General features: G+C 39.5%; 2 protein-coding genes across 6 annotated transcripts; both read left to right on the top strand.

Moving 5' to 3' along the window:
• The first annotated feature begins 4,964 nt into the window (after positions 1-4,964).
• Sesn (Sestrin) lies at positions 4,965-97,521 on the top strand. 4 transcript variants are annotated; one of them, XM_067152577.2, is made up of 8 exons: positions 4,965-5,126; positions 82,438-82,608; positions 83,008-83,190; positions 84,468-84,678; positions 85,747-86,036; positions 88,517-88,707; positions 88,794-88,938; positions 95,588-97,521. In XM_067152577.2, exons 1-8 carry the CDS (start codon positions 5,082-5,084, stop codon positions 95,672-95,674), a joined length of 1,323 nt encoding a protein of 440 aa, XP_067008678.2. In that variant the 5' UTR covers positions 4,965-5,081; the 3' UTR covers positions 95,675-97,521. The 4 variants fall into 4 exon arrangements, with proteins under 4 accessions (XP_067008678.2, XP_067008677.2, XP_067008679.2 ...); XM_067152576.2 differs by having other exon boundaries at positions 85,747-86,042; XM_067152578.2 differs by lacking the exon at positions 4,965-5,126 and adding an exon at positions 66,994-67,375 and having other exon boundaries at positions 85,747-86,042.
• A 35,252-nt stretch (positions 97,522-132,773) lies between these two features.
• Positions 132,774-264,147, top strand: ash2 (Set1/Ash2 histone methyltransferase complex subunit ash2). 2 transcript variants are annotated; one of them, XM_067153209.2, is made up of 11 exons: positions 132,774-133,065; positions 154,799-155,017; positions 164,550-164,728; positions 189,909-190,081; positions 220,700-220,865; positions 229,625-229,824; positions 233,037-233,214; positions 235,740-235,884; positions 240,606-240,741; positions 243,206-243,457; positions 263,364-264,147. In XM_067153209.2, the coding sequence occupies exons 1-11, from the start codon at positions 133,031-133,033 to the stop codon at positions 263,466-263,468; spliced, it is 1,788 nt and encodes a 595-aa protein (XP_067009310.1). In that variant the 5' UTR covers positions 132,774-133,030; the 3' UTR covers positions 263,469-264,147. The 2 variants fall into 2 exon arrangements, with proteins under 2 accessions (XP_067009310.1, XP_067009311.1); XM_067153210.2 differs by lacking the exons at positions 132,774-133,065; positions 154,799-155,017; positions 164,550-164,728 and adding an exon at positions 179,496-179,632 and having other exon boundaries at positions 189,920-190,081.
• Positions 264,148-288,358: the final 24,211 nt, after the last annotated feature.

Raw genomic sequence — 288,358 nt, 5'->3', positions numbered from 1 at the left:
CACACGGGGATCTTCAATCTGGTGCGTCGCGTCGCGTCGGTAGGGTGAGAGTCTCAGTGCTCAAGGCGATTTTGCCTGATTGGCATCCCGATTCAGGACTGCACGGCCGTCGAACGGAAACTCTTTGATCGCCCCTTATATTGTATTTATAGAGTGAGTCATCTGAATTGTTGCAGAACCGCTGACGTTGTAGTGAGAACAGTTCTTGGGAGATGAATGTTGTCTTGATAGTAAGAGGTTTGTTACAAGGAGCATCTTTCGTCTTGTTCTGCAAGTATATACTTGTGAGTTATTTAGTCAACATTGCTGGTACTGTAAGTAGGCTGTAGAATTCCTAACGTATGAGGAAATGTAAGCATAGCGGAACTTTCTCTGAAGTCGGACGTGTGGAGATAAGTTAGCTCGGAGATTGTATCAGAGGTGAGGCCGCTGACCTCTGAATGACTCAATGAATCAGTCACATCAAGAACTCCAGCACAGAAACACGCAATAGTGAATGCACTTCTTCACATAGACTTTTCGTGAGGAAGAGCACCCGACAGTAAAACTACTGTAGGCTTCGTACCCGTGAAGTCCACTCCTGTGGGTGGAGGTGGTATAATGCATCCACAGTATCCCTTGCCTGTCGTAAGAGGCGTCTAAAAGGGGAACCAGGGACTGGCAACTCGGGAGTGTGGGGTTGGCGACCTCGGTTCCCCTAGCTGAGTCTGGCATTATTTCTACTCACTCGTGCTAGTCTCATCGCTTTCATCTTTTCTGTCTCACCTCTCTTGGTCAGCTGTTGTTCTCTCCCGACCCCGACGGTATTAGGTTTGCGAGACCTAGGGAGTCTTTTCAATTTTACGCCCTTCTTGGCCCTTCCCTTTATTTTGCCGATACACAATAACCTCGTTTATCCGGCCCTCATTAATCCGGATCTCCGGTTTATCCGGGTCGAAAATAATAATGCAATGTACAGTATTTCTTTAACGGGGTCAATTATTCTTGAATGACTTTTCCGCCAAGGATAGTTAAGGACAGGAATTGGAAGTATGTCGGCCGCGGTCTGTGAAAGGTACCGTCCCGGCATTTGTCTGGAATTGAGAATGGGAAACCGTGGACTCTTCTGAGTTCCTTGACACATTTGCACGCATTCCTGGATGCACGGACGTAGATGTGAACGACTTAAATGACTTAATATCAATGATATGTGTAAAAAAGTGGAATCAGAGATAAGGCTTTTTGCAGATGATGTTACTCTGTACAGAGTAATAAATAAGTTACGAGATTGTGAGCAACTGCAAAATGACCTCGATAATGTTGTGAGATGGACAGTAGGCAATGGTATGATGATAAACGGGGATAAAAGTCAGGTTGTGAGTTTCACAAATAGGAAAAGTCCTCTCAGTTTTAATTACTGCGTTGATGGGGTGAAGGTTCCCTTTGGAGGATCATTGTAAATACCTAGGTATTAATATAAGGAAAGATCTTCATTGGGGCAATCCCATAAATATGATGGTAAATAAAGGGTATAGATCTCTGCACATGGTTATGAGGGTATTTAGGGGTTGTAGTAAGGATGTAAAGGAGAGAGCATATTTGTCTCTGCTGAGACCCCAACTAGAGTATGGTTCCAGTGTATGGGACTCTCACCAGGATTACTTGATTCAGGAAATGGAAAAAATCCAAAGAAAAGCAGCTCGATTTGTTCTGGGCGATTTCCGACAAAAAAGTAGCGTTACAAAAATGTTGCAAAGTTTGAGCTGGGAAGACTTGGGAGAAAGGAGACGAGCTGCTCGACTAAGTGGTATGTTCCGAGCTGTCAGTGGAGAGATGGCGTGGGAGGACATCAGTAGACGAATAAGTTTTAGTGGTGTCTTTAAAAGTAGGAAAGATCACAATATGAAGATAAAGTTGGAATTCAAGAGGACAAATTGAGGCAAATATTCGTTTATAGGAAGGGGAGTTAGGGATTGGAATAACTTACCAAGGGAGATGTTCAATAAATTTCCAATTTCTTTGCAGTCATTTAAGAAAAGGCTAGGAAAACAACAGATAGGGAATCTGCCACCTGGGCGACTGCCCTAAATGCAGATCAGGATTGATTGATTGATTGATTGATTGATTGATTGATTGATTGATTGATTGATTGATTGATTGATTGATTGATTGATTGATTGATTGATTGAAAAGTGACTGTAATTCAGGCCACGGCATAATAACAGATGAATACATGATTGCCTCTTGTTTCTCGGCAGGTTATAACGAGAGTGATGGTGAATTCGAAAATGAAGCCGGTGGTCGATCAGAATAAACAATGACTCATGGAGATGCAACAATGCAGCTGGACAAACTGATGGCCTATTTAGAATCCCAGACGGAAACCACACCGGCAGAACTGATGTTAGTAAAACGTCTTCGTGATCGTGCTGCGCGCAAACGCTATACGAATGTAAAACAGAAAAAGCTCACACATTATTTTAGTGCATAAAACTGAGTCGTAAATGTAAGAAAAGTCTTCTTATATCTTTTTGTACAATTGAAAACGGTATTACTGTACAACTTATGTTAATATATTATATAACATGTACTGTATTTGTTTTTTAGTTTTTCCGGATTATCCGGATTTTCGATACCGTAATTAAGGTCACGGTCGCTTCCTTCCAGTTCTAGCCCTTTCATATCCCATCATTGCCATAACACCTGTCTGTGTCGGCGCGACGTAAAACAAAGTAGAAAGAAAAAGAGATAACAATACAGGTGTGGATCAGAAGCAAGGGTTGTCGCAAAGTTTTCACAGTTAGTTACATTCACGATTTGTCAAGGTCATTTTTTTTTTCAGAAACTACAGTTTAACAGGTGTATGGTAGGTCGCTTTGCACATTTTAATGTGGATACACTTCCTGTGGACAGAGCTCGAGCAGACACTTCACTCTTATGGAGGTTAAAGAAGAAATATGGAACGATTGTTCAAAATAAAGGAAAACGTTAGCGATGGTAAGGAACAAATAGGTGAGGAATCACATCATATATAGAAAGCAATGAACGTGAATACTAACACATCATAGGACACATAATGACAGTGAGTGTGTGAAGATAGATTAAGAGAAAGAAAAGACATGAAAATACTTACAGTTGACGTTACCTCTCCAGAGATCAACGTAAAATTAATACGAAGAACGTACCGAAAATGTTACCGTTTTTACGTCTCACTAACTCTTTCTTGCCGGTTTTCGGAGGCGCCGTAATCTTGTCCCGCAGGAGTTCTTTTACGTGCCAGTAAATCTACCGTCACGAGGCTTGTGTATTTGAGCACCTTCAAATACCACCCAATTGAGCCTTCCACTTACTTGTGCCAGGCTCCTCACTTTCATCTATCCTATCCGACCTCACTTGGTCAACTCTTGTTCTTTTCCGACCCCGACGCTATTAGGTTTGCGAGGGCTAGGGAGTCTTTCATTTTCACGCCCTTCGTGGCCCTTGTCTTTCTTTGACCGACATCTTCATTTTTCGAAGTGTCGGATCCCTTCCATTTTTCCCTCTGATTAGTGTTATATAGAGGATGGTTGCCTAGTTGTACTTCCTCTTAAAACAATAATCACCACCACCACCACCGAACTGAGCCAGGATCGAACCTGCCAAGTAGGGGGTCTGATGGCCAGCGCCTCAACTGTCTGAGCCACTCAGCCCGACAAAGAGCGTATCAGTATATAGGGAAATTGGGCGATTTTGTTGAACAAAAGGTTGTTAAAAAAAAAACTGAGTAGCATGGTCACTATCACTTGAGAAAGATGGCCGAAGTTTGAATCCAGGCCGGTGCGTATAGTATCTTCGAAATGAAAATCACGTTCGTGTTGTTCGTACTCTACGTTCTATGGCTACGTTCGCGATATCAGCAAGACATTCCTTGCTGCTTGCTTGTTTGCAAACTAATGGTGTAAAGAAGAAGAATGGCATATAGTCTCCGGAGAGGTCTGCTGTCGAGGAGTTGACCCCATGGGCGACACGCTCGTCTGTGAGAGTCGACCCTTTCCTAAGATAAAATGTAATGTTGAAGAACACACACACACACACATACACACACACACACACACACACACACACACGCGCGCGCACACAGTCAGTGAAGGTTGAAACTCCCGACCCAACCGGAAATCGCACCTGCGACTCTTTGGACAACACGTCCAGAGACCAGAATTCTAACCAGTTAGGTAGCCGGTCAGAGTGGCTCAAACGGTTTGATGCGTTGGCCTCGCAAACTTGGCAGGTTCGAACCTGGCTCAGTCCGGTGGTATTTTAAGGTGTTCAGATACATCAGCCTCGTGTCGGTAGATTTACTAGCCCGTAAAAGAACTCCTGCGGGCCAAATTGCGGTACTTCGGCGTCTCCGAAAATCGTATGCGTGGTTAGTGGGACGTAAAGTCAATAACATTATTATTATCTAACCAGTTAATCACGGAGCCATACTATGGTGTAAATAATGGCGGGGAAATGAAAGAGTGGCTATGTTTGCTAATCTGTAGTCATGTCGTTTGTCAAGAAACCCTTGTGGAAACTAACCATGCGTCATATGCGATGCTGACTTGGGTCATCTTTTCGTGAGCGGAAAGCTTTGCCGGCAACGCTTGGGAAAGGAATTTTAGAGGACAGATTATCGTGCGAGTTGAATGCCTCGGCCAAAGTCTCGGAGAATGAATAAGAAGAACTAATGTTACAAAAGACTGGTGCAGAAAGGTTGAACCAGTTTAGCGTCAGTACTCGGTGGCCTAGAACTAGAGTAGGGGGAGGCCGTGGAAGTGCTGCTTACTCACTGATCTCAAAATACTCGCGTTACGAAGAAATTATTTCCTTTGTGTAAATCTCGAGAGTTTAATGTTGTGATCCAACAGTGTTACATTAGTTTGTGTTTTGAACTCGGGTATACAGGGAGCGCTTCTATCGCCGTCCGGTATATAAGTAGCCGTGACTTACGGCGTGCTTCACTAGTTTATTTGGTGATGTTATCTAGTGCACTGTTTGGTGATTAGAACGCTGAAGCAATGGTGTTCAACAAAGACATCTGTGGTATTTGTGATAGCCTCTGAAACAAGATACGCTGTATAATGACAGGACTTCTTTGTCGACGATGTCAAGAGCATCCTCCGCAGGTGGGAAGTTGACAAGTGATTTACACCATTATGGTGGCATTAAGTGATAACTTATCTTCAGCTCATTGCAGATTGTTACTTATGTTAGTATTAAGGTCACCGGTGGTCACAGTTCTTCTGATTGATTTTACCCGCGCCTGGTTAATTCCTTTGTCTTGATACACACCGATTCGTTTCATAACTGTTGGGCTCTTCATCTTCCGAAACTAACTTTGAGTGATAAATTTATGGACTACCTGAAAGAGAAAACGTATGGGAAAAGTACTACACCTGAAAAGAAACAATTTAATTAAAGTAGAATGACACGTTTTGTTCTTGAAAGAACATCATCAGATCCTGTCAAATATTTACGTTTATTTATGTTTAAATATGGGGCTGCCTGGCCGAGGCCGTAATGGTGTGCTCGGTTCGCCCGGAAGGACGTGGGTTCGAATCCCCGTCAGGAAGTCGTACACCAAAAATGAGTACCAGGTTAATTCCTGGGGGCAAAGGCGGCCGGGCGTAAAGCTAACCACTCTACCCCATCAAGTGCCGAGGTTACGGATAGTGGAAGCCTTTACCTTCCACCCCTCCCAGGGCCTTCATGGCCTGTACGGAGAAGAAGATAGAAGAAGATATGTTTAAATACAGTACTTAGAACTTGAAACCTGGAACTTACTTTAATGATGTCCTTTGTCTCGACTCCGTTGGCTATTCACTATACAACATTCTCTATTCTCTGCATTGCAATTCACTTTTCTATGTATTCATAACACTGTTATAAAGTTAAAATTAAACGATCCAGAGAATAATAATAATAATAATAATAATAATAATAATAATAATAATAATAATAATAATAATAATAATTTCAGAAAGAGTACTTCAAGCGTTAGAGCTCAAATTGGCAGGTTCGAACCCGGCTCAGTTCGGTCATATTTGAAGGTGCTTAAATGCGTCAGCTTCATGTCTGTAAATTTACTAGCGCGTAAAAGAACTCCTGCAGGACCAAATTCCGGCACTTTGGTGTCTCCGAAAACCGTAAATGTTCAGTAGCGCCTCGTGAGGTACGAATTTATTTATTCAGTTCTGCTCTCGTGTGTGTTACCCGCTCAATTCATACGTCAGGAGCCGCCACTGGTCTGTTGTAATAACCTTTTTTTTACAATGTGATTTACGTCGCACCGACACAGATAGATCTTATGGCGACGATGGGATAGGAAACGGCTAGGAGTGGGAAGGAAGCAAACGTGGCCTTAATTAAGGTACATCCCCAGCATTTTCCTGGTGTGAAAATGGGAAACCACGGAAACCGATCTTGAGGGCTGCCGACAGTGGGATTCGAACCCACTATCTTCCGAATGCAAGCTCACAGCCGCGCGTCCTTAACCGCACGGCCAACTTGGCCGGTCTTGTAAAAACAAACGGCATTGTAAGTCATAGTGCCTACGTCTCTTACATCATTCACCGCTGTTTAATAACGTTTTTCAAATGAAAATATAAATGATCAGGTAAATAAAACGATGAGGAAATTTCAACTCAGACGGTTGAGGCGCTGGCGTTCTGATTTCAACTTGGCAGATTCGATCCTGACTCAGGCCGATGGTATACGTCAGTCTCGTGTTGGTAGATTTACTGGCACGAGGAATAACTTCTGCAGGGCTAAATTCCGGCACGTCGGCGTCTCCGAAAACCGTAAAAGTAGTCTGTGGGACGTAAAGCAAATATTATTATTGTCAATCAGGATACCAGTTGCTATGGAATGGGTGTAGGCATCTCGGACATGAGTCTTGGTGCCCCTTGTGCTCAGACGGCTAAGACTATACAATCTACCAGTGATCCCTAACCTGTTAGAGGAGAGATTCTCACTGGGACTATGTCTGAGGGAGGTAGCATACTCCTTCGCAGAATATACCAAACTCAGAATATTTTAAGCAAGCTTTGGACCTGTGAGAGTAACGGAGTCCCACTTCCATTTGACAGGCAAGAGACTCCTATAACCTACTTAAAGGTCAGGAAAAGTGTGTACCCAGCAGAACTCTATGTTATCTGTGAAGCTCTGCGGAACGCGCTGTCCGATGAGCGTCGGCACTTTCTGCTGTGTACCAACTGCTTGAGCTCGTTACAATCTATTGATATATGTTTCCCTCGGCACCCTCTTGTGCAGCGGATCCAGGACCTGCTGGCCGGGTGTTGGAATACTGGCACCAGAATCACGTTCATATGGCTCCCAAGTTAAGTGGGTGTAGCGAGAAACGAGTTACCTGATAAGGCTACCAAGGAGGCGGTCACACTGCCCCCGTTGCCTTACAAGTGATATTCCTTCTCAGCTGAGACATTTGGTTTTATCCCATTGGGAAACTGAGTGGCAGGCCACCCCTCTCCCAAATGAGCTGAGAGCGATAAAAGGAACTTCTCGGGCTTCTCGGAGGGAAGCAGTGGTATTACGTCGTCTTCGGATCGGCCACAGTGTAGCAACGCACTCCTACTTACAGAAAGGCGAAGGCCCCTGGTGTGAACTTGCGGCCGCCATCTTGGTGTGGTACGCATCCTTGCGGAGTGCGTGGACCTGGTCGATCTGATCCGTAGTCTTAACTTCCGAGTACCACCTCCCTCATCCTACGAGATGACGAGTAGTCAGCAGACCTCGTCATTCATTGTATGAAGGATAGTGGCTTGTTTCATCGTGTATCTGTATTTTCTATTTTGTTTTATTTTATTGTTAACTACGTTTTATTCCAGTAACTCTGTTTTAATTTGTGTTTGTGTATTGTAATGTGTTATTTTGATTTCTTACTTGAATGATTTATATTACTGTACTTCAAGGTAATGCCTTATCCTGTTGTAATCGATATTTCTATCATTTTATCAGAAAAGAAGGCATTGCGAATTAGATTCACTGATTATTTTAAATTCATTATCATTTGTTTCATCATTTGTTTTAAATTCTGGTCAGTGGATACATTTTAAAATTTTAAATATAATTACATCTCGTTCCATTCCCCCTAGCATTAGGGGTCGATGACCTAGATGTTAGGCCCCTTTAAACAGTAAGCATCATCATCATAAGTTCAGGAAATCTATTAGGAATGTGCGGGTTTTCCTGGGAGTTTTCGATAATACAAACCACTCTCTGATGCCTAGGATAAAGAAAGTGAAATCTCTCTGCAGACGAATAAGGGTAGAGAATCTCCAGAACGGCGAAATTAGAAGTTCATGGATATAATTAGTTTAAAGATCCAACAATAGCAGATTCAGGATAGAGTGGCATACAGGGATGCTGTAGTAAAAGCAGTCAGGGAATGCCCAGGAACAACTGTATGATTATGAGGGAAATAAAGCTAACATCCTTGTGGAATGATGAAGTGAGGGCAGCTTGTAAACGTAAAAAGGCGTATCAGAAATGACTCCAAACAAGTACTGATGCAGACAGGGAACATTACTTAGATGGAAGAAACAGAGCGAAACAAATTGTTGAGTCTAAGAAGAAGTCATGGGAAGATTTCGGTAATAACCTGGAAAGACTTCGTCAAGCGGCAAGGACACCTTTCTGGACTAACAAATAATCTTAGAAAGGGAGGAGAAAAAGGAAATTCTTAGTGTTTTGGGTAACTCATAAGTAGATCCCAGGGAATCACTAGATAGGTGGAAGGAATATTTTAAAAATCTTTTTAACGTGAAAGGAAATCTTCCTGTTCATGTTGTGAACAATCGAGCTCATGGGGAGGACGAATATGATGTTAATGAAATTATGCTTGAGCACGTGGAAAGGATAGTAAATAAACTCAATTGACACAAAGCAGCGTGAATAGATGAAATTAAACTTGAAATGGTGTAGTGGGAAGGCAGAAATGAAATAACTTCACAGAGTAATAAGATGAACATCGAATGGTAGTAAGGTACCTTCTGATTGAAGGAAAGCAGTAATTGCATCTATCTATAAGCAAGGGAAAAGAAAAGACTGCGACAACTATCGAGGTATTCCATTGATCAGTATACTAAGCTAGGTGTTCACTGGCATTTTGGAAGGGAGGTTGCGACCAGTGGTTGAGAGTTAGCTGGATGAAAAGGAGTGTGGTTTCAGACCAGAGAGGGGCTGTCGGGAACAGATTTTCAGTATGCGAAGGTAATTTAAAAGTGTTACGCGAGGAATAGGCAGTTATGTTTATGTTTCATAGATGTAGAGATGGCATATTACAAGAGTACCGAAGAAAAGTGTGTTAGCCGTACTCCGGGATCATGGGATTAAGACTGAAGTGGTATACTTGGGGACAAAACACGACGACTTCACCTCACACCACTGCTCTCCAGCGCAGCCCGGTGTCTATTAGCAGCTTATAGGATTTAATACGTCTACTGTAGCCGGAATTGCCAAATCGTCTACTGCACTCGACACGAAGACAGAGTACAGACTGAAGGGAGTGTGGAAGAAAGTGATATGGCATTCTCTCCACACCAAACAAGGATCACTGAGGAAGGTGCATGGTGTGATTGACTGCTGGCTTCAAGCTCGCTTCCAGGAACTGAGGCCTTCACGGTTTGTCCCCAAATATATCTTTCAAGTACCGGGTGCGACTTGTTGGAACACTGACAGGCGACCTTGCACGCCTCAACTACCCCCTATATTTTTCTAAGTCGCACAAGCCACATTGTTGGCACCTTGCCGTTTGGCTGCTTCGTTACAGAGCTGCGATTGAGGAAGAATAACAACTCGCCATATTCTTCCCACCTTGCGTCATTCGCTTGTTTTCTTAACAAGTACTCCTGTACCATGGTACCGCGGAAGTGTTCCTTTGTTATGTCTTCTGATCGCAGTCACAAGACTTATTATGATAATGCGCAGCGATTACCAACTAGGTCAACAAGCGATATAGGGCTATTTTTATGCTTGATGGTGATTGCCAGATACAGTTTACAATCAAGGTCATCACTTTTTTGTTGACAGTGGCTTCAGTCATTCATGCCCAATACCTGCCCAAACTTTTTGAACATAGGCCTAACGAATGTTCGATGTTGATAGAATATTGTGGCCCTTATAACTGTGGTACGTAAGAAATTCGACACGTGAGTCTTTGTGTTTGGAATTCTCAAAAAAAAAAAAAAAAACGAACATAATCACCTATGAAATATCAAAATTGGAGAAAGATATAAAACTCAAATGAAGTAAACGGGAAAAGTATGTATATTGATTGACATATTCGCAATCATAAGTAAAAACGTATTTTCTTGAGGGACAATTTCTAAGGAGACGCTGAACTTCTTAAGAAAAAAAATCCCGGACACCATTATCCAAACCATAGCGGACTGCATTCAGTTGGCAATTGGCAATTGTTAGACACCATTTGTACTCCCCAACTTGAAGTACCATGTATTGGATTTTCTTTTTTCAAATAAAATCTGAAAGAGAGAATCTACCAGATGGTGGAAATTTTAATCTTTAGTTATGACTAAATCCCTGCTTAATCCAAACATCATATAAAATAAATATTATTCCTATGAACTGATTAGGAGGCCGATCTTGTAATTCTCTGATAGGGGCGGTTATCAGGTGGATTATCTCTCTTTAAACATTTTACCAACGTGTGAAAGATAAATCTGTAGCTACATCGGAAATACTTTTCAAAAGCCAAATACACAAATGGATATCCATAGGCTGTTCGGAAAACAACAAACTAGAAATTTGTTAAAGGTATAGACTAGGCATATTTTTAACAATAATGAAAAGATTAAATCAGTCAATCACCACTGATCTTCATTTAGGACAGTCGCCCAGATGGCAGATTCCCTCCCTATCTGTTGTTTATCTAGTATTTTCTTAACAATTTCAAAGAATTTGGAAATTTATCGAACATCTCCCTTGATAAATTATTCCAGTTTCTAACTTCTCTTCCTATAAACGAACGTTTGCCCCAATTTGTCCTCTTGAATTTCAACTTTATATTCATATTGTGATTTTTCCTACTTAAAAAATCACTCATATTTATTCGTTTACTAATGTCATTAAACACCATCTCTCCACTCACAGCTCACTTCAGGTTTTCGGCGACGATGGGATAGAATAAGACTAGGGGGACTGGAGGGAAAGGAGCCGTGGCCTTAGTTACGGTACATGAGAAACCATAGGACATCATCTGTAGGGGTACGACAGTGGTGTTTGAACCCACCATCCCCCGAATGCAAGCTCACAGTTACGTGACCCCTATTTCGATACTACAGAGATGGACTTAGAGGAGGTGTACACGTACACAAAGAATACCGAGACAGAATACTGTACATATGCTGAGTTTTACACCATCCCAGAGTGAATCATGAGCAGGTTGCTTGCTGTAAGTCACAACTGACGAACTGATGCACAGCTGCGAACACGTGCAACTTAGAATTACTGAGCTCGACTAACACTTGTTGTGATGTGCAATGATCTTCACCACGGACTGCATTATCGATTCTTTTGGGACGGACAACTGGCCAACTGCAACACATTCTGAAAATTAACCGATTCGTGTATAATTTTGATAATTCAAAGCACGTAAATGATTGTAAGTTATTTTGATAAGCACTTTAATTTGCACTGCAGTACTGGGGAATAGCGAAGACTGCACAATCTCCTTTGTTATTGTAGAGCCTAACGCTTCAAGGTACAGTTTATTTTATGTTCAAAATACCGTACAGGAACTGAGATGTATAGGCTTATACACGAAGTGAGATCAATTGCAATGGTGAAATTTAAGTTCAAGTATTTTTCATGCTCACAGTTTTACTCATAAAAGAAACATTCGAAAAAGTACGTATCATATGTAAAGTGTCTCGCTATGTTAGGCAATATTATTAGTTTTGCTCTTCCTACAGTGTCTGCATTTTGATTCATTTTTCGTATGCATATGTCAAGCGGAATGCCGGGATGCGTATCTCAGACGGTAGAGTCTCCTGATTCAAATTTGGCTGGTTCAATCAATCAATCAATCAATCAATCAATCAATTATTGATCTGCATTTAGAAATGTCACCCAGATGGCAGATTCCATATCTACTGTTTACCTCGTCTTTTCCTTAAATTAGTTTAAAGAACTTGAAAATATATCGAACAGTTTCCTTGATTAATTATTTCAATCCCTTATTCTTCGTTCTATAAACGAATATTTGCCCCAATGTGTCCTTTTGATTTCCAACTTTATCTTCATATTATGACTTTTCCTACCTTTAAAAGCTGCATTCAACCTTATTCGTCTACAAAAGGCATTTCTCCACTGACAGCTCGGAACATACTACTTAGGCCCGGTTGTATAAAACTTTTTATCTAAGTTTAAAGAGGAAAAATGGCTGCCAGTCAAGTTGAACTTCGATTTTCCGTTGTATAAACGCTAATCTAAGATCATCTCGTCTTGATCTAAGTTCAGATTTGAATGCCGAATATTCGTCGGTTAATCTCCTTGAACTTAGATCATTATCATTCATATTAAACATTGAACTAGACCTGAAGACTTGAGAAGTGTTTCCTTGTATCGTATCTGCGTAAGAATACCGTACCTTAATAATATCGAGGTGCGTTATAAATATATTGAATGCTAGTAGTTAAATAATATTGCTAAAGATCGCTCGATTTTTCAGAAGTGAGGTTATGTGAATATCATATAAACAATAGCCTACTGCTATACCAACATGTTGTTACTTAGTTTTCTATTATATTTCAAGTTTACAAAACAAAGCATATATATTTTCTTTAGCAGGGATGTCAGATTATTCCGACTTTTCGTCTGATGAAGAAGAGTTGATTTTACGAGCTCCTCGCGTCTTTCGGCACAGACGGAATCCGATTATTGAATTGTGTGAAATGTTCAAAATAAGATTTCGTTTTTCGAAAGATGTTGTGAAACGACTGGAACTAAAGTTAAGGGACACACTACAAAAACTTAGTCAAATAAATTATCCCCTGTCACCCATGTGTATGTTCCTAACAACTCTTAGGTTTTATGCTACAGTAAGTTTTCAAATGGTTGTTGGAGAGCTCTTTAACATTGACAAGTCAACGGCTTTCTCTTTCAACTTTGATGTCACCATATAGGTTCTTTTATTTTCTATTATATGTTTGTACCTTGATAGTACAATATCCACCAGATCGCACTTGTCTTTCTGTATGAAGTTCCTTCCATGTTTACTTCGCGAGATTACAATATTATCTTCTTCTCCTTCTTCGACAGTCACGGCAATTTCGTATTTCATTTGTTGATAGTCACGGCCAAGTCAATCCCACTATTTAAGTATTATCCAACGGGCCGAGCTGTTTCGTATTTCATTTGTTTTGCGGTGTTGCCACGTCCAATTTTTTAAACTCCGATTACATTTGAACTACACATGTGTAAACCGAGTTCAGTTTTATACAATGCGATGAAGTCGTAATCTCAGTTCTTTTCAGAACTAAGTTCTTAATTGATCTCCAGTCAGATGTCTTTATACAACCGGGCCTTAGTCGAGCAGATAGTCTCCTTACTCTAAAGCAGGGCCTCTCAGGGTGCATGCACCAGTGCATTGGGCGGTGCACGGTGCAAAAGCCGACTTTGCTTGGTTGACCAGAGTGCAGACCCCCATTCTTCGATTTGGAGCAAGTGCTCTCTCTCTCTCTCTCTCTCTCTCTCTCTCTCTCTCTCCGCATGTCTCCCTCTTCCTCACTTGCTCCGTAGCGCTCCAAATCCGAGCCGAGTTGAGCCGAACTTAGCCGAGTCGCCCCGAGACGACGCGCTTGCCCGAGCCTAGCCGAGTGGGACCGATGCACTGTGCACAGTACCTCTGCGCCTCAGTTTGCACGCGTGAGATTTTGGGCGTTTGAGAGGCCCTGCTCTAAAGTCTTCCCACCACAAAGTTTGCAACATTTTCGTAACTTCTCTTTTGTCAGAAATCACGCAAAACAAATCGTGTTGATTTCCTTAGGATCTCGCCCAGTTCTCGTATCAAGTAATCCTGGTGTGGGTCCCATACACTGGAACCATACTCTAGTTGTAGTATTACCAGAGACTTATACGCCCTCTACTCTATATCCTTACTACAACCCGCAAATTCTCTCATAACTATATGAAAACTGTGACCTTTATTTACGACCTCCTTTATGTGGTTACCCCAGTGAACCTCTTTCCTTATATTAACACCTAGGTACTTCCAGTGATCCCCAAAAGGAACTTACACCTCATCAACACAGTAATTAAAACTGAGAGGAATTTTCCTCTTGGTGAAACCTACAACCTGACTTTTCATCCCTTTTATCATTATACTGTCTTCTGCACTTCAGCTCACAATATTGCCGAGGTCTTCTTACAGTCGCTCACAATTCTGTTACTTTTCTCTATACAGTACGAAGATGGGAAGTAATCGAATTACTTGTAACGATTATATTCTTAGTAATCTTTTACTTGTAATCGTTACTTTCTAAATGTAATTTTTATTTCTTGAAATAAAATTGTCATCGATACATTCTAATCATTGATATACATCGCGCGAAAAAATAAACGATGATGGAGATACGATTCTCATTTCTACTACAGCAGAACGAATATTTTCATCAGTTCTGGACGAGGTACTCCCTCACCTCTTCAGTACTTTCAAAGACATCTTATTTATACCAACGATGTTCTTAAAATTAACAACAGGTATTCCTTCACGTGGCCCTGTAGGATGTCTTTTCATAAATGCTTTAACTTAATTTATTTGCAAGGTAAATGGCAAATATATTAAAATAAATATTTTATTTGGATTAAAGCCACTTTATGTTAACGAATCATAACAAAAAAGACTTCCATATTCCTTGAAGAATTGCTCTGCTTACTGTCAGCAGCAGACCTTCATATGATTTGCCCTGATGAAAACTAATGAACTTGATTGAAAGCTCGGCTTTGTTGTTGTTGTTGTTGTTGTTGTTGTTGTTGTTGTTGTTGTTAATGCTCATAAATATAAGGTGGCTTCAATCCAGATATAATAGTTATTTATTTACTTGTTTATTTTAATAAATGGCAGTGTGCCACGAAAATGTACGTTAATTAATTAAGTGGCAAATTATTTCAAAGGCTGAAAGTCATTAAGTAAAATTTTAAAAAAGATGGGATAAATAATTTTGAAACTTACAAGCTATCATGTTTAGTCCCACTTAATGTCTCTATGCTAAAAACACACACACACAAAATGAAGTAGTACCTTTTCCTTGGAAACTTTGTATTATTCCAGCCCCATGCGAAAAATGTCAGTGATTTCCATAAGAAAGACTGAATGAAAAATGGACTCTCGGTAAAGGGGTGGAAAGAAGGAAAATAAAACTTGCCACTTGGTGAGACACGATAAAGTCCTCACAAATATTTTTCAAGCAAAAGTGCTGGGAAAGAGAAGCAGAGGAAGACCCAGAAAATCATATTTCGAAGATCTGAAGAACGTGATGACATTCAGGATCTAAATGGAAATGAAGAACCTATCTAGTTGGCCGTGCGGTTAGGGTGGCGTAGCTGCGAGCTTGCATTCAGGAGGTGGTAGGTTTGAATTTGACTATCGGCAGCTCTGAAGGTTTTCCACTTTCACACAGCCTAATGGCTGTACCTTAATTAAGGCCGCAACCGCTACCTTCCCAATCCTAGCCCTTTCCCATCCTTGCGTCGCCGAAATCCTTATGTGTTACTGCGACGTTCAACTCTATCAAAAGAACAAAAAAACGCAAAAAATGATTAGAGCGGCCAAAAGAGAAAGAGGATAATGGTAGCAGCATTAAGGCTTTGACTTTAGTAGGCCCTACATGATGATTATATGGTGATTATTATTAGACTATTATTATTATTATTATTATTATTATTATTATTATTATTATTATTATTATTATTATTATAGACCGTTATGTCTTTCAGTGTTCACAATCGCCACAATCCTCTATTTGCAACTAGTGCTGTGGCCTCATTTAGTTCTATAGGAACCTCTTATCTTTAAATCGTTAGAAACTGAGTCTAACCATCGTCGTCTTGGTCTCCCTCTACTTCTCTTACCCTCCATTCACCTCACATGACCCCACCGTCGAAGCCTGTTTATGCGTATCGAGTTCATTCCTAACTTAGCCTTTATCTCCTCATTCCGAGTACCCTCCTGTCATTGTTCCCACCTATTTGTACAGCAATCATTCTCGCTACTTTCTTCTTCTTTTACTTATTATTATTGGTATTATTATTATTATTATTATTATTATTATTATTATTATTATTATTATTATTATATGAAAATATGCGTAGTCGTAATTGATTCCTCTGGCAATAATAGCTTTAATTGATAAAGTGAATGTAAAACCCTTGGGAAAATCTCCACTCCGGAGAAACGGGATGAGAGTCAAGACTCGAATCTCGGATCTTTGGAAGGTGGTGGAGGTTATGATTGTTTTAAGATGAGGTGTAACTGGGCAACTAACCTCTATTACACTAATCAGAGTGAAAAAATGGAGGGATCCGACACTTCGAAAAATGAAGGTATCGGACAAAGACAGACAAGGGTTCCGATGGGCGTGAAAATGAAAGGCTCCCTAGGCCTCGAATGCTCTTATATCTTTGAAAGGAGTAGCTCCCTAGTCTTGTAGTGGAACAGACCTAAACGATTGCCTACAGCGGCAATTACTTTTGAGTGCACTGCACTGAGCAACAACCCGAGACTTCCTGGCCCGGAGTTCATTCAATGAAGGAGAGGAAACCAGTTTCGCGAGACAAGATCTGGTTCATATTGTTGCTTACGGCTACATTGTAATGTAGTGTGTATCGTTACTCGTGTATGACAATGAACTCGTACGAGAGAGGTGTGGCTATCGCAAGAGCTGAATTCAGATTACAAACTCAAATTTGTCTAATGTGAGGGCTCTAATGTGGTATTATTGGACTGAATTCTAATAAAATACCGTATTTGTCTAATGAGTAGTTTGTTATAACAATGGATTGGGTTCGAATTACTATCTCACATGTGTTTGAGTTCTCTGATGGGATAAGAATGGACTGAATTTTCATTACAATCTTCTCTTCATTTACCTTTCTCTAAACGTTTCCATGCGGTGAATTCTATGTTCCTTGCCTTGAGCCGCGCCAATGACAGCTTCAGTAGATTAGGGGAAAATATGCTTTGACTCAAGACGTACCGGTGGGAGCTCTGCGGTATCCAATGAAAACCTGAGAATGCTGGATGACAGTATGTCAACTCTGCGTGGAGTGACGCGCAGTGTTGCGATGTCTTGTCGTACCGTTATTACATTTCACAGGTTCGACATACGTGATTTGGCTACTAAAGAACTCACAACTTTTCCTCTTAGTAAAACTTACAATTTGACTTTTCATTCCACTTAACATCATGCCACTGCCAGCTGTCCATCTTAAAACATTGTCTTCTTCTTATTATTATTATTCTTCTTCTTCTTTTTGCTATTTGCTTTACGTCGCACCGTCACAGATAGGTCTTATGGCGACGATACGATAGGGAAGGCCTAGGAGTGGGAAGGAAGCGGCCGTGGCCTTAATTAAGGTAGAACCCCAGCATTTGCCTGGTGTGAAAATGGGAAATCACGAAAACCCATCTTCAGGGCTGCCGACAGTGGAATTCGAACCCACTATCTCTCGGTTGCAAGCTTACAGCTGCGCGACTCTAACCGCACGGCCAACTCGCCCGGTACAGCATTGTCTAGGTTCCCCCGCAGTCGCTCACAATCCTGCAACTTATTTACTACTCTATACGGTATAACATCATCCGCAAATAGCCTTGTCTCTGAGTCCAGATCTTTACTCATAATATTTATTTATATAAGAAAACATAAAGGTCCAATAATAATGCCCTGTGGGAGCTATAGGATCAGATATTTAGCCACCCATTCAACCATTATTTTGTCTAGTCAAGTAGACCTCATTTTCGTCAGTAATCTCCCATAATCTACCCTATCAAAAGACTTGGGTAGCTCAATAGCGATACAGTTCTTTTGACCCCCAGAATTTAAAATATCTGCTATATCATGCTGAAATCCTACAAGTTGCGTTTCAATGGAATAACATTTCCTAAACCCGAAATGTCTTCTATCAAACCAGTTAGTAATTTCGCAAGCATGTTTTTACTATAATAAGAAACAATGCTTTCCCAGAGCCTGCAAACATCACATGTCAAGCTGACTGGCCTGTAATTATCCCCTTTATGTGTATCACCCTTTCCCTTCTACCCTAGGACTACTATTGCAACTCTCCATTCATTTGGTTTCGCTCCTTCATGCAAACAGTTATCGTATCAAATAAGTATTTCGAATGTGACACAATATCTAGCCTTTACTACATCGCCAGAAATCTTATCAATCCCAGCTGCCTTTCTAGCTTTCAGCATTTGTATCTTTTTATAAATATCTTTACTCCGTCTATTAGTGATTTCATTTCATTTGATTTGATATAACTCCCAGTTAATTACGAAATTACATTACGAAGTTACATATCATTTATGCATATTCGTCTTGTCTATAGTTGCACCAGTTTCGCCTATAATCTTCTTAATCTGTTAACCCTCCGGGGTCAGTTTTTCCCTCGGACTCAGCGAGGGATCCCACCCACCTCTACCGCCTCAAGGGTAGTGTCCTGGAGCTTCAGACTCTGGGTCGGGAGATACAACTGGGGAGAACGACCAGTACCTCGCCCAGGTGGCCTCACCTGCTATGCTGAACAGGGGCCTTGTGGAGGGATGGGAAGATTGGGACAGGTAAGGAAGAGGAAGAGGAAAGGAAGCAGGCGTGGCCTTAAGTTAGGTACCATCCCGGCATTTTCCTGGAGGAGAAGTGGGAAACCACGGAAAACCATTTCTAGGATGGCTGAGGAGGGAATCGAACCCACCTCTACTCAGTTGACCTCCCGAGGCTGAGTGGACCCCGTTCCAGCCCTCGTACCACTTTTCAAATTTCGTGGCAGAGGCGGGAATCGAACCCGGGCCTCCGGGGGTGGCAGCTAATCACACTAACCACTACACCACAAAGGCGGACTTTGCCTACAATAATTAAATAAATGTTTGTTGGGTTTAAACTGCCATTTGTGAAAGAATTTCTGAATCCGGAATCTCGCTCGGGTGTTTTATAAACAGTGTTGGAAATATAAAAGATTGATTTCTGAAGAGAAACAGATTTTAAGTTACAACACGTTCATATTCAGAGTGCGATTTACTTTCACGGGTACCAAACTGGAGTATGATGATTGTCCCGAGTGTCGAGTCACGGCTAAGAAGAGAAAGTTGCTGAGCTGACATTGAAACTCACACGACAACTTTGTTTCTTCCTGCATTCTTCTTCCTGTCAACTGGAATGAGGACGAGTGTGGCGGACGACGATATTGTCCAGAACAGTTGGCGCCATTAGTCGCAAAGAACCCTGACGTTGCGCCATATTGAATTACCCCCACGTCATCGATACTGACATAGATCGTGACACTACAAAAACGGCATTCTTAGCGAAAATAACCTTTTAAATTAAACCTGTTTGGTACCAAGTAGGGACGTATTTGTTGCAGAGGCGTTGTGGTAGTAAGTTTAGGAAGGGAGATGGTGAAACCCGGTACCGACACATAGGTCTTATGGCGACGATGGGATAGGAAAGGCTTAGAAGTGTGAAGGAAGCGGCCGTAGTCTTAATTAAGGTACAGCCGCAGCATTTTTCTGGTGAGAAAATGGAAAACCACGAAAAAACATCTTCAGGGCTGCCGACAGTTGAGTTCGAACCCACTATCTTCCACTGTCAAGTTCACAGCTGCACGCCCGTAACCGTACGGCTAACTCGCTGGGTGCATAACTTACTCCTTTCAAATAACATCGAGGGGTCTTCTCATGGCAAATAAGGAAATTAACTATTTGAAGAAATAATAATAATAATAATAATAATAATAATAATAATAATAATAATAATAATAATAATATACATCTCTATTATAGACCGTTATGCCTTTCAGTGAGGGGCTGCCTGGCCGAGGCGGTAAAGGCGTTAATGTTGTACAAAATGCGAGTTACAGAGTTTTTGTTTTTTTTTTTTTTTTTTTTTTTTTTTTTTAAGGGACGGAATGTTTGCTTCGAGAAATTCTTGTAACCGAATTTTGAGTAATATAGAAATAAATACACGCGAAGAATAGGACAAACGGCCGGGAAATTGAAGTTACTTCGAGATATCGAAAATTCGAGTAGTGGAGGTTCGAGGTTCGAGTGTACTTAAAATTTTGTAGTTTGCGACATATAAGTGGATGAACGAGCTAAATTAAATTAAAAACGACTCGGAGAAGAAATGCTTTTTTTTTTAATTCGCACGAAATGTAGTGCTAAAAGCCATGGACTGCGTCCAATAATCACTTTGTAGAGAAACCTTGGAGCTCATTCGTTTTCAAGGCTGATGGAAGAACGCCTTCCGAGTGTGATGCAATTAGTTAGTGCTGTCATGTGCAGGTTGTAGATCTGTATCACCTAAGAATGTAGTTCTTGACAATGAAGTGATGTCACAAGGTAAATATGCGGTGGGGTGTGGTGACAGGGATGAATGAAGCTTAACAAGTGCTGTATGTTTATGCAACTGGACGGCTTTCGGCGTGGCGAGGACCATACAAGATATAGAATGTGCAACCAATTGCACACGTGATGAATGAAAAACTTTAAAGAAACATTTAACGATACGCGAATCTGGAAAAAGAACATCCTTTTTATTGTGAAACATTGTACGGTATATTAATTGTCCGACTCATTGGCTGAATGGTCAGCGTTGAGGCTTTCGGTTCAGAGGGTCCCGGGTTCGATTCCCGGGGATTTCAATCGCCTCTGATTAATTCTTCTGACCCGGGGACTGGGTGTTTGTGTTTGTCCAACACTTTCCTCTTCATATTCAGACAACGCACTACACTACCAACCACCACAGAAACACACAATAGTGATTAAATCCCTCCACATAGGTTGGCGTCAGGAAGGGCATCCGGTCGTAAAACAGGGCTAAATCCACACGTGCGACTCAGTTCGCATCCACGACCCCACAGGTGTGGGAAAGCGTTAGAAAAAGAAGATTGTACAGTATATTAATAACATAAATTAGTGAACAGTGACTTTTCTGTAATTACAGAAACCCGTCTTACAAGTATATTGTTATCATAAACCTATTGACTATTTTATTAGGAGATGTGTGTCATATTTAAGATGGGAGTGTTTATTTGTTTAAAATAAATTTTAAAAAAAGCAAAATTCTAGATCATTCTTGCACATTTATTAAAACCCATTGGCTTTTGCTCTTTCTGAAATAAACACATGGTTGTAATAAAACTTAATGATTTTTAAATTGGTGCCGAATCTCCGACAAATTGGACAAATACACATATCTGGATGACGTTTAAGTGTTTTGTAGTCATCTGATGGAAATATTACTAGACAGTTGGAAGTTATCACGAGCTAACTACTGCAGCCGTCCTAAATACTAGATAAGTACCGTAAGATAAATAGTAACATATCATATAGACTATTTTTGTTGTAATCTAATTTACATTAAATACGTGTGAAATTAATGTAGAGTGAATTTATCGCGAACACTAAGTGATTGTGGATTGTAATACTCTATGACAAAGTATGCCTGTTCACCCTTACAGTTTTTACAACTGACATTGAAATGAACTCACATACCGGACAGTGAGATAACAAGTCCATGCATGAGCGCATCGCGAGGCTCTTCGGGGTTCCTCTCAAGGTCACAACTCACCTGTCGTCTAACTACTCTTCAGTCCTACCTGCGGCTAGGTCATGGCCATACATGGGACGATGACGTAAGTGATGTAATACAGGAGGCTTTGTTTCTTTGTTTAAAAGTTTAGACCAAGCCAGCATATCCACCCTCGTGAAAAATGTTCGCGTGTAAATAAGGATAATAATATACAGTACCACATAAATCTTCATTGTGCCTTTCATCATCCAGTGTGTAAAATTCTGTGAATTAACTGATAGCCTTCACAAACCTCTATCTGCAATTAAATCTATGGTCTTGTCCGGCTCCATGGCTAAATGGTTAGCGTGCTGGCCTTTGGTCACAGGGGTCCCGGGTTCGATTCCCGGCAGGATCGGGAATTTTAACCTTAATTTGTTAATTTCTCTGGTACGGGGGCTGGATATATGTGTCGTCTTCATCATCATTTCATCCTCATCACGACGCGCAGGTCGCCTATGGGAGTCAAATAAAAAACCTGCATCTGGCGAGCCGAACTTGTCCCCGGACACTCCCGGCACTAAAAGCCATACGCCATTTCATTTCATTTCTGTGGTCTTGCTGTGTTCCACACCTCTTATCTTTGAATGATTAAACATTGAGTCTAACCATCAACACCTAGGTTTCCCCCTGCTTCTCTTACCGTCCATGGCACCAAAGCACGGCTTCATCTATCTCATTTTGAGTGTCATCCTGCCATTGTTCTCACATGTTTGAAACAGCGATCATTCTAGAGCTACTTTCATATCTGTTACTCCCAACTTACGAATAAGACATTCGGAGATCCCCCACCAGCATTCAAACGCGTATAACAAAGTCTATCTGTGAACAAACCGATGTTTCTTTCTTAGATGATGATCATTATTATTATTAATTATTATTATTATTAATCGTTATTATTAAATAATAATAATAATAATAATAATAATAATAATAATAATAGTCTAATAATAATAATAATAATAATAATAATAATAATAATAATAATAATAATAAGAGATAAGTTTAAACGCGCTCGTTAGTTCGGCATAACGAATTATATTATTATTATTATTATTATTATTATTATTATTATTATTATTATCATTTAGAGTTGAACAATCCACAGCCTGTTTCCACCGTCAACCGGGTCAGAAATGGATTGAATGAAGTCCCCCATCTAGCGTCGAGGATAGGCACTGTGCCGGCAGCCGAAGCCTGTCGCACTCCTCTGGGGCAATGATTAATGACATTCTAAGTCAGTATTGGAGAGTGTTGCTGGAATTAAAGAGACAGGGAAAAACGGAGTTCCCGGAGTAAAACCTGTCCCGCCTCCTCTTTGTCACATGGAGTGATCGGAATTTGAACCACGGAACCCAGCTGCCGCCTGAGCCACAGAGGCTCTATCTGCAGTTATTCAGTGATTCAAGAACTGGAAAAAATCCAAAGAAAAGCAGCTCGATTTGTTCTGGGTGATTTCCGACAAAAGAGTAGCGTTACAACAATGTTGCAATGTTTGGGTTGGGAAGAATTGAGAGAAAGAAGAAGAGCTGCTCGACTAAGTGGTATGTTCCGAGCTGTCAGCGGAGAGATGGCGTGGAATGACATTAGTAGACGAATAGGTTTGAATGGCGTCTATAAAAGTAGGAAAGATCACAATATGAAGATAAAGTTGGAATTCAAGAGGACAAACTGGGGCAAATATTCATTTATAGGAAGGGGAGTTAGGGATTGGAATAACTTACCAAGGGAGATGTTCAATAAATTTCCAATATCTTTGAAATCATTTCGGAAAAGGCTAGGAAAGCAACAGATAGGGAATCTGCCACCTGGGCGACTGCCCTAAATGCAGATCAGTATTGATTGAGTATTGAGTAACCGAATTTCGCTTCTTTGGCCGACGTGTCAATTCAGTTTCCTTGAGTTACCAGTAGATACTGAAATGTTCGACCGACTGCGATTCCGTCTTGCTGTCACTTTCCACATTTCCACCCGAGCCATAGTAAAATGGATGGATCTCAGCAAGGTGGCTGGATATATTGGATTAGAATAATGGACCAGAATTTTGAAATATAAAGGAAATTGTATTCATGTAAATAAAATGATAGTTTTTAATATTTTTTGTACAATCTTCCTGCTGCAGCTGCAGGTTTCCCAAGGACAAAGAGTACCTAAAAATCAACAATTAGCTCTACTCCAGCTGATAACATTGAAGTTACGTAAGAATAGGCAACCGAGCTCGATTGCTGCAGTCGCTTAAGTGCGGCCAGTAGGCTATTCAGTATTCGGGAGATAGTAGGTTCGAACTCCACTGTCGGCAGCCCTGAAAATGGTTTTCCGTGGTTTCCCATTTTCACACCAGGCAAATGCTGGGGCTGCACCTTAATTAAGGCCACGGCCGCTTCCTTCCCACTCCCAGCCATTTCCTGTCCCATCGTCGCCATAAGACCTATCTGTGTTGGTGCGACGTAAAGTAACTAGAAAAAAAAAAGGCAAAAGAGTAGTTAACTATAGTGAGGTACGTCAAACATTTATTTGAGGTCCGTAAACATGGTTCTTGAAGATCACGATGGAATTCTTGAGGGTAGTTGTTATATACACTCTCTATTCAGTCCAAAGTTATTGCAAAAGTTGACAAAAAAAAAAAAAAAGTTATGGTTTCTCGAGCACCTAACATCCAGCAGATTACTGAGATGGATGCGAGCTTGTACTTTTGTTTATAAATAGTCCACCGTTTCTTCATGATTTTTTTTTTTTTTTTTTACCTCTTCTGGTTGGTTTTCATTGGTCTAAAATCTAATTGTAGGATCAATAATGAAGCCTTCAAAACAGGATGGCTTAAAAGAAATAATGTCAATGAATGCGTTGGTTGCTTCCACTGTTGGAGAGACAGTGTACTTCTTGTCCTCTCAAAGCGTTAGCTAACATTGATCTTGCTGCATTATGGCGTGAGGTACGTAGTAAATCATCTTGCGGACATGCTCCCAGGACGTGCGAAAAAGTTTCGAACACTGTGGCAACGTCGACAAAGGCTGTTGCCCCGGGATCAGCTAGGTACAGTACGCACATAAGAGACATTGGTATTCGTGCTTATTACCTCACGCAAGACAAGCCTTTATGATTACGAACCCATGCATTCGTTGGGATATACTGTTTAAATGGACTGTACCTTTGCCTCTATGATCCTTCTTGCTCTAGTTGTCGAAAGTTCTCCTTCTCAGTTCGAGTCGAACTTTCCTTCTATACACGAAACCAGGCATTTTGCCTCGAATACATTCAATTTCTGTTATCTTTAATGCGACGAGGTTCATGGTGATTTCTTGACACAAGTTTCTTATTTAGTGTAACAAGCACAACATTTTGCATGCATTAATATGTTGCAGATAGATTTCCCATGATGCACAAAATCAACACAGACCCTTCAATTTAACCTCCCTTTAGTCGCTCACGGAGATTTCCTCCGGGCCGATTACATTTTGCACGGTACTGAACTTCTCAGTTGAACTTTTGGTCTCCCCACCCCTATACCTTTCTCCTTGTTCATTTGGACTCGTCCTGTCAGCATTTCGGCGCTATCGTGCATCCTGTGAGCGAGTGTGGGATCATTGTTGTGAAAAGTGACATCACCTGGACGTTTCCTCCGTGTGCAAATAAGCAAAAAACCTTATATTTTAGTGCATATTATTTATTTTCTAGGTCGTAGACTTTGTTGTTCTGTTCTTCTAAACGTATTTTAGAAAAATATTATTTATATTTCATATGATGTGATCGTCGTAGGTAATACCATAAGACCATTCTTCATAGTTAAGGTCTACAGTATTCTGATTTTAGATCAAACAAACTGTGTAAGAATAACCTACTAATACTTAAAAGGGTTTCTTTTAATTATACCGTAGAATACTGCAAACGAACATGTCAAAACAACATCTCAAAGGACGAAAATTATGCGCATTTTTAGCCCCGAAGGTTACCTCCGTGCGCGACTAGTAACGTAATAATTTTCGCACGACTAAAGAAGGGTTAATTTTAGCGAATATCATATCATTCACAGAAAGTTGCAAAATTTCCTTTAATGATCCTCTAACCATAATATTGGCGTCATTTATAAAGTTTTCTGAAGTTTTGCCGTTGAATTTTGCTATACTTGCATATGATTTGATTCCATGGCCATTTGTGGTCTTCCATCCTAGCCACATGTCCAGCTCACTCCAGTCGCTTGTTTTTGATGGTTCTTATTAAAATAAAAGAATCAACCGTTAAATACACACAAATATGGTTAATGACAATGTATAATATTACATGATAGTACCGAACATTATTAGGGCAATATTGAAACAGCTTACATTTCGAAAGTGAAAATTCTGGTACAGAGAAACATATTTAGTGATGTTCAAAATTATAATTTTAAAATATGTGAAGACTTAAAAGAGAATATGATTGTTATACAGTAAAAGCAGTCTATCCCGGAACAATAGTGGTTATTTAAAAATTTCCATCTTTACAATTTTTCTTTTTAGGGAGGGTTGACTTTTTTAATCATGTTCCCTTTTCATTTTGATTTCATCCTTCACTGAAAGAGTTTTACAGGTAAGTTTCAAAGACATTTCTACAAAACGATTCAAACGAAAACGCAGAATTATTGTTTCAAGAGGAAGTACTACTAGCCAACGACGCTCTGTTAATTTTAATCAGAGTAAAAAAAATAGAGAAAATAGAGAAGAATGTTGGAGGAATAAAGGTATCGGCAAAAGAAAAAAAAAGAAAGAAAGAAAGAAAGAAAGAAAGAAAGAAAGAAAGAAAGAAAGAAAAGGGCCACGATGGGCATGAAAATGATAGACTGTTGCTCAAGGCCTAGTAAACTTAAACACCGTCGGAGTTGGAGGAAAGCAGGTCTTGACCAAGGATAGATCTGATAGGGATGGATGAAAGCAAGGAACCTGACACAATTAAGTGGAGGCAGTGCCAGAGTTAGCTGTTGGACCTGTAGTCGCCAACCCACGCTTCCAAGTTGAGACCCCCTGGGTTCCCCCTTTTTTTAGTCGCCTCTTCCACCTCCCTCACCCACAGGCCTTGGGGTGAGCAGCGGTGTCTTAGTAAGTTAAGCGCCATGGTTGTATTTTCGGATTAATTTCGAATATTTGTAGATTTCTTTTATCTTTCACTCCCTAACAGATGCTCTTGCTACGACGCACAGTAATACGTGGTGGGAACACAGTAGTTCTAGTCTTTAAGTTTCCCCCTCATTCGCCAACGAAAATGTTTTTTTTTTCTTTCTTCTCTCTCTTACCGCCTTGCTCCACTTGCTAGCATTTTTCCTTCCGAAGGAACACTGTGATTCTTCTGGAATGCGGCATGATTTAGTCCATTAAGTTACACTGATATGATAAGACTATGTGTTTATAAATAACTCACTCATTTTCTTTTTATTTAACGGAGAGAATAACAAATAAACGGAGCAGCCGAAATAGCTCAGGTGGGAGAACGTTAGACTGAAGATTTGTCTTAGTAAGTTAAGCACCATGGTTTTTTTTTGTTGTTGTTGGATTAATTTCTAATATTTGTAGATTTATTTTGTCTCTCACTCCCGAACAGATGTTCTTGCTACGGCGCACAGTAATACGCGATGGTAACGCAGTAGTTCTAATCTTAAGTTTCCCCCTCATGTGCCAACGAAAATGTGTTGTTTTTTTCTTCTCTTTTTTTTCTCGCTTACCGCCTTGTTCCAGTTGATAGCATTTTTTCCTTGCGAAGGAACACTGTGATTCTTCTGGAATGTGGCATAATTTAGTCCATTAAGTTAGGTACTCTCTGATAAGACTGTGTGTTTATAAATAACTCACTCTTCTTTTTTTTATTTAACGGAGGGAATAACAAATAAACGATGTGGTGAAAGAAATGGGCCAGTTCTTTATCACGTGTTGAGTCACGTAGGAAGAGCCGATTGTCTTAATCACGCTTCCGCGATTGCAGCAGCGATAAACTTTCGATAGCATTTTATGATGTGTGGGTGGGATACGAGTCTATATTCACGTCTACGTTCCACAAAGTTCTCGCTTCAAGAAAGGACAACATAAATGTTTGTAGTCAGAGGTGGAATCATCGTAAGAAGGGTAAGTGAAGTTACTTTAATTTTCTCTTCATCCCTCAATAAAAGAAAAAGCGCGAATGTTTGTTTTACTAATTTATATTCGGGACATATTTTTAACATCTTCCTGTTGTACTTCTAGCATTACCCGCGGCTACGTTCGTATTGAAGTCAGAATTAGAAATCGGATTTGAACATTCTTGGAAGCAGTAGTGAAAAGTCCATTAATAACTTACATCTTTGTCACGTGTCTTCTGTCTCCTCAGCCTGTCAGTTCCCGTAGCCAAGAAACCTTACTTGTACTTGTAACGGATTAGGCCAAGGGCGTAACGTTACGCCCTGCAGGGCCTGCAATGCGGACGGGCCGGGGCCTTCAAGGGGCCCCGCTGATACCTCGCAAATATATACAGTGGAACTTCGATATCTCGAATCACCTCTGGAGCTAAATTTTATTTCGAGTTATCGAAATTTCGAGATATAGAGAATATCGTTTTTGAGCGTATATGGCACATCAATCAATCAATCAATACTGATCTGCATTTAGGGCAGTCGCCCAGGTGGCAGATTTCCTACTGTTGTTTTCCTAGCCTTTTCTTAAATGATTTCAAAGAAATTGGAAATTTATTGAACATCTTCTTTGGTAAGTTATTCCAATCTCTAACTCCCCTTCCTATAAACGAATATTTGCCCCGATTTGACCTCTTGAATTCCAACTTTATCTTCATATTGTGATCTTTCCTACTTTTAAAGACACCATCCAAACTTATTCGTCTACTGATGTCCTCCCACGCCATCTCTCCACTGACAACTCGGAACATACCACTTAGTCGAGCACCTCGTCTCCTTTCTCCCAAGTCTTCCCAGCCCAAACTTTGCAACATTTTTGTAACGCTACTCTTTTGTCGGAAATCGCCCAGAACAAATCGAGCTGCTTTTTTCTTTGGACTTTTTCCAGTTCCTGAGTCAAGTAATCCTGGTAAGGGTCCCATACACTGGAACCATACTCAAGTTGAGGTCGCACCAGAGACAAATAAGCTCTCTCCTTTACATCCTTACTACAACCCCTAAATACTCTCATAACCATGTGCAGAGATCTGTACCCTTTATTTACAATCATATTTATGTGATTACCCCAATGAAGATCTTTCCTTATATTGGAATCATATCTATCTACGTGCTTATACTGAATACATTATTTTTGACAGTATTTAAAAATATGCAAACGAAACAATCCGTTAATCTCTTCTGTTTGTTACCGTTAACCTTTCCTCCCTTCAATACCACGCAGGCGAGATTCGGAAATGGAGCTTCCCATCCGCGACTTCGGCAGTTGCTTTCGTACGTGACCAGTAATTAATTCACACCCGAGAAACAACGAGGCTTCGCCAATTTTACCATCATTAGAAGTTTTACTTTTTCGGTACCCGTCACATTAGCTCCCAGCATCACTGTAAACCTTTCTTTACTTGTTAACTGTTCCTCACAAACCACAAATGCCGTATTGCACAGTTAACGTTGCACAAAATTCGAGTTAGAGTATTTTTTGCTTCAAGGGAGAAAATGTTTGCTTCGAGAAATCGAGAAATTCGTGTAACCGAATTTTGAGTACTAGAGAAATAAATACACGTGAAGAATAGCACAAACGGCCGGGAAATTTAAGTTACTTCGAGATACTGAAAATTCGATGAACGGAGGTTCGACTGTATCTGTACCCCCTGCATGTCGTAGGATGCTACCAAGAGGGGAACAACCAGAGAATCTGTCTTCTAAGCACCAAAGCATATCCATGATTCTATTCTTTTCTGTTCAGCGGAGAAATTTACATATATCTTTTATGCGTAGGTTTTTCAAATCTTCTACGCGTTACGTAACAGAGCCTGAAAAAAAAAGGTCCTCCTGTAGCCTGTTTACGTCATGGTAGTATAGAACGGTATGTAACAACATAACTTTTTTCCATATTCTGCGCATATATTTTCTAGCTTTAACGCTACATTTCACGTTCTGCTCCTTACTTTCTCTCAGTCTCCTTATTTCTACGCTTGAGTGGTTTATTTGAAAGGTAGCTTGTTGGCACGCGATTTACGATGTCAGCAGTGCCGTCAAGTCGTAGACGTCTGTTAAAATGAGCATAACCATGAGGATGCGCATCATAAGTGACATTTAATGATCTCTTCTGTTCTTCAGGGTAAATAAAGACAGGATATAAAAAGTGTTTTCTTCGTCCCATTAGTTGTCAAGTCGTACGAGATTCAGTTCTGCGCCACTGTTTTCTGTGCCCTCACCTATCTGTGAATGATGGGATAATACCGTACTGTATATTCCGGACCACGTATTGTATTATACTTTATTTCATCCTATGACGTAATTGCCTTCTTTCCTCACTCAAAAGAGTACGGAAAACGCCACTTTACTACCGTACTTTAATTACTTCCCGTACTGTTTTATTGAATGGTTGAACTGTGCTTTACGAATAGTCGAGAGATTTGTTGTTAAGGGCAAGTAAATGAGAGTCCAAGGGCGAAAACTATATCCTTCTACTCATCTGTTTCCGAGTCGGAAAAATCTGTTTACTGCACGGGCGAGGAAGAAATTTATCCGGCTGAGAGGCGGTACAAAGGCCACTAGGAAAGTTTTGCAATACGCAAAAACGGTTGGCTGGACACCCCTATTATGGTGAGGGATGATAAGAGGGGTGAAAACCGATCTAGAAGACAGGAAGGCGCGACCTTCACACCAGTTGTTACCAAGCAGTGGGATTGAAAGCAAGTTAAGATGTCAGTGTGGTTTAAAGATGAATATCGCGCAATTATCGCTACAATTTTGCTCGTGGATTAACTGTTGACCAGTGCCTGGAGGAAATGACTCCTGTGCTGGGGAAAGACTGTCCACATCGGACCAGTGGCGGCTCGTGGCTGTAAAGTATGGTGAAGAGCTATTACCCGTTCGGTTTCGAGCGACAGATTTAGGAACTTCTTTCTTTCTTTCTTAATCTGCTTACCCTCCAGGGTCGGTTTTTCCCTCGGACTCAGCGAGGGATCCACCTTTACCGCCTCAAGGACAGTGTTTTGGAGCTTCAGACTCTGGGTCGGGGGATACAACTGGGGAGGATGACCAGTACCTCGCCCAGGCTGCCTCACCTGTTATGCTGAACAGGGGCCTTGGTGGGGGATGGGAAGATTGGAAGGGATAGACAAGGAAGAGGGAAGGAAGCGGCCGTGGCCTTAAGTTAGGTACCATCCCAGCATTTGCCTGGAGGAGAAGTGGGAAACCACGGAAAACCACTTCCAGGATGGCTGAGGTGGGAATCGAGCCCACCTCTACTCAGTTGATCTCCCGAGGCTGAGTGGACCCCGTTCCAGCCTTCCTACCACTTTTGAAATTTCGTGGCACTACACCACAGAGGAGGACAAGATTTAGGAACTACGTTTTGTTTTTGGTTGTTTTATACTCGTACCTCGTACCTGTGACTGGCGGAGGGTCCAGCACGTGACCACGATTTATTGAATTTAATGTTTCGTCATGACCACGAAAAGCTAGTTCTTGCTTACTTAAATAGAGCACTGCATAAATTACCAACTGAACGAAAAGCCTATTTAAATGTGCATTTTCCTGAACTGTACAATTACAATATACAGTCGGCATTTTCCTTCAGGACATCAGAGATCGTATTTTGGTTTGTTTCCAATGTCTTGAAATCTAGCTGCCATATTTTATGTTCTGCAGAGTCTGAGTGTTTATGTAAAGAACGTGTTATGTTCAAAAGGGGTGAAAATCCTTCTTTATTCCAAACGTTATTTTTCTTGATAAAAGGCAAGCAGGCCCAACAAAACAACTTCTGTAGAGCTGGAGAGGAGCACAACCATGGAAATTCCTTAAATCGCGATCGTTTGAAACAAAGATTGTAATATTTACCGGAATGTTTCACTTCTTTTGTAGCACAAATTTGCAGTGATTCAGTAGGGCGATCAAAACGTAGAACTTCATTCTGATCTTCGTTTCTCCAACATGAAAATGGTGTTTATAATAAAATGCACACTATGTCATAAATAGGATACATATTTAAATAAAACAGCGCAACACTACGAATGAACCACGCTGCGTAAATACTCGTACTTCACACAGGATGACGCAGGGAAGATGAAACATTCCGCTCTTCCGACAACTTCACTAGCACATTCCGCTATGTGGAAAGTACGCGGGTGACGTCACGGTTGTCATGCAACCGCCAAGGCCAAGCGCTAGGAGGGAGCCCTTGGGGGAGGTAGAGGCAGCTGCGGAATCTCTCGTCTTCACTCAGTCTCACGCGCCGTACTGTGGCTGACAGCCGGCGCTTTCGTGAATTCCCCTGGTTCTCATCAGGTGATGAGGTGCTCCAAACGCCGTACAATAAAACATTTTCTTTCCGTAAAACCAACAAATGTCATAAGAAAAATAAATTTAAGTAATTCATTATGGTAAAAATAAGTGGTGAAGTGGCACTTCACCTACTTCACCTGAAAAGCCGCCCCTGCATCGGACAACAGTTTTCCGCTGGTACAAAGAGTTCCAGACGGGAAATTTTGGGGTTGAAGACGATCCTCGTTCTGGGCGACCGTCTGAATCAGTGACTGAGGAAAACATTGAAGCTGTGAGGAAAATGTTCCAGCAAGAGAGGCGGTTGACATATCGGCAGGTAGAAGAGACCCTCCACATCCCTGCACCAGCTATTCATTCAATTCTACACGACCATCTCCATGTTAGAAAGATTTGTTCCCTTTGGGTGCTTCATTCACATCAGAGGATCAAACGGCACATCGAGTGAAATGGTGCCGAAAAATGCTAAAACAGTTTGAAAATGGGACTTCGCGTAACGTTAATAGCATCGTTACAGGTGACGAAACTTGGCTTTATTATCACGATGTCCCAACAAAATCCCAGAACAAGGTGTGGCTGTTTGAAGATGAGGGTACTCCTGTGACTGTGCGAAAGTCAAGGTCAGTGAAGAAAAGGATGCTTGCAGTATTCTTCACTAAACGGGGTATCCTGACTCGGGTTGTGCTAGAAACAGAAAGGACAGTTACTACGAAGTGGTACAGTGAGACTTGTCTCCCTCAGGTCATCCAAGTTCTCAAGCAGCTCCGTCCAAGGTCACGGCTCAACATTTGGCTCTTGCATCACGACAATGCTACAGCACATCGTGCTAATGTAACAATGGATTTTCTTGCCAGATCAGGGTTGACTGTGCTTGATCACCCTCCGTACAGTCCTGATCTTGCCCCACGTGGCTTCGCACTCTTCCCAGAAGTGAAGATGAAGCTTAAAGGGCGGCGTTTTGCATCCGACGAGGAACTTCTGGCAGCATGGGATCAAGAGTGTGGAAATATAACCGAAGAAAAGTGGCAGAGTTGGTTCAGTGACTGGTTTCGACGTATGGAGAAGTGTATTGAGTGTGGTGGAAATTATTTTGAAAAAGGTCTGAAGCGTTCACTCACATTGCAAAACTTTTCTAGTGTCCTTGGTACTTTGCCTCCCGTCAGAGAAGAAACCCCCTCATCGTTTAATTAATTTTGTTTTGAAATGCTGAGGTCGGAAATGTTTGAGAGGGTAGGGGTGGAGGGAGCACCTCCCTTCTTAACAAACAGCCCCTTTCAGGGGTTTAATTTTGAAGTTCGCTAGTGAGAACAAGTTTTAAAATTTGGAAAAGGCCGAAAGAGTCACTGATTTCCTATTTAAAACCGGTCGTAAGTGAGGCAAGGGCCGCGGTGTTTGAAACGTGTGTTCGGTTTCTTGGTCCTTACAACTTGTTTTAAGCGTAGGATGCCAAGATCAGTAGAGTGGCTCAGGAGGATTCTAGATTTGGCCATCTTTACTATTTTGTTAATCTGAGATCAGAAGTTCGGTTCGTTGAACCGGTGAAAACCTACTTTAACCTTATTGATTTGTTTATCTGCCTGTTTGCAGCACTGTGGTTCTATACCCATCTACAGCAAAATGTCGTCTCTGCATTCCCAGTTCTAGTCTGCCGCTACGAGCATGTTGACTAATGTGTAGATTAACCCATTTCCTACTGATAATATTGTATATATTACAGTATGTCATAAGTTTCGTATTGCCCTCATTAATCCAGGACCGGAGGAACATGTATACGACGCTGGTAGTTTAGTGGACTGCTCGCTGCTTATATATATATTCAGAGATAATAAACAGTTCCCCCATAAGGAGGTTGCCCATGAGGACAAAGTATACTATATACATTTATGACTATACAAATGATCCCTCAGTATGGATAATGAACCTTTCAAGGCTTTGAGGAGCACAGTTTTTATTAGCGATTCTTGGTAGATTGAAACTTAAGCGGAATTCTTCAAAGAACTTTGGAATTGTTCCTCTTGCACCTATGATGAGGCTTATAATCTCGATGTTATCCAGTCCGTATACGCGTCGGTAGAAGGGTTGGATCGTACATGTGTTTTTTTTTTTCCCTCGTGTACTTCGCTGGGCTAATTAGCATGCGATTCGAACCGAACCGTAGGATCAATAATATATCCATTCTTGTTATTTTTGAAGGCTATCATATCGAACCTACGCGTGCCGCCGTTTTCCGACAATCCATAGACCTCATCGTGCACTGCGTAACCAGCATCTCGCAATGACTGAACGATGGAGCTTCGTATGGCATGGTGTGTAGTAAGTCGCAGGGTTTCGCCGTAGGAACAGTATCCCAGGACATGAGAAAGGGGTTCCTATCACGTTGCGGCAATGCCGACTACGGTTGTTGTCCTGGGACCTGCCTGGCACGACTCGAACGGCTGCGACGTTAGCGGTCATCTTTAGAACATCACGCCAGTCACTGCAAGGCAGGCCATCATGGTGTATTATCCAACTGTTTGCTGAAAGGTTTTCTTTAAATAATATAACACCTTTACCCTTTTGAGGAAGCTGACACCATTTTTGGAGTTCCTGATCTATCGGCAGTTGTCTTACTTACTTGGAATCCAAAAGACTATTTTTGGAATTTAATACGCTGACGCTGGGTGAAATGTGCAGGCTTTGTAGGCATTTGTTACTCTCTTTTTTTAAATTTAATAATTTCATTTTAAGTCCGTATTGAACTGAGAATAATAGATAAATAAAATTAAAAATCCACCTTTTCAATGCTAATATTAAACCAAATAAGTTATAACATTTATTTGGAACTAGTTTCGACGCTGGTGAACATCATCTTCAGTCAAATATGAGAAAAGGCAATCGTAAATATACATATCATCATTAAATCAATGCACATATAAGCACTGTTAATATGGGACTTATGATGCCCCTAAAAGTATCTGGAGAATAAAACTTCAAATAATCACAATTTCAAAATCTCAAGTTAGAACTTGAGTGAAAATTATTATACTGCGTTAAGTGTCGTGCTAATCGTGACTTCAAGATTTTCAAATTATGATTATTTGAAGTTTTATTCTCCAGATACTTTTAGGGGCATCTTATGTCCCATATTAAGTGTGTTTAAATGTGCATTGATTTAATGATGATATGTATATTTACGATTGCCTGTTCTCATATTGGGCTGAAGATGACGCTCACCAGCGTCGAAACTAGTTCCAAGTAAATTTTATAACTTATTTGGTTTAATATTAGTATTGAAAAGGTGGATTTTTAATTTTACTTATCTATTACCGGTACCTATTTGTTACTCTCCTCAGAGAGATGCCTACTTCCCAAAATGTGAGGGTTGCCATTTATTTGTAGGGTAACAAGGGCGCTAAACTGCTGCTGGACAGTTTCCCACTGTGATCGAAAGAGTTCTAGACCTTTGAACTTCGGGTGTAACATATATTTTGATGTTTTATGTACCACATAACTCCATGTACTCACCTCTTATATTTGTCTTAGCAACGTACTCACAACAAAACAAAAGAACGTCACTGCATGAATCAAACATGGATGATTTTTGTCGCGACGTGTCAACATAATTTATAATTAAATATTTAATTTAAAATAAGTAAATTCACCGTAGTATGAAGTAAAATATTGTACGCAACAGTCACTAAAGTGATAAGTTTACGTTACTCGTGTGAACATCTCAATCCTAACATCAATGTCCGTGGCAGTTGCGTATATAACCGTTGCCTACGCTAAAATAGAAGGCCTGGACAAGCCGACACATTTCTGGGCGAACAAAGTAGTTCAGGCAATGACCGCTTGGATCGCGTTTATGTTCTGATGTTCTGTCTATATCCTTATATTGAAGATTCATACAATAACGCAAAATAATACATTTTATTATCATTATGCCCGGTGTGAATCAGATATAAATATATATTAAACAGCTTAGAACACACTACACTTCATATATTTCTTTCAGTTAGCACTTGATTATCACATAAGAATAAAGAATAGAGAAATAGGCCTAAATAGAAGTACTCACACGATTTTTCCCTATTTCTATAATTTCAACACTGTTCTTGAATTTGTTTAATAAATCACAGTCTTTAGTAACTTTCTTTGCATTATTATTAAGAACAGGCCTGAAAAATTTTGTAAGTATAACGTATGTGATGTGTGCTTGATCACAGTCGCGGCACTGAAACGTCTCTTTAAACTTTGGAGCGGTAAGGAATTTCAGCTTTCGGACAAGGTTACATTTTCTGAGATATCCTAACTCCCGCGTTGTAAATATTAATACCTTTTTAAGAAGAAGACTAATTTGCGCCGGCACTTTGTCGGGGAGCAGAATTCCCCTCACAGTACACTAATCTGATTCGACCAAGTGCAAGCTACATATTCTGGAGTTATCATTAGGAGCCCTAAGAGATCCTTTTCTGCTGTCCTGTCGAGAAATAGCAAGCTTCCATTTCTCCCGTAAACTCGGATCTTTAGGAAAAATGAAAATTTATATTTGTGTATATTTCTTCGCTGTGTCAGATGTGCAGTTAAGCACGCACCAATAAACCACCTTAACCTACAGAATGGAAAGAGAAACTTGTCGGCAGTTGTACCCAGGGGTTCTGAAATTTGGATCGTGGGTTGGCGACCACGGGGCCTTTAGCTGAGTCCTGGCATTTCTTCCACTTACTTGTGCCAGGCTCCTCACTTTCATCTATCCTATCCGACCTTCTTTGGTCAACTCTGGTTCTTTGCTGACCCCGACGCTATTAGGTTTCCGAGGGCTAGGGAGTCTTTCATTTTCACGCCCACTGTGGCCCTTGTCTTCCTCTGGCCGATACTTTCATTTTTCGAAGTGTTTGGTCCCTTCCAGTTTATCTCTCTGATTAGTGTTATATAGAGGACGGTTCCTCTTAGAACAATAATCACCACCACCACCTTCACGGTAAATTGGAAGCACATAACTAAACAAATGTTAAGTGCATCTCAGCAACCATCCATATATTGCAAATCGTGAGGCCAAATAAATTTAAAAACGACAAAACTCTTCATATTTCATGTTAGATAAGGCCTTTCCTTATAAAACGAAGTTTAATATGTTATTTCTTCTCATAAAACATGTTACACTAAGACACCTAATCATAGAATTCGCGCCAAACAACAGAACATAAACGCGAACCTAGCGGTGGAAAAGAAAAAAACTATTCCCGTGCTTTTAATGCAAGAAATTGGCTCTCTGTCCAGGCCTTCTAGTATCTAGTAGGCTTTGATATAACTAATACTTAACCTGATTCTTGTCAAGTCAGGCTGTTAGCTCTCAGTGGTAATGTATCGATGTCTAGATCCAGAGATCATGGGTTAAAAACTCGAGAGAAATAGTTGGATTTTAAAGGACGGAATATAGTACACCCGCGAACTCCATATCGTACGATGTCGTGTTGTAAAATATCTACATTCAATGTTCATCCAATAAAATTAATTAAAAACCCCATAGATTGCGCTACAGAGATTCTATTCTCTGCCATTTGGTAGAGCGAAAATGAACGTAGAAATTGACAACGCAGGCGGTAGATTCCGAACCTTAAGTGAAATGTTTTGATAAAGTAGACTTCCATGTGTTGGTGATCGAAATTTGTATTTGAATGAGAACTGTATCATTTTTAACCTTTTGCCTTAAATATAAGCAGCAACCCCACGATTGCTTAACGCGTTATCTGGCGTTCCTAAGCCCCTTAAATCCTCGCTATCAAGAAGAAATTGAGAAATGTTTTTCTCTCCTCGCAGTGATAAAAAAAAAAATCTTATGTAATAGCATTTACTCTATAAACTAGACGTCGAACTTTAAATGCAATGTAAAAAGCAAAAGCGAAGTCATCTCCGTACACGCCTTTGTAGGGTGGAAGGTAAAGCTTCCACTATTCCTAACCTTGGTGGGATAGAGTCCTGACGGGGAGTCGCCTCGGTCAGGTATCACCTTTAAATGCTACGCTCCTTAAAAAAAAAAAACCCACCGGCGCAATCTGTAAACATAACATCAATTGAGAACATTAAAAATCGAATAAAAGGTAACTCGGTCCATAAAAAAACACCGGCGCAACTTGTAAACGTAATATCAATTGAGAAATAATCGAAATTAATAGTCACAGAAACAGTGTTACGAATTTAATGGCTTTACCACCAAATTTAATGTCTCATAATGTCGGGTTGAGTTTTTGTTTTTAATTTTTGCCTAGTGCTAGTGGGAATTGTACAGTTGATATTATACAAGGCAGAATTCAGGAATACACTTCACAGAATATTTGGTTTCCTCAAAAAGTGTTTAAAATCTTCTAGAGCATACAGGTCACGAAAATAATTTTCCAACAATACTAACTATTAAGCACCTTTCGCTTCTTTCACTCTCCAAAATACTTCGAGGTATAAGGTTTTTGGCACTATTTTTTAAAGTCTGCCATTTGAATGTAGAAGTCATTTCAGTCATTAATAGCAGAGACAAAACCTGGCAGTTATGAAATGGTAGCATACAAGTGAAACTGGATATTCATTGCGATGTCAGTAGGAGAAATCAATTAAAAATTAGCAAAATTTGCTGTATCCAAGCTTGTACGGCAATTTCAGATTCGAAGAGATGTAGGCGAAGGGAAGATGCAAATTGATCAATCCCATTCTAGCAGTTCGCACGAGTTCGTATAGGAAAGTTCATTGTTGGCACGACTATGATCAGTCTTCTTCACTTCTTGAGGGAAACGCACAACCATGTCACGCCATGGCCACTAACTACAGCCTCCAATTACATCTAATTTGATCTTTAGTGAGATTCTGGTGAATTTCGAGCAGTGATTTAGTGGAAAATTAATTCTTCCTTGTTGGCAACAATGCACAGAAATACATTCTGTATTTGAATACAGTAGAATGGTTGTACCTGTCATTTTAAACGACTTTTAAAAGTTACCATTTGAATTAAAAACTGAGTTGCCTACCTCTTTGTAACAACCTTAAATTTCGTCACATTTTGCTTTTTTTTTTTTGTTTTTTTGTTTTGCTATCTTTGTTTTTACGTCGCACCGACACAGATAGGTCTTATGGCGACGATAGGACAGGAAAGGCGTAGAAATTGGAAGGAAGCGGCCGTGGCCTTAATTAAGATACAGCCCCAGCATTTGCCTGGTGTGAAAATGGAAAACCACGGAAAACCATCTTCAGGGCTGCCGACAGTTGGGTTCGAACCTACTATCTCCCGGATGTGAGTTCACAGCTGCGCGCTCCTAACCGCACGCCCAACTCGCCCGGTCGTCACATTATGATCTAGCACAATATTGTATTACTAAATTCAGCTCAGTATAGGATATCCTTATCTGTTGTACTGAAGGTTGCTTGATCGAACCCAGCACAGTAGTTCAGTGTTCAAATATGTGAGATTGATGATTGTTAGGTTGGATCCCCAAATAGCACCGTCAAAGGTTAAACGGTTACGGGGAAACTGCAACAAGCTATGACGACGCGAAAATGAGGCGTGCCAGACAAGATGAGGAGTGAGCTAGTTTGCCATTGCTTTCCTCACTGGGCCAGAAAGTGCTGTTGCAGCACGACTGACCCTATGAGCAACACCTTTCATAACACTCACGCCCACTGGTCCGAATGTCATTACTCAGTACCACCCATATTCCAGCAGCTTCCATATTGTCACAGCCATGAATGAGGCTGAGAGTTCAGTGGAAGCTACATTTTGCTCTGGTCTGTGCCAAGAGACAGATGCACAAGTACTTCATCCATCAAGAAATGGCAGTAGGCGGTGAGACTGATGTAAGTAGATTTATTGCCATGGTAAATATGCACTTCTAGCGCAAAAACCGATAGAAGTTGAAGGCATGTTAAAATTAACCACTTTTCTGTTCTGATACGTAGTAGTTTAGGTAGACTGTAAACGATCGCTTTCTTCCCACTCCTAGCCATTCCCCGTCCTTACGTCACGGAAAACTTTTGATGTGTTAGTGAGACGTTAAACCACAAAAATGAAATGAAATGGCGTATGGCTTTTAGTGCCGGGAGTGTCTGAGGACATGTTCGGCTCCCCAGGTGCAGGTCTTTTGATATGACTCCCGTAGGCGACCTGCGCGTCGTGATGAGGATGCAATGATGATGAAGACGACACATACACACAGCCCCCGTGCCAGCGAAATTAACTAATGGTGGTTAAAATTCTCGACCCCGCCGGGAATCGAACCCGGAACCCCTGTGACCAAAGGCCAGCACGCGAACCATTTAGCCATGGAACCGGACACCACAAAAAAAAAAACATACAAACATAATATCGAAAAAGTATTGAGCTCATTTGGCTCATCTGTGCTAGTATCGTTCGATATTGGCATCTCTTGTGTGTCAAGGTATCAAACGTATCGGGAACCAATCTCTAATATAAAACAATATATACTGTAATTAATAATAAAAATATAATTAAAATACCAGTTAATTTCATTTGAATAATTATTCTTAAAAATTACACCCCCCTCCCTCCCGACGAAGTTCTGTGTACGCCTCTGGCTCTAATGTACTAACAATTCGAATCAATCACGGATGCTGTGCTGCATCGACGGTGGAGTGTGGTTAAGCAGTCAACTACCTGTGATTGTGGAAATGGCAACTAGATCATCAACTATATTGCATTTGAATGTCCTGTCAGGTCTTAATGCAGACTTCATTGATGTCACCTCTTGATTGTCAGTTGTGAGGGCTACTGCGCCACAACCCACTGGATTATCTCCTCTTCATTTCTTTAATATTTTTGTGACTCCTTTTCAATTTCCCTTATTCTATATATTTTACAAACAAAACAAACCCCATGGTGTCACTGTTCCAAATATGGCTTGGCCTACCAAGCGACCGCTGTTCAGCCCGAAGGCCCACAGATTACGAGGTGAGACATTGTCAGAGGGACGAAACCTCTCAGCCATTATTCGTGGGTTTCTAGACCGGGCTCACTATCTCACTGTCGGATAGCTCCTCAGTTGTGGACCTCAGACCAGCCCTCAGATCCAGGTACAGCCAAATCCCGATTATCCGACTGCGGATTATCCGGTTTGCGGATTATCCGTACATAGCTCGGCGATTTTTATATATATATATATATATAAAAAAAGAAGCCGGAAGTAAGAATATTCCATCTTAATTAGAACGAATGTTTTCTTTAGATAGCACTATTGTGCATGTTGCTCACGTTCTACCGCTGGAAGACGCTAGGGCACAATTCCCACTGTCAGGCGTCCCTGAAATATTTTCCATTGTTTCCCCATTTTATCTTCAGGTGAATGCCATAACTGTAACCTCGTAACATGTCCGCGGCCGATTTCCTTTCTATAACTTTGTCAAACCATTTCCTTTGGACGTGGATATAGTGAACAAAGTGTGTTCGGTACAGTACGAGAGCGATCACGAGGTGATCTAGGAACCCGTTAGCACGCACACCGAGGGACTGAAATGCGTTGGTCTGTTACTAGAGAACGCAGGAGAAAATTCGTTTGACTATACTGATGTTTTGAATATCCGGTAAATGTGGACTTTCGTTAGGAATAATGTGAGTGAAAAACAAAAGCTGAAAAGAATTAGACGATTATTTCCTGAAAGTGAACTGAAAACATGTCATACAAAATACAATGTGCTTTTAAAAATATAATTTTGTGAACAATTTGTCAGTTTCCGGCGAGCTACACATAAGTAATACAGTAGGCTTTCAAATGTGATATGTAGCATGTTTTGTAAATGAGCAGTTTTAGGAAAAAGAACATCTGTTTTTGGATTATCCGTGTTTTTCGGTTATCCTTGCAGTCTCTGGTCCGCATTAACCCGGATAATCGAGAGTTTGCTGTAAAAGTAATTTCTGACCTCACCGGCAATCGAATTCGGCGTATCCAGGTAAAAGGCAGGCTCCCTAACCCCTAGACCGCGGGGCCGGCTGTACTGTATATTTCATGCAGCTAAATCAAATTACAATAACATTTTCTACCGTAAAAAGAAGTATGGTCCGCCTCTGTGGTGTAGTGGTTAGTGTGATTATCTGCCATCCCTGGAGGTCCTGGTTGGATTCTGTCACGAAATTTGAAAAGTGGTACGAGGGCTGGAACGGGGGTTCACTCAGTCTCGGGAGGTCAACTGAGTAGAAGGGGCTTCGATGCGCACCTCAGTCATCCTAGAAGTGGTTTTCCGTGGTTTCTCACTTCTCCTCCAGGCAAATGCCGGAATGGTAACTAACTTAAGGCCACGGTCGCTTCCTTCCTTCTTCCTTGTCTATTCCTTCCAATCTTCCCATCCCCTCACAAGATCCCTGTTCAGCATAGCAGGTGAGGCCGCCTGGGCGAGGCACTGATTCTCCTTCCCAGTTGTATTCCCCGACCCAAAGTCTCACGCTCCAGGACACTGCTTCTTGAGGCGGTAGAGGTGGGACCCCTCGCTGAGTCTGAGGTAAAAACCAACTCTGGAGGGTAAACGTATTAAGAAAGAAAGAAAGAAAGAAAGAAAGAAAAAGAAGCATGGGCATATTAAGGTCGGTAATATTCATGCAGTAGCAGGATGATATTGGTCGTCAGTAACAATGTACAAGTCATCATCTCGTTCAGTCTTAGCTATCGTATTTAGAGAGTACGGCGCCTGCTCGGTAAATACGGTCCCAGTTATCTGATCTGACGGCAGTGACCTCCCTGAACATGATGCCATCCTGTAACTTGTGTCATCAGAATACGCCTTTTGACTACCCTCTGTAATGTCCATTGGTGTCCCGTTATCAACCGTTCGTTGCCTTCAGCATTCTTTGATCATTGCATGCGAGTTGCAGTCACCTGACTCTTAGGAAATATTCCTGGAGGTTCTGCATACTCGTTATCTGTTCAAGTCAACACGGGGTCTCGTGTCAGCGGTTCCGGACGAGGTCTCTTAGGATCGAGCACACTAACCAACTGCTAACCTTCATTTCTTATTGTTTCTTCCGGATCGATTGTCCTTACTGTACCGAGACCTTTTATGGTAGTGTAAAGAATAAAGATTGATGGACTGTATCGTTGATGTGATAACGTCAAACAACAGTTAGCTTCTCAAAATAGAAGTTTACTATTTATGGATATTATGTGTAATAAAATGGCTAAATAAATCGTATGGGCTAAAAATGTTCCAAATATAGTGAAATATGGGCTATTTTTATATTAAAAAATCAACAATACAATCAATAATACAAGCAGATTTATGGTTTGATAATTGAGTTTCACGTTGTGAGTTCCTTAGTACGCAAATTACTTGCAACGATTCTCTGAAATTTGTAATAACGATTGTTTCACATTTCACATTATTGTATATTGTATTAAATTTGAATAATTATAAAAAGTGTACAGTTAAAGATTTATTGCTTAAAAATGAAAGCCACGAGAATAAGAACTTAAAGTCGCAGAACTAGAGTTTAAACTTTTTTATATTAACTTATTATGGGTCAGAAGGGTTGAATGACAAAACCAAAGCTAGCAAGAAAGAAATGTGCATCGAGCAGTAATTTCTTTTCATATTTCATAGAATTACTAGAATCCACCTTTCAATTATTGACGCTAGTAAAATGAATTTCAATTACATTCTGACAAGAATAACTTAAAAATAAATAAATAAATATGGAAGATATTTAACATGAGTTTTCCTCAAGGTAAAACATGTAGGCTACTAAAGATGGAAAATAAAACAAATGCTCCAGTTCGTCGCCATAAAACCTAACTGTGTCGATGCGACGTAAAGCAACTTGTAAAAAGCAAAAATAAAATGAAACACTCCAAATAAGCTAATTCAGTGATTCTCAAACTATGGTAAGCGAACCCGTAGGGGTACACCTAAGACTTCTAGTGGAATACGCGAGTAGCCTTCAAGGAAAGAAATGAAGAAAATTTGCAATATGGAAATAAATAAGAGGAAAGTTAAATATATATATGGAGTCACGCTTCGTTTGAACGCTACGATACATCAGAAAATTGTGTCACTCCACGCAGGCACACCCATCTCGTTGAAATTTTGATGGTTCGCAAAGTCTGAATTCCAGAATTAAGACCGAAAATTGTTCATCCTTATTTATTAATTTGATATTGAGGCTAAAGTCTAGCGTTTTGTGAAACTTTAATACAAGCAGATTTATGGTTTGATAATTGAGTTTCACGTTGTGAGTTCCTTAGTACGCAAATTACTTGCATCGAACCTCTGAAATTTGTAATAACGATACGACACCATGTCGCAACTCCACACGGAGTTGGCAGACTGTCAGCCAGCATTCTCAGGTTTTCATTGGACACCGCAAAGCACTCACCGGTGCGGCTTGAGTCAAAGAATATTATTTTCCTCCCTAGTCTACAGAAGTTGTCATTGGCGTGGCACAAAGCAAGGATCATAAACAGCGTACCGCATGGTAGCGTTTAGAGACGCATACTACTACCTTGTATGCCTTCCAGCATTAGTAAGTGGCACCTTTTTGAATTCGCCGTGAGATCTTCTACTAATCACACAACGTGGGCTTATACCGTGCTGGCAAAATAAAAGTGAGCCGGAAAATATTTACAATAGGACTGACGCCGGATTGAAAAAAGAAAATGAAAACCTACAACCTGTTTTCCAGTCATTGACCGGGTCAGGGATGTGATGAATGAAACATATATAGGCTGTTATTACAATGGGGTCGCCACTCCCAAGGTGATTTATTAATGAGTGATAAATGCTATGAAATGATAATGGAGAGTGTTGCTGGAATGAAAGATGACAGGGAAAACCGGAGTACCCGGAGAAAAACCTGTCCCGCCTCCGCTTTGTCCAGCACAAATCTCACATGGAGTGACCGGGATTTGAACCACGGTATCCAGCGGTGAGAGGCCGACGCGCTGCCGTCTGAGCCACGGAGGCTCTTGACGCCGGATTGTCCCTTGTTATAATGGGCATCACTGAAGATGCTGGAAATTGCCTGATCCGAAGAAATGAAAAACTGAGGATCCAAAGTCCTGACTCCACTTCACTCAGAAACTACGGGCAGAACTCAACACGCAAAGGTTCGTCTGGACGCTTTACCGCACATTCAACAGTAAAATTGTAAGGATACATATGCAGGTCCTTTCTGATAATGATAATGTTTCGACACCACTATCTCTTAACTCCCACTTGCACAGGTAAACGGCGTTGGGATTTCGTCAGAAATGGTATAGAAGGAAATGAAAAGGCAGATAAACTGGCCAGGAAAGGGGCAGAAACATATTTTTTAGGCCCAGAAACTGTATGCGGGATTTCCTATGGACAAGCCCGACACTATATAGGAAAATGGGTTCAGAAGAAACAAATAAAGAACTGGAAAAAATACTCCAGGATGCAGGCTTGCAAATAAACTGATAAAAAGACCAAACAAGCATACTAAAGAACTGTTGAAACTCAGCAGAGAAAATATAAGATGGGTAGTAGGATTGTTGACAAGACACTGCCATCTGAAAAAGCACCTACATCGAATTGGAGTAATAAGAGACAATATATGTAGGAAATGCAATGAAGCAGAGGAATCAGCTGAACACATTCTTTTCGAATGTGAGGCGCTGGGTAGAATCAGATTCTCCACTCGAGGACTACCAGGTGAAGAGAGACGAAAAATCCAAGAAGACCCAATGAGAACAACCTGCAGCTTTGTGAAGGGAGCAGGTATATCTAGGTGGGAATGAAGGAAAAACATGGTAGCAAAAGATCTTAGAGGTCAACGCTACTTAGGAACTAATATTTAGAGGCCCCATGAATAAAAGAAGAAGAAAAAGAGATTTCGTAGGACTTCGTTCCAGGCTGTTCTTCACTCCAACAGTGTTTTTTTGGTGTTCGAAATATTTTCGGACATTTACGGTTTTTATTAGCTACAGCTACGCCTTTTTGTCACTTTTGCATTGCAGACTTTGCAGGAGGTTTTGTCAAAACACTTCTAGTCTTAAACTCTTAGCCCTTTCCTATCCCATCGTCGCCATAAGACTTATCTGTGCCGTGCGACGCAAGGCAAAAATTGTAAAAAAAAAATATATAATAAAATAACAAAATAAAAAAAATCGTTAGATGCAAATAATCAATTTGAGTTTCATTTATTGAAAGACATACTTGTGATCATCTGATTTTTTCGTCTGGCTCCATGGCTAAATGGTTAGCGTGCTGGCCTTTGGTCACAGGGGTCGCGGGTTCGATTCCTGGCAGGGCCGGGCATTTTAACCATCATTGGTTAATTTCGCTGGCACGAGGACTAGGTGTATGAGTTGTCTTCATCATCATTTCATCCTCATCACGACGCGCAGGTCGCCTGCGGGTGTCTAATCGAAAGACCTGCACCTGGCGAGCCGAACATGTCCTAGGACACTCCCGGCACTAAAAGCCATACGACATTTCATTTTCATTCCAAACGGAAATTTGTCACCATTTTTTAAAAATTATCTTGGAACATGTTAATATCCATGAGGGAAAATGTATGTTTGGTCCTCAGCCCTAAGGCTGGTTGGATCCTCAACAGGTCTGCCATCAGTTGTCATAGATGGCCTAGGCGTTACTGAAGAGGCGTACTAGGGAAATGAGGAGTGAGGTAGTTTCCCGTTGCTTTTCTCACCGAGCCAGAAGTTGCTATTACATATCAGTCTGCCAAGCCCACTGAAATGCATGCATCATCCGACCCTATGAGCAACATTTTCACACCATTCATAACAGGGACTGGCTGCATAAGGATTGGCATTACTAGCATTGCTTATACCTCAGTCACTTTCATATTGTCAAAGCTAAGGGTAAGACTGAGACAGGTCAATGAAAGTAACAACATTGCTCTAGCCTATACTAAAAGAAATAGTGCACTGTAAATACTAGGTCCCGCCAACAAAGGCAAATGAGGGAAAAAAGTACTGTATTATTGCTGTACATTTGTGAAATTAAGTACACAAACTTCCATCACCAAACTTCGCAAGCCGCCATTGTCTGAGTGGGGGACTGTCACCGGTTTCTCACCCGACCAGTGCACGTGCGATTTTGGAAATGAGAACGTCGCATCCGTGTGGTTCAGATTCTCCGTGCGACTAGAGGTCCCGTGGCTGCGATCACAATATGAAGATTCATGTAGAACAAGTTTGCTTGTTTACTTTACCGCTCTGCCGGAGATCATGGATCACGTCGTAAATGACGTAAAGTATACGGATATTTTGACCATATTAAATTGCAGTGATTGCATCAGTCTTGAATCTTTACTCCAAAACATGTCATATGATACTGTATATTTAGCATCTTGAGTGTGCCCTTGACTGTATGAACTGCAAATGCGTGTTGTGCAACGCTAGTGATCAATATGCTGCTAGCAGTTGCGCATGATGAAAGGATTAAGCAACCCTCCTGAAGGGTTACATTGTGTCGACCTGTGTGTTCAAAGTCTTGTCCAGATTTACCAGGGCTGGACTATTTAATGAAATGTCAGTATTCATTCTCACTTTTCTTAATATCTTCTTTGAAAATAAAGTCGGCCACGCGTTTGAGGTACCACCCTATATGAGTAAATAGGCTTTTAAAATCTAATACTCAGTCATATTTCACTTCATCCTTTGTTTACATGTACTGAGTGCATGATTAACAGGATTCGGATTTTGAAGACCTAATTAATGTCAAAATAGATCCATAAAATAACTACAAATCCCCCAAATTACTTAAAATTAGCAACAACAAAAATGATCCAAGAATATCAAGGGAATTATTTATTTCAAAATAATTAATATGTAGGCCTACGTTTCCCACATTTGTGATGTAGTGAATACGATGCAAAAATACTGTATCGCTAAATGATAGCTCACTCCATGGATCAGTGGTAGAGGTTAGGCCTCAGGATCCATAGTCTGGGGGTTCAAATCTGGCTGAGGTAGTCGGATTTTTAAGGGCGGATAAAAGTCCTTTCAGCACTCGGTGTCGTACGATGTTGGAATGTAAAAGATCCGTGATGGCACATTTAGTGTTTACGCCACAGAACTGAAACAGCCATAGATCGCCATCATCGCCTGCACTATTACTACTGACGCATTTTAAACGATGATGTATTTTCCTTTGACGTGCAGTTCTTCTTACAAGAAAAATAAACGATCGTTAGTATTTTGTCTTTGTTTCTTTGACTGAATGGTCATTGTTGAGGTCTTCAGTTCAGAGGGTCCCGGGTTCGATATTCAGCTGGGTCGGGGATTTTAATCACGTTTGATTAATTCTTCTGGCTTGGGGAATGGGTGTTTGTGTTTGTGTTCGTCCCCAACACTCTACTTTTCATATTCACACAACACACCACAATACCAGCCACCACAGAAACACGCAGTAGTGATTACATCCCTCCGCATGGGATTGAGGTCAAGAAGGGCACCCGGCCGTAAAACAGGGCCAAATCCACTTGGGCGACACAGTTCGCACCCGCGGCTCCACAGGTGTGGGTAAAGCTGAAAAAAGAATAATAATAAGAGAAATATGCTGTCTTTGTTAGGGCGTACTATACCTTAGTGGAAAATATCGGAAAAGAAAGATAAGTTCGCTCTTGGCTAATTAAACGTGTTATCGGACGGGAACATAATGTCATAATGTGCATCTGTATATATTGAATTATTTACCTCATTCCACGTTACAGTAGATGACGGCGATGATTTATAGGTTCTCGAATACTTAAAGACGTCGATTGTGTGTCAGCACGTTCTTCAACATTGAAGAGCTTCGAATTGTGTTCTGAAATACCTCATGTTTTATTGTTCACAGCTCTAGTGATACCCAGGTATGTTGATTATGCAAGGTAATGTTACAAATAACACTGACGGTTTTATTGCACTAATTTAACCTATGATGACCCAGTTAGTAAACACACACACACAATTATCCCTGACGATGGATGACAACACTTCACTAATTAATAATAATATTATTTGGTTTTACGTCCCACTAACTACTCTTTTACGGTTTTCGGAGACGCCAAGGTGCCAGAATTTAGTCCCGCAGGAGTTTTTACGTGCCAGTAAATCTACCGACACGAGGCTGTCGTATTTGAGCACCTTCAAATACCACCGGACTGAGCCAGGATCGAACCTGCCAAGTTGGGGTCAGAAGGCCAGCGCCTCAACCGTCTGAGCCACTCAGCCCGGCTCTTCACTAATTAGTGGCTATTTACAAAAGCCTCTTGTCCTCACAGCTTGTCTCTGGCTGACTGGTATTTATCTGGAACGCTTGATCCTTCCGTAATCTTGATTGACAGGTCTCACCTTCCATTTCGCTTCAAACGCACCGGTCACTTCGCCCAGCAGTTCCCTGTAGTAAGGTTCGAATACATGTCTATTGACAACACATGACTGCTGTTCACTTGGCTCGACTCCAGACAAGGTCGATGATGATTTGCACAACCTACTCACGTGACTGTTCCACACAGTGAACTACTCAACACATATCGCTTGATAACGCAGCACCAACTCACGTATCAACTCAACACTCCATCATTCCTGAAGGACGACACTCTCTCAACACTCCCCTAATAACGACAAATCTGCTTTCAAATATCCGAGGATGAAGTTCTAGTATATCCGGGGTCCGGCTAAAAGATGAACCTTCGCGTTTCGCCTGCAGAAAATCTGAGGAGATACCAGACGAAGAGCTTAATACAAGGAGAGACCGTAACATGCCGTCAAGCCGGCTGGGAGCTTTCGGGCCTCAATCAGGAAATACGCTACCGAAGGGATGCTTCCAGTGTGCTGGTAGTCATAAGTGCAAGTAAAAATAAATACATAAAAATGACTATATAATAAAGCATAACAAAATAAAATTACTTAAAAAGGAATTATAAAATTAATGGCTGAAAATGGCAAAATAATGACACAAAGGCTCAATAAATACATATATTTCTGTAATTAGGTGGCCATGGCGACGATTTGCTTACAGGGTGGTCGTAAACAACGTCATATGAGCGTCATAGGGTTGGCCATACTGATAAATAATTTGGAAAAGTAATTCGATATCTCGCGCGCCGTTGTCATTTTATCAGATGCTGAACTTAGCCAATCAGATCACTTCTCGGGCAAATTTAAAGGGGCTTTGCGAGGCGGTGTTGCGAAATCTGCACGTGGCGTAAGATCGACTTGGGAGCACTAATCGGAGAAAAATTTCGCCAGGGGAGGGATTTGAATACGGAGCTCCGAACTGACAGGATCGCGCCGTGACATGGGCTGAAACCCACGACGGCGTGTTTGATGCTGATTTTTCGGCAAGGCTCTCAGGCCTGTCTTGAAACACGTGAAGATTTAGCAACACCGCCTCGCAAAGCCCATGTGGAATTCTTTCTCTCTTTCTTCAGGGTATTTTTTTTTTTTTTTTTAGCTCATTCCGCAGGGCTACTCCGAGAACGGCCCGGCTGGCGCGATGACACTCCGTCGCTAGCCGGTATAATGCACGCTTTTCCTCCCCATTACTCACGGCAATTCACACTTATAGAAATCCATTTCTAGTGAAACTATTAGTCTAAAACCTACCTGGCATTACATTTGGTGTTCAAAATGTCCCAGAGCTGTCAAACACGCCTGACATCTCGTAAATAGGTTTGCAGACACTCGGCAAATCTCAGCCCGTGTGATGTTCGAAATAACTTGTGTACGGGTTGTTCACATTCACTTTTCCCTTCAGCATCCCCCACAGGTAATAATCACAGGGATTTAAATCAGGAGATCTAGGGGGATAATTAACCACGCGATCTTCGAAAACTTCCCGTATTACCTGCGTACACCGATTAGCAGTGTGTGCCGTCTCATTACCTTGCATGAAGTAACCATTACTCCTTTCTTCTTCCGGCCGCTCTTGAATGGTCTGAGAATGAGGTCTATATATCGATCAGCATTTATTGTTTCACGGAAAAATATAGGCCCTATAATTCTGCGAGCACTTATTGAACACCAAACTCCTATCTTTACATCATGAAGTGGACGGACATGCAGCTGGTGGGGATTTTCTGCACACCAGTAGCGATTGCTTTGACTATTTCTATAGCCACTTAAGTCTAGCCATGCTTCATCACTATAAGATAAAAGTTCTGGGTCAACATACCCATTGTGAACTGACTGAAGCAACCAGTAACAATACCGAACCCCAGTGAAACTGGCAGGTCCTCTTAAATATTGGGCAGGGGTGAGTTTGTACGGTTTTGCTTTTAACAGTTTTGTTGCTTTGTGGGCAGAAGATAATGCCACATTAGCTTGTACGGCAAGACGCGACAGGGATTTTGTTAGAGTTCTTTCCAATAGAGCTCCTATTTCGTCAAGCTTTTCCTCTGTTAAAACGGTTCGTCTCCTGCGTGATTTCTTGTTAAGAAGGGACCCGGTGGTGCGGAACTTCTTTACTAATTTACGTACCGTACTCCTATGGGGAAGGAGGATGCCAGGAAATTTGCGAATGAATCGAAAGCGGCACTCTGTTTCGCATAGCACAACACAACGAATACATGCTGTTCTACTCTATACATCACTCGTTAAACACATGATTAGTTTAATATTCCTACAGAAAGGACGTTATTTTAAAGCGAACAGATTGAACACGCTACCAATATCACAGATTTAAACTAAACTATCGCTACCGTACTGCATTAGATCATCTTGGCAGGTCATGAAGCAATATATCTCTCGGTAAATGAGTCACCCGGTCGCGCTATCGCCTTCCGTGCATGTTCCACTGACACACGGAGCGAGTTAAAAAAAAGACCCTGTATTTTAATCTTAGATATTTGGATCTAAATGATTCTGTCTCCCTACATATTTCTATCAGATGTGGCTCTTTCATTATTTCTCCACACAGTAAATGACGATTCTCTTTGTCTTTCATTGACCTTAATTTTTGTATATACCAATAATAAATAGAGGATGGTTGGAAACGACCTGAAGTTAGCCAATCGGATTGCTTCTTGGTCGAATTCAAATGGACTTTGCGAGGTGATGTTGCTAAATCTGTACGTGGCTTAAGATCGGCTTGACCGGGCGAGTTGTCCGTGCGGTTAGGGGCGCGCGGCTGTGAGTTTGCATCCGGGAGATAGTGGGTTCGAACCACACTGTCGGCAGCACTGAAGGCCTTCCGTGGTTCCCCATTTTTACACATGCTTTGGTTGTATCTTAATTAAGGCCGCAGGCGCTTCCTTCCCACTCCTAGCACTTCCCTGTCCCATCGTCGTTATAAGACCTATCTGTGCGACGTAAAACAACTTGTAAAAAAAAAAAAGCTTCTCCTGTAGGCTATTGTTGTAAATATTAGTCTCCTAGCGATGGTATCGCGAACTACGCGTCATTTCGTAACTCCTCTGTTTCTGCCGTTGTGATGAAATAATGAAATGGCGTGTTGCATTTAGTGCCGGGAGTGTCCGAGGACATGTTCGGCTCGTCAGGAGCAGGTCTTTCGTGGGCGACTTGCGCGTCGTGATGAGGATGAAATGATGACAAAGACGACACATACACCGAGCCCCCGTGCCAGAGAAATTAAACAATGATGGTAAAATTTCCCGATCCTGCCAGGAGTCAAACCCGGGATCCTGTGACCAAAGATCAGCACGCTAACCATTTAGCCATGGAGCCGGACGCCGTTGAGATGCGAAAGGGGATATTTAGTGCGGTTGAAAATGTATCTAAGAAGCAAATGGTGACTCATTTCGTGCACCACTCTGTATTTGGTCCGCCTGGTGACCATGCACGTTAAGGTATTGTTTCTCTATGATTAGCCGGTTCGAGTCCCATTGATTGAAAAGAAAAAAGTAGCAGAATGTTGACCTGCAAGGTCCCAAATTGCGTCCCAAATACCACATCTCTTCGCAGTGTTTATATCGAGTGAGGGCATATGGCGCAATTGTAAGTTGCCCTTCGGATGAGAATGTTAAGCCTTGAGCTTGTTATTCGACAGGAGAAAGCTACGTGCCGACACCGGGTTTCACTGTCCCCCAACCTCATCATAACCATCATCTCACACTCAGACGCACAGCTCGCCCATGGATGTCAGTAAGCTGCACCAGGCCAGCCGAACATGACTTCCGACACTCCCGGCACTAAAAGCCATGCACTGAATGAATAAAAAGAATTTCATGACCTACTAACTTGCTGAATTGTCTGTAATTTCCTGATGTCTCTTACGATTAGTCTGCCATGCTTTGTTCATAGCCAGCGAATGAGCTCGTTATGCCATCGCTTCACAAGTCTAATTCAAAGTCAAAACATGTCTTCCCATTTGCTCTTAGCTACCGTTGGTAGCTCCACCACGGCCGACTGGATCCCTCGCTGCGCTCTAGATAGAGCGACGCATCAAGTCGGCCGTGCTCCCACACAGTGGAATGCATTCGCCTGCGTGTTCCATCTGAACCAGAAGAAACTTGTATGTAGCCAGCTGTGAGTCATACTTCTTTCGTTAGTTTTTAATTATTTTTTTACGTCTTGTCGGGCCAACTGCCTCAGACGGTGGAAGCGTTCGCTTTCTGAGCCCAAGTAGGCGGGCTCGATCCTGGCTCAGTGTGGTGGTATTTGAAGGTTCTCAGATACGTCAGCCTCGTGTTCGTAGGTTTACCGGCACGTACAACAACTTCTGTCGGAGAAAATTCCGACACTTCGGTGTGTCCGACAACCGTACAAGTAATCAATGAGGCATAAAATCACACCGGGGTGAAAGTCTGATAATGTCACAATTGAAAATGCCTAAAGAGTTTCGGTATTTTAAAGTAAATATACTTTTAATTCCAGGGCAGGAAGTCCCTGTTAGAAAAATGACAAGATCGAATATCAAGAATCTTATTTTGAAAATAATGTTGGCGCTTTTAAGAAACTACTCATGAAGTTCCTTAATTCGAAATTCAAGGAACATCTAGAAATTTACGAATTATCCGAAGTTCAAAATAACTATTCTTCTTCTTCTTCTTCTTCTTCTTCTTCTTATTCTTATTCTTCTTCTTCTTCTTCTTCTTCTTCTTCTTATTCTTCTTCTTCTTCTTCTTCTTCTTCTTATTATTATTATTATTATTATTATTATTATTATTATTATTATTATTATTATTATTATTTGGAAAGATGCATACTGTAGTAAATGTCGGTGTCCGACTCTGTGGTGTAGTGGTTAGTGTGATTAGCTGCCACCCCCAGAGGTCCGGGTTCGATTCCCGGCTCTGCCATGAAATTTGAAAAGTGGTACGAGGGCTGGAACGGGGTCCACTCAGCCTCGTAAGGTCAACTGAGTAGAGACGGGTTCGTATCCGACCTCAGCCATCCTGGAAGGGGTTTTCCGTGGTTTCTCACTTCTCCTCCAGGCAAATGCCGGGATGGTACCTAACTTAAGGCCACGGCCGCTTCCTTCCCCGTTCCTTGCCCATCCCTTCCAATCCTCCCATCCCCACAAGGCCCCTGTTCAGCATAGCAGGTGAGGCAGCCTGGGCGAGGTACTGGCCCTCCTCCCCAGTTTTATCCCGGGCCGAAAGTCTGAAGCTCCAGGACACTGCCCCTGAGGCTGTAGAGGTAGGATCCCTCTCTGAGTCCGAGGGAAAACCAACCCTGGAGGGTAAACAGAAGAAGAAGAAGAAGAAGAAGAAGAAGAAGTAAATGTCGGTGCTTTCTAGCCGAGGCGGTAACCGTGTGCTTGGTGTATACGGAAAGTTGTGGGTTTGATTCAACCTCAGAAGTAAGCCACTGTACCTCTCGGTCTACTGTAAAGAGTAGTGTTACGGTATTGGGAATGTGTAAGTTAAGTTACCTGTGAATGTGTATGTTATTGTCTTGGCCCAGTTTTACGCGCAGATTCACTTCCTGACGCCATCCCTACATGGTTAAATATATTCTTTATTGCGTGTTTCTTTGGTGGTAGGTAGTGTGTGTGGTTGTGTGGATATGAGTGTGTTGGGACAAAAGTATAACATAACCAGTCTACGAGTCAGAGAAAATAACCATACGCGATTAAAATCCTGGATCGGGAAACGAACTCTAAACCCTCTGAACCTAAGGCCTGACCATTCAGCCAAGGAGCTGGACTATCTCCGCATGATTAATAAGCGAACATCCTTTCAAATCACTTGCCGAATAGCTTTCTGCTTAATACGTATGTCATGCGCCGAGCAAGTGGCTGTGTGATTTGGGTCACATAGCTATTAGTTTGCATGTGGGAGTTAATGGGTTCGAACTCACTGTCGGCAGCCCGGAAATAGGTTTTTTGTTGTTTCCCATTTTCACACCAGGAATATTGTGGAGCTGTACCACGGTCGCTTCCTTCCCATCCCTAGCTGTTTCCTATCCCGTCGTCGCCATAAGACATATCTGTGTCTGTGCGACGTAAGAAAGTCATGCAGAGGCTCCTTGAAGCCAAAATTGCATGCTTCCAGTTCATTTTCACCGGGCGAGTTGGCCATGTGGTTAGGAGCGCGCAGCTATGAGCTTGCATCCGGGAGATAGTGGGTTCGAACCCCACTGTCGGCAGCCCTGAAGATGGTTTTCCGTGGTTTCCCGTTTTCACACCAGGCAAATGCTGGGGCTGTTCCTTAATTAAGGCCACGGCCGCTTCCTTCCCATTCCTAGGCCTTTCCTATCCCATCGTCGCCATAAGACCTATCTGTGTCGGTGCGACGTAAAACAAATAGCAAAAAACAAAAAAAAAAAGGTTCTTTTTCATACAGAAGGGGTTCCGTTTATGCTCCTCCTCACTCTAAAATACATCAATATACTTAACTTTACTTACTTTCTTAGTATTTGGAGCGGTTTTTTTTGAACGAGTCGTCGTTGAAACTTAGAATTAACTCAAGTTTTTATTTAAAAATGTGAAGTACCTAAGCGTTCTATTTTACCACTGAAAAATGAAAACCTACAACCTGTGTTCTAGTCATTGACCGGGTCAGGGATGTAATAAGTGAATCATATATAGGCTATTAGTACGATGGGGACGCCACTCTTAAAGTGATTTATTAATAACTGATAGATGCTATGAAATGAGAATGGAGAGTGTTGCTGGAATGAAAGATGACAGGGAAAACCGGAGTACCCGGAGAAAAACCCGTCCCGCCTCCGCTTTGTCCAGCACAAATCTTCCATGGAGTGACCGGGATTTGTACCACGGTATCCAGCGGTGAGACGCCGACGCGCTGCCGTCTGAGCCACGGATGCTCTTATTTTACCACTAAAACATAGGAATTGTGTTCGGTTCGATTTATAGAGTTCTTGAATTAACCAAATTCTACTGAACCATGCTGAAGAAATATATCAGAATAGTTCCATATAAGGAGAGAAGTTGGTAAATGACGAGTATTAATTACAACACGCACAATCTTTATTCGTTGTTTTATGAAAGCGTTATTAGTAGTCATGTAGGAGGAAACGAAATTACTTTCTTTATCGGGACCGGGGATTTGTGATGAACAACTTACGACAGAATGTTCTGTCTTCTCTGAACGATAGCCAAAAAGTACTATTTTTGCAATACGTACTTCAAAAATTCAATACTCTGCTGAAGGCTCGATATTAAATTATAAAAGGAGATACACATTTTAGTTTTTAAGACATGACATTTTAAGACTGAAGATAAGTGCCTCGATATCGTTCATTGTTATTAAATATTGTTAAATATTGAAATTTGTGGCTACGTTCCTGACTAAACCTCAATAATGTCAAGAATACGCCCTGGTTAAAATCACGCTATGAGATAAAATGAAAAGATAGTGTGTTTGTCGATGCTAGCGACGCCATATTGCAGCACGATCTGATAAGATACTGTCATTAAGTTGTATGTTATCTGATTGTATAACTATATCTAAATTATCAAGTTCTTCTAATTACGAAACAAAATTTGTGTTTCCTGTTTGAAGCAGGGAATGGAGTGTGTGATATCACTGATGAACGATATCTGTGTTTACTGTGTTTGCTGTGCCTGACCAGAAGCACGGATGCTTGGTGTTAAAGTGCAAGTGCAAGTGTTAAAGAGTTGTGAACAGTATTTTCTATTTTAATATCAAAGTAAAGTGAAAAAAATGACCTCTTTGAGCCTAGCAGTTGTGTTGTAACAAGATGTTGAACCGACAGCTGGGTGGTGGTTAGTAGTAGATGTTGTTTTTATTATTAACAACTGCACTGAAATTGGGAGATATCCCGGTGTCAATCCTTGGTTACAATAGCACAGCTACGAAATTAAACGAAAACAAAAAATACCAACAACAACAATAACATAAGGTAAGGTAAGGGTTATTCTGCCCGAAGGCAGGTCCGAACCTCCGCAGAGGTATTCCTGAGCCGGAGTTTACGTGCGGTAGGGTGGCCAGTTCCTTTCCGCTCCTCCATTCCCTTACCCCCCACCAACAGCGCGTGGCAACCCATCCAATTCCTGACCACGCCCAATGTTGCTTAACTTCGGAGATCTCACGGGATCCGGTGTTTCAACACGGCTACGGCCGTTGGCAATAACATAATATGAACACAAAATAAGAAAATATAGCCTAACAGAACGCTAAGTAAAGGAAGAAGAAGAAGAAGAAGAAGAAGAAGAAGAAGCCTATCAAACCAATACGTACATGTTATCGAATGAATAGAACAAAAAATAAATGAAAAATACAAAAAACATGAAAATTTAAGATTACCTTCGAGTAGTGTAACTTAATTACAAAGAACCGCATAGGAATCCATATAAAAATGACACAATAGGGCCTAAAACTTATGATATTCCATTACAAGTAGCGTAACATATGGTGTTACTCAGTAATTAACACAAGTTTCACAAAATATAAATAAAATGTCCCATTAAATTGAGTGTAACACGTTAATTACAAAGCAATCGCATACGCATACGCATTCGCAGATAACTTAAATATCCCCAATGCAATGCCGTAATACTGCTCTTTAGAGTAGGTTGAGTGGTACAGTGGCTTACTTCTAACTTAACATTGTATTTACAACGCCATCACGTACATATTTATACAAATGCATCAGGACATTGAAGTCTTTCAATGAAACATTTTTTTTTTTCGGAAAATGCACGAAGACTGGTGCAATGTTGAGCTTCATTATCTATCTTCGGCTCCGTGTCTGAATTATAATTGTCATGGCCTTCGATTCTGGGGGTCATGGGTTCGATCCCCAGCCGGGTCGGAGATTTTTAACTGCGTATGGCAATTTCCTCTGGCTCGCGGACTGGATGTTGCTCTTCATCTTACTGTATAAACTCGTAGGTATATCCATCTATTCACAACACACTGCACTACCAACCACAATAGAAACACTCAAAAGAGAATACATCTCTTACCGTAAGGTCGACGTCAGGAAGGGCATCCCGCAGTAAAAATGGGACAAATCCACGCAAATGTCCGACTTCAGAGAAATTGGGAAAATGTCAAGAAGATGAATACCGTATTTACCATAGTATTGAGAATAAAACAATGTTTTATCGCTCTAATTTAGTTCTAGGATGGCCTAAATTAATACACACACATAGTTTTTTGTATATATACACACACACAATTCTGTTCAACCACGAATGACCGGACTCCACTAATTGCTCTTTATTTAGGCTACACGTCTCTGTCCTCTTGACAGCGGGCGGTCAGCAAGTGGTCTACCTCGATGGGCGATAATCCGTATTGGCTGTGTACCTTTCACTTTCGCACGCTCCGCTCCTTCGCCTCGTTCAGGTGCATGCAGAGATTTGAAAACAGGGCTGCTGATCCCCACAACACACGATGACTGTTCCTTGGTTCGACTCCAGAGGAAGTCCAGTAATTCACACAGCCAACACAGCAACTCACTTGGCCGCTTTATACAAGGACACAGCTTAACAATGACAACTAAACAGAGTCCACAAAACAGCAACAACTCAACAGCAGGCTACTAGCCAGCAGGGTCGGGTATGAGGTGAGATGAATCTGTCGTGGCGGTTTTCATGACCGGATGCCCTTCCTGACGTCAACCTGATCAGAGGAGTCAATGAGATGAACTGAATGACGTGATATATGATAGTAGTCTTACGGGAATTCCGTGGTGGACAGAGATGAAAGAAAGTGCGGGCATGAATGTGTCGATAAGACAATCAGAAGATTAATTTAAAACTTCAAAAGTAGAGCTATATTTCTTTCTTTGCTATCTGTTGGTTTCTTTTCAGATGTTCAATTTTAACAAACAATTCGTTAAGCGAAAACAAGATTTCATGTAGGCCTACAACAATAAGATATACAAGTAATAAATGACAAGAGAACCTTTGCTCCACAAAATTATCTAGGAGACTATGCTCCAAACATAACATCATTCCAGCCTTCCAAAGGCACCATTCGACCTTTACATTAACACCTTTAAATTAACAGAAAGAGCATCTGTGCTCTATAAAATTTACACTTAGGAACCTATTTCCAGAAATGTCCAGGCCTATCAAAGGCACAACCTACATTTTACAAATTCCAACATTATTCACTGTCTTGGATGCCCAACAGTATTCAACATTAGAAGGAATGACATTGATTGTAACAGGGGGGCACGTACCTATTCTACAAGGCCTTCGATAAAAACAAAGGGTTAGATAACTGGCCCAAAAACCAAAATGGAAAGAAGGCGGACACATGCACTTCTTGAAAATTGAAAAGAAGACCTTAAAACCCTATTTGGGCTTATAGCCCGAAGTTACAGAAGCTAAGCCTATACTACTGAGGTGACTCGATGGAGAAAATATTTAAGTTACAAAGATTACAAACTGAAGGTTACAAAATCATAGTCACCTCAAAATCAAGTTGAGAGGGAACACTAGAAGGTAGCTCACTCTCTATTCCCTAATTTCAGATAAGGTCTTTCAACTAGTTTGAAATTTACCTTTAAAATTTGAAATTTACATTTTAGAAAATGAAGGTTACATTATTAAAGATTGAAAACCTTCCCCTCGAGCTAGCTTTCAAAGACTATCAATTAGTTAAACCAGGACTGCCATTACCTTGAGCAGGTGGACTTCTCGAAGATGGACGAGGCGCCTCCGCTTCTGCCTCTGTAGACTGGAACGATCACTAAGAAAACCTGGCCTGAAAATGTGCCAGCTTTTATACCCAAGGGGAAAGTTCCAGAAAGCTCTGGGCTAAGGCCCAACACACCCCGCAAATCTTATTGGGTAATTAAATAAATACCAGAAACCTTTGACTGGATGAAAAATAAATATGCAAAATTTTCTGTTGGCCAACATCTTAAGTTGGCGGGAAGAGATAGAAGTGTTGTAAACTTCAACACATGTACACACAAAAACAATAATCAATTCAGTTTAGGAAACCTTAGAATACAAAATTACTTTACTCATAAGAATAAATTACTACTAAATTATATTACTAAATAGAAATTTTAATAGTCAGTCTTCACACCAGAGGGCATAACATAAGTTTATAGTAGAGACATCTGTAGGAAAATGTCCGAACTTCTTGTATCAGTTGTTGCGAGTTTTAGATTTTAGATGGCATTCTCCAAGGCGCTTCATTTAAATGAACGGGGCGGGTGTACCTTACGGTACGGTAGGAAGGAAGAGAATGAAGCCTGATGCCGGCATATAGCCTACTCCTGTCGAATAGCACCAAGGGACCTGCTTAAGGCTTAACGTCCCCATCCGACGGACGAATCACTATCCACAGCATCATATGCCCTCACTCCATATGAGCACTGCGGAGAGGTTTGTAATTTAACACATATTTTTGGCACACAACCTAGTGATTAGAAATTATATACCACCACCTCCCCTACCCTGCCGGCCAATATTCTGACCAACGGGACTCGAACCGGCTAACCACGGTGTCAGACCGTTCAGACTTCGACGCCTTAACGATCACGGCCTACAGTAATTCGCTCTGTACGTACAGACAGCACTACCGTGCGCGCACCTTTTAGCGATACATGGACACCCTAGTGCTGAATAGGTCGACATCGGGTATCTTCGAGATTCGTATTGGCAACCTTTGAAACACAAACTATGAATCGTTGTGCGACATCTGGCGTACACTTTACGTACTAGTACTGTTGCTGTTTATACAGCAAAGCCAAATTATAGAATTTATGCTGGGAACAAGATTCGGTTCGAGAAATGTTATATAATGTTAAATAATGTTATATAATGTGTGTGGGACACAGTTGTTGGCATAGGATAATAACTGTATAGAAAATTCATATCGATCGATCATATTATCGATTCAATTCAGATTTCAAATCCATTCGGTTGGCAGTATAAGCGGAACCGGGAGAGCTCCCTCCTTACTCCTAACCCCCGTACAAAGTAATATCAGTAAAAGGTGCGCGGACTATACTGCCGTCAAGCTCCAGTCAGAACAGTGTGCCATGGCACCACCAATGTAATAAAGAAAGAATATGAGATAGGCTATTTTCCTCCAGAGAGCAGTTTATATTAAATTTCAAGGAAACGTATGCAGAGTTATTCTGCCTTCATTTGAACATGTGCGCAAACTGACATGCGCCCTGGCGGCACTTGTTTCAGTATGTGCGCTAGATCTCACCGCTTCCGAACATAAGACACTATACAGAAGATTGTTTGGCTTGGGTTTCTATGTGCTGTTAAGTACTCCAGGAGTGCCCAGTGGCTGCGTGATGTAACGCTTCAGTGTATGGCTAGCACAAAGTAGTCAAGTAGAGAACACCCAGCGTTACCAATATAGCGATTTTGTCACTATATCGAATGACTATTATATCTTCTAACGAAGGAGTGTTCTTAGGTCTCTCCTGTTAAAAACAGAGATACGCAGCAACCTCTCTTTAAAACTCGTATTAGCGACAGAAATAAATCTTTCTCTATTTGTGATGTAGCAATCTAGGATTTTAGCAATGCATTTTGTTCTCATTCATTAATGTAAGTTGGTGATACAGTTACCTTTACTTACCACAACGCAAGTACAAAATATAAAAATCGCTAACTTATTCTGAATACGTATGTATGTATGTATGTATGTATGTATGTATGTATGTATGTATGTATGTATGTATGTATGTATGTATGTATGTATGTTCAGTCGGTCAGCGATTCCGCTGGTGGGATCCTCAACAGCTCTGCCATCAGCTGTTATAGATGGCCTAGGCATCACTGAAGAGGCGTACTAGGGAAATGAGGAGTGAGGTAGTTTCCCGTTGCTTTCCTCACCGAGCCAGAGTTGCTATTACATATCAGTCTGCCAAGCCCACTGAAATGCATACACCAACCGACCCTATGAGCAACATTTTCACACCATTCATAGCAGGGACTGGCCGCATAAGGATTGGCATTACTAGCATCGCTCATACCTCAGTCACTTTCATATTGTCAAAGCCAAGGATAAGACAGAGACAGATCTATGAAAGTAACAAAATTGCTCTAGCCTATACCAGAAGACATAGTGCACTGTAAACACTAGGTCCTGCCAGCAAAGGCATTATTCTGAATAGCGTCTTAAAATTATTTTTCTGTGTAATCAAATAGAGCGCAGCGGATATTCCTTCCAAATGTACTATATGTGTGTAAAGTAGCTTTGAAATTGAAGGTAAGGCATTTTGTAAATTTCAACTTCACGGCAACTGAAATTGTGACCAAGTGTTTATGAGCGCGCTCATGTTCACATTGGCTAATCCAATGGTTATTTCTTCCTATGTGAGGCACCGTTCTTATTAGTTCATTTGAAGGTTTCGTTTCAAGTTTGAAACAGATACTTTTGTGTTCATTTTTTTTTCTTCTGAGAAACCGGGCGAGTTGGCCGTGTGGTTAGGAGCGCGCAGCTGTGAGCTCGCATCCGGGAGATAGTGGGTTCGAACCTCACTGTCGGCAGCCCTGAAGATGGTTTTTCGTGGTTTCTCATTTTCACACCAGGCAAATGTTTGGGCTGTACCTTAATTAAGGCCACGGCCGCTTCCTTCCCATTCCTAGGCCTTTCCTGTCCCATCGTCGCCATAAGACCTATCTGTGTCGGTGCGACGTAAAGAAAATAGCAAAAAAAAAAAAAAAAAAAATCTGAGAGGTTGTTAATTTATTCAGTAATTTCTAAAACTGAATTTTAAGAAAAATGCATATGGATTAAAGTAAATATCTACATTAGTTTCTCAATTTATAAATGTATGTGATTTTATAAAACCAAACCAAAACCAAACCCCATGGCACTACAGCCCTTGAAGGGCCTTGGCCTACTAAGCGACCGCTGCTCAGCCCGAAGGCCTGCAGATTACGAGGTGTCGTGTGGTCAGCACGACGCATCCTCTCGGCCGTTATTCTTGGCTTTCTAGACCGGGGCCGCCATCTCACCGTCAGATAGCTCCTCAATTCTAATCACGTAGGCTGAGTGGACCTCGAACCAGTCCTCAGGTCCAGGTAAAAAATCCCTGACCTGGCCGGGAATCGAACCCGGGGCCTCCGGGTAAGAGGCAGGCACGCTACCCCTACACCACGGGGCCGGCTATGTGATTTTATAGCATACGTAAATGCGCACTGTTTGAAAGATGTGTTTACAAATTTTGAATTTGCTAGCACCACCAATATAATAGAATAAGTACCAGACGCTACTGCCCTCATACAAAGTTGTAAAGTCTGTACCTATAAGCGATCAATCGCAGGACATACGTTCATAGGGACTTCTTGTGTTGTTTTGGGGGTGTATTACTCGCCCACATTACTTCCCACGTGTTTGGGGCCGGGCTGAGTGGCTCAGACGGTTGAGGCGCTGGCCTTTTGAGCCCAGCTTGGCAGGTTCGATCCTGGCTCAGTCCAGTGGTATTTGAAGGTGCTCAAATACGTCAGCCTCGTGTCGGTAGATTTACTGGCACGTAAAAGGAACTCCTGCTGGACAAAATTCCGGTACCTCGGCGTCTCCAAAAACCGTAAGAGTAGTTACTGGGACGTAAAGCAAATAACATTATTGTTATTACGTGTTTGGGAACACTCTGTATTTGCAAGGTCATAATCAGCTAACTGCTCCGACACGTCCAGTAATGAATTATAGCACTACCGTCGATTTTACGGCAAAACGATTATTACTAGAGCTGTCGATCGATTAAAAATTTTGATCGGTTAACCGAATGTCTTTAATCGATTAATCGAATTTTAATCGGGTTCCCACATTCTTGAAAGCTTTATTTAAACTTAATTCTTACTTTGCTCTCTCAGCTCCTAGAACGATATTTCTTGCATTGTCAGTGGAAACAGTGACAACTTTGTTCTCCAACTACCATTCACGATATACATCTTCAAACTGTTCTGTGCATTTTTTATTTATTTATTTATTTATTTATTTTTTGCTTTACGTCGCACCGACACAGAAGATAGGTTGTCACATTTTCTACTGTCCTTCTGGCGATTGGTATCTGCCCATTCGCACATTACCTGGAAATTCCTGGAAATTTCTTAATGATAGTCGCTTCAAGTACCTTCCCCACATCCTTCCATTGTGCCACTTAACTGTGTTTTGTAAAGATCCGCAAATATACTACAATAGTATGAAAGAAAGATATGAACATCAGCTTACTTTAATGACCAGTCCATCATACAATAGCTGAGGCTAGCACACCAAATGGCAAATAACAATACAATACGTAGGTTTTATGCCACAACAAAATAACAGTAATTTTTCCTTTACTACACTACTATTTTAATCGGTGCGATTAATCGACTAAAGCACATTGATCGGTTTATCGGATTTTTAGATTAATCGGTTCGATTAATCGATTAAATCGACAGCTCTAATTATTTTATCATTGCGTATAGGACATAATTAATTTGGTCATTAACACAAGTTTTATTGAAATCTGTGTGGTCCAAACCAAATAGTTCCCTTGTGAGGGGGACAGCAGCGGGTGGGATTCAAATTATCGTACTCGCAGTGGACAGTGAGTTGCTTTCACATTTTCGCATCTCCTCAGTGGTTAGCAGCCATCCAATCTCGAGCGCCTTGCAGATAAATCAATATCACCTACACTGCATGGGACTTCGGCATGAGACCTGTTATTCATGCTGACCTCATTTGATACGTATCGGATATAGGATAAGAAAACAACTTACCCGCATGTTCCTTGTCTTCTGTTTAAAATAAGGAATACGCAAGTTAAATAACTTGTGGCAAGGCGCGAGCCGCGAGAGTACTCGGGAGTTAAACTGATCGGTTTATCCCGGAGTCATTCACCGGAAGTTGTAGAATCAGACTCGGGACGCTGGCCGGGTTGCTTTGCGGTTGGGGTCGCTTAGCTGTGAGCTTGCATACGGAAGTTGATATGTTCAAATTTCACTGTTGGCAGCCCTGAAGGCCTCAAGGCAAATGCTGAGGCTGTACCTTATTAAAACCACGGCCATTACTTTGCCAGTCTTAGCCCTTTTCCATCCTTGCGAGGCCGAAAACCTTTTATGTGTTAGTGCGATGGTAAACCACATAGAAATTATACATCCGGGACAAGTATACAAGTGTTATTGGAGGTGAATCCAGTTAGAAGTAACAAAGAAAGCAGGGAGATGTCACTGTCAACTAGCTTCTCACCAAGTCCACCGTAGTTTGAATCGCAGGGATTCTTAGAAAACAAAAAATAAATAAATATCAAGTCCTTGTTATTCAAAATTTCCACGCCAGCATCATGTCGGTAGATGTACTAGCAAGTAAGTGAATTCCTGCGGGACAAAATTCCGATATTTCTGCGTCTCGGAAAACCATAAAAGTAGTTGTGGTGGTGGTGATTATTGTTTTAAGAGGAAATACAACGGGGCAACATTCCTCTCTTAACACTATTCAGAAGCCGAAAAGGAATAGGTCCGACCCTTCCAAAAATGAAGGTATCAGAAAAATAAAATGAAAGTGTTTCCAACTTTGTACGAGAAATGTTAGTAATAGCCTTACCTGGCACATCCTGCGTCGAGAATAGAACAAGAGGTAACCAAGTTGAGAGCCTCCTCCCCCCACCCCCACACCACCACCTTTTAGTCGGCCCTTACGACATGCAGGGGATACCGTGGATTTTACAGCCCTCACCCTCAGAAGAAAACGAAAGTAAATAGTGGGACGTACAGTTATTAATTATATGTGGACCGATGACCGAAACAATGCAGCATGCAGTGGCGTACGCAGGCCCGCCTTTTAGTCGCCTGTTTATTAATAGTAATAATAATAATAATAATAATAATAATAATAATAATAATAATAATAATAAACTTCAACATTACAGGCACAACTGTTTAAGACCTACATAGTAGTATAGGAAACGCAACTAAAATACAGGTATATGCTTTTGCATAATCAGTCTTAAGAATGAACCCCTCTTTGACGAAATTCTGCGTACGCCACCGACAACGTGTATAGACACCACGATAACACATCCATTAGATGCATATTGTGGACAGAGTAAACATAATAATGAGACTGAACTATACGATGTCCTTTGTCCGTGAATGACAAGAATGAATGCAACAGCTAATTAGTTGGGGAAATAAGTTTTCTTAGCGAGATACTAGTTGGAGAAGCCGGTCGTCCAGTTACGTGAAATGGCATTAAAACGGCCGTAGGCGGTAGTTAAGTTTCAACAATGGTAAGCCTACAGGAAGAAAAACAGGGCCCAATTTATAGTTGACGGCAGTAAGAGAAAGACAGAACACAAGCTTTCGTGTTGCTAGGTGTACCTCTCCTACCATGAGCTGATGCAACCCGCTGTATGGTTACTTCACGGACCAATCACGTGCCTGAACTCTCCCCACTTCCAGCCCAAGCCTGTTCCCCACGCGACCTCCAAACAGATGAGAGCTCGAGAGTCTCTTTGTTCTGTCAGTTGGGTTGGAGTCTTAGGCGAGAAAGGAAGTGTGTTACAATGAGTGCGTGAGAGTGGAAATTATTGCATCAGCTGATGTCCAGTTGTGCAGTGTTTTCTCTGAAATAAGTGGAGATAGGCGCAACGCGTACGCGGTCACTGTGTAATGATAGAAAGTAGGACTCTTGGTACGTCTGAAGTAAACGGATCGAGCCGGCGGACGTGTCCTGTAGCTAGTTTTAGTGTTCGTGTAGGATATCAACGCCGGTTCGACGTCGAGGAACAACGCCAAGATTCCAGTCGCCAACAAGAACTCCGACCCGGTTGGGGCCGAAGCTGGTGCCGCCGCCGTGCCAGAAGAAATGGGGCAGATCGGCAGAGAAGTAAGTTTTTTTTATGGAAGAAAATAAGATCTTGTAGAGATTGATTAATTTGGGTCATTATTTTAATAGATTTTCAGTGGCTTATTATTTGTATTATTATATTACTAATTACCGGCGTGTTTGTGCGAGAAGAGAAGTCCGACGAATGCCGGTTCATGTATACTTACATCATGTATAGTTTGTACTTTTCTAACAGTTGCGTAATATGCCGTATTATTCAATAGAAACTTGAGTGCCGCGGTCCAGAATTGGTAAAACCTATATTTACTCTATCGCCATCTCTGCTTGATAATGTTTTTGTTCCAGCTTATATATGGTATTAACTTATAATCATAATAAAACGGTGTAACTGTTTTTCACATTCTCACTATTTATTGAAGTGTAGCAAACGATCTTGTACAACGTCTTTTAGTCTGAGATTGAGAATTTACCTATTCCGTGTTCGAGCAATTTGTCATAGTTTTTTGTCTCTGTTCTCCAATAATTCCTCTTTAAGGGAATGTTCTGCCCCTATCGTATCAGTGATGTTTAGTTCCGTTCCCCTCCCCCTTCATTTGTCTCTGAATTAATTTCTTCGCTAAATTTTGTACGCATGGTCTAGGTTTGAATGGTTACTGTATGATTATTAATAGGAGAACTCGATATAATGTAATGATGGCCGGCCGGCTTTAGATATGGTCTGTCGGCCTAGTTTTCTATACCGTTTGGCTTATTGGCTCGTGTTCTCACGGTACTCATGTATGTCTTACATTTCTCACACAGGTTCGAATTGCTGATGTACATGAAATGGTCGCGTCAGGATATTGGCGAGGAAATGCACGGTCAACTTCCGTGCTACTTGGATGACTTTGTTTAGCTGCTAGGCTGTTTTAATGTCTTATAATTTATGGATCAAACTTAATTCCTTTTTTTTGTTGGAGATATTGTTCTGAGTGATGTGCTTTTAGAAACAGTTCGTGCGAGAACTTTGTAATTTGCTATTATTTTGCGTCATCTCATTGCAGACACAAAAACAACCACCTTTTTGGATAAAAGAAAGAGTAGAAGACATGAAAGAATTAGACATAACACTGGATGATTTAAAGAATAAATCAAAGTAAATAAATTGAAGAACAGTAAAATTAGATTCCTACCAAAAATTGATAAAAGAGAAACAAAAAAAAATGTATTTTCTGAAGAAGAACGATGACGATCAGATAGAATGAAGAAATACTGGAAGAACAGAAAAGAAAGATAAAACATAGAAGACCGGACAGAAATTGACTACAGTGGTCCATTGCGTCCGTAAAAGCGCAGTAATAATAATACCAGCCTAGTTGATGACAAGCTTTGATATTTTTAATCTTGAACCCGCGATTTTCGGATCCGGGGACTGGCACTGTCACTAATGATGGTAACAAGACAAGTTATTCTATATTAGCTGAAATATAAAGCGGAATATTGGAAACGCCCTCTCTTAGTTACGCGTATATAAGGCTAAAAGACGCCGGGATGATGCGTCTGTTCATTTGGCATTTGCTATCAGTTGCCTAATTGAGTTGTTAGCTCTTCTTTATGAGAACTGGGATGCCGAGAACCAATGCTACACTAGAAAAGATAGGGTTATACACACACTGCTGATTATGATAAGCGCAATTCAATATCATCAGAATCTATTTACTGTGGAAACTGCAGTGTGGAAACTCAACTTGAAGACTTCGTTACAGTGTGTGAAAAAGCTTTTATGGTTGCTTCGTACGGCAGCATTTGAGGGCACTTGGACACGATCATCAGTGGATGAATGCTTGATGAATAGACTTCTGATTTTAGGCTAAGTGACTATTCTTTGTGTAGGGTTGGGTGTTCAACAGAGATTTCGTGGTGTCTAGAATATTTACATTGACATCTCCAGGATTAGCGTGCTTGCCTGTGGTCACAGGGGTCCCGGGTTCGATCCCCGGCAGGGTCGGGAATTTTAACAATCATTGGTTAATTTCGCTGGCACTGGGGCTGGGTGTATGTGTCGTCTTCATCATTTCATCCTCATCATAACGCGCAGGTCGCCTATGGGTGTTGAATCAAAAGACCTGCACCTGGCGAGCCGAACATGTCCTCGGACACTCCCGGCACTAAAGCCATGCGCCATTTCATTTCGACTTCCTTTAAGGTGTGTACAGATTTTTTCTAATTATTAACATAGTTTGGTTGTATTTTATACTAGAATTAAATCAAACGAGTTGCCTAGAATAGTGGCGTGAAACTGAAATTACAGGCCCTATTCAATGCTGACCGAATGAATAGGCCCAAGTTAATATAAATAAGATGATGTAACAGACGGCTTTGTTTTAAATAAAAATTTTTGAGTTTTGGCCGGGTGCCTTTTCTGACGCCGCGCGACTTTTCAGCTGAAATTTCGAACCAGGAATCAACTTGTATTAGAACTTCGGTCGTGCGAGTAGATAGCAAATATCTACCTGCCCCTTCCTTCGCGAAAGAAATTGCACTTTCGACATTATCGAAGGTCAGTTTTAAGGGTTTTCGTGAGGCGCATCGAAAAAAATAATTTTTGTCTGTTTCGTTCTCCAACTTAATTTATTTCTTCTCTAAACCTGGCCCAGTGTTAGATCGGCTAGTGCAAGGCCGTGTATTATTATGTCGTTGTTGGCCTTCATTCATGCTGTTGACTCACTTGTTTTTTCGTTCTATTTTAAGAGGCTCAACGGTCCACAATCTCAAATACCTTTGTATCGTTAACTGCGTGCGACTTCTTAGCTCCTTGACTTTCAGCAGTTTTCAAGCGTTTTGGGAAGCGCTCTAATCTATCAAATAATTGTTTTCGTTTAGATGTTACTCACATATCGTAAGGGGGCGTGAAAGAGTGGTTCATCTTAAACATCATGAATGAATTGTTTCCCGATAATACTGCTTCCGGTTTGGTATGGTTACAATTAAACATCACATAGTGCTGAAAATTCTGGTCGTTAAAGCATAAATTAAAACATCAGGGTCGTCGACCCGATGGTGTAGCTGCTCCCAGTTTAGAATTCAGGATTCCGGTGATTTTCGATTCAGTTTTCACCCTCCCGGTTATAGTACCTGGATGTTCCGCCCATCCTTTTCATCCAGGGGAAAGTGACAATGGAAATATGAAATGATAACCTACTTCGATATCGATATCCCGCGTTAGTAGCACCCCCTCTCCCCCCGCGCGTGTAGAGTAGGTACGGCGTTCGGGTAGGAGTTCATGGTCATTGTAATTCATTTTTCCTGTCAGGACGCCGAGCATCAGAACGGATAGCCACATCTCGTCTAATCACACTCAACGGATTGGACAGAACAAAGAAAGACAAAGGGTAACCCACTTCTCCTAAACCTGTACGCTGGAACTTGGTCTGTGAATTACATAGTTTATCTTAATACGAGCGCAGGCAGCATATAAAATAAGTTACACTGCATCTTTTGCATGAGCCTAGCTAGACTAGTAGAGGACATTGAGTGAATGAATACATAGAAGAAACATCGTATAATAACAAACAATAATCAATAAGCAGGCCATTGTGGGAGGATTGATTCACCGTAATAATTGTTAATATCTAACCTGATCACTTTCTCAGATAAGACACAATGGTTCGTTCTTTGTTCCCTAACGGTCGTCTCCACCAGACTACCTTGTGCCCACCTCGGAAGCTGACTGCGAGGTCCATTCTGCTTTGTGCACAGAGTTGCTCTGCCCCTCCATCCCACATGATTTTTATTACCCGTTCCAGCGCATGCGCATTGAGTATCCCCACTCTTGTTGCAGTTGCATCTGACAATCGGCAGCGTGTATGACTTCTTGAAAATTACATGCGAGTATTGTCTCCTGGTTTCGGACGAGTGGCCTGTTTTCTAGGTACGTACCTGTTAGGCGGTCACCAGTTCAGCCCCCTTTTTTTTTTTTTCTTCTTTCCCGTTAGTGTCCGATGATCGTCGTATTCACGAAAGAAAAAAAAAAAGAAAAAATCTTTTGATCTAGTGCTCTATAATTTTAACGAACTAGGATGAATCGTCTAAGGGCAGAGCTACCATCTGATTCAAAAGTACGGATACTCCATCGTATCATCATGACTTATTTATAAGTTCCAAAAATCATGGACTTTCTAATCGTCGTTTCTTAAAGACATTGTCAGAAACACCTGTCGCATACTAATATTTTACTATGATCGTATGTCGCATTTTTATTTTGCGGAGTTTTTAAGGCGAGGTTTTTTCGTAGAAGTTCGAAAATCATATTCTTTGTCATTTCGAGTAACATACTGGTGGTTAAAACTTTAAACCTGCAAAAACATTGTGTACCACCCCCTTGAAACAGAAATGAAGCAGCTATAACTTGGCATAATTGAAATTGCTCGAGATTTGTTCCTAGAATTCCGAAACATCAGATTCCTTATTTCGATTAACATAGTTAACACTTTGAACATGCTGAAGCAATGTATAATATACCGCCCTTCAACATAGCTGTAGTTTAGTATATTTAGTTTTGAGGCTCGTCCACCCTACCGACGTTCAAACTCGAGTATCCATACGTTTGTGTCCAACTGCAGGCAAAATGGATAGGCTCCATTGGTTATTGGATGGTTCTGTAGCAATGCAAGAGAACCAGTGAGATGTCATTTTCTAGGAAGACTGTGATCCATCTGCAGGGTAGTCCTCGAAATTGAATTCAGACTTGTGGTAAAAGAAGTTTCATCAGTGCCAATTATTTGATGTATGAATATTCATTAAAGTTTGTATGCGTTCTGATGGTGCTTTTGTAATTTGCAATTTTTTTGTGTGTGTCCAGCATGAAATTGCAAAGTTATGTACAAACTTAATAATGGTTAACAAAAACACAAAGGAGAATGGCAAGGCTAGAGGCTATTAACACATGCACGATTAAATGCCGCTAAGCCCGGAATTCAGCAGTCCGTTTCTATGTAGATACAGGTTATCCAGTGTGCAGGTTTCATCTTGCGCTCTGCAAATCAAAACATGTTCTGGATCCTATACTTGGTAAAAAGTTATTGGAACTATTAACAAGTTTTTGCTTTCTGTTATTTGTTTTCATGTACTATTTGTTACTGCAACTTTGATAAGGTCTGTTGCCTTTATCTGCATTGAGTAATGCAAAGCCAAAGCTGAGTCAGCTCTTTCAGGTTCCTTCGTCGTGAACCGCCGGCACACAACACGTAACAATACTCCGAAGTTGAAGGACTAATAAAGGTACGGCTTTACTTCGCACTAACTACTTTCACGGTTTTCGGAGACGCCGAGGTGCCGGAATTTAGCCCCGTAAGAGTTGTTTTACGTGCCGGTAAATCTACCCACACGAGGCTGACGTATTCGAGTACCTTCAAATACCACTGGACTGAGGCAGGTCCATACCTGCCAAGTTGGGGTCAGAAGGCCAGCGCCTCAACAGTCTTGAGCCACTCAGCCCGGCAGTTGAAGGCCGCTTAATTCTAAATAATTCTGGCTTCTGTGAGGGTTGATGCCTTGTTTACGAGCATGTCATTTCGCCCAGTTGAAGAATCTCGTATAGGTGCCCTATCATTAGAGGCTTTGTTACGGTTACAAATTCCCATTGATGGGCGTGGGTCAGCCCCCAACTACCAGGCAGCGCTGAAGCTATGCTTGTGCCAGGCCCCTTGAATTCAATCATCCTATCCGACCTTCCTTTAAAATAAATATATGTATATATATATATATATATTCGTGGCGTCGACCTCTGCAGATCTTTTGCCACTACTTTCACCATATGAGCCTGCGTGTAAGTGTAGTGTGGAATATGAGGAAAGGAACGTCAAGGACGATATAAACACCCAGTCCCCAGGCCAGGGATATTAATCATTTACAATTAAAAACTCCTGACCCGGCCGGGAATCGAACCCGGGGCCGCCGGGTGACAGGTGGAAGCGTAGCCCCTACACCGCGAGGCCAGACTTCAGACCTCCCTTGATCAATTCTTGTTTTCTTCCGATCGACCGTATTAGGGTTTCGAGACCTATAGGCTTAAAATTTCCATGCCCTTTTCAACCCTTTCGTTCGCAGATATCTTTTTTCTTTGGAGCTCATTCCAATTTCCTTTCATTAGTAATTACTAATTAGTATTAATAAATGATCCCCGCCATAAAGCTTCTGTTAGACATTTTGAAAGAGGTAATACCCGGGAAAAGAAGTATTGTTCCAATGAATTTTGCCGTGCTGTTGTTCAGTATCGTATTAGATATATTCAGGTTCGATACTCTAGGCTGGTCGTCTTAGAATAATACGTCGTGAAGTATTTCGTTGTTCGTGTCCTACCCTCTCCTTGTCTGCGAGAGATGCTGTGATTTTTGAGATATGCAGTGGCTGGAGAAGAGTATTTCTTGGAAGTTCGAGTAGCTCTCGTTCTCAACTATGATAGTACAAGTACGTTAATAACACAATACAGTGGTGCTGGTGATGGATTTAAAGGGAAGTAAAACCGGGCAACCAACCTCTTCATTCTAATAGGAGGAACATTTGAAGAGGTTCTACTCTCGGTAAAGGTAGGGAAGGACCGCGAGAGGGGACTGGCACAAGTAAATGGAAGCATTGCCACACTCGGCTCCTGTAGTTGCCTTTTATGATAGGCAGAAGATACCGTGGATGTATTCCATAGTCCCTCTCCACAGGATGGTATGCTGTTGGTTGGTATTTGTAAGGAACTGTATTGAACTAAATACTGTAATTTTTACCAGCATACGATTGTTATGACGGTTCTAGACATTTGGATTCGGAGCAGTGACTCGGAGAGGGACTCTTGACCCTCACTTTGCTGGCGGTAGGTAGAGCCGTGTTACTTATACCTTGGGGATGTTTGTTCTTCAACTTGTTAAAGATATGTTTAGAATGACGTTTAGAAACGTGACTCCCCTAAAGAGATTTAAGGTGGACTGCAGAAGGTACTTCGACACACAGACAATACTAGTTGATTCAGATATTGAGATAGTCGAATACACATTTGCACCTGGCGATCCGAACATTTCGTCAGACACAGCCGGCACTAAAAGCCATACGCCATTTCATTTTACCCCCATAATTTCATCCCGACTTTGCCTGTTAGGTTGTTACCTTTACACCGAAATTTGATTAGTTTTTAGAAGAAAAGTATTCCACAATAATTAGGCGGCCAATTGCCCCAATCTGCACATCACGTTACAGAACCGTTGAATGACAGGGACGATCTCTTGTAGTTAATAAGACAGGATTCCTCTCATAATTCCGCTCACTTAAGGGAGAGCCATTGTTGAGCGTTGGCTTACGTGTGTTAACTGGTAGCAATCATGTTAATAGGTCCACAAGGCTGAGAGGTCACGTGAGCCCGACACACGAGTCGCAGGAACGGATTCTGCATGGCTCTTGACGACTAACCTCTCCACAGTACATCCAGCCACGATTGGCTGCCTCAAGCCGTTGGGAATTAGCAAAATAAAATTTGAAAATATTTACATTTTTCAATTTTATGTCCTATTTAAAATGGCGTAGTTTTTTTGAAACCAATTCTACACGTAGAATCGTAATTCGTTATTCATGTTTGCGAGTTCAAATTTGTCATTTTTTGACATACTGTGCATTTCTAAAACCATCTTCCATAAGGACTGTGGTTTATCCTGATTTGTGCAGTATGCTTCATTTGTTAAGTTGTTAGCATTGTAATACTGTATTTAGGTGTTAATTTAAATATTGATTGTGAGAGTTTTCTTAGTGAATTAGGCCTACTCTTACCTCAGTTATAGGAAATTTATATTTTAATTTTAATGTGCTCAGAACCACATGAACCTACCAAACCAATACCTAATTAAAATTCCCAGAGATGAGATGTTATACGGCAGTAAGGACAGTGACTGGATCCAGATGTTACTAGTTAAGCAGGATCGATTGTGTCTTTAAATATGCTAGTGTAGGGACTGCTTAAGAGAGGTGGTGGTTCACTTGGAAGGACCTGAATTCGATTTCCTGTTAGGAAGTCGGAAAAATTAAGAAAAGTGATTGCCTCTTCTGGAGCGGCACATGACCCCGAGGTTCACTTGACCAGCACCAATCCGGGGGCAAATGCGACCAGACTACTTGGTGCCAAGCCTTTTTCTGCTCCTCCATTGGTTTTCATGTATGGAGATAACTCTCGGTGCTGTGCCGAAGCCCTAAACTTGCATTATTAACGGCTGTGAATATGCCTAAAAGAACAATGAAGGTGGGAGAGGCATCGAGAGATTAGCTGTTTGGACTGTTATCCGGGAAAGATAGGCTGTGGGCCTTTTATGTGTATTGCAGGACTGTCATCCAGAGGGATAAAACTCTAGTTTCAAGAAATATTTGACAAATCTAAGTGGAAGCATATTGGGCATACATCTGTGTTCTTTTTCTTTCTTCACCCTGAGCTGTTTCATCCATGCTTTCTGAACTACTTTCCGCTCAACTGCGAAGTTTCTCTCGCCGGCCAGGTTTGTAGTCTGCTACTGCCCTAGGCTAGGCTCTCGCCCTATTTGCATATTATTTTATTTTGACTGTGTTAAGTATGGCTGTACCATCTCTCCTTTCTGGAGCCTACGTTGCTAGCAGAGTGAGGTTCTCTCCAAGATGGAAGTGCTAGTCACTGTTCAGGTTGCCACTGGCGACTGTTCTTGTGGCTCAGAAATTAATTTTGAATATTTTGTTGCAAACTGAAGTTCGGGGTTTGTAGTCAAGAGCTTAGTATTGGCAAGCAGTAGGTAGAGGGCATAAAAGGCGTGAAAGTGACTCCCTTTTTTTCACAAAATATTATTGGCTTTACGTCCAACTACTTTTTCAGCTTTCGAAGACGCCGAGGTCGGTGTCTGAACTTTGTGCCGCAGGAGTTCTTTTACATGCCAATATATCTAGACATGAGGCTGACGTATTTGAGCACCTTCAAATACAACCGGACTGATCCAGGATCGAACCTGTCAAGTTGAGGTCAGGTCAGCGCCTCAACCGTCTGAGCCACTTAGCCCGGCTGTCTTCACAAATCCCCTATCGTAGAAGTGGAAAGGAGTTGATGAGGGCGGTCACGTTGGAAAGATCGTTTCGAATACATAACGGTGTTCGTCATAAAGGCAAAACACCTCACTCAATGCAAAGTAGTGTTTCCCACGGTTAATATTTCAGGGGGTGTAGGCGATGTCAGTTAATTGATTTTGCTTATTGGCTTTTTCCTTATACTGAGTTTGTTATTTTGATGATAGCTGTCGAGAAAACTTGCAGAGTGTTCACAGGATCATAGTAGCTGTTCTTCCCGTATACACGCCGGCTCGGTTGGAAGGATCCCCTACTTTCTCTGACCAAATTTCCATCTTAGTTTCACGAGGAAAAAGCCTACCCATGTATAGTCGCCCAAAAAAAGGAGGAGCACATATTTCTTCAGAATTTTAACTATCAAAATACAATTCACGTCCTCTGTAGATAAAAACGCTGTGGATATCCACGATAAAATATAGGCTCAATTATTTCTAATAATAATAATAATAATATTTGCTTTACGTTCCATTAACTACTTCTATGGTTTTCGGAGACGCCGAGGTGCCGGAATTTAGTCATGCAGGAGTTCTTTTACGTGCCAGTAAATCTACCGTCACGAGTCTGACGTATTTGAAGCCTTCAAATACCACAGGACTGAGCTGGGATCGAACCTGCCACGTTGGGGTCAGAAGGCCAGCACCTCAAACATCTGAGATACCCAGTCTGGCCCAGTTATTTCTGAGAAAAGTGTACTTGACAGGAACTTACACAATACCGTGTGCTTTTTAATTTTTTTTTTAGCGACTGTAAGTGTAACGAAGCTTGTTTTGATGGGCTTGCTTATTATGTTGCGCGTAATAGGTAGGCAGAATGTGTTGTATAATTGTTGACTGCCAATTAGTTTAGATTAGCAATTTGGAGGGGTTTACTCGTTCCGTTCTTAACGGTGGTTGTTAGATATATATATATTTGAATCGTGTTCCTTCATAACTGTACTGGCTAGTATGAGTCTCCTTTCATGCAGGTTATACCTGTGGCACCTGGTCGTTTCTGATAGGTTTTCTCATATCTCCTTCCTATCTAAGAAATTTAGGAATTATATTTTGCCTTTGGAAAGTAGTGGATGTCAGTGAAATTTATAGAAGTCTGCATACGAATTCAGCATATGCACATACATACACTAATGTGCACGGTACATTTAGTACGTCAGGCACGAAGCCTGTACTACCCAGAACCTTTGATAGTAGCAGCTAAACCTAACAAATCAATTCTGTAATAGAGGTGAAGCCAGACAGCTCTTGCCGGTTGTAACGCCGTCTTTTTTTTTTTTTTTATGTAGAGAATTAGAGAACTTCCAAAACGGCGTTGTTGCATACCCAAACACCTAACAACCTGCAGTCTTTTCCTCACAGTTTGTGAAGTCTTCTGAAAATAGTTTTTGTCCGATAAAATCACAATTTAAAAATGAAACTAAGTACATGAGATGCTTTCCGAAATGCAACATTTATAGACATGAATTCCTTATTCTTCTATCGTTACCAAGCAAGTTAGTTGCGTAGTTCGGGCCGTGTAGCTGTTAGTTTGCATTCGACAGATGCTGGGTTCGAATCCCACCGTTGGCAGCCCTGAAGAGGGGTTTTTGTGGTTTCGTGTTTTCACCCCAGGCAAGGCCACTGCCGCTACCTCCCCATTCCTAGCACTTTCACATCCTTGCGTCGCCGAAAACCTTCGATGATATTTTAGTGCGACGTTAAACCGGTAGCAGAAAAAAGTTATTTTTAATAACTGTATTATTGATGTATGCGAACTCTAAACTAGGCGGTTTTGCTTGGAATGATAGCAGGATGGTGCATATCGGGAGAATGCAAATGGCTAACAGCAAGTATGAGATGATAAGATTAGATAAGGTGAGTAATTCATAGTGATATTAATATGAACATTCAGCGGACAGCTTCGGTAGCAGTTTCTATGGCTTTTCATTTTCCTAAATGAGCATTTGCATCGACTATATTAGCCTACTATCCGTCGTAGCTTCCCTGTAAGTTATCTTTTTTTCTTTCTCTTCAAGTTCAGAGTTGGTACACTGTCGCATGCTAAGAAGATAAGTCCGACAGATTTTAACGGCGTAATGTTAACTTTTAGTCCTGCGTTCGAAGTAGACATTACATACCTTTACGTTTATCACATACGTTGATTGTGTTGTACACATTGTTCTAATCATACGTCCTCGGCTACTTCAGGTGGGTCCTTCAGCTCTGTCAGGATGTCTTCAGGTGCTAGCTATGTACTGAAAATAGTCCCACCGCTCTTTCACTTGGCTTGATAATTTCGTTTCTTTTTCTCGACAGTTACCGTTTTAAAGCATACTGACGAGACGTCACATATACGGGGCAGTTCTGTATTTTGACTACGCGGTGGTGGTGGTGATTGTTTTAAGAGGAAGTACAACTAGGCAACCATCCTCTATGTAACACTAATCAGAGAGAAAAAACGGAAGGGGTCCGACACTTCGAAGAATGAAGATATCGGCCAAAAGAAGACAAGGGCCACGAAGGGCGTGAAAATGAAAGACTCCCTAGCCCTCGCAAACCTAATAGCTTCGGGGTCGGAAAAAACGAGAGTTGCCCAAGAGAGGTCGGATAGGATAGATGAAAGTGAGGAGCCTGGCACAAGTGGAAGCAATGCCAGGATCAGCTGAGGACCCCGTGGTCGCCAACCAACTCTCCAAAGTTCAGAGCCCATGGGGCCCTTTTTAGTCGCCTCTTACGACAGGCAGGGGATACCGTGGGTGTTATTCTACCGCCCCCACCCACAGGGGGAATTTGACTACGCGTCCCGTTGTCCCGAAAATATTCATGATTCCGAAAGTTCTGTATTTGTTGATGCAGATTTTTAGATATAGTTTTTGCTGGATTCTTTTAAATGCTGCCCCTGCTTGGAAGTGAAAATGGGAAACCAGAGAAAACCATTCTCAGGACAGTCGAACTCGCTCGTCCCCCGAATCTGGGGCTTCACTCCATGGCCATAGCGTCTTCTGTTCTGTCGTAAATTGACTTGCATCCAAATTTTCCTATCATTGCAACACCTCAGTAACGCGGTTACGTTTTTCAGTGGCGCTTGGGTGAGACAGAGCTAGGATGAGGCAGGCAGCAGTCGTCTTAATAAAGGTACAGTGCATGTGTATTAGACTTTGGTGGGACTGCTAGGTGTCCCTAAAGAAGACTCCAGGCTAGAAATGTGTGGATCTGGTAGCAAGCTGAAGCACTTGGGAAAGTAACGGTAGATAATTTTTCATTTCAAGTGTATGTGTGTGTGTTGCACATATTAACTTGGTAATCCATTTGTTAGTGGTCAAAAATAGAGGATGACTCAGTGCCCTGTCTGTTAGAACAATACAGACTACTTGTGGCATGTTGATGCATGAGAAATAACCTCCTGGGGCCCTTGAGAAATACTTATTGTGATCGATTAACTCTTAGCCTTGAACTGAAATTTATTATTTATGAAGTAAACATACCTAACGGAATGACTTGTTTGTAGCACTTCCGGTTATTATATTCCTGTCAACCCATGGGCTTGCTTCTGCTTAGCATATAGTGTCGAGGGTTGTAGGATCCTTCATTCTCTCCAAGACCTTTTACCAAATTTCTTCGGATCGGCATTACGTATGGATGTGCCCAGTTTACGGTTGGATCACCTTCCCTGACGCCAAACTTGTGTGGAGGATTATATTCACTATTGCTTGTTTCTGTGAAAGTTGGTAGTATGGTGTGTATTAAGACGGTCACACAGTCCCCTAGCCATAAGAATTAACTGTACGCAGTTAAAATCCCTAGTCTAGACGTGAAGCGAACCAGGGGCTCTCTGATCCGAATACCACTATTTTGGTCATAGAGTAATCAAGTTGGGAACTCACGCTTACCATCTAACCTACACCAGCTGCTGAAATCAAAACTACGGGTTTGAATCCCGATAGTAGATGCAGTGCCCTTAACTTGTGAATTATTTGGTTTTACCAACTTTATAATATAAACTGTATTTGATGTGAATGAAATGTGTTCTTGTTTTGAAGAGTACCTGTAATCCCTTCGTCCCAAATGCTGTACATCTGAACAATTGAGAACATGAACGAATGCAGCATTATACCACAGAAATTGGTCGGAATAAGGTTCGAATTCTATATAGGCTAGTGTTGACTCTTGAGACATCGTTTCCATATTGCAATACGATACTAATTATAAAGTGAAGTGGAATATATTTTAAGATACGGTATAACTAGAGCATTTTATGCAAGATGAAAGAATAAAATATTTAGGATAGTTTCGTTCTCCCTGAAATAGATTAAGAGAAGTTACATAATTGGTTTTAAGAACAGCTGATCTTTTATTTTTACTGCTCCTTGTTTCCTTGAATGCCTGGCTCCAGTTCTCTCGAAGTGGTAGTCCGAGACGGGAACAAGACAGTCGTATTTCAAGTTCGCTTAAAGGAGGAAGGTGGTAATAGTATCAGGTTTCGCTGTCAACGTAATCTGTACCCGGTGAAAACCTCAACTGGAGTAGCGACTTCGTTTCGCTCCGCTCGTGTGTCGTCAAACTACAGTTAACTGTTTTGGAAAACGGATGATTGTTTACCACAAAATATAATCACTATTATTCAGAGCTCTTCTCTCACCTTCATCTCTGGAATGCCTTAAATCTAAATCGGGAGTGTTAGGTATAGTAGAATGCAAAATAACAATGTTACGAAATCCAGCTTGCTGTCAGTCTAATTCTAATATATCTATCGGTGATTTACCATAGGGCGGCATTCACAGTGTTGCAGCATTAGCCCTTCCCCCTATCAAAACCGGGTAGAAGTTGCAATGTTATGGCTTAACCATCAGCAGAGAGCGAAGGTCATATTGCTATAATAGACGGACTCAAGGTGAAGTCACCCGCACTGTGCCCGCATGTCTAAACCATGGTCTAAACTGAACTCACTCGCCAGCAACAGTGGAAGAAAAGTATTTAGATTTCTAAAGTAGCCCTGTGTAAGGACTGCATCAAATTTCCTAAATTATTCCCGATTCCCTAACCTGGCTGTCTTATGTCGAGCGTTAATAAATCGCTACACCAGGGAATACAACTGATATATTGACGTTGGATCTTCAGGTGTCATGTTTATCAGAGCTGTGTTCAGTAAAGTTGTCTGCAACTTTAGATGTCCTCAACAGCTCGCGTACAGTCGTGCTATGAGAAGCTACTGCCAAGAAAATAATACATTTAATAATGCCTTGGTTAAGGCGATGCGTTTAGGCGGCCAATGTATACATTTCGGCGTTCCGGTTGCTACCTTTTTTAACAGTGAAACGGAATATAACATACCGATAATTAATGTTTCTTCCACCTTTTAAATACGTCACCGGAATCGAACCTGCGAACTTACTATTGAATACGCCACGCTATGGCTGATCCATTAAATAGCGTGTTGTATGTCATCAGGGCGTCACTGCATCAAATTATTCATTAAATGCCTGTGTTCTTCGCTAGTCATAAACACGCGTAATTCAAACGTGTTGTTGCACGTCTCGGACAAACAGAAAAAGAAAAAGTAAACTGAACGAGGCCAGACGATAAGTTTCGCCCACATGCCCGTGAAGAGACACGCTATGACATGCTTAGTCACGAAAGATTACTCGCGATAAATCGTAGGAAATGAAATGCCAGAAACTAAGGCGGTTGCGCAGACGGCGTTCTTTCTGATATTGCGTACGGTACCGATAACGTTTGCCATCTCTGTTCTGCAGACAAATATCCGAGTGAGCCTGTTCTTAGATTTTTACAGTACACGATCTTTATAAATCTTGTTAGACGTAAAATTTGGCAGGTGTTTTTTGTTGTTGTGTATGAGCGATAATTGGTTTACCTTTCTTCCATGTTACAATTCGTCTGTGTATGTGATCGCCACTTACATAATTTTTGTAAGTCTTTTAAAGTTGATATTACTGCTGCTTATTTTTAGATTTTCTTTTTCGTTTGTATTGCATGCGGTGATTCCTGTTCATAATTGCCGTTTTTCCTTTGTTATAGACTCATATGCTGTTCATCGATGCGTTCCTCCAGAACAATCGATTGGATCATGTGACGCAAGTGATGGGCTACCACCCAACGTACTTGGACACCTTCCTGAGGACACAGAATTTCATCCTCCGCGGAGATGGCCCCCTGCCGTACGACTATCGGCACTTCATAGCTATAATGGTGAGTCATGCCTTCCTTACATTGTTGAAATCTTTCATAGCTACACAAATATTGTGTCGTTAACATAATTTTCTTCAATAACATATGAGTTCTATGAAATGACTTGCTTGGAAGTAGTTCTAACTCCATAGTTAATTCTAGAATATTTTCAAAACTTAGTTCCATATTCTGTTATTTCCTAACCTCTTCTAATAAGACATCTGAGCTTATTGAATAGTCTCCAGTAGAGGAGATTCTTATTTGGCTCAAGTTCATACTATCATAGCCTTGCAATTTTAAACACATAGAATTTATACCTCAGACTTATTGGAATCTCATATAATGTGAAGTTTTGTTCCCTGGCTGTTTTATTTCAACTGTGCTGGGGTATTTTGTACTTCTACTTTCATATGCTTTCAGGCTGCTGGCCGTCACCAATGCAGTTACCTGATCAACTTGCAAAAGCAAGAGTTTCTGCTGCAGGGCGGAGATCAGACTTGGCTCAAAGGCTTGTCAAAGATCCCTCAAAAGCTGAGGGACTTGTATGAGATAAACAAAATTCTGGCGCATAGGCCTTGGCTCATCAATAAAACGCACATTGAGGTGAGAATTTAAACAGTGTGAATTTAAATAACATTATACCTTAGAGGACTTGTAACACAGTATCTAGCATTTATACAAACTTCAAAATTGGTAAAATTTTATTATTTGACCTGCAAGGTTTATAACATTATGGTGAAGGTTCAATTATGTTAATTCTACCCCACATTGCTTGTAAAGGAGAGTTGTGCTCATTATGATTGTCACGGACCCTATATCTTTGTAGGAAAATTCCTGATCAAATATAAGTTAACTACATAGATGTTATTTAGTTAGTTACGTCCATCTGGGTCCGTGCTTCTAGACACAATCACAAAAATGATTCTTCTGATGTTCTTTCTACTATCAAACATTCATTTGTAAACAAAATTCTTAGGCGAGTGAAATGACGAATTCTTGGAGAATATATCGACCCAGTACAATTGACACTAAGGTCCAGTACTGGGCCAACACCCAGCACGTGAGAAACTCTACGAAGAGTATCTAGAATAGTGCTGTAGGGTGGAATGAAAATATAAAAAGCTAAGAAAACAACTTAATACGAGTTACTTGTAAACTTGCAATGTTAGCTTAACCTTTTGTGGCGAGTTTGCAGTATTGATTGCTGTGTGTGCCAAATTTCTAATTACCACGTAATTTTTGTCGAAGAATTCATTTTCAACTTGTCAATGAGATGATCGGCTTAAAATGTTGATAAATGTTGTCTTTCTTAATGCAAGAAAGCCACACTTCCGTTGAATTCATTTTTTGAGGCATCAACATTTTTGTGCGTGTGCTTTTTACATTATTTTCAGCTGAAGAGCCTAAAGTCAAATTATTTCCTAAAATCTGTCAACTAATACAGTTGCTCCTCCCTTACATGTAGATGCATATTCTATGCCCAGATGTAGCACTGGTGGATGAGACGCGTCAGCCCATCTACGGTATTTGATAGAACTAATAGAGTTAATGATAGCAAAGATAGGTTAAAATTTAGGTTATTTTCTATAACAATTTTGTGGGTAATATTACTGCCAGCATCTTATACTTGGATCACTTCATTACATCTTGATTTGAATTTCTATTCAGTGATGTTAAAGATTAAACTTCAACATCTCAACTTGTAAGCTACAGATGCATTTTGATAACTTTTGTAATGAGTATTGAATGAAATCAGTCATAAAGCTAGGAATGAGGGTAAGAGGATGGGCATAAGAACTGGTCATTGTGGGGCAGATAAATAATTATTAAAAAAATATTAGATCACATTTGTAATTGGTGCATTAATCTTTGTGTTGTAGAAGCTAACTAAGGGCAAGGACAGCTGGTCACTGGCGGAAGTGGTTCATGCTATCGTCCTCCTTGCCCACTTCCACTCCTTGGCCAGTTTTGTGTTTGGCTGTGGTGTGAACGAGGAGCTGGACCAGGAAGGTGGACATCTCCCTGGTGGGGTGGTGCCACCGTTGAGTTCTTCCCCACGATCGATACCAACTCCCGTCAGAGATAGGGAAGGTAAGGATATCAGAGCTACAAAATGTTTCTGAATACATTGTTGTATTGTATCCCTTGGAACAAGATTGTTACAAAATTGCCAACACTCATTGCTTTAGCCACAACTTTGTTTAGACAATTCTTGACACCAGCCAGTAGACGTCGGTTTCCTCCTTATATGTAATATTGGCACTATTGCTTGTTGTGGTCCCTGTTTACTGCACCTTTTAATAGATTGTCTTCCCCTGGAGATTTCTCTAATGGTTATGATTGTGCATTCTATATACATGGTCTAGCTGTTCATTTCAAAGTTCAATTTTCATGTGAATGCTTTACATTTTTGAACTCTCATCACTTTCCTCTAGGAAACTCATTCTTGTTTTTTTGACTCCATTGATCTGTTACAGACACATGCAGTCCATGTGGTGCTTTCATGGCTTAAGAAAATGTATTTATTTTTATGTTGGCTTACTCGGCTCTCATCTAGACTCACACTTAACTTACCTTTACTTTCAGCATCCATATGGACCAGGTGGTCAGATCATTTTAATAATCTCTTACTAATGTCATCTACTTCAGATATAGCCCCAAGCTCTTCTCTTACAGCTTTCCTCTGTGTTCTTTCTGTGCTGGTTGTGTTGACAACTTGATATTTTATTTCTGAGCTTCTTGTTGTGCTGTTGAGCATATGTTTCAGTTCCAAATTTCTGAGCCAGGTAGTCTTATAGATCTGAAGCTTTGTCTTCTGTGACACTTCTTTTTTGCAGATTAAGCTCTGATTTACCTAGTAATAGATGCCATTGGCCTTGTGAGCTCCGTTGATTTTGTGTTGTCTTGGCATACTTACAAATTGCTGTTCTCGGATAGATTGTGTGGCTTTAAAAAAAAAATGTTTATCGAAACTTCCAATTGTACAGTGTCTGTGCGAATATTTTTCTTTACTCATCAATGTTGGACATCTGGTCAGAATGCCCTTTACATTTAATGAACGTTTTAAGTATTTTTGATCTCATTTCATTAATGCCATTTCTATCATGCACATAGTAACTGACAGTTTTGCTCAGCTGTAAATGACTTGTTTGATTGCAGATCCCTGGGGTCGTGCTTCACCAGTTCCTGCGTCACCTGTCGAACAAGAGGTGGGAGTGGACCAACTGATGTTGCGCATGAAGAACTTGTCAGAGCGTTCGGAGGAGTTCACCCAAGAGGAGAAGACGAAGAGGTTTGAGCACGTCGAGAACCAGAGCGTGGAGTTGTCACCTGGACTGGAACCTCTCACACAGCTCAAAGCGGACATCGGCCAGTTCGTGGACGACCCTACCTTCTTATATCAGGACTTTGCCCGCCGTGGAGAGGTGTCTGACATCCCTACATTCAGGGTACAGGTAAAACTAATACATTTGCCTCTCACTTTCTTGTAGCTGGCTTGGTTTTTTGCATGGCAACTGGTCTCTCATCCTTGCTTGGGTGTGATGTGTTCTGATGGGTATAATTCAGGCTTTGAATTACTTTGTCCACCATGTCTCTATTATGTCACCTGTTCAGTATAGGCTTTCAATTTGTGGATGACTTTTCTTTCGTGGCTTAGTGAATAACAGAATTACAGTGACAGATACATAGTGATCAGTGGACGACAGGGTGCGCTGCTCTATTTACTATGTCCATATGGAAACTCTCTAGAGGGTTATTAAAATCATTGCACAGAAACTGAAGTCACCTGTTGAGGGGTGGATATACAGCAACTTTCTAATAGAAATACATTGCAGTTGAGTTTTTGAAATATTTTATGGAATAAGGGGTGGAGTATTCCAAGATTCATAATTTTTTTTTTCTTTTTCATATTATTCCAAAGATCTGGCACAATGCAAGACATAGAAAGGTACAGCTTACCCTAAAATAGTTCTTAAAAATTAAAAAAGAAACTTGCACACCAAACTGAAGAAATGCCTAGTTCTCTGTAGGAAAACTCTCTTGTCCATAGTAAATATACCCTGTTCCTTTATGTAATGGGAGCATTCCTTCAGTAGTCTTGAATTCTATTCATTCATTCATTCATTCAATCCTTCCTTCACTGTGACTCATCTTTTTTAACTTCCCCTTTGTCTTCCATCTCTTAGTCTTATAATTCATCTTCATCTTTGTTCTCCTTCAGTAGTGCAACTCCTTCATTATCTTAAAGTTCAGTATTCAGCATGGCTCATACATTCTACATCACCACCAGTTATATCTTTGCAGTTCGGAATATTCTTCAGGAAGGGGGTAATAGCAACTCTGGCTCAGGAAAGCAACGGGAAACTACCTCGCCCCTCATTTCCCTAGTACGCCTCTTAAGTGATGCCTAGGCCATCTATGACAGCTGATGGCAGAGCTGTTGAGGATCCCACCAGCGGCATCGCTGAAGGACTGAACATACATACAATAGGCCACTATTTCTCAATTTCCTGTCTCTTTGCTGCTTTCTTGAAACTCTTTTGGTACAAGGCAATTCTTTCTTGAGGGAAATATTGTATTACTGTTTGAAGCCTGTTGAGTCTTTCCAAAGTTTACCCATCACACTCTTGTCGGGAATACTTGCCGGAGAATATAATGGAGGGCTGGCAGTTGTACCCTTCTATGGACTACTACAGTTTATAACAATTTTTTGAATCACCTGGTATATGATTTTGATCCGATACAGATTAAGCTAAATTGAAATAATAAATATGGTAGTTCAACCTATTCAATACAAGTAAATAAGAGATGTAGAGATTACATTCTTATTTAATTAAAAATGGAAATGGTACCGGTTTCAACCCCAGTCTAGGTCATCATCGGCCGATTATAACTTGAAAAACAATGCATAAGTAAGAAAGAAGTTAAAGGTCAAGTCCACACCCCCGTCATTTTTATATCGCCTCTTCAACTGATATTGTGTGGACTTGACCTTTAACTTCTCTCTTACTTGTGCATTGTTTTTCAAGTTACAATCGGCTGATGACCCAGACTGGGGTCGAAACCGATACCATTTCCATTTTTAATTAAATAAGAATGTAATCTCTACATCTCTTATTTACTTGTATTGAATAGGTTGAACTACCATATTTATTATTTCAATTTAACTGTGATAATTTTCAATACGGAATAATGACATTTTTATCTTTAAAAAACAGATTAAGCTCTCACTGTGTGTGCTGATCAGCCAGTCAAACTTGCTATTTGTAAAGTAAGTCAGTAATTCGTCTATTCGTGGCAAAGTTAGGGCTCAAGGCCCTCTCTTACACTTAACCACACCACTTAAAAAGTGATTTAACTGCATTATGTTATATCCAGCATTGTCATCAATCATTAACAACATAGTGAACAGAGTTCTTGTTCCTTCCGCCATAAGAGGCAAGCATGTCATAGTGTGCCTCTCCTGCTAGCACCCAATGCTAATACTAACAGGATTTCATTCCCAGAAAAACTAAAAGCATGGAAAGTGACATTCTCAAAATGTTTACCTAAATTGTTAATCTGTGTTGGCTTTGGGTTATGTGCTTGTTTTTAATTTGTCTGTTACCGGTAACCTACTTTTTTGTCTAATCTTAGTTCTTTGGGTACAAGGGTATTCTTTCTTGAGGGAAATATTGTATTACTGTTTGAAGCCTGTTGAGTCTTTCCAAAGTTTACCCATCACACTCTTATCAGGAATACTTGCCTGAGAATATAATGGAGGGCTGGCAGTTGTACTCTGAGTTTCCTTTGCACAATCTCAGAATTTGCACTGGTTTTAGAGTTCCTTTAGAGGGGTTTAATGTTGAAAGATGCAGGACGTATGATAATATAGGTAGCAAACTCTTAGGCGTGATCTTTTCTTACTCATGATGTTTTCTGTTTCCAGGACTACTCTTGGGATGACCATGGTTACTCTCTAGTCAATAGATTATATAACGATGTCGGCAATTTATTGGATGAGAAATTTAAGACTGCATACAATCTCACGTACTACACCATGGGTGGACGCAAAGATGTGGACACTTCACGATTTCGTCGTGCCATTTGGAACTATATCCAGTGCATGTTTGGAATCAGGTAGGTCTATTTGATTTGTTTGTAGATGGCAGTTGTTGTGTTAAAATCCATAATACTTGTCCTTAATGTCCTGTATTCTTCTTCAGACATGACGACTACGATTACGGTGAGGTGAACCAGCTGCTGGAAAGATCTCTTAAAGCTTTCATTAAGTCTGCTTGCTGTTACCCAGAGAGAGTCACTAAGAAAGACTACGATAGAGTTCTTAGGGAATTCAAGCACAGTGAAAAGGTGAGCTGAAGAGCATTTGTGTTGGTCTATTCCATGGCCTTGTATTTCTGATCATTGTCCTTACCGTGCATGTCAGTATTTGAGCAAGCCTTTCTCTACATGATGCAATAGACAGTATTTTTGATGATAGTAGCAGTATTATCCATGGCTCCACCCATGTCGCAATTTGATTTTGAACTCGGTAACACTAGTGGAGTCCAGTAATAACTTACCTCTGATCAAACTCTGACAAGTTTTTTTCTCTACCCCCTCAGCCTCTTCATCACGTAGCATATGAGTTCCCACAGCCAGACAACATTACTTATTCTATCATATTAGGCAGTGTATTTTCTTTGCAGTTTATTTTAATAATGGAAATGATAATGAAATCTAGTATTTATTGCCTTGTGCAGCCATTGTAAGACAGACCCTCAGAGGGTGGGTGACATCTTGTCATGTATGGGAATTGTGTTATTGTGGTGAAGGATGTTGTTGTGTGATGTTAAAGTTGCTGGAATGTTGGGGGTAGCGACAATGCCTAGGCTCTGAGCCATGGGAATGAAGCATTTTAAGATTAAAATCCAGACGCGGCTGGGAATGGAACCACAGGACCCTCTAAACTGAAAGCCATTACACTGACCATTCAGCCAAGTACAAAGTAGCTGGACAATTATTTTTACTCATCCCTGCCTCGCCTTCCACCTTAGTTTCTCTTGCACAGTGAAAAAGCACAATTATTTGAGTTTGTACTACTAAGGACCACAAGGCCCAAACAGTCCCTACCATATTACACCTTGCTCAAGCCGTATGCTCGAATTGTTCCTTCAACATGTAAGAGAATTATCTGACAACCTGTTACTTACAAAGAAAGTGCAAAATGTATGTGGACCCCTCTGCAGGGAATTTAATTTACAACTTAGTTTACATGTTATTTTGATTCTTACTGGATAAAGCCTGCTTCAAAACTCAGAAAGGTATTTTTTCCTGGAAAAATGCTTGTTACTAAGAAAATGTGACTTTTTATAGAAAAGTGAATTGTAAGTAGACTTGGTGGACTCCATTTTTTTCAATAGGACTAATAGTTCAGGTAGCATATTCACTTCCTCTGCTTTCTTAAAAGTACTTGTTACGCAGATAAGCTAACATAATTTTAAGTAACCTACAATCATCAGGAAGAAATAACCTTTCTAATGAACACAGAATTTACTGAAATGTCGTATGGCTTTTAGTGCCGGGATATCCCACGATGGGTTCGGCTCGCCAGGTGCAGTTCTTTCTATTTGACTCCCGTAGGCGACCTGCGCGTCATGATGAAGATGAAGTGATGCAGACAACACATACACCCAGCCCCCGTGCCATTGGAATTAACCAATTCAGGTTAAAATCCCCGACCCGGCCGGAAATCGAACCCGGGACCCTCTGAACCGAAGGCCAGTGCGCTGACCGTTCAGCCAACGAGTCGGACACGGAATTTACTGAAATCAGTTGATGGATCCCCAAGATTAGCCTCCACAAACACACTTAAACCACCTTTTCTCTGTATAATAATAGTATATTGTCGTTGCTGGCGGAAAAACCTTATGTGCAGCAATGGAGGTGAAGATGAGGTTTTGGTACTACTGAAAAGCCCAGACTACACTCTATCTGACCAAAACATCCCATGTGTCATTTCAAAGTTATAGCTGCTATTCTAGAAAATATTCTACCTGCTACGTGAAAGATTATGAAACATTATGTTGTATAAGTAACCTGCTTAGTGCAAGTTTACATGTACAAATCTGCAAATTTGTGTGTGTGTGATCATGTATTTATGTATTGTATTCCTTTCAATATTTTAATTTAAACTATTAATTTAATAAACATTTTAATATGATAAACAATGTCTCCTACGTATCATTTTGTAAAAAAAACTTAAATCTCGTATGTGCAACATCTAACGAAATTAAATTGATTGTGTGGCAAATATCAACATTCTGCAGATATTTAAACATCAAGTAGAAACAAAGGCATCATGATAAGAGTTATTCATAATCTTGGTCTTTAACTATGCCTCTTAAAAATTAGATGTTATTTGTTCTCTCCTGTAAAATTTTACGCTTTACGCATAGGTTTCTTTCTGGCAGCGACAATATAACATTGAAAGTGTTTATTTTATATACCAGGATATCACTTCCCACATATCTGAAATGGTTCACTTGCACTATAACGGAATCGTTTATAACTACAGTAAAACCTTGTTAATTCAAAGTCGTTGGGACGCAAAAAACAACTTCGAATTACATGATTTTGAATTAGCCGCCAACTCTTAATTCAGAAACGCCAACCCTTGCTACGTCAAAAAATACTCTCAAGACCCGTACTGCATGCAATTGACCTTGAAATGCCATAAAAATTTTTTTTTTTCCAAAATGTATCCAACAAGGTGTATTCACGTTATTGAAATAATGCACTTGGATAAATCAGTCAAACATAACCTCATGCATCAAAAGAAAAAACGCACAATTCAAAGACGAGGACAAATTATGCTGGCTCCCTTGTACAGGTCCTTTAATCATTTGATTACTGTACTGAATGCAATTTAGATGGCCTGTACTTGCACGGAAAGTGCCAGACGCCCTTAAAACATCATGGCTTATCAAACTTTCCTATGACGATGGGAAGTTTCTTGCTTCCGTGTGCATTGCACCACAGTCCAATGATCCCCATTGTACAATTTCCCGGCTGTCACTTCCCTCCTATAAAACTGCAAGACCGTTTGGGCTCAGCATTAAAAAAAACAACTCAGTTTCGTCGGCATTGACAATATTATTGGATGCGTACGAATTGATTATATGAGCCATGCTTTTTCGCCAACTGTCGGCATCGCCGGTGTTCACGGGTTCTGCTTCTCCACACACTACCTGCTGCGTGATATGATGTTCCTTAAAATGCTGAATACCTAAGAATTATGATTTTACACGAACTTGGCAAATATAAAGCACACTGTAGACACACCGAAGTGAGTGAAAGTACTGAAATCTACCCCCAGCACGTTCCGGAAGAATCGATCTATCATGACACAGAAAAATTTCAAATTTAAATTACTCTGAAAAAAACTATTTTTTAAAATGTAAAGGCAGTTTTGAATTAAAAGTCTGAATTTCTAATGGGACCGATGTTGTTATTTGAATTACGAATTATCCGTATTTTGAATTAAACCATTTAAATAACATGCAAAACCGTACCTTATGTTTCTGGGAACGAGAGCTGCTTTGAATTAAGCAGGATTTTGAATTAGCTTAGGTTTTACTGTTTTTTTATCTTGCTTTATGCTGTACTAGTCGGATTTTTATTTTTGAGCTCCAATTGGTCGAGATGTTTATGGTACCTTTCAGTCTTCCTCTTTCCAACTGCCTTTGCTGCTCCTCAACTGTGTTCCAATCCAGCTTTCCTCTTATGCTGGTTGTGATGGAGTCTGCATCTACCTTGTGTTCTTCCTTCAGTCTTGGATGTGTTTAACACGTCGAAACTGTGTATTTATTTCTCTCCATTCTGTGGAAAGCTTTTGTACTAATATTTTCGTCCTGATATCCTACATTCTTGCTCTATCCTTTTTTTTTTTTTGCTTTTCTACCATACTCGTCTTTTTTTTTTTTCAGTGTCCAGGTCTTGGCTGAATATGCAATAATACATTTTACACATCACCTCTTCACACTTCTGTCTTGCAGATCATGTTCTCACACACTGTTAAAAAGCATTCTGCCCTTGTATCCTTTTACTGATCTTCACATCCAATCCTGCAACAGTTCACTTCCCAATTACTTAAAGCTTTTCACAATTTCAGGGTCTTATCTGCCAGTTTTTTGTTACCTTTTTCTGATCTTCCTTCTCAAGTCAACTACTCTTGATTTTCCAATATATGAAGCACATGTTTTTAGTATGTATCGTTCCCATATATTTCTGGTACGGCTCTGTGGTTGCAATGTTAAGCATATGCAGTGGCTTCCTTCATCCCTTGACATACCACATGCAACCTTGGAGACATTCACATAGTGTGCCCATCTTTAGTGTGTTAAAAATGTTGAAGACAATTGATCAGCCTGCAAACTGAGAGATATGGTCCTTGATGAGTTTCCTGAATGCACAAATCATTAAAGAAGCTGACATTCAGCGTCAAGTGTGTGAGGTGTATGGTGAAAGTGCAATGACTAAAGGAATGTTAAGGAAATGGGTTAGAATATTCAGTGAAGTTGGACATGTTCATGATGTCACAGGAAGCGGCAAACAATCTGTTCTCACAGATTATGTAGTGCGAGCGGTTAAAGCAAAATTTTGTACACGGATCATACACAGTTTCGTCATTCCCTGCTATTCCCTCAGTATTAGATGTCTCTTTATCATATTGTAAGAGATTGCATGGGATGTAGGAAATTGTGTGCATATGGGTGCCAAAACACCTCACTGAAGTACTGAAGACCAAACAAATGGGCATTGACCTTTCGCACAAGATATGTTGAGGAAAGTGAGGAGATCACACAGGCAATTACATACTGTAGGTATCCCACATCACTCCTGAATAAATGCAGCAATCCTTGGAGGTGAGGCATTCAACATCCCCCGTGGAGAAGATTCAGACTATTCCCACCCAGATCATGTGCACAGTTTTCTGGGATGTACAGGGCATTTGGTTCATTGAATTCTTGCCTTGGAATGAAATGATCAATAAACATGACTACTGTGTGACGCTGTGAAATCTGTCGTGTGATTCAGAACAAATAGCATGGAATGTTTTCCTGTGGAATCCACTTGCTTTATGATAATGCCAGACTACACATAGCCAGTCAAACCCAGAACCTCATCACATCATTTGGTTTGGGACAATGGCAGAATCGCCCTTCAGTCCTGATTTGGCACCAAGTGATTTCAATCTTGTTTTATACCTGAAGAAGTTCCTCAGTGGCGTTTTGATGACTCTGAGAGGGAATACAGGCATGACTTTCATCACAAGCATTGTTCTATGATGAAGGCATCCAAAATTTGTTGTCTCATTATTTTGTGCCATAATGATGGTGACCATGTTGATACACAGTTTAAAGTGTGTAAAATCTAAAGAAAAGAAAAATGTTCTCAAAATGTGTTACTTTAAAAAAAAAAAGTCTGTTCGTACTTTAAAAACACACTCCCAGTAGTTGACGTCCAGTTGATCTTCGATGTCTTCATTTTTTTTTTCTAGACACCCCAGTGCCATCTGCAAACATCATGTTTAGCTCCCTGTGTCCATACTTATGTTCTCTCTCTCTCTCTTTTTTTTTTTGGCAATAATTTCATCCATTAACTCCAGTTACATTTTCTAATTCGGGGACATATTGAAGAGCAACGAATGAGGAAACAAGATATTTTGGAATGAAGATTGATGCTGTGAAAAGGCTGCCTTTGATCATGACTAGAGGTACAGAACAGCTAGGGGAGTGATAAGAATAGGAAATGAACATCTTAAAGTAGTGAAAGGTTTCAAACATTAGGGCTGCATGATTTCACAGGATGGAACTTTGGACGGAGAAATTAATTTAAGAATAAAACAATCAGCAAGATTCTGCCAGTGTGCGAAGGGCGTAAGGAACAAGTGCCACTGACGTGCAAAGTTTTAGACTTGTCCTAATTTTTACCTACATTGGCCTGTGCTTCAGCAGCCTTGACCCTGACTAAACGGAATCAGTGAGATGCAAGCAGCTGAAATGAGGTTTTGAATAGCGTACATCGAAAGACAAGAGGGGGATAAAATTAAAAAATGAAGAAATAAGGAGAATGGTGGGAGTTATCAACTTCAAGAAGAGATTGGCATAGCAAAGCTGAAATGGTTTAAGACACGTGATGTCAGGGGAGAACATTCCAAAGACAACCTTGGCTACAGTGGCTGCAAAGAGGCCTAGCGGATGGCCTAGGTTGAGGAGCTCTGTAATGGACTGTATCGAAACTAGAGGATTCGATAGCAGTACAGTGCTAAAAGAGTAGTGGTGGAAAGATCAAACAAGATGGAGGGCTTTGGTACACTACCCTACCCAGAGAGAATCTCGAAGTTCCTCGGTGTCTACTGTTCTTCTTTGTAGCTGCAGAACGTAGCTTTTGGTGTAGTTTTTCCATATTGTAAAGCATGACATCTTAATCCAGTAGACCTTCACACCGAGTAACTTGGAGTGTTCTGTGAATTTATAATGGTTCTTTTTATGATTTGCCAATTTCAAAAGCCAGCATTTAAGAATAACTGTTGAAAACACCAACTGCACATCTACATTTTAGTCCACTTGCATATAGATTCCGTTCTGTCCTATCGCAGAGGTCTGGACATAGCTGCAACAATGTTGTACATTGCTTGCACATACTCATTCATTCATTTTCAAATTACTTTCTGCTCTATTTTGTGATATCCATGCATTTACGTCCGGGTGCTGTTGTATGCTTTCCCTAATTTGAGCCATGTCATCACCATTTCCACATTCCCACTGCTTTCCAGTTATGTTTCATACTGAAGATGGTTCCATATTGTATTTCTTCTAATTATTGTCCTTCCATCATTGTCATTCTCCATTAGAGTATATGAGAGTGATTCCTCAATTTTCTTCTTGTCACCCTTAAATACAGATATTATTATTCCCTCCATTACGACCTACTAACGGATTAAATCTCTTTTTAGGTCCACGTGAACCTGATGGTGTTGGAGGCTCGCATGCAGGCAGAACTACTGTACGCCTTGCGGGCTGTGATGCGCTACATGACGTAGACTGCATGTGACAGTGTGGCATGCGTTATTGATAGAGACAAACAAGTGAGCAGTGCTGGACTGGGAGCTTCGAAAGAATTCTTTTATTAATCATTCTACGTAACATTTAAAGGAAATATCTGTGAATTAACAACTGGCCATACTTATTTTTTTCTACATAAATTTCATTGTAAATGTAATGAAAGTTAGTATTGTGTACTAGACAACTCTAGTTTGAGTCCCCAAACCTAACTCCTCTGGCACCTCCCATGTTATGCACGGCACAAATATATTTACATAAATGACTGTGATCTGTTTCTAGATGAGATGATTATATTGTAAGTAGCCATATTTAGTCCAAGTTCCTCGGTGTCTACTGTTCTTCTGTGTAGCTGTAGAACCATAGCTTTTGATGTAGTTTTTGCATATTGTGAAGCATGACATCTTAATCCAGTAGACCTTCACACCGAGTAGCTTGGATTGTTCTGTGAATTTATAATGGTTCTTTTTGTGATTTGCCAATTTGAAAAGCCGGCATTTAAGAATAACTATTGAAACAGAATACTGCAATTCATAGAAAGTATAAGAGAGAACTAAGATTTTAGAAGATTGTAATATGATTAATATTAAGAATAATAATATCTATATTATTATATTGCTTCAGTGAAGCTTTTTGTGTGAATAGTTGGAGATGTAGTTGATATGTCATGGGAGAAAGCTTTTTTTAATAGTGCAGTATATTATATGAAGCCACGGAACTATAATTACTGTTGCAATTGTTTTCCCCTAATTCCTGTATTTTTTGTTGTTGTTGCCAGTTTTCTTTTGTTGAAGTCAATCATTACCCACCTAATTAACTCTGCACTTTAGATCTCTTATTATTCCATACCTTTTTCCGTGTTGGGGTGTGCAATTGATTGTGATTTTAAAAAATTCAGAGCTTATTCATTTTATGGTAATTATTTATGGTTATGAGAGGAGCAGATATGTTAAAAACTAGTTGTACAACTGGGTCAGTGAACAACTTGCTGCTTACGTTGGGGGGTTTCTTGCTCTTTTCCCTAATGTAGAAGTTAAGAGTTCATCCTTGTACAACAAATGTTGGTAACAATGTACACAACTTGAGCATGCCTGTGCAGGCTTCTTCATGGTCAGCTTATTAAGTCTCTGGGAAAGACAGTAGTGAAGGATTCTATGTTTCTGTGTAATTGAGTTGTGTTATAAAGCAATATGGTTGGAGTACATTTTAAAACATAAGTTTTTATTCTAACGTATGTTTTTATAAATACTGCAGCTTTTAATCTTTTATACTAATCAAATATTCTTGCATCTCATTTGTACAAGAGCACCATATCAGTTTGTAGATAGTTCTCATTTTATATAGTTTTATACATAGATTTCTGTATTTTATTTAAGGTTATAGATGCTAGACAGATTCAAAATATAGGTCTGACTCTGACCCCCTTATTTAATTTGTAGCTAAAAACATTTCTCCTGGAGATATGTTAACATGTAAAATGCAAGATTTTCATTGCATGCTTTAGAGTTGGAGAGACCTTGAATAAGGAAAATGCTTGTAAAACATAACTGGATGTGATGTTCTTGAATTTAGCATTCAATTCACTGTTTAACTGTAGTGTTTTCCAATAATCATTCTTGGAAATTCAGGAAAACAGGTTATGGTGTTCAAAGGATCAGATTCATGGAAAATTCTTTGTATGTATTATTCAATATTTGGGTAATATTTCAGGTTCAGAGTTATCCTCCACTGCCAAAAAAACACGTTGCTGCACAGGCCTGGTCTAAAAGGAAGACTGAAATTATGGGTAATAAATGGAGATTCAGTAAAAAAAAAAAAAAAAAAAAAAGCACATGGTCAGTTTCAAGGAACTTGCTTTTTGTTGTACAAGGTTGTTTTGGCAAGGTAAAGATGCGATTATCTCTTGCAAATGCACACCCCAGTAGTTCACGCCCTTAATAGTGTAATAAGAGTTAAAATGAACTAGATTTTAAAGTAAATAAAGAATATATTATATATTAATGTTATAATTTTTTTAAATTGTTAAAAGTCATCGTCGGTTATGACTTCAAATTTATTTACATGTAAAGATTTTATGCGAGTTTTTTTTCTTTCTCTCTCTCTCTGTTCCCAGTCCGCTGCAGTCCCTGCTCTCTACCTGACCTGCGTGCCCCTTAGCATGATCTCAGTATTAAACATCCCCTCTTTTCCCAAGAACAGCATTTGCTTCCAGGCTCTGTGTAGTTGAATAAAACAATTCATTTGCATTGCTTATTCGGTAGCCTTATGCATTGTAGTGTGGTGACTTACCCTCTTCCACCCCTCCCCCTCCCCCAAAAAAAGAAAAAAATGCAAATCTTATGAAGATGTTCTTTTTGTAATATTTATTTTAGTGTAAAGAGAACAGTTTTTTGTAATGTCTCAGAGATATGTTCTGGATTATTGAGTATTATGTACTTGTAGATCTAGCTTACATAAAGATATTGAAGCTGTTTAGTGTCGTGGAAGCTGGTGCTGTTTGCGGGTTACTGTGTCTTCTATGAAAGAAACTGTATTATTAGCTAGGATGGTGAGGTTCCAAGTCCTGTGATTACATGCCAATAGCCTTTTTGTTCTTTCCCCTTTTTTACTGATGGAGAATTCCTTTCTCCCTTTACTCATAAAGTCCAAAGATAGATTTATTATATACTATATCTGTTCTTCCTCATGTCTGTGTAGGACTTCACCGTTCACTTGTCCTGCATAGCTTGGCAGCTGTTTTGTATGCAGCATCCTGTTGCTTTACTATCAGTGCATTTCAAGTTATCAGCTATGACATGGGACAGTTCCGATGAGAAGACCGTTTTCTTCCTTGTTATTTTTCATTGAAATGTAATGTAGTTTTTGGTAACTGTGATGTTTCTTATAATAGACATTTAGTGAGAGATTTTTAATTGAAAAAGTTGTGCATGCCCACTTCACATTATATCTTCATATATTCCATGTATTAAAAAAGAATTGTCTCAGTCAGCCAAATTTTGTGCAAGTTACTAGTATTATCTGTTTTCTGTACATCAGTAACTCTATATTGGCATGTTCCTTGGTTTAACATAGGAGGAATGGAGATACATTAATGTAAAGTGGCATTAAAGATGCTACTACATTATCAGTTCATTGTGTATGGAGAAAGTTCAGACTTTTTTATGAATAGGCATTAAAAGTTATTTTAAATCAACCCTGTCTTCAGTTATTGATTTCTCCCAAAATAATTCCATGTCCTATTCCCTTACATTACTTTACTTCCCTCTACATGTGAAAGGCTAATTTCCAGCAGTTCAACCTCAAGATGGGATAAAACATGGTGATAGTGAACCAGCAGCATCAAACCAGCAACCACTTGTTGGAGAATGTGGACCGTTTTACCTACCTTGGCTGCACAGTCTTCAGCGACAACATAGCCATTAGATAGGTCGTAAAGACTGCAAAACTGTGCCGCCTTCTACCAGTGAGGACTGTCCTTTGGGATGTTAATATTAAAAAGAAAGCAAATTTGACAATGTTTTTTAACAGCTGTAATTGAGGGGGAGGGTGGGGTTGCAAAACTTGAGATTTAAAAAATATAAATTTTCAGGAGAGATGTTCTTTTTTAAATAAACTCAAATGAAACTCGGTATTTTTGCAGCTAATATCCGTTTAACAAAAAGGATATAAATGAAATAGATAGTGGGTAGTTTACATATTTTTATAACTAACTACCATCTCTAAATTGACCCTGAAAAGTTTTTACAAAAGTCAACATCTATGCACTTTTATTACCAGTTTCTAAACTTCTTAATCAAGATTATAAACAAAAAAAAACTATCCTTACACATTTAAAACATATTGTGCAGTGAAAGGAAGAATGATAAATCTCGGGCATTTATATGCCTTGTTCAGATGTATTATTGTCTAAAATATTGTCAATAAAGTCCTGAAAATAACAGAGCACTACACTGATAAACACAATATTATCAATTAATATGAAGTTTCTTCATCAGAATGCACACGCTGCTTTATCCTAGTCATCTTGTGACAATTCCCGCGCATGTCTTCAAAAAGTGTTAACGCTTCTTGTGAAGACACATCGAAGCACTTCAGTAACTTCTTTGTCAGCACTTTTTTAAAATTTTCAATAAGGTGATTTATGAATGGAAGTTTCACAGACTGTATCAATAGTCTTTGCATTACTTATTGTTGGCTTTTGAACTTCCAGTACTGAAGCCTCTGTATGTTGTTTTAACAGATACCTGTCTCTTCTTGTATTACAGCACACAAACATCTGTCATTACGAATGGAAGCTGCTGCTTAAATATTTACTGACATTTAGATATAAAATCAAATATTTGCAGATTTCTACTAAGAATTGGAAAAAATGTCTTGTGTTCAAAACATAATATAGATATCAAGTTTCAGTAAGAGCAGTGTAGTTGTTCACTTGGGGGTGGGGGTGGGGGGAAACATTGCCAGTAGATGTTCACTTTTGTGAAAACTATGCAACTTCATCCACCTTTTATGTCGCCAGGTGTTAAGCTAAAACAAGAATACACCAATATCTCAAAATTTATAATTTAGTAGATGCTCAGTTTCGTGAAACCTCCCCTCAATTGAATATTATATTGGTTCCGTATTGACTGAATAATTAAATAAATATATTTTCTAGCATTCAATAATTAATAAGTCATAATTGCATATAATAGTACATGTCTCCCTGTGGGTGGGGGATGCAGGCAAAGAATACACACACAGTATCCCCTGCCTGTCGTAAGAGACGACTAAATGGGGCGACCAAGAGATGATCAAATTAGAACCATGAGACTACTTGTAATTAACACCATGGGTTGCCTTTACTTGTGCGTGGTACCACTATGTTAAGTACACAATAGGTTTGTGATTAGTAACTGTGTGAATCAGGGTAGGTTTTACAGTACCTGTGATTGGTACCACTGTATGAGCGACACCGTGGGTCTGCGTTGCCTATGATTAGTACCCACTATGTGAGGAACACCACGGGACAGTACGAGTCCCTGTGATTAGTACACTTATGTGAGGAACACCATAGGTTTGCATTGCCTGTAAATGTTGCCCCAATGTGAGAAACACCATAGGACTATGTTACATGAGCGCATTACATTACTCAGGATATCTTATTCATAAGTTAGAAGTAACAGACATGGAAGTAGCAAGAATGATTGCTGGTACAAACAGATGGGAACAATGGCAGTTGTGTACTTGGAATGAGGAGATAAAGGCTACGTTAGGAATGAACTTGATGGACGAAGCTGTTCGCATAAACCGGCTTCGGTGGTGGGGTCATGTCAGATGAATGGATCAAGATAGGTTACCTAGGAGAATAATGGACTCTGTTATGGAGGGTAAGAGGAGTGTTCATCTAGACTTCTTGTTAACATGAATACGTTGTCCATAGCATGTTGTCACAGTGGGAAGTTATGTCGTGAGAGGAGTAAGATCCATAATTTTTTGGGGTATAACTGGATTTGTTGAGGTGTTCAATGTCAAAGAATCATCTAAGTTTGCTATAAACGCTCATTTCAGCCAATCAATGGAAAGAGTTATTCATGCACCATGGATTTCAGTATCATAGGTTTTTGCAGAATGACTTAGGACTATCATACGGAGATTGTAATGGCCTACGGACTGCATCATGACGTACGAACACATATGAACAAGTGTCCAGTTCACAAAAAACAAAAGTCTGTTGTAGACAATGAAGACATGGTGAGGTAGGGCGAAGTTGTTTGAATCGGCTTTGCAGATCTCTGACAAAGTCTGATGCCTCGATGATGTTGCTGGAAGTGTTTGCGGAGAATTCTCCTGACAGTCGCACCGTCTGACCTTACACTAACTCTGCAGCTCTTGAACCAATGTCTTCTTTGTAAGAAGTGCGTATACCCATGAGGACACTACGTAAATCATTGGTTCAAAGGTCAGTGGCATGACACTTGATAACAGGTTTAAGCTGGTGGTGGAATCATTCCCCTAATACATTGGGGGCTGGATGAAATGCTATGGTTCGGATAAGAGATGTCCTTGTGAACATGTTTTGAGCTTTGAAAAGGTGTGACTCAAACTGCTGATCTGAATGTGATGTAAGGGGAGTTAGGGATGGGAATAAAATAACTTACCAAGGGAGATGGTCAATAAATTTCCAATTTCTTTGAAACCATTTAATCTATTAGAGCATAATACTAATAATAATCTGTCTAAGCATTTATCTGTGTTGGTAATCTTTGAGTACAGTAGTTCATGCAAATTTCAAACTTGCAATTTCAATTTCTGTTTGTATTTAGTAGTGACGTACTGTACCGTACCCAGGGGTAAATACCCTCTAGGGCGATGCCTCCATTCCTGTATGAACATCCGACTAACTCAGGAGAGTGGGTTGGTCGTCATTGGGTCAGGCTAAAAGTCGAAGTTCTACACTGAAATATAAGTAAATGACAGGAAAATGGAGGTATAACTCGAATGAGAAGCAATAATATGGGGTAGGATGAGTTTATTCATAAATATCCCCGAATCATACTACTTGAAAATCAAATAATAAAATGTCATTACAAATATCTCAAAATTAAAGAAATAACTGGACATTGACAACATTAATTGTTCAAAGAAACAAAAGTGAAATGAAGTATCAAGCACAACATTGAAAACTTGCATACGTTCAGAAATAATCTTCTTCTTATTGTCCATTGTTCATGTTATATGACAACATATGTACGCATATACTGATACATATTTATCTCACACTTGAAAATAATCACATCGATATGGGTTTGTAATTTAATTTACAGTCGTTGCAAGATTAAACGTTAAAAGGAAAATTACAATATAAAATAAAGTTATGATGAAAAGAAAAATTAAGATGCAATGGGACATGATATGAAATATGAAAAATACTAGTGGCATTTCCTACGTTATATTTACAATAAACAAAATAAGCAAAATAACACATCTATTTACATCGGATAAAGAGAATAGTCTTACATACTACAGAGATTCTATGTGAATCGCGGTTCACCATAAAGGATCTAGTGAGAACTAGATTGACCATCAATATAACTCAGCACTCGGGATGTTCCCCATTAAACAACAAGACAACATATTCAAACAACATGAAACATCATAAAACACCTTGCTGTAAGAGTAAAACATATAATTATACATCAATATTCATGTGGAAAACAATGGGCAACATTGCTTTCTTCTTCTGCTGCATTTGCGCACTCAACAGTGCGATCATCCGTCACGTATTTCCTGGTGTGCTGTGAGCTGAAAGGAAATGTTGGAACTCAACACTGTACTAAGGCTTGGATTCTGTCCGCCAAGATTGTAACACGGAAATACCATCTCATTCACGCCGTCTAAGAAAACACGGCCAATATATCAGCTTGCAATGAGATATCATCTTTCGTCGGCTACACGGAAACTCACGTACAATCGTATTCCTTCCTATACTGCTAATAATAAGAGTTGGTGTCTGACATTTCTTAGAGGGAAGTCCGTTTACTGCCTGCCGGGGCGGAATAAAGGGAGTGGCTGCGTGTTTTTTTTTTTTGCTAGCGGCTTTACGTCGCACCGACACAGATAGGTCTTATGGCGACGATGGGATAGGAAAGGCTTAGGAGTTGGAAGGAAGCGGCCGTGGCCTTAATTAAGGTACAGCCCCAGCATTTTCCTGGTGTGAAAATGGGAAACCACGGAAAACCATCTTCAGGGCTGCCGATAGTGGGATTCGAACCTACTATCTCCCGGATGCAAGCTCACAGCCGCGCGCCTCAACGCGCACGGCCAACTCGCCCGCTAGGAGGAAAGGTAGAGGGAGTTGCTTTTAGTAGTAAAAGCGGAGAAAATAACACTACATTAGCTACAACTGCACAAACTTTTATGTTGTCATCCAGTCTTTAAAAAAATAAAGACGTTGTTGATTTGTTTCCATGTAAGAACCTAACGTGACATTTCTTAGAAGAACTAACTGTGCAAGTCTTTAAAGTATTAAAGATAGGCCTATAGCTTATAAGGTAGCATGCATAATTTCTAATAATATCAGTGTTAGTAGGAAAATGTTTGAAAAGCTGTCCAAAAGCAATTTACAAAGCACTTTTCAAAACCCATTTGACGAAACACACAAACAAAAAATTTTTTTGGTACTGGTCATTTATTTTTAATCTTAATAAATAACTGGTTTAATCAAGCTGACAACTTATCCTGACTTTGACAACTCTGAGTCAGACAAAAATGTCTATCTGAGTTTATCTAGTGCGGCCTTGGCTTGCTCCTGCCCTGGACCAAAAGGTGTTGTACCAGACTCTTTTAGAGCTACAAAATGTAAACCTGTATACTAATGTTTTTACATGAGGATTCTCAGAGAAAAATTCTGATTTTTCTTGTCAGCAATGTTCTGGAAAACGAAAACATGTTTAAACATGCAGTGATTAAATAAATAGTTTTAAACATTTCATTGACAAATGTATATACATCTTTTGTAATATATTATTGAATAACAATATAGAAGTTACCGTAGACAAACTCATGGCTAAGAAGAAGAAATCCTCAGGAAAATAAAAATGTATACACTGAAACCTTAGGAATTGTTAGGTAAGTTTTAAGTTGCAGCTTAATTTCTAACGTTTCAGACTATTGTTGTGAATTGCCATCATGTATTTTCCTAGTAACATTACAACTATTTTTATACATATTATGCGTTCTAATCTTTTACATGATACCGTGTTCAGTTACAAGTGACAGATGTCGGCATAATTTTACGTAATGAAATGTACATATACTGCCCAGCCAGTTTTCTCCCCGCATAAAACTCGTGTAGTATACAAGCCTAAGTAAAGCTACAATTGAAGGAGTGTTCAATTATATCGTTAAGGTTGAATAAATGAACAATATCATGGTGAAAGTGAGAGTGGGCCCTACACTGCCATGCTGAACGCCAGCCACTCTCGTGACGTCACGGTCTGAGCTAGGGCTCTCTAAATACTTATAGATCCTTATTCTGAGCCTTGTGGCCTGTCTATCTAGCCTTGGTAGGCGGTGCATTGATAGCTACAGTAGATTGTGGAGGGGATTGCCTAGGAGAAGTAAGGGGAGGATACGAGTTTGTTTGCGTCAATAAGCCATTAACGTTTGTCAGATTAAAATGTTTATAGAATTTATTTATATCAGATTTAAGTATTTGTATTAATTCCGGTAACTGTACTATTCGATAATACAGAAAGATCCTACAGTCAAAATTCAACGGAATCTAAAGAAATTGCTTAAAAATTCATATTTCCTCTTTAATGAACTAGAGTGTCAGAAGCTGATAAATATGAATCTCAAGATACCAACAGCCAGAGCCATGCCCAAAGTCCACAAAGTTAATATACCCATGAGACCTATAATCAACTGCATGAATAGCCCAACGTATAAGACTTCTAAATTTATACATCATTTTTAAAAAGCACTATACATTTTACAATAAATCTACAGTAAATAATTCAATAGAATTCTGTGATAAGCTTAATAAATTCAAACAAGAGCATCATAAAATGTGTTCATATGATATATAACTAACATGTACCCTTGCATACCTATTAATGAAACCATTAACATAATCAAACTCAATTTATTCAGTCACAGCAAATTAAGTAGGTGTGAAATAGAAGAATTCATAAATGTATTGAGATTAGTTTTAAATAATAATTACTTCACATTTAATCAAAAGGTGTATCATCAAACGTGCTTGGGAATGGGAGACCCTGCATCAGGTATACTAGCTAACATTTATATGGATCATTTACAACATGTTAAAATTTTTGAATATCATAGAAGGACTAAACATTTGGCTGAGATATCTGGATGACACGTTTGTTATAATAGACAGTAAACTGAATAATAGTGATAATATTTTGGATTTTTTAAATAAATTAGACAGTAACATAAAATTCACTAAAGAAGATGAAAGTAACAATTAGCTAAGTTTTCTAGATATAAATGTAAAGAGAGCAGGAAATAAATTCGATTTCCAGATTTATAGAAAACCGACATTTACTCCAATAACGATTAAAAACGAGTCACTCCATCCCAATTCTCACAAACAGGCAGCATTTTTAAGTTTGGTTGATAGAGCCCTAAAAATTCCACTAACAACTACGAATTTAAAGAAAGAACTTAATTTCATAAACGACCTGGCACTCTATAACGTTTATAAAAGAGAGATAGTTAACAAGATCATTAATAAAGTGAAAATAAAATTGGCCACTAATCTCATACCAGATAAAAATAAGAAATCCAAATTTGCAACTTTTACATTTGCTAACCCAGCTATATACCAAGTCACTAATACCATAAAATTGAGATATTAACATTGCTTTCAAAACACGAACCGAAATATTTTCTTCAATCACAATAAAGTTAATATAAATAGCAATCAATATCAAGGATCTGGAATATATAGGCTTGGGTGTGCAGAATGCAATTTTTCGTATGTTTGCCAACTGGCCGGAGCTTTATGATGAGATATCTCGAACATGTAAATGCAGCGAAACACAAGAAACATTCTGCAATGGGAGCACACATGCGAGAAAGTGGACACAGTTTTACAACTACTGAAAGGGATTTAAGAATTTTAAGAAGACTAGAAAAAGGAAAAGAAAGGACGGAATTGGAAAACGTATACATTCATTCAGTTCAGCAATACAACACAAATAAAAACCTAAATGACGAAATTGATATAAAGAACCCCATCTTACTACAATTACCGGAATTAATACAAATGCTTAAATCTGATATAAATAAATTCTCTAAACATTTTATTCCGACAAAATTTAAGGCTTATTGACGCAAACAAACTCATCTCCTCCCCTTACTTCTCCTAGGCAATCCCCTCAACAATCTACTGTAGCTATCAATGCACCGCCTACCTTCACTTCCCCTTCCCACTCCCCGCCAAAACGTAAACTCATCCACACTCACTCATATAATACAAGGAGTGCAAACAGAACAACAAGTAGTTCTCAAGAGGCTAGGAGTAACACTAGACAATTACGCAGCAGAAAGAAAAGTAAGTGTCAATAGGGAACATGCATAATTTTCAAAAATATTTTTTTTGAAAAGTACACCAATGAAATAGTACGTAAATGTATTACATTGTAGTAAATTGCCTTGTTTTCTACCATTAAAGAAATATTTAATAGTGCCTTTCCGCAAGGCGAGTGAAACGACCTCTGACGTAAGCGGCGCGCTGTGACGTCACGATCCAGTACCGCACGCAGCTCTACCAGCCGTTGTGCATCAGCCGTTACTAAAAGCCGATTGTTTATTATTCATGATCACGAATAACTTCGAAATGACAGAAGAAAAGTTCAAAACAGCACAGTCAGACAATCTACCATGTGCAAATGTCATCATTCATGAAAAATAGTGACTTTTGTGGCCGCAGAAATTCGAGGATAAAAAGCAAGTTTGTAAGTGGCGTCTTTTATATACCTGCAATGTACTGTAACCCATAGTATTAGGATAACAACGAACCTGGATAGATATCACATCACTTTCAACATTTCCTTCCAGACTGATTCCCATATTAAAGAATAACATTACATTTTCGGGCTTTCAGCATTAGTAAAGTAAGAAATCGGATTTCAGCACTAACATAAACATATAGGTAGCATTATAGTACTAGTCCGCCTCTGTGGTGTAGTGGTTAATGTGATTAGCTGCCACTCCCGGAGGCCCGGTTTCGATTCCCGGCTCTGCCATGAAAGTTGAAAACAAATACTACGAGGGCTAGAACGGGGTCTACTCAGCCTCGGGAGGTCAACTGAGTAGAGGGGTTTCGAATCCCACCTCAGCCATCTTCGAAGTGGTTTTTCGTATTTTCCCACTTCTTCTCCAGGCACCTAAGGCCACAGCCGTTTCCTTCCCTTTTCCTTGTGTATCCCTTCCGATCTTCCCATCCTCCAACAAGGCCCCTGTTGAGCATAGCAGGTGAGGCCGCCTGGGCGAGGTAATAGCCCTCCTCACCAGTTTCATCACCATACCCAAAGTCTCACGTTCCAGGACACTGCCCTTGAAGCGGTAGAGGTGAAATCCCTCGCTGAGTCCGAGAGAAAACCAACCCTGAAGGATAAACTGATTAAGAAAGAAAGAAAGAAAGAAAGAAAGAAAGAAAGAAAGAAAGAAAGAAAGAAGGAAAGAAAGATCATAGTACTATAGGGCTATAATCTATCATTCCCCCTCAAAAATATATTTTTGGTTGGGACAGCTGGCCTACCCACTTCCGGTGCCCATGAAAGAGCAACATTAAATATCTTTGTGGAGGGAAAAAGTTAAACAAGTCGGGATGAGCGGTTCAGACGGTTGAGGTGCTGGCCTTCTGACCCCAACTTGGCAGGTTCGATCCTGGTTCAGTCCGGTGGTAGTTGAAGGTACTCAAATACGTCAGCCTCGTGTCGGTAGATTTACTGGCACGTAAAAGAACTCCTGCAGGACTAAATTCCTGCACACTGGCGTCTCCGAAAACCGTAGAAGTAGTTAGCGGGGCATAAAGCCAATAACTTTAATTACATTTGGCTTTTAACAAGCTGAGCATATCAGGCGAGAAAATTGTCCTGATGACATTTTAGTTGTTCAATACAGGAATGTCTTTGGGTGCTGTGACTTTTACTTTTTTTTTGCTATTTGCTTTACGTCACACCGTCACATATAGGTCTTATGGCGACGATGGAACAGGAAAGGCCTAGGAATGGGAATGAAGCGGCCGTGGCCTTAGGTACAGACTCAGCATTTGCCTGGTGTGAAAATGGGAAACCACGGAAAACCATCTTCAGGGCTGCTGGCAGTGGGGTTCGAAACCCACTACCTCCGGATGCGAGCTCACAGCTGCGCGCTCCTAACCGCACGACCAACTCGCCCGGTATTTTTACCCTTCGGTTTATTGACTTGGCTTGTATAACCTAAAACTTAGGCTAAGTTGGATAATATTTTAAACACCAACACTATTTTCACCTGTGTGCAATTATGTTATTTATTTCACTAATATTATGATTATTACAATTGAGCATTGTTAACTTACAAGACCCCAACGGACAAGCATTGGTTTTGTGTAGAGTTATACATTTGTTAAAATCACGTTGTTTCCTTTCATGATGTACACGCCTATTTTTTGTTATGTTACAGAGTATTTAGATATAGCCTAAATTTCTTTACAAATTAAGCTCTTCAATAAAGACATCAATAACTGTCGCATGCCAAGATAAATTGGTAGAATTAGAGCTGTCAAAATGGTTCATAAACCCTTTGATATATTATCTTGACATGGATCACCCAAAAAAAGGTTAGGTTTGGAGAATACTTCAATAATCAGCTTTAATTAGTGCACTGTTTATTACTTTCATATTCCAAGATGTAATTGAAGCATTTAAATAAAGCATCATACATTAAAATTTAAAGTTTTACCACTAGAACAGCTGATATGGAAAAGTGATTGAAAATTCAAACAAATTCATCTTACGTTAAAATCTTCAAAAAGTAAACTGTAGACTTTTGCGATATATCACCAGCATTTCTCCGGCTCGCCAAAATCCATTTCTCCCTATTTTTAGCGTCTTTGGAACATTTATAAACAATTTGTTTGGGATGGTATGCGATGTGCTATTGCACATCGGAACTCTACACTGTTTATAAGTTTGCGCAGGATTCATTTTTAAGTTTAAAATATACCACTCAGATTATTATCCAATGTATAGACCTCGAATTTAATTATACCAGACACTAACATAAAGTAGAATATGTGAAGTGTATCCTGCTTCTCACAGCACACTATGTGTTATTTAGTCTGCTAATTCAGACAACCTGAACGATGACGTCAGACCAATGAGATCGCGTACTTGCGTCACGTGACAGTTTCATACATTGATTTAGATTTTTATCATGCTTAGAGTTATTATTTATACATTCTGATCACATTTTTGAATTCTGCATGAAAATTTGAATTAGATTAGCATATTTTAATTTAAAACCCCGGATCATGCATGTTCCCTATTCTTTCGATAAGAAGTTTATACATAATTATAATCAAAACGCTAAACATATATGTTTTATCTTTCATTACAGATATACCAACAAGCCCAATTTGGAACATACGAGAACCATTCAAATTCTACCTCACATTAGAAAGTGTTTATTCACCAACAAGTTTGATCATAAACAATATTCTCGTATTGACAACATACAATTCATGCCAAAAATGTACAAATGTTACACCAGCAACATCGAGAAGAAGTTAAATGTTCATAACATAGGCAATTATCAACCGTAGAAAATTATTAATATAGTCAACGAAGTTTCAACGGCAACCATACAAGTCAAGCAACATTGAATCAATACAATTAGCCAGATCTCAAAAGGTTTAAAAAAATAATATTAAAGGACGTTCACCAGATGAGTTTCGTCAATAAAATGTTAGATAGATTTTAGACAAATACGTTTTAAATTAAAGACATTATTTTATTGTTATATGTAAAATATTATAAGACTTGTCACTCAGGTTTATAAGCACAATTTAATCTTATAGAATAGATTCATGATCGTATATAACCTTAAGTAAATGATAATTGGCTGATGATGCTCACAGGAAAGGAGCGAAACATGTACCATATCAACAACTTAATAAATATGTAAGTTTTTATTATGTCATTATTGTATTTAATAGGTGGTATGTAACAAAATATAAGAATTTGTATCACTATTAGATCTTCAATACGTACAAAAATGAAATTTATAACCTGCAATTCGTGGTATGTTCCGAGCTGTCAGCGGAGAAATTTCGTGGAATGACATTATGTACCGTACCCAGGGGTAAATAACCTCTAGGACGATGCCTCCATTCCTGTATGAACATCCCACTAACTCAGGGTTGGGCAGAGTGTGGGTTGGTTGTCGGTTGGGTCACGATGAAAAGTCGAAGTTCTACACTAAAATAGCAATCAATGACAGGAAATGGAGGTATAACACGAATGAGAAACAATCATAAGGGGGTAAGATGGATTTATTAATAAATATCCCCGATCAAATCACACGAAAATAATAAAATCAAGAAAAAGTAATAATTTATAAAAAAATGAACTCAAAGTATTAAATAAGTCGAAATTAAAAACGTTAATTGAATGATTATACAAATTTGACATTAAAAAAAACAAGTTCAACAAAGAACATTTATATAAATCAAGACTGAATTTCTTCTTATAGTCCAATATTTATGTTGTATGGCAACAAGTGTACGCAAACACTGCCATGTGGTATTTCCGTATGGAGTTTCCCACTATCGCATCCCAACGATACGGTTTCAAAGTTAAGTTAATCCCGAGAGTCGCCGAAATTACAATTAAATAAAAGTTACATTATATAAAAAAAGTTACGACGAAAAGAAAAATAATTAAGACGCAATGGACGCTAGGTAAGTTATGCAAAATACTAGGGGCAAATCCTACACTATATTTACAACAATACAAATATTCAAACTAAACATATATATACATCGGATATCGAGTAAAGTCTTAAATGCTACACTGATTTTAATGTGAATCCCGGTTCACAGCAAAAGATCTAGACAGAACTAGATAAACCAACAATACTTCAGCACTCGGGCTGTTCCCTTTAAAAACAACGAGACAAGGTATACAATCACAAATAATAATGTAAAACATCATCCTGTAAGGGAAAAACATATAAATAACCCTTGATATCATGAAGAAAGCAATGGGAAACATTGCCTCCTTCTGCTGCGTTTAAGCGCTCAACAGCGCGGTCATCCGTCATGTACTTCCGGGTAAATTACGAGCTGTAAAGAAATGTTGAACTCCACTACGCTAAAGATTGGATTTTGTCTCCCGAGGCCGCCACAAGGAAATACTGTCTCTTTCGCACATACAGATAAACACAGGCCAGGAATCAGCTTGCCATGAGATAACGCCTTTCATCAACTACACGGAAACTCACGTATATTCATTCCTTCTTAGCATGCTTGGGCCATTTAACAACATCAGACTCAATAGTCTGGAATTAACACTGTCCATTCTGATCACAATATACACTCAGAAGACACTAGGCAGGCACACTCATCTGCACAATACTCTTTATCTTGTCAGGCATACAATCGGCCTGCACCAATACATTATAATTCAGCATGCAATTATTATCTCATTATTCCTCATGAATCCCACTGGCCTTTCCACATAATGAGACGCAGTTTGAGTCCTTGGCAGACCATCAGGCAAACAGAATCCAACTTAACTTCAAAGATCTTATTTTAACAACGACGATCTGCAGCTCCTTCTGGCAGCTTCTGTAAAACCATGCATCATGCAAAATAGCTATACCTGTCTCTCTGAATAACCGAAATAAAATGAATTGATACGTGTTTAACGTAATATAAAAATGAACCTGTCGATCTAGCCCTTCTAGCATATATATAAGGAAAACTCGGAATAACCTACGCTAAGTAATATACACAAATAAACAACAACTGATCCTATCAATCCCTCATTTTCTCAAACATCTACTCATAAAGCAAAATGAAAATAAAATAAACATGCATTATTCTCGTATCCGAATCTATCATAGTAACAAAGTTAAACAAACACATGCCGTCAGGCTTACTTTACATGAAAATAAAAATTCTATCTACACTGCCCTAGTACCTTAACATAACTTACATATCATGCCATAAATATCACATGCGTCTTACTTTACATGACTCTCGGGATACCAGGATAGTAGCTTACATCCCCACTAATCTAGGGATCTACTCCATGTTAATCACAGCATTAACATGTGTGAAAGCACTTCCTTCCTCTGCAGGCGTATCCATCATCTTGCTGGAAAATAATTCACTGGAACACAGAAGACTATAGTTGATAATCTCTTCGCTGCTTAATGCTGCGAGCCGAAATACCCTTCTCTTTTTACCAGATCAGCTAAACACACCGATTCACATATATATTACACACTTCACTTAAAGGGTAAAAATACAGTTTAAAAAGCAGCACACGGTTCGGTACGGAAGTTCGCGCCCGTCGCGAAATAGTGAAACAATAGCACGTTTCCACTACACTTGTTACTCAGCGGTCACTGAACACCGTCTTTATCAATTGAAAGTAAACTCTGCCAAAATTATACTATTTCATTTACTCAAGTACAGTAAATTACTGCGACTGCACAATTTAAAGTATCAATGAGGACCAGTTACTATTACTGGAATAACACCACGTTAATCACAATCTCCAGTCACAGAATTAAACCATCCGCACTGTTCAAATCTTTACCACGGAAATACAGAATTAGTGCATCCGCACTGTTCAAATCTTTGCTACGGACTGACGCTCTCCTGAGATAGGGTTACTGAGGAGGCTTTGGTGACGCCAATAATGCTGGGGTTCCCGGGTGTCTGAACCAACCACCAATCAGAGAGTTCGTCATATATGATGACACAATACTCATTGTGATATATTTACAAAACACAGCTTAAACACTAGCAAATCTCTTCCACCAATTTTTATAATACATTTCCAAATATATCTGACTTCAGAAACTGTGGAAAACCGATTATCTACAGAAACTGACTTTATCCACAGAGCACGTTGGTCATCCTGGAATTAATATTTGGCGCGGTGTAGCCTCCAAGTTTGCCAAATCCCTAAGTTCCCATTGGCTGAAATATCTTGCTTGGTCAGCATCTAATACACGTGTCGATCCTTACCAGCGCTTGGGTACGCTATCCTTTCTCACGGTCATACGGAAATATGAAGCAATATCCAGCGACTTACTGTCTTGCTCAACATCCGGTATCAACTATCTTGCGATACGATGCTTTAACATGTTAGACTATAACTTTTATGAATAAATTTCACATATTTGGTCAAATAATATTCCAATTATTATTATGGGCCGGCAGGATACGGCTCAATTAGTAGACGAAAAAGTTTGCGTGGCGTGTTTAAAAGTAGGATGATCACAATATGAAGATAACGTTGGAATACAAGAGGACAAATTTAGGCAAATATTCATTTATAGCAAGGGGAGTTAGGGATTGGAATAAATTACCAAGGGAGATGTTCAATACATTTCCAATTTCTTTGAAATCATTTAAGAAAAGGCTAGAAGAACATCAGATAGGGAATCTACAACCCTTGAACCATAAATGCTCTGCAACTATTTTTACCCATAACCGACATTAAAATCATCCTCACATTGAAGTTAATGGCTTCGAAATACCGATTTGTACCCAACATAAATATCTCGGTTTAATTCTGGATAATAATCTGATTTAAAAAAAACATTTCCAACGCATGCGTCAAAAAGCCGACGTATGAAACAATGTATTAAAAACTGTTAATCGCCGAAACTGGGTCGCGGATCCAGTTGTGTCCATATCACTGTATAAAGCAACAATTCACGCGAACCTACAGTAGATTGCGGGGCTGCATATTTTTGACACAGTTTCGGTATCCAATCTGGATCAACTTAATACTGTACAGTACCAAGACCTGCGTATCTGTTTGGGAGAGCTGAAATCCACCACCACAAACGCCCTATTGGTAGAAAGGGCGAACCTCCGGTAGCTGTAAGAAGCAGAATGCTGGCCAAAATATCTTTCTAAAAGATTATCCCTTACTTCCAACACGCTTGTGCCGAAATTACAGTTACTTCATGAATATTATTTAGCACACCATCATAGATCAAGCCGAATGCCAGCATTATACTTCGCGTATGATTCGCTACATTCATATCGGGACCTCTTACTGAGAAGTCTTTTATTACCTTCTTATACCTTTTCTTTCCCCGTACTATTCTACACTCGCCACAATGGTAATTTTCTTTTCTGTTTGCGCTTGGTAATAACTTGTTGTAATTAGAATACCGTGCGTCTGAACGTAGTTTAAACTTATTGAAGTGTATTGTAGTATCTGTACTCAGTCTGAACGTAGTTTAAAACTATTCTGGTGTATTATAGTATCTTATTAGAAATGAGTGTGTTTATTATATTACTGTGAAATATTTGTGTAGTATAGTACCATTTCTGTGGTATCTGTAGTAACTCTCTCACTAGAATTCTGTTGTAATTAGGGTAGCCCTAACTGCAGTTAAGAATTGTGTAATTCTTGTGTATTATTCTATGTTTCCAGTAATTAACAGCAATTTTCATCCTGTTAGCGTGTTGTAGGAATAAAAAATCGTACAATTACGCAGTATTGTAGTGTAGTAGTAGCCTATTTTAATTAACTTATTGTCGTGTGATCTTTGTGAACTAACCTAGACAATATTTGCTTCCTTTCATTTTTATTTCGCACAGAATAATTTATTTTATTTTTCCCTTTCTTTTCATTATTTAGTAAAGAATGGCTAAGGAGTGCGAGTGTAGGAACTGTGGGTGTGGCCAGGCACTAAGGAGTATGAGGGAGGAGTTGGAGAGCTTGAGGAAGATAATTACGATTCTCTCAGAGGACAGGAAAGTAGGCCTCCCTCAAACAATGCAGAGTATACAGTAGGTGTAATAGAGGGATGGGAAAGAAAGGGGGAAATTGTAGAAGACAGGTGGTCTAATGATTTAAGGGGAAGGAAATTGCAATCTAAGGGCTCCATTCAGGATCAGAATTCAGGACAGGTGTCGGTGAGAAATCGGTACGAGTCAGTGCAGGTAGAACAACCAAGGGAAGATGAGGAACAGGGTACTGTTGCCGAGAAGTGTGGAAGTAGGAGAAAGGGAAGAGGTAGGAAAGGGAAATGTGGAGTAGTGGATAGGAAAAGACAGGTGGAACAGGGTCATGGGATGGAGAAAAGTGAGGAGGGAGTAGCTTCTGCAGCTGTCAGGAAAGATAGGACTGACTAAGAGGGGAGGGGATCAAATGAGGTGGGTAGGGTTAAGGCTCTGGCCATGGGGGATTCCATCGTTAGACATGTGGGGAAAGTGTGTGGAGGAAAGTGTACCAGGGTAGACCAGGAAGTAGGTTAAGGCAGATGTTGAGGAAAGTAGAAGGGAAGGAGGAGGGAAAGGAGGAGGTGGTAGTGTTTCACGTTGGTACTTATTTTTTATTTGTATCAGAAGCATTAATGCTATAAATACATATACGTATATACCCTTACTGAATTATATACATTATAGACAAAGTCACACTTATCAAAAAAGTTCTATACTACTTTTGCAAAGGAATTGGCGACATCCAGTGCATTTTCTGTTGCCTGAAGTAGATCTTGTACTGTGCATGTTTTAGGACACCTACTACACTGCAACAAATGAGACGTCGTCTGGACTGCACCGCACTCACACAATGAGGACTCGATGTTGAAACCCCACTTTTGCAGGTTGCTTTTACATCTTGGTCACACCTGCCCGTAATCTGTTCAGTGATCTCCAAGTACTCCATTTCTCCATGTGACCAGGTGGTAGTTCTTCACTTGGTGTCAGCCATTCTTCGGAGCGAGTGCAGCTTGCGCACCACATATCAATTCGGGCTTGCTGAGGTGTCCCGTTAAGAGCCTCTGTTGTTCTGAGGAAGCTTGATTTGGGACTTGGAGTAACTGGCCTGTATCCATACAGAGGGTGAGCTTCAGATGTTTCCGCCTTCTTCCTCTCGTTTTTCGCTACAACCTCTCGACGGATATCAGGAGGGGCAATACCAGCAAGACTATACAATTGTCCAACGGAGTAGGGTTTAGACAGTCGGTAATGATGCGGCAAGTATCGTTCAGAGCAACATCTACCTTCCTGGCGTCACTTGACTTGTACCATACTGGGGATACATATTCCGCTGCAGAGTAACATAGAACAATGGAAGAGGTTCTCACAGTATTGGGATGTGCCCCCCCAGGTAGTACCTATTATCTTCCTTATAATATTATTTCTGGCTGCCACATTTTTGGTGTTCGAGCAGTGTTTCTTGTAAGTGAGAGCACGATCAAGGGTAACTCCAAGATATCTTGGTGTAATGCAATGTTCTAGTGTGGTTCCTTCCCAAGTGATTTTGAGAGTTCTGTTTGCCATTTTATTTTTGAGGTGGAAGGCACAAGTCTGAGTTTTACTAGGGTTCGGTCTCAGCTGATTCTCCTTGTAGTATGCAGACAGCACTGAAAGTGCATTAGATAATTTCTGTTCTATAACGTCAAAGCGGGTGTCTTGAGTGGTAATAACACAGTCATCTGCATAGATAAAGCTCTGTGTTCCTTCAGGTAGCGGCTGGTTATTGGTGTAGATGTTGAACAATGACGGAGAGAGCACACTTCCCTGAGGTAATCCATTCCTCTGTGATCTCCACCTATTTCTTTCCCCCTGAAATTCAACAAAAATCTTATATTTTCAAGGAGGTTCGTTATGAAGCAGGTAAGCTGGTAGTGGTAAGTAGCATTGTATAGTTTCATAAGGAGTCGTCTATGGTTGACGGTATCATATGCAGCTGTAAGGTCGATAAATACAGCTCCAGTGATCTGCTTCCTTTCGAAACCATCTTCGATATGCTGCGTTTACTTCAACACTTGAGATGTACAGCTCTTCCCAGTCCTGAATCCAGCTTGCTGTGGTATGAAGATTGCCTTCAACTTCTCCATTAGCCTATGGAGTACGAGTCCTTCGAGGATGTTGTACAGGTGACAAAGGAACGACATAGGCCGATAACTCTTTGGATCATTTGGATCCTTACCTGGCTTGCGAATAGCTATAACTCTGGCTTTACTCCATAATTTCGGGATCTTGCATGATTGGAAGCAGTTGTTCATCAGCTCTATTAGCCAGTGCTTTGTGGCTGGACCGATGTTCTTGATTTGCTCAACTCTTATGTCGTCAAGACCAGCAGCCTTATCATTCTTAGTTTTGCTCAATGCAGAATCAAGGTCAGCCTGAGTGAAAGGTTGATATAGAATGCTGGTTTCTTGATCATGTTTTCTCTCAAATGTCTTCTTACTAGTCTTTATGGTTCTAGTAGTTTTTCCATTTTCAATGAGCTGGTGTGCAATTTCATGATCTTTGACATTTAGACTACAGGTGTACTTGTTTGAGAACGGTCATTATTTAGGCGCCGTAGCAATCTCCAAGTCCCTTGGCTGCTTCTACTTATATCACAGTCTGCCATCAGTTTTTCCCATTGGTCTCTCGTTGCCTCAGAGATTGAAGAGAGAATACGCGTTGCAACGTTGGAGGTTTCCACACTAAATGGGTTTTCCTTGTATGATTTGTAATATTCATCTAATAATACTGCTGTCTCTGCAGTTACCCCTTGGAGATAGTTTGTCCTACTGCCTCTTGGAATACATGTCCGAGAGCATAGATTCACAACATCAAAAAAACGTTCATATTCTTCAGGTACAGCTGGGATAGTCCAAACTTTCTCATCCAACATTTCGGAAAACTTAGACCAATTAGCTTTTCTAAAGTTGTATCGCCGCCTGAACCGAGTTTCTTGAGGTCTTATTACAGGATGTAACTGACACATCATTTGTCTATGTTGTGTTTTGGTGATCGGTGAGCACACATATTTATGACAATGTTGTGCTATACTCTCTCCAACGAAGAGGAGATCTGTATTAAATACTCGTTGCCATCTTGCACAATTGAAGGATGGAGGTAGTTTGCTGCCATGGATGAGAGTGAGGTGGTTACTTTCAGCCCAAGAAAGAACAGCTTCTCCGTTTTCATCTTCATGGGTGTATCCCCACACGTGGCTGTGACTATTGAAATCTCCTATTACTACAGATGTCTTCTCTGAATAGAAATTTTTAGGTGGGGCAAAGGAGAACCTTTCTGAAGGAGGCTTATAGACGGAGGTGATTACACAATTGCGGAGTTCTAGGGAGATTATGTCGATGTTGTGGTTGATTGTACAGTGAACACTCTCACCTTGGATCTCTGGTTTGACAAAAACTGCACTACAATGTTTAGAGTGTGGTATTTCTGCAACTAACTTCAGACCTGGTATATATGGTCGATTCTAATGGTTATCTTTATGAGTTTCCTGAATGCATAAAATATTGCATTTCTGTTCTTGGCATAGTTCGTGTAGTAATTGTTGTTTCGGTGATGACAAGCCTTCGATGTTCACTGTGATTACAGTCAGAGTAGGTTCTGAAAAGAACCGTTTATTAGGTCCCATGATTGGATCTGTATATCTTTTGTTTAATGCTTCTGGAATGCTGACGTTCAGTTCGGTAATGGACATGTAATCAATCAATCAATCAATCAATCAATCAATCAATCAATCAATCAATCAATCAATCAATCAATCAATCAATCAATCAATCAATCAATCAATCAATCAATCAATCAATCAATCAATCAATCAATCAATCAATCAATCAATCAATCAATCAATCAATCAATCAATCAATCAATCAATCAATCAATCAATCAATCAATCAATCAATCAATACTGATCTGCATTTAGGGCAGTCGCCCAGGTGGCAGATTCCCTATCTGTTGCTTTCCTAGCCTTTTCCTAAATGATTTCAAAGAAATTGGAAATTTATTGAACGTCTCCCTTGGTAAGTTATTCCAATCCCTAACTCCCCTTCCTATAAATGAATATTTGCCCGAGTTTGTCCTCTTGAATTCCAACTTTATCTTCATATTTCCTACTTTTATAAACGCCATTCAAACTTATTCGTCTACTAATGTCATTCTACGCCATCTCTCCGCTGACAGCTCGGAACATACCACTTAGTCGAGCAGCTCTTCTTCTTTCTCTCAGTTCTTCCCAACCCAAACATTGCAACATTTTTGTAACGCTACTCTTTTGTCGGAAATCACCCAGAACAAATCGAGCTGCTTTTCTTTGGATTTTTCCAGGTCTTGAATCAGGTAATCCTGGTGAGGGTCCCATATACTGGAACCATACTCTAGTTGGGGTCTTACCAGAGAGTTATATGCCCTCTCCTTTACATCCTTACTACAACCCCTCAACACACTCATAACCATGTGCAGAGATCTGTACCATTTATTTACAATCCCATTTATGTGATTACCCCAATGAAGATCTTTCCTTATAGTAATACCTAAATACTTACAATGATCCCCAAAAGGAACTTTCACCCCATCAATGCAGTAATTAAAACGGAGAGGACTTTTCCTATTTGTGAAACTTACAACCTGACTTTAACCCCGTTTATCAACATACCATTGCCTGCTGTCCATCGCACAACATTTTCGAGGACACGGTGCAGTTGTTCACAATCTTGTAACTTATTTATCACTCTATAGAGAATAACATCATCCGCAAAAAGCCTTACCTCGGATTCCACTCCTTGACTCATATCATTTATATATATAAGAAAACACAAAGGTCCGATAATACTGCCTTGAGGAATTCCCCTCTTAATTATTACAGGGTCAGATAAAGCTTCACCTACTCTAATTCTCTGAGATCTATTTTCTAGAAATATAGCAAGCCATTCAGTCACTCTTTTGTCTAGTCCAATTTCACTCATTTTTGCCAGTAGTCTCCCATGATCCACCCTATCAAATGCTTTAGACAGATCAATCGCGATACAGTCCTTTTGACCTGCTGAATCCAAGATACCTGCTATATCTTGCTGGAATCCTACAAGTTGAGCTTCAGTGGATTAACCTTTCCTAAAACCGAATTGCCTTCTATCGAACCAGTTATTAATTTTGCAAACATGTGTAATATAATCAGAAAAAATGCCTTCCCAAAGCTTACATGCAACTCATGTCAAACGTACTGGCCTGTAATTTTCGGCTTTCTGTCTATCATCCTCTCCTTTATACATAGAGGCTACTATAGCAACTCTCCATTTATTTGGTATAGCTCCTTCAACCAAACAATAATCAAATATGTACTTCAGGTATGTTACTATATCCCAACCAATTGTCTTTAGTATATCCCCAGAAATCTTATCAATTCCAGCCGGTTTTCTAGTTTTCAAATTTTGTATCTTATTGTAAATATCATTGTTATCATATGTAAATTTTAATACTTCTTTAGCATTAGTCTCCCCATCTATCTGGACATTATCCTTGTAACCAACAATCTTTACATACTGCTGACTGATAAACTTCTGCCTTTTGAAGATCCTCACGTACACACTCCCCCTTGTTCATTGATTATTCCTGGAATGTTCTTCTTGGAACCTATTTCTGCCTTAAAATACCTATACATTCACTTCCATTTTTCACTAAAATTTGTATGACTGCCAATTATGCTTGCCATCGTGTTATCCTTAGCCGTCTTCTTTGCTAGATTCAATTTCCTAGTAAGGTCCTTCAATTTCTCCTTAATTCCACAGCCATTTCTATCTCTATTTCTTTCCAATCTGCACTCCTTCTTAGTATCTTTATTTCTCTATTATAATAAGGTGAGCCTTTACCATTTCTTAGCACCTTTAATGGTACAAACCTGTTTTCACGTTCCTCAACAATTTCTTTAAACCCATCCGAGAGTCTGTTTACATTTTTATTTACCGTTTTCCACCGATCATATTTACTTTTTAGAAACTGCCTCATGCCTGTTTTATCAGCCATATGGTACTGCCTAATAGTCCTACTTTTAAGACTTCCTTTCTATCATAGTTATTTTTAACTACGACAAAAACAGCTTCATGATCACTGATGCCATCTATTACTTCGGTTTCTCTATGGAGCTCATCTGGTTTTACGAGCACCACATCCAGGATATTTTCCCCTCTAGTTGGTTCCATCAATTTCTGAATCATCTGTCCTTCCCATATTAGCTTATTTGCCATTTGTTTGTCATACATCAACTCGTTCGTATTTCCTTCCAAATCGACATTTGGTAAATTCAGATCCAGTGAAATTACCGTGTATTCTCTTTAACTCCTTTACAAATCGAAGTTTACAGACGTAATTTAATTTAATAAATTAATACCTTCGTGATAGTTTCAACGGATATCTATACGAATTATCGCAACATTTGCAGCGGAAGTTACAATGAGTTATGACTCCTTATGATAATCTGCCTTTGTAAATATTACACCAACGAACCTACAGATATTTAAAAATATTGTTTTAAAAGTTTATATTATTACCTAAAATATGTCCTAAACCTAAATTCGAAACAAGGTACATCTAGCTAGCCTACTTAACCTAGAAAACGTAATCTAATGAACACCAACTGATTTGCTTGTTGTCACAGATATCACTTGCAGTTTTGCAATAAGAGAACAAAATCATTGTGTACTTATGCTAAAACTGATGCACATTGTGCGCAATTCTTTTAATAATAATTAATTAATTAATTAATTTTGTCGGGTAAACACCAAATGTGTCACCTCAGGGATCTTTTACATGCCGACATCGTACGACATTTAGTATCGAATGGACTTTTTTCCGCCCTTCAAAAATTCAACTACCTCTACCGGGTTTGGACCCGCTATCTTAGGATTCGGAGGCCGACACTCTACCACTGATCCACAGAAGCAGGTAAGACGTTTATCGATTGGGCGACACTGCAAGATTCCCATAATTTTCAGAAGAAGAAAGAGACGAAGAAGAGAACCTTCAATTATAACAAGTTGTAGCAAGACCAACTACAGACCCTAATCCTGAAAAAAACATAGGGGACATCGGTATGCGATATGAGAGGTTGAGGGAAAGGTTATGCATGTTTATTTCGAGTCACCTAAAGAAAATATCACCAGTCGACCGTCATGAAAAACAACTCACTAACTTAAAATATGAATAATCAAACACCAGAAGTAGCGTTATCGCGTATTGTAAGTCAAAATGAAATTTCAGAGGGGAAAATAACGAAGGGAGTGTTATTGTATCTACGTCAGGTTGAAACAGGCACAGAGTATAAAAATATTTCACTAATGAATCTCCGGTATGAAAATACGATTTCAAAAAAGGACATTATTTACCTTACATAAAATACTATGTAACACCACCATTAACCGCAGCCCATTATGTAAAACACACAAACAAATTTCTCCAACAAAATTTCAACCCTCCAAAATCCACCTGTATTGTTGAGTAGGTACAAGCAATATTTGTATGATACACTTGACCATCTAAAGCACTCGTCACCTTAATACTCACCAGAATTGATGGCATAATTGTATTTTATATAAAAAGGAACATGCTTATGTGCTACGAGGCCTGGAACGGGGTCCACTCAGCCTCGGGTGGTCAACTGAGTACAGGTGGGTTCGATTCCCACCTCAGCCATCCTCGAAGTGGTTTTTGTGGTTTCCCACTTCTCCTCCAGTCAAATGCCGGGATGGTACCTAACTTAAGGCCACAGCCGCTTCCTTCCCTTTTCCCTGCCTGTCCTTTCCAATCTTCGCATCCCTCCACAAGGCCCCTATTCAGCGTAGCAGGTGAGGCTGCCTGGGCGAGGTACTGGTCATCCTCCCCTGTTGTATCCCCCTACCTAGAGTCTGAAGCTCCAGGACAATGCCCTAGGGGTTGTAGAGGTGGGATCCCTCGCTGAGTCCGCGGGAGAAACCGACCCTGGAGGGTATATGTATGAAGAAAAAGAAGAAAATTGAGTTCGTTCTAACAAGAATAAAGTTCCTAAATGACCAATTTTAGCAGGCTTTTCGATTTGGTTTGCTTTTTGTTAAATTTCAGGTACCGTAAAACATTTTTTCTGATTTCATTACCCGTATGCTACTTATCAATTTACAGATTGTTTTATGTAACCTGATATTTAATTTTCTCATCCGTATATTTTTTAGATTTAACAGAGATACTCGTAGACTTTCCTTGATATAGAAACGAGACTTGTACTCCTTTTTCGTTTGTGGCTGACGTATGAAGATATGTTATGTTTATCGTTATCTGAATCGAAGCTTTTACTAAATTTTGATGGCAATACATCATTTTTGGGAGCTGCAGCTTCCTGCCTTTGACATTTTCCTGTATATTAACAGGATACACCATGAAAACAGAAGGAAGTTTGATTGATGTGCTTACACTGAAATCTGTTTTATGAGAAGAATTGCTAGGTACCTAAAGAGATCTTACTATATACCTTGCCTAGAAATAGTTTGCTTCCATTTCTCCCTTAAACCGCACTCGGAAGGGAAACTATGGAACGTCAATTTTCATGCTTTTGCAGTATCATCCGAAATACAGAGAGGTACACAACAGTGCACGTTCTTCTCAACCTCAGAGACACTCATCGACAGAAACAATATTCGCAATAAATTGCACAAAATCAACACAGCATCACAATTACTCCGCATATAACAATGTTGAAGCAAATGCAGTAGAGACAATACGCGACACTTTCGGATTTAGCCTTGTTAAAATGGGAGACAAGTCGCAAGGGGTGCTCCTAGCGGCTTGACCTGAAAATCCGCGCTAAATTCAAATATCAATGGAAATGTATATACGGAAATTGATAAATAAATTACGTACGTTTAAAAAGAAATTGTTACTAAGATATTAACTTGAAAGGTGCTAAAGCAATTCTGGATAAATGAATGAAGAATTATTTAACAGGTTATTATTTAAAGACTGAAATTAGACATATAATCAAGATGTGAAATGGACTGCTGTGAAAGGGCTTGATCTTTCTTTTATGTATTACTTTTTTAGCTTTAGAATTCCTCTTTGAACGTTCACGGCAGGTTTTTCTTTTTTCTCATTTAAATACATTGTATCATCATATTAAAACACTTGTCAACAAAAATATCGGCACATTCCTTACACACATGATTCAATGACTTTACATTCAAGAGCTGGACAATTTTCCTTTTAACCTGAAGTCTACTAACAGAAAGAAAATCTATAAATCTAGCCCTAAAAACTTTCAAACTTTCCCTATAAGCAATACTTGCCATAATGCCATTGTATTAGGGTAAAGCAAATTTGCATCAGCATATTGTTTCAACAAAATATGTACATTTCTTAAATCACCCATATTTTCTTCAGTGCTTGACAACGCATTACGGCATTCCAAATGGGGTAACTTGGAACACAACCAGCCACACTCATATGCATATGTATTTTCCTGAATTAAATCAAACCCACAGATCACACCTACAACAACACACCGGTATTGAAGGTTAACTGCTGCACTATACAATAAAATGTGCATATTATATTTTAAGCCAGTTAAAATATGGGTCGAGCAGGTCAAAAGATTATGAAGTACTATAAACGTCTCTTTGTCACTGGAAAAATATATAAGCAAACACAATATCACTTACATTTCCTCGTCACGAGGCTAGCGAAAGAAAGACCGTGTTTTCTTCTCTACTTCATAGCTACTGCAGCCAAACACAGCACATACCTTTCCCCTCATGTTGAGAGGAGATATCAAGGAATGACACACGCTACTATTTAATTATGTCAACTCATTGAAAACGCATAAATAACACCAAAAACTTCACATAGAAATACACATGCTCTTATGAGAGAATTAGTAGTTCTCAGGTCTACCCGCTAGAGAGAGCTCTAATAGCTGTCCCTCGATATCACACTGAGTGTCGCGTATTGTCTCTACTGTATTTGGTTAAAGTCCGCAAAGAACAGAACGGGAACATGACATCTAGCGACTAGTTAGTAGCTATGTCACTAAGTTTACTCCTAGGAATATGTCGCTGGTCGTGAGTGATATCGAACTGTTGTGTTAATCGAAGACGGAATTCCGATTGATTGTTTACCTTAGCAACCGTAAAGAGGTGTTGTTTTGAATTTCGGAAAATAGTTAGAAAGTTTATTAGTATGTATTAGTATCCGCGTGGTACATTGAGGATTTCTGAGATCTACATAACGTTTTGCGATTGCGTTAGTGATTTTTTACGAGTTCGTGCGAAGCATTCAAGCTGTTCGCTTAAGTTCACTAGTCCACTGAGTGTATCACGTGTGCTTCCTATACATTTGATATACTGTGTTTATCAGTTAATCAATATTAATTGTTAGTTATTTGTGGGTACGATGGCCGCCTCCAGCGGAGGAGGCGGACATAATTTGAGTGATCAAATACCAATGAATCAGGAAGTAGAAGATTTAATGGAAAATGAATCACTTCAAAGCTCTGAACAATCACCTGCTAAAAAGAATAATCAAGTAGATAACGTTGCTGATGTTCAAATAGAAAAAGAATTTTACCCTCCAAATCATTATGGCCCATTTAACGTATTCGTAGAATCCAATAATAACCAGCATCTTGGACAATTACACCCTATGGCACTTGGGCGATATTTTTACGAAAATGCTTTAAATGTGAAATCCATTACCCGAAAGGGGAGGAATCGTTTACAAGTGTCATTTACTACTGCCTTACAAGCTAACGATTTTTTTGTGCCATTCCATTCTCAACACATTAAAGTTAAAAGCATACATTCCGTCCTCAAATATACTAAGAGTTGGCCTGATCCGAGACGTTGATAAAAACCTCACGGATGATGAAATACTCAAATACATACAATATACCGTTCCCATTAAGTCAGTACAAAGACTCAACAGACGGGTAGTCAATAATGAGAATATTGAGTATCTACCTACAGGGTCTGTTAAAATTATTTTCCGAACCCAGGCTTTGCCTCAATACGTTTCTCTTTTTAGCGTATATTTACAAGTTGAACAGTTCATTTTCTCACCCATATTATGTCGAAAATGCCAACGGTATGGTCACACAGAAAAACAGTGCAAAGCTCAATTTGTCAGATGCAGAAAATGTTCTCTTGCACATCTCACCAATCAGTGTACCGAAGAGTTTCAAAAATGTGCATACTGTAAGGGTAGTCATTCAACCGGATCTAACGGATGTCCAGAGCATAAATACCAACAAGAAATAATAAAGTTATGAGTACGGATTACCTTTCGTTTGAAGAGGCTAAAGCGAAAGTTACGCTACCCATTTACTATCCACAACAGCATCCAAATCACTCCCCCCCCCCTTCCACGAAATGACCCCTCTACTCCCCTTCCTCCAGAAAATCCTAGAAAAAGAAAATTTACCCAAGTGGTAATACAAACTCCAAGACCCACTCCAACCCCCGGGTTTGATAAGGAGCAATATATGGCGATTTTACGTAATGAACGAACCCCCTCACAGGGGCCAGTCTATCTATCCCACCAGGTAACCCCTACTGATCCTTCCACTTCTTCTTCTACCTCACCCCCTTATAAGAGTGTCAGCAATTCACAATCACAACAGCCAACTATTCTACATCAGAAAAAAGTCAACTTCAACAAGAAATTATAAAAATCATAGGCCTCCTGTTACAAAGTGCCGGAGAAGAGGGGCAACTCCCACATGCTATATATCATTTAAGGGATCAAATAACTAATATGATGGCATTATATGATTCGCATTTTGCAGTGGAATGCAAGAAGCATAGTTCCTGAAATGCATGAGTTACAATTATTAATCCGCGAAACCTCTTCTAATATCATTATCATTCAGGAAACATGGTTTTCTAGCTCTTCCACATTTCGTATACCGGGTTTCAATCTTGAACGACAAGATGGACCAGGTAGTGCTGGCGTAGCGGTTTTTATTCAACAAAATCTTACCTATCATATTTTACCTCTCACTTACCTAATTCCTAATACTTTCGCCATAGGTGTTGCGCACAATAATATCCATTTCATTAATGTCTACTGCCCTCTTGATGTTTACATTACTGCAAATCAATGGGCACAATTTTTTGTCAATTTCATACTTTAGATCACGTCATTATCTTCGGAGACTTCAACTGTCACCATACGTTATTGGGAAGTCAGCATGATACACCAAAGGTAATTCATCTCCTATCTGAGTTTCAGCAATATGATTTCACATTATTAAATGATGGATCTCCCACGAGAATATCCCCCCTGACGCACCTCCTAGTGCTGTAGATCTAACTCTTTGTAGATCCCACATGGCTCCCATAATCACATGGCAAACTCTATCAGACACATATTCTAGTGATCATTATCCTATATTTATCACGCATGGTGTTGGAAAACCATGCTTACCGCAGAGAGCAACTCAAATACGTAGCAATGTTCGCTCATTTCACACTTTCGATAAGCAAACTTACTGCACATTTATACACAATCAACTTAGTAACCTTAAGCAAACTCCTCCCTCGTATAATACACTTCATTCTATTATTAATACCTACATTGATACATTTCATCCTTACAAACCTCGTGTGTCCACGTATTTACGACCCTATCAGTATATGCACTGGTGGGATAGTGAGTGCCACCAAAAACGAAAACGTTTGTTTCAGACGTACCGAAATGATATGACGTTACAACATTATTTATAACATTATTTATGTTTAAAGCGTCATAATGCAAGAATGAAACAAGTATTTCATGAAAAGAGACGGACAACCTGGAAAACCTTCATATCATCTTTGTCTTCACAAATGTCCACTGCTTGTTGGTGGAATGCAATTAGAACTCTTACGCGTGCTGCCCAACAACGCCCATATTCACCCATTCCGCGAGAGATTCTTACCCCGTTTCTCATTTCTCTTACTCCAGATTATACCGTTCCCTTCCCTTTTCCTCAAAATGTTTCCCAATCTACTCTACGATGTATATTCAACTTTATTACAACCTATTCAACTTCATGAATTAACTCAAACACTTATATCTTCGACAAGTTTTGCTCCCGGTCCAGATTCAATAACCTATGCTATGCTTCAGTCGTTGCTATCTTCAACCCATAAGATAATACTCGAATATTTTAATAATATCTTAGCTGCTGGAAATATCCCTACAGAATGGAACATCTTTCATCTTATACCAATACTTAAACCTGAAAAAACGCCAACCAACCCGGCGCATTATAGAGGAATCGTGTTGGGTTCATGTGTAAGAAAAACATTCCTAAAAATACTATTAAATCGTTTGGTCTGGATTATGGAATATTATCAACTCATACCCAAATCACAATATGCTTTCCTTAAAGGAAGGTGTACACAAGACCCCCTTAATATTTTCATCTTCGGTCTTTTGTTAGCTAGATATCGCAAACATTGTACAATTGCTCTATTTTTAGATATCAAAGGTGCATATGATTCAGTCCTCTTACATTTACTATGGGAAAAACTTGGATAAGATAGATTTCCCTATAAGTTCATATTTTTATATTAATTACTTACATACCGCACTCTTATCGTTATAACACCACATACTCCACTTGCGTGTAGACAGACTTCGACCGGTTTACCACAAGGGGACGTTTTAAGCGGTGTTCTATTTGCTTTTTATATGCGTGAATTAGAACAGATAATTTCACCATACGCTAGAGTTTTGTTTTACGCTGATGATTTTACTATATATATATCCCATGAGAGCATCCCTGAATGCAGGAGGATCTTAGCTAGTGTAATGCGTGACGTAATTAAGTGGTTGGATACCCATGGTCTAACTATCAATTCCTAAATGCACAGCAATGCTTTTTACGCACAAGAGGTCGTATGACCACTCCCCCTTAATACTTGATGAATTTCTAGTTCCGTTCTCACTTCAACACACATACCTCGGTATCATATTTGATCATAAGCTCTCGTGGAAACATCATATTAATGCAATTCGGCAAAAAAACGGACGGGTATATCCAAATCCGTTGCCTGCTGCCATTTCTTGATGGATACAGTACTTTTGTATCCATCTCTTGGCGCAGGCCAGAATAAAGTGTAGCTTTCACCAAAGTCCCAGTCTCATCCATGGCTGTGACAATATGGAAGCTGCTGGGGTATGGGTGGTGCTAAGTAATGGCATTCAGTGCACAGCTAGTGCATCTGAGTGTTATGAAAGGTGTTGCTCATAGGGTCAGTCGTGCTGCAATAGCACTTTCTGACCCAGTGAGGAAAGCAATGGCAAACTACCTCACTCCTCGGCTTGCCTAGTACGACTCATTTTGGTGCTGCCATTGGTTTTTGCGGTTTCCTTATAACCGCATAACCTTTGGTGGTGCTATTTGAGGATCCAACCAGCCTCTGGGCTGATGACCTAACAGACAGACAGATATCCAAATCCTTAAAACAGTGACACGTAGAAGTTGGGGAGCAGATCCATTAGTAGCTTTATCGCTTTATCGTGCTACAATTCGCTCTGTATTAGATTATTGTGCATTTTTATAGATATGGCCGCACCTTCAATAGTTTCACATCTCAATACCATACAATACAAAGCGCTTCGAATATGTATAGGTGCATTAAAAACTACTCCTACAAATGCCTTACTTGTAGAAACAGGTGAATATCCTTTGTGGATTCGTAGAAAGTCTTTAGCAGGTAAATACCTTCTAAAGAAATTTGCTTTGGCCCGGTCACCATTAATTCCAAAATTACAGCTTCTACATGAATATTATACGATACATCCCCCAAGAGGCGAACGAACCCCTGCTATCTATCAGGCATACAAACTGTTGTGCACGCAGAGCGATACATTTCTATGTTTGCCAAAACTTCCTATGTATTCTATCCCTTATAATAGCCTACTTTTCCAACCTAAGATCATAATATTTTCTACAACTCACCTTTCTCCTTTAGAACACAATGTTTTTCATAGTCCTTCCGAATCCAAAAAAAATTATAATTTCCTTATCTGAGAAAGAAATCAGTATATACACTGACGGTTCTAAGTACAAAAAAGGCGTAGGAGCAGCATTCTTTATTCCCAATTTCAATATAATTGAAACTTTCCATTTACCAAATAATTTTTCTATATTTTCTGCAGAGTTATTTGCAATTAGACAAGCACTTATTCACGTTCAGCAACAGCATTATAAACGAACAACTATATATACGGATGCTCAAAGTATACTTCATGCATTAACCTCTCCCAAACTCTCTTATAATTGGTATTTATACAATGTGAAATATTTATTGTATCAACTCGAACAATCAGGCGTGTACATAACAGTAGTGTGGATCCCAGGTCATTCCGGTATTTTTGGAAATGAGCAAGCTGATTCTGCAGCTAAGGCAGCTAGTACTCAAAATACAGCACCAATTCTTGTAGCCCTTCCTCCCCTTGACTTCCTTCCTGAACTTTACGATGTAGCATACAGGTCGTGGCAAGAGAACTGGCAATATTCCACTCATACAAAAGGCAAATTCTTTTAGCAAATTCAGCCGCATATTCCTCATAAACCTTGGTTTTTTTATGGATCATACACTCGTAGGCATATCAGAAATATCATACGTCTTCGTTTCAACCACGCACTTACACCACAATACAAGTGCCATTTCCACCTTTCTAACCTCTCTACCTGCGTGTGTGGCCACCCACATGGTGACAGTAATCACATTTTATTTCAGTGTCCACAATTTGATTCTCCCCGTCGTCAATTTATGCAACGCCTTCTAAATTTATCCATCCCCCTTCCTACAAGTGTTTCCTGTTTATTGTCAACCCTCACTCCCACTTTAATTGATACATTAAATAAATTTATTGATGAGTCCAAATTGCATTTGTACAAGGTGAGCTATTCCCTCCTTCATATAGTCAAAATATGCTTCTTGTTTCCACTGTAAAATTTATTCCAACCTCTACAGATAAATACAAGCGAATCATAACAAGGCGTGTGATTTTTTTTACAATAATTGGTCCCATAACATATTATCTCTCACATTCAAAATAAAACGCATATAACAAAATTTCATATCCAAGACATTTGAGTTTACACCACAAATATAGTGACTGGACGAAATTCAGAGAGTCCAAACCAAACCATCAAGAAGAAGAAGAAGTAGAAGAAGAACAAGTAACTATGTTCCCTCCTTGTCACTGCCCGCTCGATCTGCATCCGATGGCTGCTTATACTGCCTGCTCATTACAACATTTTAACATGGCACTAAATGAAACACTCCGTTTACAAATACCCACAGCAGGTGGCAGCACCAACCGGCTCCAGACCTGTTGAAATGAAGTAGCGGGAAATAGGGTCCAGTGGGTAGGAAGCGGCCGTGTACTTGTTTTCAGTGAAAATGGTGTACTGCTGCGTGCCTTTCTGCAAATCAAAGAAAGGGAAACCAGAATGCCGTGGTATTTCATAAATACCTTCAAGTACGGAACTGCGTCGAAAGTGGTTAAGTATTATATCCAGGGAAGGAAACAGCAAAGGAAGTAAATGGCCAGTATCCAGTATTCGGGAGATAGTAGGTTCGAACCACACTGAAAATGGTTTTCCGTGTTTTCTCATTTTCACACCAGGCAAATGCTGGGGCTGTACCTTAATTAAGGCCACGGCCGGTTCCTTCCAAATCCTAGGCCTTTCCTATCTCATCGTCGCCATAAGACCTATCTGTGTCGGTGCGACGTAAAGCCCCTAGCAAAAAGAAACCAGTGTTGCTCCCTGAGTATGTACTTGATTTACTAGAAGATATTCGTGAGCCCCCTGAGTCAGTGTGTGTCACTTTGGAAACTGCATCCCAGGCATTGGTGTGTGGTTATTTAGTGCGGATAATCGAAGAAAAAACAGAATGCAGTACGTGCTTGAATAACGTTTCCACCTCAGTTAACGCTTCCCCACTGATGCACTTAATCAGACAGTCGGATAGAGGAGGCCTGCGCTATCCCCAGCAAAGATTTATTGGCCTAATTATAGGGCTACAGAAATTTGTTGAGGCGGCTCTACCGTACTGCAAGAAATCTGCAAGTCTGCTCCAGACTATAAAAACTATGTTCTACCTTCTTTGTGCCAGTGTAACATTTTAAAGTGTTTTAGTAACAATAAGCACCAGGAACTTGTGTCGGAAGCTGTGGTTGCCAAATTCGTGAAACCTCTACTTAGTAATGTAGGGAAGTACCATACAGAAAAAGTTTCAAGATTTTCTTGTCCGTCAAAACCTCATTCTCGAAAAGTCTTAAAGCTATAACTCTCTAGAGTAGCACTTTATACGGAAAATTCTTTAATTTTTCTGTTACTGTTGTACGCTTGTATGCTTATCTAGTTGTATTCACGCGATAATTGGGTACGGTTGGTGCTACCATCTAGCGGCAGATCGATTGTAAGTCGTGTTACACGTTTGCACATGGAATGAGCAGGCAGTATAAGCAGCCATCGGATGCAGATCGAGCAGGCAGTGCTCCTTGTATATCTCTTCGTAGGCAACGTTGTAGGCCTACCGTTATAACCTTTTCCCTTGCACATACACTCCTGCTTCCACTGGAGATTTCTTAACAAGATTTTTATACGATACACTATCTGTAGTGATATGTTCGAGTGTAAAGAACGTTTTTAGAACCGAAGATTTCTTTTACTGGGCGAAATATAGGAGCCCGTAAACATCAAGAAGTAGATTGATGTATTGGTAGCACTGTATTTATGTCAACTGTCACTTGGTAATGGGTAAATGGTGAAGTTCCTTGTTGTGGACCGTCTGAGGTTTTAAGAACTGGCGAGAGGATGGTTACGATGACAGAAAATATTAGTGACAGTGGGTGTGTACCAAAACAATGTATTTTTCTTTAATGATAGTTCGTACACATTTTTTTTTTTTTACAATGAATGGAAGTTGTACGCAGTGATATTCCAATAACATAACCTGTATGAGTGGTTTATTATGACCCCTTTTTATCTACAAATGCGCGTGATTCATTTATGAAATTGTATCCGGGTTTTCTTTGTTAATTTTTCATCATATCATTCCTTGCAATATTGTGCAGTCAGCGTTTTTGGTAGGCGCTTATGGGTTTTGTGAAACGAATGTCATTGATATTCCTACCTCTTGTGAATAACAGTCAGGTTTTGTATTGAAGTTGCCCTGCTTTATTGAATTAATTTATACTTTCAGCGAGCTTAGTGCATCTATGAAATGATATTTGGGGGTGTTTGTAAATTAGTATGTCTTATTTTGTAGAGAAATGAATTCTTTTGTGTTTGAAGCAGTATTTTCTTGAAGTATTTTTGTTGGATTAGTCTGTGATGTTAGGAGTTGTTGTTGAGATAAAAATAGCTCTACTTTGTTGAAACTGTGCTTTGATTAACATAAATTACATTCAAAATTCAACAAGTGAGAACTTAATGTTGTGCTGTAGGCCTAACCCAAAGTCATTGAAAGAGAAATGTATGCATTCATGCTGTCAGTATAAGAAAATAAGATATGCAGTACAAGCTCCCAACTTTCGTAGCAGTTGGATGGTTAGAAAAAAATGCATTTTATTATTAACATAAAGATCGGGAGATAGTGGGTTCGAGCCCCACTGTCGGCAGCCCTGAAGATGGTTTTCCGTGGTTTCCCATTTTCACACCAGGCAAATGCTGGGGCTGTACCTTAATTAAGGCCACGGCCGCTTCCTTCCACTTCCTAGACCTTTCCTATCCCATCGTCGCCATAAGACCTATCTGTGTCAGTGCGACGTAAAAAAAAAAAAAAAAAAAATTAACATAAAGACATGAGCAATGGCAGCTTTTCAGGGTTTTAAAAGGATCACGAGTCTTCAGTTTTCTGCCGATACTTTCTCTGAGGCTTCCTTTTATTGTTCAGTCCAAAGAAAATATCTTAAGGCAGTTCCATTCCGAATAATTGATATACATTCAAATTTTGTACTTTAATTTGAGTCTTGTTTACATGTTGAATCAACTACTTTCTTAGCTTCATAATTGAAATGACAGTGGAAGTCTAAATGTTTGGATCATTTTATGAATTTCATTGCTCTTAGCCAATTAGATTGCAATACCATTATCATAATATACTGGCAGCCAAAAAGAAGTGGGTCACTTAGTAAAAACGAAATTGTAACTTAATTGTTAAACACCAATTATTAGAGGAAATTGTTGCATTTATTACATTTTTTTTTTTTTTTTTACATTAAGGCTATTTCTAATGTGTATTTTACAGATTTGGAGGAGAATATGATGTTAAGAGATAATAAATAAACTTAAGGAGCTGCTTTCGCTCCGTAAATGCCAGGTACCCAATTCGACTAGCAATAACACCTCTTAAGTTTTATGATACTGGGGCAGAAGCTATTGATGGATTATCAGTGTGTGACACAATATTTGTCACAAAGGAATATATTCCTTCACTTTCTCTTTCACAAGTTAAGATGCCTCTTAGTCCAAAAGACAATGCTAGAGCAGTGGCGTTGGCGATGATGGACACAGCATTCATTATGAGGCTAATGACATCAGTGCATCATATGGAAGAATCCTGTGCGTTCTAAGACTATTTCATGAACTCGGTACCTACCACAGATGAACTGGATCAGGCTGCCTGAGGTCTACATCTGCTAGAGATGATAGGTTTCTGGTCATCCAAGTCTTGAGTGAATGCCAAACTACTGCTGTCCAAGCCAGAAATCGACTCGAGGCAGTAAGAAATATCACTGTGACTGCAAGGACTGTCAGACAAAGACTCTGAGAAACCAATTTGATCTCAAGAAGACCTGCAACTGGTCCACAGCTTACCCTCCAGCACAGATCAGCTCGATTACAGTCTGTGCGTCAGCATCGGAACTGGACGTTGGAACAGTGGTCAGTGGTACTGTTCAGAGATGACTCATGATTATGCCTTCGGTCACCTGATGGTAGAGAGTGTGGTGAAGGCATGGAGAGTGATATTCACCTTGTAATATCTCCGAGAGGTCACAATTTGGGGATGGCTCCATCATGGTATGAGGCGGTATCAGTTTTGAGGCCCGGATGGAACATCTTTTCATCGATGGAAGTGCTCTGAATGCACACTGCTACATTATATAGGTGGTAGCAGAGCATGTAAACCCTTATGCTACCTTAATTGGTGAAAATTTCATCCTGATGCATGAGAATGCATGCCACCATAGTGCTCGCTGCCTAACAGAATATCTACACGATGTCAGGATACGAATCCTCGACTAGCCAGCTTGCAGCCCAGACCTCAGTCCCACAGAACACCTGTGGGATATGCTTGGCCAAAATGTTTGGCGTTGCTACTTTGATACCCTTGATATGCAGGCAGTACTACTGGTAGAGTGGGTGCTCATCGCCCAGGAAACTATCCAGGACCTTCTAGCTAGCACTAGTTGGCAAGGATGGAGACCGTAATCATCGCCAGGGGTGGTAACACCCCATACAAAGGCAAGATACCGGTAAGTGTAGAGTATCATCAAGAAAACTTTCAGTGGTATAAGTTTGCCCAGTGTAATGCAATGTTAATTTAAGGTAATGGCATTTTCATAAATTACAGTATCTAAGAACTTTCTGGATAACTTATAAAAAAAAACAACCTTCTATAATCAGTATGAAGTATGCGGAGCACTGGTTAACTTCATTTTGTAGTAATATATGTTGTAGGAATGAAGAAAAAACAAGGCTTGAGATATATAAATACAGTTTACCCTCTTAAATTAAACTGAGCCACGTTTTTTTGTCCGCCAGTGTATAAATATAAGACTGCCTTGAATAGAATTATTACTATGCATGAAGGTTTCTTTTTTTTCCACCTCCGATGGGCTATTGAAAAAAGACACATTGACATAACAAAAAGTTTTTATCACTAAAAGTTTAGTAGTTTCCTACTTAATTTTCCACATAATTGTCAGAACGATTTACGCATTTGTCGTATCGTGACCCATCGGAGGTTGAAAAAAAACCCCCAGCCCTTGTAGTAACCACTGTAACTGTCCAGTTCCATGGCTAGCTAGTACCGTTAAATAAATAAAATCAGTACTATTCAATAACCAATCTAACTATCGAGCACTGAGGCCAATTGGTCAACATGCTGGCTTTCGGTGATTTCAGCCTTCATTAGTTATAAAAATTGAAGTCTTATGCAGAATGCCAAAAGTAAAAGAACTCTTCAGATACAGTGGAAATTGGTTATAAGGAGATCCAAGTGACCTGATAAATTGTATCTTCGTAACAAAGATTCATGCTATCATTCAAAAGAGGTAGAAAATAATATGGAATGAAATGTAATTAACCGGGCGAGTTGGCCGTGCACGTAGAGGCACGCGGCTGTGAGCTTGCATCCGGGAGATAGTAGGTTCGAATCCCACTATCGGCAGCCCTGAAAATGGTTTTCCGTGGTTTCCCATTTTCACACCAGGCAAATGCTGGGGCTGTACCTTAATTAAGGCCACGGCTGCTTCCTTCCAACTCCTAGGCCTTTCCTATCCCATCGTCGCCATAAGACCTACCTGTGTCGGTGCGACGTAAAGCCCCTAGCAAAAAAAAAAAAAAAGTAATTAGGCTTATTTGTGGTTGTACATATTTACTTTTAAGCCTGACGTGGAAGTACGAAATTGAAGTACATACAACATAAACTATTATTAACATTGATGCTTTCACGGCCTGGACTTGTAGACGTGATACGGGCTTTTGGGCTTAGGCTGTGTCGAGAAAACAAGGTGAAAAACTTTGTTTCGTAGAGAGTTTTTCTCCGCGTCTTCAGAAAAAAAAAATTGATTGTTCCTGAGGAAGTCTTCCACAATAATGAGGGTTTGAATTTAAGAATGCTTTACTGTTGGAGAACTGTAGTGGTATGCTCATTTGTCACCAGGTGGCTCGCTGTATGCTGGCACAGCGCTGCAAGTGGGAGCTGATGACAACATTAAGCTTCAATTAAGATGTTCTATCACACCATGTATGTGTGTGTGAGAAGTATCAGAGAGGACATCAGACGAATCAGGGACGAATTTGGTAGAAGAAATAAATAGAAAATCACACCATCTTGCATCATTATCATTCTCTGATTTTCTCCACATACTTTCTTTCCCTTCTTCTTGGGATAGGCTCTTAGATTTTTTTTTCATGGTCACTGGCCCTTATTCTTTACTTTACTAGCTGCCTCGGTGGTTCAGCGGTAGAGTGTCGGCCTCCGGATCCCAAGATAGCGGGTTCAAACCCGGCAGAGGTAGTCGGATTTTTGAAGGGCGGAAAAAAGTCCATTCGACACTCCATGTTGTACGATGTCGGCATGTAAAAGATCTCTGGTGACACATTTGGTGTTTACCCGACAAAATTCATTAAATCTCAGCCATAGACGCCCAAGAGAGTTTCGGTTTACTCGGTCTGCCATCTAGTGGGGGCCTAGAGTAAAACGGAACGTCGAAATTGACGAGCAAACAGCCAGATGGCGTCAAATTGAAATGTCTGCACACGGTAGCTGAGGCCATATGATTATTATTATTATTATTATTTACTTTACTTACTATATCATCGCTCGTTTATGCCTCTGTTGAAACTATGCTGTCATCTATTGTTGCATACATTTCATAGTCATGTTGATTCAGAATATCACAGTCTGTTTTTCACAGCAATTTTGATAATGACAAATTGTCACTGTCATAGACAAGATCTTCAGTTTCAGAAAGTTCAAGAGACTTGAAATGATGATGTATATGAGGTAGACACATCTGTTTGTCGTATTAAGTAAGGCTGAAAAGCACTCTCCTTACAAGGAATGCATTAGTATCACAGAGTACTTGATACAGTTAATGAGGTGTCTCTGAAACCAGTGTCATATTGTAACATGAAGGTTTGAGTAACTATTTGCCAGTGCTCCATTAGACTCTTCCAAAAACTACAGTGCGTAACTTGTCGCAAGCAGGATGTCTGGGTAAACCTTGAACAGTCTTTTGATGGCATAAATAGCATAATTTTGATTGGTGAATCATATAGACCTTACCTCATTTCATTCATTTCCAAGTACAAATCAATGATGTTTCTTTCAGAACTTAGCATTGAGGACACGTTTGGTTTTGGCAGCCCATAGATTATCTGGGAGCACGACTGATTCATGTTTGAGCAGACTACTAGATGTTCCTGATTCTTAGTGTCTCCCCACTCACAAAGAATGTCTCCTGATGTACCTTGTAAGAGAGTGATGTGTTCATTGCAAATGCCAGGGACCACCAACCCAGCCACACAAATATATTTAGCTGTGAGCTTGCATTCAGGAGTGGTGGGTTCGAATCCTATTGTTGGCAGCTCTGAGGATGGTTTTCCATGGTTTCCCATTTTTATACTAGGCAAATGCTGGTGCTGTACCTTAATTAAGACCACAGCCACTACCTTCCCAGTCCTAACCCTTTCCCATTCTTGCATCGCCGAAAACCTTTGATATGTTGTTGAACGTTAAACCACTAGCAGAAAAGAAAGAAATATATTTACATACTTTTATAACCTAATATTACCGAGCGAGTTGGCCATACCATTAGGGACGCGCAGCTGTGAGCTTATATTTGGGAGATAGTGGGTTTGAACCCCACTGTCGTCAGCCCTGCAGATGGTTATCCGTGGTTTCCATTTTTTACATGAGGCAAATGCTGGGGCTCTACCTTAATTCCTCAACCGTTTCCTTCCCACTCCTAGCCCTGTCCTATTCCGTAGTCACCATAAGACCTATCTGTGTCGGTGTGCTGTACAGCAACTTGTAACCTAATATTGTAAATTATGCCACATTTTCCTATCACTTGTGTCAACAGCCATTACCATTGGTTGAAATTTATACAAAACTAGCTGATGTACCCGTGCTTCGCTCCGGAATTCTACATTGTATACAGAATTAGGATCCAGAACGGGTAAAAAAAAAAAGTAAATAAATAAATGCAATGTAAATATTAATGTTATACCAGTTGTATAGTATCATTTGAAGTAATTCCACATACTGTATATCAGTTGACTATATTTGTAAGTAGGACAGGATATAATTATTATAAGTAGAATTTTGTGAACAATATAAATTTATTAAGGATGAGCTGTGTGTTTAATAGAAAACATTGTTAGCGTAAATTGTATAATATTGTATTATAGGAAAAATTTTCTTCTCTTGTTAATTTAATATTTAGTGCTTGACAATAATGTATTTTAGTGTACCATTTGCCACCGAGGTAGACACCTCATTTGCAAATAAAGAGATTTTGATTTTGATTTTGATTTTTGAATTCTTGGTTAGGTGGTGTACACGTTGTGAGCATGATTATATTAAATTGCATAGCTCTTAATGTTACCCTAGAAATGCAACGGGGAAGTCGCATAACATCTTTCTTCATGTGAAGACTGGGTTAGGGAATTTTCATTGTAATGGTAGGCCCGCTTGCCTATCGTCAGTCACAATCATGTTGGAGAGTTTTCATTATAACTCACTCTGCCTTTTTACATCCTCAGAAAAGACTGTCTTAGTGGTTTTCCCTACTGAAATGAACATAGGGCATTATGATGATGCCAGTAGGAATGCCACGATTAAAAGCAATGCTTTTATATGAAATACTCGATCAGATGAAAAACCACACGTTTTCTCACTTTTAACGAACAGTAGTACTACCAAGCCTTATGCAGAATGCCAAAAGTAAAAGAACTCTTCAGATACAGTGGAAATTGGTTATAAGGAGATCCAAGTGACCTGATAAATTGTATCTTCGTAACAAAGATTCATGCTATCATTCAAAAGAGGTAGAAAATAATATGGAATGAAATGTAATTAACCGGGCGAGTTGGCCGTGCACGTAGAGGCGCGCGGCTGTGAGCTTGAATCCGGGAGATAGTAGGTTCAAACCCCACTGTTGGCAGCCCTGAAGATGGTTTTCTGTGGTTTCCCCATTTTCACACCAGGCAAATGCTGGGGCTGTAACTTAATTAAGGCCATGGCCGTTTCCTTTCCACTCCTAGCCCTTTGCTCTCCCACTGTCGCCATAAGACCTACCTGTGTCGGTGCAATGTAAAGCAACTTGCAAAAAAAAAAAAAAAAAAAAAGCACAGTATGCAGCAGTTTCTTCTGGTTTTACAAATCTTTTGACCGGAGTATACTGTAAATACAAGAAAAATTTCTGTTCTTTGTCTGGAATGTTTTCAAAATCTCTTTACCATTTATCTGATTTGTAAAAATTGACATGTTTTTATATCTATAATTTGTCTTCAGATCACATGAAACTTAATCCCATAGGCGTAGCCAGGACTTTTCATTAGGGTGTGTTAATTTGAGTCAGCGAAGATTAGAAAAGTTAAGTACCTTATCTCGTTGCTGCCGTTACAATGCAAAGCATTGCTCTGAATCAACCATACTTGTAACTTTGTCGATCACAACGTTGAAATCAACTGAACTTATAATGTTTCTGTCTACACGTAGTAACATTAACGAATACCGTTGGTCGAAAAAGTTTCACCATCAGAATGTTGGCGTCATATTAACTCGGACCGAACACTCGGTGTTTGTACTCTGTGGTACGGCAGCTGCCTCAGCCGAACTTATGTTGCACATGGCCACCATGCTTTAAGTGTGTATACAATCTTATATGAAATCTTACCTTATAAAAGATGCTGGAAGTGTCGTCCTTCCTGGGTTATACAGGTATTGTGTCTGGTATCCACGTTCTGGCTGATCCGAGTGAGTTCTGCCATTGTAATATTTCTGATTTCATTCATAATGTTTTCTTTCAGTTCCTCCACTGTGTGAGGATTTGTTCAATACAATTTTTCTTTCAGTTTATCCCACAAGTAAACACACTGTTAGATCTGGAGAACGAGGTGGAAATAGACCAGCACTGATCACTGTCTGCAAACACTTCCGAGATTGTAAGAAGCGAATCTTCTGCTGTATGATCAGGGGCTGAGTCTTGTTGAAACCATCCACGCAATTTTACTTCTTCCATTAACTGATGCACGAAGGGCGTCAAAATGTTACCTTGGTACCTCTCTGCATTTACTGTCGTCTCGAAAAAATAGGCCCAATTATTTGTCTTGCACTAACAGCGCCCCAAACACCAATCTTCCTATCATAATAAGGGGCTTCATAAACATCATTAGGATTTTCTGCATACAAGTAGCGAGAGTTATGACTGTTCACACGACCATTAAGACAAAACGAGAACTTTTACATACGAAAATACAGAGTTGCAATGATAACTGTCTCACCATGTTAACAGCTGATATTTGGATTGGCGACTGATGCTTGCCAGGCTGAACACGTCCTGGCTGCTTGTGAGGTACGCCTCCCATATTGCAGCTGCCGCAGCGCAGAGTACAAACACTGTGTGTTCTGTCTGGGTTTATATGAGAGACCTTGTACAATTTGTGATCACTTGATTGCATGCCAAAAGCTGGGATTCATTGTTCATATGGAGTGAGGGCATGTGATGCTGTTCGTGGTGGTTTGTCCATCGGATGGCGACGTAAAGCTTGGAGCAGACCCCTTGCTGCTAACTGACAGGAGTAGGCTATGTGCTGGCACTGGATTTCACCCTTTCCCTTCCTACTATCATATAATGTCATTCATTTTATCTTATGAACTCTTCTGAAGGGGTTGACGTAAGGAAGAGTATCTGTCATAGAAGCTTACTACAAAGATACATTTCACTTCAAATCCCATACCTGATCCCCATAGAAAAATGAGTCAAGGGAGGGAGGTACAGATACACATGTTATTTGACCTATCCTTCATCACAGTGACAGATGAGCCAATTTTCAGTAGTTTTATACCTGTTCTTAGGTTGTCCAGTTGCACTTTTAAAACTCCAGACTGTCTGTCTGAAGCACATACAACAATAGGTCACACACCACATGCTGTATCGAGAGGTTAACTTTATGGGCACCACAATGAATTGCAAATTTTATACCAGACACAATGTATCTGTTTTAACCACATCTTCATGTGCCGTCCTGACAATGTCCAACAACATTTCAGCATGATTTAACAAGCACCACGAGAGCATCTCATTTTATTACTTTGATTGATGCTGAAACAACATCTAACAGTTCTCTGTCAACTGGTGGTTATTTACAGCGGTGTCCAATGACTTGCATATGGCTAACACCACCCAAATAGATTTGGTGATGAACTACGGGATCAACATTTACCAGTTCCCGTTTACAATTGAATTAGTAATGATTACCAGTATTAGAACTAACAGTTCTGTGTATATTAATACATGAAAGAGTCTCGATGATGAGCATACTCATGATGTTAGAACCTAGTTATTTTCAAACTTACTCATAATTTCATCCCGGTTTTAATGTCAATTTGTATATATTTGTTTCATTTGTTTTATGTCAGTTGTGTGCATGTACATTTGTTTAGTTATTAGATGTTTTACATTAAGGCTGAAGATGGCCATCCCCGGCTGAAACTAGTCCCTAATTAATGTAATTTAGAATATTGCATATTATAGTATTGAAAGGTGGACCATTACTACATTACTACATTAATTTAATAATTATATTGTAATACGGATCAGAACCATGAAGTTTATAACCTAAGATTGTACTTAACCCCAAAAGATGGCTCATCAATCTTAACAGTTTCTTGTTCAAATCTTGCATCAATTCCACTATCAGAGAATTTAACAAAGGGGTAGAAGCAATTAAGTTCATGTTATCTTCCTTAATTTGAAACCAGAATAGAATTGTTTTTGTGTAAGAAGGTGGAAAAAAAAAAAAAAAAGGTTTGCATGAGCACACCCGTTAGCTTAGTGACTCCCAAGCACCGCCGTCTCGATCCTCTTATACTGCCTGCTCTATGCCACTAGTTTAACACAGGAAGGCGCGACTACCGATATTTCTTCAAGTCGCCGTAAGAGTGCAGTAGTAGACGCACAGTCTTCGCTGTCAGTGTGGGTGTAGCACTGTGTTATTGGTGCATGAATGTGTGTGAAAAGCTGAGTTTTTTCGTACAATGAGTAAACGTGTCTGGTCACTTCCATTCGTACAAGAGATATTTTGTATAGAACTGTGAAATGAATTAATCATGTTATGCTTATAGATATTTCAAAAGTTATTTTAAGGTGCACTTGTATCTTTCCGTTTGTGCAAGGTATATATTTTTTTTGCAGAACTGAAACTTCAAATTCTTTCCCCGAAATATTCAACTGCTGTGTACCATTTTGCCAATCTCGGCAAGGTGGTTCGCAGCCAGAAATACCGTCTAGAAGGGAATTAAGAGAAAAGCGGCTGTCGGCTTTATCTAGGCAAGGACCTAATAAAGGAAGTAATTGGATATCCTCATATTACTCTGACATCTGTGCCTTTACATCTTATTTCAGAAGGTGATGGAGCCTCCGTGGCTCATGTGGCAGCGCGCCAGCCTCTCATCGCTGGGTTCCGTGGTTCAAATCCTGGTCATCCATGTGAGATTTGTGCTGGACAAAGCGGAGGCGGGTCAGGTGTTTCTCCGGGTACTCCGGTTTCCCCTCTTGAATATCATTTAATTTCATCTGTCATTCATTAATTATTGCCCCAGAGGAGCGCGACAGGTTTCGGCAGCCGGCACAATTCCTATCCTCGCCGCTAGATTGGGGCTTCATTCTTTCCATTCCTGATCTGGTCGAATGACTAGAAACAGGCTGCGGATTTTTTTCAGAAGGTGATTAAAACCGTGGAGGATAGTGGATTCCTTGTGATAAGAACTGTGACGGACAATCACAAAACAAACGTTTTCATGTTTAGACATTTTGGACAACCTCAAATATCCAGACGATAATATCCCAATCAAACTGGAAACAGGAAATCAAATCCTAATTTGCAGGTATTGGTACTTGGTTCGTGTTTTTGAGGAGAGGATGGAATGTGACATTAGCAACATCTCACTGCTTAGAGCTTCAACACTGCTAAATGGAACTGATTATGCATCAGGACGGAAGAGGAGTTCAATAATCAAAACCTTGTTTTGTTGCTCTGGTGAAGTATCTGCATCTGAAGTATCTACATTAAGAAGAAAATTCATGTTTCTATCTTCATTTTGGTATATAATACCTTACATTTCACAGGAAATATGAATTATTACAAAGGATTTTGCATTTGTGTCAATATCTCGTGGTGATGTTGTTTAAAGGGGCCTAACATCTAGGTCATCGGCCCCTAATGGTATGAAATGAGATGAAATGTGATGACAAATTAAAAGTCCAAAATCCTCCACTGACCAGAATTCAAAACGTGAGAATGAAGAATGAATGGATGGATATGAATTTAGAACAATCATTGGATCCAACCTGCAGTGCTTCACGTTCACAGAAACTGACGCAAGAAAATAGAATTACTGACCAAGGGACTGCTTCTACAACACAATACTGAATCGATGATGCTTGTAGTCTATTGTTGTTGTTTGAGTCATCAGTCCATAGACTGGTTTGATGCAGCTCTCCATGCCACCCTATCCTGTGCTAACCTTTTCATTTCTACGTAACTATTGCATCCTACATCTGCTCTAATCTGTTTGTCATAATCATACCTTGGTCTACCCCTACCGTTCTTGCCACCTACACTTCCTTCAAAAACCAACTGAACAAGTCCTGGGTGTCTTAAGATGTGTCCTATCATTCTATCTCTTCTTCTCGTCAAATTTAGCCAAATCGATCTCCTCTCACCAATTCGATTCAGTATCTCTTCATTCGTGATTCGATCTATCCATCTCACCTTCAGCATTCTTCTGTAACACCACATTTCAAAAGCTTCTATTCTCTTTCTTTCTGAGCTAGTTATCGTCCATGTTTCACTTCCATACAATGCCACGCTCCACACAAAAGTCTTCAAAAACATCTTTCTAATTCCGATATCAATGTTTGAAATGAGCAAATTTCTTTTCTTAAGAAAGCTCTTCCTTGCTTGTGCTTTGTAGTCTATAGGGGTCCTAAATCCAAGTCATCGGCCCCTCATAATGGTACTTATCACTATGAAAGTAGAACCATGGTATTTGTCATATTGCAGTACTAATCAAAAGTAGCGTAGACTCGCGGTATTCCACACATTATGGTACTACTCACAGGTAATGAAATTCGCACATGTAATACAGACCTATGGTGTTTCGCACCCTGTGGCGCCATTTACAGGCAACGCAAACCTATGGTGTTCATCACATAATGTACTAACCACAGGGACCCCGCCACGAACCTACTACGCTGGCGTAGCAGGGGGAGAGGTGATACTCCCACGTGGCGCATCCCAGGTGGCGGATAGGGGGGTCCTAACCGGCTTGCCGGCGGACTTGCGGGAAATAAAATACCTCTCGCGGACCAAACACACCCCCCCTGTGGGTGGGGGAGGCTGACGAATAATACACCCACGGTATCCCCTGCCTGTTGTGAGAGGCGACTAAAAGGAGGGACCAAGGAATGATTGTATTAGAACCATGAAACTACTTTTGATTAGTACCATCACGCGCAGAACACCATCAGTCGCTTTTACTTGCGAGTAGTACCACTCTGTTAGGTACTCTATAGTTTTGTGATTCTTAACACTCGAGTGGGGTTCGGTGTGGGTTTCCAGTACCCGTGTGTAGTGCCCATGTGTGCAAGAGTTGTACCCGTGTGAGCGACACCACGCATCTGGGCGTAGCCTGTGAGATGTACCACTATAAGAGCGACACCGTAGGTCTGCGTTGCCAGTGATTAGTACCCACTCTGTAGGAACACCACGGGAATACCGGCGCCCGTGATTAGTACACCTAGGTGAGGAACCTCATCGGTTTGCGTTGGCTATGAGTGGCGCCATTGTGTGAGAAACACCATAGGTCTGCGTTACCTTTACGACGTACAATACTTGTGAGTAGTATCTTAATGTTTGGAACACCGTGAGTTTATGCTACCTTTGATTAGTACCGCAGTTTGAGAAATATCATGGTTCTCCTTTACTACCGATAAGTGCCATTAGCATCATTGTGCTTTATAAGTGGTCCCTTGGTCACTAATACTATTATTTTTAATCTTTTTTGAGCCTGATCCACTGTTTTTTTTGTTTTTGTTGTGTTCATGTCCATCCATTCATTCTTCATGGCATTTTTTTTATTATTTTGGTAGTGGATGCTTTTCATTTTTTGTTGTTATCTCATTTCGTACCATTAGGGGCCGATGACCTCGATGTTAGGCCCCTCTAAACAACAAGCATCATCATCATCATCATCATCAGGGACCCCGCACTGTCCCGTGGTGTTCCTCATACAGTGGGTACTAATCATAGGCAAGCCAGAACCATGGTGTCGCTCAAATAGTGGTACTAATCACAGGTACTATAAATGTCGGCAACACACACTGTTGCTACTAATCAGAAACCTATTTTGTACCTAACAGAGTGGTACTACGCGCAAGTAAAAGCGATCCATGGTGTTCCCCACGTGGTAGTACTAATTACAAGTAGTCTCATGGTTCTAATTCGATCATCCTTTGGTCGTCCCTTTTAGTCACCTCTTATGACAGGCAGGGGATACCGTGGGTGTATTCTTCATCTGCAACCCCCACCCACAGAGGGTGTCAATATCTCAAAATCTGCTTTTGGTGCTTGGTCGAGTGATGCAAAACACCATCCATTTCAGGAATTGTATCATTTCGTTTCCTTTCTTTTTTTCCTTACTGTCTCATTACATGCTAGCCTTTTTGAATTTCTTTTGGTATAGTTTGTGGTTACTTTGTAATAAACCAAAAGAATGGATGAAAATCAACTGACCAAAAAGGATTTCTGAATACATTTTAGGACTAAAAGCAAGAATGAAGGGCTGGAGGGAGTCAAGAAAGACGCAGAAGAAACTGACATCACAGCAGAGTTGATCTACAACAGATGCAGGAGTCAAGTTGACAACTTCAAACAGTTCCAAGAAAAGTGGCTAAAAAGTAAGCCCAAACATATAGCATCCAAGGAGCAGAGGACGATAAGCAAAAGAATGGAAATTCTAGGAAAATAAGAAGAGATTGGCTAGAAAGCTGTCAGTTCCACACAGTCCAGCTGGACGAAATCAAAGAGAAGAATAAAATGAAAAGTTTTCATTTATTGAATTGACTAGTCATCTATGCTAATTACAATATAATAGTTTTCTTGGAATTTGAGTAGTTGTTCATACAGGATTTGAGTTCCTCAGAAAGTATTTACAGAGAAACCAACAAGAAGGAGACCAGAAGGGAGGCTTCAAAAGAGGTAGATAGATGTAGAGGAGAAGAGTATGGACAAGAGAGGGGGAAAGATCGAATAAATACTTTATATTTTATTTTTTACAAGTTGCTTTATATTGTACCGACACACATACATAGGTCTTACGGTGACAAAGGGATAGGAGTGGGAAAGAGGTGGCCATGGCCTTAATTGAGGAATAGCCACAGCATGTGCCTGGTCTGAAAATGGGAAACCATCCTCAGGCCTGCCGACAGTGGCATTGTAACCCACTATCTCCCGAATGCAAGCTCGCAGCTGCGGGTCCCTAACCGTACGGCCCACTCGCTTGCAAATAAATATTATACAAAGGAAAAAGAGTGGCAGTGAGACAGGCAATGGTGGAAGTCCTTGATTCATAACTTGACTGAGAGGAAAGCTGGAAATGGGTGCTGAAGAAGTACATAAAAAATCCACTTTCTTTCTGCTGCTGTTCACTTGATGCAGACCTACAAATGCCTCAACATCAGATCTTGCTCCACATAGATGATGTTAAGTAAGATGTCTACTGATTCCTATGAGAGTCTCCAATGAATGATCAACCAGTGGAAAATGAGACTGGACAAATTTTGACTACAATCCAACTTGAAAGACTCAGTACCCGGACTGCAGTGTTCAGATAGATGTTATGATTTCAGTTTATGGTATCCTTTTGTAAAATCTTCTGATTTTAGATATACTGGCTCTGATATAACTGATGGCGATGTGCCTTTGGATGTCAGAGCTAGGATGGTTTCAGTGGTGTCAATTCAGAAGTGTCTTCTGCGATCAGAAGATTCCTCTGTACCTAAAATCTAAGGTGCTTTTTTAGTGATCCTGGAATAGATAATGATATAGATGGAATTCATTGTGAAAATATGGATTTTGAACTTGAAAATTCTTAAAATCCTGCATTATATTACACTTGTAGAAACCACGTGTTTATAATGCCTTAATACTATGATCTACCAGTGTAATTTCTATACTATATTCTAAAATTCATGTTTTATCTGTCATGTTGTATGCTGTTATATATAATTTAATCCTGTACTTAAATAAGCAATAAAATTAGTTAAAAGTACCATATTTTACACTACGCTGAATTTTTAAAAGTAAAATTGAATCACTAAATGACAATTTTGTTTGTTGGTCAAGTGATGCACAACAAAAAACCCCTTATACAAAGGCTTAGCATCGCCCGAGGGAGTGCAAGTCGTTCAGCTTCGCTTCTGAAGCTGGTTTTTCATTGGGCCATAACAGAGTGAACAGACCATGTAGAGCTGATCTGTTTTCATTCTGAAGCCGGCGACCAACTGTAAATTTTTTAATGTTCACTTCAACAGTGCATTCTGCATCAAAATGCGTTTTGAAGAAAGTGCTATAAGGTTTATCTATCTTCATCTCTATTCTCACTGTTTGTGCCTGTCTTCCTGTATACAATGCGCTTCTCCAGATGAACTGTTCTATGAAAATCCGGTCTGGTCATTCTGTGCACAACAAGTGGGTTCTTCTTTTGGCACATTTTCAGTACATTTATGTAGTCTTTGGCGGTGTAGACGTGCTGCTGAAATTTTAAAGCACATTCTATATCCCCAAAGTCGCTGTTATTAGGTAGGAAAGTATGGCCTGGAAATAGGAATTTTTGTGTAATGTTTTCAGTGGTAGGGTGTTGTTCCCAAACTGTTTTCAGAAGTAGGACAATCTTTATATTGCTATTCTGGCCTCCGCAAGAATCTGACCACAGTATGACTTCTTTGGCTTTGTGCACATTTTCCATGAGATTCTTGTACAAGCATGATCCAACCTCCTGAGCCCCTCATCCTAATTCTCCTTCCAATCAGACATAGCTGTGACCTTTATTATCTTTCCCTCTACGAATCCCTATGTTGTATAACCACAACTGGAGCTTGTAAAAAACCACATTTATGGGAATATGGCAGTGTTTTTTCAAGGTCAAAACAAAATGTTTCCAGTTTTTCATCCAACTTTGATTTTTCCATGTCGGAGGATTTTAGGTTCTGGGCATATGTTGCATCTTTAAGATGTTGCTTCTTCTTGCCCTCAAAGTTTTGATTTTTGCTGCCAGAGGAATTATTAATCTCAAGCTGTAAAATGTCACACAGGTTACATGTGTCCTTGATTCTCTTTCTTTCCAAATTGAATTCTGTCAAGGATATCCTTTTATACATAGAAAGTGACACAGGATTTTCATACTGCTGCTTATATAAATTGTACATCACATCCACATAGAGTGCTCAATGCAGTTTGGAAAGATGGCAAGATACCTACTGATTGGAGCAAGGGTGTCATTGTCCCCCTGTTTAAGGAAGGAAATCACCCAAAATGCTCCATCTATCGGGGAATAACACTCCTTTCTCATGAGCTTAAGATTCTTGAGAAAATCTTAGAGAGCAGATTGCGAGTCATCTTAGAGCCACAGTTTGAAGAGGAGCAGTATGGCTTCAGGCCTAATAGGTCCACAACAGACCTAATCTTCAGTGTCAGTTTGTTAATGGAAAAATATTGGGTAAAAGGCAAAGATCTGTTTATGGTTTTCCTTGACATTGAAGAGGCATATGACAGCATTGCAAGAGAGAAGATATGGGAATGACTAAGAAAAAGGAATGTGCCAGAGGGACTGGCGAGGAAAGTTCAGATGCTGTACGAGAACTGTACCAGCTGTGTGCGATGGGGTGACGGACATTCATCCTGGTTCAAGACCGAAAGTGGAGTCCAGCAAGGCAGTGCACTATCCCCATTATTATCACCATCATGGATGACATAATGAAGAACATCAAGAAAACCTCTGGTGAACTAAATGCAATGACCTTTGCTGATGATAGGGCTCGGATGTTTAAGACCTAAAAATAGCGTAAATAGGCAAGCAAATATGACCTCAAAAGTGACGAATTATGACCTAAATGTGACAAAATATGACGTAAAAATGACAAAATATGACCCAAAAATGACGAATCTAAATATGGCCATTTTAAAATAAGTTATAAATCAAAATGTCAATTCTTTTGAGACATATGTGTTAACTAAATTCTTTATTCTTATTTTCATATTAATTTTCTGAGTATACATGTTTAGCTGTTATTCATAGTCTATTGTCCTTGATTCACTTATCAAACATTTGTAAATACAAGATATCTGTAAAGTAGTAAGTTCATTAAGATTATAAGATCACACAGCATTTTAAAAGTCAAAACATGTCTGCACCCTTCATTGGTGATTTGAAATACGAGAAAACTAGAAATCAATCTATATTTGTTAAAATAGTTTGGAACGTTTAAGCCCATATTACATTAACATTACTCAAATGTGTTGAAGTTGAAATTGAGCCCCATGAAATGGATTAAGTCAATGTCTTTCGATACATTGTGGTGGGGCAGCAGGGCAAATAGAGCAGACTCACATAACTTTTTCATTCTTCTCCGTGGGTGGTATTGAAGTGCATGACAAGAGTCATCTTCGAAGCATCAAGCGCGAAAGGCTTCCGATTATCACGTAATACATTCTTGCAAGAAGAGAAGCTCCTTTCTACGTCACAAGATGTTATTGGTGCATATCTAAATAATATTAAATCACTGCTGTCGAGTATCCACTTACCTTGAAATGTCCTGGTACCTTCTCTTCTCTCTCTCTCTCTCTCTCTCTCCTCTATCTTGCACACACGGCAAAAACTGTCACTTTGATTAAGACATTTTGAAATTTCTGTTTTAGACTGTCGCCAACTAATCCATGTGATTGTTGTGCTGAAAGATGAACACTTCTCACAATTTCAATACTTACGTGAATTTCTAAACTAGCAGCTTCTACAGACTGACTGACAAATTGTTGGAAAACAATTCCTGGGCAATCTTGATAGAAGAGGCAGAGTATTCCACTTTTATTAACTACAGATGTGATATGGAAAAATAGTTTAGTGAATACTAGTTCTCATTTGAAAAGTTAACGACATTGCACAGCTACAACTGTCACCAAACTGGCGAAATGTGATGTTTCTACAAAATAGCTCAAAATATGACCTTATGACAAAAATAGCCAAAATATGCATTTATATGACAAATAAAAATCACTTAATTGTTATGATAATAGCCTGATTTACACCAAAATCCAATCAGGCAAAAAAATAGAGACAAAAGAAAAAATATGACTTTTCCTAAACATCTGACCCCTACTGATGATGTTATGATCTGGGGAGAAACTGAGGAACTAGTACAGTCGAGACTCAATGAATGGAAGGTTAAGTTCCACGAGTTCAGTCTCAAGATAAGTGAACTCAAAACAGTAGTGATGGCAATAAACAGAGAGGGACGACCAGCGAACATCATGCTAGGAAACCATCCACTAGAAAGTGTGGAAAGCTTTACTTACCTCGGCAGTGTAATATCTCGAGATACACTAGCCACAAGGGAGGTGGCAAATAGAGTGCAGAAGAGCTTTCACTTTTACCAGCAAGTACGAACACTCATCTTGGATCCCAAAGTACCAACAGAATCAAAGCTGGTGATGTTCAATCAGTACTTCATACCAATCTTAACCTATGGTATTGAAACCTGCACCCTCACTGAGAAAGACTCATTAAGGTTGCAGGCATCCGAGATGAAGTTCCTTAGGTCCACAATTCAAAAAACCAAACTGGACAAGTTAAGGAATGATGTGGTTAGGAAGGAAGCTGGGATTGTTACATCATTTTTAGAACAGGTCAGCATGTCCAGACTGAGGTGGTTTGGGCATGTAATGAGAATGGAGCCAACAAGGACAGCATATTATATTAAGTTGGAGCGACGTGTGACAGGGAAATGGATGGTGGGAAGACCAAGAACCCACTGGAGGGACATCGTAAAGATGGACATTGCAGATCGGGGAAGGACACTGGAGGACGTCATTAACAACAGAACGTATCTCAATAAGACAGAATGGAAGAGGCTCGCCAGCAGTACCTGGGAAACTGGAACTGTAAAATGATGATGATCCATTGTAGTATCTGGTGCCAGAAATTCTCTCTGTGTTTGTTCCCTTGCACAATGTGATTTGTAATCTGGTGTCTTTTTTATGTGGTCAACTGTTTCTTGAAACTTATTCTGAGGGTATCTGTTCTTCCCACCAGTGATTCCTCGTTGATCCCTTATAACCTTGGCGATTTTCTTTTCTTTAAAGCTAGATGTACTCTGTCACTGGAAATATCTAAAGGTCTGGATAAAGAAAGTCCTGCAAACCTGAATTCCACATATATGACATACTTCGTGGCCAATGTTTTTCTCTTGGATTACTTCACTCTTTTCCTTTTTATTCCATGCTCACTCAGCATGGTGCAAATGAGCGCTGTTTGAGCATCGTGAGAATCTGTATTATAGAATTTATGAAACTCCTTCTGAGCATTTTCATCACCTAACTTGGAGAGACATTTGCAAGGGCATACATATTTCTGAAACTCCTTAGATTCCTTCAATTTTCCCCTCTGAGTCATGTAAGTTTCATTCCATATACATTTCATTCTTCTTGGCTGGGATTTTTTTTTTTTTGTCCTTTCTTTGGTCTTCCATAGCATATTTAATTTTCATCACTAGTTTCTGTCCCTAATTTCTCCTAAATAAAAAAAGGAAATTATTACTGTTAGTAATAATATTTAAGGTTATAAATCTGCATGAAGAAACTTAAATAGATCAACTAAATTGTAAATATGTTTAGTAATGCATTTAACGCACTTGAAATTAATTTACTGCAGTCAAGTGTTGTTGGCCAACTTCTGCTGGAGACAATGTTGTGGGATCTACACCTACAGTTGCCTGTTTCTCATCAGATTCTTCCAAAACGATTGGAGCAGTTTCCTCTGTTGTATTATTTTCCTAGAATAGTGGTTCTTCGATTACAATCACTTAATATTTTAGGGAAAGCTAGCAAACTTGCATACACAAATTAAATTTGTTATTCAGAAGTGTATTTAACAGCATATTTTATTGTGACTTATTATGATATATAATAAGTTTAACGGTAATAGGCTACGTCAACTTACCACAAATTCGCGTAATGTAACCGAATAATTTCGGTCATCTTTCAGTGGACTCAGCATTATGAAGCTGTTCGTTGACTGCCAGTGATCTGCGTTTATTGAAATAGGCGTAGCGATTGCACATATGATGGGACCCTCTGAAATATCTTCAGTTTCCTAAGATAAGAACACATTTTAAAGTCATTAAACAATACCTATAAGCACTGATTTGTGAATTAACAGAAGATTATTGAGTTTTACTCACCTTAAGCATCTGATTCTTCTCTAACAAGAAAATTCGCTCGGACCGAGATATGTGAGGATAATGGTCCATTGCTATGTTCTTTGGCTTAAACATTTATTATCACAATGAGGGATTTTGCTAAATAAAGAAAGAGTAGGTTAACTGCAATGATGACACATTGCAGAGAAACAGTGCAAACTCGAAAGCTGTGTAACAAGGAAGGAAATCTGCTACATGGGAATCTACATTTAGCATCACATGACCAAGTGACTGCACGATTGTCGTGTGGTCATTTGATGCATAATTTAGACTTGATGCAAAACTTTAATTTAATGATTGAGAGGTAGGCGTTTGGTCAAAATTCATTTCCTGCGAAATCTTATTGAGAATAAAAGTCGAACAATAAACTATGTAAAGTTAACACCTTTAGCGACCAGCTGATGTAAAAAAAAAAAAAAAAAATTACATCACCAGGCGAGTTGGCCATGCGGTCAGGGGTGCGCTGCTGTGGGCTTGCATCCGGGAGATAGTGGGTTCGAATCCCACTATCGGCAGCCCTGAAGATGGTTTTTCGTGGTTTCCCATTTTCACGCTGGGGCTGTACCTTAATTAAGGCCATGGCGTTTCTTTCCAACTCCTAGGCCTTTCCTACCCCATCGTCACCATAAGACCTATATGTGTCGGTACAAAGTAAAAAAAAAAAAACCTGAAAAAAATAATCAATTTTGGTGCTTGGTCAAGTGATGCATAACACCATCCATCTGGTGTCACTGCTACATTCCTTAAAAGAGCAAGTTTTCTTATAAATGGAACAGAATATAATTTGCATTAAGCAACATCAACTATTTAATATTTAAACCCTACGTAGAAGGATATGAACATGAAGAGGAAACATAATAGGATAAACTTAGGGACAGGCCATGAGCAAGAGGGACAAAAACAGAAACTGTAGTTTGATTCATGTTCCTGTCTTTTTATATGAGTGTGTCACCTGTTTGCTCGTTTCCATTGCTTAAAATTTAAGATATCAGGTAACCTAAACTAAATCTTTTCTTGAAGGCACTTTATTTACACTTTTCCTCTGTGTTAAAAAAAACCCCTTAATTACATATATTTTGGTTTTGTGTAGGAAGGAGAATGGAACAGAGCCAGCCTCAAAATCTACAGAGGAAAGCAGCCAGGAGACAAAAGGGTCTGATGACTCTAACAAGGAGCAGACAGAGGAGCAAGCTGAAGTTGAAGCAGAGAGTGCAAAAGATTCAACAGTTAAACCTTCCGAGGAGAAAAAGTCAACATCGGATTCTTCTGCTTTGACAAAACCTGTTGAGAGAGAGGGAAACTGTTATTGGTAAGTTGGTCCTGATAAGTCCTTTCTGTGGACGTGTACGGGCATGAACAGCATATGCCTACCAGCATATATTACATTATTTTGAAAGGTAAATCACGAAAATGTTATCTCGTTTTACTTGTAGGAGATTGAGGTGTTCATTGCCAAGGCTAGGGACCCACAACCTACCCCCTAGGGATAAATTTAACTTTATAACAAAATATCATAAATCGTATAAACATTTTCCTTACCACTCATGTCAGCAACCACTATCATTAGCTGAAATTGATGAAAGATGGTGTAACTCCCAGAATTCAGCATGGATAGGTGTGATTACTAATTGCTGCACAGAAATAATCCTAAGCAAGGAATAGGCCTATAAGCAAATAATAATTTAAAAAAAAGAGTTGTGTTCACAGTTTTGGTCATGTAGTCGTCAGCTTGTATTCGGGAGATAGTGGACTTGAACTCCTCTGTCTGCAGCCCTGAAGATGGTTTCACGTTTTCACACCAGGCAAATGCTGAGGCTGTATACAATAATTAAGGTCATGGTCGCTTCCTTCCCTATCCCATTGTCGCCATAAGAGACAAAATATGCAAAACAAATAGCAAAAGTAAATTATCATATAATCCCGAATACCACCCACCACCGAATAAGACCTGCACACCTGAATTTCTAATGACAAAATTTGGAAAAAAAAATAAATCGCATGTTTATTTACCTATTTTTTAAAATTTCTGCAAATATGTCACAAAATTGTTAATTTAAAACTCTTCGCAATCAATAAAAGCACTAAAAAACACCACGATGAGAAATAAACTAGTTCGGTGTACAGATCAGTCACAATTCAATGTAATCGGAACTTTGATCACTGTCACCTTTTCGTACATAGTCGTCCTCACTACCATCCATAGAATATGAAATTCCACATTTCTTGAAACGTTTCTTCACCAAGTTGTTTGACATGCGATCCCATGCAGTTTTTATCAGTTTGCATAGAAGTTCCACTTTGGGGCTTTCACTCGTCCAGTTGGTGTCGGTGCGTGATCGCCGGCAGATGCCATCCACTCGGTGTAGAGCTGTTTCAATGCAGCTTTGAAAGGCCGGTTCATACGAACATCCAATGGCTGTAGCATAGAAGTCAGCCCTCCTGGAATTATTGCCAGATCACTTTTTCTTTTACTTATCAATTCCTTAATGGCGTCTGTAGTGTGCCGGCAATAACTGTCGAGCCCAAGCAGGTTCTTCTTCTGCAATAAAGCTCCCGAGTGATGTCGCCAAACACACTTCATCCAGTTCTTAATTAGCTCATTGTCCACCCAGCCGGATTCTTGGATTCAATTCCTTTAGTTTTGCCATTTGCCACCTTTTCGATACAATAAAAATATATTACAAACCTACATATTTATTATGTTGTTTATATGGTACATGTTTCGCTCCTTTTCGTGAGCATCATCAGCCAAACTATCATTAATCTAAGATTGTATAAGATCATAAAACAATTCTTTTGGTTCAAGATTACTGCTATAAAACTAATTGATAATCTTATAACATTTTAAAAGTCACACAACAATACAACTATGTCTTAAGCTAACACTCTTTGTCTAAAATCTTCTTCAGTGTAACATTTTATTGCCGAAACTCATCTGGTGAACATCTTTTAAAATTGTTTAAAAATAACAATAAAATAAAAAACTTTTGAGATCTGGCTAGTTGTGTTGATTCCTGTTGCTTAACTTGTATAATTGTCATTAAAACTTCATAACAGTATTGAATATTTTCTGCAGTTGATAGTTGTCATTATGGTCGATAGACTTGTTGTCATTATGGTCGATAGACTTGTTCTCGTTGCTGGAGTAACATTTATAAAATGTATTGGTATTAATTTATATTATCAATGGGGTAAAATTGTTCGTGAACAAACTTGTTGATGAAACACTTTCTGATGTGATATTGGATTTAAAATGTTCTCGAACGTTCCATAATGGCTCGATGGTTATCTGTAATGAAAGATAAAAATTATATGTTTATGGTTTTGATTGTATTTTTGTATAACATCTTATTGGAAGAATTGTCACTTACTTTCCTTTCTGCTGCGTAATTGTTTGGTGTTACTCCTAGCCTCTTGAGAACTATTTGTTGTCCTGTTTGCACTTCTTGTGTTGTATGAGTGAGTGTGGATGAGTTTACGTTTTGGCGGGGAGTGGGAAGGGGAAGTTAAGGTAGGCGGCGTATTGATAGCTGCAGTAGACTGTGGAGGGGATAGTCTAGGAGAAGTGAGGGGAGGAGTTGAGTTTGTTTGTGTCAATAAGCCATTAACTTTTATCGGATTAAAATGTTTATAGAATTTATTTATATCTGATTTGAGTATTTGTATTAGTTCCGGTAATTGTAATAAGATGGGATTCTTTATTTCTATTTCGTCATTTAGGTTTTTATTTTTATTGTATTGTTGATCTAAATGAATGTATATGTTTTCCTTTTTCTACTCTTCTTAAGATTTTTAAATCCCTTTCAATAGTTGTAAAACTGTGTCCAGTTTCTTGCATGTGTGTACTCATTGCAGAATGTTTCCTGTGTTTGGCTGCATTTACATGTTCGAGATATCTTATTATAAAGCTTTGGCCAGTCTGGCCAACGTATGAAAAATTGCACTCTGCCCACGTGAGCCTGTATATTCCAGATCCTTGATATTGATTACTATTTATATTAACTTTATTGTGGTTGAAGAAAACGTTTCGGTTCGTGTTTTGGGTCTTGAAGGCAATGTTAATATTTTGTTTTTTGATGGTATTAGTGATTTGGTATATAGCTGGGTTAGTAAATGTGAAAGTTGCAAATTTGGATTTCTTATTTTTATCTGGTACAAGATTAGTGGCCAATTTTATTTTCACCTTATTAATGATTTTGTTAATCATTTCTATTTTGTAACCGTTATTGAGTGCTAGATCTTTTATAAAATCAAGTTCTTTCTTTAAACTCTTGTTTGTTAGTGGAATTTTTAGGGCTCTGTAAACCAAACTCAAAAATGCTGCCTGTTTGTGAGAGTTGGGGTGGAGTGACTCGTTTTTGATCGTTACTGGAGTAAACGTCGGTTTTCTATAAATCTGGAATTCAAATTTGTTTCCTGCTCTCTTTACATTTATATCTAGGAAACTTAATGAATTGTTCCTTTCATCTTCCTTAGTGAATTTTATATTACTGTCTAATTTATTTAAAAAAATCCAAAATATTATCACTATTGTTCAGTTTACTTTCTATTATAACAAACGTGTCATCCACGTATCTCAGCCAAAGGTTATCTATGTTATTTAAAATTTTAACATATTCTAAATGATCCATTTAATGTTAGCTAGTATACCTGATGCAGGGTCACCCATTCCTAAGCACATTTGCTGATATATCTTTTGATTAAATGTGAAGTAATTATTATTTAAAGTAAATCTTAATACATTTATGAATTCTTCTATTTCACACTTACTTAATTTACTATGATTGAATAAATTTATTTTGATTATATTAATGGTTTCGTTGATCGGTATGCAAGGTTACATGTTAGTTATATCATATGAACACATTTTATGATGTTGCAGTTCGAATTTATTTAGTTTATCACAGAATTCTATTGAATTATTAATTGTAGAATTATTGTAAAGTTTATTGTGCTTTTTAAAAAAATGAGGTATAAATTTAGAGGTCTTATATGTTGGGCTATTCATGCAGTTGATTATAGGTCGCATAGGTATGTTAGCTTTATGGATTATAGGCATGTCTCTGGCTGTCGGTATCTTGGGATTCATATTTATCAGCGTCTGACATTCTAGATCATTAAAGAGAGAAGACAAATTTTTTTCTTGGATTCAAATGAAAATACCAGACGACAAATTTTTTCGGAACTGTTTTTCTGTTCAGAACCATATATGGAGGAAGTTTGGTTCTGTCAGCTGACATGTAGAACTTGACTGTGCACCCCATTGCTCTTTGTTACCACCTGCCCTGATAGTAACGCTTTTAGAACCGTATTGTCTAGTGGCATTTTGAAATAAAAAGGCGTCTGATCAGCATTCCCAATTTGAGAAAGGAACCAGGAATTTTGTTTCCACAAATGAAGAATGCGGCAATGAAAGGCTGCCAATTTTTGTGCATAGGCAACAGGGAGACGTGAAATAGACGTACGTCTTCGCATGCACAATCCGTTTCTTCGATAAAAATTCCTTATCCACCCACGGCTTGCAGTAAAACTCTCCTTTTTAAGTTCTTTTGCGATCTCTAATGATTTTATGGAAAATTTTAAATTCCCTGAAAAAGTCTTACATCTGATATGTTTTTGACATTTTGACATGCTCTATTGGTGAAAAATATCTAATTCCCTCCACTCTGATGAGTCTAGTGTCAGACCTAAGACGAAACGCTGGTTAATAGAGCAAACGCCTGAAAAAGCCTTACACTCTAATGATTTTAGTCGACACATTTCAGTTGATACACCATAACCTAGTTCACGTCTTTCAGTCACCTATTTATAAAGCTGTTCGATTTGAGGAAACTGTGTGCTCTGCTCTTTGTTAACTCTGTGATCACCATTACTTTTTAGTAACATTTCCTTCTTCCTCCAATCACAAATGCATGATTCATCAATATAATATTTTCTGCCAGTGGCACGATTTCCGATAGTTTCAGCTTCCATTTCAACTTTCAGTTACTCACTCACAGTAAATGACTGCAAACACTTTTTTGAATTCGTCACTTGTTATCACTGATGCTTCTGCACTCAGAACACAAAGTATTAATCAACTTCCACACTGTGTGGTTCCAATAACGGCCAATTTCATGTGTCGCGTGTTTACATTTGTACATTTCTGTGTAACATTTATATGAATGTGTGATTTTCGAGGTGAAAGTCACGTCCGGTGGTTCGGATTTCACATAAAAAATGAGGTCTCGCGGCTTATGATAGTGAGATTATCGCTTGCGTAAAACTACAAGCTTCCTTCCTCCCAACAATAATAATACTGGTTTGACATGTGGCCTTCTTAATAACGTAAAGTGTTTTTATGAATTGTCATACATTTATTTAACACTGTTAACAGTGAATTTATCTTTTACAGATAACCATAATACCAGAACACAAATATAGACAGGAAAGGAACTACCACCACTGTCAGAATTTTAATTATACTCTAAACAAGACTACGTCTTTTTCATACGCTTCCAACCCAACGAAGCATAGTATCATCCAACGCAAACTATGATTAACAGCACGAAGATTACAAGAAGAAAGTATATGCAAGACATGTACAATTAAACCCATCAAATTGTAGACTTATTTATATTATTGTTCACAAGCACTAGCACCAACTGATGTAACTTACAATCATAAGACTCTACCAAGAAATAAGAAGATAAATGCAAGACATAAATATACAAATTAATCAGTGTTGTACACACGTTTTTAGCATATTTTAATGCGTTTTATGTGTTTGTATTACTGTTTAGCTCTTAAGTTTAGGTTAAGTTTTTATAATCACAGTTTAAACCTCAAGGTCATTTTACACTTACGTACCGCAATTCAAATGACAAATTATAACTTACATGCCCCAGTAGACATATCCGGATAAGCTAATCAAAAATGGCATCTCTCTTCAGACAATGTTAACGCAAAGCATCAATGTTACCCAGCTGATGATGGCCCAATAGGCCGAAACCGGTACTGTAAGAATTATAAGTACAATAAATTGTATTCATTAGGTGGAGTCCTTTCTTTTTCATATATGTATAATTTATCAATATGGACATGAAGCTTATAAATAGTGAATGTAAAGTGAACTAAAGTATTTAAAAATAACCGAACATTCAGTGCTTAAGTAGCTTACACTTTGAATGAAAGTTTGATCAGAAAAAATATAAAAGGGAAAAAAAAAGTTTTTGTTCATTCTGCTTCTGGTATGGACTCATCAAAATAACATTTCCCACGAGTAAAATGAGGCACTAGTAATTTTCTTTTGATTTCACTTTCATTTAAAAAGCACTCATCTTTTGTAATGAGATACCCGCTATCACTAGTCAGATAATTAGTCTGTTCTTTGTCCCTCCTCCTATTCTTCATCATTCCATATAACATTTTTCTGTTGCCATCTACATCTTGATTTAGTTTGTCACTCCATTCATTCAACCATTTTCCTCTTTCTGCTCTGACATACTGCTTGGATTCTTTTTTCACCAACTTATATAAAGTTCTTTGTCCTTATCTGTTTGACTTTTGAAATATTTTGTGTAGGCATTGTTCTTTTTAAGGACTGTGTCTCTTGTTTTATCATTCCATCATGGTGTTTCTTTCCATTTCCTTTTGACATTTGTTCTTCCACATGACTCCTCTGTTGTCTTGACCAAGCATTCCTTGAAATTTTTCCATTCTTCTTCAACTGTTCCAGTGTCTGTTTTTAGTATTCGCTGCTGGATTTTTTCTTGGTATTCTGTGGCCTTCTCTTTATTCTTCAATTTCCATACCTTTAATTTCTTGTTCTGGATGGTTCTTATTTCCTTCAACTTTTTAAACCTGAACAACTAACAAGGAGCCTATGATCATTGTCAAGAGCCACACTTGGGATCACTTTCACCTCCAGCAACATTTCTTGTATATGTTTATCTACCATAATATAATCAATGATGGACTCCTGTTGCCCTATCCATCCATACCTGGTGATTTTGTGCCTTTTCTGTTTGTGATGCCAGGTATTACCAATAACTATGTAATTTCTCAAACAGAAATCTAGGAGTCTGCTTCCCTCAGCATTCCTTGGTCCCCATCCATGTGTGCCCATTATGCTTTCATAATCTTGCCTATCAGACCCTACTTGGGCATTCATGTTACCATAACAATGGTTCCTTCACCTCTAACTTGCTCTTCCAAGGATTCTTCAAATAGGTCTTACTCTGAACTATTACAACCTATTTGTGGGGCATAGCACTAAATGATACTAATGTTCTGGGTAGGGTTTAATTTTAGATTGACTTGGATAATCCTGTCAGATTTGAAGTTTATTACATGCTCTTTCATTGAATGGTCCATTATAACACTCACTCCATTCTTAGTTGAACTTCCCGACCAAAATAGATGGTAACTTTCTCTGAGTTCTTTTGACCCTTGTACCTTCCACTTGGTTTCACTCAGTCCTAGTACATTAATATTCCCCATTTTCATCAGATCAACACACTCTTCTATTTTCCCTGTCAAAGTAATGATATTCAGAGTTGCTACTCTGATTGCGGTCGTTGTCTTGTAGATTTTAGTTCTCTCGCTGAATCTTGATGGAGGATCGAGTGTAGAGCTGTCATTAATATCAATACCAGGAGAACTTAGGACCTTATTGGGTTTGTTTAACAATCCAAGGCTTCTTTTGGTTTTGAAAGCAATTCAAATTTCTCTCTTCCACTGACTTGATAAACCTAACGTTTCAGAGGATTCTCTGTCAGGGGTTGTCTCTCTTAGCCTTTGGCACTCCCCTGCCTCACTGTAAGGCAATAGCTGGTGATTATGTGTGTCATTTCCTACACAAAGGTCTCATCTAACCTTCTAAGTGAAAACTCCTCCACCTGTAGTTGTTGGTTTTCCCCTAGTTTGTCGGATTTGGTATCGGCCACCCAACTTTCGGCCAGACAGTCGCAGGTAGTACCATCTGCTGTCGCATACAATAGCAGAGTCTTTCCTGACCTGACCTGACATGCACACAGTTTCGAGCTTGGTCGGGGGGCAAGGGCGGCGAACCGGCACCAGCAGACACAAAGACGCTACGCGGACCACCCTCCCGTTTCACACACTCTCAGTGGTGGTGTCGACCGGTCCAGCTCCACTGAGGTGAAGCCCTTTTCAGGAGACGCGGCGGCGGCCGTGGCCGCACGAACCGTGACACTTCCATCCTTCGAATGCAATGTCACGTTCAGTTTTAGCCATGTGTGGTCCGGGAACGGAATTCATGGTTCGAAATGTCGATGTTCATGTATCCTGCAGTTCACATGTCGATGCGCAATTTGCTGCGTTCTTCATCAACCCACGAGCCGAGTGATCCACCGTTCAGGGTTGTTTCCTTTCATTTTTCGATCGTTCTCTCCACGGTGAGTGGAGGAGAAACAATCATTTTCATGGGTTTCTCATCACAGAGCTAAAAAGTGTTTTGAGCATGGTCCTTGCGTTCATTTAAAACCTGCTCGCTGGGCCGAAGCCTCGATGGGTCCCCTTGTGTTGTCCCCGCTCCACTGAGCAAGGGAGATAGGTACCCAATGCCGAATGTCTGCATCGAAGGAGACGCGACCATGCAGACCGCGACACTCCCGCTGGCAGAGACGGACGGAGTACGTACGGGACTCGCCTGAGCTCGCAACAGCGGGCTCGTTAGGAGTCTCACTCCTCGAGGGAGCCTCGCCAGAGGAGAGGACCACACGGGGCCGTCCGACTCCTCCTTTTCAAAATGTTTTTGGATAAAACAATTTCGGTAATTATCCTTTTGCAGGTTCGCATACGGAAACCTTGTTACGACTTTTACTTCCTCTAAATAATAAAGTTTGGTCATCTTTTCAGACACATCGGAAACTGCATGAAGCAGATCCCGCGCACTGGTCCGAAGACCTCACTAAATCATTCAATCGGTAGTAGCGACTGGCGGTGTGTACAAAGGACAGGGACGTAATCATCGCGAGCTTATGACTCTCGCTTACTGGGAATTCGTATTAAATAACACTTGTATGTTTTATTATTCATCCACCTATTCAATACAATACAAATACAGACCCAAAAATGAATTTTATCACATGTAATACTGGGAATTCCTCGTTCATGGGGAACAATTGCAAGCCCCAATCCCTAGCATGAAGGAGGTTCAACAGATTGCCCGGTCCTTTTGGACTAGGAGGACACGCTGATTCCTTCAGTGTAGTGCGCGTGCGGCCCAGAACATCTAAAGGCATCACAGACCTGTTATGGCTCAATTTCGTGCGGCTAGAAGCTGCCTGACCCTCTAAGAAGATGTTTTGTCGCTGGTAGCACAAACTGATACCGGATGCGACTATTTAACACGCTGGAGTCTCGTTTGTTATCGGAATTAACAAGACAAATCGCTCCACCAACTAAGAACGGCCACGCACCACCACCCACCGAATCAACAAAGAGCTCTCAATCTGTCAATCCTTCTGGTGTCCGGGCCTGGTGAGGTTTCCCGTGTTGAGTCAGTTATGCAGTTTGCTTAAACATATGTAGCTGAAGATGTCTACAGAGTAGACGAAACATGTTTTACAGTTTTTAATTTACCTTAAGCAAATAAGCGGTATCGATCAGGTGAAACCATAGTGTTTTTTTTTTTTTTTTGACTTTTACCAGTGTATAACATCAATATGGAAAATGTGGATGAGTGCTTACCCTGAAGTCGTCAAACAAAATTACGGATAACTGTGATGGATAAGTTACCGGCTTTTCTAACCAGTGTAACTGGCCCTTGGTTGAAATTTTCCTTTATAATATTGTTTACCATGATTCAAATGAGAGTTTATTTTATGTGTTTCCAGTGGTAAGGACCGTAATCTGAACATAGTAGAACTGCTATGTGCTACATGCCTGAGATGGTTCCATGAATCTTGTATTGGATACCAGCTTGGGAAGTTGGTGCCATTTATGATGAACTACTACTTTGTGTGCAAGAACTGCTCCCCCACTGGCCTGGAGAACTTCAAGAAGAACCAAGCAGGTATGTTATGCAAGATGTTACACTTATATGCATTTACAGCCAGATTAATGTAGTAAAAGGGAAGAGAAAAATATAAACAATGATAGTAAAAGACTGGGTAAAACAGGACAAACACAGGAGGAGAAAAGTTAATTGATTGTCTCTCCCCTGTTCCTGTATTTATCCAGCTTTATTCTAATCCTATCCTTCCCACACCCAGACTGAAGATTCATCACAATGGCCCCTCAATTAGTATTGAAGCCTCCTGATGAAGCTGGGAATCAGAAATGAGCTCGATGGCTGAGAAGAACTGGAATTGATGAGAGAGAACCTACTTGTTTGATGACAGCAGTGTATGAAAATGTGGAGATTGTTCTTGTCCAAATGTGTATTTATGTGTGTCTTTGTCTTTTTTCCTCTTCCTCCTCTTCCCATTCTGACATGTCATTGTGGTTGTCCCATTATATGACTCATTCTCGTTGGACATAAAGTTATCCACTTTGTCATTTCCTAAATCTATCATTGACTATGAAAAAGGAAATTACTAAGCGAGTTAGTTGTGCGGTTAGGGGTGCACAGCTGTGAGCTTGTATTCGGGAGAAGTGGGTTCAAACCCCACTGTCGGCAGCCCTGAAGGTGGTTTTCCGTGGTTTCCCGTTTTCACCCCAGGCAAATTCTGGGGCTGTACCTTAATTAAGGCCACGGCTACTTCCTTCCAACTCCTAGCCCTTTCCTATCCCATCATCGCCATAAGACCTATCTGTGTTGGTGCAAAATTGCTATTTTTTGGTAAGAACTACTCTCAGGCCCGGTTTCACAGTATACGCTTAAGCCTTGGATCGGGCTTAAGTGGGAGCTTAAACTCTGGACGAGTTTCACAGTGAGGAGTGCAAGTGGTAAGCCGAGCTTATCTGTGACTGGCTTAAGCTGTTTGAAACTGAGGTTTAAGCTAAGGATTCAGTTCAGATGGTAGAGCGCTGGCCTTCTTATAGCCCAACTTGGCAGGTTCGATCCTGTCTCAGTCCTGTGGTGAAGGTGCTCAAATTCATAGTTAGTGGAACGTAAAACCAATAACATTAATAACTTATATTTCTGAATATATTTCGAGGCTCGTGAAATAATACAGTTTCTGTGTTCCGATATACAGTAAAAGAGACAAAAATGTCGGTCGGTCACTTGCTTTCTTGGCTTGCGCTGCGTGAACCATCAACGATAGACCCCAAGTGTAAGCGTACGAATTGTAGAGCATAGAAACCTCTACAAAAAAGTCTGCGATGGTATATACCTATTTCCAACCGTTTGCCCTCTAGAAGCGATTTTATACTATACTCAGCGGTAAAAAAATATAACTCCTTAACATTAAATAAATATTTCGATATTATCCTCGAATTCCTCATCAAAATAAATTGTTTGACCTCCTCCAGTATTTTATAAGGATTACAATAACCTTGTCAGGACATTATTTGCATGAATGGTTCAGAAGTTATGGCCATTTTAGACTGTAGTGATAATACGTGTCAGCAGGACGGGCGAGTGACCTTTTTTAAACTTTATTTTTGTTACTGTTATTGGAATCACATTTTCCGTTCATTTTTCTAAATTATCTTGGCTGATAAACGTTGTATAACCTACAAGTCAATCAATCATAGGCTACGGATGTAAACAAAGATGAGAATTGAATCATTGCGCATGTGCAAGCATTACCAACTTCGGAGATGTTCAGCTTAGTAAAGCTGCACATGGTCCCCCTACTGTGAAACTCGTGGTGTTTAAGCCAAAGAGTGAGCCTTGCTTAAGCGGTGTGCGTAGCTTACTAAAGCTTCGGCTTAAACTCAAACTATGAAACCGGGCCTCAGTAGTATTTAGTATTGCCCCCTTTTTCCCGGTCCAGCTCAGCCTGTGCACAAGGAATCCCAAAGGTGAACCGTTCGTTCGTCATTAATTGTTGTGGCTCTTAGATGCGAGTACTACGGACTGTTAAGGGTTATAAATTTCATGTTGTTGGTCCGTATTGAACTGAGAATAACATATGAGTAACAACACAGTAAAGGTTTCCACCTATTCAATACAAAATATATTCACAATATTTTAAAATTACATGGAACTAGTTTCGACCCATCTAGGGGTCATCATCAGCCATATCAAAGCAAAGATCACTCTTGACGAAATCCTAAGAACATGTTAATTTTAACAGTAAGATTATTATGGAACAACAAGTGAATGTGGTAAATGAAAAGAGATGTTAGTATGGGACAGGTGAGTAATAGCTAATAAATATACAAGGAATATACATAAGAGGTTTGGAACAAAGTATAATAGGGGGCTTAGTGTTGTAAAAATTATATAATCATTGGAAACAGTAAGTCCTTATAATGAAGAATGCAATGTGAAATGACACATATAAAATTATATATGGCACACTAACGCAATAAAATACAAGTTTTCAGCCATCGGCCAACACATGCAAGATTATAACCATAATTTCACCATTATCGAACAAGACATGGACATCCTCGTATTAGCAAACAAGGGCCCTTTACTCGACATAATGGAAAATTACTACATACACCTAGACCAATACTTTAATGCCAGTCACAATCTCAATGAAATCTCAGAGAAACCCAACATACTCTTCGATTTATTTATCACTTTCCTCAGAAACAATAATGCAGCCAACCAAAACTCAATCCTAAATTTAATCAAAGGTACTTTTCCGAGACAATTACCCTTTCTCCCGCACCCTTCAACCCCACCTTAAGCCCTCTTCCCCTCCTAAACCACCTCCACTCTTCCTAAGCCATATATAATTTTATATGTGTCATTTCACATTGCATTCTTCATTATAAGGACTTACTGTTTTCCATGATTATATAATTTTTACAACACTAAGCCCTCTTTTATACTTTGTTCCAAACCTCTTATGTATATTCCTTGTATATTTATTAGCTATTACTCAACTGTCCCATACTAACATCTCTTTTCATTTACCACATTCACTTGTTATTCCATAATAATCTTACTGTTAAAATTAACATGTTCTTAGGATTTCGTCAAGAGTGATCTTTGCTTTGATGTGGCTGATGATGACCCCTAGATGAGTCGAAACTAGTTCCATGTAATTTTAAAATATTGTGAATATATTTTGTATAGAATAGGTGGAAACCTTTACTGTGTATGTTACTACGGACTGGTTCTTTTGAAGTCATATCTAATTGTCTCAACATGGCTTCGGCCTGTATAGCTGTCTGCACATTCGAGGTTATCATGATCCATTGTACGTCCACGGGCAGTTGACGAATGATGACTTTTACTAGAGTAGAACGCAGCCCGGAAGGCGGTTTCGTTGCGCAGAGAGAGACAGAAGTATGAGATGCGGTGATGCCAATGTGGCTACTCATAACAGCATGTATGTGTAAACATTTTTTCGTCCAGTTATATCTTTAATTCCAAAGTGATGACCTATAATTTTTTTGGGCTTAAAAGTTTTTCTGAAAATCCAAATTAATTTTTAACATCAAACCTTGAGAAAGTGATGAGGGTAATTTTCGAGATATTAAGGAAATTAAATGGAAGTTGAGAGAAATGAAGGCGAAGTGCAGAGAGCATAACAGCATGAATGTGTAAACATTTTTTTTCATCCAGTTATATTTTGAATTCCAAAGCGATGACCTATATTTTTCGTGGGCTTAAACGTTTTCTAAAAGTCCAAATTAATTTTTAATACCAAATCCCGCGAAGGTGTTGAGGAAAATTTTCGAGATATTAAGGAAAGTAAAAATAAGGTGAGAGAAATTAAAGGCGAAGGGCAGACAGCATAACAACATGAATATGTAAACATTTTTTGATCCAGTTATATCTTGAATTCCAAAGCGATTACCTATATGTTTTGTGGGCTTAAAAGTTTCGTGAAAGTCCAACTTAATTTTTAACATCAAACCCCGCGAAAGTGTTGAGGAAAATTTTTGAGATGTTAAGGAAGGTAAATGGATGGTCCAGTTTCAATGCCGTAGGATATTCGCCATTTTTATACATATCAAATATTGTTGTATGCAGAACATTTTTATGGAAATCATCGAGGGCCGTCGCTGGCTTCTTCCTCTAAGGATTCTTCTCTGGCGACCTGAACACCGCATTATTTTTATTTCCAAAGCTTGTTTTATCCTCTGTACTGTTTGCAGGCCGATACCACACGCGAGTGCTGTCTTCTTTTGAAGCGTGGCAACATGGCGTTCCTCACCTTCTCCGCCTATGAATGCCTGCTGCTGCATGCTTACCAAATACAAATACACTTTAAATACTATTTCCCTCACCTGTAGACGGAATACTTGTCTTTTTGCTCTTCCTGGATCTATCGTACACATGCAAATAGTTCCCTAAATTCGTTGATTATGATATTTACAAATAAAACTCTAAACATTCACTCATGACCCGCACAAACAGGCACCTTTTACTGAAATGATTCTATTGGCTCAGCGGAAAACACGTCATACTACAAAGCGCGCAAATGTTACTGCGCAACCCTCTTCAAACCGCCTTCCGGGCTGCGTTCTACTCTAGTTCTTGTTCAGCCGGAGGTGAATCTAATTCTCTGAGTTTCCTCAATCGGCTTGAAAAGAAGTCAGAGTATTTAGTAGGCATCGAAGATGCGTACTTTCGGGCATATAGCTCATTCTTCAGGTTGTGCTGGACGTCACTAATCCAGTACTTTTCCAAGAATGTTTTTTTAAACCCTTTTAAATCGTCGAAAGAAAATCTTAAATGCCAAAAACCAGGTATGCACTGAGTTTTCCAGGTATCTTTCAGTGACTCGAATTTGTCTCTCTCTGGCAGTATTTTTATTATTATTATTATTATTATTATTATTTTAGCATCGCGAAAATAATCCTGCAGCTCGTTAATAAAGCTTTTAGGAGTTATTCCGCATATGTTGTTGAACTTTGTTAAACTTTTTCGGTTGGTCTTCCTGGAGTCAGATGATGTTGATGATTTGTGTTTGAACGGTGGTGTTCAACTGTGAAGCATTATTCGATATTCCTGAGGAAATATTATTTGGATTTGTTCCACCTAGTTCTAAGGTTGCATGTGGCGTTGAACTCTGAGCCGTCCCCATTAGACTTTTCTCTAGAAGAACTTGTTTCTTGAGTAGAGAGAGTACTTGTGCTCTCACTCTGAACTTTTAACAAGTGCATTTCGTGAACTGTTTCCTTAATTTCATCGGTATATTGTTTACTACATGCGTCAGTGTCTGTTTTAGCTTCAACTCTTACTTTCTGAATTTCTTTCATGAGAGTCGATTTTATAGATTTTATTTCATGTTGATTTCCTTCGAGAACCTCGTAAAAGTAATCAAAACATTCTGAGTTACGGGTTTGCGCAGTTTTTAATTCTTCAAGAATACCCTGCTTGACTTGTTTCAAATTCTTGTCAAGGCCGATGAACTTTTTCGCCCAAGCGAACTTTGCGGCTGCTAAGTCCGAAATGTTATCATTAATCTTGTCTTCAATATTCTGGAAGGATCGTTCGACCTCATTCTTGTATTTATCTATTCCCATTAGTATGTCTTGCTGAGCATGCGCTAACCGTTCACTAAATTCGTTTGACATGCCCGTCTTCATTGTTGTGATGTACTGCAGTATTTCGCCTTTCGTGCTCCAGATAGTCAGTTTTTACATAGTTAAATCATTGCCTTTATAATTGAAACAAAATGATCTTTCGTCTTGTCTTTAAATTAATTTGCATTAAATTCAATCAAAAAATAATTTAACGACAATAAATGTTGAAGTAAACACTTCCACAACAAGAATTTGACCTATACGATGCTGGAATAGTCTAGATCATCACGGTGAACGTATGATCAGACCACAACACACCGTAAAAAATTCATGTCAGAAAATATCACTATCTACTCCATTCATCCATTCACACAGAGGATACACGAAATATTTATATATACATTATTTACAATCGAATCCTAATCGAGGAATTATTACTGAATGATTTTTAAGACCTAATCGGGTTATCTGAATCAAATATCCATAAACATACTTGGCAATGTATGTAACATGTGATTGAATCAAAGTAATCACTTGGAAAGATGTAACAATAATATTCCGACGACAATCGATCTGAATTAAATACATTTCAAGGATCTGATAGAAAAATAATCACTACAATCAAGTTGGTTAACGACTCGGATTGACAAATATGTGGTCAGTAAGCTTTCATTGTTATTATTATTATTATTATTCACACATCGAAACGACACTCTAGCGTGCTCAAATTTAATATCAGAACGCAGTGTTCCCAAGACACACGCTTCTAAATAACAACAATTTAATCCCACAGGATCCACCCATATTCCAGGCAAATACAACATCAAGAGCACAATAACTTCGTTCACAAGAATAATCAATCACATTTTATGCTTACGACCTTTAATTTAGTCTTTATAATAATAATAATAATCATCGTATGGCCTCAGCTACCATGTGCAGACATTTCAATTTGACACCATCTGGCTGTCTGCTCGTCAATTTCGACGTTCGGTTTTAGTCTAGGCCCAGTAGATGGCAGACTGAATAAACCGAAACTCTCTTGGGCGTCTATGGCTGAGATTTAATGAATTTTGTCGGGTAAACACCAAATATGTCGCCAGAGATCTTTTACATGCCGACATCATACGACATGGAGTGTCAAATGGACTTTTTTCTGCCCTTCAAAAATCCGACTTCCTCTGCCGGGTTTGAACCCGCTATCTTGGGATCCGGAGGCCGACGCTCTACCACTGATCCACAGAGGCAGCTAATGTAGTCTTTAACCCGGTCTTATGATTGGAATTTATCATCATCATTAGTGATTATAAACTCTCTCTTTTCACCAAAATAAGTCAAAAATTCAGATGACTTCACATTGATAAAGTTTCGAACAATTCTTAGATAAATCTCACGTCAATTTAATGCAGTGGAACAACACTCCATTCAATCTCATAATCTCAAATTATCATAATTACTGATTTAATTCAATGTTAAGCGAATGGTCACTTATTTTAAGCTTTGATTAAGGTTAAGTACACATTGGACACATTCCGAAGACTAACTACGTCTAACTACTCTAATAGAATGTCAAAGCTCAATCACACATGTAACTAGTCTACCATTACCTCAAGAAAAGGAAGTGAAATATCACTAAATATGACCAAATTGAACAAAAATACTGCTAAAAGAAGGGAGATCAAGTAGTTTCTACATAGATGAAACAGAAACAAATTCAAAATGGTACTTAAATTTTACGATGGCGTTCGATTCTCGATCAGCTCCTCCATTATATCAGCATGTCCTTCACATCCATCCCCTCGGTGTTAAGGGTGCCTCACACGTTTAGTACAACATGCTGGCAGGAAGGTTGGTGTCCCACGATGATGTTGACGATCCTCTTGATGTGGTGAAATGCATATTGTAGAGGCGACGATTCCCATTGATCTGCTGTCTCCTTCATGTACTTAGTTGAAGAGTAGCTGTAACTGACACAATAGAATTTTAGTATACGCTCGAGCCAAGTAACATTTCACTGGATTTTGGAACACGACACTTACTGAGGGCTCGACGATCGTACAAAATAACGTGACTAAATTAAATGATTTAGAAGATTAATCGATGTGGTAGAGTAAGTTAATGTTCACATTTGAAAATGTGACGAAGTCCACGTTAAATTTCACAAGATTCAGTTCAACAAGCAAATGTACTGGTTTGTGTTTTGCTCAAAGTTCGTAGAATGATAGCCGAAATCTCGGAGCGTAAGCATACCAGAACGCAAAGTATAGGAAGAAGTCAAAGTGTAATAAGAGAGTGATTTAATAACTGCAGAGCATTTTATAGCCTCCGGTTGGGAGGTGTGTCTGTAGCTTGACAGGTTATTGGTTCGCTGGGCCATTTTTATTGGCTCGGATTATTCTAGACGTGTGTTCCGCTCTCGGCTGTGCAAATGAAAATCCAGTTTGTCACATGACGGACAGGTTGGCTCGATCAAATTGAGAACGCTGATCAATTACTGCACATCATAAATCCCATGCAGCGCGAAGCAGAAAAGAATAGTTAACAATAAACCCAGAGAAACATAAACAAACATGCAAGATCACATCTTAGCACAGAGAGCAGCATCTCTGGACCAAAGAATTAAAATTTAAAACCGAAAGAGAAGCATAGGCAAGCGCATAGCCCGAATTAAAATAAACAACATGGCGGCCTCAAGGTCAACAAAGGGCCAGGACGGACACCAAGGCAAAACAAGAATAGCCGTACCCACGACAAGCATGAGGTCCAGAAAAATATTAAAATATTTAATGAACTGATCGATACGTCATCCTTACTCTCCTTTCACACGCCCACACACGCAAACAAACACATACACTCTGTCAGCATCGACAAATGACACGAGCAGTTGCACCAGTAAATAAGTTGAACACAGTCTCATATATGTGATTCACCTGACCACAAATATTGGGTCTCACATATGTTAGGGATAGCGTGCACAGCTCAGGCAATTAGCAGCAACATATTAGTGACCTAACGGTCACGCATAAGCCCTTCACTTATGCACTCCGTTCGACCCGAAATGGATCTCCGAGCAAGACGCAGGGCATACATTCATACGATGGCAAAGTATTTTACAATGCAGTGCACCAAAATAACTCAGAGACCCAGCCACGAACACAATACTATCACATCAACAACAGACACACAATCCATTCTCGCTTTGAGTACAAAGATGCATATCAATCAGCTATGCATGATAGTGAAGAATGTCTTACAAACACCGTAAGAGCATTTTTCAAATAAAGATTAACGTACCTGCCATATCAGTAATTAAAATAATAAGAAGCAAGGTAGTATGGGTCATGTTTGAATCTGTTATAAACCCATTTATAACATAAGAACGCCGCTCCAATCTGCGAGGGCTCCATCTTTATATTCAGCACACACAACAATGCCAAGATTCACTCCAAAGAGATAAGACAAAGGTCTCGCTGAAAGAACGATCTTCCATGCACTCGATGCCAACATTCACTCCAAAGAGATAAGACAAAGGTCTCGCCGAAAGAACGATCTTCCATGCACACGACCAAGGGAGCTGCCTTCTAAGGTACAACCATGGAAATACATAAGTCAATTGAGGAGAGGTTGACACAAGTTCTTTGCAATATAGAAAACATCAATTTAATGAACATGCCATATTAGCATGTTTCAGCTTTCACTTTTTCAAGGGTAGTTAGGTCTGATGTTGATAATTTGTCCCAGATTAAATCTGTGCCGTATGTCAGAATGGGTAGTGTCTTTGCATGAAAAAGTTTCATTGCCGAGCCTATTGATATTTTGGTTGGGTCTTGTATATCGTAAATTCCTCTTATTGCTGCTGCTCTTTCCCTCACATGTATTTTGAACGAAGATCCTGAAGTTTGTAGAGTGATGCCGAGGTAGCGAAACTTATTTACTGTAGTCAAGTCTACCCCTGCATATGAAATTCTATCTGTCGTTGCTATTCTTCCTCCTTTTCTGAAAACCATACAGACCGTCTTGTCCTTGTTAACATGGAAGTCCTTTGTTTCGGCCCATTCCTGTAATCTATCTACTGCGATCTGAAGGTCTTCTCTGTTTCTCGATCCTATTATCATGTTATCTGCATAGGCATAAAGCACTGTCAATAGATATTCTTGCGATGTCTGTTGTAGCTACGTTAAAAAGCATAGGGCTAATGGGGTCTCCTTGTAACACACTGTTTGTTTGAGTGATGGGAGAAGAGAGTGATACCCCATCATCTATTCTCACACTATTGTAGGCTAGAAGATTATTTATTACAATCTTAAGTTCATTGTCTGCTCCAATCATATCATCTAATTTTCCCATTAGCTTTGATCTCTTGAGCAAGTCAAAGGCCGTACTAAAGTCAATGAATACAGCATAAAATTTTCCTTTTTGATGCCTAAGTGCTTCTTGCACCTCATCTAGTAAATTAGCAACAGCTTGTAGAGTTCCTCTGCCTTTCATGAACCCGAATTGTTCCTGTGGAAGACGATCATCTATTAATTTGTTAAGTTTTTGATTAATGATCTTTGTATATACTTTCATGATGATCTCTGACGCTATCCCTCTATATGAGTTTTCATCATCAGGCTCTCCTTTTCCCTTATATAAGATTTTTATGTAGGACATCCTGCAGCTCTCTGGGATTCTACCCATTTCTAAACATTTATTGAATAGTTTGGTCCAATAAGGTGCTAGCAACTGTAAAGTGTCTCTTAGATTCTCGTTGTAAATTCCATCCGGACCGGCTGCTTTGTGTTTTTTAGTGTCTTGAATTGTTCTCGTCACTTCATCTATTGTTATTTCTAGATATTTTGTCGAACCACATTTTAAAACATCTAGTGCTAATGTTCGTCCTCCTGTATTTTATACATTATTAAAGTGGTTTTCCCATTTATTCATATTTATTTGATTCGATGGATTCACCCTTTTCCTCTTTAAAGCCAGAAAAGGATTCTTCTTGGGCTTTCTGTTGTGCTTGCATTTTGGTATGATTGTTCCTTTTCGTTTTCAATAATTATTATTTTTTTTTTTTTCTAGTTGCTTTACGTCGCACCGACACAGTTAGGTCTTATGGCGACGATGGGACAGGGAAGGGCCAGGAGTGGGAAGGAAGCGGCCGTGGCCTTAATTAAGGTACAGCCCCAGCATTTGCCTGGTGTGAAAATGGGAAACCACGGAAAACCATTTTCAGGGCTGCCGACAGTGGGGTTCGAACCTACTATCTCCCGAATACTGGATACTGGCCGCACTTAAGCGACTGCAGCTATCGAGCTCGGTCAATAATTATTTATAACTTCATCGTTGTATTACGTAAGCTTGTAAGATGGTTACAGTTTTAAGTCTTCTGGCTATATGTAGTAAGTTAAGCGTTTTTCTTCTTTCTATGTAGCATTCTACATCAAACCATTCTTTGGACTTCCGAGGTTTCTTGTGGGACAAAGAATCCCTTATTATTCCATTGATGATACCTAAAGCTGTTTCAAGATTACCTTCCTCAATGAACTGATGAGTCTCTTCTATCCTTTGGCTGTTTTCCCTGAGTTTGTTTTCCTCTATACTTATGTGTATATTCTCTGTTTCATGTGGGACCTTTTGTTTAATTAAGAAATTTGCCGATACCGGTAGATGTTACAGATGTTGATTCCCATAGGGAATTATTTGTTCCGAATGAGTAAATTTATAATACCAATATAAAAGGTCCGTTATTGGACATTATAAATTTTCCAGCTAACTCATTCCTGGTTGCCAGTGTTTCGTCCCTGTGTGCTAGGCTGGGCTCGTCAGTTGGTACCTAGCACACCTTGGTATTATAAATTTACTCATTCGGAACAAATAATTCAGGTTCCCTATGGGAATCAACATCTGTATCATCCGATGGCCAAGCAGGCATCAATTTTTTGATAGTGAGACGGGGTCTCTCATATTGCATTGGCACTGCCGGTGGCTACATTTAGCCTACGCAGTGGCCTCCACAGTATGTACTAGCCAGCGTCTTGGTAAGTGTGCTAGGTACCAACTGACGAGCCCAGCCTAGCACACGGGGGCGAAACGCTGGCAACCAGGAATGAGTTAGCTGGAAAATTTATAATGTCCAATAACGGACCTTTTATATTGGTACTACCGGTAGATGTTTCCTTTGTGCGGCAATACCTTGATTTCTCATAATCTGATGTCCTATCAGTTTAATATTTCTTCCTTGGTAGAAGATTAAATCGATGGTACTGTAACCGTTCAGAGCCAAGTAGGTGAACTCCTCACTTTTATTGATTAGACGGTATCCTTCCGTGAGCAGCATTTCTAATACGATATCTGTTTTGCTATTCTGTTTATCCAGACGACAGTTAAAATCTCCAGCTAGTATAACATTTTCATCCTTGTCAGTAAAGGCTATAAGTTTGGCTATTTGCTCGACAGTGTCTTCCACTTTTTTCAACGGGCTAATATATGTTCCAACTATAGTCATTTCTTCTGCTTTCAAGATTACTAATTCATCTATTATTGTATCTCTAAGTCTTCCCATTTTGTTGTTGTACATGCAGGTCACTCCTCCTCCTGGCCTTCCACGATCGTTATGAATTGACAATGCGTATTTGCTGTAGTAGCCTGGCGTATCCATCCTCTCTGTCAGCATTGTTTCTGTGATTACAACTATATCATGTCTTGCCCAAGGATTTTCTGGAGTTGTTGAAAGCAAGTCTCTTATTCCTTCTACATTCCATAAAATCAAGTCAAGTGTGAAATTTCCTGAATCAAAGTTATCTTTTTTGATTAAGTGTTTATTATGATATGGATGTTGATTCCCATAGGGAACTTAAAATATTTGTCCTGAATGAGTAAATTTATAATACCAATATAAAGGTCCGTTATTGGACATTATAAATTTTCCAGCTAACTCATTCCTGGTTGCCAGCGTTTCGCCCCCGTGTGCTAGGCTGGGCTCGTCAGTTGGTACCTAGCACACCTACCAAGACGCTGGCTAGTGCATACCATCACTTAGCACACAAAGGCGAAACGCAGGCAACCAAGAATGAGTTAGCTGGAAAATTTATAATGTCCAATAACGGACCATTATATTGGTATTATAAATTTACTCATTCAGGACAAATATTTTAAGTTCCGTACGGGAATCAACATCTATATCATCTGATGGCCAGAAAGCATCAATTTTTGGAAATGAGACATAGATCTCATAGTGCATTGGCACTCCTGGTGGCTTCAGGTAGCCTATGCAGTGGCCTCCACGGTATGCACTAGCCTTGCGTCTTGGGAGGTGTGCTAAGTCCCAACTGACGAGCCCAACTTAGCACACAAGGGCAAAACGCAGGCAACCAAGAATGAGTTAGCTGGAAAATTTATAATGTCCAATAACGGACCATTATATTGGTATTAAGTGTTTATTAGCCTATTGAAATTTTGCGCCTTCTTGCCTTCTGTTTCGAAAACGAAACTGTCTTACTAGAACTCCGGCTGGCCAAAAATCTGGTTCCATGGGTCGTTCTTTTTCCGCAAGTGGAATGGAAATTTTAAAAGCTTTGAAATATCCTTTAGTTTGTAATTCTTCACAATTTACCTTGTTTGTTACTCCTTGTTTTTGAAGATGTTTCTTAATTTTTTCTTCTGTAGTATCTCTGTGAAGCCTTTCTTTCTCCGGCTTGAAGCTCGGTATTGCTCATTGTCCCAATTACTGTGGGCTTATTACCCATCCCTTTTATTTTTCTGATTATATTATCTTGTCGGGGTACTCCTGGCCTATTCACTTTTCCCATTTCCACATTCCTATTCATTGTGGTTTCATTGATTTTGGATTTTGTATCCGTTTCAGCATCCTCCCTGATTTTTGCATTGTTCCTTTGTATTTCCAAGTGGCTTATTCCCTTTATTAGTGATCTAGATGTTTGAGCAAATTCTGTGTTATTTTCCTTTGGAGCTGTAGATGCTATTGTAATTAGTAAGTCAGTTTGCTTAAGTTGTGTCTCCATTAGAAAAGTCATTTTTGTCATTAATGTTTCACCTAGGTCTTCTATTTTGTCTTTTAATTCTTTATAATTGCTATTTAGTTTCTGGCGATTACTGATTCTTCTTGCGAAGTTTTACATAGACTGTAGTTTTGAAGCCTGAAACGACATGATTCGCACATCCATAGAAGGTTTCCCTTTTGTGAGTTCAATGCTTTGATTTCGGTTGCTCTGAGTGATGTACATGAATTGTGATACCATGAATTGCAGCCATCACATCCTATGGAATTATCACCTTTTGTTCTATGATGCGTTTTGCACAATGTTCAGTGTTATTTCCTTGTGCTGCTGGCATAATTGTCTAATCTCTGATTTTTGGTGCATCACAGTCTATATAAACGAGTACTCTCTACAGTTGAGATTATTACTCTTTGATGTTTTATATAAAAGTTCTCCAGGAAATCCTCTGTATGTATAAGTTCTTGGTAACTACTACAAGACCAGTATGCCTACCGTTTCTATAATGAATGTGTATTTAAAATTAAATCACTTCTATACACGAAAATTTCACTGGTTTTTCGGTAAATACAGAATCTCACCTTTTGCTGGTGTATTCAGCTTCGTTTCACTGTAATAACACTCGTTTGTTTCCAAATTAATTCGCTTTAAACGCGCACCAAGTTACAATACCTTCTGTATGATGTTTGCTTTTTTTCAGCATGGAATTAAAGAGACATGTTGGTTTCAGCATGATGGGGCACCTGCCCATTATGCCATCGCAGTACACGAATATCATAATGAAGCCCTTTTTGGTTGTGGCTCTCTTGTGCTGCCGGCACCACTTGCTTGGCTATCACAAGCCCAGACCTCACCACACTGATAATTCGCTACTGGAGTTCATAAAGGGTATCATTTCACAAAACTGTTACAATACCAGTGATGATCTGAAAGATGCTGTGAGACAAGCATTCACTCAATTTACACCAACAATGCTGCAAAAAATGATGCTTGGAACCTGACGGCGTACCTATTATCCTTTACCATGAGAATGGCGGTACACAGACTGTTCCTTTAGGCAAGTAATAGTTCATATCTCAAGAAAACTCTAAAAAGCTGTTCATGTTATTTATTTCAGTTCAGAGTTTTATGTTTGTTATTGTAGGGGGTAACGGGACTTTGTGGCCGCCCTGTAGATGATGTGACACAAGTTGTGCAATACCTAGCATTCTCCAGTGAGTGGAATAACTCTGTAGTCTGAGACATACAGTACAAAGATGAGTGAACCTGAGCTAAGTTGTTAACCAGTTGGTGTGTTATAGATGTAATGCCTAGCACTCCCCAATAAGTGGAATAACTGTGCATTGAGACATACAAAGATGAGTGAACCTGAGGTAAGTTGTTGTTTACCAATTGGTAAGATGTTGTGACTGACACATGTTGTGCAATACCTAGCACAGTAGCACTATGCAGTGAGTGGATTAACTCTGTAGACTGGGACATACAAATATGAGTGAACCTGAGGTAAGTTGTTAACACTGTGTTCTATTTCAACATTCCTAAACTCTACAGTATTAGAGAGATTTCAATGCTCAGATAGTTTTATCCATGCAGTCTATACATTAGGGCGAGTACAATCATACTAGTTATTTAGCATTCCATTTTGCAAAGCAGTGACCTTGCAGAGGACATACTCATTACAGTATGTCAGATCCTGTTTTGTTTGTTGACTTTGGTAAGGCTTCATCCAGGACTCGGAAAATATGTAGCTGAAATCCCTGTTATATTTGTTTATTTCCATTGCCTCTCACACAGTTCTAGGAATTTTATGCAATATTAGCATTATTTGTGCAATATTTTTGTTTGATCCCCATTTTAACATACTTGGTGGTGTGACAGGGTTCTGTAATGGTTAATTTCTCAGTTTCTTCACTTTTGTGTGCCTGATATATTTTGAAATTCTGGCTCTGGTAAGTCTCTTGGTTTCTCCCATGTACTTAAGGAAGTCACGAGGAGCAGAGAGAAGGAGCACCGAACACCAAAATGTAATAGAAGTGCATAGCCAATGTTAGTACACAGGAACAGAAAGTGGTCATAGTATTCCAAATGGCGTGCGGGTGAAGGTACAGTCGTGAGAATATTAGCTTCTCAAGTATCTGTATGTATAAAAATATTTGCTTTCAAATTATGTACAGCCCACCTTTATCTCAATATTCGGGCAAGTTGGCCTTGCGGTTAGGGGCATGCAGGTGTGAGCTTGCATGCGGGAGGTAGTGGGTTTGAACCCCAATGTCAGCAGTCCTGAAGATGGTTTTCTGTGGTTACCCATTTTCACACTAGGCAAATGTTGGGGCTGTAGCTTAATTAAGGCTATGGCCACTTCCTTCCCACTCGTAGGTCTTTCCTATCCCATCATCGCCATAATATCTATCTGTGTCAGTGCGACGTAAAGCAAGTTGTTGTAAAAAAAAGTCTCATTATTCCAGATATATTTAGTGTTTTTTCTCCCTGCATAAATATGGCATGACAACATAATCTTGTTTTAATTAAATTACATTCTTTCAGTTTATTATTTTCTTGAGAAATTACACTCGAATACCAGAATTAATATTTTTGGGCAAAAATCACCAAGAATTCATAAATTTCGTACTTTAAAAAAAAAAATCCCTCAGAATAACTTCTTGTAAACACTTCTACTCTGAACTAATGAAGAAAAACTTGCACTATCTGAATTCAGCAGAGTATAAGTATACTGAGAGGGAAATTGTAAATGTCACTAAATGTTGGTTTCATTTAAAACCTGCCGAGCTCAATAGCTGCAGTCGCTTAAGTGCGGCCAGTATCCATTATTCGGGAGATAGTAGGTTCGAACCCCACTGTCGGCAGCCCTGAAAGTGGTTTTCCGTGGTTTCCCATTTTCACACCAGGCAAATGCTGGGGCTGTACCTTAATTAAGGCCACGGCCGCATCCTTCCCACTCCTAGCCCTTCCCTGTCCGATCGTCGCCATAAGACCTATCTGTGTCGGTGCGACGTAAAGCAACTAACAAAAAAAAACCCATTTACACTGACTGACAGAGCAAATGCAACACCAAGAAGGAGTGGTCAGAACTTTATGCCAATTGCAGGGTAGACTGACGTCACTGAGGTATGCTCATGATGTGAAATGCGCCGCTGTGCTGTGCACGTAGCGAACGATAAATGGGACACGGCGTTGGCGAATGGCCCACTTCGTACCGTAATTTCTCAGCCGACAGTCATTGTAGAACATGTTGTCGTGTGCCACAGGACACATGTATAGCTAAGAATGCCAGGCCGCCGTCAACGGAGGCATTTCCAGCAGACAGGCGACTTTACGAGGGGTATGGTGATCGGGCTGAGAAGGGCAGGTTGGTCGCTTCGTCAAATCGCAGCCGATACCCATAGGGATGTGTCCACGGTGCAGCGCCTGTGGCGAAGATGGTTGGCGCAGGGACATGTGGCACGTGCGAGGGGTCCAGGCGCAGCCCGAGTGACGTCAGCACGCGAGGATCGGTGCATCTGCCGCCAAGCGGTGGCAGCCCCGCACGCCACGTCAACCGCCATTCTTCAGCATGTGCAAGACACCCTGGCTGTTCCAATATCGACCAGAACAATTTCCCGTCGATTGGTTGAAGGAGGCCTGCACTCCCGGCGTCCGCTCAGAAGACTACCATTGACTCCACAGCATAGACGTGCACGCCTGGCATGGTGCCGGGCTAGAGCGACTTGGATGAGAGAATGGCGGAACGTCGTGTTCTCCGATGAGTCACGCTTCTGTTCTGTCAGTGATAGTCACCGCAGAGGAGTGTGGCGTCGGCGTGGAGAAAGGTCAAATCCGGCAGTAACTGTGGAGCGCCCTACCGCTAGACAACGCGGCATCATGGTTTGGGGCGCTATTGCGTATGATTCCACGTCACCTCTAGTGTGTATTCAAGGTACGTTAAATGCCCACCGCTACGTGCAGCATGTGCTGCGGCCGGTGGCACTCCCGTACCTTCAGGGGCTGCCCAATGCTCTGTTTCAGCAGGATAATGCCCGCCCACACACTGCTCGCATCTCCCAACAGGCTCTACGAGGTGTACAGATGCTTCCGTGGCCAGCGTACTCTCCGGATCTCTCACCAATCGAATACGTGTGGGATCTCATTGGACGCCGTTTGCAAACTCTGCCCCAGCCTCGTACAGACGACCAACTGTGGCAAATGGTTGACAGAGAATGGAGAACCATCCCTCAGGAGACCATTCGGACTCTTATTGACTCTGTACCTCGACGTGTTTCTGCGTGCATCGCCGCTCGCGGTGGTCCTACATCCTACTGAGTCGATGCCGTGCGCATTGTGTAACCTGCATATCGGTTTGAAATAAACATCAATTATTCGTCCGTGCCGTCTCTGTTTTTTCCCCAACTTTCATCCCTTTCGAACCACTCCTTCTTGGTGTTGCATTTGCTCCGTCAGTCAGTGTAAAACCTCAGATGGTTGAGGTGCTGGTCTCTGACCCCAACTTGGCAGGTTCGATTCTGACTCAGTCCGCTGGTATTTGAAGGTGCTCAAATACGTCAGCCTAGTGTGGGTAGATATACTGGTTTGTAAAAGAACTCCTGCTGGACTAAATTCTGGCACCTCGATGTTTCTGAAAACTGTTAAAGTAGTTAGTGGGGCATAAAGCCAATAACAATATTATTTCATTTAAAACTGTATAAGCTGGAGAATAAACTTGATTTTGATGGTAACAGGGTCACATTGCTGCATGCTGTGATGATATGTTTTCTGTTGGAAAGAGCTTTGGGTGGAGAGGAACACAAACATAGCCTATCAACCAATCAAGAAAATATTAGATATGATCTTTGAATTTATCAGTTTCATTGAAATTAGTACAATTTACACAGATAAAACACCCAAAATAGCAGGCATATTAATGAAGAAACAGATTTACCTACAGCGAAAGTATAATACAGTATGTTCATGAAAGAGGAAGACAAGCAATCCTTACAATGTATGAAAGTAATGTTTACAATCACACGTCTTACACTACATAGGCACCCATACATGAAAGATATCCTGATTGACTAGGGAAGAGAATATCACATTTTTGGTGGAGGGACAAACTGTCAATACAGTGTGTACAGATAATATTAGAAAAATGCAATTTGGAGAAAGTACAAAGGCTGTTAAGTGAATGTGCACATCTGCATGGTGTGAAAAGGATGCTTGGGACTTTTGGTGACTGACCATGTCTCAGCACCATACAATGCCTCCAGACAGACCGTAGTCCAATACACCTTTGATTTGAGGTGGACTGGCATACCTTATCACACATACTTCTTTCCAAATAAGCCATGTTCAGTTTTTCATGACTTTGTGATCAATGCCACATCGCTCTGCACGCAGGATCGTAAGTACTGAAAGCAGTTAGTTTTCACTAGGTCTTGACCGTTGATGATGAATTTGGTCTGGCTAGTTTTACGTGAATCTGGGAAACCATATATATTTGATCTCATTTGGCTTGTGTACTGGGATTTTATCTCCCCTTATCATCCATTGTTTGGAACGGCTGTTAATTGGTGTGATTTACTATGTCAGTGTATTTAAATGTGCAGTTTGCCATTATTACGTCGAGAGCTGGGATCATCCCATTCGTTCGATAGAAAATCAATACTAGCGTGCATGCGCGTAACTCATTTCTGAACTGTGAGCTTCCGGCTAGCCGCTGACTTGTGCTTCAGCCAGGTTCCATGATGGACTACCTTTTAATTTCTATTTTATATTAAAACCACGTGAGCACTAAATTGCTGTGTGCGTGTGCAATTTTCAGGAGTTTTCGGGCACAAAATGTAGTCTTTTGGTCGAAGGAGGAATTAAATTAGATTACGAACATACTTAAATGTGTGTATACACACACGCACGCGCACACACACACACACACAAAAGTTTTGGATTACACTAATTTGGATATTGAACCACCAATATTTAAGTAAATATTCTTTAAAAACCTTTTTTGGAAGCTCTCCTACTGCTGTGGACTATTTGGAGAAGAAGATATTACCGTAAATCGAAATAACAAGCATCATCATGTAACATTATTAATATTAGGCCTACCGATTGTAGGAAATTTCGTCAACGACTTTTGCGTCAATCTAATGAACATTCCTCTCAACACAAAAATTGTAATTAGGTTAAAGGTATCATATTAATAGACTTTTATCAAACCCAACCTTGTAATAGTAATTAAGTTATGGGGTAATTTGGAAATGCGATATATAGGCCTATGAGCGTTAGTATTATTCTGTTTGTTTAATTTAATTGAGATTATCGTTCATGCTAAATTTTCTGCTCATTATTTTTTATACGGGTTGGTTCTGGTCGGTGTATTTCTTTCTATTTTTCCTTGGTCTTGTTATATGATCTCTAATTGTGCTGTAATTTTGTGTGTTGCCTTGTGTTAGCAGTTAGATTGTATGGGATTGTTCTTTTCGCTTTCTTGGGGCCTAATTTAAATTATACCTCATACGCACCTTATGCCGTGTCCAAAGGCTCCTCCATTTAAATTTATTAAAAAAAAAATTTGGGCTTCTGTTAAATGAAATGAAAATTAAATTCTATACTGTTATTTAAAGTAATGATAATTATATTATCTTCTGTAACACCGTCGTTTGTAGGAAATTGAAATTTGTTTCTCATATTTCTTAAATCTTCCTTTGGTTAACGCTCACCTGACTTATTCATATCCATGTTTTGGTTTTCTTTCTTAGATCATTTGTTGCATCACCTTTTATCTTGTTTCGTGTGTACACCTTAATTTTGGAAGGCCTTGGCTACTATTAGTTAATGATAGCTTGGCTTGGGTAGCTACAGGCTTCTGTTCGTGTGTCGTCGTTCTGGTTTAATTGTGGAACATTAATATAGTTTCTTTTGTAAATTTGTAATTGGTTTGGGGAATTTTTTTTACCCTTTATTAATTGTCATTTTAATTTAGTTTTCTATTTGTGTAATTTTAACTGCTGATCCAGTCACATTCTGTGTTTTGTATGGGTGACCGTGTTACTGTGACTATTTAAATATTTAATTGAAATTTACTTGAAACAAATTTCAATTTTAGCAGGTTAATTGTACTTACTGGCCAATATTCTAATTTTTTTTTAGAAAGGTAAACCTTAAAATTAAGTATTAATTTAAAAAAAGTATCAGTTTCATATCTATAATCTGGAAAGATGTCGACCTTTCAGTATTATTGTTTTATAGAATTGGTTAAATTTTATATTATTTAGTAATTTATTTAAAGTTATTAGTTGTCAGATTTTGCGTGTTTGGGCTTGGTGCCAGTGGTTCGTTCACGTGCTATATGTTTCGATCATAGTGCAAAATCACTAGATGAATAATGAACTCAAATGCAGAATTGGTAAATGCTATTGTAAACAGATGATTTTAACAATGGCAGAAGTGAGTTGTTTAAATATGGTGTAAAAGTAAAAGGGCATTCGGTATGCTGTTAAAATGGGACAGTACTTCAGACTTTCAAATATGGGAAATCCCATGTAATACAGGACATCTGGCAACCCTATGGTATATCAAATACATTTTTGCCTTCAAGTAAACATCTTATTTTTTATTTAATTATAAACTTTACTGACTTACACCCTTTTAAAAAAACAATCTCTGACTTGAGAACTCAGATAAAAATTAACTGGAATTAAATCAATTTCATTTATTTTTTGGAACATGCATATTATTATTCTAAGTAATATGTAACTTATTATTAAGCCTTGCATTTTAGTATATAGAAACATACTTTTTTTCAGTCACAATCCTTCTGAAAAGATATAAGATTTCAATTCAGCAAACAAAAACTAATACTTTGATGTCACTGTTGCTTCTTACTGCATAGAACAAATAGCTCAAGCAATATAATATCATAATCATCATCATCATTATTGGTATTCTGCCTATCAGGATGCGTTTTTCAAGCCAACCTGTTTTCTGCCATCCTTTTAGTCTTTCAGTATCTTCCATTAATTTTCACACTGTCCATTATCTGATACCTCATTCTCCCTCTCAACATCCTCCCTGCAAATTTTCCTTCCATTGCATGTGTTAATAAACATTTCCTACTGATCACTACTGATCTGCATTTAGAATCCCTATCTGTTGTTTTCCTAGGCTTTTCTTAAATGATTTCAAAGAAATTGGAAATTTATTGAACATCTCCTTTGGTAAGTTATTCCAGTCTGTAACACCCCCTTCCTATAAACACATATACTCATAATTATTGCCTTAGTCTTCTTTCTGTTAATTTTCATACCAAAGTTTTGATCTGCTTAATTTATCCAGCATGATATTCATAATTTTCTTATTTTCTGCTAGGACCACCATGAACATTATTTTTATCCAGACTACTCTTTTTTTTTTTTTTTCATTGTTCTCATTCTGTGTCATTTTCATGTTCAGATGGCTGTGGGGAATGTAGGTCTAGATTTTCATCAAGTCTTGCGATTTTTTTAATGGAAAATTTTCCAGTTGGGTATGATAGTGGTAGTGGTGTCCTTGAACTAAAACCCATGGTTTGATACCATTTATTGTAGGAAACCAGTTGATATAACCTTTTCTTTCATGGGATTAAATAAAGTGGTCGAGATTACTGAGTGGGAAGTGAACTTGTTTGTTTCTGGGTTTCCATTTTGCCTCTTCGGAGATAGCATGCCTTTTTCAGTGAAACGTCCACCAGTCTTTGAAATCAAAGATATCTCTGGCTGGCATTTCTTTCACCACAAACTTTTCTGGTACACCACTCTCTATAATATGACCAGTAAGTTCATGGACTGAATAGATTCTATCATGTTTCTGGAGCCTTTTGATGGCGGTTCAAAAATATCGGTCTCATGGTAAAAACTGTAACTTCTCACGGGGAAAAAAAAAAAAAAAAAAAGGAAATAAATTGTTGAATTGTCTTAAATTGACCTGTGTCTGCCAATGAAAGAAGATATCAAGGAAGAGTTTGATTTTTATTCTGCCCTGGGAAGTTGTCCAGAAAATATATGGAGCTCTATTTTAACTCAAGGAACCTGTTGTGTAGAATCTGATAAAAAAGGAGCAAACTTCATCTGGGGACTTACTACCATGTCCCTCATGATAAACGTACAAGGTACTCTTCTTTTCTTTAATATCACAGATGCAGAATACATTGTCAATAAGCTGTCTTAAATAAAACATCTTCTTTTGTAAGTTTATATTCTGCATATAGTCCATTGCTGTAGACAGAACATGCCTATCTTTATTCCCCTCTCCAGATGATTCATGGTTCAGTACAGAATAAAACTTCCTACTCTGTATTTATGTACTAATAGTTCAGCTACAGTTGCTCTTTTAGCAACCTCATTAAGATTCAGAGATTAAATTTTGAGGCTAAGTTCCTTGCAAAGTACAGTAGGTATCAACCTGAGGACTACCAAATCTGTAGCCAAAATTCTTGGTGAAATCATTCTGGTACGTGTAGTATGAAACAGTATTGAATTTTGGTCATTTTGAATAGTCTCCACATTGACTTCATTGTGCAATTTATGATTTATTTATATTTGTACTGTTCATATCGTATCAATGCTTTGACACAAAATAATAATTAACTTTATTGATAGATAACAGCTCAAGTAGTACTTCTTTTCTTGCCACAGTAATGAGATTCATACAGTGGGAAAGAGACCTGATATGATCATGGATAGCCTTGTGAATTTCAGGTGCAAGAGATCCACTAATCCTCTACCTCTTTTATCCTCTGGAATATTTTCATCCATTTTCAGATCTCTGATTCTTCTCACTCATTTTTCACTCAGAACAAAAATGGATAGAAATGCTTTCATGTACACCTTCTTTCAGTCACTTCCCACAATTATGTGTGATAAACAAAACTAGCATTTTTTCATTATTTTGGGGTTATTATTATCTTCTTGTTGCCTCTGTTTAACTTCTCAGACATCTTAAGCATCTTTACTATGAATGTTGTAAAATTTTGAAAATAGCAGTTTATTTCACCCAAATTCTCCAAGCATTTACTTGTACACCTGAAAAAATAAGTATGTAGACCATAATTTATCCTCAGCAGCCTTGCCCCTATGGTTAACATAACCTACCCTTTCGAGATGGGCTGCATTTATTACATTTACTTTATATGATGAAATGTCTTCCCCAGGTTTTCTCTTATGTGATTTGTCTCGATAATCACCACTACTACACACATTATCAACAACACCCAAGCTACCGTCTTTGACTCTCAGTCCTCACTCATCTTGAGGAATGACAAACGCCCATTTAAAAGTAATCATTAGGCCTATGTTGAAAGTTTCCGAAATCCACATAAACAGAAATTGACCAAATTCGTCTGTTAGATTGTCAGCCCAGAGGGTGGTTGGATCCTCATGTAGCACCACCAAAGGTTATGCGATTATATCGAAACTGCAAGAACCGATGGCGGTGTCAAAATGAGGTGTACTGAGAAGAGTGAGGAATGAGGTAGTTTGCCATTGCTTTCCTCACTGGGACAGAAAGTGCTATTGCAGCATGACTGACACTATGAGCAGCACCTTTCATAACATTCAGACACACTGGTTGTGCTCCGAATATCACTACTCAGCACCACACATACCCCAGCAGTTTCCATATTGTCACAGCCATGGATGAGACTGGTACTTCGGTGGAAGCTACGTTTTGCTCTGGCCTGTGCCAAGAGACAGATGCAAATGTATTACATCCATCAAGAAATGGCAGTAGGCGAGAATAGTGAGTTACGCCCCTCAAAAAAAAAATCTATTCATGTATATGACTCCATGTATGTATTATCTTTTTTTTTTTTTAGAGCTATTGTTTACAAGCTTCAATGTCAACACTTCTTTTAGTTAGGACCTTTGACAGCAGGGTGTATTCTATGGAGTGCATTTACTGTAACAGAAATAATTCTTAATAAATGAAAATCTCACCTTGCATTCAAAATTCTGTTCTGTTTTGTCATAATTCTCACAACAAACATGGCGAATACAGTACTTTGCTCTTAATTTCCATTAGATGCTGTCTTTATGAAATCTCACATACTATTACAGATTTAAAAAAATAAATGAAAATAATTTATATTTTATAGCATACAATTTTTAGTGCACTAAATAATAATAATAATAATAATAATAATAATAATAATAAATGGTCTCAGCTTCTTTGTGCAGGCATTTTAATTTGACACTATCTGGCTGTCTGCTCGACAGTTTCAATGTTCTATTTCACTCTAGGCGTACTAGATGGCAGAATAAATTGAATCTCTCTTGGGTGTCTATGGCTGAGTTGAATTTTGTGGGGGTATACACCAAATGTGTCACCAGTGATCTTTTACATGCTGAAATCATATGATGTGGAGTGTTGAACAGACTTTTTAACTCCCCCCCCCATCAAAAGTCCGACTATGTCTGCTGGGTTTGAACCCGCTATCTTGGTATCCGGAGGCCGGTCCAGTGGTCCACAGAGGCAGCTTTAGGGCACTATGAACTAGTATGTTAAAGTGGCTTGTGATAACGAAGTAGGATATTTGTGGAGTATGCTCATTCTTATCTTCATGTGACTTCTTGTTTTTGATGTTGGCCTTGATTGTTATGAAGAATGTTCCACTCATTTTTCCAGCTTTTCCACAGATGTGTGTCACTGCCCTGGGCAACTTAATGCAAGCAAGTATCAAGGAGGGTAGTCCTCGTTCCATGTTCTCCAAGGATAAGGACATAATCCCTTTCATCGAGTCTCACTGGGAGGGAATGACGACGATGCCAAGACGTGTCACTCAGTCGTGGCATTCCACGGTGAGTAATTTTCTTTATGCTGTATCTTAAAAGAAAAAATGAAGTTGGAAAGGGAGGGGGTATGTGCTGCCATTGTTTTTTGTGCATGTGGGATGTTCTTGCATTATAACATTTTGAAGCCCAGTCTTTCGGCTGCCATCAGTGTCCAGAATTCTGGATATTTTATGACTATTTCCAAGATTTTTCTAGAATTTATTAACAGAACTTTATATTTACTTACTGATCACTGTTTCCAGCTTCTTCATCATAATCATCATCATCATTGGTTTCTCTCATCCAGCTCCCATCAGGTTGGGATGTTTATGGCACCTTGCCATCTTTCTCTCTCCAACCACCATTGTTCCTCCTTTACTGTGTTCCAATCCAGGTTTCTTCTAATTGTATTATTCTTGATCATTTTCAACCACCTTAATCCGGATCTCACTCTCACCCTCCCTTATTCTATCTGGGTTTCTATCATCTGCTTCAGCATCCTTCCCTCTTCCATCCTCTCAACCCGTCCAAACCATCTAAGTTTATCCTTCTCCATTTTGCCGGAAAGCTTTTCCACAAGAAAGTTCAGTCAAGCTAGCGTTGCTGGAACAGCTCGACGTACTTAACATACACCGTACGAAAAAACTCGATCATTTCTTCCAACAAATGTTTCAGCGGGGTTAATAACACCCACTTGACCGTCTCTTGGATCCAATTGATTACCGCACCAACATAATTACTGACATCCGCTAGCTTTGACACAACATTTTATCATTAGCAACGCCTCCACAAGAAGTTCCATTTTCTTTTCTACGACTTTCAGATATATCAACCGTACACATTTTAACATTTTTGTTACGTTCACACTTCTGTTTTAAATAACTGACAGTGATTTTACTATCTTGGACTCATGCTATGGGAATGAACAAACATCCCCCTTTGATGATTGTGCTTACATAAGAAGAGGATCCATTTTGGTTTTAAACTCTCAAATATTCATGATTAACCATGTTTTAATCTTAAAAAACTGTTAATTCACTGTTTTTTTTAACATACTTTGGTGCAGTATCGTTATTTTAGACATTATAGTATAATATTTTATGAAATCATTGTCCAACATTTTACTCTATAGTTTATAAGATTGGAAAGTTTCCATATCCATAAATTTTAAATATTGATATAGGCTGATGATGCCCGTAAAAAAAAGAAAAGGGGGGGGGGGTGAAACATGTACCATTGACTTTTATGTATCTATATATATAAAATTGGATGTTGGTATATTTGACGTTAATAGACTCAAAAACTACTGGACCGATTTCACTGAAATTTTCACAATTTGTTCTTATTACATCTGAAAGGGATTATGAAGTGGTTTGAACAAAATCGGTAAGGTAGTTTTATTATTATGAGTAATTTTATGTAATTTTATTAAATTTCAAAGCCGCACCAAGATTGGATCGACTTGATGGACAGATTGTCGCTAGACGACAGCAGCTTACGCTATACCATGATAGTCCGCTAAATGAAATGGCATATGGTTTTTAGTGCCGGGAGTGCCCGAGGACATGTTCGGCTCGCCATGTGCAGGTCTTGTGATTTGACACCCGTAGGCGGCCTGCGCGTCGTGATGCAGATAATATTTGCTGTATATAGGAGGATGAAAACACGCCGCATTGACTTACAAAGAACCTTTCTTGATACGAGGTGCATTCTTATGCCTATTATTTTGAAATAGCAATCCAACATGCCGTGATCGAGATGTACTTTCATGTCATAGTACCAACATTGATAGGTCTGCCCATTTTGAATAATGTAGCTGTGTATTAGACGTGTTAAATACTTAAGGAACTGTTAAAAATAGAGAATATCAACAATGGAATGACAAGAGTTATCACCCCCCCCTAACGAAGAGCAACTGGAGGTTCCCAATGAGCAAAGGCGAGTCTATGTAATCTATAGGTCTATAGGTGGGTATGTAGGTATGTATGTATTGCATCTCCTCCTATACCACTCGAGCGATTTCAACCAAACTTGGTACACTTATGACTTAGTATCAGGAAACAAACCTCGTGGGGGAAAGACACCACTAGCACCCTTAAATAGGGGAGGGGGGGGCTTTGGGGGACTAGTTATGTATAAATTTTTAACCACATGAAATATTGGATTATACTGTATTGTATTGAACAGGTCGACCTATAAATATTATAATAATATTTGAGATATAAGCTTTTCCACTCCGATTTCCTTCCTGGCATCCTCATTTCTTACACTGTCCTTTCTTGTCTTTCCTACCATACTTCTTAAAAATTTAATTTTCTGGCCTAGATTTTAATCTCTTGTCTTCTTGTCAGTGTCCAGGTCTCTGCTGCATATGTGAGTATTGGGCAGGAGTACATCTTGTACATCACCTCTTTACACTTCAGTGGTACTGCCTTCCTCCACACCAGGTTTCTCGCACTCTAGTAGAATGCATTTCCCTGTTGAATCCTTTTACTGATTCCCAAGTCCAGTTATGCATCCTGCGTCAGTTCACTTTCCATGTACTAGAAGCTCTCCTTTATTTTTATAATTCCTTTCCTTTCCCTTCCCTTTCTTCTCTAGACAACACCATTTTCTTACTCTTCTCCATGCTGATTTTCATTCCATAATTTTCAGTAATGTCACTTTTTTTTCTGCTCGTGGTTTAAGGTCGCACTAACACATCCAAAGGTTTTGGCAACGCAAAGACGGGAAAAGGCTAGGATGAGGAAGGTAGTGGCCGTGACCTTAAACAGTCAGGTGTGAAAATGGGAAACCACAGAAAATCATCTTCAGGGCTGCCGACGGTGGGATTCGAACCCACCATCTCCCAAATGTCAGCTCACAGTTACCCGACTCTAACCATGCGGCCACCTCATTAGTTAAATGATCTCACTCAGCATGTCGAGATGGCCTTGTACTTCCTCTCTGTATGCTGCCCACACCACAGTATCATCTGCAAACAGCATTACCGTCAGCTCCCTGTCCCCATATTTTATCTTTGTCTCCTTCATAATTTCGTCCATAACCAGTATGAATAACAGTGGCGACAGCACACTTTCTTGTCTTAGTCCAGTTTCATTCCAAAACCACCCTGTTCTCCCCACATATGTCTGGACACTGCTGCAACAATTTTTGTACATTGCTTGCACATATTCTGTAATTTGTTTTTCAGATACTTTCTGTTGCATTACTTTCGATACCTTAGCCTTTTCTAAAACTAGGAATGTCAATATCATATCTCTCATACCTGAACAAGCTGGATTTAGGCCTGGAAGGTCATGCTGGGAATAAGTTCTCAATCTGACATAACATATAGAGGATGGCTATGAGCAATGACAAGTGACTGGCGTTGCCTTCATAGACCTTAGTGCAGCTTATGATACAATTAATTGTAAGAGATTGGTGTGTAGAGTGTATCAAACAACAAGGGACTGTGGTTTTACAAAATTTGTTGAATGCATTCTTCAAAATCAGTGTTTCTACGTCTCTTCAAAATAAGAACAGTCGTTGGAGAACTCAAAAGAATGGATTACCCTCAGGAAGTGTTCTTGCACAACAAGGAAGCACAAGCAAGTTCTTGCACCATTGCTCTATAACATCTAACTAATGACCAACCAATTCCTACCGAAGTCAAGCAGTTTAATTATACTGATGACACAGCAGTGGTAGCACAGGGGAACACGTTTGAACATTTGAAGAGGTTGAAGAGCCGGCGAAACCTCTTTAAGAACTTGCTACATACTAGAAACAATGAGACCCAACCCCAGAAAAACTCAAGTTTGTTCCTTTCATCTACGTAACAAAGAAGCCAGTAGAAAACTGCGTGTGGAATAGAGAGGAGTAGTCCTTGAACACTGTTATACACCAAAGTACCTTGGAATGAAACTGGACAGAACATTATCTTTCAAACAACACTGTCAATGTACCAGACAATAGGAATAATATTATTAGAAAGCTAACAGGCACATCTTAGGGTGCATACCCTCATGTCCTACAGACATCTGCCTTAGCCCTCTGCCTGTCAGCTGCAGAATATGCTTCACCTGTACGGAGAAACTCTGCCCATGCTAAGCAAGTAGATATTGCAGTGAACGAGACTGGCTGCATAATTACAGGGTGTCTGAGACAAACTCCAACAGAAAATATCTATCCTATTGCAGGAATTGCCCCTCCTCACATAAGAAGGGAAGTAGACGCGGAAGTTGAATGTTGGAAGCAATCAACCGATCCACATTACCCCCTTTATGGCCATCAAATGCAGCCCGTTGGACTCATGTTCTTTAAGAACAACCATATCACTTGTTGATACGCCAGAAAAACGGAGGCGTTAAGTGTGGAAACAGCAAATACGCTTCTGTATCCCGTCTGAAGGACCCTCAGTCGACTGCGGGCAGATGTTTCAAAGTGCAAGTCTAACCTAGTTATGTGGGGCTATGTGCAAGGAGACATGACCTTTGAGTGTCGACTACTACAGGATGAATAACACCTGGTTTGTACCATCACTGTGCACAAAGGAAGATGTTTTGCAGGCCAATGATAAAGATGTCCTTGTAGCCAAATATTGGAAAAACAGTGTATCTGAACACGGAAAATAAATAAAAATAAATATCTCTTCCGTATTCCTAACGTTTTTCCATTAACTGCCTCATACTGAAGATGGAGTCTACTGTTGATCTTCCATTTTGAAAGCTATGTTGCTCTTCTTGTAATTGTCCTTCCACCTTCCTTCTCATTCTTTCTTTGCTGCCTGAGATATGCAAGTAATTCCTGGATAATTATCAAATATCTTCTGGTCGCCCTTTTTAAATATGTGTATTATTACCGATTTTTCTTTCCAAATAGATCTAAATAGCTTATACATTCACTGTAGACAAACAGGTCCTGCTGCTTTTATCATTTCCACACACAATTCGTCCAATCCTGCTTTTCCCCCTTTCATTCTTTTGACTGCAGTTTCCATTTCTCTCATTGCAATTTCACTCTCAGATTCTCTCTTCACACACTCTATGACTGTCATCTCATCTACATCCCTTCTGACATATAGGAGTTCGAATGGAAAATTCTAAATTCCCATGGAGGGAATTAGATGTTTTTCACCAATAGAGCATATCAAAAATGTCATAAATATATCAGATGTAAGGCTTTTCAGGCGTTTGCTCTATTAACCAGCGTTTCGTCTTAGGTCTGACACTAGACTCATCAGAGTGGGATGTGTCAGACCCTACCCACTGACGCTGGGGTGTATGCAGGTGAACTTATCAGAAGCCCTTATTTCACCAATAGAGCATATCAAAAATGTCATAAACATATCAGATGTAAGGCTTTTCAGGCGTTTGCTCTATTCATCTCCCGTATGCAGTATCAGACTGTGCCTCTTATAAGGGCTTCTGATAAGTTCACCTGCATACACCCCAGCATCAGTGGGTAGGGTCTGACACTCTGATGAGTCTAGTGTCAGACCTAAGATGAAACGCTGGTTAATAGAGCAAACGCCTGAAAAGCCTTTCATCTGATATGTTTATGACATATAGGAGTTCATCAAGGTAATCCTTCCGTCCTTTCCTTGTCTCCTCAGGTTATGTTATCTTCCCCTTTCACCTGTTTTGTGTAGACACCTCTTACGAATACATATAGCATGCTTTAATCACTATACACATCCTCTTCCAACTCTCGTGTAAATCCTTTGCAGTTTTTCTTCACTTCCTGATCTGTTTTATCCCTGTTCCATAATTACCATGCTTTTTTGTTATTTTTCACTGCTTCCTTTATCCTCTCATTCTGCCTTATGGTCTCTTTATCTTTCACTCTTTCAGCTATCTGCCATAATCACGCTCTGCACAGCTTACAAATGCCTTTGTGAACATGTCCCATTTCAATTCCACACTCTCCATCTTTGTTCTGGGTATGTGTTGTTTCTATTCAATTTGGAATTTTTCTTTTACTTCCATATTTTTATTTTCTTCTCTGGTGTTTCTTCCATTTTCACTATTTTTCTTACTTTAATTTTTGCGTCTGTGGTCTCCTTTGAAGGCTACTTCTAGCAAGGTTGTTACACCTAATAACTGTCTATGATTTGCTCTTTTAACCAAGAAATAATCAATTACTCTCTCTATCCTTCTGTTTCCCCATCCATATGTTATAATCTTTCTACTATTCTTCTTCCTGAACCATGTATTGCACACAACCCATTTCTTACAGAAAAATCCACCAGCTTCTCTCAGTCTTCATTCCTCTTTTCGTATCCAAAAGGTCCAGTTGCTTCTTCCATTCCTTTTCTGTCTCATTCCACCGTTGCATCAAAGCCTCCCATGACAGCCACTTCCACATCCTTTATTTCTCTGTCCAGTGTTGATGCCATCTTGTTTGCATCCAGTCAAGGTACATACACTAGGATGAAATCCTTCACTTCATACTCTGTCCTTAAATGTATTTTGTTTATTCTATCACTTATTTAGTCCACTTTATCTACATACCCATCTAAGATAGTGTTGGTTATTATCCACACTCCATTCTATGCCTTATGTCTTCTACTTCAGTAGAGAATGTATTTCTTCCTCAACTTCTTTCCTTTACCTCTCCACTTAACCTCATTCAATCCCATCATAGCCATATTCTCCTTCTCCTATTTTGTTACTGAAGAGATAACTTAAAATTAAGTTGTATTTGCACATTTCATATACTGTATTTACGTGAATAATCCCCGCACCCCAAATTTAGGAAGGCTCGTTAAAAAAAAGAAAAGAAATGAACTAAGATTCCTTCCATTGAAAGAGTAACGTAGGCATAAACAAACATTTTATATCACTCCGCGAAGTCTACGTGGTCTTTACGCAAATATGAATATATGAACTTACGGATATAGCTGCTTTGCATGAGATGATAAAAATACATTATCACTGTTATAAAATGCCATGAAAATTAGCAAGTAGGCCTACTTACCTGACAGGTATTTCATTAATCTGAATTTGCAGTAGGCTTGATTCCCTGTAGTTCAGAAGATTCGTTGTCTCTTGCGTCCATAGAATCCTCTCCTAAAATACTTACGAATTCATTGCACTCTGCGTCTAAAACACTTCTCACACACAGTCTCTTTTTATTCGGATAGTAACACGACTGGTGGTGGATAATTCTTTTTGTGCATTGTAAACACTTGAAACAGACACCTGCGAACTCGTTTGTTAGTTTTGCGATACAGTTAAACCAAGTTATTATGTGATTTTGAATTAACCGCCAACTTGTAATTCAGAAATGCTAACCCTTGTCGCGTCACAGAATATTCTAAGACCCACTACTGCATGAAATTAACATTATTCACAGGTTAAACCTTTCAAATAACATGGGGAAAAACTATTTCCAAAATGTATCCAACAAGGTGCATTTATATTATTCAAATAATGAACTTAGCTAACTCACTGGCAAACATAACCTTATGCAATGAAAGGAAAAAGAAAACAAATATTCAAAGTCAAAGAGAAATCTATGCTGGCTCCCCTGTGCAAGTACTTTATTCATTGGATTACTGTACTGTATACATTTTAGATGCCATGTACTTGCAGAGAAAGTACCCGATGCCCATAAATCATTGTGGCTTATTGAACTTCCCTAGGGCAAGGGGAGGAAGTAGGAAGTCTCTCGCTCTCGTCTGCATTGCAACATAGGACAGCGACTATCCTTGTACGATTTCTCACCATGGCACTTTCCTCATAATTCATAAATTCCAACCCTTGCCACATCACAAAGTATTCTAAGACTCCTTAATGCATGCTATTACCTTGATTCACAGTTTAAAACTTTCAAATGCTATGGGAAAAAAAAAAAAAAAAAAAAAAAAAAAACCTGTTTCTAGAATGTATCCAACAAGGTGCATTTATATTATTCAAATAACGCACTTGGATAAATCACTGGCAAACATAACCTCACGCAGCGAAAGAAAGGAAAAAACACGATTCAAAGGCGAGGACAAATTATGCTGGCTCCCGTGTGCAAGTGCTTTATTTTCCGGTTTACTGTACTGTTTACATTTTTAGATTCCTTGTACTTGCACGGAAAGTGCCCAACGCTCTTAAAACATCATGTCTTATCAAACTTTCCTATGACGAAGGGAGAAAGTCTTTCGCTTCCGTCTGCATTGTAACTCAGTACAGTTACCACATCTCCTTTAAAACCATAAGTCCATCTGGGCTTGGCATTAAAAAAAATGTGGTTCCATCTGCATTGAAAATATTGTTTGGTGCGTACAAATTGATTATAATTATCAGCCACGCTTTTTCGCCATCTGTCGACATCGCTAGTGTTCGTAAATTCTGCTTCTCCGTACATTGCCTGCTGTGTGATACTGTGACGTTCCTTAAAATGCTGAATACAAATGAATTACAATTTCACTCGAACTTAGCAACTATGGAACACACTATAGACACATTGAAGAGAGTGAAAGTGTGGAAAGCTACCGCTGCATGTTCCGGAAAACACGTTCCGTTGTGACGCGGAGAAATTTTGAATTAAAAGTATTCTGTAATATACTAAAAAAAATGTTTAATTTAGAATTAAAAATCTGAATAGTTTTCCTGTTAAATGACATATGGGGACAGTTTATTCCATCTCCGGTTTCCAGAAACTGGGTGAGCCAGGAGTGTATTGCCAACCTTGTCGCAAATAAAACCCGCACACCAATTTTGTGCCTCATTAAAAAAAAATGTATATGCAGGGATTCACATAAATACAGTATTTTTAAGGTTAAAAACAGTGATTCTGGGGTGCCTAAAAAAGCCTAAATTGTTGTTAGAACTTTTATTTACCTTCTTCCTCATCATCATTTGTCCCACATACTAATGGGGTCTACTTTTTTTGCGTCTTTGTCACCACTTTACATGATCATGTGCCATGTGAGCATTAAGGCGTGCTATTTGTAGATCTTCATGTATGGTATCAAGCCAGCGCTGTCTTGGTCATCCTATTGGCCTTATCCCATCAATCAGTGATGTCAGTTTGGTCTTTGCAAACTGTTGTTTCAGCAGCTCAGAGTACGTGCTCATACCACCGGAGAGGGCGTTCCCTCATCTTCTCAGTGGTTGGTGCTACTCCGTATCGCTTGTGAACTTTATTGTTGCTGACATGATCATGAAGTGTCAAACCAGGTGCCTATCTGAGCATCTTTGTTTCCATTACGCCAGGCTGCTGTTCCATCTCCTTAGTGGAAGGCCAGCATGCTGCAACATACAGAGCAGGTGGATGCATCACAGATCGATAAACTTTAGACTTTAGTAATTCTGTGACTCTTGTTATCGCGTAGGACACCAGCCACTGAGTACCACATCAGCCAAGCTCTGCTCACGTGATTTGATATTTCAGAATTGAGGATTCCATCTGCAGTAATTGTTGTGCCAAGATATTTAAATTGTCTTTGGAAGGTCAGTGCTTTTTATTTGAATTTTATTCAGGTCAGTTAGATTTGTTGTCATATATCAGTTTTCTTAACATTGAGTCGTAGTCCAAATTCTGTGGGGCATTTGGTCCATGCCTGGACTTGTAGTTGTAAGTCAGTTTGATAGAACCTATATTTGCCTATAATCCTATTCTGTATTCTAGTTGTAAGTCAGTTTGATAGAACCTATATTTGCCTATACCTATTCTGTATTCTCTAAGTAAATTAAAATTATTTTAACTTGTTCCGAGCAGTTTCAGTATTTTGAATAGTATATTCTTGAAATACTTTTCAAATAAAATCTTAAAGCGAGAAGGCGTAAACCATATTCCCTGGAGTCCTTAAGAACCTCCCGCAGTGAACACATCCATAATCTGCTTGCCACGAGGCAGGAGACAGAATCCATTGACCTGCTGGAACATTTCAGATTGCATTTTTTCAGTGTATGCATTACACCGAAAGTGACGGTTTCCAAGTTGTTTTTAATTAAACAGCGGTTACAGAAGTTTTCCCATTTCACATCGGATGGTAGAATGATATTCTGTGACATTTGCAGCAAAGAGGTGAGTGGAATATGTTTTATATTTCCCCCTAACGAGTTACTATCAATTTAGAAAAATAAAAATTGATAAATGCTTATTAAAATATGTAAAATTGAAGCTGCCCAAAATACATTTTAGAACCTATTTTTTTGTATTTAAGAACCTATTTTAGGAAACCTAAAATTACATTTTTAACACCTAAAAATCCGAGGTCTATTTCAACGTTAATTACTGGTCACCCACTTCTCAATGTTTCCCCAGCATAAGAACAGGGAATGCCCTAGCCTTTTTCAAGGCTGCTTTAAGAGGGCCATTTTCATTTGAGGCAGTTATTACGATGGGGTTGCCACTCTCAGAGGCATTTTAGAGCTACCACCAGCAGGTGGTCAGGCCACTCCCAATATGGCCTTTTGCAGCTGTCTCTAAGCTGGGGTCAGGCGCTACTCGATGGGTTCCAGCGTAATTTCTGACAATGAAGGGACCATCACCCCACATAAGGAAACTCATCCGCCAAAAACCGTTGGTTACCTTAGGGGATCGGGTTATTTACCACCGCCCAGCACTGGCTGTACGATCTACTCGTTACCGTAGCAGGGGAACTGGCCAAACAGCCAGTATTGTTTATTTAAACAAAATGGTGGGATGACACAATTATACAGTAAGGTGTTTTATGTATTTCACAATGAAGAGTACAATTCAGAAGAAAATATTCTGCGTATACTTGTTTGTGTGATGTAAGTTCCATTAGTTTGAAGTTATGATCATCATTTATTTTCTACCAGAATCATACCTGTACCAGTGGCGGCTCATGCCGAATTATGTTGGTGGTTCTGCTCTGTGATGCCCGGTCCATTACATTAAGTGTAATAGACAAATCTAAATTCGTATTGCATATGGGAAGTGCCAACTGAGCTCGAGTGCATCCATCCTCGAATCCCGTAGAAACGCCCTACTCCATGTCCTATCAGCTTTGAAGTTCCCTAAAATTTATAGAAAAAATACAGGTAAACATACACCTCAGTTTGTAAGATCCCGATTTTTAGGGACTTTGACGATAACTAATTTGTTAAAAAAATCAACAGTTAAAAAGTTACAAAAAATAAAGCCTTTCTTTCGCTTATCGAAAAAATGTTGATCTAATATCAACACACTCATATTTACAGAGGTTCTGAGACCTGTATACAAATTTGAGAACTGGCCCTCTTAATGGAGCGTAACATTATCTGATAATACTAGTGTTCCTGTTTTAATTTTCATGACTACCTAACTGTGAAGAATTGACTACCATTACGGAGAAGCTATTCGTTATTACTTGTAGAATGTTCATTAAGTTACTGATGTAATTAATTTTATGGCTTATCTCATCCTGCCAGCTGCATAACGAAGAGTGAAAGACTACCTATGAAAACCTTTGTCGAAAGGTCGTCAGTTTAAACCCTTGAAATAATTCTCGACCACAGTGTTATCTAATAGCCAGGTGCCAACCCAGAGCAGTGGCATTTCAATACAAATCGTCAAGCCAGGTCTTTTCTTTCACATCCAGCAAGACAAGGTCATGCCAAAGAGGGTGATAGTCCAAGAGGGGAGAGCGTGTGATTTACAGCCGCACTTGGGGAGGAAGTGTCAACGATTCCAAGAACAGGGACATTTCAGGGAAGCAGATCATCTATACACGTGAATAGGCCAGCCGTGCTGGAAGGCGTGCAGTTCATACAGAAACTTACGGGCTAATCTTAGCCACTTAGCGGAGAAAGCTGCAGTTAAGTTTGCTCTAATGTTCTGTCGTTCACAGATCAGAGCAAGCTTGCCAGATTACCAGTAACTGAATGGGTATTGATCTTTGGCTCGATAACAGCACACAATATGAAAGAGGGATCGCTTAAGACTGTATATTATATCTTCCAATCTGGTGGTTCTGCAACTCTGCAGATTGTATCATGAAGCCGCGCCTGACTTGTACTCTTCTAAAGCGTCTGTAATAACCAATTCATCGAGAAATTCCAACAGAGTGCAAGAAACTTGGCTATATACAAAGTAGAAGTACAGTTAATTGAACATGGTAATAATATACATAAACAGACACTGAACTTTTCATTGCAGTAGAACCCTGATGTACCATCTCACATTGTATATGTTTTTCTCAGCTCCATAATATCTTGCATGTAAAACCGTGTACCAGTACCAGTACCAGTACCGTGTATTGCACTCGAATCATGCCTAGTATGCTTCATTCATGCAATATTTTTCAGTGATGCTTGGAAGAGAAGTTAAATTTTCATTACTTGTTCTCTTAATGGTAGTTAATCAAGAAAAGCATATAACCCTTTACTTTGCAAACTAGTGGTCCCTACTTACACTCTTTAAGCCTATACCCTTGTACAGAACAATACTGTGACTACTGTTTTGTTATTCCTTCTGTCTCTCACTCATGTGAGTTCTGCATCAGGATAGGTTTAACAAATGAACTTCATTACAATATTCTAGAAAATATCATTTGACAGTGATCGCATAAAACGGTGGTGGGAAACGTATCTCCAACTGCCCCCGTAGTACTTACGTAGTATTCAACAAATACTTATTTGAATCCTTCATACTAATATTAGCTATGAAAATGTATATTCTTTTATTGGTACAGTTCTGACACTACTGTCCAGAAAATGTTCTGAAACTTGCCAGTGTAAGTATCAAATTTTATCTAGTCCCTCTACTAAAACTTAGCTCAATCCTCAGAAGTGCAATGTCTAACTGAAGGGCTTCCTCTTATTTCTTATATTGGCTATCCATTTCTGCTGCGCGAAACATGACTGTGAGTTTAGGATCTTATACTCACTCACTGAAAGCAAAACTGGAGAAATGTTAGGAAACATCATATACAAAGCAGGATTAAACTAATCACAACATATACTTCACATGTGTATAAACATTCAGCAATATCATTATAAATGAACAATATAATGAATATACAATGGTATTGTTTTTTCAAGATCTGATTGATTGTGAAATTAAAACCACAGTGAGAATCTGATAAAGCATATTGCCAGTGTCTCTAGTATGCCCATCGACCGTGTCACATCATACTAGTCGGTTTTGAGTGCGCAGTGAGTATGTAAACATGTTGAGAACAATAGTCTCTCCCACCAAATGTGAAGTGCATGCTGTCAATCGATTTCTTCATGCTGAGGGGTGCAGTGCAGCTGAAATTCATCCACAAATGAGTAATGTGTGCGGTGAAACTTCCATCAGTGACAACAAAGTGTGGCAATGGTGCAGAAACTTTGAGGCAGCACCTACAGACATTCTTGATGCAGGCAGTCAGGGAAGGAAGCAAGTATCTACCGATGATCTTGTTCAGCGAGTGAATCAGGCGATTCGAGAAAATTGTCGGTTCACAATTTCTGTGTTGAGTGATAGTTTCCTGAAATTTCAAGGTCAGCTCTCTATACCATCGTGAATGAGAGGCTTCAGTACCGCAAACTCTGTGCGAGATGGGTTCTCAAGATGCTATCCGACCATCTTAAACACAGCGAATGGGCGCCACCTCAATGTTTCTCCAGCGTTACCATGCTGAAGGAGAAGACTTTTGAACAAAATTGTCACAGGGGATAAGATATGGGTCCATTTCGAAAATTAAGATACAAAAGAGCAATCCAAACAGTGGATGGATTCTCATTCCCCGAGTAAGTGAAAGAAGTGCAAGCGAACCTTCACCATCAGAAAGTTTTTGGTTACTGTACTCAGGGCACGAAAAGGAGTTCATTTGGCGGAATTCATGGAACGTGGCATGACCATCACTGCAGCATCATACAGCGTGACTCTTCGTCTACAAAGGGCTTATCAGAACCAGTGAAAGGGAATGTTGTCATCATTTTTCTTCACGACAATGCTCGGCTGCGCGTTGCAGCTGCAACAAAGACTCTCCTGCTGCCCGGACTTGGCTCCCTCTTATTTTCTTCTCTTTGCTCACATGAATCGCTGGCTAGGAGGATAGCATTTTGGCACAGACACCGAGCTGCAGACCAGCATAGAGAAGTGACTGGAAACCCAGGTGGCTGCCTTCTATGATGAGTGTATTGGAAAGTTGGTAGGTACCACGCTACAATATTGTCTATGTCAGAGCGGCAACTATGCATAGAAGTAGCTGGACGGTATAGCTAAATATTGCAAATAAATTTTTTTGATTTTCACTGTGGTTTTAATTTCTCAGCTGATCGGACCTTGGGAAAAAAAACCCACTCATGTTAGGCGTGTATAAAACATAGCTTTCTGGCACTTTCTTATCCTTTCTCTGATAAGGTTTGTCAACTGCTTTTCATAGATTTCTGAAGTTTCCTACAGGTGGTTGTGTAGACATACAGTAGATGGTAAGAATACGTACCATAAACAGTCATAAATCATTAATTGTTTGGAAAGTAAACTTCCCACAGCTTGGGAACAATATGCACTCCTGGTTAATATGCAGCAGTTAACACACAATCCCTTAGAGAGCATTTTACTGTGATTTTACTGTATATTTTGATCCAGTTGGTGTAGAAGAAGTTAGATTTTCTCTGAAGAACTGTACACAGTTATAACCTGAGTGCCAGGCTGAGTAGCTCAGACGGTTGAGGCGCTGGCCTTCTGACCCTAACTTGGAAGGTTCGATCCTGGTTCTGTCCGGTGGTTTTTGAAGGTGCTGAAATACGTCAGCCGCGTGTTGGTAGATTTACTGGCAGGTAAAATAACTCCTGTGGATAAAATTCTGGTGCCTTGACGTCTCCTAAAACTGACAAATGTAGTTAGCGAGACATTATTATTGTTATAATTTTTTATTTTTTAAAATGCTATTTGTTCGGGGCGTCGACCTATGTGGATCTTTTGCCCCTGCTGGCACCATATTGTACGAACCTGCGTGTAATTGGAATGGCGGTAGTGTGGAATGTTGTGTGTGAGGAAAGGAAGATTAAGGACGTCACAAACAGCCAGTCCCCAGGCCAGGGGTATTAACCATTACAATTAAAAACCCCTGACCCGGCCGGGAATCAAACCCGGGGCCACCGGGTGACAGGCAGACGCATTGCCCCTTACACCGCAGGGCCGGACTATTGTTATCATAAACAGAGTATGTTGTTTACGGATTACTGTAGAGTTAAATATGGCAAGCCGACCTGTACTTGGGCTTGGACTTCTGTGTTCAGTAGGCCTACTAGTGATCTTATATGTTACTGTAGATCTTGCACTGTTATGCCAGAACTCGCTAACAATCTGGATGTGGAAATCTAAGATTTGCAGTCTTGAACATGCTTTTGTACATTTGGACAACTGTCAAGTTTTCTACAGTACTCACCGTGGAACTCATATTTGGTACCTTAGGACTTCCATCTATTTGAGAAATTGATAGATCAATGTGAAACATAAATTTTTTTTCTAAGTATTAACTCTGTACTGAGAAGGCAGATGCAAGAGCATGCTCTTTGGGGGAAGGATTTAGGGTCAAATAATTAAAATATTAGAACATTCCACGTGCACAGAGAAATTATTCTCGAAAAATCTCTAAAAATAAAACAATTTAAAGAAGGGGAATTAACTATTAAATCCTGATTAAAAGTTATGCAATGTGTGCAAAACCTCCTCATTGTTAGTTGTTGGTAGTAGGATAATACATAACATATTATATCATTCCTATAAAGTATACAAACAAAATCTACATTGTTATAATAGCATGATAAAGTACATTTAATCCATTCTGGAGCAATGAAACTTAAACAAGTTGAGTGCCAGACTTTTTAAAAAATTTGTCTGCTGGACATTGCTTTTTTTGGTATTAACTTCTTAAATGTAGAAAACTGTGGGCTAAAATATAAATACACTTAAATGAAATGAAAAATACATGTTGTTTCTACAATATTCTTCATGGTCCCCTCTGTGGGCAAATGCTTTTTTTTAGATATTTTCGGATCATTCGTTCTTCAACAGTTGGCAAGACAGCATCCGCCCTAACATTGTTGTTCTTTTATGTCACATGCAATCACACGCCTGTTGTGGGGTGACCTTTCTATGTATGGCAAATTTAGTGCTATTGTGATCATAGAAATGTCTTGAGTGTTCCAAGAGAATAATTAAAATGTCAAAAAAAATGTTACAACGCAGGGATAGGGACCGCCGTGGTCACATAAAAAAGAAGTTCCGTTTGGATCAACAGTCACATGTAGTAGGCTAGGCAGTATTCTTATTCCCACCCCGGATGAATAAAACTTTAAGTGAAGACCACAGCGGTAAAACTTGGAAAATAATTTTTGTGGCATTATTCACGAGTGAATTGCTTAGTTAGCGTATCTACGAAATTTCAGACCCCTACGATCATTACAGCCCATGCTGTACCGCGCTAAGTACCATAATTTTAATTGTGGACACCCAATTTAAATTCAGACATACCTTAAATAATTCCGATGCCTTACTACTATAATTTACAGTGGGTTGAGCGTTGCATTCAAATATGACACCATCACATAGAAATTTATAAACAGTTTACAGAATGCTGGAGTCTATTCTTGAAGCATCTCCTTTTTTGGGGGAAGGCTTTAATACAGCTGCAGGTAATGCATTTCAATCATCAATTCCCTGATTTACAAACAACTATTTAACATAGTTTTTTGTGATCTATCTTTTACTTTATGCGGATGATCTGTTCTATATTAACAGGATTTTTCTATTCGACTGTTTAACTCTCCCCAAGCTTCTTATTTTTGTAGGCTTTATACATGGCACATAACCGTGTTTGTTTCCTTCTAGTCCCCAGTGTCTCCCACCCAAGCTTTTCCATCATACTTGTCACACTACTTCTGGGATTGAAATCGTTTAGCACAAATCTTGCAGCCTTTCGCTGTACCATCTCAAGTGTCTTAACGAGTCCTGTTTGGTATGGATCCCATACGGCTGCTCCATATTCCAGGACTGGCCTAATGAGTGATTTAGCTCTGTGCCTTCGCCTGTGAACTGCTGCCCTTTAGCACCCTCCCACAGTTGATGTACAAAATTAGAGTTACAGAGTATTTTTTGCTTCAAGGGAGGAAACGTTTGCTTTGAGGAATTGAGAAATTTGTGTAACTGAATTTCGAGTAATAGAGAAATAAATACTCATGATGAATATTATAAACGGTCATGAAATTGTAGTTCAAGATATTGAAAATTTAAGTAATGGGGGTTCGAGATATCGAGGTTTGATTGTACTGTCGTTCCCATCCAAGGAATTGTAAATCGTAGCTTGTATGCTCAAACCCTGTACCTTTGTAAATTGTAACTCAAAAATTATAGTGTTAAGTTTTCTTTGAATGTATAAATATGAGAAAATAAAACTGATTGTTTATATCAAGCGCATTATAAATCAAACCGGCCTCTTGAAAAGGTTTTCTTTTAAAATACTGTACTGCAATCAGCATTTCGCTGAGTAGTGGAGCAGAGTTTCATAATCATTAGAGCTCAGATTTCCATGCACTATCAAATCTCAAAATATGCATGCATTCATGCACTACAATATGGCAAAACATACACAGTAAACCGGAAAATATGCACTATCAAAATTCAGTTTCTTTTGGAACTTTGTACAACAACTACCGTGATTTCTGTCGATGGTCTTAATTTAAGCTCGTCCTTTTATCCGTCAGCATATTCTAAAACACAGAAAAGATCTTTCTACGTCAGCAGAAGTGACAGGTGCACACTTAAATGAAGACATTTGGGACAAATTGTGGTCAAATTGTACGTCTTTTGCATTTTTACAACAATCCGTCTTATATAAGTATGACAAATTCAAAGTCAGGATTTGTTCGGATCACTTTGTTCGACCTATAGTATCTGTAGCTGCTGCAGCTACTTATCCATGCGGTGATTGCAGACACTTTTGAATGTCCTCAATAGGTAACAATTACCTGCTGTATTAACAAAGACGTGTGAGGAGTAAGAGTTCCGGGTAGGATATTCCATAACAGAAAAGGGTTCAGTGCAAAATTAAGGTTTGTAAGCTGCTATCTCAGTGACGCAGAGTCATAGAAGTGTGATACAAGAGATACAACAAATGAACTGTCAATGATAATGCACAATTTAAGGTTCAGTTTATAGCAGTGTATAACTGGGACACCTTTATTCCTAAGAATTACAGAGATCGACGTGGGGACTTCTGGCTTACGTCAATGTTTACTCAAGCAACAGATAAGAAAGTGCTTTGTTAATTGGATTATAGGACCTCTGCCGTATGTACTAACTTTGGTTGTCAGATAGGATGCCAGGTATACATACTCGCCGTCTCTCAGTAATAGACATACTGTATAATGTAGAAAAATGGTCCCAAATTCTGCAAACCAACATTCATGAAAGGCAGTTATCATGCAAGTTAACATTATATATGCGCCAAAGTCAGATGAAATGTCATACTCTGCAGTATAAACGTCCAAATATTCACTATTATATCCAAAATCTTCAAAATATGCATTATGCATGAGTTTTCTTCTAAAAAGGCCAAACCATGCAAACATGCAGGGAAAAAGAACGGTTATTTGGAATCGTTAAGCCATAAAACGAATATTTGAAAGTTTGAGAAGTGTAACTAGCTTATTTAAAAACATGCATTTTGCATGGAAATCCGGGCTCTAATAATCACAATCGAACGTCACTGTTCCCTTCTCTGAAAAGTGTGTTCACTCTCTCACTTCACTGTGATGTAAGCTTGCTTCATAAGCTGCCCGCATTTATATCAGCTGAGCACCTCTGCTCTATAATGAAGTATGGAAAGGAACTAATAACTGCCAATTAAGTCATACATAGCAATATAGAAACATCAAAAGGAACACATAATAGGAAAATGACAATCATGAGTCAAATAGAAAGAAAACACAGAAGGACAAGGACAATCTCCACATCTTCATTTACTACTGTCTTCAACTACAGTGAGTTTCTCTCATCGGTTGGCCGGCAGGCACGCCCAGCTTATCTGCCTCCCGTTGACTCATCACTTTCCGTTACACAGCGCACTGACAGCACGGGAATGCCAGCACTTTGCAGTTCACGTCGGTGCTTAGAACGTGTATCAAGTTTTGATCTGTCAATCCAACTGTTCTCAAGTTGTGAAGTGTAAAATTCTTGAGGTATAATTCTCATAATGCCTACAAATGTGTACACGGTAGAGGAAAAGGTATTTATGTACGATAATTATGTGAAAGCAGAGTTTTGCAGGGAAGTCGTTAGGCTTTTTTAACACAAATTCCAGTGTATGCCCTCCACATAGACCGTGTAGAAACTCGTAAACAAATTGAGAGGAGCTGGTTCTTTATTTGATAAGAAGCAAAGTATTAAAACCGTGTACTTCACGAGGAAAAGTAAACGAGATCGCAGAAAGATTAGAACGTACGCCTACAAAATCCCTAAGACAGGGTTTTGAAGAGCTCAGAATGCAGGGCTAAGCTAACGTTAAAATTATCATGTAGCAAAAGTGAACTACAGAAATATAGCCAAGATCAAAAATATAGAAAAACTAGTCAGTAAACAAAATTAATGAAAAGTGTTGTAATAAATTTAAGGAAGTGTGTGAATTTGAGTTTCCTGAGATGATGCCAGAAATGTGTGGATGCAGGAAGAGAACATTTCCAACATCTCCTGTCAGAAAGTACGAGCTTATTTTCTTAATTCTTAATTAATAACTTTCTTAATTCTTATTTTCTTAATTTTAATTGTTATCTCATGTCATGCATGGATAAAGTGAGCAAAGTGCTGCCCTTGTTGCTATGTCATGGAGCGGGGAGTGATGAGTCAAGGGGAGGCAGATAAGCTGGGCGTGCCTGCCGGCCAGCCGATGAGAGAAACTCATGGGCTCTCTCCTCATCAGTCCCAGTTCTTTTACATCCATTATTTCTTAGCTCCTGACAAGCTCATTTCTGCTTTCCAACTTCAGTCAGGAGGGCAGGCTTCAACATTCATTGAGGGTCGTCTTGATGGATCTTCAAGCTTGATGTGGGAAGCGTAGCTTAAGTGGAAAGCTGGATAAACAAAGGGAAAACAGGGAGAGGAAGAAAGACAAAAATGAATACAGGTGGTAAAAGACTGTGGACACAGAACAAACACAAAAGGAGATAGTCTATAATGAAGATGTATGTACATCTATTGTACAATCTCTTCCTTACTTTTTCTTTTTTAAAATTTGTTTTGGCTTAATACACTAATAACTAGGTCTAGGATTTTGATGACATGTCACTTTTTAATTGGTTCGCAACAGACATTTCCTAACTTGTAGAAAAATCTTGATCATAGTTCCCTAATTGTAGAAATGCTAAGTTTTTGGGTAATTTTTTTTGCCATTTTATATTTTTACATAATTTTCTAAAATTGTTTCATTATTGGGTCATTTTATGGAATTTATTAGAGTATTTTATACTTTTTGAGTCATTTTCTTACATGTTTGAGGATTTTGAAGTATTTACGCGTGTAGTATTGGATATTATCGCAGCTTTAAGTGAGGATGAATATGGAGACTTGAGAATCTTCACATCGCTTTGTCTTCTGGGGACTAAAGAAACTTGGTTCATCAGTTATTTCTGGGAATGTCCACATTCCAGGAGAGACACCTCCAATTGGAGAAGTCTTCCTCGTGAACAGTTGAGATATTCTTCTGAAGATGCAGAGCAAAACTCTTTGCGAAATGTAAAAAAAAATTCACTTTGTTTTCTTGACATGGCAAAAGTCCAAGAGCTTATTATAATATCTGTAACATAAATAGAGACTATTCCAAGTAGATTAGTAAATTGTTTGTAAAATTTCATTAAACATTTGTCATTTTAAAAAGTTTTTGGATCATTTTAATGGACTTTTGCCATTATTTTATAGATGATTTTTTAAACATTTTTAGGTCATCACAATTCTGGCCATGCTAATAGCAAAAACAAATTTATAATATTATTTCTCTCTAAGTGTTATTTACTTTTGTTTATTTGTATCAAATTTTTTAAAATATATATATTTGTTTTTAATAACCTTCGTATTTCCTTCAATCCCTAGTAATGTCTAATTTTGAAAGCACATTCTTTCTGCGGAAATTTTTAACATGTATTTCACTGAACTGTAAGGTGAAACATTTTTATCTGGGAAGTGAATCATCAGCTGGTTCAGTGTCTATACTGTGACTTGTCTTGGATTTGAGTTGCCAGTTGACTCACTGCACTGGAGGCAGTAGATAAGAGTGTACCTTTCATCCCTTTATCTTTATTTTGAAGATTTGAATTTGAAGTGTACTGTGTGACAAGTTGTGCATGCCTTTATTTCAGGTGTTGTGTAATTTAGTTTTTGGCATCTCTACAGTTGATTTGCATGTTTATTTCATGTGTACAATGGAGGCACATCATATGTTTCTGTCTCTTGCTTATCTGTCTGCTGTATTCATCACATTCCATTGTTCTTGTTGAAAGCCATTTAGAGTCCTTTTCTTTGACATAATAGTATCAAATTAATAGTGAAATAACCTTGAAGGAAAGTAGTGTTTTGACTCATCTTTTGGTGGACTTACTGTTCACCTTCTAGAAATATGAGAAATAAGAATGTCTGTCTGCCCTAATTTTGGAGAAATGTAATATGTACTAATATTATAAGGAGAGAAAATCTGTGTTTTTCTTTCGTTCATAAAGGGTAATTAATCTGGGGAACCACTGAACCAATTTCAGTAATTCTTTCACCATTCGAAAGCTTATTTCTCCCATGTTGTTATAGGCACTATATAATTATGCTAACTTATCTAGAGTGCAAGCAATAAAACTGTGAAAGGTTAATAAAAATGCACATTCAAAATCCTTAAAGTGAATACACTGCCTAAACCAGTACAGCACATAAAAATTATATGGGTAACATTTGTGGCTCTTAATGAATTTTACAAAAAAAAAATCTCAACAGCATGTGTTTATCTCCAGTAGATAACTCTCAATATGTACTTTTATAGTTACTGTTCTTGTGGTGCATCAAAGAGAGAAGTGTATGACCAAATATCGTGAACTTAAAGGTCTTATGAAAATCAATCAATCTATCAACCACTATAATTGGTATTCAAGGCTGTCGCCCAGGTAGCAGATTCCCTATCAGTTGTTTACCTAATCTTTTCTTAAATTATTTCCATCTCCATCTCCCTTGGTAAATTATTCCAGTCCCTCTCTTCTTATAACTTAAGCAGAATATTTACCCCATTTTGTTCCCTTGAATTCCAACTTTATCTTCATATTATATTTCCTTACTTTAAAAAACTCTCCATTGAAACTTATTCATCTACTAATGTCATTCCAAGCCAGCTCTCCACTGACAGCTTGGAACATACTGCTTAATCAAGCAACTCATCTCCTTACTCCCATATCTTCCCAGCCCAAAGTATGCAACATTTTCATAATGTTACTCTTCAGTCAGAAATTTCCCAGCACAAATTGTGATCCTTTCTTTTGGACCTTTTTCACCATTAGAAAGCTTATTTCGTCAATACGGTATTGCTAGGGCAGTTTGATAAGTAATGCACATCTTATTTTTGTTGTGAAATAGGATTTTGGAGAACGACCAAATTTTATATAGAGCAACTATAAACCTACCTTGGAAATACCACAAAGTTTCATAATTATTTTTGGCATGGTAACATAATAGTTTTATTTTAAAGTGGCTACTGGAGCATGTACATACAAAACAGAGAATGGTGACTGAACTTTTTTTGTTTTTTGCTAGTGGCTTTATGTCGCACCGACACAGATAGATAGGTTTTATGATGACTATGGGATAGGCAAGGTCTAGGAGTTGGAAGGAAGCGGCCATGGCCTTACTTAATGTACAGCCCTAGCATTTGTCTGGTGTGAAAATGGGAAAACACGGAAAACCATCTTCGGGTCTGCCGACAGTGGGATTCGAACCCACTATCTCCCAGATGCAAGCTCACAGCACGGCCAACTCGCCTGGTGAACTTATTTTTGGGGAATAGGAGACCATTGCAAACATTCATAGGTGCTTAAAAATGTCTATGGAGATCAGGCAGTGGATAGGAGTACAGTCAGTCGTTGGGTAAGCAGAGTATCAGCATCACAACAAGGTAAATGGGGACTGTCAAATCTTCAGTGTTCGGGGATGGCCGCATGCTGTTGTAGCTACTTAACTTGACATATCTGTTGGTAGTGTCAACACAACTATCTACCGCGCAGGCTATTAAAAGATTTGTTCCAAGTGGGTCCCTGAGTGCGTAATGTTACGATCTCCGCTGTGCTACGTATATTTCCTACCTTCGTATGCTGCAGTAAGAAGCAGAGGAGTATCATTTGTGCAGAGTTGCTTGAACATCACGAGGCTGATGATTTCTTATCCAAAATAGTCACTGAAGATGAAACATGGACTCATCATTTTGAGAATGAGACTAAACAAGTCAGGATCCTCAGCCGGCAGGGTTCTGATCAGTCTTCTAGGATTCTGATGTAGCGATTCTGATTGACACATTGCCTGTTGATCACACTATAACCTCAGAAGTTTACATTGAGAATCTGAAAAAATTGACGAGACGATTTCTGAATGTTTGTCTCCATAAAGATGTCAACATCATCCTCTTTCAACATGACTGTGCAAGGCCAAACACAAGCCTGAGCAGTGGTAAAGCAGTCATTACACTCTAGTGGACTGTTCTTCCTTAGCCCCGATATTGCACATTCCAACTCTTATTTGCTTGGTCCCCTTAAACGTGCACTCTGTAGCAGGTGATATGTTACCAGTGCAAAGGTTGTAGGCGAAGTCTGGGCTTGCTGAGAAGGAAACCAACATATTGAACCATGTAGTATTATCTCCTCTCCTCATCTGGCTCCACGGCTAAATAGTTAGTGTGCTGGCCTTTGGTCACAGAGGTCCAAGCTTCGATTCCCGACAGGGTAGGAAATTTTAACCATCATTGGTTAATTTCGCTGGCACATAGGCTTCATCATCATTTCATCCTCATCGTGATGCGCAGGTCACCTACGGGCGTCTAATCAAAAGACATGCACCTGGCGAGCTGAACATGTCCTTGGACACTCCTGGCACTAAAAGCCATACACCATTTCATTTCCTCTCCTCATTCCTTTTCTCTTCAAAAGGACGTTTTGACTTAATGAGTCAGTCTTCTTCTAGTGCAGGGCCTCTCAAACGCCTAAACTCTCACGCGTGCAGAGCAAGGCGCAAGAGCTCCGTGCACTGTGCATCAGTGCCGCTCGGTATGACTCGGATCAACGCTTCGTCTCTGGGCTACTCGGCTAAGCTCGGCTCTACTCGGCTCTACTCGGCTGTACTCGGCTCAACTCAGCCTGGATTTGGAGCGCTACGGCGCAAGTGGGGCAGAGGGAGACAGGCGGAGCGAGCGAGAGAGGCGTGAGGAAAGAGAGAGTAAGCGCTATTGCTCCAAATCGAGGAGTGGGGGGTCTGCACTCTGGTCAACCAAGCCAAGTTGTCTTTTGCACCGTGCACAGTGCATGCACCACACGCATGCACCCTGAGAGGCCCTGTTCTAGTGTTTCTGTGGTTAGTGGGTTGTTGCTTGGAAACTAAGACTGGTATGATTTACTATTTGTAATCTGTTGCTTGAATAACACGGGTATCGTCCAGTATGATTTATGATCTGTGTAATCCATTGGAGCGTGACCTCTTTTGTGCGAGCCTTCGAAAGTGCTAAGTTTATTGTTTGTGAAGTTCCAATAATGACTTATTTTCCCAAAGAGTTGGCTCCTGCCACGTGGCTAAAGAATCTCTTTGCTTGTTGTGATTCTAGCAGATGGTTGGTCTGAAATTCAAAGTTCTATCGGTATAGAGTCGTTCAGTGTGCTGTCCATGGAATAAGTCACATCCTTCTGTAGCACCACATGTCAGATGAATCAGTACTTCTCTAGTCACTCATGTTTACTGTCCCTGTTTCAGCAGTATATGTGCCTATGTGACTGGAGGTTTTGACCTCTTTAGAGGTCATCCTCAGCTGGTCACATGATCTAATGTTGACATAACATATAATTATAACATCACAAAATTCAATAAAGAATGTCACATGATATGAGTAAAAATGTTATAGTATCAATTTATAGTTTCTTCTTCATGGCTTCAAAACACTCCTCGAGTTAAATGACCTGAATTTGAGACTTAAATTTCACTATTCTGTACATGAATAACATATATTTGGTTAGAATACACTGTTCTTGGACGTAGAATGTTCAGTGTGTACTATCAGTCCACACAGTGCAGTTGTAAATGAAGGAAAGCTTTTAATCTGTCGATGATGTTAGATAAGATTTTTCTTGCGTGGAATATTAGAGTTACGGCAGTAGCGGCTCTAAGAAGCTCGCCCCCCCCCTCCCCCCCTCCCCCCCCTCCACAATAATTAAAAATGGGACTCTCATTTCCTGATAAGGAAAGTTACAAGTTACACACACACACACACACACACTCTCTCTCTCTCTCTCTCTCTCTCTCTAGTAACCAAAACATGCTAACCATTACAGTATTGAGAAATAATGTCATTCCTAGGACCAAATAATGTACGACTATTTACAACTGAACTGTCAGTCTTAGGCCTACTTACCTACACTGATTGCAGAGAGTTATAAACAAAGTCAAAACTTCAGTATTTAGAATTTAGATAAGGAGGATGTCTTTGTTATCGCATCTTTGCTGTCTACTGGGGTTATCAGAACTGGCTAATTACTTCAGAAGCGTTGTTGATTGTTGCGAGTGGCACCGAGGGATGGTTATTGTTGGAACAGGCTGGGAAACCCACATTCGTTCAGAAATAAGTACCGTACTCCTATTGATGAAAGAAGCTCTGCATTACGACGGCCTAAGTTTGGAATAACCCTCTGTAATGCAAATAATACTGTGTTGTTTATTGTAGCTTTATCAATATGTAAAATCATTCTTCAGCTACTGAATTAATGATAATAACAACAATAATAATGTTATTTGCTTTATGTCCCACTAACTACTGTTTCTGTTTTCGGAGATGCTGAGGTGCTGGAATTTAGTCCAGTAGGAGTTCTTTTATGTGCCAGTAAATCTACCAACACGAGGCTGACGTTTTTGAGCACCTTCAAATACCACCAGACTGAGCCAGGATCGAACCTGCCAAGTTGGGGTCAGTAGGCCAGCACCTCAACCGTCTGAGCCACTCAGCCCGGCTACTAAATTAAGGAACAGTCATGGTGTCTGTTACTATTTGGCCTTGTTCAGCTTTTACTTCTAACTTTGGTTGAATATCATGGTAGAGATATCACACTTTTTTGTTCTTTTTTGAAGGCTCATTATTATCTTCATACTGTTCTATTTCTTGACATACTGCTTGGATATAATTTTGTCTTTCTGACAACTGCTCTTTATTTTGTGGTTGAGTTCCTGCTTTCTTGTGGTTTAAATCCGCTGAAAGATTGGCAGAGTTGATAGCATGTCATTTTTCTACCAGCTCCATAGTTAAATCAGATAACTTATGTTTCTTTCTGATTTCTGAATCTAGGGCTATGCAAAGTTTCATTGTATAACCGATCCAGTATTTAATGTCTGTCCACAATTCTTTGGCTTTTGGTTGTGAGGTTCTTAGGAGAGACTTTCGTAGCTCTAAGGCTACATCCGACCAGAGGTAGCTTGCTTAGCGCCTAGGTGGTGGATAGTCGCTAGGATGATTCATCCAAGCAAACAAACAAACTCCCAAGAACGAATTGAAGTGGCCTCACTGAGTGCTCTGTGTGCCTTGGCTCCCTGGGTAGTCGTTAAGCGTCTATCTTAGCAAACAAACTGGGCTGTTTTTCCAAGCTTCTAACCGGGTAGAAAGGTGAACTTGTTTTTATACTTGACGTACGTTTTACATACCTTATGTTCACTTTTAACTGGACTTGCGCGCATTTTTTCTTTAAATGAAATGAAATGTAAACTATGTAATAAAAACAAAAGAATACCTTGGTGTTTTCCTTACCTCAAAGTGAGGACGAGTAGTTCTTTCGGTGATATGCATTTCCTACAGTTGGTTTCCTGCTTTTGCAGTGTTTCTTGAATTTTAGTAAGCAGAATATCGAACGTTTCTGTAGTCATGCGTAAATATTCATAAAATGTATTCGGATGATTTTGTAATTGTTTGTAGAGAAGATTAAATGACCCATTCACAGACTTACTCATTTATTTTCTGTACCCAACAAGAAAAAAACACAAGTAGAATAGTTCGTACTTCAAACTAGAATTCTCAGTAAGAATTAATTTTCTTTCTAATTTCGACAGAGACATTTTTAAGTCATCCTCGTCTTGAGAGCAACTAACATAGGTCCGGGTAGTGCGGCCACCACATATCTTACCTAAGCTCATATCTACACACCTATCTAGGCACCTACCCATGCAAGCCACTTCCGGTGCAGACGTAGCCTAATGTTGTGGATACTGGTATCCTTCTCCATACAGCAGATTGGTGGATGTATAATTATGCTAACACCTCAAGTGCTAGAAATTTAAATGAAATGTGAAAGGTTGATAAAATTAATTATGATATGTAATATAAGCTGTAATATGTATCTTCAATGCTTAGTATCCATTGAGAAGTGTTCAGAAAAATAAACATCCTACACGCATATTCTTCGTTCGCAGATGGTACAGGTAACATAAGTTTCACACAGTGTTCGCGTGGTGCGCTGATGGCATGTGAAGCTGCTGTAAGAAGTAATTTTATGTAACCTGAGTATGCCACGACAAGCTGCTGTCAGGGAGAGGCCGTGAACCTACATGCCTCAGAATCTGTGACAACATGAGAGGTCAACAGAAATCTAATCGTTCACATGCTGACATCTGATTTAAGCTCCATCAAGGACGGCTACAACAGCTTGTACGAGATAAAGCGTGTCCACCATTTTCCTGCATAATGGGAAATTTATCTTTTAAGTAAGATTGGACCAGGTCTGACAAAGGATCTTAACTGCATATTAATGACGGATATGGACAGGAGACGCCAAAGGGTTTATATTTGGGGGAACGTTGTTTGGTATGTTACAGTCTGCCAATTTGTTTTTCCCATGAAAATGCCTACTGCTATACACAACTGTGAAGTCCTTTGTTATTCCCTAACACTTCAATTTCTCATTTACTTTAAGTCAACATTAACTGGAACTTTTGTAACCCTGCTTTCTGTCCTTTTGGGATGTTAGTTTAATTGGTTTATGCGCTTTCCAATACATTCAAGTGCTGAACACATAAGTGTCATTGGTAGTGGCAGTAGTTGGTTTTATACTGTACAGTACAGCAGAATTATCAGTCCTGATTCTTGGCTGAATGGCCATCCTAGTAGCTTTTGGTTGATAGGGTTTTGGGTTAGAACCTCGACAAGGTTGGGTAAATCTCATTTGTTTAATTCTTCTATCATGCATGTTTCTGCTTGTCTTAATACACATCTTCATTTACATACAACACACCATGTTACCAAGTACCACAGAAACACACAGTACTGAAATACATTCCTGTACTTTGGGTTGGTGTGAGGAGGGGTATCTGGGTGTAAGACTGGACTTAATTCACGTTAGTGGCAAACTCAGATATTTGGAAAAAGGCCTGGGAAGAAAGAAAAACTACTAAATTAACAACTTAACAATAAGTATTATTTCAGATTGTCTTTGTTTCGGTTACACACCCAACATTTCCTTCTAGAGAGGACACAGGATCATATTCATCCAATGAATGATTGCTGTAAGATGCAGGCATTTTTAGAGAGGTTCCTTTGTGTATCAGCACTGGTTTTGGAGGCAGTGGAATTTCAGGAACTTGAATCTTCCTAAATAATTTCTCAAAAAGAGAATGAGCACATGGTAATGTATGCTCTTCGCATTTAATTATATCGTACTTAATATTCGACAGGAATAGGCCATGTGCCGGCACTATCTTTTACCTTTCCTTTCCTACTATCAGTGGTGGTGGTTGTGATTTTTTCTTTAAAAGGAAGTACAACCGGGCAACCATCCTCTATTAATATTAATCAGAGGGAAAAATGGAAGGGGACCTACACTTCAAAAATGAAGGTATCGGTCAAAGAAAGACAAGGGCCATGAAAGTCATGAAAATGAAATACTCCCTAGATCTCGTAACCTAATACTTCCACGGTTAGAAGAGAGGTCGGATAGGACAGATGAAAGCGAGGTGCCTGACATGTGTAAGTGGAAGCAATGCCAGGACTCAACTAAGGGCCCTGACGTTGCCAACCCATCTTCCCGTGTTAAGATCCTGAAGCCCCTTTTAGTCACCTCTTACGACAGACAGGCGATACCGTGGGTGTTATTCTACTGCCCCCACCCACAGGGGTTTTTCCTATCGTCATATATCATGGCATTCATTTTATCTCATTAACCCCTCTGATGAGGTTGATGTCAGAAAGGGCATCCGGTTGTAAAAAACTCTATGAAGATTCATCCCACTTCATACCCGACCCTGTAGAGAAACGAGGCAGGGTTGGATGGACGAATGCGCGCACACACTGGCACGGACCAACACACACAACAAAATTTATCAAAATATAATTTACTTCTCATATAAATACAAACGCTATGAATACCCACAACAAACATTATATCTATAGATTCAATTGTATTTTAGAAAAGTGTACCTGTGTGGTAATTTGTTAACTTCAGGAATTCTAACCTGATTGATACAATATGCATAAGTGAATTGAAAATCTACAGCCTGTTTCCGTTCATTCGACTGGGTCAGGAATGGAATGAATGAAGCCTTCACCTAGCGACGAGGATAGGAATTGTGCCAGCTGCCGAAGCCTGTCACACTCCTCTGGGGCAAAAATTAATGAATGATAGATGAAATTAAATTATATTGGAGAGTGTTGCTGGATTGAAATATGACAAGGAAAACCAGAATACCCAGAGAAAAACCTATCCTGCCTCCGCTTTGTCCAGCACAAATCTCGTATGGAGTGACCGGGATTTAAACCACAGAACCCAGCAGTGAGAGGCCGGCATGCTGCCGTCTGACCCACAGAGGCTCTTATGCATAACAAGTAAAATGAATAAATTTAGAATAAAATATTTTAAGAAGTTTCTTAGTAGGGGCCAGATAGGAATTGGCATAAATGTCAGGAACAGTTTTTTCTCTCTAACATTAAGAAGTTTCAATACATAATTCACAAAATGTCCTAAGGTTTTCCAGTTTGTGTTAATAGATAGATGTGCCATAATAAGCTTTGTCATTGTCAAATTTTACAACAATCGAGTGTTAAATAGTCTGTTCAAAGAAATCTACAAATGCCTATTGAAATCTTTCTGAATACTGCGAGTAGAACTTTCACAAACAGTTTTAATGTGAATGTGGTACATTCATTACCTTTACAAGTAAACCTTGAAGTTTTGGTTTTGTTGGGCTTTAGGTGGTTTGCTCATGCCATCACAGAATGTAAATCTGTATATTTTCTTCTTGGGGGAGCTGGGGGCAGCCTCACTTCCAACTTTTGTTCCACAGTGGCCCTGTGTAGTGTTCTCTTTACTTGTCATCCTACGTGCAGTTTCCTTTCATAGGATATGTGCAAGAAATGTAAATTATTATACCCAGTGTTACCATAAATACGTTACTGAATCCTGGATGTGATTCTGTTTAGTTAATTCATAGTTTGTGAATTTCTTAGAACTGAATTAATTGTATGCTTTTTATTGTTTCCAGATCCACCGGGCGCTTATGAAGGATGTAGGAACTCTGTTCAGCTGTGAAGATTTGGGGGTTGAAGGCTTGCATCCAGTATATGGGCTATTAACCTTGGATCTTACAGACATCAAACCGAATTATGAAGCAATGATTCGTAAAGCTCCTGACCTCGGTATGCAGCACGGTAAGTCGTCATCATATCATCATCACCGAACCCCTCCAGAGTGCCAGGTAGGCTGGTGTTGAACGAGTCTTAGCCATCATTGTCTGTCCAGAAATGCCTCTTCTCTCACCACTGGCTCCTAATTCCCTCCTCTTCTCTCCACATCCTATCAGCTGGTGCAGCCATTTCTTCCTAGGTCTTCCCACAGGCCTTCGTCCTTCAACTCTTCCTTCTAGGCATGCTCATGCTGTTCTTGTGTCAGGCATTTGCTTTCTCCGTCTTGCCATCTTTCCTCCTATCTAGAGCCTCCAACACTTGTTCTGGTATCCTTCCCTCCTCCATCCTCATAACTTGTCCAAACCATCTTAATTTATTCTTCTCCATCTTATCACTAAGTTTTTCTACCTCTATCTCTTTTCTGACTTCAATATTTCTTACTCTGTCTCTCCTTGTCTTCTCTATCATATCCTCAGGAACTTCATCTCACTGGCCTGAATTTTACTCTCATTTCTTTTAGTCAAAGTCCAAGTCTCTGATGCATATGTTAATATAGGGGTATAGTACATCTTGTACATTATCTCTTTACATTTCATAGGAACTTCTCTGTTCCACACCAGGTTCTTTATATGCTGGTAGAATATATTCCCCACATTACCCTTCTACTGATCTCCTTATCCAACTTTGCATCTTGCATTATTTCACTTCCCAAATATTTGAAGTATTCAGCAAGTATTAAACATTATATTTTACAAATAATAACTCGTAAGGTAATGCATCAAGATTATGTTCCGCAAAGTTTTAGAAGAGGTCGTACTATCCTGTTATTTAAATCAGGAGATCCAAACGTAATTAGTAACTGGCGCCCAGTAACAATTTATTGTAATTTAAGAAGGATCATTGAAAGGAGTCTGGAAAGAAAAATTAGACCTTTCATTGATTTGTCAACCCAGCAAAGTTGTTTTGTGTCTACACCAGGTACATTCATAAATTCATCTTCGGTCAACAGTTGTCTTCAAGATGCAATGCTAAAGAAAAAGAATTGTTGTTACTTCACTTTCCTAGATGTATCCAAAGCATTCAATAATATTGGTCATAATCACCTGGAATATACACTGAGTTCAACATCTGTTTCCAAGAAGCTGAGGTCTTTAATAATATCTCTTTTCAGGAATAATACGATTCGTGTGGAAGTAGACGCGACCACTTGAAATAAGGAAATTCAAGTTCATAGGAGAGTAGCTCAAGGATTGCCTCTTCTGTTTAATTTGGCAATTGATTTCATATTGGGGGAATTAAACGACTTAGAACATGCTTCTCAATTCAGGTACAATCTTGTGCAAGGTATCGACAACGTGGCAGCGCTAGGTTTTGCTGATGATATTGTGTTAATATCTAAGGATAAAAAATCAGCAGTGCTTATGATTGACACAACAAGCCAATGCCTTTCCCACGTAGGGCTCACACCGAATACTTTTAAATCAATGAGAATGGGCAATTTGGGTGTTACATTCAACAAAATAATATTAGATGAAAGGAACATTATAACTAAACCAAATGATAATTTATCAAGATTTGTGAACTCAGTTTTTCTTAAACCAGATCAGAAAATTAATATTATAAATCAATACATTTGGCCGAGTTTGATTTATCCTTTACAGTGTGTACTCTTATCGAAACTCAGACTTTGGTTCTTAGATGATGTTGATAAATTAATGAGAAGTACAGTAAAGGAAATAATTTGTTTACTAACAGATTGTCCAGATTGTATGCTCTATAGATTTTAAAAAAAAAAAAAAAAAAAAAAAAAAAAATTGTGAATTGGGCATTATGAGAGCGTCATGGGAAGCTTTCCTTAAACACATTAACATCTGTAACAGGTTGGACTCTGTTATTGACCCACTTCTGGTACAAACAAGAAATTTTCAGCAAGAAATAAAAGGTAGTCTGAGAAGTCTTGGCTTCGCTCCTGATGAACAACCTAAGGTACAGACTCTTCGGAAGAAACGGAGAAATCTGCAGGTTGAAACATGGAAAAAACTATCACACCATGGAAAAGGTGTGTCACATTTTTCAGAATGGACACAGTCAACGACCTGGATTACAATGAAGAAACGACTTTCAACTTCCCAATGGACTAATGCCATTAAAATGAACTGTAATGTGATAGCAGTCCAAAGTGTTCCCGGTAGAAGCCAAGAAAACTGTTGACGTCACTGCAACAAGATAGAAACCCTCCCACATGTTCTTGGTTGCTGCCTGAAAGGGGGAACTATTGATAAATAACTGGCAGTATAGGGTCAGGAGCAGTATTGCAGAACTCCTCAAAAAATCTGCATTGTTATTGATCCAACAATAAGGTTAGAGAGTAAGAGTTCACAGACTAAAGAACTTGATTCTGAAAAGAAGAGACACTACAAACTCTATTTTAAGTACTTTGAAGAAAAGTATCACATACCTGCCAGTTGCTGGGAGGTGATTGGGTTACTCTTCAGTGCACGAGGATCTGTCACAAAATTTTCAGTTATTTTCTTCTATTTTGGTATTCCTGTTCCGTTTTAAAATATATTTGTTTAGATGTTTTATATAATTCATTGTCAATGGTAAATCACCATTTATACAGTATATGTAAAGAAAAATAAAGTTTTCCTGATCGGGAATAACTGTACAACAGAGGATTTCAAAATTTAAAAATATGTAAGTTCATTTTATTGTAAGATAAATAGTGCAAAAATTTCTATCTATTTGATGGTGTGTTACCATACAGTATCCCTTGTTCTAGGGCAGCTATCCCTTGTGTGTTTTCTCTCTCATTCATTGTATTTCATGCTACACATAGACATAGCATCATTCAACTAGATGATTTTACCATACTTATACATTATAGTAAAGCAGAGAATGGAAAACGAATGGTTTCATTGTGCATATTTTTATAATTGTCATCAAGGACTCGAGATTTTAATGTGTTTTGTTTTACTACATATTTTAAATGTTTTGTGTTTCAATATTCATTATTAAATAATTTGCCAATTTATGGTTAATGTAATGGCTGAGGATAAAACCTCGTAATGTAAGGTCAAAACTAGTTCCTATGATGTTTACGTGATTTTAGCACATGAAATCTCAGAACCATTTGAGATAAAAACGGGTCTGAGACAAGGGGACTGCCTATCACCACTTGTGTTTAATTGTGTAATGGAAAAGGTGCAATCATGGTTGACTGCCTAGCTTTCGCGGCTTGACAGGATTTCTCTCAACTGGTCGATACACTGCTGGTATGATATGTGTCGATGTTTCTTGTTTTTAGCTCGGGATTGGGATAGGATGAGAGGAGTTGGAGTGCTGCAATCGGAAGATCTGTGTGAACCCTTGCGTTACCTTATTCTGTAACATGTTTGCTTGCTTAAATGTGACTGAATGTTAATAATTCAAATTTAATTTTCATAAAAATGATGCTGAGTTACCTGAAGTCTGAGGTACTGGGGTACAAGTTCTTGGTCATTGACTGTGTTTGCAAGAGAGTAAAGTTTTACATTCAGACATAGACATTTAGTTGCTTTGGTATGCTTTGTCTCTGTTTCTCGAACCTTCCATTATTACATCAACTGCCCTAAACTTCCACATTCTGTTTGCATTTTGGTGGCATTTGAACTTGCCGTAACTGATTTAGAAGACCTGGGGTTGGTGGCGAGAGCCCATTTATGAAGCTCTCTGGGTGTGAAGATCTCAAGTTTGTTCTTGTCCTTGCATGTTTTGATATTTATCTTGTTTCTCCTTTCTCTTATTCTCAATATCCATACTGATCTCATGCTGTGTTTATCATTAGTATGCTCCTGTTCCTTTCTTAGCTTCTATAACTTAAAATATTAGAATATTAACATTTGGAAAAACAGCACAGTAAGCTTCCAGTTATTTGGGCTAATGCAGGGCAGAACATGCATAAAGAAATTGAAAAACGATAATCCAATTCAGAAAAAAATATTGGTGGGATAGCTTGATATTTTAAAACATAAGAAAAAATTTATTTCGAGTAATACTGTGTAATGTTTGTGAGAGGAATTTTAACTTTTTCCTTGTCGTGAAAATGTCGTCGTACTCCAATCTGCAGTCTTGTTTTTTCAAGCAATGTTTCACAACAATACAAAATTGTTCTATCACTCACAGCTGCAGCATGGTCACTGTTGTCATCATCTTCTCCCTCTTCATGTGATCTTCTTTAACAGGATTCTTTGTTGCTGTTTTACATTGTCATTGTCGGTCATATTGAAGGGTCCACAAGAATTGCAGCCATTCTTCGATATTGCTCTCACCTATGCTTTTGAATCCTCCTATTTTGGAGGCAATATCAGATTTGCTCACATCATCTTGTGTGGAGCCTAAGAAGTAATTTTGTACATTTGGCAGTGCTTTACGCCATAACCTTGCTAATGTTTGTGTTGTGACATGTTACCAAGCAGTAGATATGCCAGTGAACTCTATTGTACATTTATTTACTCTTAGATTTATTTTTAGATTTTTAGACATATCAAAAGCCTTTGACAACATCGGACATCAGCAACTAAATCTAACACTAGCCGCCGAGCCGCTTCCATCTAAACTGAAGGAACTAATCATTAATCTACAGACTGACAATACAACACAGATCAAAACTACTAAGGGTAATACAAAGCCAATTTGCTTGCTAAGAGGACTTATGCAGGGATCACCATTATCGCCAGCATTGTATAACCTGGCCGCAGATTTCATTTCAAAAGCATGAGATAACAGAAGAAAACCTACTACAAGCATATGGCAAATCAGAATTGCCCACTCTTAGTATTAATAGGTTCGTTAACGACAGTCATTGTTGGAAAAGTTGGAAAAAAATAAGGAAACAGCTCTTGAGTTGACAGGCATCTCTATCACGTTGTTCCAGGAAATCGGTCTACAGATAAATGCCAACAAATGTGTTCAACACACAACATGATTCGCAGCCCAGCGCTCGTGCAGTGCAGTCCTGTAAGCACTAAGCTCCGGCTACCAAGAAACTAGTAACCAGAACGCTAGTTACTCTGCCGCCAACTGCGATACCTACGCTCCAGCCAAAACATAGGGTCCTACCAGAGAGCCCCTTCACCACGGGAATAGGCCACCTGCAATACTGCCTATTTCAAATCAACAATTGCTAACTGCCACCAACAAAGGCAGAAACCGCAACCGCCTGCTAGCCAAGTTCACGGCAGGCCCAAGCAAATTTGTCAGAGCCCTCAGTGAGGTCACTGGTTCAAGGCTTGTCCCGTTGAGACACAGAAAAACTAAACCTGCTTCGACCGTGCCCACTGAGAGAGCACCTAACAGCGCGCCGGTCCTCTTATTGAGTTTGACCATTCCAGTGTTTTATTATAAACACCCAAGCCTCCCCAGCCTATACCAGCCTGTCAGGACCACCTTGGTGGATTGAGTAGCCAAGACACTGACATTCCCATCTCAAACCATGTCCAAGAAACCCCCAACCACCCCCAATTTCGACCAACCACTTGAAATTTGCGCCAATAACCGTAACACCTGGTATGATCCTTTCATTTTTCCCATGCCTTACGAGCACTTCCCATTCAGACACGCTCAGTACCACCACCGCCAGCGTACATATACAGCCATCCAGCCCGTCATAAAACATGTCCAGCTCTTACAGGAGCTCTCTAACGGATGCATAATCATATTCCCTATGGATATTGAGGGCAGCTATAGCGCCATTCTTGAACATCTAAAACCTCAGGACATCCGTTACAGTGTGTGTTTTGGGTACGCGCCAGACGCCGAAGCAGCTACCCAAACTGAGCTGGACGCAACACATGCACATACAGCAACTCAAACTAACCCTACGCCTCCAACATTCACTAAATTTCACGAACTCACTCAAACCATGCACATCAGTCAGCACAGACAGACGAACCACCAATCATCACAGACTCACCCCTCTCCCCCCCACCAGCATCCGAACCCGGGACTGAGACCCCATTAGTCTCACAACCGAGTACGGAAACACACTCCAGATACACTCAGACTGGGAGCAGGCGTAAAATACCTGCCCCTAAGTCCAAGGAACCACCAACATCCAACGCCAACACCACAGAGACTCGAACCCGCACCCCCTCCTACACATCACTCATCACACAGTGTTTCAATTGTCTTCGACTGAACCACTCTGCAGCCTCGTGCTCAGAGGCTCAACGGTGTAATCGGTGTGGCGGTCCCCATCGTCACACTGAGTGCACTGTACCACGCAGCCAGCCGAGGTGCGCGAACTGCCATGGCAGTCACACCGCCTCATTTCCTGGCTGCCCGTTCTTGAAGAAGGCAATTCGAGGCCATTACAAACGCGCCAGGCACTTACAGGCTCACCACAAAACACCACAGACACCACCCAGCCATGATGCTCTGCACCACTCGAACCCAGGACCTTCCACCGATGCACATACCACCCAGCCCTGCCAAGCTTCCTACGCCCTGATCAGTCTACTCTCCAAGCTATTAACAATCCCGGATCAGCCTTTACTCCCTACTATGCCTGCCAAGCAACTGATCCTCAACTAAATCAGGCCCAGTAAACCCCTGCTCAGTAACAAGCTAAGATCTCACTTCCTTTAAAACACTGGAACTTACAGAAACCGAGGCGGGAGCACTGCATATTAATGCTGCTTAATTAATGCTGTATTTTCCAAATTTAACACCTACAGATGCTGTCAAATTATTATTTAACATCCGCAGATACTTGCACTTTTAAAGTAAAAGAACAAGTTGCGAACTCAGATACGATGAAGCGTTACAAACCTCCTAACGTAACAATAAGCTAGGCAAACTCTGCTCCAACAAGGTGAGCCACATCGTTCACTAAAATAGCTGTGCTAGCCATGGTCACTGAATGTGAATTTGGCCTTAGGCACCTAACACACAAAAACACTACTCGCACACAAACAGTTAAGCAACAACGGGAGTGGTCACCCACTGGATGGGTGACCGCAACATGTACACACACATACATTCAACAACAACACGTAACTATCAATATACTATCAATACTATCAATATACTGAGAACTAACACACAACAGATAAATCAAATATACTAACAATACACACAACTGTAAATCCATCACAAAAGGCCGACAGAGGAGTCTCGAAGAGACACCGGTATCGGCATAACACAAACATCTATCTCTCTAGAGATAGATGAAACATACTGAGTCCTAGGGAACAAATGTGTGGGCATATGTATTGAAAAGGAAACTCGTGGACGGAGTGCGCTCGATATCCATGACAATTTTAAGATCAGTACTATTAAAGAAAGAGAAGAAATTTGATATCTCAGCATCACTTTTAACAAAACATGCACCTTTGACGCGAACTCTTCTTTAAAAACCTTGCACAAGAATTTAGATGTGCTTACAGCCTCACCTTTGTTAAAGGCAGATCAAAAGTTCATTGTTTTGAACAAAGCAGTCAGCCCTACTCTTGTGTATGCTTTTCAGACCGCTGAAATTAGACAAGTACCGCTTAGCTTCTTGAAAACTGCCGACAAAATGGTAAAGAGCTCCCTGAAGGAAATTTTGCAATTACCCACGGATACACCCAATAGTGCATTGTTTTCTGATTTAAGATTCAAAGGCCTCAGACTTTTCAAAGCAACTTGGGAAGTACATCTGCAACAAATAAGCGCATGCAAGCAATAGCTACGTTTTGAAGATGCGTAATCTGACATCCGAAACGACACATTGTCTAGAGGCCCTCAACATCACAGATATTAACCGATTCTCCAATAAAGGCAGTGACCTTTCAAATCCAAGAAAAATCCACGAAGAACTAAGAAATCGTGAAATGGCAACTTGGTGCTCTTTGCCTCAGAAGGGGATCGGTGTAGAGTTATATAAAGAGTATACTGCGGCCAATAATTGGATCAGGCATCACCAGGGACTTTCTTGTAGCGAATGGCGAGAGGAATCATTGTAGCGAATGGCGAGAGGAATCAAGATGACATCAAATGTTTCTGCAGTACGAACTATCTCAGTCAGAACTCAGGATGGAAACCTCTGTCGCAGATGCGTCAGAGAGAAAGAAACACTGGCTCACGTTCTGGGTTCTTGCCCCTACAGCGAAGTACTGAAAAACTCACGTCGCTACAAGATAAGATCACTGATCGCAGAAGAACTCCGTGGAAAAACTGCCGTGTATATGAAGAAGTCCACGGTTTTTCTACAACAGGGAGTACAAGACGAATTGGATAATTGCCTTTAAAGGTCTGTTGAAGTTCATCATGAAAAACAGAACATCTGCGCGCCCACCATTCCGTTCTACAAAGATAAATAAATGAATGAATGAAGTAGAGATTATCGGCCTAATGGTTGGTGCTCATGGCACAGTACCTGCCTTGTTCATAGAATTCTGGCAGAAGTTCGACCTGCCTATGAACAGCATTGAAAGAATAGTTACCACCACCATACGTGGATCTGTATACATCCTGAAATCTCACCTGTTCGGACCTCCATAATTTAAAAGAAATTCTATATCACTGCTATATTTCTATACAGTAAATCATTCTCTATCCTGATATGCTTTTCTTTGTCCATTGTGGCAACCTGTAATTGCGGGAAGTCGTTGATTCGTTCAGTAAGTATATATGTGCAAACCAGATAACCCACTCATGAATAATCAAGAGTTTTGTGTACCTCACTTAGAATTCTGATGTTCTTGTGCTCTTACCTCTTAGACAGTTTTAACTGATTTTAATATTTTGTAATGTTGCTGTAGGAAGTGGTGTGAAAGGCCGCAACACCAAGAGGAAGCTCCCTGGTGAACAAGGTGGTAGTGGGAGTAAGAAGGGTAGGGGAGGAAGTGAGATGAGTGCCCCGAAGCTTCCAGCTCATGGCTACCCTCTGGAGCATCCCTACAACAAGGACGGCTACCGCTATATTCTAGCAGAACCAGACCCACATGCACCATTCAGACAGGTAAAGCAATCTCTTCAGCCTCCGTATAACTTGTTTACTTTTCAACTTAGATGAGCGCTGGAAATGTGTTCAGGCTAGTATTTAATGAAGATTCCAAGGTTTGAGAACTTCTAAAATGGTTTTTTAGTTCATTTTTGTTCAGTATTTAAAAAATTAATTTCATTATCTGTATATCTTTGTTGAATTATGTCTGCTAAATCCAAAGTCTTTAAATTGGGGCATGTTAAATTGGGAGTTTACGTCTATCAAATTAATGTAGAAAGTCACTCAATTTAACCCATATCTGTCAAAATTGTTTTTCTATGGAATATTGCGATGTGTTTTATTAGGCCGGTTATTTGTAACCTAAACAAACTGATTATGATGATTTTAGATTACATAAAAATATTTTTCCAGTGTTTGTTCCTTGTCGACAAATTTTGATAGTGAGCTGACGTGTCGACAGAGAGCATGGATGGATAGGGTAAAAGCAATGTTCAATGAAGGTACATTTTTTTGCATTTTAAGCTCATATGAATGTAATAATCGAGTATTTAGTAAGCATTAGTCACACAAGTGATGAATTAGCACAATAAAAATGACAGAATACGTTATTTAAAAACTGAGCAACAGTTTGTTCTCAGTTTAGAATGCACACTGTTGCACTATAATAGGAGGGCAATGTTTGTTTGATTGTATTACTTGTTATGAACAAAATACCATATTTTCAGAACAGTTTAGTCTGCGCTTCAAGGCTACACTCTTGTATTTCTTCAGAACAATCTATTTTAGTGAGAGTGAAATCCCTCTGCCAAAGAACGGGGCAGCAAACATTAATTTATTTACTAAAAATGGCGTTCACGGCCGCAGATCTTATGATCACAGGAATAGAACCAGCTTTTGGGAGGTTAGGCCGTGTGCGTTTGCCGAGTTTCACCCAGACTCTGGTTAGCAGTGGCAGACAAACTGTGTGTTCCCGCCATGTTAGCAAATAGGGATTGCTAACCTGCTAAAGGAGTGAATTCTCCGTTTTCAAAAATCTGTTCTCCCATGGAGATACAATACTAAAAATGGCTTTCACGGCCACAGATCTTACGATGACAGGAATAGAACCAGTTTTTGGGTGGTTAGGCCGTGTGCATTTGCAGAGTTTCGCCCAGACGTGCCATTCGGGCTCATCAGTTGGATTTGCACACCCCTCCAAGACTCTGCTTAGCAGTGGCAGACCAACCGCATGGTCCCGCCATGTTAGCAAATAGGGATTGCTAACCTGCTAAAGGAGAAGGGAATTCTCCGTTTTCAAAAATCTGTTCTCCCCATGGAGATACAATACTAAAAATGGCTTTCACGGTTGCAGATCTTACGATGACAGGAATACAAATAACTATGCTTTTAACATACACTCATCGACAAAGAAAAAACATATCATGCACCAAGGAGGAGTTGTTCTTTTCCAGCCAAACACTAGTGTGCTGTTACATCTCAGAGAGTCGAATGATTAACATAGTTGCATGATTAGTTGAATAGTCGTACCACCAGAGGCCATGAATGTTCCCACCCATGGCCTACTTAAGGACTTGATGAGGCTACTTGTATGTTGTGGAATGCTGCTTCTGATTGTGGAAGGCTCATTGACCACTCAACATGCCTCTACAATGCAATCAAAGAGATTTTGCACATTTATCAATGTTTGAGATTAGAGCATTATTGGAATGCACAAGGCTGGATGATTATATTGACTGCTTGTTATCTAGGCTGGTCTGACCAAACCATTCGGGCATGTTGGGACCAGTGGATGCATGAGGGAGTATGCAGAGCAGCTGGGTACAGAATGCCCTGACCAATAGGAGGAAGAATTTTCGAATCCTCCGACAAGCACAAGCAGATCCAACTGTTACTGGTGTTCACCATCCAAGCATATGTAGTACCAATGTTACGTCTGCCTGCAATTCAAAGTGCATGACTGAAGGAAGATTTTGTTTCCTGCCATTGATACCCACTCACTGTCGTCTCTTTTTCTCAGCATTTATCCCATTTAATTGCAAGGTCTGCTGTTGTGGACTTTCTTTTCCACTTGATACGGCCTTGTGCATCTTTAGAGACTTTCGCCACATTCATGTCCTCCCGCAGAGTGTCGAGCCAGCGCTTCTTTGGTCACTCTCATGGTCTGCGGCCCTCAGGACTTAAGTGTAATGCCCTTCTCACATCTGAAGAACCGTTTCTGCGTAGCACATGGCCATACCGTCGCAAACGATTCTCTCGCATTTTCTCAGGTATTGGGGCCACACCAAATGCCATCCGTACATCCTCATTTCTGCTGTGATCCAGTCTAGTGAGTCCCATTGGCCAGTGAAGCATCTCCATCTCCATGACATGCAGCTGTTGTTCGTGTCTCATTGTAACTGGCCAACACTTGGTTCCACACAGTGCCACTGGTCAAATGATGGTTCTATAGATTTTAGATTTCAGATATATTGGCACCCTCCGATCACAAAGGATTCCTGTGACTTGGCACCACTTCATCCAGGCAGCGTTGATTCTGCTTCGTACATATGGGACTGTGTCACCATCTGATTGGAGAAGTGATCCCAGATTTTTAAATTGAGATGTTTTCAGAATATCGACGCCATCGATGTTAATTGACCCATCACTTTGTACCCCACACTCTAGGTACTCAGTCTTCCCGACGTTAAGTTACAGGCCATATCTGTCCAAGGAGTTTTTCCAACGTTGGACTGACTAGTTGTTGCAAATCTTGGCGGGATTCACAGGCGACCATAACGTCAGCACAGAGTAGAATCCAAGGGTGTGGTGTTAACACTTCTGTGCTGATGGTGTTGAGAGAGAGGAACAGCAAACCTGGACTACTACAGGCAGGATCCAGGTTGTCTTCATGCTCTTACAAGAGTTGTGTTTGTGTCTGGTGGTCTTATGGTGAGCACCTCAATCCTGTCTTTGCTGGTTTCAGCAATGTATGCAGGAGATCCTGTGGCTGCAGGTGTTGTTGTTCATGGCAGGTCTTCCAGGAGGCATTTTTCAACAGTAATCAATCAGTCACCATTGATCTGCGTTTAGGGCAGTTGCCCAGGTGGCAGATTCTCTATCTGTTGTTTACCTAGTCTTTTCTCCTTTGTGTAGCATGATTGTTTTTGACGAAGAGTGTAATTGGTGTAATAATTTGAGGAAACGGATTGCTCTCTTTGGGTGAATGACGCTTTTCTGTTCTTGCGTAGGAGTTTGACGAGAGCAGTGACTGGGCCGGTAAACCTATCCCTGGCTGGCTGTACAGAACTCTCAGTCCTAGTTCAGTTCTGCTTGCACTACACGACCGGGCTCCACAGTTACGAATATCTGAGGATCGTCTTGTGGTTACTGGAGAGAAAGGCTACTGCATGGTGCGAGCAACTCATGGTAAGTCTCTTGATAGTTTAAGTCTTTCAGTACTTTGTCTGTGTTTCTCCTCCTAACACAAATTAGTAACTCAATATACTATGGCATGACACACCACAGATTTGGATATAATTCAGAAAATTTTTGTTGCTCATAAACAAGTCGACTCATTTGTGAAATTTGTGTAGTATTAACGTTTTGTATTACTCTGCAAGAGCAATTTGCTCCTTAGGCTTGTGACCTCTATCACTACGAAACAATAAAGTGTGTAATGATTATTGAAGAATCACATTTAGATACCATGTTTCCAAAATCAGGGGAGGTTTGCTAGAAAAAACATTAGAAAAATGATAAAAATGGACCCTCAAGAAGGTGAAAATTTTGGTTTTAGAAGTAGAAAATCCAGTCCATTTTTAGAATATGGAAAACATTGGGAATTATCATCATCATCACCACCACCATCTTCTTCTTCTTCTTCTTCTTCTTCTTCTTCTTCTTCTTCTTCTTCTTCTTCTTCTTCTTCTTCTTCTTCTTCTTCTTCTTCTTCTTCTTCTTCTTCTTCTTCATGGCATTTTTCCAATTACTTGGGGTCAGCACTGTTTGTGGCTAGGTATTCTCCATGCCAACCCATTGCTGAGGGATGCATTCACTATTTTTCTGTGGTATGTTGTATTTAAATAAATGAAGGTATGTATTAAGATGAATACAAACACCCAGCCCCTGAGCTCGAGGAATTACCTAGACATGGCTAAAATCCCCAGCTTGGTGGTGAATCGAACCTGGGGCCCTGGAAACTGAAGCCACTATTCTGACCATTCTTTCAAGGAGCTATACTGAAAAGCATTGTAAATATGGAAAGAATATGGTAGTGACAAGGAAAACAAATGATCAAATGCGTGCAAGCAATGTACAACAATATGTTGCAGCAGTGTTGCATACCCCAGTGGGGAGGACAGAGTGGTTTTGAAATGTAAGTGGACTAAGTGAAGTGTGCTATCACCATTGTTCGTGATGGTAATGAAGGAGAAAAAGGACAAATTTGAAAATTTGAGGACAGGGAGATTAAGGTGATGTTGTTTGCAGATGACATTTTGGTGTGGGGAGCAGAGATGAAGTACGAGGTCAACTGGATTTTGAGTACTTTGGTAATTATGGAATGAAAATAAGCATGGAGAAAAACAAAGTAGTAGTATTGACTAGAGGAGAAAGAGAAGAGGAAGGTACTGTATAAAAAAAAAAAAAATGGGCGAGAAGACCTTGAAATTGTGGAAAGCTTCAAGAACTTGGGAAGCGAACTGATGCAGGGCTGGACATGGAGATAATTAAAAGGATAACAGAAGGAAATGCATTTTACCAGAGTGTGAGGAACTTGATCTGGAAGGAGGAAGTGTGAAGAGGTGGTGTGTAAGATGTATTATTGCCACATACTGCCAAGACCTGGACACTGATAAAAAGATGGGAGAGTAAAATCCAGGCTAGTGAGATGCAATTTTTAAACATGACAGGCAAGATAAGATGTGACAGGATAAGAAGTGAAGATGTCAGGAAGGAAATTGAAGAAGACAAGCTTTCAGACAGAATGGAGAAGAATGAACAAGAATGAACCAAGATGGTTTAGATCTGTGAAAGGGATAGAGGAGGTGGGGGATACCAAAGTGGATAACTGAGGCTAAGATTGAATGGAAGAGAACAGGGAGTAAACCCAGACTAATGTGTTTGGACTTGATCAAGAGCAGCATAACAAGAAAGAACCTGATTGAAATGAAGTTGAGGAGCAGCAGTGATTTTTGTATTGGGGAAGATGGAAAGGTGCCATTATTATTCTGACCAGGCAGGAACTGGAAAGGGAAAATTGATGATGACTATGATGATGGTTATTTTATTGGTTGGTGATTTAGAAAAGGCTTATGATTGTGTCATTTTAGGAAAAAGTTGAGAATGATACAGAAAGGTATTGTAAAGGAAACAAAATTTTGTTGTTTTAAATGCTTTATTTGTGTCGAGACTTAAGTAGGAAAGACAGGAGTGTTTGAAATTAGAATTGGACTAAGGTGTGCAGATATAATGTCACCTAAAGGAACGATGTACAAAGCACATTACCTATTTATTAAAAAATATGCAGCTGAGACTTGGCCTGTGACAAAGAAGGATGAAAAGCTAATCCAGGTACAAGTGGAAATGTGCTGTAACAGATGTTTGCAAGTCAAAAAACTCACCACACTAATATGTTCTTCTTTTGGAGTCTGCATTGTGATATGATCTGTTTTTGAGCGCAGAAGCTGTTGTGCCTCACCACTCAGCCATGTGCAAAATGCTATCCTGGAATTAACATCATCATTTACATGGGTTTCCATGCCATCGGACAAAGCCGTTCAATGTAGTGGGGACCAGTGACCTAGATGATAGGCCTCTTTAACCAACAATCATCATCATCACCATCATCATCATCATCATCATTGTCATTGTCGTCAATGTAGGGGCTGGATCATTTCATTTTCACCTGCCTTTCAAACTGTGTAATGATTGTCACTGTTTTTATATTGCAGCTGTGAGCAGAGGGTCTTGGTACTGGGAAGCTACAATAGAAGAGATGCCAGAAGGTTCCGCTACAAGATTAGGGTGGGCTCAAGAATATGCTAACCTCCAGGCACCTCTAGGTTATGACAAGTTTGGATACTCTTGGAGATCAAGGTATGTGTGTATGGTGTGTATTAATTAATTAATAAATTTATTTAAAAATTATTTCCAGCATGCCCCTTTACATGACTGTAATACTGCAAGCTTTGAGTAATTATATAACAGAATTTAACTTCATTTCCTAATCGTGTGTCAGATACATTCACAATTAAATGCCTGTTAAGATGTAGGCTTACTTTTAAATTTGTAAATAAAACTATATCAATTTTTTCACAGTTCAAATAGTTTTGAGTTTGTGAAACATCAATTCATTCTGAGCAGTTTTTGACTAACCTGCTTTTGTTCGTTTGCCATCACTCTGTACCTCAAATGCCTTTAATTAAAACGCTATATTTTTCTCTCTCAAGTTATTAATACTAAAATAATAAATGGGCCATTGTTTGATCACTGACGTTGCCAGGACATATAGGACTATCTAATATTTTGAAACTGTGAAAATAAGCTCTTAAATTTCCCATGACCTGTCACCACTGCAGTAAAATTTGGCATTAAATAAATTTGTTGGCAAAGTCTGTCTATTACACTTGGGAGGAATTATCTTTTTAGTGAACACTTCATTGTTTGAGCCCATTCACTCTGCCATTTTGGTAAGGTCTTATGTACGTATGTATGTATGTATGTGAAGCTTTGTGCATTTCTTTCTATTTTGAAATGAGAAATTATTGTTCTTGTCCCTCGTTTTGGTTGCTCTCTCTTTCCGTAGTCACTAGTCATTATGTACATTTGTATCCTTGTTTGTGGCTTTCTATTCTTGATTTATATTCTGAAGTGTCATCATCAGCCAAACAGAAGGAGTGAACAGAAAGGAAGAATGACTTAAAAAAAAAAAAATTGTTTTACGTTGCACCGACACAGATAGGTCTTATGGCGATGGTGGGATAGGAGAAGGCTATGAGTGGGGAAGGAAGTGGCCATGGTGTTAATTAAGGTACAGCCCTGACATTTGCCTGGTGTGAAAATGGGGAACCACGGAAAACCATCTTCAGAGCTGCTGACAGTGGGGTTCGAATTCACTATCTCCCAAATACAAGTTCACAGCTGCACGGCCCAAACCGCATGGTCAACTTGTTTGGTAGAAGAATGACTTGATAACAAGATAATTGTATTTTTTTTTTTCATGTCCAAGGTTGAGTAGTGATGTGTACAGCATTTTAATTGTACAGAATTCATACATCCTTCAGTGGCCAATCCACTCCTTTGGCTACCTTTGAATTAGGTGCCAGTTGGTAGTATTCTTCCAACTTAAAGGCATGCTAGAGGGATGCCATTCTTTCGTAGTTGTGACTTTGCATTTGGGAGATGTTGGGCTTGAATCCCACTGTCGGCAGCTCTGAAGATGGTTTTCTATGGTTTCTCATTTTTTCACAGCAGGCAAATGCTGGGACTGTCTGTACCTTAAGGCCACGGCCTCTTCCTTCCCCTTTCCCATTCTCGCATTGCTGAAAACCTTTGATGTGTTGGTGCGATGTTAAATCATTGGAAAAAAGGGAAAAGAAAAAGAAGTTGTAGTTTTTAAGGGATCTAACATCAAGGTTATTACTCACTGGTACAGTTTGATGGCTGAATTTGAAACTCCTGAGAGGAGAGAGGAATGCTGAACATTACCTCAAGGAAGTGTTTAAGCCCTAAGTGACAGACAGGTGACAGTTCCAATACTATTTGTACTGTTGAGTTGAACATTTTTAAATAGTTGAGTGTTAACATGCAAACTATATATATATAAGAGAGAGAGAGAGAGAGAGACTGGGGTGTGGATGGATGATAGGTCAACCTCACGTGTCTCACTCCGTTCTCCCCTTCCCTCACTTCGTCCTTTGGGCAGGGGTCAGGAGCTGAGAATCCGCCACAACTTCAGCCTCCTCCGCTTCATCTTCTTCGTCATCATCATTCACCTCTCCAGATGTGTAGTTCTTCTGTATGTGATCTACAGTTTGTAACTCACCAGTGCTCAAATCATCGTCAAACATGATATAATTATTAAAGTGTCTGGCTCCATGGCTAAATAGTTAGCATTCTGGCCTTTCGTCCAGGGGGTCCTGCGTTCTGTTCTTGGCAGGGCCGGGGATTTTAACCTTCATTGGTTAATTCTTATGTGGTTTCTTCAGTACTAGAATTCATCATAGGTAGGGATCCATTCTCACACATGCACAGGTCACCTATATGGCGTCAACTCAAAAGACCTGCACAAGGCCTCTCCGGGTAGGCGATGACTGAGAAGTGCAAGTGACAACACTGCAGCAATGAGACCACTTGGCAAACTTTGTATAGGTTGATCTATGCATGTGTTGCTAGTAACCATGAGGGAGACATGTATTTGTTTAAAACATATATTACCAGGCGTATTGGTCATGCGATCAGGGGCACGCAGCTGTGAACTTGCATCCAGGAGATAGTGGGTTCAAATCTCACTGTCGGCAGCCCTGAAGATTGTTTTCCGTGGTTTCCCATTTTCACCAGGCAAATGCTGGTGCTGTACCTTAATTATGGCCACGGCGGCTTCCTTCCCACTCCTAGCCCTTTCATATCCCATCGTCATCATAAGACCTGTCTGTGTTGGTGCAATGTAAAAGCCAGTAGCAAAAAAAGAAACAAAAAACCAAACCATATACCGATCTCAGTGGTAATTACTTTTACAAATGTAAGTGAATAGTGGTCAGACATAGGAGTTATAACACACTGTTTAAATAAACAGTGGTCACGTTCGCTGAAAATAATGACATCTGTGCTGCAGCATTTGAGTTTTGTGTAGAACTATCACATGTACCCTAGTGGTGTAAACAAACAAACAAACAAACAAACAAACAAACAAACAAACAAACAAACAAACAAACAAACAAACAACAACAACAGCAACAACAACACCAACAACAACAACCGTAACTTTTTCGGTTTTCGGAGATGGTAAAGTGCCAGAATTTAGTCCCGTAGGAGTTCTTTTATGTGCCAGTAAATCTACCGACACGAGGCTGACTTATTTGAGCACCTTCAAATACCACCGGACTGAGCCAGGATCAAACCTGCCACGTTGGGTCAGAAGGCCAGCGCTTCAACCGTCTGAGCCACTCAGCCCGGCCGGTGTAAATGAAAAGAACAGTTGCAGCATGCCAAGGAGATACAGTATCATATCATTTTATGGGCCAATATTAGACCATTATCCAGAACTTGAAAAGAAGCTGTTAAAATAAGTACAGTGAAGCCTCATAAAGACGTTTCTGCAGGGGACAAGGAAAAATAATGTGTTAAGCGAGAAAACGTACTAATGAATGTACCAATAAAAACTCTCCAACTGGGGTATGGAAACACTGGATATGATTATTTCTGACATGAGGGCATTTTACGTTGTCTATACGTGGCTACAGTGAAAACTATAGGCCTATCTACAATTTCTAAACATGAGAGGAGAGTATTAAAAGGTGTGCAAAACACTAGACAACAAATATGAAAACATGTACATAAGGGCCAAAAAAAATATTGAAATATTATTGCGGATCACACACTTTCTAAAACAAATGTTAGTAGAAACCTTTTATTTCGGAGCAGTGGGTTATTAAACATTATTTTCTGGTCACACTCGTACACAATGAATTGGAGGTTACACTTGGCCATGTGCGACTGTGAGGAACGACTTTGGCCGTCAATTTGAATTGAACAATACTTTAACCAACTTGAGTGATCGAGTCGAAACTCGAAGGTGCAAGTTACAACATTCGCGACCTCTGTGTGCTTATGCCAGTCCCCTTTCTGACAGATTTTAATTTTGTGTTCATTATTAAGGAATTTCATATTTTCCATATCCATAACTAGGGTATCACAATACAAATATGCACCACACTAGTCAATTTCACACGATTATGTTCCTAATCCAGATATAGGCTGCCGTGTCACGTGACAAATATTAGTTACACTTCACTGTATCATTCAACACAAAATACATTTCTACCTTCTGCAATGGAAGCACAAACAGGCTCGCTGTGCTATTCAGCAATCTCGCTGCTGACTGGCAAGCAAAACTGAACATTCTTGAGACTAATGGCTTGTTCCCCGAAAGTGCAACTTATCCTTTGAAGTTCAGGAAGTCCTTTTCCCATAATCACACAACTGTGGCGATAGCTCTTACCCGAGTTGAAAATCACATTTCTTTCAGAAGGGATAACAAATACAATAACATTTTCAGGTCTAGGAAAAAGCAATATAGGAATCTCACAGTTTAAAGCAATCAGAGGATGCCTGTGTAGATTCGTGAAGAGTAACACATTACTCTTCAAAGGTGGACTTCTCTAAGCCAGCGCTTGCGAAAGGACTATACTGAAAAAGCGGTAGAATTCCACTGGTATTTTAGATTCAGAGTTAAATATGATTTTCTCCTCTCCCCAGTTTTGATGTAAAAAATGGTAAAAACAAATCAGGGAAATTATGCGAGTAAATATAGTATATATATTTCATTTAGTTCTGCTCAGCGGCGAGTATATCTTTTGCATAAGCTAGTAATTTTACCATGACTGTTGATACTGTGATCATTGCAATGGAATCCAAACCACAGGGATGTGATTTTACACTTCAAAAATCATTTCTTGGGCTCTTGCCTTGTTTAGTCACATTTCCATTGTAATTTTTTTAAAACTGTAGAATACATTATATGGATACATTATGGAATATTTTAATGTAAGGTTTGGCATGTCGATTATTTTTGTAACCCACTACCTTGTCTCATTTAGGAAAGGAACTCGTTTCCACGAGTGCAAAGGTAAACATTACAGTCCTGGCTACGGTGAAGGAGATACAGTTGGTTTCCTCATAGTGCTTCCAGAATCTCACGATGTTAACCACATTCCTCACACGTACAAAGACCGGGTAAGTGAAATGTTATGCTGGCGAATAGTAACATGTCTCCTTTGTCCACTGTGATGATGATGATGATGATTGTTGTTAACTGTGAATTGAATCCGGGAGATATTGCTTGTTTTCAGTATGCACCAAGTGTTTCAGTTGAGGTAGAGAGAAGTTTTTCCATGTACAAATCGTTACTTGCAGACAATAGGCAATCGTTTTCATTTGAGAACCTACGCAAAGTTTTTATTGTGCATTTCAATTCGAATTTTGTTGTAAACAGCCACTGAAGTTTGTTTTCTTAAATATTCTTTGTTAATTAAATGACACCTGTTTGCTAGGAGAGTATTTGAAGAATATGCCAGTTCTAAAATATTTAATTTTTTTTCACCAGGGGTGCAAAGTGGTATTTACTTAGTAACAAAAATAATTTAAACTTAATGCATTGTCATCCATTAAAATTCTCTCTCAAATCAGCTAATTGTTTCTTAAAGGATTAATAAATAAGTGACGATTAATTTATTGGTCATTTTTTTCAAATTTTGTGTCATTTTTTAACCATTTTTAGGTCATAAATGCATTTTTTATTTTGCATTTTCTTGCTATTTTTTGGTCATTAAATGCCTTGCCCTAGTCATTACAATAGCTGTTAGGGACCAATGCCTACTCAGTATAAGTATAACCAGTTGATCACATAATAAACCCTCACAACTTCTGCAAAAAGAGACACTATATTATGGAAAATACAATTCCACACATTACAGTCAGTCAGCCATACTTTTTTTTCCTTTAAATATCACCATAACAACAGCCAAACACTCATAGAGTAAACATGACAGTAGCCTTCATCATGGCTGTGTTTCTTGAAAACATCTCCATACAAGCCATGAAGGCCCCTGGAGATTTTCACTATCTGTAAGTGAGATAGAATGGTTAGATCTGTGCCTGGCTGCTTTTACTCCCAATTACTTTTGGTGTAGGCTGAGTGAACCCCAGGGTTGTGCCTCTCCAGAAGTGAAAGTTGTATTTCTAAATTTTTCTAATTTCCTGATGTGAAATCAAATCCATGTTCTTGTGTGTGAATCGAGTACACTTTTACTGCGTCGGCTAGGTAGCCCCTCGCCCCCCAACTTATTTAAATTAAAGTAAATTTTGTATTTAAACTTAGACTGTATCCTATACATACATAAATGGTAGTTCATACCTTAAGCCAAGCGTCACCAAAGTGTCGATGACAAGCTACCAGTACCTCACGGAATGTTGTCCGATTGACTACACTGCACTGGCTCTTCAATTCTCGATTGTCTTGCTTCCTTGTTCCCTATGTTCTCAGTCTCCTGTGCTCTGTGTATCCAAAGAAAAGTACCCTATTCAGGTTCGTGTTGCACTATGCGTCCAGGCGTTGTTCTGCTCTACCTACCTACCTTCCTCCATGAGGTTCAGATGTGAACGTGGTAAAGAACAAGTTCTGAGCTAGACTCACAGAAGGATATTTGGACAGATCCACTCAAATGGCTGTCACTAAGTATCGTCATCAGCTTACTCATCTCTGGGTATACAATTTTCCTGCTTAACAAACCATTCACACTTGATGCACTTTACTGTATGTGTAATCTCCTGGTGACAACAAACTAGTTCTTGTATAGAACATTTCAATCAGTTCGACATCAGCAGGTACAGATTATCGCCTATATTAGCAATCTTCTGCAAGTGTTTCACAGGTCTGAGGGTTTATGTTGGTCTCCTTCATGGTTTGCTTATGTTGGTATTTATAGATCCTCAATGGGGCTCCTTGGGGTCTTGTGTGACTAACTATAAATCTGAGATTCAAAAAAATGTGGCAGAAAATGGGTGCCATCTTTCTCACTGAGAAATGATGTCAAAGTGATTGTGGTTGTATCGTCTCATTTCAGTCTTAATGAAAATGAACATCCACAGCTTGTTTCCAGCCATTTTACCGGGTCAGGATTGGAATGAATGAACCCCCATCTAGCGGCGAGGGTAGGAATTGTGCTGGCTGCCGAAGCCTGTCGCACTTCTCTGGGGCAATGATTAATGACTGACAGATGAAATGAAATGCTATTGGAGAGTGTTGCTGGAATGAAAGATGGGAGGGAAAACAGGAGAAAAACCTGTCCTGCCTCCAATTTGTCCAGCACAAATCTCACATGGAGTGACCGGGATTTGAACCATGGAACCCAGTGGTGAGAGACCAGCATGCTGTGCCTGAGCCACAGAGGTTCCTCATTTCAATCTTTATATTCCTCATAAATTAATTTGCATCATTAAATTCATAATAAAATTACTCCATATAGTGTAAGAAACTGAAATCTATTTTGTCACACTTTATTTTTATAAAACATTCCTAGTAGATAGATCACAACCTATTTTCATCTGGGAAGTAGCTCTTTGCCTCGTGGAGTTTGGTGACCCCTACACTTAAACACTATTGATCTTATATTAATGTCTGGTTTTCCTTCTCTTCCAGCCATTGGTGAAATTTAAGAGTCATTTGTATTACGAAGAAAAGGATCGTGTGACCGAGTCCCTCAAGAATCTTAAAGTGTTACCCGATAGCAAACTGGTATTCTTCAAGAATGGTGTTTGTCAGGGTGTAGCTTTTGTGGACATTTATGGTGGTCATTACTATCCTACTCTCTCTATACACAAGAGTGCAACTGTCTCTGTCAACTTTGGACCTAACTTCAAGCATTCTCCATCTGAATACTCTTGTAGAGGGGTAAGTCTTTGAGTCTTTAATACTGTCTCTGTTAGCATTAGTGTGTGGCATTAAAATATCTATGGTGGTCATTACTATGCCACAGTCTCTGTCAACTTTGGAACTAACTTCAACCATCCTACAACTGAATACTCCTTAACACATTGGTGACGGGCCTCGAGAATTCTCGTAGTTTCTCGGCTGACCATACGTAACGGGCTATGAGAATTCTCGTTTTTATAAACCTTGTGTTTCCTTGATCGCTGATACAATCTGGTGGTGAAATTATAAGTTTTAGATGGTGTAGTCATGCAATAAATAGTATAAGGCTGCTATTGTTCCCTTATCTTTTCTTTAAACCTTCGTAACAAAATAATGTCAGAAATGTCGAGATATTCCTTGGTGCTTCAGGGCAGCTGTTAACGTGGCGTAGTGCATGCAGTTGCTAACAGATACGGATATTTGTGATGAATTGCGTGCAGACCAGTTAACATATGTGCTTACGGTTATCATATGTATCTAAGAACAGTGAATTACAAATTTCTAATTATGTGAATGATTTTGATAGTGATTTTGTTCCTTCTATGTCAAATTGTGGACCACAGTCTCCATGTGTTGGAATACAGCCTGTTTAGTGCATATCCCAAAATGTATTTCCACCATTTCACTATTTTCCTTCCCAAAGTAAAGTAAGATCTTTTTTGATCTAATGTGTGTGTCAATCATTGAAGGATATTGTACGGGAAAATGATCAGGGATGAAGGCATGAGATTCACACTTAGGGGTGGACAATTCTTGAGTTTAAAAACATGACATCTCAATGAATATGACGTGTATATCTCCTATTATTTCTGGCTCAAAATATTCGATCAAAGTAAAATATCTTATGAACAAATTATTTACCGTCTTGGTATATGAGATTAAATCAATGGCAACGAATGTCTGTCATAATATCAGAGTTGTTTCCTATATTCTAACATTAAATGAATATTATTTCACTTCAAAAATAATTATTTCTTCATTTGTAAAGTTCATGAAGTTCTTCCTAAAGTTTGTCTAAATAATATGAAAATGATTTAATTTCAAACAAGTATTTCTTCACTTGAAAAATTTATGAACTTCTCCTAAAGTCTTTCTAAATAATTTAACACTTTGAAAAAACATTACAAAATGAATCTTCTTATAGAGTTCTTTTCTATAGTCTCTTTAAGGATTTATATTTAACAGTTAGAGAATATGGCAAGAGTAATATGATTTCCAATGAGCATTAGTTGGTTGTTGTAAAACTGCCAACGAGTCACTGATTCTAATGTTCCACTTATAAGAAATTAGTTTGGTGGAATGTTAAGATGGTTTGAAATTCACTCATATCACTTGTATACTCTGGAACTCGGGATTGGAATGTAGTGAGATGCGGTTCAGTGAACAGCAAGTTGAAAAATAGGCAGCCGGTGTCGTGATGTCATCCCCAGGGTACCACATTCAACTCCCACGTGGAAACCACGTTCCATATCCCGCGTCGAAACCACGTTCCAACTCCCATGTTGACTGGAGATAACAGCAGGTATATATTCTCTGGAAATCTGCACACTAACATCAAAGGATTGTAGTAGGATTTAAGCCTGTGAAATGAAATTTCTTAGAACTGCCCTCCAAAAGACACGACTTGATCATGTGAAAAATGATGAGATCCGATCTAACCTAGGTCTAAATGAATCTCTGGAGGAAAGACTTAGGTCATCTAGACTTAAATGGTTTGGGCATGTTAAACGAATGAATAGCACAAGGTTACCATGTGCTTATTTGGAAAAGAGAATAACAGGTAGAAGACCAAGAAGAAGATTGATGGACCAACTGAGGGAAGGCGTGGAGAGAAGGAATTGGGAATCTGTCTTGGACAACAAAATGTTTTTGAATAGGCAACTTTGGAAGACGCTCGTTTTCAAACACCCTATCCGGCTCGCTGGAAGGGCGAACCGATGATGATATATGATGATAGGCACTCGGTCAGGATTTCACATGTTACCAATAGATTTATGAATACGAGAAAGTCCAACTGACAATATAGGTGTTGATTCCCATAGGGAACCTGAAATATTTGTCCCGAATGAGTAAGTCTATAATGCCAATATAAATGGTCCGTTATTGGACATTATAAATTTTCCAGCTAACTCATTCCTGGTTGCCAGCGTTTCACCCCCGTGTGCTAAGTTGAGCTCATCAGTTGGTACTTAGCCCATCCACCAAGACGCATGACTAGTGCATACCGTGGAGGCCACTGCATAGGCTACTTGGAGCCACCGGCAGTGCCAATGCTCTATGAGAGACTTTATCTCATTACCAAACATTGATGCCTGGTTGGCCATCAGATGATACTGATGTTGATTCCCAAAGGGAACCTGAGATATTTGTCCCGAAGAAGTAAATCTATAATGCCAATATAAATGGTCCGTTATTGGACATTATAAATTTTCCAGCTAATTATAGTCCAACTGACTATAATGATTTGTGATTGTCCTATGTAGCATAACTCATATTTGAAAATCGTAAGATGAGCACAGTATTTCATTAAATGCACTCGTACAAAATCTAACCACTGCTAGTGAAATTATTAAAGCACATTTGATTGGAATCACTTTGTATAAAAGCACAGTTCAAATATATATACAAGTATTTCACATGAAGACCAAAAGTTTATTCACAACTAGCTGATGTACCCATGCTTTGTTATGGGATTCTCAGAAATACTGACTTTGTGGCTTTCCTAACTGAAGTCAACATAGGTCATTGCAGAAACGTCAGTAGGAAAGTAGGGATTAAAAGCAATGTTATCATATAAAATACTCAATCAAATGAAAAACTGCACATTTTCTCACTTTTAGCAAATAGTACTATGGTGCCAATCTAACAGTCCAAAGTTCCAGAACTGGAATGACCAGGCCGCAGACAGCCATGAACACTCATCTGCTATTATTCCGTTAAATATGCACACTGCTCATTCCAATCAGTACCTCAGAGTGGGGATTGAATAGCTTGAATACTATGGTGAACCAGCGTGTGATGTACCCGTAGTATTAGACAATTCATGAACCAGAGGAATGGCATGCTACTTTCCGCCAATATTCAGGCAGACTGTTACACCCAGTACGACCAGGCGAGTTGACCATGTGATTAGGGGCACACAGCTGTGAGCTTGCATCCTGGAGATAGTAGATTCGAACCCCACTCTTGGCAGCCATGAAGATGGTATTCCGTGGTTTCCCATTTTCACATCAGGAAAATGCTGGAGCTGTACCTTAATTTAGGCCAAGGCTGCTTCCTTCACACTCCTAGCTCTTTCTTATCCCATCGTCACCATAAGACCTATCTGTGTTGGTGCAACGTAAGAAAATTAAAAAAAAATACTCGGTACGCAACAGTAATCCTATCAATTGGAGATGAGTGTCAACGGAAGACACAAAGCACATCACAACAAACAATGGTCAATGTAATGTTATTGTTGATAAATTTTATGAGCTTTCCATATTGTAGGCCTTCACATTTAGTTTCCTTTTGACTCTGTTGTATTAGGGCGTTTTATAAAATTATTTATAGAGTAGACTTTAGTTCCTTATTCTCTGACTTTACATATGGATTTTCATTAAATCCTGTTTACGCATTTTCTCGTGGCTCGGCGCTGATATGGACTTAGTAACAAAAATCTAAATTCATGAATATCTCTGTGATCATAGCCGGTGCGGTAAAAATGTATAAGACATAAATGATCGGAAATATAATACTATATAGCTTTAGTTATGTAGTAGTTATCGATACGACCAGGAATAACATAATTATTTGGGAATTAAATTTTAGGCCTTCCCCTAAACTACCATTTCTCTCAGCATGAATAAAATTATTTATAGTCTAGATTATAGCGACTTATTTCCCGACTTTGCATACCAATTTTCATTAAGATAGGACCACTAATAAGATAAATATTTGGGAATTCCATTTTAGACCTTCTCTTAAACTATTTTTTCAGCATGAATACAATTATTTATGGCCTAGATCAGGGCCTCTCAAACGCCCAAAATCTCACGTATGCAAATCAAGGCAAAAGAGCTCCATGCACTGTGCATCGGTTCCACTAGGCTTGTCTCGGACCAATGCTTCGTCTCTGGGCTACTCGGCTAAGCTTGGCTCAACCGGCTCGGATTTGGAGCGCTACGGAGTGAGTGAGGAAGAGGGAGACAGGGGGAGCGAGCGAGACAGGTGTGGGGAAAGAGAGAGACAGCGCTATTGCTCCAAATCGAGGAGTTGGGGTCTGCACTCTGGGCAACCAAGCAAAGTCGTCTTTTGCACCGTGCACAGTGCATGCACTCTGACAGGCCTTGGCCCAGATTGTAGCGACTTATCCCCCGACTTCACCTACCGCTTTTCGTTAAGATACGACCATTAATAACAAATATTTTAGAACTAAATTTTAGTCCTTCCCCTAAACTACCTTTTTACTCAGCATGAATCAAATTATTTATGGCGTGGATTATAGCAACTTATTTCCCGTCTTTGCATACCGATTTTCATTAAATTCTCTTCAGCTTTTTCTCGTGATGCGTGTACGTACGTACAGTCAGACAGACAGAAATTACGGAAAAGTAAAAAGTGCATTTCCTTGTTATTCTGGACACGACTGATATAGAAATACCATCCTTCTTAAATTCTGAGTAATGTACAGACAAAACTCTTATTTTATATATATAGATACTGAAAGGTTCCAACTCGTGAAGATTTATAAGTTCTGATAGCCGTAGTGTTATAAAGCATTGTATGTGGCACAATCACCCGCGATGAAAGTTTAGCCATATTAAAAGTTCAATAAACTGTCATTAAACACGTATTTTAAGGTACTAATATGAAATCGTTTTTTTCAATAGACTGAGTGTTTAATTAGTCATGGTATAGATGTTGATTCCCATGGGAACCTGAAATATTTGTCCTGAATGAGTAAAAAAAAAAAAAAAAAATATAATGTCCAATAACAGACCATTTATATTGGCATTGAGAAAAATGAAATGGCATGTGGCTTTTAGTGCCGGGAGTGTCAGAGGACATGTTTGGCTCGCCAGGTGCAGGTCTTTTGATTTGACGGCCGTAGGCGACCTGCGCATCATGATGAGGATGAAATGATGATGAAGACGACACATACACCCAGCCCCCGTGCCAGCGAAATGAACCAATTGTTGAAATTCCCGACCCTGCCGGGAATCGAACCCAGGACCCCTGTGACCATAGGCCAGCATGCTAACCATTTAGCCATGGAGCCGACGGTATATTGGCATTTAATTAGTCAATCAGAAAATTGTCTTAATGTGCACACGTTTATCAACCATGAATATTCCAAGTTAATCTAACTCTTAAGATGAGTACAAGTTTAACCATCTAAGTTCACTCGAGTTGTAGTTCAAATACGAAGTTCCGTAATGTGAGTTAATGTCCCATGTTCTTGTAAACATTTTTAAAAAATATGAGAAATCTAAGTTAGTATCGTAGTGATTGAAAGTTTTTAAGTTCAAGACGAGCACTTGTATTAAGTTCGTTGAAGATGGTTACCATAGAGTTGTACTTCGTGATGACTGAGTTCGAATCTCGGCATATACATGTACGTACGTCAGCATGTTGGCATGTCGGCTGCGAATTGAGAACTGTTTTCTTCTCAGAAAATCCTGGCTCTTTCATATGTTTCTGCCGGGTTTGACTTCCTCCCCTCTGGGCAGAATTGAATTTCTTTATAGTGGAATTATTCGCAAGTCCCTAGGCCGATTTTCACGAAATTTGAGTATGTTGGCCTTTAAGTAATGGGATGCAAGATGATATATTTCAATAATGTGGATCAAAAGTTAGCAGAATATGTTCTAGAAGTTTCCTTCTCACCATGTGCTGTGCACGTGATCGGTGCATCACTCCGAGGTCAACTTCCAGCATGGAGCTTGTGATGTAGTTTGCACACAAAATGCATGCCAGAATCGTGCCGTTGCAGTACTTGACATTGAATAAAATAATGTTCCAGACCGTAAGCGGTTCCTGGTACAATATAGAACAGTAATTTGTTCATTTCCCTTTCCAGTTGTTCTTTTTTACTTCAGCTGTGACATTTGGGTCAGAATTTGAGGAAATAGCACAGATACCCCTGCTGTCAATATATCACAAGGGGCTGGTGGACCACCCGGTATATTGTTTAACAACATTGCATCCTTTGATTGGGTTCATTGTCTCATCAGTAATTCTGTGCCTGGAAGTTGTTCATTATTTAGAGAACTCTTTGAAACGTGTCATAAGCTCTTTCCTTAAATTGTGATCCAAATGTCACAGTTGAAGTTAAAAAGAAAAACTGAGAAGGGAAATGAAGAACTTGCTGTTCTATGTCCTGTGACGATTGACAGATACATTAGATTGAAAAAGATCTTGCTTTACTTTGGGAAGGGAAATGGTGAAATGGTGAAGGAACATTTTTGGAATTGCACTGAATGCTGCAGTAGTGAATAGTTTCTTATCATATAATGACACTAATCTACCAGCACCTTCAATGCTTGGTCATCTCTGGCTTTTAGCTGTCCGACGTCCACAATATGAAAATATTTTGTGAGAATTTTGTATCTTCTAAAAGTCGTAGGCCTACAGTTAATTTTATCACAAGGCACTCAGTGTGTGGGCTAAATCAGTACTCATGTGATTCTTATGTATAAGAATTCCAATGTAAACTTTTAATTCCCCTGAGCAAGCATCTTCCCATTGTGCATCTATTTTACCAGGTTGTGCCTGTTTGGATGCTGCTTTGATGTTCATGCTCTTGGCTATGTCGTTGAATAGTTGATCCCTTCCTAGCATATATAAATAATACATTTCTTGTGATCCACTTTCTACATTATGAGCAGGTCCAGCATCACCTGCAAAACCATTTAGAGTCATCATCATCATCATTATTTTACAGTTCCAGTTTTCCGGGTACTGTTGGTGAGCCTCTTCCATTCTATCTTATTGAGTTACTTTCTGTTGTTAATGACGTCCACCAGTCTCCTTCCCCGATTTGCAATGTCCATCTTTATGATGTCCATCCAGTGGGTTCTTGGTCTTCCCACCATCCGTTTCCCTGCCACACGTCTCTTCAAATTAACATACGCTGTCCTTGTTGGCTCCATCCTCAATTACATGCCCAATCCACCTCAGTCTGGACATGCTGACCTGTTCTAAAAATGATGTAACAATCCCAGCTTCCTTCCTAACCACATCATTCCTTAACTTGTCCAGTTTGGTTTTTGGAATTGTGGATTTAAGGAACTTCATCTTGGATGCCTGCAACCTTGATGGGTCTTTCTTAGTGAGGGTGCAGGTTTCAATACCATAAGTTAAGATTGGTATGAAGTACTGATCAAACATCACCAGCTTTGATTTTGTTGGTACTTTGGGATCCCAGAGGAGTGTTCGTACTTGCTGGTAAAAGTGAGAGCTCTTCTGCACTCTGTTTGCCACCTCCTTTGTGGCTAGTGTATCTCGAGATATTACATTGCCGAGGTGTGTAAAGCTTTCCACACTTTCTAGTGGACGGTTTCCTAGCATGATGTTCACTGGTCATTCCTCTCATTTATTGCCAAGGTTAATAGAGAACAGTAAGGTTAGTCATTCCGCGTTACGGGCTGCCATTGGCTGTCGCTGTGACGTCACCATGGAACATCGCTGGTAGCCGCTGACGGCAGACTGTATTAGCGCGCGGGTAATGTTTCACATTTTAATAATATACCGAAGTGATATTTTAGAATTTTTGAACGTCATACAATGTATTCTATAGAAACATACATTCTGTACAAGATAAAAGTACGTATAACATCGTAGCGCTACAAAATAAGAGGTACTTAGAAGTGCGCGATATGTTAGGTTTAAATCAACAGATTCGGAAAAATAAGACTATTTTTATTTACTGTTATTCACTCTTACCTCAGTGAAGATGATGTTGACGAAATGCATGGAATCTGCACCTCACTCTGACTGACAGATGGGTTTTGTTTTATATCACAAACACTGTTAATTTGTTCAACACTTCACGGTGAAAACTTACAGGATACATTGCGATATGTAATAACTTCAAGTCTTGGAACACTAGCACCAAATAAACGGTTTGTCTTTCTTTCCATTAACATAAGTCTAGAAGAGTATCACAGTCAAGTATATTCACTATCTATCCGATTTTCATCAAAAGGGCTACAGTTCGAATCGTAGTCAATGGAAGCGAGACAGGGTATGAAATAAGTTCTTTTCCGAGTTCTGCGCAGAAGGCAAAGTTCCCATGGCTTTGCACACGAAGTTTAAAACAACAAATACAATGGTAACGAACATTTCTTGACATTTACTTTGTTGATGGTTATGAATTTCATGTTTTTGGTCCGTATTGAACAATATATAAGTAATAATAATAATAACTTAAATGTTTCCACCTTTTCAATACAATATATTCACAAATTTACAAAATTATACGGTACTAGTTTCGACCCATCTAGGGGTCATCATCAGCCGTATTGGAGCAAAGATCATTTGTGGCGAAATCCAATACGGCTGATGATGACCCCTAGATGGGTCGAAACTAGTACCGTATAATTTTGTAAATTTGTGAATATATTGTATTGAAAAGGTGGAAACATTTAAGTTATTATTATTATTATTTACTTTGTTGATAAATGCCACATTCTCGTTTTTCGCTTACGGGCAGCCTCTTTGCCGGCTGAGTGGCTCAGACGGTTGAGGCGCTGGCCTTCTGACCCCAACTTGGCAGGTTCGATCCTGGCTCAGTCCGGTGGTATTTGAAGGTGTTCAAATACGTCAGCCTCGTGTCGGCAGATTTACTGGCACGTAAAAGAACTCCTGCGGGACAAAATTCCGGCACCTCGGCGTCTCCGAAAACCATAAAAGTAGTTAGTGGGACGTAAAGCAAATAACATTAATTAATTAATTATTACGGGAAGCCTCTATTTTTTATTTCTTTTTTGCAGCCAACCAACGCAAACGGAGTAAGGTTCGGATCTTAGCACATGATTTCAAGACTTGTGGATGGACGTCAGGAAAACGGCTTTTCAACTTCACAAACATATTTTTCACAACTTCTGGTTCCCTGTTCAAATATGTTCGTCCGTGAACTTCAGCAAATATCAGTTCGAATTTAGTGATAATTTCCATAAAACTATCGGAAGGGACGAGCAAACCTCCCCGAAACAGCACGTGTACCCACCCCAGACTTGGGTCATCAGGTGGTATCAACAAATCTCCTGGAGGCGTGCCCAGGGACCTGTCAAAAATTCGGCAGCGATATGCGATGAACCCTGCAACGAATTTGAATCCCTGCAGACTATAGTCAGTATTTTCCTGTACGGATAGATCATCACTATCAACAGCTGGCAATTCAATGTCATTAATATCCTTGTCACCCTCAGTCATCGCCAGAGCTTGTCATATCCGGGAGGATGTTGCCAAACATAGCCGATGTAACAAATTCTCCTCCTTCGGCAGGAGCTACAGGTGATTCATGGGAATGAGGAATATCGCTGGAATTGGCTCCTAACAACAACAGTCTGATGCTATTTTTCACATTAGGTGGAGATGGATGATCGTAAAAATGCCCAAGACCTCTTAGGCGCGAAAAGAAATTGTCCAGGCAATCTTGATTCAAACTTGCTGTGAGAATGTATTTAATAATAATTAATGTTATTTGTTTTACGTCCCACTAACTACTCTTGTACGGTTTTCGGAGACGCCAAGGTGCCGGAATTTAGTCCCGCAGGAGTTCTTTTACGTGCCAGTAAATCTACCGACTGACGTATTTGAGCACCTTCAAATACCACCGGACTGAGCCAGGATCGAACCTGCCAAGTTGGGGGAGAATGTATTTAACGCCGAAAGATTCCATGTATTTGAACAGCACAAACGAAAAAAGAAACTAGGTCCTCTGACACTCTTTTAAACACCCACGCACTTTAAAGGTAAACAAATACATCCGATACATGTGATAACTGAAGAATTTGCCTCGATCTACCCTGGTCCCGCGTGGCTAGCTGTTCCACCGTGACGTCATGCGCTAAGCGAGGAAAATGCAACACCTTCTGCGCACGGCTGAGTGCACCCCCCTGATTTATTGCCATCACTAATGTTTTGAGTTTGCTTATCTTGAGATTTAGCTCCTGGAACTTAACCTTCCATTCATTGAGTCTCGACTGTACTTGTTCCTCAGTTTCCCCCCAGACCATAACATCATCAGCGAAGGCCATTGCTTATAGTTCACCAGAGGTTTTCTTGATGTTCTTCATTATGTCATCCATGATGGTGATAAACAATAATGGGGATAGTGCACTGTCTTGCTGGATTCCACTTTCGGTCTTTAACCGGGATGAATGTCCATCACTCAATCACACACAGCTGGTACAGTTCTCATACAGCATCTGAACTTTCCTCAGCAGTCCCTCTGGCACATTTTTTTTTTTTCCCAATATCTTCTCTCTTGCAGTGCTGACATATACCTTCTCAATGTCAAAGAAAACCATAAACAGATCTTTGCCTTTTCCCCAATATTTTTCCATTAACATATCGACACTGAAGATTAGGTCTGTTATGGACCTATTAGGCCTGAAGCCATACTGTTCCTCATCAAACTGTGGCTCTAAAATGACTTGCAATATGCTCTCTAAGATTTTCTCAATCTCAAGCCCATGAGAAAGGAGTGTTACTCCCCGGTAGTTACAGCATTTTCGGCGATTTCCTCTCTTAAACAGGGGGGATAATGACACCCTTGCTCCAATCAGTAGGTATCTTGCCATCTTTCCAAACTGCATTGAACACTCTGTGTAGCCACTGTAAACCCTGGACTCCTGCTGCTTTGATCATGTCCATGCTGACTTCGATTCCTGGGGATTTCCCTTGTGGCATCTTCTTAAGGTCTGCTTCTGTTTCTGCCCATGTAATGGGAGGTTCCTTTGTGCAGGTTTCAACAGCTGATCTTTTGTTCTCTGATCTGCTTCTGTCCTGTTCAATAGGTGATCAGAATGATTCCTCAGAACCTCTCTGATGTCCTCTTCTTTCCTGGCCAGGTAATAGTAACGAAACAAAATATTCGTGTTGCCTGAATTGCCGGAGTATCACCATCAGTTATGATTTCTAGGTTTCCGTTTTCATTTACATCACTGTTATTACTAAAATTATCTTTGTTAATATGTTCTCCACTTACTGAAAATTCACTTCTACCACTATTAAACGATTCTGTGTCACCTTCTGTGCCTATATTAAGCTTGGTTTCAATATTCAGAGTACTCAATCCCGCCATGTTTACGAACAAAACAACTGAGTGGCGCTAGCTGCAGTTTGCTGTTCATTTATTTCCTAAGCCGTGCAAATTGTGCTGCATGTTCATAGATGCTTCAGCAGTTCACAGCTGAGAAAACTACAGATGTAGACATGTGCAGATAATGCAGCTGGGTGCTTTCAGGCGCTAAGGATTGGAAGTCTAAATGAAGAGATGGGCGCTTTCGGGTAGGAAAGAATTACTTTAGGCCATGGTCGCTTCCTTCTTGGTCATAGCCCTTTTCTATCCCATCATCACCATAAGACCTGCCTTTGTCAGTGCACCATAAAACAAATGCTGTAGTAAAAAATAACCCCAAAGTTGTTTAAATTATGTTTGCTGGAGGCAGAGATAATCAGCACTTATAGCCTAATTTGGATAAATACATCTTCACTTTGATTCTAGCTTGTTAAGAATGGACATAGCCAAACACCAAAATGTGTCCAGATAAGAATTTTGCACATGTAAATAGAAAGACTTGACAATATGTACTGACATTTAAAAAATATCTTCTATTTGTTTCCTTACTCTTGAAATGTGGAGAAGAAATTGTCCATGTAAGGAAACTTAATAGAATATTTACAACTCTGTTATGTATGTTTCAACTTCTTGTGAGTCAACTTTCGCTGGTGGAAGCATTGTAGTTCCCAATGTATTGGCATATGGGTCCTTGTTCTTGTTTTCCCAGTAAAAATAACCTTTGAATTTTGGGAGCTGTAAATTGTACTGCAGTGTGAAAGTTGTTGTGTGTTGGGTCACATAGCTGTCAGCTTGCTAGTAGATAGAACCAAGATATGGAAATTTCTGCTGTAGGAGATAGTGGGTTCGAACTCCACTGTCAGCAGCCCTTAAGATGGTTTTTTGTGGTTCCCATTTCACACCAGGAAAATGCTGGAGGTGTACCTTAATTAAGGAGATGGTCGCTTGCTTCCCACTCCTAGTCTTTTCTTACGCTACCATCACCATAAGACCTATCTGTGCTGACGCAACGTAAAGCAAATTATTTTAAAACAATAAATTCATTGTACCTAGTTGGAGAACTGTGGGACATATATGTAGAACAAGAGCCCTCAGTGTGCAGTATGGACATCAAGAAGTGGTAGCTTCCCCTCTGCCTCAGTTCCCGTGGTCATCATAATTATTTCTTCGCTCCAGCAAGTCGGGTGCGGTTGTGCAAGAGCCTCCTCCAGTTTGTCCTGTCCATCGAAAGATGATGATCATATTTGCGATGACAGTTTACATCTCTGATTTCAAGGTCCTTGAAAATCTGCTTCTCCCAAACATCATGAGGTCTTCCTCTTGGTCTTTTTCGAGGAACACTGCGGTCAAAGTGTGCTCAAGGAGTCCGATGGGGATCCATTCTTTTCATTGCAGTCTCTTCACTTTAAGGCTCTCCAGCAAGCTTCTTTGCAATCCAAGTTGTTGTCGGATCTCCACATTCCTTATTTTATCCTTTTTTCTTTTTCCTTTATAGACAAGAACGGAAAAACTTAATTTCTGTTGCCTGAAGATGACTCTTTGTTGATCCAGTAAGTGTTGCTGCTTCCAAACCATACGTCAATATAGGTACCAGATATATTTGGTAAAATGAATATTTCCATGAATGGAGTTACAATGGCAGAGTTGCCAACTATTACGATTCATTCGTAATAATTACGAATCACCCACCATAATTACGCTTTTACGAATCACATACCACAAATTACGATTTTTTGTTGATTTTTAAATCTAAGTGTATGAAGTGTTCAAACGATACACAAGGAATGCCATTACAGCTCGAATTCTCATAATATTCTTTTCGAATTTCTCAGTAATCATTTAAACCCCTTTCGTGTCCCTTGTTTAAGAATATTTGGAGTTTTCACGTACCGAACGCAGTGAAGTGGTTTATGTTGCGGAGTTGTTGTCTTTGTTCGTCACGTGATCAGACTTCCATGCAAGTATGAGATTTCTTTTGTCTTTGTTTTGGCAGCAAATTGGTAACAAATTCAGTTTCATTGCGAATACTGTGTGCGTGACTGTTGAAGAAGTATTTATTGCGATTTTGCTTGCCAAATTTACATATATTGCACTTCTAGGATATATGCTAATCGTATGTTATGAAATGCGAAATAATGAAGCGATTTCTGGTGCAGGAAAATATGTGTAATGATGCTACTGTGACTAGTGACGCTAGTACGGTAATAAACCAAAAATAGTTCAAAAACTTAGGGATGAATACTAGAATGCATGGCCCTGTTTACTGTGTTTCTCAAAATCTCATTCGCACGTGTTTTGTAGTGTGTGTAGCCGCGATTTTTCAGATAAGTGTGATGAGGAAGAACAAGACTGAATTCCGTGCTAGTATGAACTCTGAATTGTTAAGTGCTCTGTTAGTGCAGAGGATGCACATTATATCAAAAGAAAAAGCATGTCACCAATGTACGTTTACCAAACTGGAACTACAAGCTGCTAAAAGAGCAAGTACAGAACTCAACAAAAGAAATGATCCTTCAACTTCCACTCAGATGTGTTCTGCAGATCACCTGTTACTTTAGCAAGAATCATACACTCTTTATATGCCAATCTTTAAATTTTTACATCTGGTGGAATTGTATGTTATTCATTGATTTTTCAATGATATGTAAATTAGTAAGATGTCGGGAAAAAATTTATACGGCCGCCTCCCCCCCGCCATAATGGGTGCATTGCGAATTGCCTTTCTTGAAAGTTGGCATCTCTGCAATGGTGCATTACCGGGCACGTTGTCTGTGCAGTTAGGTGCACGCAGTTGTAAGCTTGCATCCGGGAGATAGTGGGTTCGAACCATACTGTCGGCAGCCCTGTAGATGGTTTTCCGTGGTTTCCCTTTTTCATACCAGGTAAACACTGGGGCTGTACCTTAATTAATGCCACGGTCGCTTCCTTCCCACTCCTAGCCCTTTCCTATCCCATCGTTGCCATAAGACCTATCTGTGTCGGTGTGATGTAAAACAAATTGTATAAAAAATATATATTTAAAAGAAAAGATGGTGCAGAAATAACTGAAAGGTTAGTACTTCTGTGAGGCAATCACAGTGGGATTACGCTCTCTCCAGTAATTGCGACATGTATATGGGACAACTCAAACAGAAAGCATTAGCCACACCAATCCTGAAATTGAAATGCTTTCTCCGCTATGTGGATGATACATCTATTGTCATAAAGTGGAACACCAAAGGGACTCTGAGCCATGCAATATATATATATATATAAAAAAAAAAAAAAAAAAAAAAAAAAAAAAACACGCACATATTTAGATGCAGAACATCTTGAAGAGGGGAAAGAACATCTCACCAGAACCTTCAGAATAAATAGATATTCGTTTAAAAGAAAAGAAAAAAAAAATGCTATTTGTTCGGGGCGTGGTGTGGATCTTTTGCCCACCATAGTGTATGAACCTGCGTGTAATTGGAATGACAGTAGTATGGAATGTTCTGTGTGAGGAAAGGAAGATTAAGGACGTCACAAACACCCAGTCCCCAGGCCAGGGATATTAATCATTACAATTAAAAACCCATGACCCGGCCGGGAATCGAACCTGGGGCCGCCGGGTGACAGGCGGACACATTGCCCCCTACTCTGCGGGGCCGGACTAGATATTCGTTACACAACATCCAATGAGTTTTTAGAAAATTAGAACAAAATAAAGCCCACAGTAGAAGTGAACACTGAGGAGGAGGAACTGAACCGTACAAAGACAGCGATACCTCCATACATCAGAGACATGACAGGATTGGGAAGATCTTAAACAAATATGACATGAAGGCCATTTACAAACCACACTGGAAGTTACCTTGTTGTTTGCCACTCGTCAAACACACAATAAAATTACAGGCCATGGGAGTCTACCACATTGAGCACACCTGCAGTACCCAGTACATAGGTGAAACAAAGCATCCTATATCTTCCTAATTTAAAGAATACATTCGCCACACCAAGAAAAACAACATGGAAATTTCTGCTTCAGCAAATCATTCATGCGAATTTCATTTGACAGAACCAAGATTTTAGTAGCTGTTCCCCTGAATCTTGAAAGAAAAATCTGAGAGGCTATAGAAATTAAGAAACACTTGAACAATATGAATTTAGAGGAGGGCTACAAAATTAGCTATTCTTGGATGCCTATTATACACAGATTACAATATATGGCTCAGAGCATGAAAATGCAGGACGAACCCTCATGTTTTGTAACAGAACCGGTAACTCCCACCTGACTGCTGAGTGAGATGTATGTTCCAGATGTTTCAAGATATCCTTCTGGGCCTTACGACATGCAGGAGGAGAAGAGGCTGTTTAACGCGAGGCATTGCGACAACTTTTTTATTTTATTTTAGATGCCTGAGGAGATTGATTACCTTGGATTGAATAAGGATAAATCACTCACCGTGACAAAGGATGCTGCAGTGTATTCAAAATGTTGGCAAACTGAATGTAAGGGTACGTTTATGCTGCAGCTTCGCTGCTGGCACATGGATGCTCGCCCTTGCCCCTCGCTGCTGGCTATAACCAGGCTGTTCGCCATGGAGCTTTTACCATGCAGCAGTCCTGCACGCGCACACTGCTGGCAGATCTCATGTGTAGTCGAAAATTCAAAACAGCGGAACTGATAGTTTGTATTTTGCATAATTTGATTATAGATATACAGGGGCTGAACACTTATACTACGAAGACTTACTTCCAAGAGCTACCCCGTCGAAGAGAACCAACGCAGCTCTAGCTGAAGCTTTTGAAGTGCGGGATAAATTCAAAGATCTTTTTACGAGTGAGGCGCAGTTTTGTTGGTGAGTGTATCTTACAATAATTTGGTGTACTGAATGTATAATAAAAAGTGTAAAATGCTTCGCCTAGATTTTTCAGTGCATTTCTACTGCGGGAGTTGATTGAAGAATGAAGTTACAAATGCCTCATTTCGTAATTTAATAGTGCACTTTTGAATAATGTAAAATAAGGGGTTATGGAGTATCTCATTTTCACTTTAGTTAGGTCTCCGACACAGACAGGTCTTATGGCAACGATGGGACAGGAAAAGGCTAGGATTTGGAAGGAATCGGCTGTGGCCTTAATTAAGGTACTGCCCCAGCATTTGCCTGGTGTGAAATGGGAAACCACAGAAAACCATTTTCAGGGCTGCCGACAATGGGGTGAGCTTGCATCCGGAAGAAAGTAGGTTCAAATCCCACTGTTGGCAGCCCTGACGAAGGTTTTCCGTGGTTTCCCATTTTCACACCAGGCAAATGCTGGGGCTGTACCTTAATTAAGGCCACTGCCGCTTCCTTCCAACTCCTAGGCCTTTCCTATCCCATCGTCGCCATGAGACCTATCTGTGTCGATGCGACGTAAAGCCACTAGCAAAAAAGAAAATATTTAATTCAAATTAAAAATACACAAAGATAGATAAACATATAGACAACAGAATAAAAGAAAAATTAAAAACAATGGAAACTTCACTTTTAAACACAATAAAACGGGCCATTATCCTTCATAAAACTGAGAACCAGGTCCACTCCTTTTATCCCATATGAACCTCTCATGATGCTCCGCATACTGCTGGTTTCTAATCGTATTGCGTTTGAAGACAGGTTTCTATAGCAAGTGAGCAAGTGATAACTGAACATGTGTATAGAGTACGAAGAGAGGAAGATTGGGAGAGCAGGTGACCTTGAAAGAACCAATCACAGTCCAAGTTACAGGATAGCTGGCGATGTGCCAGGCTCGAAAATCAAACATGTTCAAGACCATGGATGTGGCGAGGATAGCAGCCAACAGCGCAGCTATAAGCCGGGGTCCAGGGTAAAAGCACCGATTGAGATCCATTGGTTTGTTTCAGCATCGCCTAACATCGAGCAGCGATGCTTGGCGATGTGCCAGCAGCGAAGCTGCAGCATAAACGTACCCTTAGACTCATGAAAAAACAACAACACAGTTCAACCTAGAAGAAAAACTAAATTTGAACCTTAATGGTGGTGGTGGTGGTGATTATTGTTTTAAGAGGAAGTACAGTTAGGCAACCATCCTCTGAATAACACTAATCTCAAGACCAAACCCCATGGCTCTTCAGCCCTTGAAGGGCTTTGCCCTACCAAGTGACCGCTGCTCCGTCCGAGGGCCTGCAGATTACGAGGTGTCGTGCGGTCGGCATGACGAATCCTCTTGGTTGTTATTCTTGGCTTTCAAGACCGGGGAATAACACTAATCAGAGGGAAAAAATGGAAGGGATCCGACACTTCAAAAAAAAGAAGATATCAGCCAAAGGAAGACAGGGGCCATGAAGGGCATGAAGAGGAAAGACTCCCTAGCCCTCGCAAACCTAATAGCGTTGGGGTTGGAAAAGAACAAGAGTTGACGAAGAGAGGTCGGATAGGATAGATGAAAGTGAGGAGCCTGGCACAAGTAAGTGGACGCAATGCCTGGACTCAGCTAAGGGCCCCGTGGTCGCAACACAAGCTCCAAAGTTCAGAGCCCCTGGGGTTTGAATCTTGATGGACACCAACATTGATTTGAAAGCCACCCAGTGTTCTAGCTGCACAGCAATCTGAGCATTTAACTCACAACCATTTTTTTTTGCATTTGAATGACTTCTACCAGAATTAGAAGCCCTTGCGCCGGGCTGAGTGGCTCAGGCAGTTGAGGCGCTAGTCTTTTGACCCCAACTTGGCAGGTTCGATCCTGGCTCAGTCCGGTGGTATTTGGAGGTGCTCAAATACGCTAGCCTCGTGCCCGTAGATTTACTGGCACGTAAAAGAACTCTTGCGGGACGAAATTCCGGCACCTCGGCGTCTCCGAAAACCGTAAAAGAGTAGTTAGTGGGACGTAAAACAAATAACATTATTATTAAGAAGCCCTTGCTTTCCCATACAGTCCTTTAAAAAAAAAAAAATTAGGCCTATTATTCCCACTGTGCTTTCATGCCAAGGTGTGTTAAATGAGAGGCTTTTATATGTTAATGTTGTTTATAATTTTTTAATTCTTTTTATCGATCAGTTGGCCGTGCGGTTAGGGAGATAGTGGGTTCGAACCTCACTGTCAGCAGCCCTGAAGATAGTTTCTTGTGTTTTCCCATTTTCACAGCAGGCAAATGATGGGGCTGTACCTTAATTATTGCCACGGCCCCTTCCTTCCCACGCTTAACCCTTTCCTATTCCGTCCTCGCCATAAGACCTATCTGTCGGGGCGACATAAAGCCAAACATAAAGGAAAAGCAAAACCAAACAATAAAATTTTGTTGCCATTAGGGTTTACTATAGACCACCTTAAGCATCATTCATTTCTGGTGGTTCCTCTTTCAGTCAGTGCAGTATTGCTTCATCCTTTCTGAATGGGCTTCTTTACGTTCTTGCATTCAGGTGCTGCTGGTCCGTTTCCTGTTTGAGTGATCTTGGTCGATCGTTTGATCTCGGAATCCTGTAATTTTATTGATGGTCATCCTATAATTATGCCTGTTATATACCACATCCTGTGGTATTTTCTTTTCCTCCATGTCCTCCTTGACTCCTTTAATAAGCCATTTAATTTGTGTCTTCCTGCTTTCCATGTATTCCAGAATTCTCTTAGCTCTTCTCTCTGGTGGCATTCTTTTGATGTGTCCATAGAAACAAAGTCTTCGTTTTTAAAATGATGATGTGATTTTCTCTTTGTGTATAATTCCACATTTGGTTGCAATCAAAATTCTTGTCCTACTTTCCTAGACCATAGTATTTTCCTCAAGATTTTTCTCTCATTTTTCTCTCACTGTACTCTAGTAAGCATTTGATCGCATACAAACTTTCTGGCATATCACAGTTTTTTAATGTCTGAGTTTTGCAGTGACTGAGATTGACTTTTTTTTCTCATGATGTACATTGTGGCATAGCTAGAGCTCTGCACGGATGCGGATATCTACAAAGTTAGTGTCTTGGCGGATGCAAATGGTATGACAGTGCTGATAATTTCTAAATAATGAAATTTATTGATTTTCACTCGGGTATGCGATTATTTTTGTTTGCGGTAGGTGATTCTTGATAGCGGTATGGAAGAATGGTGATATATAAAGAGCCGAGACCATAAAGTCGTAAATCTGACCTAAGCTTAGTTGGCTCCCGTTTGCAATTAATGGAAGAAGGAACAAAGGTCAATCAGTCAGTAGTTGTCACAAGAGAAAATCCCTCACAAACCTGTGACTGTAGGGTTCTGGTGCCAGATATGAGGCCTATTGTATTTTGTGAACAGATCTAGCCTTTTCAATACATTGAGTGTAATATAGCGTAGTTAAATATTTTCAGTATCCGCGGATAAGTATGCACAGATACGGATAACCTTTTGCCGATGCAGGTGTGGATGAAGGAAGTACGGATGTGGATGCTATTTTGTATATCCGCGCAGGGCTCTAGGCATAACTGATATGCTTGCTGTTTTTATCTTTCTTGCTCTTTCTTGTAACGCTATTTCTGATAACTCCACTCCCCTAGATACAGATATTGTCATGGTTTATAATATTATATGTAATATCAGTTGAGTCGTAGGCAACTTAATGATTTATTTAATTTATGCGCTGATGTATGGTTTTTTGATGAATAGATGTGCGAGAAAGCAGAGGAAGCAATCTGTGAGCAGACAATGGCAGACCTTCTGTACCTGACCGAGAATGATGGTAAACTACGACTCGACACATACTGTATGTAGCATTTATTAAAGCGATAGGGCAGTAAGTGGCTAATGGAACATTAGACTGTGAAGATGAGAAATGGTCACTGCCTAATTGTGCATTATCCATGGTTGCAGTTATCACTTCGAAGGAAATAGCATGGCATATTTTTATACTAATAGGACTATTGAAGAAACAAGGAAATAACATTTACACATTTGATTCAACAGTTGTGAAGTGTGTTACTTTTATCTTGAAAATCATTTGTTACATCGTGACCTGTACTGATTGGGGTATCTGTACAGTATTTTTGGTAAATAACACAATGGATGGTTTCTAAGAATTTGAGGAAGCGGATGCTTGAACATCTTTCTTTTTCAGTTCTCAATTTTAAGATGGGCCATAAGTGACTTTACCAGCTATTGTATCAGTGCTTTTATTGTTATGGGTCAGAATAAATTGATAACATTTTTCTAGTTGTCTCTATCATCTGACATCTTTTGTTTAGAATCTTCACATTTTGTAACAAAATTTCATTTTTAATTTGAGATGAAAACAGATTTCAGATTGTTAATATCCATAAATTTTCTTTAGAATATTACTTGTTTTACTAATCATACCAGTATTTTTGACCAATAGAGATCCAGTTTCTCTTCCATCTGGTAAAGTGGTACATTATCTAGTACATCTGATCAGCCTGGTTACACACTATTACAAAGGTCATATTATTATTATTATTATTATTATTATTATTATTATTATTATTATTATTATTATTATTATTATTAATTATATATTATTTCAGCCACTTAGGTCCATGGTTAACATTTTTCAGACTTTCTGGAGATTTCCAGTATTGCTTTGTTTTGATGGAATACATAGTTTACAGTTGAGGGTGTGATTGTAAATACATTGTCACAGCATGCATATCTAGTAAATTCTGCCATTACCTTGTGCTGCTGGATCTTTCTCACGCCGGCCTTGCCCCTGCCTCCCTAGGTCACGTCGCACTCCCCAAACACTGAAGCAATTCAGACAAGATGGCCCTGCTTTTATAGTACCATAAGGGAAAGATTCCAGAACTCTTTGCACATAGGTTGGAGGAGGAACCAGCTAAAGTGTTGACAAAAAAAAAAAAAAAAAAAAAAAAAAAAAAAAAAAAAAAAAAAAAAACCATCAGAACCAGGTTTACAAACATCAAAAATAAGCATTACTCTTTGAAATACTTAAGAGTTTAGCCTGCGAGAGGGAGCAAATAAATCAATGGTAGGGACATCTAACAGTAGAAGACAAATTCACAAGTTCAAATTTGTTTACATAGAAGGCCTTAGAGAAGGCGCACAGTTTAAATAGCTGGGGTTGGTGTACCTCTGCTACAATTATTATTATTATGTTTAAGAAACAAGTTGTGTGGTATTTTGTCCCTGGATATTTCTTTGATGTACAAGTTCTGTTTTAGAAATACAAGAAATTTATTCTGCCTCTCCAATTACATTCATTTTCTATTCCAGAATATTCTGTAGTGTACTGTTTTGTAAAATTTAACAGTTATGGCCTTTGTTTCTTCAGTAGTAAGGAAGTTTGTGTCCTCAGCCCGAGGTAGTGCAACTCTCTTCAGGCACAGCCCCTGTACAGCATGTACCTGTTTAACTGCGTACCAGCCCTCCTGCTAGTCTTAAATTTCTGGCAGTACAGGAAATCGAACCAGAGCCCTTGAGGATGGCAGCTTATAGTGCTAACCATAACGCTGCTGAGGTTGTCTCTTCAGTAGTGTGTGGCTGTTGCATCTGGGTGCAGCCCTTAAAAGACAGACCCTCCAATGAGGGTGGGTGGTGCTGTTTTATTGTAGTGTTGGAAACTTTCGGGACAAATATTTCAGGTTCCCTATGGGAATCAACATCTATATCAACTGTTATGTATGGTATAAAAGTTGCAGGAATGTTGGGCACGGGACAAGCTCCCAGTCCCCTAGACAAGTGATTCCCATGATCCAGTTGCTTTTGAACCCGAAGCCTGAAGGCCAAGATACTGACCAGTTGTCCATGGAGATTGACCATTTTGTATTATGTATGTCTTCTCTCTGGCCGTATATGTGCCCACAGTGTGGGCACTACCGATTATCACTCAGGTTTGGCTATTCTGATCTCTAGAAAGTATTCCCTCTGCTTCTGTATCTGGGCCACAAGAATGTCCTTCCTTCTGAAGGTGGTTTCAGCTGTTCTTCACCATGTTACTCTTGGTTGTTCTCAACCTCTCCTTGGTTCAGTGGTGGCAAGAGCTATCTGTATGAGATGATCTTCTTCATGTTACTTCACATACCAGCAGAGTTCTCTATCCTCCAGTTTCTCACTGAGAGCGGTGACACCTAAGGATCCTTGCACATGTGCATTTGGTCAATTAGAGTAATACCCACAGACCACTATAGCATTCCAATATTCGCACCTACAGTGTGTGATTTGCATTTGCTGATTATTTTTCTTCTGTCTTGCCCAGCTTTTGGAGCCATACTTGAGGACTGGTCTTTATGACCCTCTTGCAAACTTTCCTGTTAAGCTTTATGGTTATCTGTCTGTTGCACAAGACACCTGCCAGCATTTTATATTATGTGCCGGTTATGAAGTTATTTCAATTTGTTGTTGTCAACCAAGTCAAGAACATGTAGAAGTTTGTGCTACTGTATCTTCCTTTCAAGGATGTTAATATTTGTCAGATACTTTAAGATTGCTATGTTACTTGTTTTTTTATTATTTAAATATTGGGTTATGTTTTTGTGAGCAAAATAATGCTAGGAGACTTACTGAAAAACAACATTACTAATAAAAATATACATTGTTAGTTGAAAATTGACTACCCTTAGAATGGCTGTACAAATGAGAATATTAAGTTAAAGTTGCTTCTTATCTATATAAATAAAAGGAAGTTGGTTTGGAGCGATCTATTCCAAGCATCTTAGAAACTTAAAATTGGTACCAGAGAAGTTGATGATCTCAGGATCCCTAAAAAAAATCTTAAATTCTCAAAATTCCCTGAGGCGTGCTGGGGGTGTTCAAACAAGCAATGGCAAACTACCTCACTCCTCGTCTTGCCTAGTACGCCTCATTTTGGTACTGCCATTGGTTTTTGTGGTTTTTCGATAACCGCATAGCCTTTGTTGGTGCTATTTGAGGATCCAACCAGCCTCTGGGCTGATGACTTGACAGACAGACAATCTGTAAATGAAGAATGAAATATGGGGGCAATTTTATTGATGATGCAGATCTTTGTTTCGAGGTATTTGGTGGGGAAACGGTATGTCGTATCACAAAACGGATGGCACAATCTTCGTTCAATTCGGAGTGTTCTACAACTTTGGTCCTATGACTATCGCTTTCTCTTATACATTAGATGTGGCTGTATTTCTCGATTGTACGTAAATTTTGTGTTTTTAACACATATATTTCATAGTTTGACACACTTATAGGAAAGATAGAATTATCAAATTAGGCACGAACATTTGCCCATCCAGTGGCCATATCTGAACCAAATTCTGTGTTTTTAGCTGTCATGTAATCATCAAAAAGTAATGTACTGTGTGAAAATTGTACCCATATTTTGCCCTATTCAAAGTAGCTAACTCAATCTAACCCATAAATAGAGGAGATAGGAGAAAATGTCATAGGATCAACCATGTAGATCGCTAAAAGAGGTGTTTGTCAATATGGCGTACCGTGTAGCAGCAGTTAGTCTGTTAATGCTGCCTGCTGTCATTTCTTGAAAATACAGTACTTTTGCATCCATCTTTTAGCTCAGGCCAGAGCAAAGTGTAGCTTTCACCGAAGTCCCAGTCTCATCCATGGCTGTGACAATATGGAAGCTGCTGGGGTATGGGTTGTACTGAATAATGACAGTCTGAGTGTCATGAAAGGTGTTGCTCATGGGGTTAGTTGTGCTACAATAACACTGTCTGGCCTAGTGAGGAAAGCAATGGCAAACTACCTCACTTCTCATCTTGCCTGGTACATCTCATTTTGGTACTGCCATTGGTTTTTGTGGTTTTTCTATAACCGCATAGCCTTTGTTGGTGCTATTTCATTCATGCACTTTCAGAAACCTTTATGTGCCATCTGTTCAATAAGGTCACAAACAGCATGAACGTTTTGTTCGATGAAAAAGGGGCTGTTGTTGGTGTAATTCGTATTCCATCACTTTCTGCCCTGACAAAAACTTTTCATACTAATAAAATAATTGCAGCTTTGAAAGGGTTTGTTCCCTGAGCTATGCCTTCAGTCTTCTGAGATTTTCAGCAGGTCTGACACCTTCTTTGGCAAGGAACTTGTGATGGTGCAGTACACATCTTCTTGCTCACTCCTTTCACCCACTGACGAATGGAAAGTTCACTATGCATGTCGGGTGAGGAATGGCTTCATGAATTCCCACCACTTTCTATTCAAGGCCAAAAACTGATTTCCTTGGTATTTCAGTCGGTAGGTGAACATCTCAGTTTATATTTGATCCACTATGTGTAGTAATAATATGTTGAAAATTTTTTCAGTTTACATTTTCACCTATGTGGTCTTACAGTAAACACTGAGTACATGGTACCTGGAGGTTTTAAACTGAGCTAAAATGACATGTGATAGCCAGGATTCAAATCCACGACATCTTTTTGATGGTAACTTGTCTTGGCCTCTGAATTGTTGCAACATAGCAGACTGTTCTGCTTGTGAGGATATTTGCTATAATTACCATAGCTTAAGACGCCTGTTGCTTCCTGGCAGTTCATGTGTGTCATGTTATACCATTCACTTACTCTATGCACTTCTTTGTGTGTTAATGTTACAATGTTAAAGCAAAGCAAAGTTATCTCTGTACAGGCCATGAAGGCCCTTGGAGGGGTGGAAGGTAAAGGGTTCCACTATCCACTTGATGAGGTAGAGTGGTTACTTCTATGCCTGGCCGCCTTTGCACCCAGGAAATAACCTGGTAGTCAGTTTCGGTGTACGCTGAGTGAACGCCAGGGCCATGTGCACCTCCGGAAGTGGAAATCTCGTTTCTTAAGTTTTACGACTTCGTGATGGGGATTTGAACCCATGTCCTTCTGGGCGAACTGAGCACGCCTTTACCGCCTCGGCCAGGCAGCCCCTAATGTTACAATGTACTGCTTGCAAAAGAGAAAAAAAACATGTTTGACATGTACTCAAGGTTCACTAGACCTAATGGCTGGAAACCTACTTTTAAATAATTCGATTGTGGAAATTCGGATCTCTATTGCAAAATTTAATTTTTATGATGATGCAACTACACTGCTGTTCTTTATTTTAAAAAAAGGAAATGTGGTTCTTGAACTGAATTTAAGAAACAAATGGAGAACAGCATTTTATTGTGGAAGTAAATTAAGTCTGTCAAGAACACTAACTATAACACACATAACACTATAGTATACCCTAAAAGAAACGCACATCAATAAACAAAGAATGACATGTTTTGTTCTATAAGAACATTCTCGGATTCTGTCAAATCACTTTAAACCATGTGTGTGTATGTATGTACAATATTGTTTATGTTGTGTATTTAATTAATTAATTTATTTATTTATTTTATGCCTTTGTATGTGGCGAAGTTAGGGCTCACGGCGCTCTCTTACACTTAACCACAACATACAGTACATAGTCACATAACTTGGAAAAATAACATTAACAGTCTCTAGGAACTACCTAAATTAATGGAGTGATATTATAACTGATTATAATTGTTATTTTTAATGATTAATATTATCTAGTCTATCTGCATCACCTAACAATAGCTCTAAATCATACTTGCACTCATACACACTAACATTCATACTTGCCGTCAGTAAACTTGTCAGTGATTATGAATTGGTAATGTTATGAACAAGTGAGACAAATGTAGTAAAGGAACAACATTATGCCAGATAATGCCGAATGATTTCAACCAAAAAGTAATTGATTTTCATCGCTTTGTGATTAAGAAGTGTAAAGTGAAGGAATATTTGCTCTCCCAATTAGGAACCACAGGTCAGATGCCAATCAGTTTACATATGCCACAAATGATATAGATGTTGATTCCCGTAGGGAACATGAAATATTTGTCCCGAATGAGTAAATTTAATGTCCGATAGTGGACCATTATTTTGGCATTATATGCCACAAAGTTGAACAATCGATAAGAAAAGGACATCGAGTGTTATCGTACGTGCTACCGGAAGGGAAAAAGAACGATGTACTGCAATGCTTGCTGTAACTGGTGATGGCAGACAACTTCTAAAAAGAAAAACAACGCCTAAAGTAAAATTTCGGCGAGGGATCCACGTTCTTATCCAAGAAAAAGGTGGATGGACATGTCACTCATACAAGATTGGATACGAACTGTTTGGGGAAATATAGCAAGGTCCCTCCTTCTATGCCCGGCCCTTCTCGTGTTGGATTTTTTTTTTTTGCCGGTATGTTTTGGTTATGTACTTAAATGAATTTTACATTTATTAGTACATATTTATTTCACTTCAGGTCATATTGTCAGTTCGTAATGGGAAGAATATTTTCCAGTGTCGGTACTTCAAACCCATGTGTCCGTCCACCTTACCCGATGTACCCTAATTGACTTTCCAGAAAAATCTCGCGCCAAATGATGATTAACCGCAGATGAGTTGAACCAATGGTGTGTATATTATATTTGATGTATCTTATAAATGTAAATGAATTGAAAATAATTTTTAAATATCTGAATTCCTCAAATAATTTACGCATCCAAAGTTTTTGCCTGTATTTTTTGTCAGAAAAGTGTTAATTACGCGAGAAAATAGGTGCATTATAAAATGAACAGTACTGGCAGGTGTGCAAATGTATGGAACCAAAGCAGTTCTTATACAGGCATGTTATAGTGTTTTATATGTTGTAATTAAGTGTTTTTGACAGACTAAAAAGCTTTAAAGTTAATTTAACTGAGTCAATACTGGAAAGTATGGTTTTCTTCTTAAAAAATTATCATGTAATTGTGCATGGCTAGAGTACACATGTAAAAGTGAAGCATGGGTTCAACATTTTTGGTTGCAGCTTTCATTAGAGGAGGATAGATTAAGAATAGTAGTGGTCATTGTTGACAAGTGGAAGCTTTTGTGTGATAAGGAAGGTGGAAGTGGGAGGGGGAGTGAGGCAAGACAAAGAATGGGAAAAAGAAGTGGTTATATAATATTCTGGACTTGAGCACCAATTGATGTCCATCTTCATAATCTCTCGGGGCAAGAGAGTGGCTTTAACTGTGAAACAATCATCAGTGGAATGTCATTTGATGGAGCCGGGTGTGAATGAGGACAGGAAGATATGTGTTTGGTGTTTTGCAAGAACTGTGGTAGCCATTTATTTGTTTGGCTAGTGTGTTGGTAGGAAAGCCTTCATTAAAGCTGGTCTTCATCCATTTCCTATACGTACAGGTATCTCTTTCCTGTTAGCTTTCTTACCCAAGCATTTATAAATTATTCTGTACTTTGGATAATGTGATGCGTAAATTTAAGCCCACTTCTGGATATTATGATATTTGAAAAACAGTATTTCCATAGCCTATGATTAAAAATAAATAACAAGCTTGTATATCTGAATAAGTATTATCTTTACATTGTATCGATTTATTTACTGTGTTCAAAGATAAGTTCCCTTTTCTCCTATTTTTGGTACATAAATATAGATCTCTTATGTACATATTAAAATGCAGTAAAGAAATACATTATAAAATGGACAGTAGGTGTGCAAATATATGGGACATATTGCAATCAATAGATATTTTTATTACTGGAGGGAATGTTTACAAACAAGAGGTTCTGTGAACTTCTTTTGGATCTGTACTTTAGTCCGATGAAGATTTTTCTTCCATGATGGTAATTGATATGAAAATATTGTGTTCCAGAATGTGGTATGAATATGAAATTTTGTTTTCTGAGTGCTTTTTGCTGCTTCATAAACTGCATTCTCTTGTAATGATGGTCATCATCTCCATGCTCTTCTTGCATTTGCCTGTAGGTACAAAGGAAAGTGTGTAATTAACAGAATTTTTAAAGTTCCTTTTACAATGGAGGGCGATCAATTAAGAAGGGGGGTCTAATAAGAAGGAAATTTTGTATTAGATGTCTGTATGTATTCTCACCTTCAGAAATATGCTCACTGTATGATTGGGATATCAGAGATAAACTACTTCTGAGGTCTTGTGATCTGATTGTGCCCTGATGACACAATTCTGTGAATTGCATACCTCCCTACTGATGGATGATGGCACTGATAAGATGCCTGAATACCTTGAGTTGTAAAAGAAAGATTTAAACTGTACTTTTATGGATAATCATGTGGTTTGTATTTTGGTTACTGTATGAGAGGATAAGCAGAAGAGAATAGTTTAAAAAGGAAAATCTAAGATATCTAATTTTTCTTCCCAAATATATTGCTGTGAGGCTCTATAACCACCATCAGCTCTGTGTATGGTATTTTCATTGTATCCCTCTGTGAATTTTTGTATCTGTCCAAGGAATTTCACTGACTTGCCAATGAACTGCGTAGATCTATGGTTACAGTATATTGAATACATAGCATTAGGTAATTCATTTGCTTGTATATCTATTGTAAATTTCTAAAGCATCATGAAAGAATCAAAATGTTGGTGATAATTTTAGAAATAATATTTTGTTTTAAGACCTGTTAGATAGCTGTTTACTCTCACTTCACAAATCATCACTCTTAGGAAAAAATATTCTACAGACTTATTCTACACAAAATTTCCTAAACTTTGATAGCACTTTTAATACTAAAGACTAAAACTTTCACCGAGCGAGTTGGCCATGCAGTTAGGGTCACTTAGCTGTAAGCTTGCACTTATGGGATGGTGGGGTCGAATCCCACCATCTCCTGAATCTCCAGGCAAATATTGGGGCTGTAAGGCCACTGTCGCTTCCTTCCCAGTTCTGGCATTTTGCCATCCTTCAGTGTACTAATGCAATGTAAAGAAAAAACAAAACAAAAAAAAACTTGAATTTGTTGTTATAGACTTACTGCTGGTTGAACATGATGTTGTTTAATATATGACCATTGGCTGTAGTAAATATTCAAAATCAACAAAACTGAAGTATACCATGTTTGTTTAAAAACCTGCAAAGACACTTGAATTTTTAAAATTTAGGAACCTTTTAAACAATATATCCTATTTTTTAAATTTATTATTAACACATCAAAATTTCACATTTCTTCTTCTCCTTTCATAATTTTTAAAATATGCTTAATCGTTTCATACTCTTCATTATGTAGTATGTCCATTGCTGAGGTGCCAGATTGTGCATCAGAAATATTAGGTCCTGCAGCAACAACATTATTGACAAAATGTACTTTTCCACCCATTTTACCTACTCTCTTACCTTTAGATTTTCTTGTTATTTTACTTCTTTCTTCTGACACAAAAAAACACCGTAAACCAGATTGCTTAGAGGAACCTGCTCTGGTTTGCAAGCTGCTTTTAGATGGCTCCAAAATTCTTTTGTGGTGCGTAATTTTTTGAGCACCTTTGACACTTTAGCTGATGCTGCTCGAGAGAATTTTGTTGTGCTCGTGTTCCTAAAGACCTCCTCTCTTCCATATTGAGGGCCCACATCAGTCTCCCTTTTTTCATTTGTTTCTGTAACTGTAAACTTTGATGAGTTGACTGGAGATTCTACAGGCTCCTCCACCTCAGTCTGAGATGCAGATTTCTTAGCAGCGGCTCTCTGGTGGGTCTGCCGTTTCACCTCTTTACTACTCCTTGTCTGTGGGGGTTCAGTTGCATTCACAATTATACACTCCATGGAAGAACAGGTGTAGATTTTCTTTCCTGAAGTTTGAGTAATTTCTCATTTCTATTTTTTACTATAAAATATGCCGTTATAAACTGTGCAATAGAATGCCGACTGTGAATCCAGCCCGTTAGTGAGTAAAACTACATAAAACATGAAGTTGTATAATAATTTTTGCTATGGTTAGTAACTCATATATATGCGGTTGGAAGTTAAATTTTACAAGCAACTGGGAGAGAACTAAACACAGAGTTTGCTTGATTTTCTACCGACTAAATTCTTACCAGGTAATTTGCTCTAAAAAGTACTTGTGCATGCCTTTTTATGTCTTCTTGCAGTTATAATGGTGTTGCAGATGAATCACTCTTGTAGACAGCATTAACACTGTACAATCTTTGTAGTTGAATGATGTTAAAAGATTTGCTCTTTATTTTTCCGATACAAGTTTTTGATTTGAGTAATCAAGCAGGATCTTGTACGCATGCGCTTACGGGCGATCCTGTGAATTATTGTTCAAGGAGTTTCATGCTCGACACTAGCTCTTAGTATCGACTTGTGCGGACACCTAGTGAATGCAGTAGCGAAGTTCCTCTTTCTTGGAGTGCTCTATCCCATTTGAGAATAGCTCTGTGCCCAGGTGTATCTACATTTCACTCACGGCAAACACAAGTAACAGTTTTTTCTTCCGCTACCCCTAGCATGCACTAAACCTTCTGTTATGGCATCACATGCTTACTGTAGCATGTTTGTTGTTCAGTTGAATAGTGTCAGGCCTGTTACAGTGGTAAACAGTGACACCCATGAGCGCACACAATTTTTTAAATATTGGTGCATAAGCTTGGAGTGTGTCTGCATCTTGCAGGATGCAAATCATTACCATATGTTGCTCTGTTTTTAAATAGCAAGTATTTAGTTCTTAATTTTTCTAAGCAGAATGCACTGTACACCATGTTCAGGCTAGAAGTGTACAAAAATAACAGCTCAGAATGTGAGAACTATTCTGTAGACTATATATTTATAAGTTCATAATCAATAGACAAGCCCTCCAGTATTGACTGTCAACATTTCATGTATTGTTAGGTTGTAAGTCAAGCACATGCAGAAAGGGCATGAAGGAGCTTGTGCATAAAAATAATTTTTGAGAAGTCTTGCTCGTGAATGGACGAGATTTTCTTCTGAAGACGCAGAGCAGAGTTCTCTGCGAAACGTAAAGAATTTCACGTTGTTTTCTGACACGGCAACAGACCAAAAGTTAAATTATCACTTCTACAGTTACGGGCCGTGAAAGCATCGATGTAAATATCTTAGCCGCGTAGTTTATTCCTTTTATTTAAGTTGTCGACTCTGAAAGTCTTGAGTACTGGCTGATTTTAAGCCAATATATTTTTGAAGTAGTAGAGCTTACAATGTCTGAGATGGTTATAAACATAAAGCAAGAGCTTGAATAATGTTTAGATATCTGTAGAGCTACAAAGTGAACAAATGTGCATAAAAACGCTTTTGAATCACTGTGTTCAATGTAGGACAAATAAACGTAATACTTCTCATAGATACTAAAATATAAGCATGTATTCTGAATGCCTCTAGCCCGGACACCCTGTATTTTGAGGTCATCTAATCAAAAGCTGATATTGATTGTTGGTTTTAGTTTGTGATATACTAGAACTGGATGCTCTTCAAGTTGCAACATTATCTAATTATAATTTGTTGCTGGAAATTATACTGCAGGTTATCATCAGTATTTTCTTTTTTAAATAATTTATTTTCATACATTGCTCTCTTTAATCAGCTTTGTGAAAACTTTTGAAATTTCTACTTAGGATAATGATTATGTCTTGATTATCACATCTGCTTAGTCAAAGATTTTCTGGAAATCACAAAGGATTCATGTAAAACATGTTTCTGGGAACATAAAATTTCAGTGCCAACCAGACACAGATTTCCTCCAGTGTAATATCCTGATTATCCTCAGCTTGAATATTCACTATTGCATGGGTACATTTTGGAGATTTTTGTACAGTTACTATGCAGGTACGTGTATGATCCCTTCTACAGTATGACATCTGGTGACATCAATCTTTCTCCTTTTGAAGTATACTCAGAGTTTATGTTATCAGTACAGATCGAACAATGTTTTTGTATCTCTATAGCTGTGTGTAACTAATCTCAACTATCGTGTTTTGTAAAAGTAATGGTGGTGGTCAAGTCGTTCACTGAATAAAAGAAGAAATATTGTGGTATTATGAGTTATTATTAATGCTGGTGGAAAAGATGGTGATAGCCTATATTAGAGAATGACTCTTTGTCAGCAAACAGTAATGAAATTTCAGACAGTGAAAATCCAATTTTGTATCTTTTACAGAATACAGATATTGTGACAATCTGTATTGCAAGATGTATAGGTATACAGAAATGAGTTTCACCAAACATGAAAATTATCTCAGGAGAGGGGGCAATACCAGATGATTGAAAACTAGTTTTTAAATCAGCTTGTCAGAATCAGAATCGGCTTGGTAGATTTACTGGTAGGTTAAAACTTTTTACCAGACTTTCTATCTTACATACATACATACATACATACATACATGCTGTACATACTTCATTATAGACTTAGGCCTTTCAGTGTTCCAACTGCAAGCCACTGTGAATTAACTAATCACTTCCACCATCTTGTATTTCTAACTAGCTCTGTGGCTTTGTTTAGTTCTACACCTCGTATCTTTAAATCTTTAAAAACTCAGTCTAATAATCGTAGCTTGGTCTCCCTCTACTGCTCTTACCCTTCTCTACCTAGTCCATTATTTTGTTAGGTAACCTGTCCTCCTCCATTCATTCCACCCAATCTTAGATGTGAATAATGAAGTTTAGTAGAAAATCATGTAGTTGTACTTGTCTTAGTTGTGACATGTTTGGACATGTCTTTAATGAGTTGTACCAGCTAAGAACATGAGATGAGTAAAGATATTGTTTCTAGTAATGAACTTATTTTTTGTGTGATCACATTACTGTTTAAAGTGTATTGATGCATTTATATAACAATAGTGTTTTAAAGGGGAAGAATTTCATATCAATGTACGAGGCATCCCTGCAGAAATATGTTGTGGTGAATAACCTTGTCTCTTACCATCCATTAAGTTAGATTCTCATGAAAATCTATGCAAGTTAAGAAACCTCTTTAAATGCCATAGCTGTTGTGATTTCCTTCCATATATTGAAAAATTACAAGTGATAATGATTGTGTTTTTGTTACAAGAAGATTAAAACAGATGATTTTGAAAGAAAGTCTTGGTATTATTCCTTATTTTTGAATCTGTGTAAGTGTATTACCTACCTTTCTTTCCTAAGTGGGCCCATGACCTTCGATGTTAGGCCTCTTTAAACAACAAGAAGCATCATCATCATCATCATCATCATCATCATCATCATCATCATCATCATCATCATCATCATCATCATCTTTCCTAAGTCAAGGTGTTCAGCCATTATACCTTCTTCAGTGCATGAAAATCTGTTTTAAAATCATCTTCTTTTTCTTTTTCTGCTTTTCCCACACCTGTGGGGATGGGGTTGCAAACAGTGTCACACATGGATTTGGCCCTGTTTTACATCCCCTCTATTCCCCTTCCACCACAGCCAATCATCACCCGTTGGGGTTCCTGGATGGAAGCTGCCCTGTATTATGCAGAACATCTTGAGGAAATCATGACTTTGATAGATAATTTGCCTTTAACGGACAACTCTGCGTGTGTGTCGTCTGTTAAAGAGCTGTTAAATGATTGTTCCAGTGTTCAGAGAGACATTGCGTATATTCAGGCAAATTTTTCATTTCTTCCAGTCACCATTACAAAAATGGAGGGAAAAGGAAACAGTCTCAAACAGCAATTTCTGTAATTGAGGAAGCTGAGAATAGCATACAAAGTGCTAGAGGCAAGGTAGAGGATAACATAAGAGACAAGTGGTCTAGTGTATTGCAGAAGAACCCAGGTTATTCAGTGCTGAAAAGGGTACATCAGGTAATGGATGAGGAAAAGGTAGACTTACCAAGTGAAATTGAATTGAACAATGTAGGTAAATTTTCCTATGCCCCTCTAACATCTGTGAGTGTGGAGCACTCTTTTTCTACTTTAAAAATTATTTTAACAGACAAAAGAGGTGACTGTGGCAAATTTGGAGAAGATTATTGTTATGTACTGTACAGCAAACTAGGAATGAAAGTACTGTAGGAATGTTCCTCACAAATAACAAACACATACTCCATTCGCATTTACACTATTATTGGATGCCTACAGTGCTGTAATTGTGTACAGTGATTTCAGTATTAAGGTTTTAGATCAGTACTGATAATGATATATCATAATAATCCATAACTTTTTTGACACATGACATTTTTATATTGTTTTTAATAAACGTCTTTCTTATTCTGTCTTAATTTTGCAGTTATTTCTGTTAAGAATAGGGATACCACGTTTGTTAAAGTAAAAAAGTATCGCGTTACAGTTTAAGTGTATATTGTAATATTTTAAAGTCTATTTCCTGCCTATTCACACATTTTTAAAACATATTCTAAGTGCCTATTTTCTCTTTTAAAAGCCTATTTACTTGTTTTAAAAGCCTATTTACTTGTTTTAAAAGCCTATTTTAGGTGCCTAAAACTAATTTTTTTAGAGCCTAAAATCCCAGGTCTACTTATTAATATAAAAATATATTTAATGTTACCCATGTTTTTGACATAATTCGAAATTTTAACTCACCATCGGACGATACACTCTTCTTTCCCTCAGGATTTAGTCTTCGGGAAATTGGTTGATACACACAACTTTTGTGGTGATTAATTTCTCCCTGGGAATAGCCTTCTTCCATAACCTAACTCTTTCTTCATCAGAAGGAAACACACATAGCCTACTGGAGTGCACTCTCTTCGTTTATAATTTGCTTTGCAGCCAGACACACAGTAACTCTTAGCATGGGGATTTCTCTCACTGATAACCTTAATTCAATTATATACACATCGTGGTTGATAATGAAACACTGAATGCATTTAACCCAATTCATTTTACACTGGGGATATAACACACCAATAAACTACACAATTAAAATACGGCAGAGCGATATTCTTAACCTACAGCCACAGATGAATACATGCTCACACTAATTCAGGACATTTCACTTAATAATGCGGTCGATAACGACTCAGTCTGGTATATATATATATGAGTATAGATGCGGCCAACGTAAAAAATGTCAATAAAACAGCGAGGAATACACATGTAACCCAACTAAGTACCTAGGTGTTAATATGAGAAAAGACCTTCATTGGGGTGATCGCATAAATATGATTGTTAATAAAGGGTACAGATCTCTGCACATGGATATGAGGGTGTTTAGGGTTGTAGTAAGGATGTAAAGGAGAGGGAATATAAGTCTCTGGTAAGACCCCAACTAGAGTATGGTTCCAGTGTATGGGACCCTCACCAGGATTACTTGATTCAAGAACTGGAAAAATCCAAAGAAAAGCAGCTCGATTTGTTCTGGATGATTTCCGACAAAAGAGTAGCGTTACAAAAATGTTGCAACTTTTGGGCTGAGAAGATTTGGGAGAAAGGAGACGAGCTGCTCTATTAAATGGTATGTTCCGAGCTGTCAGAGGAGAGATGGCGTGGGAGGACATCAGTAGACGAATAAGTTTGAGTGGTGTCTTTAAAAGTAGGGAAGATCACAATATGAAGATAAAGTTGGAATTCAAGAGGAAAAATTGGGGCAAATATTCATTTATAGGAAGGGGAGTTAGGGATTGGAATAACCAAGGGAAATGTTCAATAATTTTCCAATTTCTTTGCGCTCGTTTAAGAAAAGGCTAGGAGAACAACAGATAGGGAAACTGCCACCTGGGCGACTGCCCTAAATGCACATCAGTAGTGATTGATTGAATTAATTCACGTGCTTAACTCCCCCCCTCCCCCCTAACGATCAGCTGATTGCTTTCCCGCGCTTGCTACAGTACGGCCTGTACTTCACGAAGGCAGTGGCAGTGGTAATGCAATGGACGTATGCGTTTTGCATCCGCTGTAACATGACGTTCAAAATTTCAGGTAAATTATGATATACAGCAGGCCCACATCAATGATCAGAAATACCATGCTTTGAACAAGTAGCTTTCATTTTTATAGGGTGATAAACATAAAAAGTTTCGTTTATAAAATGTTCACAGGTGACATTAAAAAAAATGCTAGTGGACTGACGTCGCACCAACTCAGACAGACGACGGCGGGATAGGACGTGGCTAGGACTCGGAACGAAGCGACCGCGGCCTTAATTAAGGTAAGACTCCAGCATTTGCCTGGTGTGAAAGTGGGAAACCACTGAAAACCATCTTCAGGCTGCCGACAGTGGGGTTTGGACCCACTATCTGTCGAATACTGGATACTGGCCGCACTTAAGCGACTGCAGCTGTCGAGCTGGGTGGCGTGAAAATGAAAGGCCCTCTAGGCCTGTAATGCTGTAATACCGTCGGGGTCCGAAGAAACAGGAGTTGACCAAAGGAAGTCGGATAGGATAGATACAAGTGAGAAGCATGGCACAAGTAAGTGGAAGTAATGCCTCGACCCAGCTAAGGATCCCGTAGTCTCCAACCCACACTCCCAACTTAAGAGCCCCATGGCCTTTTGTCCCGTGAAGTTTGTCAGTGGACAATACTGTTGTGGCCAGAGATCCTCCACCTTTTGCTCTTTATGATCAATAATATTTCCTACTCCTGTTCCCCTTACGTTCCACGAGTTGTGCATGGTGAAGAAAATTCTGAGAGTTCACTATACCGCTTTCACCTTCTACAGTGCGAGCCTCCTGGTCAATCGAGTTCATGTCGTCTCAAAACATCCGAACTTCCAATGGTGGCACTGTTTCAAATCAATCAATCAATCAATCAATCAATCAATCAATCAATCAATCAATCAATCCTGATCTGCATTTAGGGCAGTCGCCCAGGTGGCAGATTCCCTATCTGTTGTTTTCCTAGCTTTTTCCTAAATGATTTCAGAGAAATTGGAAATTTATTGAGCATCTCCCTTGGTTATTCCAATCTCTAACTCCCCTTCCCATAAATTAATATTTGCCCCAGTTTGTCTTCTTGAATTCCAACTTTGTCTTCATATTGTGATCTTTCCTACTTTTATAAACGCCACTCAAACTTATTCGTCTACTAATGCCATTCCATGCCATCTCTCCCCTGACAGCTCGGAACATACCACTTAGTCGAGCAGCTCTTCTTCTTTCTCTCAATTCTTCCCAGCCCAAACTTTGCAACGTTTTTGTAACGCTACTCTTTTGTCGGAAATCACCCAGAACAAATCGAGCTGCTTTTCTTTGGATTTTTTCCAGTTCTTGAATCAGGTAATCCTGGTGAGGGTCCCATACACTGGAACCATACTCTAGTTGGGGTCTTACCAGAGACTTATATGCCCTATCCTTTACACCCTTACTACAACCCCTAAACACCCTAATAAACATGTGCAGAGATCTGTGCCCTTTATTACAATCCCATTTATGTGATTACCCCAATGAAGATCTTTCCTTATAATAACACCTAGATACTTACAATGATCACCAAAAGGAACTTTCACCCCATCAACGCAGTAATTAAAACTGAGAGGACTTTTCCTATTTGTGAAACTCTCAACCTGACTTTTAACCCCGTTTATCATCATACCATTGCGTGCTGTCCATCTCACAACATTATCGAGATCACGTTGCAGTTGCTCACATTCTTGTAACTTATTTATTACTCTATAGAGAATAACATCATCCGCAAAAAGCCTTACCTCTGATTCCACTCCTTTACTCATATCATTTATATATATATAAGGAAACATAAAGGTCCGATAATACTGCCTTGAGGAATTGCCCTCTTAATTATTACAGGGTCAGATAAAGCTTCACCTACTCTAATTCTCTGAGATCTATTTTCTAGAAATATAGCAGCCCATTCAGTCACTCTTTTGTCTAGTCCAATTGCACTCATTTTTGCCAGTAGTCTTCCATGATCCACCCTATCAAATGCTTTAGACAGGTCAATCGCGATACAGTCCATGTGACCTCCAGAATCCAAGATATCTGCTATATCTTGCTGGAATCCTACAAGCTGATATTCAGTGGAATAACCTTTCCTAAAACCGAACTGCCTTCTATCGAATCAGTTATTAATTTCACAAACATGTGTAATATAATAAGAAAGATTGCCTGCATGTATACAGTGTTTGTCCAACCCTTGTCCCGTTTCTCTGCGGGGTCAGGTGTGAGGTGAGACGAATCTATCGCGGCGGTTTTTTGACCGGATACCCTTCCTGACGTCAACCTCATTAGAGGAGTTAATGAGTTGAAATTAATGACGTGATATATGATAGCAGGAAGGGAGAGGATGAAACCCGGTGCCGACACATAGACTACATTCTGATGGTTTCGACCAACGGGACTCGAACCGGCTAACCACGGTGTCGGACTGTTTAGACCTCAACGCCTTAACGATCATGGCCACTAGGCGAGCTACCCTGCATGAATACAGTATTATCATAATAAGCATAAAATAACACAGAAAGGTGCGAAAAGGTTCATTTTATTTGCTATTGGCTTTACGTCGCACCGACACAGATACGTCTTATGGCGACGATGGGACAGGGAAGGGCTAGGAATTGGAAGGAAGTGGCCGTGGCCTTAATTAAGGTACAGCCCCAGCATTTGCCTGGTGTAGGTTCATTGTTAACACCAGCTGGGGCTGCGTACCCTCTTGTAAAAATGGTTTCTCAATCCTGAGGTGTGCATGCCGCACAGCCTTACACAAACATTTATACGACAGGGGGCAGTAGACCCACGGACGCTATAAATCCGCTGAAAAGTTAGGCCTTGCTTTGTCGTATATGCAAAGTCTTGCGGCCTACGAAGTTACGCCTAGTCGCATCTTAAAATGGCAACTATTGCTTTGTCAGATATGAACAACCTTCACCATTTATAAGTTTTGCTATGAAAATATTTACAATATTTACAATGTTGCCACAGCATTTTGATAACGTAAGAGATTATTCTGAAGAAAAATCATGTCTGCAGCTTCCTCGTATTTAGCTAGCCCTTTTGATACTTTCGTCTAAAACGGAATAGTGAAAATGATATTATATTAAATTAATAAGGCTGGAGAAGCCTGGACGGTTACATACGCCCTCCCGTTATTTACAGATATAACATATATGAAAATAACACACTACAACAAAATGGCTGATATATACATCATTACATCTGACACACACTTAATAAAAACATACATAATTAAATCTTGTATCTCACTGTAGAGTGTCTGTTTCAACGATACCAGATAACATTAGTTATAGTTCCTGCCGATTTTCTTGCGAAAGTTTGTCAGCGACACTCATAATATTTACAACAACAGGTAAATAACTCTATCTTTGCACTTCACCATCAAAGTGATCGGCAGTTCCAGGTTATATTATATATACACCACACACACACGTAATCACACGTGGCTTACCTCTCATAGATGGCCGCAAGCAATTTCTTGTTTTCATTGCAAAAAATATTACTACTTAGAAAATTATTGCATTAATTTCCTTCTGCAGTTTCAAAAAAAAAAAAAATCCCAAGTTACTCATGGCTTCTACAATGGTGTCAGGTCTAGGTTCACAACCTATTCATGAATTCACGTTTTCTAACTCAAGTACATTTAATGTTGTCAAAACAACATCGGGGAGACATTACACTTAATTCGCAGAAATATATCGTCTCAGAGAGCGAATATTGTAAGTGCCCAACATGACACGATTACCATCTTTCAATCTGTATGCACAAGGACCAACCCGACAATGAATCTGGAATGGACCCTGATACAACAAAAATAATTTCTTAGTCACTTTCTCTTCACTGGACGAGAGCATGGGAACACGTAACAGAACAGAATCTCCTACCTGAAATTCGTCTAACACCTGACGTTTCTGCTGTCTGCTACGCTTCTCAGCCGCTTTAATCAAATTCTCTCTCGCTAATCGGACATATATCTGAGAGTCCCGCTGAGGTTCCTGTGTAATACCTAGTACTTTTGTCAGCTCATTCCTTGGGTTGCTGCCAAAATGAACCTCTAATGGGGTGAATTTCGTACTATCATGCTGTACCATATTAATCCATTTCCCAATCAACGCTAAAGAACCAACCCACGCAGTGTGCTTGTCATGAACTAAAGATCGAAACATCCTACCTAATTCCTTCATCGTGCGTTCACACATATTCCCTTGCGGATTCCTAATTGAGGAAAAAACATGTGTGATACCTAACTCTGTCATCATAGCCTTCCACTTCTTCGATGTAAATTGAGATCCGCTATCAGATAATAACCTCCTAGGCGTACCTAATTCCTGAATATACTTGTCACTAATAATCTTACTACAACTAAGACCTGTCACTTTACTCAATAAAAGATTGACACACTGACTACTCGAAACTTCAATAATACCATCCTCTAACATAGCTTCAATTTGATTGTCTACCGCTTTAGCATATTTATGTGGTATCGGATATCTCGGTCCAGCGAATATACTTTTATCCAGCACTGAAAATGAGTGTTCATACTCATGTGTTTTGCCAGGTTTCGATGAAAATACTTCCTTGTGTTCTCTCAACACATACAACAATCGGTCCCTCTGACCTTCTTCCAAATTGCTACTATCTACCGCTTCTCTCAAAGCATCATCGTGGTTCTCCTCTAACCACACTTCACACAACTTAAAATCCGCTCTCTCTTCTTCATCTTTTGAAACCTCATTAACACACCACATGTTACAAACCTCCACTTTCGTCTGAACTTCGGCATCCCACGTGACTTAAACATCCCCATCATCCCACCTTAAATATACTAACGCCTCATTGTAATTTAACCGAGCTGAGTATAAACTTAGCCAGTCAGATCCCAAGATAACATCAAATATAAGATTCGGAATAACAAGACAGATCAGAATTTTCGACTTCCCGTTAATACAAATAGGTATGGCAACTTGTTTACATATTTGCTTGGATCGTTTACCTACAGCAGTGACGCTATATGTGGATTTCACAGGTATTTCCTCAATCTCAATATTCTCCTTCTTTCTGTTCTCATACCACTTCAAACTTACACATGATCTTTGACTGCCTGAATCCAATAAAGCCTGATACTGCGCCCTCCATACAACGATCGTAACAACGGGATTCTCACTTTTACTACCAGCATCGACTTGATTCACTTCCACCTCCCTTAATAACTCATCTCTAACATCGAGATCATAATCCATGTGCGTCATTACACAATTTCTCGCAACATGTACTGAAGACTGATAATCTGATCTCTCATTACCGTCTACTATCAGTTTAAATTACTTTGTCTCCTTGTATCCTGATTTCGGCTTGTACCTTCCTCTACATTGCGTTCCCGCTGAACATTCCTATTTTGCTGGTGTGACTGATTACCTACAGGTTGTCTCGGTTGAAACTGACCACGGTGATTGTGTTCTTGCCTTCTGGGTGGTGTTTGATAGTTTGTGTGATCTCGTGTACTATTACTATTTCCTAACGCATCGAAACTTGCTAGCAATCTTTCCATTCCCTGAATAGACTCTATCTGTTGCATACAGCTAGCTTCGCGGATTTTGTTGGGAAAATGCCTGAGTAATAACTTAACAATATCTCTCTCCGCTGACATCCCATCTACGTTTTTACAAATCATAACGTGGGCTAGAAAATACTCGGTCATAGAAACTCCCTCGTGTGGCCTAAATTTCCCAAAGACAATGCGTTCTCTTTCCCTGCTTTGTATAGCTTCACTCCAAAATTTTTCCGTGAAATATTTCTGGAATTCCACCATACTGGTCATGCTGTTCTTATACACCGCAAACCATGATTTTGTTTCCCCAATAAAAGCTTTACCAATTATTTCTAACGCTTCTTCCCATTCAATGATTCCTTCTTCGATTTGCTTTTCAAACCATTTCTTAACAGTGTTTAAAAAATCTAAAGGGTTTGTCTGCCTCCCATTAAATTTAGGTAGTTCAGTTTCATATATGAAATTTGTACCATGGCACTGACTTTCTATATTACCTTGCTTTTCTCTGATTTCTTTACGTATTTGTGCCTCCGACCTTTCAATACGTTCATTAATTCTTTTCACGTCATTTGCAATGTGTTCTTGTCTTTCCTTGTTGGCTTTAATTTCAACCGCATATTCTGCTTTCTTAAACTTTTCATTACATATTTTAGCATTAATCTCTACCTTACCACACAGATCATCGTATTGTTGTTGTACTTCTTCTCTAACTTTACTAACTTCTCCTACTTGTTCCTGCATTTTACAATTAATTGCTGTGATCTGCTGGTCTACTTCGCTCCTAGGTTCAGTTAACTTACTTTCTACCTCTTTCTCATGTTGGCTACGTCTCATCTCCTGTTCCGCTAACTGATTCTCAAAAAGTTTCTGTTGCTCTAGTGCTTCATCTAATCTATGATCTAAAGCATCCATCCTAGCATTCACTTCCCTGCTAATTTCCGTTTTCGTCTGTTCTATCTCCTTTCTATTTTCTTTAATCTCTGTGTTTTCTCTACTTCTTTGCTAATTTCGGTTTTAGTCTGTTCTATTTCTCTGCTAATTTCGGTTTTCGTTCTCTCTACTTCCTTCTTGATTTCATTCGTTTGCTCAAATATCCCTTGCATCATCACAAACAGTTGTTCAATATTCTTATCACTATTCGTATTACCTTTCTCGCCCTCCATCCTAGCTACATCAGATTCTGTACTATTTTCCATGTTACCACCACTCTCTACCGATTTATCTACTTCAATACTTTCATCTACAACATTCCTAGAATTCAGTGTCTCGCCTCCCTTTACTAAGTTTCCGCTACGTAATTTCATATCCTTTTCACCTTGTGCAGCCATGATTCCCCCCAAATCACACATACCAATTATATGGACACTCACTTAACCCCCACAAACACAGACTCTACTTTTACTGCTTTCCTTCCACGAATACTTAATGGTTTTCGAGCCCCACGCTGGGCGCCAAATGTAACTGTTCCACCTCGTCAAAACACTTGGGGAGATGAAAGTTATTATCTTGGGACACATGAATATTAAATAAACTATTTGTGGCTTGCCCGCAAATTGCCACACAAATAGAAACAATTAACATTCCATGGTTCCCCATTTCTCTATGTAATGTTTGGGCGCCATGGTTACAGTAAACCAAAATTTATATTTACTAGCATAGAGACTTATACTTAAATCACAGGGGTAGGATTTTAAATAATTAACCATTAAGTATCGCTTAAGAAAGAAAATTAACGCAACATAAAATACAAATGAATTTATTATACAAAAAAAATGAGATGAATCGGAAAAGTTTCCTTAAAGCGTGGAGGAATTTATAATTTACTGAATTTACTATTGCTTGCTTTATCTAATTGAAGCTCACCAATTGCAGCTTTCGTTGACGTCATCTGGTTTCCGTGGTTACTCGTTCTCTTCTTCTCGATGTAGACTTTGCTCCATAGACATCCTTCCTTCCTTCTCTGATACGGTACGGGCTATCTGGACTAGCACTCCCTACATGCCTAGTCTTTAAATTAGACATTGGCCCTATACTTGTAATAACTGATCAGCGTTGATCGTATGAGGAGAAAATTCAGAGATATGAATTTTTCCATATTAGTAGAAATCTCAAACCAACTGAGCTATACAATTTATACGGTACCCACTTGTACCAATATTCCGTAGACTTGAACTAAACATAGTTCTTCGTCCACAATATTTACTGAAAATAAAACAAGCCGTAAGCTTGTTTTGTCTCACGCAGATCCGATAACATTACCGCACCTAAGTACTGTATCGAAGCGACAACACATTGTACAAAAATGACTATGTCGCGGAGCGACCACACACTGTTTCAAAATCAAATAACGTCGTTCAAAGTAGATGTTCACAGTAGAAGTAGTAGTGATGGAGTAGTTAGCTTCACAGCACAAGTTGTACTTAGTTAGGTCTTAAGGTCGTTAGATCCCGTTCTCGTGTTGAGAATCAGTATATATCCGGGCTCACCCCCACTCTTGGTAACAGTTCAATCTCAAAACTCATATACAACGAATTATCTGATTCGATAGATCGAAGCATCAACTACCCTTCTCTTCCTCCTCGACAAGTCCAGAAGGCGTGGCGAAGATATTGCTGACTAGCTTGCAAGCCTCGCGCACGGGTCGCTGTTTACTAGCCTTGGTCATAAAATAAACCCATGACTAACGCAAAATCCCAAGCTTCAAGAATAACCCTCCGTAGACACAAACATGAGATGAAATGAAAACAACTATGTCTCAACATATTGACCGTATTTACAACATAATGAATTCTTATCCTACATAATATAATAATTTAAATAATAAAACGATGTTATCATATATACAGTATGATTCCAAAAAGCTTTGATTGCAAATTATTGACGTTGAATAAATATGTTATTACAAATAATCGCCGATGGCGGATAAACTTGATATCAAATGATATCGCGTAAAATGATATTGTATTAAATTAGTAAGGCTGGAGAAGCCTGGACGGTTACAATATATAAGGAAACATAAAGGTCCGATAATACTGCCTTGAGGAATTTCCCTCTTAATTATTACAGGGTCAGATAAAGCTTCACCTACTCTAATTCTCTGAGATCTATTTTCTAGAAATATAGCAACCCATTCAGTCACTCTTTTGTCTAGTCCAATTGCACTCATTTTTGCCAGTAGTCTTCCATGACCACCCTATCAAATGCTTTAGACAGGTCAATCGCGATACAGTCCATGTGACCTCCAGAATCCAAGATATCTGCTATATCTTGCTGGAATCCTACAAGCTGATATTCAATGGAATAACCTTTCCTAAAACCGAACTGCCTTCTATCGAATCAATTATTAATTTCACAAACATGTGTAATATAATAAGAAAGATTGCCTGCATGTATACAGTGTTTGTCCAACCCTTGTCCCGTTTCTCTGCGGGGTCAGGTGTGAGGTGAGACGAATCTATCGCGGCGGTTTTTTGACCGGATACCCTTCCTGACGTCAACCTCAT

Source organism: Anabrus simplex, chromosome 8, assembly GCF_040414725.1.
Source record: "Anabrus simplex isolate iqAnaSimp1 chromosome 8, ASM4041472v1, whole genome shotgun sequence".
Taxonomy (NCBI): Eukaryota; Metazoa; Arthropoda; class Insecta; order Orthoptera; family Tettigoniidae; genus Anabrus; species Anabrus simplex.
The sequence above is the reverse complement of the archived record's forward strand: the minus strand, read 5'-3'. Positions and strand labels throughout refer to the sequence as shown.

What these genes read in the sequence shown, in the direction of transcription:
- Sesn (XM_067152576.2), top strand. Translation starts at nt 5,082, where the DNA reads ATGACAGGACTTCTTTGTCGACGATGTCAAGAGCATCCTCCGCAG. An exon ending in GTCAAGAGCATCCTCCGCAG is followed by an intron (nt 5,127 to 82,437) that starts GTGGGAAGTTGA and finishes CCTTTGTTATAG; the next exon opens with ACTCATATGCTGTTCATCGA. An exon ending in GGCACTTCATAGCTATAATG is followed by an intron (nt 82,609 to 83,007) that starts GTGAGTCATGCC and finishes ATATGCTTTCAG; the next exon opens with GCTGCTGGCCGTCACCAATG.
- ash2 (XM_067153209.2), top strand. Translation starts at nt 133,031, where the DNA reads ATGGTTACGATGACAGAAAATATTAGTGACAGTGG. An exon ending in CATGGTGCGAGCAACTCATG is followed by an intron (nt 233,215 to 235,739) that starts GTAAGTCTCTTG and finishes TTTATATTGCAG; the next exon opens with CTGTGAGCAGAGGGTCTTGG. An exon ending in CTCACACGTACAAAGACCGG is followed by an intron (nt 240,742 to 243,205) that starts GTAAGTGAAATG and finishes CTTCTCTTCCAG; the next exon opens with CCATTGGTGAAATTTAAGAG.